Source organism: Vicugna pacos, chromosome 22 (assembly GCF_048564905.1).
Source record: "Vicugna pacos chromosome 22, VicPac4, whole genome shotgun sequence".
Classification (NCBI taxonomy): Eukaryota; Metazoa; Chordata; class Mammalia; order Artiodactyla; family Camelidae; genus Vicugna; species Vicugna pacos.
Genome location: NC_133008.1, coordinates 30,896,479 through 31,172,909, shown reverse-complemented (window position 1 = coordinate 31,172,909; position 276,431 = coordinate 30,896,479). Strand labels below are relative to the sequence as shown.

At 55.7% G+C, this 276,431-nt stretch overlaps 10 protein-coding genes and 1 long non-coding RNA gene across 22 annotated transcripts in view; 5 read left to right on the top strand and 6 right to left on the bottom strand.

Annotated features, from left to right (window-relative positions):
• Positions 1 to 9,174: 9,174 nt before the first annotated feature.
• On the top strand, positions 9,175 to 11,240 carry GADD45B (growth arrest and DNA damage inducible beta). Its single transcript, XM_006206417.4, has 4 exons — positions 9,175 to 9,455; positions 9,548 to 9,649; positions 10,034 to 10,256; positions 10,517 to 11,240. The coding sequence occupies exons 1-4, from the start codon at positions 9,412 to 9,414 to the stop codon at positions 10,628 to 10,630; spliced, it is 483 nt and encodes a 160-aa protein (XP_006206479.1). The 5' UTR covers positions 9,175 to 9,411; the 3' UTR covers positions 10,631 to 11,240.
• A 22,048-nt stretch (positions 11,241 to 33,288) lies between these two features.
• On the bottom strand, positions 33,289 to 160,417 carry GNG7 (G protein subunit gamma 7). Its single transcript, XM_031689738.2, has 5 exons — positions 160,297 to 160,417; positions 120,857 to 120,913; positions 63,757 to 63,793; positions 40,030 to 40,148; positions 33,289 to 36,788 (listed from the first exon to the last, which is right to left on the bottom strand). Exons 4-5 carry the CDS (start codon positions 40,108 to 40,110, stop codon positions 36,663 to 36,665), a joined length of 207 nt encoding a protein of 68 aa, XP_031545598.1. The 5' UTR covers positions 40,111 to 40,148; positions 63,757 to 63,793; positions 120,857 to 120,913; positions 160,297 to 160,417; the 3' UTR covers positions 33,289 to 36,662.
• A 2,092-nt stretch (positions 160,418 to 162,509) lies between these two features.
• On the bottom strand, positions 162,510 to 168,190 carry DIRAS1 (DIRAS family GTPase 1). The gene is made up of 2 exons (XM_072947036.1): positions 168,085 to 168,190; positions 162,510 to 165,416 (listed from the first exon to the last, which is right to left on the bottom strand). Exon 2 carries the CDS (start codon positions 165,347 to 165,349, stop codon positions 164,753 to 164,755), a length of 597 nt encoding a protein of 198 aa, XP_072803137.1. The 5' UTR covers positions 165,350 to 165,416; positions 168,085 to 168,190; the 3' UTR covers positions 162,510 to 164,752.
• A 7,277-nt stretch (positions 168,191 to 175,467) lies between these two features.
• On the bottom strand, positions 175,468 to 180,967 carry SLC39A3 (solute carrier family 39 member 3). Of its 4 annotated transcripts, XM_072948030.1 has the most exons (5): positions 180,844 to 180,920; positions 180,486 to 180,556; positions 180,077 to 180,197; positions 179,339 to 179,676; positions 175,468 to 176,390 (listed from the first exon to the last, which is right to left on the bottom strand). In XM_072948030.1, exons 4-5 carry the CDS (start codon positions 179,543 to 179,545, stop codon positions 175,656 to 175,658), a joined length of 942 nt encoding a protein of 313 aa, XP_072804131.1. In that variant the 5' UTR covers positions 179,546 to 179,676; positions 180,077 to 180,197; positions 180,486 to 180,556; positions 180,844 to 180,920; the 3' UTR covers positions 175,468 to 175,655. The 4 variants fall into 4 exon arrangements, with proteins under 4 accessions (XP_072804131.1, XP_031545595.2, XP_072804132.1 ...); XM_031689735.2 differs by lacking the exon at positions 180,486 to 180,556 and having other exon boundaries at positions 180,844 to 180,967; XM_072948031.1 differs by lacking the exons at positions 180,486 to 180,556; positions 180,844 to 180,920 and adding an exon at positions 180,634 to 180,837.
• An 11,538-nt stretch (positions 180,968 to 192,505) lies between these two features.
• SGTA (small glutamine rich tetratricopeptide repeat co-chaperone alpha) lies at positions 192,506 to 207,080 on the bottom strand. 2 transcript variants are annotated; one of them, XM_072948029.1, is made up of 13 exons: positions 206,949 to 207,035; positions 201,373 to 201,546; positions 201,034 to 201,171; positions 199,706 to 199,812; positions 199,418 to 199,502; positions 198,585 to 198,684; positions 197,714 to 197,818; positions 196,928 to 197,066; positions 196,268 to 196,330; positions 195,431 to 195,468; positions 194,837 to 194,926; positions 194,550 to 194,672; positions 192,506 to 193,604 (listed from the first exon to the last, which is right to left on the bottom strand). In XM_072948029.1, exons 3-12 carry the CDS (start codon positions 201,131 to 201,133, stop codon positions 194,558 to 194,560), a joined length of 942 nt encoding a protein of 313 aa, XP_072804130.1. In that variant the 5' UTR covers positions 201,134 to 201,171; positions 201,373 to 201,546; positions 206,949 to 207,035; the 3' UTR covers positions 192,506 to 193,604; positions 194,550 to 194,557. The 2 variants fall into 2 exon arrangements, with proteins under 2 accessions (XP_072804130.1, XP_072804129.1); XM_072948028.1 differs by lacking the exon at positions 201,373 to 201,546 and having other exon boundaries at positions 206,949 to 207,080.
• Positions 207,081 to 208,629: 1,549 nt separating this feature from the next.
• On the top strand, positions 208,630 to 225,590 carry THOP1 (thimet oligopeptidase 1). The gene is made up of 13 exons (XM_006206412.4): positions 208,630 to 208,799; positions 211,542 to 211,754; positions 213,993 to 214,141; positions 214,892 to 214,999; positions 216,546 to 216,648; positions 219,125 to 219,285; positions 220,563 to 220,698; positions 220,841 to 221,207; positions 221,329 to 221,530; positions 223,443 to 223,629; positions 223,905 to 224,033; positions 224,694 to 224,830; positions 225,122 to 225,590. Exons 1-13 carry the CDS (start codon positions 208,784 to 208,786, stop codon positions 225,275 to 225,277), a joined length of 2,064 nt encoding a protein of 687 aa, XP_006206474.1. The 5' UTR covers positions 208,630 to 208,783; the 3' UTR covers positions 225,278 to 225,590.
• Positions 225,591 to 228,846: 3,256 nt separating this feature from the next.
• On the top strand, positions 228,847 to 238,940 carry ZNF554 (zinc finger protein 554). 3 transcript variants are annotated; one of them, XM_072948023.1, is made up of 5 exons: positions 228,847 to 228,853; positions 232,614 to 232,687; positions 234,923 to 235,148; positions 236,412 to 236,600; positions 237,108 to 238,940. In XM_072948023.1, exons 2-5 carry the CDS (start codon positions 232,655 to 232,657, stop codon positions 238,295 to 238,297), a joined length of 1,638 nt encoding a protein of 545 aa, XP_072804124.1. In that variant the 5' UTR covers positions 228,847 to 228,853; positions 232,614 to 232,654; the 3' UTR covers positions 238,298 to 238,940. The 3 variants fall into 3 exon arrangements, with proteins under 3 accessions (XP_072804124.1, XP_015096660.3, XP_072804123.1); XM_015241174.3 differs by lacking the exon at positions 228,847 to 228,853 and having other exon boundaries at positions 232,520 to 232,687; positions 234,923 to 235,049; XM_072948022.1 differs by lacking the exon at positions 228,847 to 228,853 and having other exon boundaries at positions 232,520 to 232,687.
• A 3,478-nt stretch (positions 238,941 to 242,418) lies between these two features.
• On the top strand, positions 242,419 to 256,452 carry LOC107033731 (uncharacterized). 5 transcript variants are annotated; one of them, XM_072948021.1, is made up of 5 exons: positions 242,819 to 243,051; positions 249,243 to 249,564; positions 251,112 to 251,238; positions 251,661 to 251,844; positions 252,219 to 256,452. In XM_072948021.1, exons 3-5 carry the CDS (start codon positions 251,205 to 251,207, stop codon positions 253,753 to 253,755), a joined length of 1,755 nt encoding a protein of 584 aa, XP_072804122.1. In that variant the 5' UTR covers positions 242,819 to 243,051; positions 249,243 to 249,564; positions 251,112 to 251,204; the 3' UTR covers positions 253,756 to 256,452. The 5 variants fall into 5 exon arrangements, with proteins under 5 accessions (XP_072804121.1, XP_072804122.1, XP_072804120.1 ...); XM_072948019.1 differs by having other exon boundaries at positions 249,213 to 249,564; XM_072948020.1 differs by lacking the exons at positions 242,819 to 243,051; positions 249,243 to 249,564 and adding an exon at positions 242,419 to 242,607.
• LOC140688498 (uncharacterized) lies at positions 250,066 to 256,956 on the bottom strand. Its single transcript, XR_012063233.1, has 2 exons — positions 256,623 to 256,956; positions 250,066 to 250,462 (listed from the first exon to the last, which is right to left on the bottom strand). It is a non-coding gene; the product is annotated as an uncharacterized lncRNA (long non-coding RNA).
• A 4,685-nt stretch (positions 256,957 to 261,641) lies between these two features.
• Positions 261,642 to 268,654, bottom strand: LOC107033732 (uncharacterized). The gene is given in 4 exon segments (XM_072948027.1): positions 261,642 to 263,195; positions 263,197 to 263,491; positions 263,765 to 263,950; positions 268,299 to 268,654. Coding segments are annotated over 2 exon segments (1,092 nt in total). The 5' UTR covers positions 263,485 to 263,491; positions 263,765 to 263,950; positions 268,299 to 268,654; the 3' UTR covers positions 261,642 to 262,391.
• Positions 268,655 to 269,354: 700 nt separating this feature from the next.
• LOC140688497 (uncharacterized) overlaps positions 269,355 to 276,431 on the top strand; it is a 32,207-nt gene continuing 25,130 nt past the window's right edge. For both annotated transcript variants that reach the window (XM_072948026.1, XM_072948024.1), the window contains exons 1-3: positions 269,355 to 269,495; positions 275,017 to 275,143; positions 276,136 to 276,313. In XM_072948026.1, coding sequence (XP_072804127.1) covers positions 269,493 to 269,495; positions 275,017 to 275,143; positions 276,136 to 276,313 — 308 coding nt within the window. In that variant the 5' untranslated portion in view covers positions 269,355 to 269,492. The remainder of the gene's footprint in view (positions 269,496 to 275,016; positions 275,144 to 276,135; positions 276,314 to 276,431) is intronic.

Below are 276,431 nucleotides of genomic sequence, written 5' to 3'. Positions count from 1 at the left end.
CCGGCACCCCCCCGCCCCCGCCCCCGGTGAGGCCTGGGCACCCGGCGGAGCTGGCCTGTCCACTCTGCGGGCTCTCCCGGCGCCACACGCGGCAGGGGCTGTGGCCCATTTCCAGAATGGGAAACTGAGGCACGGGACGACCAGGAGACCTGTCCCCGGACCCCCAGAAAGGGCGGGGCGGAGGCGGGATTCGAACGCGCTCGCGACGCTCTGACCCAAGGGCGCTAGAAAGTTAATGGCCAATTGCTGCCCGCTTTGCGGGGTAGAGGGCGCAGGCGGTGGGCGAGAAACCCCCGGGCCAGGGAAGGTCGGACTGGCCCTGCCCCCATCCATCCCTCCCCGTTCCCCATCTCCCCCTACAACATTTTGTGCTGCCGCCCCGGCTCCGCGCGGGAATTTGGCGCCAGATTTTTAAAAATCTCAGCCGAACGGCTGCCGCTGGCTCCTAGCCCGGATCGCGAGCCTTGATTGTGAATTTCTGGAGCCTGGATTAAGGGGATGGCGGATTCCGGAGTCTGGATCTGCGGAGCCACGGATTCGTGAACCTAGGCTGGGGGAGGGGGACTCATTCCAGATCCTGGGTCTAGGGGGCTATGGATTCCGGATCTGGGTGGGGGGCACACATTCCAGAGCCTGAATCTAGGGGACCCTGATTCGGGAGCCTTGAGAGGCTGGGATTTTGGAAACTGGATCTCCAGGGCTCTGATTCTAGAGCTGGGAGGGGAGTGGAGTCTGGAAAGCAGATTCCAGAGCCTGGAGGCTAACCCTGGAATCTAGAATCAGAACTCGGGAACCTGGGGCTGGACCCGTGAAATCCCAAATGAAATCTGGGGTCAGGTAGAGCCTGGGGCTGGAGGGGCAGTGGTTTGTTACGTGGGTGCAGGGACTAATGGAATCAATAAATATCGACTGAACATGTTCGTGTGCCAAGCATGGGGGCTGCATCAGTGACGAAAACAAAGATCCCTGCTCTTAGGAAGCTGACAAGGATGAAGTTGGGAGACAGGGAACAGGCAGCTAACAAAGGGCATGTTAGTGGATGCTAAGTGCGGGAAACAAAGTGGGACAAGGGGCTTGGGAGCATGGGAGGTAGGGGGTTGCATTTTTAAACAGAGTGGCCCTCTTGGAGCAGGTGGCATTTGAGAAGGAGGGGGTCAACCAGGTGAGCATGTGGGGAGAAGCCTTCCAGGGAGAGGGACCAGCCAGTGCAAAGTGCACATTTTAGGATGGTGGACATGGCAATGAATGAGAACTTCCAGTGGTGGAGACAGGTGTTAGGGAAGGAAACACAAGTAACCTAACATCTGTGTATTAGTTATCTAGTACTGCATAACAAAACATAGAGGTTTAAAGCTGCTGGGGCAGGATTCACTTCCAAGTGCATTTGTACTGATATTGGAAGGACTCACATCCTTGCTGGCTGTTGTCTAGGGGCTGTCTCATTTCCTTGTCACATAGGAGAGGATTTGATTTGAGCTTTGAAATCCTCACTCTTTGTTGTAATAGGAAAACAAAAACTGAAAACAGCCCAAATATCCATTGATAAGAACAGACCAATAGCTTTGTGTAGACTGATGCAGTGGAATATTATACAGCACTGAAAACGAACACACTTGAGGGCACCACCTACAGAATGACCTCCCAACCATAAGATCAGGCAAAGAAAGTGAAGTCCAGGAGAATATTTACAATATGCTTTTTTAAAAATAGAATTCAAACCCCAGGTGAACTAGTTGATATGTTACTTTGGGGTGCTACAAATGTGAGACAATTGAAAAGAAAAATGGAGATGTGGTTAACCCAGAAGTCAATGTAAGTGGCTGTGTTTTGGAAGCCAGGTGGTTGTGAATGTCTCTATTCTTCAAGATGGACATGTAAGTTATTGATGCTTTTTGTTTGATATATTTCATGTTTCAAAAACGAAAAAGATAGCCTCCCGCAGGCTGCTGTGTAGAACCACATGGTCCCAACAGAAACAAAATATCCCACCACAAAAAAGAAATGATACTTATGTGACCTGATAGAGGTGTAAACCATTCACTATGGTCGAGATCCTACTGCAACATATAATTGTATCAAATCAACACCTTAGATTTACACAATGGTATATGACAATTATATCTCAATTTTAAAAAGGAATATCCTCAAAAGAAAAAAACAGAATGCAAGCCATATATGTTATTATTTTTTATTTCGTCGGGGGGAGGTAATTAGTTTTTTTTTTTTTAATGGAGGTACTAGGGATTGAACCCAGGTTGTTTTAAGCCATCCAGTTGGTGCTGTTTTGAAAAGTCTAATACAATGTAATCATAAATTGAGCACTTTGCTAGTTCTGAGTCATTTTGGTGAATTCTGGAGCCCAAGAGTGGCCATGGGGACCCCGAATCTGAACCCAGCTGGTCTAAGTGGAGGTGGCCCCGGGACACCATCTCACCACGGGTGTCTGAAGTGAGAGCTGCCCTATTGGAACCGCGTCCTCTGCACACACTGGGCTAATCTCCGTGCATCCACAGAAATGTAAATTGTCCGATGGAAGAGTGATGATTGGCCTGTGTCATTTTGCTGTCGGTCCAGCTCAGCGGTAGAGCACGTGTTTGGCATGCACGAGGTCCTGGGTTCAATCCCCAGGACCTCCATTAAATACGTAAATAAATAAACCTAATTACCTTCCCCTCCCCAAAATAAAAAAGAACATTTTGCACCTCCTAAGCACGTTCATTTCCACCTCCCGATTGTCTAGAAGACGTCTCACCGGTCCTTCCGTTAGTTAACGAGTTACATGCAATCCTTGACACATGTTCATTAGATATTCACATGAGAATCATACTTCTTCCTTTAAAAAAAGTCATTTACCATAATGCTGAGCCCCTCAGAGCATTGTCAGGGGCACATTTAGTCTTTCAACCAGAACGTGTTTATTCGGCACCTCCTGCATCCTGGGGACACCACTTGGAGCAAAACAGATGGAAACTCCAGCCTGCTGGAGCTGACTTTCGACTGAGGGGCACAGATGATGATTCCGATGATAAGAAAATACATAGTACATTGGAGGGTGTTGAGTGACAAGGAAATGGGGAGGTCGAGATGCGTGTGAAACGTCTCGCAGGTGGCCAGGGGACCCCCAGTGAGAGGGGGACAGGCGAGGCGGCTGGGGCTGGGGATGGCACTCCAGGAGAGGAACCCGGCCAGGGGGCCAGGGCGCAGGACCCCACCAGGCACACTTGGAGAACGGCGGGAAGGGGTTTCCGCTGGGGTTTGTGTTTAGAGGGACGTGGTGAGACGTGGTTTTGGAGGGGGCCCTCTGGGCTCTGCAGGGAGAGCCAGGGACACGGGTGCGGAGGGAGAGGGTGGGTTCAAGTGGCTTTCAAGGTAACACCAGACTGGAAGATGTCCGGAGCAGTTTTGATGTCCAGCCCAGTCTAGGTGGCGTTTTTTTGCAATCTTTCCGACAATCTGATTTTCCCAGGGAAAGAGGGAATTTCAGAGATGCTAAATCACCAACCCAAGGACACACAGCTTTTGAAGGATGGAGGTGGGGCCAAGCCCAGCGAGCCTGACCACGGAGCAGAGGCCCCCCTCCACCCCCCCAAGCGCCTCCCGGGTACGTCACAGGCGCAGATGTCCTGGCCCGCTCCTGCCTCACTGTCCTCCTCAGTGTCCCCAGACGTGCCCTGGTGTCCCTGCCTCCTCACCTTTGCCCTTGACACCTCTACCACCTGGTGTGTCGCCCCCACCTCCACCCACCCATCCTGTCTTCCCAACAGTCTCAAAGTTCAGCTGATGACTCACCTCCACCTGGAAGCTTCTCCTTGGGGACAGGAATCATGTCTTGTTCATCTTTAAAACAAAAACAAAAACAAAAACACGATGTCAGAGACCAGGCGCCCCCACCCGACCCTGCCTCGATCTTTCCAATGACTTTCTGGTGCAACTCTAGTCAAATCTAAGCTCCTCCCACAGCCTCCAAGGCGCACCTTTCTGATTTCCTCCCCACTACCCAACCTAACTCTGCTCCAGCCACCTGGAACTCCACAGGGCTCCTTGTGTGTCCCAAGTGCGGCCCCACCTCAGGGCCTTTGCACCTGCTGTGCCTGAAGCCCTCTCCCTTCCCAGCTTCCCAAGGCTGGCTTCTTCATGTCACTCAGGTCTCAGCTCAAATGTCACCTCCTCAGAGAAGCCCACCCTGACCGCTCCACCTGGAGTAGTTATGTTACCAGAGCCCCCTCCCGCCCCCCCAGCACCAAATCAGCACCCAGCAGGCCTTCAGTCACTGCCTGATCATGTGATAAGACCCCCCCCCTTAGAGGGGACTTACTATGCACAGAGCCCTCTCCTAAGTGTGGCCCAGAATGAATGCACTTCACGAGCAGAACAGTCCTGGGCAAGGCTCTCACTTCCATTCTGCAGAGGGGGAAGCCGAGACGTGGGGGTGGGGTGGCCATGCCTGAGTTCACGCAGCTGGTCAGGAGGGAAGCTAGAACCCAAACCCAGGCAGTCGGAAGGCTCCTTGGTCATCCCTACCCCAGCCCCTCACCCCTTCCTGTCGTAGTGAGCTCGGGCTGCCATAATGGAGCGTCACAGGCTGGAGGCTTAAACCACAGACCACACTCCTCACTGTGCTGGAGGCTGGAGGCCAGGAGGTGGAGGCCAGGCTGGACGCTGGAGGCCAGGTGCCCCTGTGGTCGGTCCCTGGTGGGGGCCCACCCCCCGGCCTTCAGACGGCCACCGCCTCCTGTGTCCTCACCCAGCGGGGAGAGGGCTCTGGTCCCTTCCTCTCCTTACAGGGACATTTACCTCCCGTGGGGGCCCCATTCTCATGACCTCACCTTATCCTCATCCCTCCCCAGGGCCCAACTCCCACTGTCCCCTGGGCTTGGGGGGGGGAGGGTTAGGGCTTCAGCAGATGGGTTTGGGGAACACAAACATTTGGACCATAAAACGTCCTATAATGAAAGGAGAACTCTGGCTCCACACTCACCTCTCAAGTGTCCCCTCCAGCCCTGGGACTCCTGATCCTGCACTATTCCAGCTGCCATGCTGGGAGGGAACCCTGGGCCACACCTCCCAGGCGGACCAAGGCCTCAGCCACCTGGGGGCTTGGTTTCCCCTCTGTCCACTGGGAACCTCACCCTTGCCTCCTAGGTTTGCTTGGGCAGGAGTTAAAGGCAGGGTCCTGAGAAGCAGCAGCAGGACTCGGACGAGGCAAAAACTCAGTCACAATGAAAAATATTTTTTTAAATGCAAAAAAAACACCCATGCTAGATATGTTTTCCAAATTTCAAATCAAAGGGATGGGTACAGCTCAGTGGTAGAGCGCAGGTGAGAGCATGCATGAGGTCCTGGGTTCAATCCCCAGCACCTCCACTGACAAAATAAAATAAAATAACAATCTAAAAAATGGAAATCAACAGAGGATCAGTCACACACTGAGAAGTCCTGTCAGCTGGGGCACCGATGTGGCTGGGACAGTGGGCCACTGACCTTGTCTTGATGGGAAGTGACAGTCTTCTGTTCACAGCTGATGTCTTGGTGAGCATTTTCATTGAAACGATCACATTACAAATATTTATCTCACTTGGGATTAGTGGCAACGGCTGCACAAACTTGTGACTCTAGAGAAACCCTCTGAACTGAGCACTCGAAAAGTGTGGATTTTCTGATATGTGAATTCTATCTTGATTTTTAAAAAAACAAGAAGAAAAGATAATCTTGATGACTAGGTTTCTGTTGCCCCTTTAAGTGCTATGCCCCCCAATTTCCCTTTACTCTGCACCCCGGTTCCGGCACTGCGAGCCAGTGTAGAGCAGTCTTCCCTCTGCATCAGTCTTAGCAGCCCCTCCCCGAGGGGCCTGGCCTCTGTCCAGGCTGCGTCCTCCCTGCCGCGGATGCCACTTCCTGTCTCCACCAAGAAATGCCGACTCAGCCTTCAAAACTCTCTTTGCTCTCCAGTCTGACCTCCCAGACCTGCACACCCCCAGCCCCCTCCCCCAGACTCCAAACATCCCGTCCTAACCCCTGGACCTTGGAATAGTTTGCAATAGCCTTGACAACTCTGAGTCTGTGCCCTTGGACTAATGGCACCGTCTCCCTGAGTCTCTGTTCCATCCTCTGCGAACGTGCAACAGTCACATGAGGGCAACTTCACCGGCACCTACGGAGAAACAGCTTACAGAAGGCTCAGCATGGAATACGTGCTCACTGAAAGTTTGCTCTTACTAGTATTTTCAATTCGATGCAAAGTTAATTGAAAAAGGCTTGCATTGATCAATTCTAGAGACAAAAGATCTCATTTCCAAGGGGGTTGTGAATTTTCCTGGCTGGGGAAGTTCCCAACTCATTCACACCTCCATGGGGGGGTGGGATGTGGGCAGTATATCCCCCCCCAACAGGGTCACCTCTCCTTGGAGCAGACAGGGACAGTCTCAGGGCTGCACTCGCCTTAGGAGCAAAATATAAGGGGGTGCCCCAAACTCAACCGTTGAGATAAGTATTTTAATGCAATATTAAAAAAATCAAAATCAAGGCAAAAAAATACATGATGAAAAAAAGATCAAAACTGCAGATCAAGACAGGGTCTGACCCTGCACCTGCAAGACTCACCTCCCTGTCCCCTGCCTCTCACCCTGTCAGATCCTGTCTGTATTTAAAAATCTTGATTTTTGTTCATCATGGGTCGGGATTTTTTGCATAAAATTTGTTTTTTTAATATTATTTTATAATACTGTTTATCTTGATGACTGAGTTTTGCGGCATTTCCTTAAATTTGTGCCTGAAGTGAGTGCCCCACTCTCCTCACCTTATACCCTGCTCTTGGTTCCAACAAGATTTTGTTGACAAAAATCAGTGTCTGCAACAGTGAACCAGTGAACAGTGAACAAAGCATGTGTCCATCAACGGATGAAGGGGTAAACTAAATGTGGTCCATCCATACAACGAAATGTTACTCAGCCTTAAAAGGAAGGAATTTATGACACACACGCCTGGATGAAAAACATGGGTGAAATTTGAGGACATTATGTTCAGTAAAATAAGCCAGACACTAAAGGGTGAATCAGTATGATTCCTTTTGTAGGAGTTTCTTAGAGGGTCAAATTCATAGAGACGGAAAGCAGAATGGTGGGTGCCAGGGGCTGGGGGCAGTTCATGTTTAATTCCCAAGAGTTTACGTTGGGAATGATAGAAAAGTTTGGGATCTAGATATTGGTGATTGGTATACAGCATTGCGAACGTATTTAATGCCACCAAACGGTACACTTACAAATGGTCAAACTGATAAATGTGCGTATTTTGCCATAATGAAAAAACAGGTCTCCCTGTGCAGTAGCTTGATATTTTAAAATACTGCGTCTATAAAATTATTGAATGCATGTTGCATATAGAAGATACTGTGTATGTAAAATATTGTAACTGTCACCCCAGTCCGGGTCCTCCTTCCCCTCCTCCCCCCTCCCCCGCGCCGCCTCTGGTCTGTCCCTTCCGGCTCCGCGGGCGCAGGGACCTCTCGCAGCCACCAGGTGGCGCCACTGCACCTCGCAGCTCCCGGGACATTTCGCGCGCCCAAGGTGGGCGGCGCGGAGGCGGCGCGATGCGTCAGCCGGGCCGCCGTCCGGGGAGTTGGGGGAACCAAGCCAAAGGGCCGAGGCCAGACCCCAGGCTGGCGGGGGAGGGGGCGCAGCTGTGAGTCACCCGGGAGCCCCCGATCGACCGTGGGAGACAGTCCCACGCAGGCCTGCCCGCCTGGCTCGTGAGCTGCTTTCCCGGGGAGATGGTGAGGCTGGCAGCAGTCCCGGCCATGCCTGGCGCACACGTGTGGCTCCAACACGAACTAACCCGGGGCTTGGCGAGGGTGGGCATTGGAGGTCTCACCAAGCCTGTTTCCCCTTTTGCTTCTGCTTCCCGGGTCCTTGAGGATTAAATGAACCTTGACACAGTGCGCGCTCGACACATTCAGCACCCACTCCAGAGGGAGGAAATAAAAGAGGCGACCATCGTTGCAAGCGCGTCTAGGTGGCAGCGCTCAGCGCACGCCGGAACAGTTTCCCTCTTGCTCTCTCCCGGGCCTCGACTTCCCCCCACCACCAGGTGCGGTGCGGAGTTGCGGTCAGACCGTGGGACGCGAGGCGCCGGCAGGGGGCGCGGAGCCTGCGCGGCCCAGCCACCTGCACCTCCCACGCGCGCCCCACCCTGAAACTCGCGGAGGGTGGGGAGGGGGCTCCGGATGGTGGCCCTAAGCTTTGCAGGCCCTGCTTCTGGGGACCTTGAGGCGGCCTCCTGCGACTACCAAGTTATCAAGTGCTTACTGTATACCCTTCATTTTAGTGCTTCCTGCAACCCAGTGAGGCTGGTGTGCATTGTCATAGGACAGGTGAGGACTCAGAGGCCGTCTTCGCAGCCCCCAGTTTGGGGGACCTGGAGGTGGCTTCCTGCGACCACCACTGCTTGTTAAGCGCTGTGTACCCTCTCTTATTTTTCGGTGGAATTAGGTTTATTGGTTTCGTTCTCTAATAGAGGTGCTGGGGATTGAACCCAGGACCTCATGCATGCTAAGCACGCGCTGTACCACTGAGCTGTATACCCTACCCTCTGTGTACCCCTCCTTTTATTCAGTACACCCTCCAACTCAACGAGGCCAGCGTTGCATTCCCATTAGACAGACACAAAGAGGCTCAGGAAGCTAAGTCACCTGAGGTCTGGGGTCCTCGCAGCCTGAGAAGACCCGCGCCACTACCACCTAGGAAAGATCAGACTACAAACCGGGCTCTCTCCTCGTGCAAAACCCCAGCAGAACCTGGAAAAGCACAGGCCAGGGACTCTCCGGGGACCGGGAGGGGATTCCAGGCCCACCCGAAAGTCCGGACCGCCTCGCGCCTGGAAATCCCGCGCGCGCCCCGAAACGCGGCGCGGCTGCCGGGAAATCAGGAGAAAACTTCTGCTTTTTTTTTTTTTTCTTTTCTGGCACTCTAGCTCCCCCTGCTCCACCCCCCGCGCCCTCCTCGGGGCTTTCGCCCCCACGTGGGGCGCCCCCTCGCGGCGCCCCGCCTCCTCCCCGCCGCCGACCAACCGCAGAGCTCGTTTCTCTCGTCTTTGTTTCCTACCCAATAGAAGAGGAGGACGGGCCACCGGGGCCACGCCCCTGTTTGTACAAGTCTATAAAAGGCGGCACCGGCAGCCGCGGGCTCAGATCGCTGAAGCCGAAGCCGTCAGCTTTTCTCTTCTGCTGCGTGGATTATTTTTGCTGAAGCATTTGCAATTTCTTTCCGCCTTTTTTGGGGGAGGAGTTCGCTGCCTTCCGAAGATCTTGACCAACGCTCGGGCTCTGTGGGAAGGCTTTGGGCTCTCCGGCCTTGGATTTTGCATTTCTTCCTTGGAACTGTCGTGGGGCTGTTTTCCACTGTGGATTATAACTGCAACATGACGCTGGAAGAGCTCGTGGCGTGCGACAACGCGGCGCAGAAGTAAGTAGCCTGAGGTCGGCCGGGCCGGGCGGGGGCCCAGCGCCTGGTGGCCGGCCCGGCGCTGACCCTCCTCCCCTCTCCCTTGGCTCCAGGATGCAGACGGTGAGCGCCGCGGTGGAGGAGCTGCTGGTGGCCGCGCAGCGCCAGGACCGCCTCACCGTGGGGGTGTACGAGTCGGCCAAGCTGATGAATGTGTGAGTCAGACCCCGTTCCCGGGCTGGGCGCGGGTGGGGACCCCCTCCACTCTGCACGCTCTGTGTTGCATCCCTCCTTTGCACGGGGCTGGGACATTTCCAAATGTCCCCACTGTGGGTTGATGGCCTTTTGCTTTCTCTTTTTGAGCAGAGGCTGCAGTATTCTGTTGCTGCATCGTTTGCACGCAGTCTCCTCCGTTTATGCCCCTGCCTTACCCGCCCCCCCATACTTTGAACCCAGCATTTTCTCCCCCAGCCCCCACCATCTGCATGCAGACGCGATCCCCTGCACACCTGCGGTTTCTCTTTGCTTTGCAAACTGCCTGGTGCACGATGGCCCTTCCCCAGTCCCAGCTGACCCTCTGCCTCCCTCTGGCCCCTCAGGGACCCTGACAGCGTGGTCCTGTGCCTCCTGGCCATTGATGAGGAGGAAGAAGATGACATCGCCCTGCAGATCCACTTCACGCTCATCCAGTCTTTCTGCTGTGACAACGACATCGACATCGTGCGGGTGTCGGGCATGCAGCGGCTGGCGCAGCTGCTGGGCGAGCCAGCTGAGACCCAGGGCACCACCGAGGCCCGGGACCTGCACTGCCTCCTGGTCACGGTGAGCTGGGCCTCAGCTCCGCCCCGCCCCACCTGGCACCTGGGCCCATGTTTGTCAACAAAGTTGAGCTGGCGGGTCTGCACCAGCTCAGTGCTCAGCCACGCTTGGCATGTCCCGTGGGCAGCCCGCTGGGCCTCGGGGCCTCGTCACCCAGTGTACTATTTTGAGCTGGCGTGTTTTCCCCAAAAGGGCCCTGGGAGAGGGAGGCTCCCTGCTCACTCCTGGCGCTCCTGCTGAACCCAATGTTCCTCCTTCCACAGAACCCTCACACAGATGCCTGGAAAAGCCACGGCCTGGTGGAGGTGGCCAGTTACTGTGAAGAGAGCCGGGAGAACAACCAGTGGGTCCCCTACATCTCTCTCCAGGAGCGCTGAGACCCTTCCCAGCCTCAGAACCTGTTGCTGCCAAAAAATAAAAATAAAATAAATATTTGACCCCCTCCACCCCAGAACAACCCTCCAAAACAACCCAACCCAGGAGACCATCGGGGGCAGGATCGTTGGAGACTGAAGACAGGAGAGGGGAGTGCGCGGCCACCCTGGGGGCGGTGAGCCCGGAGCAGCGCCAGCGGCGGCCACCGTGCGAGGAGAAGAGGGGCCCCAGGCCAGCAGAAGAGGGGACCCTGGAGCTCGGGCCTGGTGACCGAGCAGAAGCTGGAGTGGGGGAGCTGCTGCCTCCCCGCAGTGGAGGGCCTGGACTCTGCATTTGGGGGTGGGGTGAGACTGACTGCATCCCCCCTCTTCTTGAGACCGCAGCTGACATCTGCCAACGCGCCTTGGTTGGCCGAGGGTCTGCACCCTGGCCAGGATTATACTTTGGGACTTGGGAGCAGGGGCTGATGTTGCTCTGTACCCAGGAACTCCCAGTTTGCAAACTAAACAATCTATTTTGTTACTTGCACTTGTTACTTGAACCACTGAAAGAGTAATGAGATACATATATTTTTACTTCTATGATGGCCTTGTAATAAATTTCTAAAGCTTCTGGGTTCTTTTGTATGTGCCACCTCGCCTCTGTGAGGGACCAGGACCCCGCCCCCCCACTCCAGCCGCGCTGGCCCTGCCCCTCCTCCTGCAGGCTCACCAGGAAGTGTTACTTAAGTCCGACTTAGCTGCTCCAGGCTCCTTGCAAAAACAGTGCCTCTTCTCTCTGCAGCCGGCGCCACCCAAGTCCAACAAATCTTTGCCTCTTTTTTTTTTCTCCCTCCTCCTGCCCCGTAGCAATTAAAAGACCGGTTTATTACGAAACCTGGCCGCCGTGCCGCTGTTACTGGCTGTGCTGGAGCCAACCCCAAGCTCTGGGCACATACAGACGCACCCCTGGGGGGTTGGCTACAGCCCCTGCCTGCCCAGCCGCCACCGCAGCCCCAGGTCCAGAGAGGTCAAGGGGACACCTGTGACCACACAGCGAGGGGGGCTTGGAGCTCAGAGCTGCCACAGCACTTGGGCCTTGCAAGAAGAGCTTGGGGGATCCCCCAGGGAGCACCCCCTCACCCAGGCCTTCTCCCTTCCAGAGTGGGCCTCTTCACAGCACTAAGACAAAAAAGTTTTTTTCTTCTTTCCCAAAACTAAAATCAACCAGCAGAAAAATACCCCAGGAAGTCGCGCTCCCGGCCCAGCTGGGCTTGGCACGCTGCTGCGTTCTGCCTCTAAACCGAAACTGGGAGGCCAGGGGGCCACCTCCTTGTTCTCCCGAAGTCGCAGGAGCGGCGACTTCCCCTCCCTGGGGCTGGGAGCTGGGAGCGCGGCCCAGCTCTCCCTCTGGCCTCAGTCTTCCCGCCCGGAGTCTGTGGGCTGGGCTTGCGGCGCCCGGGCAACACCCCTTCCTCTCGGCCCTGCACCCCCGGCCTGGGAACCGGGTGGGGAGGAGACCCGGGGACGAGCCGCAGGCCGCGACCTTTCCACGGAGCCCCACGTGGGCGCGGGAGGAAAACCCCGGCGGTCCCCCAGGAGTCACGGGGCTGGGGGGAGCCCCGCCGGGGGAGGAGCGGGGAGGGAAAGAGAGAGGGGGAAGTCCCTGAGGGAGGGGCGGGGCGGGGGAGGGGCGGGGCGGGGATCCCGCCTAGGGTGGGGAGGAAGGGCGGCCGAAGCGCCAAGGAGGTAACCCCGAGTGAGTACGGAGCCCCCCTCCCAGGGACAGATGGAATCCCAGGAGGGGGTGGGGGAGGGGAGATGCTAAGTAGCCACCGGCCCCGCGGGGTGGAGGGGGAAGCAAAACGGGTCATGCGGTGGAAGGGAGGGGGTAACCCAGCGGGTCTAAGGGGGGCGTTGGAAGGAATCTCTGAAGGAGAAAGGGCGAGGGGAGATCCGAGCCCGTAGAAGTGGAGGCGGGGCACTGAAGGGGAGGGGGTTACGGGTGGGGGGGGCTAGGGGGAACCCAGAGGGCCTAAGTGGGGGAGGGGGAGAAGGACCAAAGGAATCCCAGGAGTGCAGGAGGGGAGCCCCAAGTGGTAGAGAGGGGAGTCCAAGGAAGGCGGGGAGGGGAAGGGGGGGAGTCCCTGCTGGGATTGGGATGTGGGGAGCCTGCAGCCCAGGGGGACGGAGGGGAATGACGAGGGGATGGGGGCAGATGGGGAGATGGATCCCTGAGATGGAGCTGAGAGAGAGGAGGGGACTGGGGAAGGGGGAGCAGAGGCTGAGGGACCTCATTGGGTGGGGGGCTCAATGGGGAAGCACTAAGGTGGACACGGGCGGGTCCACTGTTCCAGTGGTGACCTGGGGTTCCCGGTGTCAGGTCACCTCGTGCTGCAGGTGAAGTTCCCTGCAGCTCCGCCCATGGGTGTGGGCCGCTCTGCCCCCATCCTGACCTTCACAATCCAGAGAGGCCGCGTGACCTCTAACCCTCTCCTAAGTCCCCTGTGCAGTGGGGACAAGACCCTCAGACCCTGGGCTCCAAGGAGATACAGGACATGGGCATGGGTGGAACCACAGCTGGGTGACCCTGAGCTAGTACCTTGACCTCTCTGTGCCTCCAGTTTCCCCCTATGAAAAAGAGGATAATAATGCTAACTAGCCCACAGATGACTGGGCTAAATGAAATACACATTCCTTAGATTAGCGCCTCCAACAGGGAACAAATAAAAAGGATCAGCCGTTCTTATGACTCTGACGATTATCGCCATTTATTATGTCCCCTGCATTTACAGCATCATCTGTGATCCTCTCACAGCCACCTTGTCAAATAGCAGAGCTGAGACTAGAGTGGGGGGAGGGGGACATGCCTTCTGTGCAAAATGTAAGACAGCAGGAACCCCAAACTCACTCGGCGAGGTAAAGAACATTTTCAAACAAATGTATTTTCAATTCAAATGCAAACAAAAAAAAGAAAACCTCTTGGTGACCAAAGTTATAAATCAAGATAAGATTTGTCCCTGTGCGCCCCCCACCTCCCACCCTGCGTGTGCCTGGGCCCGGAAACTGCACCCTCCTGCACTCTCACCTCTGACTTGGGTACCATTCATCCCTCTGCCCAGAACCCTCTTTTTCTCCCTTTCCCCAGGCTGACCCCACTCATCTTCTTGTTCTCATCTCAGATGCCCCCACCGCAGGGAAGCCCTCCAGGGAGGGCCCCTGGGAGCCTGTCTCCTAGCTCCGCCCACTTCCCCTCATGGCACCTGCCCCATACCTTTGGGATGACACAATCATCCTGGTGTCCTTGGCTCCTTATCCACCTCCTGCGTTAGGCTGGGGTACAAGAGGGCTGGGAGAGAGGCATTTTTCTCACCCCCAGAATCCCTGTGTTTAAGCTCAGGGCCTGGGACCCAGTTGGCACTTAATGCTTGTGGCCTAAAAATTCACACCTGGATCCCAGGTCGTATATAACTAGAGACTGACCCATCAGTGACCTCCTTCTCTAGGACAGACTGTTTTGTCCCTAAGGGCTGAGACCTGGCCAAACACAGTGACACCACCTAGCCCAGGGAAGCTGGATCTGGGCAGTGAGGGCGGCTGGCCTGGTGCCCTTGAGCAAATCGTGTGTTCTCTTTGGCCTCAGTTTCCTTATCTGTACCGCAGGCAGACTAATAGGCCTGCCCTTCTCTTGGGGCTGTCTGCCGTGAGCCTGGAGTGAGGGAAATACATAAGGCATTTAGCAGTGCGGGGAGCCGTCCAAAGGACGGAGCTGTCGCTGTGGCAGTGTCGGTACATGGCTGTTTATCTGATGCCTTCTACCTGTGCAGGGCGCCTGCCTCTACCTGTGTCCCTGTGAGCAGGAGTCGGTCTCTGAAACTCTGCAAGGCTGCGATTTTGGGTGCTTGGATCTGGGTGGGTACATGGGGCTCCGACAGCTAACGTGCACGTGTGGCTGGGCCTCCAGGCCCTGGCGGCCCCCGAGTGAACCTGGGGCCCAGAACTGCTGACCAACTGGGACGCCAAGGTCACACCCAGAGACCTGCAGCCTCACCCAACCCAGAGGCACTGGTTTTGCTTCTCCCATGGAGGGGAGGTGCCGGGGGCACGGCCTGCGGGCTTAGTGGGGCAGGGGCAGGTGTGGCCGGTGGCCGGGGGACTGTCAGTCCTACGCTGTGGGCGTGGGCGGCCACGTGTGCTGGCTTGTGTGGACGGCACATTGCCACTCAGATTTGCACACTCGCGTGGACACACCCACATGGACACATGAGCGCGCACACCACACACGCCATTGCTCTTGCCCTGACACTGCACCTACCCATCCTATGAGTCCTGCGGTGGTCGAGACCCAGCCTAAGTACCCTGACGGGGGGGGGGCTTCCACGACGGGCATTCACTGGCTCCCAGTCCAACGCACAGGTGTCAGCAGGGCTGGGAGAGGTCTTCCCAGGCCTGTTTCTGGTGGCCTCAGGTCTTCCTTGCCTGCTAGGTGCTCTCATGTCTTCACACTGTCTTCCTTCTACGTGTGTCTGTATCCAGTGTCCCCTTCTTATAAGGAAACCAGTCTTATAAGGATCAGGGCGGCCCTAATGACCTCATCTTAATCTGATCAGCCACCATGACCCTATTTCCAAATTACTTCCCATCCCAGGTACTGGGGGTTAGGACATCTGCATCTTTTGAGGGGACACAATTCAACCCATAACCCTCCACCCGCAAGTTATCCAAACCCAAATTCCCAGCCACACTTGAGGATCCATGAGACCACCAAGCTCACGTGCAATCCGGCGCACACAGGCCAGGGAGGGAGGGGGCATTCATCTATTTATCCACCAACTTCACCTTCATGTTTCAGGGTCGTTCCTGAGGGTGTCAACTTCCCTGGTGCTTCTTGCCTGCCCAGAAGGGGTCCAGGAAAGGCCCCAGGAAGGCTGTGTGGTGTTGGGGATTGTCCCAGGTCACCTCTGGGGTGGCTGAGAGGACATGAGTAGCTAGCATCTGGGAAGAGTGGTTCTCAGACCTCAGGGTGGACAGCGGGCCACGGGCTCAGCCTCACACCTCTGGTTCCTTCCATGTGAGGGGTAAGATGCATCCCTGGGGTACCCATGTCTGCCTGAGACAGGGATCCCCTTTCTAGGAAGCAGCAGAAGGAATCCAGGCACTTCCTGGGATAAGTATTGGGCTAGCTTCTAAATAATGCTTTCTCCATGTCCCAGGGGTCAGGGTGGGACCTCTGGCCCTGTCCCTCTTGTCCTCACCCTTCCCGTTCCCTCTGCAAACTCCCACCAAGCACTTCCCAGCTCAGCACCTTGGCCTGTGGTCCCCTTGGCCTGGGGTGCCCTCCCTGGGCCACCAGCCCTCTTTTCTCTCCTCAGCCCAGTTCACGGGCAGAGGGTGTGCGTGAGCCTCCCTGCTCAGATTTTCAGGGCCCCAGTGGTGCCCTGGGCACAGTGGGATAGGAAGCGCTGGAGGAGTGTGGCTTTGTCTGCTGGAAGTGGAAAGTTTGGGAATGACGCCCCCTGGAGTTGTGCACCAAGGAGGCTGGGGGATCTGCATACTGACGCCCCCAGCCCCACCCCAGTGTGGAGAGAGAGGCACGCACGTGGACATGTTCACCAGTGACCAACAGCCTTGCAGATACCCAGGGACCCAGAGTGACACGCAGCCCGAGTGACACTACCACCCCGCAGGAGCGGCAAACACACTCACGCAGAGACACACACACTCAGACACACACGGCAGAGGCATCTGAAGGAGGGCGGGGGTCCCTGTTCTTTTCTGCACGTTGTTCTTTCTTGTTGCCACCCACCCTTTGTTCCTGCGCGCCAGGTTCCCAGGCTCTGGGGCTGCGCTGGGCTGTCATGGGGAGAAGGGCGTCGCGGGGCAGCCAAAGACCCCCCATGCACACGTGTGCGCGCCCATCCCAGGCATGAGCACGCGCGGGGCGGAGCGCGACTGCAGGCTCGGGGTGGCGTTTGTGCCCCCCCCCCCCGCATACACAGCAGGCGCTCCATAAATGCCTCTGGGACAGCTGACCGGGTGGGGGCAGGGCAAAGTTCAGGCCCAACCGGGAGGGGCAGCCGCAGAGCTTTGGATGCGAATCTGAATCTGATCTCGGTGGTTTACCAGCTATCGGCGCTCGCTCGCGTGACTCAGTTTCCCCCTCCATAACAGAGAAAGTCTAACTGCCCTCCCACGTGCCGACGTGAAACCAGATAATTCACCGAAGCGCTTAGCAAAACGCTGGGCTTGGAGAACCCTCATTACCCCTTCGCTCCACCCCACCCTCCCTCCAGACGCTCGGGGAGGGGGGTGCGCTGACCCAGGCCGCAGACGCCCCTCCCTCCCCAGCAGGCAGGAATCCCGGCTTCCTCCTTCCTTAAATTGGATAATTGGAGACAGAGGTGGGCGTGTGAGAGACAGAAATCCCCGAGTGGGCGAAGTGCAGGGGCCTGTCCCCCGCTTTCCCCACGTCCCAGGTCGGACTCTCACCGGCGCCCCCGCGGGTGCGCCCCGGGCGCGCAGCCCTTGCGCACCGAGGCCCCAGCGCCGGCCGCCGGCCCCCTCCCGTGCCCCGCGGTGCCAACCTCCCCGGGGTGCCCGCCAGGCGCGGTGTCTGCGGCCGCCCCGGCGTGGGGCGGCCCCGGCCCGTGGCGGCCCCGGCGGCGTCTCCCCGCTCCCGTCCCTGGCGGCGGGCGGCCGGGCCGAGGGCGGGGCGTCTGCACAGACCCTCCTTTTGTGAGCGGCGCCTTCCCCGGGCGGCCTGGCGCGCAGGGCCCGGGCACCGCGCCAGCGCCCGGAATAGCCTCCCCGCCCCGCCGGCCGCCCCACGCCCCGCCGGAGCCGCCCGACCTGCCCGGCCGGGCGCGGGGGTGGGGCGTGGGGCCGCGCGCGCGAGGCCGGCGGCGGGGAGCCCCTCTCCCGCCGCCGGTGCCCACCGCGTCTGCCCCCGGGCGGGCCCTCCCCTTCCTGCAAAGGCTACTGCGGGCGGCCCCCGTCTGCGCGCAGGGCCCGCTGTGTGCGCGGGCCCCCACCCGCCTGCAGACACCTACCGCGCGCAACCACGGGCATGAAGCAGCCACTGTGCGTGGCGCCTGAGCGTGGGCCCGCGCTCACCGGCTCGCGAACGCCCGTTAGCGGAGACACCGGACCCTCAAATACCGGCGTGTGTGCGGGCACCACGTGCAGGTAAAAACCCTAATGCTAGGGGGAGGGGATAGCTCAGTGGTAGGGGGCGTGCCTAGCATGCAAGAGATCCTAGGTTCAATCCCCAGTACCTCCATTAAATAATAAACAAACTTAGTTACCTCCTTCCTCCAAAAAAACTTAAAAAACAAAACCAAAAAAACCCTAATGCGAGCACACCTGCTTTCTGACACCCGCGGTGTGCGGTCACCAGGACAGTGCAAATGTTTCCCCAGTTCAAAAGTTCGCTGCGCAGACCCCCGACCCCAGGAGATTTGGGGTAGAAGCACCCACTGAGAGCCACGACCCTCTTCAAGAGGCCTCTGTGTAGGCCTCAGTTTCCCCTCTGGGAGAGGGGCTCTGCGCTGCTTGAGCCTCTGCTGGTTCTGAACATGAGGGGCTCTGCGGGTGTGAGAGGAAGTGGTTTGCACTCTCCTCCACTGTGTGCGTCTGGCCGGTGGACTGAGGCGTGCAGGGCTGGGGGCAGGGCCTCCCCAGGTCTTCCTGGAAGCCCGGGAGCAGGTGCAAGGGCAGGCAGCCTCTGCCGGCAGCCGGCCAGCGGGTGGCTTCCCTGAAACTGGGCACAGCAGCTGGGAGAGGTTTCCGGGCCCGCCTGGCCCCACCTGGCCCCGGGCACTCTCGGCAGAGGGGCGAGGCGGGCAGGCAGTGCCAAGGGGAAGCCGGGCCGGCCTGCACAGGCCTGTGCGCATACGCAGGAGCCACCAGGGATGTGTCCGCACACCTGTGAGCCTGCCTGTGCCAACTCTGCAGCCCGCGTGCACGCACGCTCACACACACACACAGCCCTGCACGTGTGGGCTGCACGTTAACCACAGGACACAGGCCATGGCCCTGGGGGCCCTGTGCCCTGAGTGTTTGTCTGCTCTGCTGACCGTGTTTGGGCAGTTGGTTGGCTCTGGGTAAGTATTTTGGAGAGAACAGGTGACCAAGTGCAGGCATCATTTTCCAACTATGTATCTAGTGTTCACCATGTGGTGGGTACTTGTCCATCCCTGAGCAGCAAAAAGATCCTTGGGGTGACATCCTAGACACATGGGGAAGGGTGTGAAAGAGCCCACACCTGCATACACCTGTGGGTACCATGCACTCGGATCAGGACACACCTGAGGCCAGCTTCATGGATCAACCTGCGGAAACCAGAGCCAGGTGTCCACACACAGGCCTTGTGGATACACATACATTTCTGTGCACACGACTTCCCATCTCCTCTGCCCGCCACCTGCCTGTGCTAGCCAACTGCCACCCCACCGCTGGCCTCCCCTCCTGAGGCCACTGGATGTCCACACCTAAGTTTGGAGGGCTCCATGGGGCACGATGACCTCTGCCCCCGCCTCCCCGAACATCTGCTCCCAGGTGCCCCACGGCCTAGAATCTCCCTCATTTAAGCTTCTCCCTGGGCTTGGGCTGTTTCTGCAGAAAGCTTCAGAAGACATGCAGCCAGAATTGATGGGCTCAGATCTATGCCAGATGGGGGGCGGGGAGGGTGGGCTCCTGGATCCCCTAAAAAGCCTGGGAAACTGAGGCCAGGAGGGGCATGGGGCAGTGAACAGCAGCCAGCCAGTCGGCGCCCACTTCCTTTTCATACTTTTGCAGCCAAAACAGTAGGTTCCCAGGGCCTGCAGCCAGGGTCAGGACAGGAAGGTGGGGACCAGGCCAGAGGAGGCGGCCTGTAGGGGGGAAGGGGCCTGTCTGCGTCCTGGAGACAGTGAGGCCGGCAGCCCAGAAACGCCCGCCTCAGCAGACAGACACACAGCTGACACAGACCCAGTCTGGGACACACAGACACTCATAGGCCTGTTCCCATCCTGTCTCAGATGATCCTTCCCCAGCATCCAAATGGGGCTCCCAGGATGCCTCCCCTGCCGGAGACTGTGTGTGTGTGTTTGGCATGTATGCACGTATGTGTAGGTGACACGCATTTGTTTCTGTGTGCATGAGTGCACATAGGTTTGTTTTTCGTGTGTAGAACTGTGTGTCCATGGGATTCATGTAGGTGTGTGCATATTTTCGTGGGAGCCCATGTGTACTCACATGCATTTGTGCAGATGTGTTTTGGGTGTTTCTATGCATGTATATTTTTGTATGTCTGCCCACACGTGTGCTTATGTGTTGGTGTGTTGTGTGTCCTCACACACGTGTGTGTGTTGGAGAGGGAGGCTCTGGTGCTCCAGGCGTCCCTGGCAACCAAGCTTCATATTCGGGGATCTAGTGTCATGGGGTTGGGGCCACTTGCACACACAGAACAATAGCAACAGCAGTAATAATAACTGCCAGTGTCTGCTGCTGCTTTACTAAGTCTGGGGCATTTTTCTACACACCTTCCTTTTTTTTTTTGTAGCTGGGTTTGCAGAGGTACAATTCACAAGACAGTGAATTCAGACTTTTTAGGAGTACAATTTGATGAGACAAATGGATACAGTCATCCCCATCCCAGAGGCCCCTTCCTGCCCCCTGTGCCATCAGTCCCCCCACCCGCCCCTACAACTACCACCTGCTCTGTCCCCAGAGCTCGGCCTTCTCCAGGAAGTCACCCTCCACGCCCCACCCAGCCCTTGACAACCGGGACTCCACTTCCCGTCTCTGTGGACTGGCCTGTTCTGGACATTTCATATAAATAGAATCACTCGTTGTGTGTCCTTCTGCATCTGGCTTCTCTCACTGAGTGTCAATATTTCGAAGTTAGTTCCTCTTTATTGCTGACTACAGTATTCCATCGTAAGGCCCGACGTGCTTACCTGTTCACCTGTAAGTGGACAGTTGGGTTGTTTGCAATTTATGGCCTTCAGGAATGAAGTTGCTGCAAACATTCACAGGGGGGTCTTGGTGTGGACCGGGTTTCACTTCTCTTGGATAATACCTAGGACTGGGGTTACTGGGTCCCATGCTGAGTAAGCATCTCATTCATTAATGCATTTATCCCTCATAATCTAGGAGGTGAGTACTATTATTAGATGCATTTTATATATAATCAGAGTAGCCGTTCCCACAGATCTCTCTCACAGACACAACGCACGAGTACGTTGGGACCTTGCCCCCATCACCCACCCGAGGCCCACCAGGACCCACGCACATGCCCATGGCTTCCCACGGCGCACACAGCAAGCCAGCGTGGTTGTCACGCCCTACAGCCCCATAACAGACGCCGGTGGGGCCTGCAAACCCAGACGTGCTGCAGACACACTGCGATTTGTTCATCTTTCCAGCCAACCCGTCTCGTCCTGACAGTAATTAGCTCCCAGACTGGCGGGGAGACGGTGAACAGGCTCCGAGTCATCGCCGCGGGCCCACGCCCACAGGCCACCGGCACCTGGCAACGTGTGTGTCCAGGGTGGCGCCCCCTCCTCTCCTCCACCCCAGAGATCACCGACAGGCCCGGGGGTGGGGGCCAGGGCTCAGGCCAGGGTTTCCCGCCCCCTTCCTAGAGCCAGCAGGGGTCCTGCACGCAGGCCTACGGTGCCTTCCAAGCGGGACCGTGCCTGTGAACTTGTGCACGCCCGCAGCCCCCTGGCGCGCAAGCGCGTGGGTGCACGGAGACGCTGCGGGCGTCCCTGCGGGAGCCCCGGCACTCCGCGCTCGGGTGAGCGCGAACGCGCGCGGGCGCGCCCGGGGCCAGGCCCCGCCCCGCTGCCCGGGCGCCGGCCGGAAGACCCGTGGCGGCGGGCGCTGGCGTCACGGGTTTCCACTGAGGCCCCCGCGCGGGGGCCGGGATTCCCTGGCGCAGGACCGCCTGTGACGGCGGCGCCAGCCTGCGTCGGCCGCGCGGGGAGGCCGGGCCCGCTGGGGTGACGTCAGCCCCAGCGTTTCTGGAGCCAGCCCGGGCGCGCACGGCCAGGGTGGGCGGGAGGGGGGGCCGGAGAAATGAAAGCGAACTCCGGCTGCCGACACGTGCTCTGAGCTTCGTGTCTGCCCCGCCGCCCGCCGAGCGCTGCTCCGCCAGGCGCTGATCTGGGTGCTGCTTATGTCCCCATTTCACAGATGCAGAAAACGAGGCCCGCGGGCCCTCGTTTGTGAGACTTGCAAGCCTGGCGCCTCATCTCGGGGTTCTCAGAGAGTCACCCAGTCCAGAGTGAGGAATCGGGGCTGGAAGCCCCAGTTGTCCAGCGCTTTCTGGGGTCCAGACCCCCTAGCCCCTAGTCTCCCTCTCTTTTCCGCATTAGACAGGCTCAGCAAGGGCCTGGATTGCCCTGGCGCCACCCAGCAAGTCCGGTGCTCAAGCCAGATCTGTCCACCTAGTTGGTCTCTCCCCAGCTCTAGACCCTGCGGTGGCCAGAGGTGGTGCCCGCATCCGAGCTCGGGCGCCCAGGCTGCCCAGCGGGGTGTGCCCACCGGCTGGCTGCCTTTGTGCTGAGGCCAGGGCCAATAGACACTAAAAATAGCCTGGGAGGAGGCGAGGGCTATTTTTAGCCTGCGTGGCTAGGCCCCTCCCAGTTCCCGGGTCAGCAGCCCTCAGGCCGGGACAGCAGGGCGTCGGGGTGGGAGGAGGTGCTCTACTTCCCAGGTCCCCACTCCTCCTGGGCGTCCCGACCCGCCAGGTCCGGGCGTCACCCCCCTGCCCTTCTGCGCACTGCCAGCCCTGGGGAGGACGGGCTGTAGGGGAGAAAGGCCCTGGCCGGGGGAGAGGGGAGGGTTGCCCGAGGCCACCTTTCCTGAAACCCCACCCCCTTCTCTAGCTGCCCTGGCCTTTTGTTGGGCGGGGAGCCTGCTTTCTATTTTGGGAAGGTGTTGGAATAATTTCTCCGGCTAAAAATAGCCGGTCTGGGGATTCCTCCACCCAAACCGGCCGCGCCGCCTGTCCTCCTCCTCCTCCTCCCCCGGTTGACCCAAAGCTTGCCTGGATTATAAAGGGCAGACATGCAGAACCCAGGAGCTGGGGGAGTCTCCCTTGGGGCAGACCTGGAGTGACAAGCCCCGCATGTTTACTGGCTGTGGGGGGAGGGGGCTCTCAAGGGCGTTCCAACGTTCCAGGTGAACCAGACCTTCCGGCTTCCTGGAATCCATGACATCTGAATTCCATCTCCAGGGCAGGCAGGGCAGGTCTCCCCAGACTCTGACCTTTCACCTTTCCGGGTGTTGACTGGTCTGCTCTGCTGAGAAGAGACCTTGACCTTCACACTCTTTGACCCGGGGTTCCCTTTGTCCCCAAGATGAAAATCTGTTCTGTGAGGGTTACATCGAGACATAGAGGACCCAAGGCTGGAGTGGGACCCATATAAGGCTCATTCCTGGATGGTTTCATCTCCATCCACACTTCACAGCTGGGCAACCTTGGCGCAGTGAGTTCACGTCTCTGTGCCTCAGCTGCCTCCTTCTGGAAAAGGGAGTTAATAATCACCATGGAGTGATTGTAAAAGTGTGAGTTAATAGATTAGAGATCTTAGAACAGCATCCTGGCAGATGGTGGAGCCTATGGCCCCAGTAAGACTGCTGTGATGTGTACCCCTGGAGCTAAGAAGAATTTCTTGGGTTCCAGTGGGCTCCACATTTTGAGATGACTCTCCAGCCACCTCCTTACTCCTCACAGTCCTTGAGGCTCACAGGAGTGACCCCCGTGCTACAGATCAGGAAACTGAGGTCCTGGGATAATTTCATGAGACAAGGGTCTCATGACTGATGACACATTTGGAGGCCAGAATGGTGTCCTGGCTCCCCTGGCTCTGACCCACACCGTGTTCCACAGCTGCCTTTTGTATGCGTTCATCTGTCCCTTCACTCATTCAGCAAATATTTGCTGGACACTGTATGAGTTGCCGCTTGCTGCTGTAATAAGTCAGCACAAACTTAGTGCCTTAAAACAAAGCAGATATATTCAGTTACAGTTCTGGAGGTCAGGAGTTGGAAGTCTGTTTTACTGGGCTAAAATCAAGGTTTCCACAAGACCATGTCCCTTCTGGAGGTTCTGGGGAAGAATCCATTTCCTGGCCTTCTCTAGCTTCTAGAGGCACCCGCATCCCTTGGTTCACGGCCCCACATCACTTGGCCTTCTCTCTCTGGCTCTAACCCTCCTGCCTCCCTCTTGTAAGGATCTTGCGATGACATGGGTTCCCCCTGGGGAATCCAGGTTCACCCCGTCTCAAGATCTTTAATCCCATCAGCAAAGTCTGGAAAATAATCACAGGTTTTAGAACCTTTAGAGCATTAGGATACGGACATCTTTGGGGGAGGGGAAGGGGGCATTATTCAGCCTACCACAGGCACCTTGTTTCGCCTGACCCTGCTGGGTACCAGACAATGAGGCATAAAAAAGACAGGTGCTTGCCCTCGTGAAGCACTGGGTGGTCCATGGCCACACCGAGCAGGTAGTCACAGTGATGGACACATGATTATAAAGGGTTGTCAGATAAAATACAAGACACCTGGTTAAATTTGGAATTTTGGAAACACAATTTTTTTTGTATAAATATATAATATATATTATGTTTAAGAATATATAATAGTTATACTATTGTATTTAATATATTTGGGATATATAGTTTAAAATCATTTTAAAAAGCATAAGTATGACTTAATATTTGAATCATTCTTACACTCAAAAAAGAAAAAAAAATAGATGTATAGTACTCTCATGCATGATTAGAGCCTAAGTTATAACTTACCAGGGAAGGATTCTAAACAAAGGCAACACATAAGCTAGCACGTGTGTTAGGATGGCACTGGCTGTGGAGCGAAGAATGAGGCCCACGTACCGACACATGTTCCAGGGTCAGAAACTGCTAAAGGTACTTTGCAGCCTCGGAGTGGGCGGGCCCTATGCTGAAGGCTCCGCCCCTCGGGCGTGCACATGCGCATTCTGCCTGGGATGGGTGAGCCGCCCGAGGCCGGGGCTCAGCGTCAGGGTCTGAGGCTGCGCGTGCCCACCTGGCTCTGAAGCCTTCTGCGCAGCCTCGTGGGGGCGGAACCTCGTGGTGGGCGGGTGGCTTCCCGCGCAAACGGTCCTGGCGGAGGCCGAGCCCAGGAGCTTGCAGGGTCGCGGGAGCTGCCGAGCTCCCGGGAGGAACCGGCGGGCGCCCGGAGACCCCGGTTGTGGCTGTTGCGGCGCCGAGTGCCGTGCCCGCTGTGGGCACGAGCCTGGGGGCGGCATCCGCCCGCCGTGGCCCCTCGCAGCGACGTGGGCCGGAGGCTCGGGCCCCGCAGGCGTGTCCCCGGTCCCCGAGGCCTACCCCCGAGAAGCAGGGCGGCAGGAGACGGCGCCCCTTCCGAGAAGGGGGCGGATCCTCCTCCGGGGGCCTCCCGTCTTCGGAGAACTGGGCAGGAAACGGAGAGGAAGTGGCGGTCGGCCAAGGGGGAAGTCAGCCCCGCGGGGAGGGAAGCCTGGGTCCCGGGATGGAAGGAGGCGCCCGCCCAGACTCGCCCCTCCCGGTGCGTCGCCCTGGATGGCAGCAGCCGACAGCGGGCGGTGTCGTCCTTTAAGTGTAGGTTTTGCTTTTCCCTAAGTGCCCGGTGATTTCTGCGGGCCTAGTGCGTCTCTGCAAGGAGATAAAGCCCAGGAACAGACAGTAAATGTGGGCTCAGCATTTGTCTGGAAGTCCAGGCGGGAGTCAGAAGAGACAGTTGTCACTTATTTGTGATACCGACCCCGTCCTTGGACCCTTTAAATCAGTAGAAATTACTAATTGTAGCAGCACTATTTACAATAGCCAAGACATAGAAGCAACCTAAATGTCCAGCGACAGATGACTGGATAAAGATGTGGTGTATATACACAATGGAACATTACTCAGCCATAAAAAAGAATGAAATAACGCCATTTGGAGCAACTTGGATGTGCCTAGAGATTATCATACTGAGTGAAGTAAGTCAGACAAAAAGACAAATGCCATATGATATCACTTATATGTGAAATCCAAAAAATATGATACAAATAAACTTATTTACAAAACAGACAGACACAGAAAACAAACTTATGGTCACCAAAGGGGAAAGAGGGGAGGGATAATAGCTTGGGATTAACTACCATGTTCAGCATAGATAAACAAGGACCTACTGTATAGCACAGGGAATTACATTTCAATATCTTGTAATAACCTATAATGAAAAAGAATATGGAAAAGAACATACGTGTAACTGAATCATTGCTGTGCACCAGAAACTAACATTGTAAATCAACCAAACTTCAATAATTAAAAAAGAAAGAAAGAAAGAAATTTTCAAGCGGCTAGAGGGGAAATTCAGCCAAGGCTTCACTGGCACTGGTGCTGCAGCAGGAGGGAGCGAAGACAATGACAGGCGCCTTGACTTGCCCTCCAAGGAGGTGGGCTGGCTCCTTAAACGGGGCGAGGGTGGGCAGAAGGGGAGCTCAGGCGGTCTGCTCACCCCCTTGGTGGTGCCGTGTGCAGGGGTCTTGCACAGTCCCCTGCTTTTGCTCCCAACAGCTCTGAAGTAGCAGTTGGGTCTTGGCCTTTTTGCTGCTGCTTGTTCATAATTGGCCCTCACTGCGCGTGCACACAGTTATTTTTAATTCCTTATAGTGTCTTTGTATTTTGTTGCTTGAGGTGCTATTTGTCCACGTGCAGGCACTGCAGCCCAGGGTCCCAGGTCCCAGCCTGTCTCATTGGTCCCATACGCCAATGGGATGTCGAGGGCGTTAACAACATCTTAAGACCATCAGCCAGTTTTACTTGTTGGAGGCTTTATTAACTTCGTGACAACCTTGGTGCTACTGGTTTTCCTCGTTTTGCAAGCGAGGAAACTTGAGACGCAGAGCCACGAGCTGCTGGAGGTCCCCCCGCTAAGTCGGTGGTGGAACCTGCCTCGCTTGTGCCTTTCCCATTTCATGGCGCTGCCTCTCACTGGGATGCTCTCAGAGGCCACGTGGACCCACTGCCCAGCCAAACCCGTGTTTCTGCCCTCCGGGACGGTCCCGGAAAGATAGTGGGTTCCCCAGTCCTGGGTCCTCCGGATCTGAGGGGCCTTGTGAAGACAGCTCCCAGAGGGAATGTTTCGGAGTGTGCTGGCCAGGAAGGAGACCAGACATGAAGGGCATTTCCTCTTTGCTCCAAAGATGGCCAGGATGGGGTGGGCGGATGGTCAAGGCAGCAGGAGTGCCGGAGGAGGGCGGCTCCCACTGCTTCCTCCCAGTGCGGGGGTGGCACTGGGAAAGCAGTTCTGAGGCCCGGGGGTCGGGCTTGGCTTTTACCTCAGAGCCAGACTGTCTCACGCCTTCCACGAGACGGTGACTAGTTCTGACCCCAAAGTTGTGCCCAGATTGTCCCATGAAGCTTTGAGACCCTGGTCTGAGAATTCCTCCTCCCCAGAGGCAGGTCCCTGTGGCTTCGAGGAGGGGACCATGAGTGTTTGCCAAACTCAGAACCCTTCTAGATCCTTCTAATATGTGGGGAGTGGGGGGGGGGGCAGACACATTACCTGGCAGTGCAAGCAAAACCTTTCCAGAATGTTCTGTAGAAGAGGAACACACCTCTCCTGGTTAAAGCCGATCTCTGACCTACCCAGGATCAGAAACTTCAGAAGGGGGCGAGCCGCCCCTCCTTGCCCTAGAATCCCAACGTGGCTTCATCTGTGATTATTCATTTTCTAGATGATAGGAGAGGAGTTAGCCGACGTCCTTGAGGTCATCTGTGGAAACTGAAGGGATGAGAAGGGAGCAGGGGCTGGATCAGAGCACAGGGCGAGTGAAGGGCAGAGCTGGGACCGAGGCCCTGGCCACCTGTCTCCTGTCCTGACCCTCCGCCCCTCCGCCCCAGCGCTCTGCTGCCGTGTAGGACGCAGATGGTGTTCTGACCAGAGAGAAGATGGCCTTCTCCCCGTCGGGCTCAGAGTTCTTCCCGGAGTGATAGGTTTGGTTTGGTTTTGTATTTTTGGAGTGATAGGTTTTGGCGAGAAACAGTCCTGGGCTCCTGGGGAGCTACTCCCGGCAGGGCCTTGCATCACCGTCTCCGCCCTCAGCTCTGCACTGGCTTCTCCAGATCAGGCACAGGTGGGCTGCAGACAGCAAGGAGCCCGACACGGCCACCCGGGGGGACCCCCTCGACCTGCAGGCTCTGCTGCTGCCTCTAAAGCCCCCCTGGGGACTTTCCCCCTCATCTCTTTGCATCTCTGGGGGAAGCTGAACCCTGAGCCCGCCTCCGCGGCTGCCTGGGCTCCAGAGGCCAGACTCCGCTGGTGAAGGACTTTCTCCGAAGCACCCAGGCCACCGGGCTGGGGTGGGAACTGGAGGGCAGACGGCTTCCAGAGGTCTGCTGATCCCGGGGCAGGGGGTGGAAGCTGGCGTGGGTCACAGGCCGATGTCTGATAAACAGGATTCAAGTCATCGCTTAGATGAGCACTTTTGCTTCTGCACCGCAGCCTCAGAAAAGCCCCCTCTTTGGTACAAAAGCAAACTTTCTAATGATTATCCGCAAAGTGCGTCCGGCGGGAAGGCTGGTGCTGGGCCTTGCGAGCCTTCTCTGGAGGATGTCAGCCAGTTTCCAAAGGTGTCTTCAGCACGGCCTATTGGTGCCCAGTGTTTCTGCACAGAAGAGACTTTGACATGACAGCTAAAGATAGACGGGGCTGGTGGGCGTGGAGACGCGCTGCCCACAGGCCTTCCAGGAAGGAGGGGTGGGTTGCCAGCTTCTGGGAGTGTTGTCGGTGGACACCCTGCAGCAGTCAGCCCCATTAGGAAATGCTTCAGCTGCAGAGAGGTGTCGGGCCCCGGATCAGCCCATCTGATGGCTGTTGATGGTGAAGGCACAGAGGCTGCATCTGGGCCCACAAGGGGCAACTGGGAAAAGCTGCTCGGCTCTAGAGCCCCCCTAGGGTAGCCGAGGCCCCTCGCCCTCCCTTCCACAGGCGGTGATCCCAGAAGTCCTGTCTCATAAGCATCCTGAACCCAACTCAGTCTGCTTCCCCAAGAGCCCAGCCTGCCCTGTAACACTGGACGACTGTGTCTGTGTGCGCATGTGTGCGCATGTGTGCATCTTTGTGCACGCGTGTGTGCTGCATCTCCTGCAGGGCGAGGAACTTGCAGAAACGGTGAAAGGCTGGCAGGAAGTTCTCTAGAACTATCGCAGGATTCTTCCAGTTCCCATAATTATTATTATTTTTAAAATATTTCAGTTTTTTTCTCTCTGTGTTTTTTATTTGTATCATTCCATTTATTTTTATTTTTTGGTGGGGTAATTTTGTTTACTTATTTATTTGATGGAGGTACTGGGGATTGAACCCAGGACCTCATGCGTGCTGAGCGCGAGCTGCACCACTGAGCGCCCCTCCCTGCCCCCACAGTTCTTCCTTTCCATATTTTGACCACAGCGTTATCGGTGTGAGTTTCATCTTGGCTCTGGATTGTGCCTTTTATCATCTGAAGGTCTCATCTGATGCTTTTGGCCTTGCTTTCAACCCTGACACGAAGCACCAGTGGTTAGAATGACTTGCCCAAGGTCCCAGGGAGGCCAGGCAGTTGCCACTTGTTGAGGTTTTAAAACGGATTCAGAGAAGAGGAAGAGGTGCGAAAACAGGATAGGACATCGTGGAAGGAGAAAAAAATACAGATTGTTGTAGAGAACATACATGATGCGCAAAGTGATGCCAGGATGGGTGGCGCGGGGACGCGCTGCCGTGGACTTAACGCTGTGGGACGGGTCTGGTCCGCCCACCTGCGTCCACGCCTCTCGCTTACAGTGTCTCCCAGAGACAGTGTCCCAGGCCAAAGAGGCTCTTGGGCCCGTGGGGCTGTTCTCGCCCCCTTGCAGGCCCCGCTTCGCTGCTCAGCATTCTGTGTTGGTAAATTAAAAGCACAGGGAAGGGTGACGTGCTTGGAAAGCGCCTGTGCTACGGACCAGGCCGCAGAGGCTGCTGGGGTGTGGCGGTTCTGTCTCCGAGCATCTGAACTGAAGACAGCCTCTTCATTTCATCAGTAAGAGGCAGCAGTCATTTTGACTTGAAAGAGACAGAGGTTTTTGTTTTTTTAAATTGGCACCTTCTCCTGAACAGAGAGGTCTTGTGAAGTAGGCCTCGAGGCCAGTGAACCCTTTTGCATAGCATTCTGGAAGGTCACTCGCAAATTCGAGGAGGGTTATAGGCTCCTTTCTGAACAAGCCACCTGGCAAGTTCCAGCGCTGAGAGGCAGGCCAGCTCTGTGGGCAGGTGGCCCACACTGTCACCTGGGGCCCCCAGGCTCACAGAGTTCAACCCCCTGCAGTTACCATCCTGACATCTGTAATTTTTGAAGAAGGGGCCCTCAGAGGAGGGCGCCGCTCCCGTGGAGAAGCTCTGGGACTCACAGTTGGCCCTCTCCCCCCTTCAAGGAGCTCACGGCAGGACGGGGCCGACTCTGAAAGCGAAACCAGTGTCCTGGGTGTGCGGATGGCCGCGCTGATCATCATTTTGAATTTCTTGTTTACTCTCTGCCATCGGTACTAGGCAGCTCGCTCCAACTCAGTGCTTTGGTCCTGGGGCAGCACCCCTTCTGGCTGGCAGTCGTCCTGTTTCTTGGGTTCCTGGAGCTGACCAGAAACATTCCAGAGTGCAGAGCATGACCCCTAAGGCCCTCCGTTTTCTGTCCTCTGCTTCTCCGGCTTCAGGTGCTGCCAGCCCCCTCCCCCGGCCCCTCGAGGCCACGCTCACAGCTGCTGGGGTTAGGACTTGCACACAGATTTTGGGGGTGCGCAGTTCAACCTCGTGCACTAGCCCAGCTCAGGCTCCCTGCGTCTCCAGGTGAAGCCGCGTCCCCGGCATTGCACAGTGATGACTGTGTGTGTTTTCCTCAGTCTCACTCTATGTCCTGGGTGTGTTTTCCTCAGCTTCACTCTACATCCTGGGACCGTGAGCTCTCAGGCAGGCCCTTAGGGAATGAAGAGAGGAAGTCCGCTTGTTGCGAACACAGTGAGATAGCTTTTTAGCCAAATGAATGAATTTGGAAATGTATGTGGCAGTGGGTTGACAAGCGTCTCCCCCAAGTTCGGGCCCACCTAGAACCTCACAATGGGACCTTATTTGGAAATGGGGTCTCAGTGGGTGTAACTGGATCAGATGAGGTCATGCTAGAATGGAGGAGGGTTACTTCTCCCCGGAGCCTTACCTTACCCTCCCGCCTCCACTGCGCTCCAGTGAGACTGGCGGGGAAAATACTTGCACATCAGAGGGTGGGAAAGAAGTCCCACAGGAATGGGGGGCCTTCCACATCAGGGAGACATCTCCGGCCTGGGCGTGGGCCTGCCGAGGTGGCCCCCGCAGGTGCAGGGTGAGCTGCTTCCCCTGCCCTCCTGCCCCCTTTTTGGAGGCACGACACCTAAAAGGCCCCTTTGGATTCTGGAGGCCACGTGCTTCCTGTAGGCCTGTTCCACCACCCATCAGAGCCAGCCCCCCTCCTGTGGTGGGGCGGGGGTCTGCACCCCTCACGCCCACTGCAGGCATTCAAGGTCACTCTTGGTGTCATACGTTCTGTGGGTTTTGCTAAAGGTATAACGTCGTGCGTCCACCATGACCATGTCCCACACATCCGGGTCCCTGCCCTAAAAGCCTCCCCCGCTCCACCCGTTCCTCCCGCCTCCTGCCCGCCCTCAGCCCCAGCCAGGGGGCTCCGCGGTCCTGCCTCTCCCAGCTTCCGGCTCCCTCCATCCTCACCGCCAGCAGCGTGGCATCTCCCGTCTCTCTGACTCTGACCCCCCCCCGCCTCCCTCTGATGAGGACCCTGTGAGGCCACGGGGCCTCCGGCGAGTCTCCTCGCCTGTTGGGGGTGTCACATCTAGGCTGGGGCGTGGAGTCTTCAGGGTCCTCCCCTGGCCCCGCAGCCTGTGCGGCCTCGCCCTGTTCAGAGCCTCCTGTAAGTGGGAGCGTGTGGGCCTCCTGTGTGAGTCCACTTTGCGGGAGTACATTTGCGAACCGCCCGGCTGTCGTCCTTGGTGGTGCTTTGTCCCTTCGTGCGGCTGAGGGTTCTGGGGTAGGGGTGGCTCAGTCCCTGCTGCTGAATACTTGAGGTGTTTCCAGCCTGGACTGTGAGAAGACATTCCTTCCTTCCAAGACATTTTGTGGACAGATTTTTGGTTTCTCTTAGGTAAACACGAGCAGAATCGCCGGGTCAGGGAGTAGGTGTGTGTTTAGTTTTGTAAGAAACGGCAGGACCTTTTCCCAAAGTGGCTGGAGCACCTCACCCCTCACCGGCGAGCGGTGGAGTTCAGGTTGCGGTTGCTCCGGTCCTCAGCATCGCCCGTCTGTCAAGTTTTAGCCATGCAGCTGGACACTGGCTAAGGTGTTTTTCTTTTTGTGGTAAAACACACATGACATGAAATTCACCATCTGAACCATTTGTAAGAGCACAGCTCGGTGGCATGAAGCACATTCACACTGTTGTGCAGCCATCCCCACCGCCGTCTCCAGGACTTTCTCATCTTCCCAAACTGCAGCTCTGTCCCCATGAAACACCGACTCCCCCTCCCCTCACCCAGCCCCTGGTCCACCGTCTACTTCCTGTCTCTGTGGATGTGACTCTTCCAAGGACCTCCTGTGAGTGGAACCAGACAGTATTTGCCCTTCTGTGTCTGGTTCTCTCATTGAGCATCACATCCTCAAGGTCCATCGATGTTGGACAAGTGTCAGAATCTCCTTCTTTTTTGTGGCTGAATCATGTATTCCACCGTGTGGTTGGACCACATTTGTTTATCCGTCATCTGTTGGACACTTGGGGTGTCCCCACCTTTGGGCTGCTGTGGATCGTGCTAGGAACACGGGTGTGCACATATCTGTTCAAGTCCCTGCTTTCAGTTCTTTTGTGTACACACCCAGAAGTAGAGCTGCTGACTCATGTGGTAATTTCACGTTTAGGTTTTTGAAGTGCCTTCTAATCTTATACTTTTTTTTCCAATAGAGAAATTTTATTTTCAATGATAAATATTTTGTGATTATTTTCCGTTATAGGTTATCACGAGGTACTGAACATAGTCTCCGGTGCTATGCAGTGAATCCGTGTTGCTCTCCTATTTCATGTGTAGCACTTTGTGTCTGTCAATCCCCTACTCCTAATTTATCCCACTCCCCCACATCTTCCCTAATCTTATCTTTCGTGATACATGGGGCACAATTTTTATGCAGCTGACTCTGTAAACGTTTTACACAAAGAAAGTTCTCTGCTCAGAGGTGGGAGGCAGCCGTGTACAGATGTATCACCAAAGATTTAACTCTTCATGATGTGCGGTGAGGCTGGGTCACAACTCATTTGACCTCTCCCCAGGAGTCTGGAGGTCGAGGGTGGTTTCTGGGTGACGGAGAGCAGGAAGGGGCGAGATCAAGACCTTCCCAGGCTCCGAGCTCTCAGAGGACCCGAGACTCACAACACGGGCAGATCCTCAGATGGCCTCCCCCTCAATTTTCTAACTACACGTCAGAAAGATGTAGGAGCCAGAGGTCACTTCTCTGTGCTGCTGCCCAAAGCCCGGTTCCATCTGTGTAGCTCTTCCCGCGGCTGGTGAGGGGTGGGGGTGTCACCCCCACCCCAATCCATCCCCACACGCAGCAGCCAGGGAGCTGAGGAAGGGCCGGAGCCGGCAGGAAGGAACAGTGAGCCTTTTTATTGTGGATTCATTCACTTGGTATCAACAATCCCACACAATATTACAACACAGCAGGAAAGTGGGTGTGGCACACCTGGAATTTTTTAAAAATCAGAATAAAAACCACTGGACATCCAAACGCAGATGGGGTGGAAGCCGTTAGAACCACAGGCTGCTTCTGAGAAGCAGGAACCAGTCCTTCCCATGTCTGGCCATAGTCTCCAGGGACAGAGGAGGAAGAGGGTGGAGGGTGACACATGGCTTCTGTTCAGGGGACCCTGCGTCAGGCTGGCTTTTTATAAATGCTCCTGAAGGACAAGCGACCTTTGGTGGCCTCGCCTTGGCCTGGAAACAGCCCCAGGTCACTCACGCTCGGGGGAGGGTCCAATGGCCTTTTCCTGCCACCCCGAGGCCAAGAAGGCCCAGCGCCTCCGGACACAGTGACCGGGACGTCAAAGGAGGAAAGAGCACCTTCCAGCAGGCCCAGTGGTTCACATCCCCACCGCATGACGTCACAGCCCAGTCACTTAATTCTTGGCCTGGGGGGTCACCTTTGGGGATGATGAGGGAGGGGCTACATTCTAGCTCCTAGCTCCTTCCTGGAGTGGAGGAGGGGAGGGGAGGGAAGGCCACAGGATCGGGGCTGGGCCGGGCCAGGCCCTCAGGGAGCACTGCAGGCTGCAGAAAAAGGGAGACTGCGCTTCTGCTGCCCAGCTCTGCCCTTCTTAGGTGACTGTGTCCTCAGTAGCCCCCACCTTCTCCCCCAAGTCACATGGCTGAGAGACACTGGTCTCCCCCACATCTGCGCTGCCCCTGCCAGCTCCCTGCCACTTACTGTCCCCCGAACGCCCTGAAAACCCTGTCTTCATGCTGATAACCTGAGCCACTAAAGCGCAAGCAGGAAACACTGCCGTGTATGCACTGCGGCTCCAGGCCTTCGCCCAGGGCACTGGCATTTACTCTAAGAAGGGGAAAAAGGAAAGGAAAAGAGGGCTTCCTCCTCAGCTGGAAAGAAACTCATAGTGGGGTTTCTGCTGACGCCACCTCCTGGGGTCGGAGGTTGCTGGCCCCTGAAGTGCAGCTTGGTGGTTGCGGCCATGGGGCTGGGGGATGGCTGTCCTCACTCTCTCTGGGCCTCACTTTACCCAGGCAGCTGGGTCCCTGGGGTCTCCGGGGTGGGGGTGGGTAGAAACGGACGATTTTGCTTCAGGGCTGGGGGGAGCGGAGGCTGGCTGAGCCGGAAGTCGGAGTCGGGATGGGGCTGCCAGGCTGACTCACCCCCAGCCCCGCTCAGCCAGGGGTCCTGGGCTTTGCTTCCTAGAGCCTTCCCCCGAGTCATTCGGGTGGGGACACGCGGTCGGGGCTGGGCTGGGCACGGCTGGCATGGGGTCTCGGTCCCCGGACGCTCCTGACGCCGAGATCAGGCTGTCTTGCCCTCTTTGGGGCCGGGTGGCTGGAGGGCAGGGACAGTGGGGGGCGCAGGAGGAAGGCCCGCGGTGCGCGGACCGAGCTCGGGCTCAAGGGATTAAGGCTTCTGTCACAGAGCAAAGGGTTACCAGTCAGCAGATGGCTGGGGGGGTGTCCTCGCCGGCAGACGCGCTCTGCCAGCTGCCCCTCTAACCCTCGGGATTAAGCCCCGCTGTGCTCTGGCTTCCCCCTGCCCAGCGGGCGCCCCCGAGGTTTCTGGAACAGGCTTTGTTCCGCCCTGCTGCTCTGCTGGGGACGGGGTGAGGCACCTCGGCCGCTGGCTCCCCACGCAGTGGAAGGGGGCAGCAGCCTGAGTGGGCGGGGGGTTGCGGCTTGCCCGTCCAACTGCAGTGCGGGAGGCCGGGCCCCCGGAGGCCCCAGGTGCTCCCGGACCGGCCGGAGAGAGCTGGGCGCCTGGGAGAAACGCGGCCCTGGGTCTGCACGCAGCGGGGGCCGGCCGCGGGGAAGGGGGGCATCCCGCGAGGCTTCCCAGCGATGCAAGGTCCGCGCCCGGCAGGACCCCAGGGGCGCGAAGCGGCGAGGCGCGGGCGAGGTGCACGAGCTCTGGCCCGGCCGCGCCCCGCCTGCCTTCTGCGGCTGCGCAGGGCCCTCCCGCTCGGGCCCCGGGGCTGGACTGCAGCCTCCGGCCCCGCCGCCGGGAGTGGGCCGGAGCTCGGGGCGCGGGGTCCCCGCGGCTGTAGGCGGCGCTGGCAGGTGAAGGCAGGTGGGCGTCTTAAGAGAGGAAACAGCAATTGTAAAAAGGGCCCCTGCCCTGTCCCCAGCCGTCAGCTCCATGACGCCCCACGTTTCCCAGGCTGCGCGGAGGGATGGACACCCCTCGCTCCCTCCGGCCAGATGCTCGGGGTCGTTGAGCGCGAGCGAGGAGGGCGGGGCGGCGGGTGCCCCTCCGTTTCCGGGCACAGGGTCTCATCTCAGGGGCCTCCGCGGCTACTTCCAGGTCATTTCACACCTTGCTAAACCTCGACGCACTGGGCAGCCCTGCTCACTGGGCAGGCCTCCCGGGCTGCATGGCAATGCACGGAAGTGGAACAAAACACAGCCAGACGGAAGGGCTGAGCATGACCGAAGCCGCTCGCTGCCCACACCGACGTCTCGTGCTTACGACAAAACAAAACTCAGCCGGCCATAGCACTGACTAGGGCCACTTGCGAAGATGCGTTTGTGGGATGCGCGGGGTCCCCAGGAAAGGGCAAGGGCCGTGGCGTGGCTGTCGGGTGACACATGCCGTACGAAAGCCACGTGGCAGGGTGACCACAGCCGAAGCCCCCTTCCAGGCCTCTAAAATCCGCTTGTGCCTTACCACTCAATCCAGTTTAGCTGCTGCTTCAGCCAATAAAACCTGACTTTTAGCAGTTTGGATTAACACATTTTAAATGGAAAGGAGAGAAATTTCCAAAAAAACCTCATAATGCCTCTCCCCAACCCCAAACCAGTTTTACTCTGCTTACTGCCCCACATCCCCCCAAAAAAAGCATCCCACCATCAACCCGGCAGAAATCTTCACAAATGGCCACTGCAAAACTTACACCCGGCCAGGTCGCCCAGGCCCGCAGCTAAATCACCCACCTCCTTCCCGTCCCTTGGCCCAGCTCTGCCCTGGGCCGCAACTCCAATGGCAACTCAGTTTAAAAAAATTGTTACCCTCTTGCTGGGGCATCTCAGCTGCTCCCCGTCGAAGTGGTTGCACAGCAGGGCCCCTGTGAGGGCTGCAGAGCTGGGTCTGAAGCCCCAGCTGAGCCCAGAGGATACACGTTACCCCATCTGGGCAGTGGCAACGTTGTGCACTTCTTTTGGAGTTAAAATTTTGTGGGACTAAGTACTGAAGGGTGCCCTGACTGGGGGTGGGGGGTGGGGAGAGGGGCTGAGCACACAGGAAAACAAAGCTATAGAATAATACAAGGCTTCTTGTCCTTAAAGGGGTTCTCGGAGGCAGGGACTCCCACCAGCAGGGGGTCGTTCCGGGCGTGCTGCTCACAGTAACTCATGAGTTCGGATGAGGCTTTGGAGACCTGTGTGTGGGCACAAGGACGAGAGAGGAAAGATAAGAAAGGGCCAAGACACCTGCGTCCACAGCAGCATGGCTCAGCGGCCAGAAGGTGGACACAACCCCAATGCCCATCAACTGAAGACCAGATACACACCACCTGCCACTCTACACGTGGGAGCATCACTCAGCTGTGACCAGGAGAGCAGCCCTGACACCTGCCACCACGGGGACGGACCCTGAGAGCACGATGTTCAGTGAGAAGCAGACACAGAAGAACACACAATGTGTGACTCCAAGGATGTGAGGCGTCCAGAACAGGCCAGTCCACAGACACAGGGAGGGGCTCCTGGCTGTCAAGGGCTGGGGGGGGATGAGGGTGATGACAGCTAATGGGGATGGGGGTGCTTTTTGGGGTGATGGAATGTTCTGGAATTAGGTAGTGGTGATGGGTGCACAACACGGTGGACACACTAGTATCACTAATGGTAAGTTTTGTTATGTTTATTTTACTGGAATTTAAAGAAGATTAAAGAAGAAGGACTGAGCCTCCCCCAGCAGGAGCTGGGCAGAGTCTGAAGGGAAGGGTCAGGGAGGGCTCAGCCTAAGACTTTGTCTCCGCCCGAGAATGGACCCGACAGGAAGGTCCCTGCCTGGACGCCCCCACAAGCCCTCTGGGCCTCAGTGACCCTGGTGAGTGGGCTGACACCTAGGACTCCCTGCACCAGGGTCCCAAAAGAGGAGGGCGGAGATGAGGGCAGGTGCCTGGTTCCCGAGGTCCCACCACCCTGCTAGCGTCTCTGCAGCCTTGGCCCCTCCGGCAGCCTCCTTCCCACCTGTGCAGCGAGAGGCAGGGGGAGGGCTCTGGGAGGTGTGGCCGCCAGGAGGGACCTCGGTGCCCCCAGACTGCAGCCCCGGGCGCCAGGGCCCCGGGCTCCGATCCTAGAGCTCAGTTTGGAAGACAGACCTCCCGCCGACAAGCGTCTCAGGACCAGGAAATGGGATGCTCTGCGCCCTCCGTCCCCGCCTCGCGGGCGACCTCTCACTGGGCCTGACCCTGCTGTCCTGGTCGCTGTCCTGGGGCTCCAAAACCCCAGGCGGGACTGGGAGGGAGGCCTGTCACGTCCTGCCTCTGCTCCTCCCCACATTCAGAGGGGCACCGGGGGAGCCCTCCCGACATCAGACAGGCGGGTGAGCGGGTGAGTCAGCGTCCTCCGCCAGGGCCTGGGCTGGCTGGGTGCGCGGAGGAAAACCACTTCAACCGGGGCCTGCTCTGTCTTCAGCCCCCAGGAATGCTTTGAATGCTCAGAGTTCTGGAACATTCAGACGCCTCGTGGGAGGCCCCCTAACCCCACCGGGAGGTGCACCTGGCCGGGCTGGAGGCCCAAGGCCATCACAGGGATTCCCACCCCTTCCTTCCACCAAGAGCCATCCCTTCCTCAGGAATCCCCAGACCAGCCGTGCCTGGGGGATGGGGGTGCTGATGGAAGAGAGCCCTAGCAAACACTAAGGGCGATGGCTGATTTTAAGTGTACAATTGCGGTGGCCAGGGTACCTGGCTGTCTGGTCAAAAGCCAGCCTAGACGTCTCTCTGAAGGTATTTTTAGATGAGATTCACATTTACGTCAATGGACTTTAAGGAAATCAGATGATCCTCCGTAGTGTGGGTGGGCCGCTTCTAATCAGTTGTAGGCCATCAGGGAAAAGACTGAGGTCTCTCAAAGTGGAAAGATTTCTGCCTGCAGACGGCCTTCAGACTCGAGCTGCATCAGCTCTTCCCTGGGTCTCCAGCCTGTGGTCCGCCGTGCACACTTCAGACCTGCCAGCCCCACGACTGTGTGAGCCAGTGCCTTAACATACATGTCACACCCTTCTCTCTCTGTAATATAGTCATATGCCCCTGACTAATCCAGTGGGGCTGGAGCAAGGCTAATGTGGAGCCATGAAACACCCGTGTCTTCTAGATGGAGACTTCCTGGCCCTCACCTGGCCACCTGCAGGCTGGGGTCTGGGGCAGGAAACAGCTTCTCGGAGGAGGCTCACCATCCTTTGCAAAGCGGTCATGGGTTTGGTAAGAGTGATTTGGAAAAGTGTCAGACACTCATCTTGTGTAAGAGGCAGAGACCAGCTGCTTGGCCTACACGCTCTGAAAGCCCTGGATGTCGTCATGATGTCCACTTGTGGACTTAAAATTCATTTATGTAAACACACATGGTCCCTCCACACATGGGAGCATCACTCAGCCGTGACCAGGAGCAGCCCTGACACCCGCTCCCACATGGACGGACCCTGAAAGCACGGTGCTCAGGGAGAGAAGCAGACACAGAAGGACACACGCTGTGTGAGTCCACGGATGTGAGACGTTCAGAACAGGCCAGTCCCCAGACACAGAGAGTGGGCTCCTGGCTGTCAGGGGCTGCAGGGGGAGGATGGGGAATGACTGCTCATGGGATGGGGTTTCTATTTAGGGCGATGGAGTGTTCTGGAATCAGTGATGATGGCTGCACGACATTTTGAGTTCACCAAATGCCACCGAATCGTGTACTTTAAAAATGGTTAACTTCAATTTATGCAAATTAAAAAAAAAAGCCTGCAGAGCTGACTGCCTGATGAGGATGCACTGTCTTGTTTTGCTTTGCATGTTCCTGATCCCTGATGGGTTAAGTGTCTTCGAGCAGGAACTGCTTGTCTTTCTTCTTTTCTTTTCTTTTCTTTTTAGCATAAAAATCAAACACGCTGATTTCAAAAAACGCAATCGATGCAGGAGTGAAGAAAGCGAACAGTGAAAGGCCCGTGTCCTCCTTTCCCTTTGAGGGGCTGGGGCGCTAACTTCTGTGTGCATCTGTCACAGCGAGGGAGCCAGCTCTGAGGATGAGGGGACAGAGGCCACAGTGCCTGCCTCACGCTGATGCTTTCGGTGGGGCCTGAGGTGGCCTTATCTGGGGCTGTCCAGGGAAGGACCCCAATGGCTGGGGTGGGCTTAGAGCAGAACTCGAGGCCTGCCTCGGGTCCCACTGTGTTTATAAAGCATGCTGGCACGCCGACCATCACCACAACCCATGACAGAAGGTTTACATCTGTGTCTTTTTGCTGAGAAAACTGGCTCAGAGAGGTTAAGTGAGTGGCCCAAAGTCACACAGCATGAGGCACAGCAGAGCGCATTTCCCCGCCGTCCAGCTGAGCGGTCTGTGCCACCTGTTTGCTGAAGGTGTGCCTGGGGGTCTCTCCCCGCCTCTGCCCGCCACTCACCCACCCACCCAGCTCACCTTGATGCGCTCGATCCCAGCTTCGATGCGGAGCTGCTCCACCAGCTTCCGAGCCTGGGCTATGTTGTTAGTGGTTGACATCGTCTGCCATCAGCTCTGGGCCCCCGTCGTCCAGAGAGCTGCGGGAGGAAGCAGACAGACGTGAGCTGGCCTGTCACACCCAGGGACTGCAGGTGGAGGGCCGACAGGAGGGACACCCCGCTTCCGGAAGCCTCCTGGGCCTGCCCCGCCCCACTCCCCTGCAGCCCTGCAGTCCCTAGGTTGCTGGTGGGAGGCCCAGCCAAGCACATCTTCCCCACAGTCCCCTCCTGTGTGGTCGGGGGCATGTGCTCGCTGCATGTGACCACCAAATGTCCCAGGAAAGTTCACAAAGCCATGGTATTGGCTGCTGGCTGGCGCAGGACAAGGGGAGTTTTCTCTGATTCCTGCTCCTGTGCCAGGCCCTCCCCAAAACTGCTGGCATTGGGGCTGGATCATCCTCTGTGGGGGGCCGTCCTGGGCACCGTGGGATGTTGGGCAGCCTCCCTGGCCCCCACCCACTCGATACCAGAGGCCCCCCAGTGTGACGATTACAGATGTCCCCAGACATGGCCCAGTGTCCCTTGGAGGCAGATTCACTGGGGGAGAGGCCCCTGGCTGTGGACCCAGATGGAACACGTAGGAAGTCAGCACCCTTGGGTCTGGGCGCCCTGCCCCTTCTCGGGAGGCCCGGGGCCTGTCTCCTCCATCTGTGTGTTACTGGGCCCGCAAAGTAAAGTTTAATCACATTGAACGTGTCGCGTTGCCTGTGGATGGACAAGCATTTGTAGAAAACGGCAGACAGAGCCCCAGTGCCTGCTGCCCGGCTTCTCTCATCGGCAGCATCTTGAAAACCTGTATGCAGTGACATCACAGCCAGGACGCCGAGGCACTGACGCAAGGAGGATCGGAGTCCCTCGCCCCCAGGGTCCTCCTGCCCCGCCCACCCTGGTGGCCAGGCCTGCAGGTGCGAGCTCCGTCCACACTTTGGTCCTCCCGGGAATGCTGTTTAAATGGAACCACACAGTATGGGAACTCTGGGCATTGGCCTTTATCTATCTATCTACCTATCTATCTATCACTCAGCATAAACATCCGGAGATCGCCCAGGCAGCTGTGCTCATCAACAGCTTCTTCCTTTGCACGGCCGAGTAGACATCCCTGGCGTGGAGGTGCTGCCGTTTAACCGAACACCCGTCCGAGGACACGCGGGCTGGTTCCTGGCTCCGGCTGTCAGCGACACAGCCGCCACAGACGTCCGTGTGCAGGCTTCTGTGCGCACAGAAGTCTTTATTTCTCTGGAATAAGTGCTGAGGAGTGTGCCTGCATGTTTCATTTTTTTAAAAATATTTTTACTTTTGGGTTAGATTTTTTAAAAAATTTATTGTCGGTACTGGGGATTGAATCCAGGACCTTGTGCATGCTAAGCATGTGCTCTACCACTGAGCTGTGTGCCCCCTGCATGTTTCGTTTTTTTAAGAGAACGCTGGAGTGTCTTCCAGAGAGGCTGCACCATTTTACGTTCCCGCCAGCCGTGGACGAGGCATGGTCATTTATTTTTATGATTCAGTTATGCAACGCTGTTTCTGTTCCTCAAGGGGGTAATAATTCTTTTTTTCCATCCAATCTACATTTCGTGGGCCCTGGGCCCTGGGACAGTGGTTCTCAGCTGGGGCAGCCTTGCCCCCAGGGACACTGGGCCATGTCTGGGGACACCTGTGGTCGTCAGAATTGCAGATGCTCCTCGAAGGGCCAGAGAAGCTGATCACCCTCCACCGTGCCAGGGATGACCCCCCCCATGGAGAATGACCCTGCCCCGAATGTTGACGTGCCACGGCCGAGAAACTGGGTCTGATCCCTGCTCACACCAGACACCAGAATAAAGCCTGGTGGGTCAGACAGTGTAAACCAGGGTGACCCCCAGTGTCTGTGAGTCACTCCTTCCTCCCACTCAGATGTGTGTTTAAATGTGTGCAGCATCCCGGGACCTCAAGGTCAAGTGGTCATGGAGTGCAGTCTCCTGGGGTCAGTGCAGTCTTCTAACCCAGGGGGTCTCATATGGGGAGACACTGCCCCCAGGGGACACTGAGCAATGTCTGGGGACATCTATGGTTGTCATGACTTGGGGTGGGGCGCTCCTGGCCTTGAGATGGGATCAGAGCATGACCTGGCCTCAGTGTGGGCAGCGTCCAGGTTGAGGAAGCTCCAGGTGCGTGTTAGTTCAGCTAGGGGGTGGGGCGGCAGTGCGAAGCCCAGGATCAGGAGTCCTGGGGAGCTGGTCCCGGCTGGGCTGACGTTCCCCCAGGTAAATCAGTAGCCCACTGTGCTCTGTCCCAATACACTGTACCTCTGTCTGTTTTGCAGTCGGTAGAATGGGCTAGCTGCAGAAAAGTAAAGGCAGATTTCAGGTTTTCAAAGAATGTCCTATTTGGCAATAAAAAGTCCAAGTCTTGGCTGGCCCTCCAGGGAATTGCACTGAGTGGCAAAGGCCAGTCCCCAGAGCTCCATGTACAGAACATCTCTGAGATGCCGAAGTCGGGGAGATGGAAGAGAGATCCGTGGTTGTAGGGGGTGGTGGCCTGGGGGGGGTTCTGGGTAGAAAGGCAGACACCAGGGTCCTTGCGTGGCGGGAAGTGCTGTGTCTCTCGCCCTTGGTGGATTCCCGTGTCTGCACAGGGCATGAACTTGCCAAGAACAAATAAAACTGAACAAATCTGCATCAGGTGGGGGGGTCGTCTCGGTGCCGACACCACGGCTGTGACGCTGTCCACGCTCTGACCCAGCGGCCACCGCGGGGATACAGGGTGCAGGGCGCTCGGACTTGCTCTCTGCGATTTGGTGCAGCAGCGTGTGAACCGCCAGTGATCTTCGTCCAAGTTTCGATTAAAAAAGATCCCTTCCACGCTGCTGGCTCCCTCCTTCCCGCCAGTCACCCGGGCCCCTCTCTGGGTCAGAAAAGGCCCAAGTGTGTCTGCTCTGAGCGCACAGAGCCCACGTGTGGGCTTCCAGAGGGCTCTGATTCAGCAGAGAGCTTCAAAGCAGCCGCAAAACATCCAGCTCAGGGAAAACCGCCCTTGGTTTGGCTTAAAAATACCTAAATTACTCAGCACTAAATATAGACGCTCACAGAGAACAAACGGGGTGGCCCCATGGCGTGTTTTCCTTGGAAGGCCAGGCAGTACCGTTCAGCACCCACACATGGGGCGTCCACCAGGTCCCCAGGAGCCCCGGCCACCTCGGGGACCCCAACTGCGGCCTCCCTCTTAAGCTCTAAGCCCCTGAGCGCTGCTCGCTGTCTGTCTGTCTGGGCACAGCGCCCTGTGAGGTTCCCTCTGGGCTGGGTTATACCCCGGGCCCCAGGGACGGCCAGAGAGGCTGCATCGGGGGCTGCAGGTGCACGCGCGTCTGTGAGTGTCAGTGCACGTGTGAGCCTGTCTCGATGTGTACTTGTGTGTATATGAGTGCGCACAGCACACGCGTGCAGATGCGTGTGTTTACGAGTGCGTATGCACAGGTGCAGGTGTGCGCCTGTGCATGAGTGTGCCATGTGCCTGTGTGTGAGTGGTGGAGCTGCCGGGACCCAGACACGCTTGCATCACCGCAGCCCAGGCAGCAGACGGGAGCCCTCGTCCCAGCCGATGTCCCAGCCAGTCACTGCCGCGTGGGCCGCGTGCCCCCCGGGGTTAGGTCAGCTCCCGCGGGACGGGCAGCGCACTGAGTCAGCCAGGAACATTCCTCACCAGCTGCCTCTCCGCAACGGGCACGTGACGGCGGGCACCCGACCTGGCTGGGCCTGCCGGGGCCCAGAGGAGCCGGGGGAGAGGGTGGGATCGCTGACTCCAGGAGGGAGGGGTGAGGCGGCTGGAGCTGTAAGCGGTGGTCAGGTCCCGACTCTAGGGTCGGCCTCTGCGGAGAGGCGGGTTCAGGCCTGGCAAGGCTGGGGACACGACTTGGGGTGAGGTTTGTCTAAAAATAGGACCTTCACAGACGCCACCAGGCCCTGGCTGGCCTCCCAGGAAAGGGCCGGGAAGTCACCGGGGTCAGGCAGCTCCCGCAGAAGACTCACGGGCATGTGTCTGGCTGGCAAGGACCGTGAAGGCCCCGTGCTTTGGGACCTAGTGTGAGGCTGTGCTGATGCCACAGGCGGGGTCGTCACCAGAATGTTACAGACCTGAGCCCAGGCGCCAGGCTCTGGTACACAGGGGGACTGAGTACTCCCGGGCGGGGGCGGCGCCTCTCCAAGGTGGGCTGCAGGGATGGCAGGATGGGGGCACCTAGTCAGAACAGGGGCACTGCAGACAGGGGGCTGGGTCATCCTCTATGGGGGCCGTCCCGGGCACTGTGGGGTATGGAGCAGCCTCCCTGGCCTCACCCACTCCATGCCTGCCGCAGCCCAGTCGTGACAACCACAGATGTCCCCGGACATGGCCCTGTGTCCTCTGGGGGCAGACCCACCCTCGGGGGTAAACCTCTGGGTTAGATCAAGCCTCATTTTCACAACCAAAGAGATTCCATCTAAAAAGCCATAGAATGAAAAAGTTAAGTTACACAAATTAGTGAAAATGCACAGAATACTGATTCTGTCACAGAGAAGTGACATTTTAGCAACTGAAGAAACAGAGTGAATGGAGAAGCTCAACGTTATGACCATAGACAAGTACTGAGAACTTCTTCATGGCAAACTGGCGAAACTAAAACCCGAGACCACGGACCTAGGAAAACCTACGGCAACGGTTAGTGGGCAAGCGAGCTCTTTGTCATGTTGCTAATACCTTGGTCGTTGGGTCCCCTTGAACTATCAGGAAAGGACTTCTCGAGCAATTCAGGTAGGAAGTAATTTGACTGGTAAAAATCAAAGTGAATGGAGCATGGCCTCATTAGCAATCGAGGAAAGTAGGCTGGAGGAATTGTGGTGGCCACTTCATCTACCCAGAACACCAGGAGGGCTGCTGACGGAGCGCCACCTGACGCAGGCAGCGATGCGATCGCCCACCACCCTCTGGTCCTGTTGTCCAATCTCAGCCTCATAAACTGGACGTCAAGAGCTACAAGGCTGTCCTCTTAAATCCCCTGTCTGGGCATTTATCCCGGGTGGGGGGGAAATCAAAAGAAATAAAAAGCCACATGTAGAAAGGTGTTTACGACGGTGTTATTTATAATAGTGAAAAACTAGAACGAAACCACATGTTCCTTGGTAGGGGAATGGCTACTTCATTGGGACGTTTTCCTGGTGAAGCATTAGGCTGCCATTATAAATGGTACCTAAAGATGTGGAGCCCAGGGGAGGTGTTACATGAAAAACAAAACAAAACAAATCTAGGTTGAGCAAAAAAGATAAAATTTTGGATTGAGGGGAAAAAAAACCCAGGGAGATGGACAAAGTGTGGATGCACACAGCAAAGTCCTGTCACATGACAGTATTTGTGGATAAAGGCAGAAGGGGTGCCTCCAAGTGACAGTCTGGTCAGTGATTGCCTTTATAATTTCCTTTAATTAAATGCTTTCTGTTAAGGTATAATTTTTGTCCAGTAAAATTCGTGCTTTTGGGTGTGCAGTTGATGAGAACTTACAAACGTACACAGTCCCGCGGCCAGCACTGCCATCAAGATACGGAGAAACTCCATCAGCCTAAGACATCCCCACTGTGTTGCCACTCTGTGTTGCTGGCCCCTGCAGACCTCGATCTCTTCTCTGTTCCTGGAAGTCCTACAAATAGGGTCCAATGGTGTAGAGTCTGGTTCCTTTCATTCAGGGCACTGTCTGCACGAGTGACCGCGTGGCTGGGTCCATCGGCATCGGGCCATCACAGGACCGTGCCCCTGGGTGTGGATCCATTCACCTGCTGCACTGCGTCTGGGTTGCTTCCGGCTTTTGGCGATTGTGAGCAAAGCGGTGGTGAACATTCAACTATGGGTTTTTGTGGGAAGCGAAATTTCCATTTCTCCTGGGTAAACCCCTGTGCGTGGGGTTTCTGGCTCCTGGGACAGGTGTATGTTTACCGTTAGGAGTTAAACATTTTCCGTTTCCAAAGTCACTGTGCTATTTTGTATTTTGAAATAATCACAGACTGACAGGCAGCTGCAAAAATAGTACAGAGAGTCCCACGCATCCTTTTCCCCGCCTCCCGAATGGTGACATCTCATGTGACTGTGGGACACGGATGCTGGGCCGTGCTCAGCCTTTACCGGCCCTCCCACGACTCATTCATGTGTAGAAGGGACTTTTGTCACCACTCACCCCTCCCAGGGAAATCTGGTCTAAACATTTCCTGTCCTGGCCGCTGTCCCTGACTAAGAGCCCGGTTCCTCCCTCCTGCACCCCTCATGGAGCTGGGCCACCTGCTATAGACCTGCCCCATGCCACCACGGCTACCTGTGACCCCAGCAGACAAGCTTTGGTGTAAATGTTTGTGAAGTGGACAGATGGGCAGAGACAAGAGAAAAAGTGTGACAAATTGGTGACAGTATCAGGGGGAAAAAGCCTAGGGCTCCAGCTGGCAAAGCTCCAAGGTGGCTGAACTCTTGTGTTTATCAAATCCTAGAGGTCTTGGTCAGCAGTGGGGACATACAACCCACCATAGTCCGGGCTGCCCCCACCCCAGCCCCACCAGCACTGCTGACCTCGGGGCCGGGCCCTTCTCCATGGGGGCCATCCTGGGCACTGGAGGGGTTAGAGCAGCATCCTGGACCGCACCCACTCCATGCCAGGAGGCCCCTAGTTGTGACAATCACAGGTGTCACCAGACATCACACGGTATCCCCTGGGTGCGGAATCTTGTCTTTTATGGAACTCTCTTATTAGAAGAAATTTTGCAGCTAAGAGATGTTCATCTAGGCAAAGTGCAAACAGTTTTTATGGAACTAAAATGGTTCGGTTTGAACTGAAGTGGTGCTGGATGAAAACAGAAGTTCGTTTCACAAGGGGGTTTAATTTTCTTAGCACCTAACAGCCCTCTGGGACTGGGAGGGGTCACATGGGGCCAGACCTCCCCCTGAAGCTCAGCCGACAGCACGTGTGAAGGGGGACAGAGTGGGAGGCAGGGCCCCTGGGGGAAGTGGCGGACCTGAATTCTGCCCCAGATCCCAAAGCTGTGTGGCTTTGGGAAAGTTACCTCCCCTCTCTGAGCTCTGGTGAGCTCTGGTCAATGCTCAGAGTTCTACTCCCTCTCAGTGCAGGCCCAGCGAACCTCCAGGTCGTCCAGATCCTGTGCCAGGGATCAGAGGTCCCAGGGGCTGGCAGCCACCAGGGGCCCTCTTTCAGTAACCCTGGCAACTGCCAAATATAAACATAGCTGCTGGGGAGACCGAATGAGACCAGGTGACCTGGACCTCCTGCGCCAGCGCATGAGGGAGGGCCAGTGTTTTGCTAGCACTGGGGTGGCCACTCCCCTCACCTGCCCAGGGGCCGGGGCGGGGCAGGGTGTCACAGAGCCCGCTGGCCCCGGGGCCGAGTTTGAAGTCGATCATATTAAAACTAGGAATGGAGGAAAGTGGTGAGAGAGCCGGTTCCGAGAGACCGGAAGTGGCCCCTTTTCCAGCTTGCAGGCCCCGCCCCTTCTGAGCCGTGCTGCAGAGGTGAGACTGGGTTCCTTTCAGCTGGTCTCTGGGCTTCAAGAGTCCATGATGCTGGGCACGCTCAGTCGCTTCCGTGCTGCCTTTGGACATGGTTAGGGGCCTTCCAGCGCCTGGTGACCCTTTGTGGCATAACTCCCCCGCGAGCTCCCAGAGCAATCAGGTCTTGGGGACCAGTGACAGACTGTCCTGCTGAGGGGCCCCAGCAGCGCTGCACGGGACAGAGAAACAGAGGCACTGGAGGGCTAGTGAGGTAAGAAGGATTTCCATCCAGGATCCGGCTTTCCGGCTACCCGGCTACCCTGGGGAGGAGGGTGTGCGGAGAGACTGAGTGATAGCTCTATCACTCAGGCCCCCCAAGGCTAGGGGTGCAGAGGGTGAGATTGGGGCGTCCCAGGGGGAGGGCGCTTGCTGAGCTCCCGCCTGGTGTGAGCGGGGATGGAGCGCTGCCTTCTAAGAAAAGGAAGCAGGCAGGCCCTCAAGCGGCTGCAGCTGAGTTCTGAATAGCGGCAGCCCCTGATGCTGGACTGAGGGGACCCTCAATCGCTAGTAGCCCTAGATGCTGAGCAGAAGTGAACGCGAATCCTTTCTGGTGGAAAATGGCATAATCTTAGGCTTCCAATTGTTTCTACAAACAAGGCAGTAGTCACAGTGCCTAGCACACAGTTGGAAGTGACCAGGCATACGAGAAGCCAGGGCCACGTGAACAAAAATCAGCAGGAAAAACAGTCAATACAAAGAGACTCCCAGGAGTCCCACACCCTGGAACTGACATACTCTGAAATAATTATGTTGATTCTATTCCATAGGTGAGACTGGAATTTTAGCAGCAAATTGGAAAATAGAGAGAAAGAATGCATGGACATGTGGAAAATGCTAATATCCAAAATGAACACAATGGAAGACGTAGGACTGTTAAAGACAACGGAAGAGAAAGTCGGTGAAATGAAAGATAGAAAATCTCCAGAATGAAGCACGGAGACACAGATGGAGAGAGGCCACAGGGGACAAGGCGAAAGGCACAGAGGACGCAGCAAGGTCTAACACACACACAACTGGAGCTCTGGAAGATGGAGGGAGAGAATGGGGCAGAAGCACTCTTTGACGAGACAGTGACTGATAATTCCCCAAAACTGATCAAAAGAGGACTCTAAGCCACAGATTCAGGAAGCCCCAGAACCTCAGGCAGGAAACATAGTTTAGAAACAGACAGAGAAATGGCCAAGAAGCACATGGAGAGGTGCTCAGAGGTGCTCAGTGATTAGTCTTTGGAGGAAGTATAAATGATAACCATAGTAAGAGACTGTTCCATGACTGTCTGGGTGGAAAACATTGAAAAGACCAACAACACTAAGTCCTGGGGAGGCTGTAGACACACCGAGGTTTCGCACGTTCCTGATGGGAGTTAGCACAATAGTACAACCACTCCAGAAAACGGGTGAGCAGATTCGTATGAGGCGAAACACATACCAAAGCTGTGACCCAGCAACTCCACTCCCAGGGACTTACCCAAGGTAAATAAAAAACTATTTCCACAAAAGGACTTGTACAAGACGTTCATATGTCTGCAACAGCAAAGGCTGGAAGTAATCCAAACGCCCGTCCACAGGAGAATGGGCCAACCTGCAGTAATTCGTGCCACAGAATGGGACTGCACAAGGAGAGAGAGGAACCTACTGGCAGATGAAGTCACGTGCATGGCCCTCAAAATGCTTTGTCAAGTGACAGAAGGCAGACATTAGAAGCGTTCTCTATCTCGACTGAGGTGCTGGTGTACACAGGTGTACAGATTTGTCAAAGTTCATCAAACTGTGTATGTAAGATCTGTTCATCTTAGGGAGGAGGAATTATAGCTTAATAAAACCAGCTAATTATAAAACAGACAGACAGACATAAGCTGGAGGAAAAAGGACCAACAACGTGACGGATCCAGTGAAAATTCTAGACCTGGTGAAAATAAACTTCAAGAATTAGGGTAAAATAAAGAGTCACAGGAGCCATCAGTTCAGTACGCGCCTCCACCCGGTCCACCAACAGAAGATGCCCTGTGCGTCTGCCTTGAGAATCCTGTGACACTGTTCTCAGCTGTTTTGGTTATTGGGGCCCAACGATCGGAGCTGTAGGTACTACTTCAGGAGGTCACTCATTTGAATTGTGTGATTTTATACACAGGAAAAAAGGAAGTCAGCATCTGAAAAAATATGTGGACCCCCCCATCTGCCACAACTGGTCCAGGCCAGAGTGATGCGGCCCCAGAGACCTTGGTGCAGCCAGCCCCTCCCTGCATGGGCTCCGCAGGGCTCTCAGCAGGCCAGGCAGACTCCGGTGCCCCCCAGGGGGCACCTGCTCCGTTCCCCATCCCTCCATCCCTCCTCCCAAACACTGGAGCAACTTCTGAGAACACATTCGGGTCTGTCCCTGCTCTGCCCAGACACCACCTGGGACCTCTGCACTCTGACAAAATCAAGTGCAAAGTCAAAGCGTGTCACTTGCTTCCCACTGCCAGGAACTCCTCCTCTGCCCCGTATCCTGCCTGCTGTGGACGGAATGTCTGTGACCCCCACAAAATGTGTGTTGAAGCCTAACCCCCTGTGATGGTATTGGGAGGAAGGGCCTTTGGAGGGTGACTAGGTCAGGAGGGTGGGGCCCTCGTGAATGGGATCAGTGCCTCATGAGGGGCTGAAGGGACCAGAGGTCTCTTTCTCCACCATCTGACCCCATTCTCTGGGTGTGGGTGCTCCCTGGGGGACACACTGTCATCCTGGGCCTCCTCGTGTGGGTTCACCCCTTGTGTGGGTCCTTGTATCATGCCCAGGTGGCTGGCACACCTGTCCACCTGCCTCTGCCATGGGCTGGCAGTTCCTTGGGAGAATGTCTTTCTCAGAAATCTCTTCCACCCTGGCACCTTGAATCATCTTTACCACAGTGTGACCTCTCCACTTAAAACCGTCCCAAGGGGAACTTTTATAGAGAAGTGAGACATCTCACATCCATGGAGTCACACGCTGTGTGTCCCTCTGCATCTGCTCCTCCCCCTAAGCACCGTGCTCTCAGGGTCCGTCCATGTGGGAGTGGGTGTCAGTGCTTCTCTCCTTTTCACAGCTAAGTAATATTCCGTCATGTGCATGGAATAACATTTTTAAGCAAACGTTAAAAAAAAAAAGCAAAGGAAGAAAACCAAAAGCCCTCATCCTGCTGTTGCTAATATGGAAGCCACATACTTCCCTGGTCAGAGATGGGGTGGAAGATGGAAAAACCAGTGGTTTCTTGGAGTCTGACCAAGAAATATAAGATGCACATTTTGGCTTGTGGACAAGAACACTGGAGCGACGAGCTTCGTGAGGGCCACGCACATGACGACGGAGTGCATCCCCGCTCCCTGTGACGGGCGGGGACCCCAGTGTTGGCGCCCCTGAGGGGTGACTGTGCCCGAGTTTTACAGGTGCAGAGACTGAGGCTGGGGGTCTTCAGGGCGTTAACAACCTTCTCAAGACCGCGCAGCTGATGGAGGCTGGGCCAGGGTTTGAATCTAATTCCCAAGGCAGAGCTTACTGAGAGAGCAGACCTGGGGGCAGCCGGGCAGGTCCCAGCACACGGCCCATCCCCCATGCATCCAGAGGCAAGCTTTGGAGGCTGGGGGCACAGTCTCCGCATGCTCCAGTGCATTTGGCAAAGCATTTAGACAGAGGCTGGTCCCAGTTCTGAGGGTCTCCACACGTGGGGGATGGTGCCAGGACCCTCACATGGCTTCTTTCTTTGGGGAAGGGCCGGGGCAGAACACTGGGGACATGGACGACGCTGGCGCTGGGCCTGGGACAGGCCTCCGCAGCCACTGGGGTCAGAGAAAACCCCGAGTGAGATGTAACAGCAGAGTCTCAGCCTCGTGCCTCCCGTCTGCTGGTTGGGAAGTGACCCTGGGGCTCTTGGAGTCGTGGACATTTTTCCCCAAGGAACTGAGGGGACCATCCCGCCAGCTTCTGGTGGGGCTGTGCGTGTGTACCCGAGACACCCGTGCATCAACGCCTCTGCACCCTGTGGAGGACCTCTGCATTTCTGGGCTGGCGCTTCCTGGGGACCGAGCCTCCTTCCTTCCTCCTCGGCGAGTCCGAGGGACAAATGGTGCTCGCTGAGGCGGCAGGACAGGCCTGGACGCAGCAAGCGCTCAGATGTCTTTGGGATCCTGCGCTTTCCCGAGGTGCTCAGCATGACGGCGCGTCCAGGCTGCTCACTGAGGGGTGCCTGAGACCTCACTGGGGGTGGGTGGGCTGAGCCTCAGTGTCCAAGTGGGCAAAGCCATGAAGGAGCCCAAACAGCAGGCCTGGGGTAGCCTGGCCCCTGCAGGGACCCCGGGGCTCCGAGGCCTGAGCAGCAAGGCTGATGGGAAAGTGGATCACCTCCAGCCTCCCTGGCCCACAGCCGGGCACCCAGGGAAGCCCTGACCTGCCAGGCGTGTCCCGCGGGCAGACTCGGAGGCTGGCATTCCCCCGGGCCCGGGACCAGAGAGAGCAGACGTGCTCCCCTGCCCAGCCTGTGATACCATCTCCACCCTCAGAGGTGTTTTCCGCCTGCACAGGAAGCAATGACAGCGAGACACAAAAATGCCTGCATTCCCCCTGAATTCCGCGCATAGCTCTCATAGCTGGGATGGGTGCCACTCCTAGCCTGCCCGACAAACCGACACCCCAGCCGCCAGCGCTGTCTCCTTACCAGCAGAGAAAGAACGGGATGCCAGGGGAGGCTTCTGAACGTTGGCTGGCTGGGCTGTGCAAAAGGAAAAGAATCTGAAAAATGTGGCTGGCTTGGCAGAGGCCAGGAAAGCAGGGCCTTCGAGGAGCGAGGAGCGGCTCCTGGTTCTGGGGGCCCCAGAGGAGGCGCAGCCTGGAGCCACTGCGGACCCCTCCCCCGGCCCTGTTGAGAAGGAGGGCAACCGGAGGTCTGGGCTGGGGAGGAAGTGGTGTGTCTGCACCCAGTGCGGTCCGGGAGGACACCCAGGCCCTGGCCGGGCTGTCAGTCCCACACACCCAGTGTGGGCCCGCAGCGCCGGGGACTCAGTGTGAGGCACGCTGGTCCCCAGGAGGCCGCGGCCAAGTCTCTCCCCCGAGGCAGACGCCCTAGGCTGACTCTCCTGCTCACAGCAACCAGGGCTGACGATGCTGGGGGACGACAACAGTGGTTCGGGGGCAGCGCCCCGCTGACCCGCTGCTCCTCCGCCTCTGAGAGACGCACCTTCCACAAGCTGCCGGGCCCGGGACGAGGCGGCCTAGGACCGCCCGCTGTCCTGAGGAGGACAGACCGGTCCAGGTCTGCCCCCCAGCACTGCTAAAATTCTCTGCGGGGGGGTCCCGGGTGCCGCGGGGTGTGGGGCAGCCTCGCTGGTCCCCATCCTCTCGATGCCAGGACCTCCGCGTTGTGACAACCACAGGCATCCCCAGACATCGCCCCGCGTGCTGGAGGTGGGGGACAGCATCGCTCCTCAGTTGAGAGCCACTGGGTCAGAACCCCTCAACAGGGCCCTCATTTCAACACTTCTTTCCTGAATTTTGCTGTTTAACCGAGAATCACAGGAAACAGGAACGAGGGTTTTCCTTCAGCGGGTGATGGGGATTTCAGGGCCCTTCCTGAGTCTGGGCTAACGCACCCAGTCTCACCTGTGGCCCGGAGCGACCGCCCTGGGCCGTGCACAGGAGGCCCCGCCTCTCCCAGTGTGGTGGGTGGGGGGTGACCAGCAGTTACAAGGTACTTGTCACACCGACCTTCACCAGCAACCGAGAAAGGGCATCACCTCTGTGATGACTCCCAGCGACCCAGCACAGTCCCCTCTCTCAGACTGAGAACACGAAGGGATATGGACCTGGGCTGGGCCGTGGCATGTGGCACACGTGACTGAGGGGGCCTGACTGGGTGACTGCCCTAATCAGGGAGCAAGTGCGCAAGGGATTCCACACAAGGGAGATCCTCTGCTGCTGGCTTTGAAGACAGAGGTGGCAAGAAATGGGGGTGGCTAAGAGGGGAGGGGGGCCTCGGCGCTACAGCTGCGAGGAACTGAATTCTGGAACAGTCTGAACGAGCTCCCAATGACACATTTCGACTTCAGCCTGTGATGCCCTCAGCACAGCAGGTAGCTACACCGCAGCCTGCCGGTTGACCTCCAGAACTGAGCTGCAAACTGCTTGGTCTGTGACTGCTTGTTACGTGGCACAGATAGCTGATACACTGGGCTGGGGAGGCCAACTGGGGTCTCCTGGTTATTGGACTGGCTTCTTTCTAGGACTCTCTGTGCTCGACGCTGGTCATGGGGCCCCGGATAGCTCCAGGTGGCGTTCACTCCTCCCGCTGAGTGTGGACAGGACACTGAGCAAGTGGCCATTCTCTTTTGTAACAGCCCTGAGGGGTAAAGCACTAAGACCAGAGGAGTTTCCAGCAGCTTCTCCATTAGCGGCCAACTGGCTCCCCATGGTTCCCAGAATCTGGGACACGTGTGCCACACGCATCTCATCTCTGATGCACAGGAAGTCGGCCTCAGTGAACCCCAGCTCAGAGAGCCTGGCTGCTTCCAGGCAGTTCTGAAACGTCCCTCTCCCAGCCTCTTCATCCAGGCGGGTGGACGGGGCTCGTGCAGCCGGCGAGCTGAGTCAGAGCCCCAGGAAGGTGGCCTTTCAGAGGGAGGGGGCGCTGGCAGCGGGGGCCTGCGTCCCCGTCTCCCTGTCTTCAGAGAGAACAGAAACAGCCTTCATTTTGCTTGAAAACTTCCGGAAAGGGTAGCTTTACAGCTCACCAAGCTTCTGAATTCTTTCCTCCCCGGGGCCTGGTGGTCCGACCCCTCATCCCCGCCTGCCACTAAAGAGGAGAGAGAAAAAAATCAACCTCCCCCCGCCCCAAACACAAACCTCCAGCCAGAGCCAGCAGGAGGACAAACAACGCTGGGTGAGAAAGCGGGCTCTCCCCCCGCCGGGGACAGCTCCTCCGGTACACGTTGTTCCGAAGAGGAGGAGGCGGGGCTGAGAGAGGAAAAAAAAATCCCAAACCGAAACAGAATGAGATGCTGTTTGGGAGAACAGGCTCTGGGCTTCTGTTAGGAACCAGCCGCCTCCTTGCAGGGCTGGGGGAAGCTAGCTGGCTGATGGCTGCGTCTGCGAGCATCTTGATCCCCGTGCAGTTTTTGCACACCTGCTGTGCACACCAGGCCTCGGTCTTGCACACCTCTGGGGGGACCCATGCACCACAGATCCTGGCATAGAAGCCCCGAGAACGGGGGATCTCCATCAGGGTGATGTCTGGGGACATCTGTGGCTGTCCCAGCTGAGGTTGCTCCTGGCATCGAGGGGGTGAGGCAGGGTTCCCATCCCGCCGTGCCCAGGACAGACCCCCGCAGAGAACGCCCCGGTCCCCCGTGTCCACAGCGCCGAGGGAGAGCAGCCCTGCTCCGGCCTCCAGAAACGTGCACACAGCCTGGACGGCACGTGCTGGGCATCAGGGCGAGAAATTCAGCGGGAGGGTGGGTACCTTGCGGTGTCCCAGCACTGGCCTTGCCCCCGGCACCAAGCAAGGTCACACCACAAGGGGGCCTGCAGAGAGCCGTGGGCGCCACACCAGCACTCAGCCTTTACTGCGAGGGAGGAAAAACTCTCTGACCGCCCGGCAACCAGGAGCTGAGTGAGCAACTCTGGCCCCCACCCCACCCCTCCCCACCCCTGCCCCCAGCCAGGGCGGGCTCCGGGCTCCGGGCTCCGGGCTCCAGGCCTGCCGCTGGGCCTGAGGTTCTCCAGGGTCATGGTCACCCTTGCCTGGCTGGGTGGGGAGGGCTGGCCACATGAGGGCCTTCTGGGACCTTGGGCACCATGACCTTTGGTGGGAGGTGCGGCCGTAAAAGCCCAGCTGGGTCTTCGCCAGTGAAGCGCTTCCCCCCACGAGGCCCGCGCCCCCAGAGACCATCATCTTGTGACTCCCTGTCAACTGGTCCTTTTGTGCACAGGCTAAATTGTGCCCTCTGGCAGCTATATTTAGAAAAGGCTAGAAAAAAGGGAATGAGTGAGGTGCCCACAAGCAAGGGGAAAACAGAGCCGCAGGGCAAGGGGCTGGGAGCCCTTGGCCAGAGCCCGGAGGCCAAGAACGAGCCACCGTGGGCGCAGGCGGACAATGAGCCGTGGTGACGCACGGTGACAGTGCGGCTGATGCGCGAGCAGAAGAAAAGGCCCTCTCTGTCCACCCGGAGGCTGACTGCAGTCATATGAGAGTGTGCAAGCCAGGAGCCGGGCCAGGCCAGCTCGCCCAGTGCCTGTGTCTCATGTCACCTCTGTTCTCGGCTTCCCAGCACAGAGGAAGTACGTCACCCCAGCCCCCAGAGTGAGCAGCTCTGAGCCAAAGGGTGGGAGCCTGGGAGAGACGGGAGGGCAGGTCCAGGCCTTCCTACCTGAGCCCAGACAAACTCCTACACATCCTGCAAAACCCTGTGAAGAGTCATCTGCCCTGAGAAGCCCCTGGTCCACTGTCCATGCACAAGGCTGAGCCAAAACCCTCTCTCGCGGTGTCCACAGCTCCCTGTACATTCCTTGGGCACTGCATTTCCCGTGGCTGCTGTCACAGACTACCACAAATTTGGTGGCTTAAAACCATACACATGGATTCTCTCATGGTCCTGGAGTCAGGAATCTGACTCGGGCCTCAAGGGGCTAAAACCCAGGCGTGGGCAGGGTGGGTTCCTCTGGAGGCTCCAGGGAGAAGCGGCTCCTGCCTCTTCCAGCTTCTAGAAGCGCCGCATCCCTGGCTCACGGCACCCCCTCCATCCTCACCGCCAGCAGCGCAGCATCCCCCTTCTGTCTCTGACTCTGACCTCCCACCTCCCTCTGATAAGGACCCTATGATGACACGAGGCCCCTAGGGAATCCAGGGTCACCCCCATTCCAGGGGCCTTAATTTAATCCCACCTGCAAAGTCCCCTCTGTCCCGTGAGGTGACACGTCCGCAGGCCCTGGGACCAGGACATGGGCATCTTTGGGGGCAGTGCCTGGGAAACCTGGCACCAAAGGGCCATGTGGATGCGTGGGACTGCTGGCTGCAGGGCAGGGGTTTACCAAAGAGGTTCCTTCCAGGAACTCACTCTGTCCCCAGGGCCAATCTCTCTCCCAGGACAGGGCCCCCAGGACCAGGCTGCAGGGGCAGAGCACCTGGCCACACCTGATGTCCACAGTGGGTGCCACTCGTGGGCATGTGCCCAGGATGGCATGCTCTGCAGAATGGGGGACCTGCCTGGGGCACATGTGCTATTGAGCACAAACCTCGGACCTGGGTCACTGGCTCCAGACCTTTGCTCTGGGCTCTGGATGGTTGCCCAACACGCAGCGGACTGAAGGTTCAGCACCAGAATGACCAGGGGCTACTTGGCATCTGGTACGCCGCCTCTGATGCCGTTAGACGGTCCTGGAGCAAAACAAAGTCAGAGAGGCTCTTCCTACGGGTTAGCTGTAGGTAAGGACGTTTTTCATGCTAAAAAAGAAAAAAAAGGGGGGCCATCAGTGTGTTTACCTGAGCAGTTTTAGAGACAGGCCTGCATGGGAAGGCAGCGTCTGGAGGGGGGTCTTACCTGAGCAATCAAGCCCCGGGGACACTGGCGATGTCTGGGGACATCTGCGGTTGTCACGACTGGGGGCTCCTGGCATTGAGGGGGTGGGGGCCAAGGAGGCTGCTCCACACCCCACAGTGGCCAGGACGGCCCCCCACAGAGAATGGTCAGGCGATGTCAGCAGCGCAAGGGTGGGGAGACCCCTCCAGGACTGGCCTGGGAGTGTTCCAGCCACTTTCCTGGAAAATGTACACAGTTTTGGTCTCGTCGGGTTCAAGTGAGAAGCCCAGGCGGGCTGAGGCCCCTGCCATGGCTCCCGTGCAGCTGCTCCGTGCCACGCTGCACATCTTCAGTGTCATAACTCCCAAGGGCCCCCCACCGGGTACCCCCCAGGTGAGGATGTAGATGTCTGGGACTGAAGGTCAGTGCCCTGCACTACAGTGAAGTGTCAGGATGTCTGGAGGGGACCCCTACTCGGGTGCTGCCCTAGTGTTTCTGGCTGGAAGCTTGACCTTGAAACACAGCACCGGCAGTGGGGGTGGAGGCGGAGAAACAGCTGTCTTGGTCTAGGCTGCAAGTTTTGGCCTCAACCGAGCTGCTGCCAGGCTGCGTCCTCATCGAGGGACACGGACCCAGAGTGTGTAGGGGATTTTGGTGTCTCCTGTGGAAACTTCTGGACAGGGACGACCTCGGCTACCCCTGCTGACAATCAGGCTGCACTGAGCGTCCGTGACCAGGACCGAGGGCGCTCGGGGCCCAGATGCCTGAGGGGGGCAGCAGGGGTGCTGGGGGCCAGCGCTGGATTTGCAGAAAACCCCCAGTGAGAGTGGGTTAGTCTCGGCTTCCCAGTGGCCTCGGCCCCAAGAGGAGGTTTCTGTGACATGCACGGAATTTCTAACAATGAGATCGAGTGTCTGCTTCTGCTCACGCTGACAGCCCCTTCCTCATCCATTCAAATTCCATGACGCCTTTTCTTGTTCATATAGAGACGCAGCCAAGGGCTGGGCTGCCTGGGAAGTGGCCCTCATGGGAAAGGGGAACCGTGGCCGCCATGGGGTTGGGGGCCCGGCTCTCAGAGCCAGCACTGCACACGGGAGGTGGAGAGGATGCCCAGAACGCTAGGACGTGACCTCCTGGGATTCTCACGGGACTCGTGAGGGCAGCTGACGGGGTGGGTGCATTTCCGGAGAGGGCCAGGCAGAGCTGCTCAGACCTCTGACTCCGCCCCGGAGACCCTCCTTGTTGGCCTGATGAAGCAGGGAGCTGTGCTGAACAAGCTCACATGGCAAGGAGCCGTGGGTAACCTCTAGTAGCCGCCCGAGGCCTCCAGCTGACAGGCGGAAGGCACCCAGGACCCAGTCCTCCAGCCACAGGGTAACGAATTCTGCCAACACCCCCTGGGACCCTGGAGCAGACTCCCTGCCACAGTTGAGCCTCTGGGTAAAAGTGCAGCCCAGCTGACACCCGGATGGTGGCCTGGCGGGACGCTGAGCAGAGGACCCAGCTAGGCTGTGCCTGGACCCCTGATTCACAGAAACTGTGAGATGATGAGTGGGCGGAGCCTGGGGTAATCTGTTATGCAGCATCACTAACTAACACAGTGGAGGAGCAGGACCAGGAGAGAGGAGCTGGGCCCGGGGAGACAGAAGGAGACGTAGCCTGAGGTGACCGCCAGCACTCCCTCATTTTCCCCTACTATGGCAAGTCAGTCGGCCTTCCCCTCCTGAATGAATTAGCATGACTGTGAAAGTGGTGTCAATAGGAAACACAGGCTCCTGAAAAAGGAATCACACCGCCTCCTCCTGACTCCAGAGTCTCTGACCAAGGTGAGCGCCCTGAGGAGACGCGGCTGCGGGTCCTGCTCTGAGAAGCCAGCCCCAGCCCGCGGAGCTGGGGGGCAGCAGAGCTGGGAGGGGCGCTGGGCTGCGAGGTGGTGACAGGGGAGGAGCCACGCTAGTGAATACAGGGCTTTGCCGACTCATCATCCAAGTCCAAGAGCCATTTTGCAAGGAAACCACTTATTGCTGGGCCACACTCCTTGCTGTCTTTTATGGCAAATACCTGGAACCCGAACCCGGAAGTCCGGGACGTTCCTGCCTCATCCCAGGCCGTCCATCCCTCCCATCACTTGCTGGACATGTGCTTGGCGGGTCTCCCTTGCACCCAGATGCGTCCCACGCCAGGCAGGGGGTCTCTGTCACCTGCAGAGGCCGAGCCTGGCAGGACCGAGACTCCGTTCTCTAGTTTCACCGTTCGCTCCTGCACCACAGGACATTTGCAAATGTCTGCCCCTGTCACCTTGGTGCAGCCACGAGACTTTGGGAACACAGGACACAAATCACCGCGATTCAACCTCTCTGACACCCTCCGTCACTCTGCCCTGCGTCCTCTGTATTTCCTTTTTGAAAACTTTGCTGAGATATAAATTCAGAAATCAAGCAACTCACCACTTAGTGTTCACCCATTCAATGGTTTTCTGGTACGTTACCTTATTAATTTTTTAAAAATCGTGGTAAAAATATATATGTGACATAACACTTGCCATTTTAACTATTTTTAAGTGTACAATTCAGTGGCATTAAGTGCTTTCATGTTATGGTGCAACCATCAGCACAATCTAATTCCAGAACATTCCATCACCCCCAAAAGAAGCCCCATCCTCATCAGCAGCCACTTCCCCTCCTCTGCCCCCCAGCCCCTGACAACCAGGAACCCCCTCTCTGTGTCTGTGGACTGGCCTGTTCTGGACGTTTCACATCCATGGACTCACACACTGTGTGTCCTTCTGTGTCTGCTTCTCTCCCTGAGCGTCGTGCTCTCAGGGTCCGTCCACGTGGGAGCGAGTGTCAGGGCTGCTCTCCTGGTCACGGCTGAGTGATGCTCCATGTGTGGAGGGACACATGTGTACCCGCTCAGCCACTGCTGGGCACCACAGCTGTGTCCCCCTTCTGGGTGCTGTGAACGGCGCTGCTGTGACGTCTCTGCAGAAATGCCTGCCGGGGCGCTGGGGCTTGAAGACTCTGCTTTCCCAAATCAGCTTCTCAGCGAAGTCCCACGGCGGTCCCCATCCTGACTCTCTCCGGGGAAAGTGGCGATGGCCCACAAGGCTCTGTGGGGTCCTATCCAGTTGGGCGTGGCTGTGCAGCCTGGGAGACCACGTGATGGTTAATTGCATGTGTCAGTCTGACTGGGCCACGGGCTGCCCAGGTACGTATGTGGGCCAATGGTCTTCTGGATGCTCCTGGAAGGTGTTTCTTGATGAGACTGCTGTTAGGCTGGGGGCTTTGAGTAAAATGGGATGCCTTCCAGGATGCTGGGGGAGGCTCACCCAGTCCCTTGAAGGTGGGAATAGAACAAAAACCTGGCCTCTCCTGAGCAAGAGGAAATTCTTTGCTGGAACTGTACTCCATAGCCTCCATAACCAATTCCCTAGAACAACATTCTCTGTCTCTATATACGTCCAGCTGGCTCTGTTTCTCTGGAGAACCCTGACGAATACATACTGCCCAGTGCTTTGCAGGCAGAGAGAAATGAGCTCGGACTCTGACCCCTCTGTCCACCAGCCCTGCGCCTTGCCGAATCTCTGCTGCTGAGCCTCAGTTTGCCCACCTATAAAGTGGCGTTAAGGACCTGCTCCCCGGGGCTCCCACGAGAAATGAGCCGAAGCAGCCAGGCCTGGCACACAGTAGCACCTGATAAGCATCTGCCGGGGCGCCGAGCGAGGTCAGCAGTGGGCCGGCCGGGTGCCTGGGAGTGGGGCCGGGGCCAGGCTGGAGGAGGCTGACGTCACTGTCACTGCCTGGAGCTCTGTTTCTCCCTGCCGGCAGGTGATGTGACGCCGGGACCTAATCCCGCAGCACGCGGCCATGTGGCTGCCGCCCGAGCCGCTCCCCTGACACCTGCGCCTGGCTGGGGGTGGCTCTGTCGTGATCCTCCCCACGTGTGTGTCCCGCAGGACCAGGCACAGGTGGGCCCTGGTCTCCCCATCAGGGAAACGCTCTGTGTACCCTGGCTTCCCTGCCGGGACGCCTGAGAGGCCCAAGAGCTGGCGACCACTGGGAACCGCCCCTGTTTCGATCATCATTTTGGTCACTGTCATTCCTGGCTGGGCTGGGGTGAGGACCGCGAGGCACCCACCTCGGGCCCAGTATCGGATGGGTGCTGGAAACTCAGTCACGGCGATCACATATTTTCATGTGATAAGAATATATTTTTAGATGTCAAAATGAATACAGACTATCCATGATGAATCAAATACCAAGCTTTTCATGAGAGACAGGATCTGATAGGGCTGGGATCAGGGCGAGACAATACCTTTTTTATTTGAATTTTTAATCTCCATCGTGGATTTTCTTGGCATTAATTTTGATTTTTAGGAAATACTGCTATGTTAAGATACGGCATGGCTAAATATAAAAGAGATCAACAACAGGTTTCCACTGTGCAGCACAGGGAGCTACATCCAATATCCTGTAGTGACTTATGATGAAACAGAACATGAAAAGGAATGTATGTAGGTACATGGATGGCTGAAACAGTACCCTGTACACGAGAAATCGACCCATTGTTAACTGACACATTGTAACTGCCTATACTACGATAATAATTAAAAAAATTAAAAATAAAGATACTACATGGAGATGACTGAGTTTTCCAGTGCCCCTTAAATTTTGCACGGTGGGGAGTGCCCAGCCCTCCTTGCCCTGGGCCGGGTCTGCCCCAGGACACTTGCAGGCTGCACAGATCAGAGGTGTGGCATCCTCAGGGGCCAGTGAGGCCCAAGGAGAGTGCAAGCTGGGGCGGGATGACCACTATAGCTAGTGACCATCCCTGGGTGGGCCTGGCCTGTGTCAGTGCCTGCAGTCCCTGATTAACTCTTATCCCCATCTCACAAGTATGGGATGTGGAATGACCCCTCCAGATCACACCCTGGATGGTGGCAGGGGCCCGGGGCCCGGGGACTCAGTCGTGCCGCCACCCACCCCCAGCAGCAGCCGCTGCCACTCAAAGGCCTTCGGGACTCAGGGAGTGAGCGCCCTGTGCCTGGAGGCATGCAGGTCAGAGCTGAGGGTGCTGGAGGGGAGCTGGAGACTCTGACCCTGCTCGGGCGCGGCTGACTCTGGGGCTCTGAGCCATGTGGTTCGCAGAACAGGGTGGGAGCTGTGGGCGAAAGCCCGCCTCGCCCCGCCGGGGCCATGAGCAGGGGCTGGAGGGGGTGCTGGTCATCCCAGGGGTCGTGACGGGAAGCCCCACAGGAAGATTCTAGGGCGAGGGGAGCAGGCCCCTGAGGTGTCTCGGAAGCACATGGTCCTTGAGCGGTGGGGAGGGAGCCCCAGGGACCTCCGGCTCCTCTCTGATCCAGGGTGCTGCACTCCCAGGGCCAGGGGCACTGGGTCCGTCTCCAGGATCCCCTGGCTGCTTGGGGCACACGGAGCCCAGAGTGCTGTGGGTTCAACCGTGTCTGCCAAAAGATGCATTCAGGTCTTAACCCCTGACACCTGGGAAGTGGGCCTGGTTTGGAAATAAGGTCACTGAAGATGGACTTAGTTAAGATGAGGTCGCAGTGGGGTCGGGGGTGTTCTTAAATCCCATGATGGTGTCTGCACGGGAAGAATAGATGGGCACACAGGGAGAGGCCGTGTGAGGACAGAGGCAGAGAGCGGACCGGTGTATCTGCAAGCCAAGGAATGCCAAGGGCTGCTGGGAACGACCGGATGCTGGAAGAGGCAGGAAGGACCCTCCCCGGGGCCTCCAGGGCCTGCCTCACCTTGTCTGCGGGCTTCTGGCCTCCACAGCCATGCGAGGCTGCGTGTCTGTGATTTTAAGCCCCAGTCTGTGGTACTCAGTGACGGTGGCGCCAGAAAGCTACTATGGGGTGGGGTGGGGTCCTCTCTCGGCCGCGCTCACCACCTCCACAAACCTCCTGTGCCCTCGGGCCTCACGCCTGCTGTCCCTCCAGTCGCCTGCTGTCCCTCCAGTCGTGTGAAGCAGGCGGTCCCCGTTCCACCTGGCATTAAGAGCCCCGCAGAGAGGAGGCAGTGAAGCCGCGGGTCCAGAGCTCAGCCCCGCAGCCCCAGCCCTCCCCTCCCCTCATCAGCGCGCCCACAAAGCGTTTGAGTCGCAGCCCTGCAACGTCCTCCGCAGAGGAAGGCGCCCGATGCCCTCTCCGCCCCGGTGGGTCGCGGGGTCAGTGGCAGCTCAACCACGCGCTCTTCGACGGCCAAGGGGGCCAAGGAGGAAGCCCGCTGGGAACACCTGGCCTGAAGACGAGAATGCGACGTGCAGAACGCCGCCGCCGGATGCGAGACGGTGCGCGGGGGGAGGGGGGGGGGCGGGAGACGCCTGGAGCCGGAGCCGCCCCGGTGCGCTCCCCGCCGCGGGGAGATGAAAGCAGTCCGCCCCGACGTGTCCGGCGGACCGGGGGTTTGAACCCGGGCTTCCTGGCTCGGAGCCCGGAGTTCTCTTCACGGTGACAAACCCCCGCGTGTCACGTGTGCATGCAGTACTCTGGCTTGTTTGTTCCTCTTTGGGGAAAAAAAGAGATTCCAAGCTCATGAAGTAAGATAACAAGCTACATACCTTTTTCAGTTTTTCCAAGAAGCAGCACCGCTTTAACCTGTTTAGAAAGAGAGACAAAAATAAATCATGGTTCAATTTTTTTTAAACTTAATTATCTTCAGCATTTTTTCGGAGAGATACTTGGCTGTCACCAAAAATGTGGCGATGGATTTGGAAACGACCGTGTCCTCCAGAGAAGCTGGGGGTCTTCCAGAGAATCCCCTTTATTTTTTTACAAGCGATCCATTCCGGAAAGACAACTGTATTGCTTTGGGTGGGGTAAGGGTGGGGAGTCAAGCTTTCTTCTGGAATTTGTATTATTCCACTTCGGGACCCGGGGACCCCAGGCCTTAAAATGGAACTGAGCCTTGACATGTAACGCTTGGGGTTTTTCCACGTCTGGTTTTCTGCTTTGATGGAAGCCACGTGCTGGAGCAAAAAAGGGAGAGGCGGAAAATGTAATCTCAGGGCAAAGCCATTAACCTCGAGTGGAAGAGGTGACAGGCCTACGGGGGCAGGAGGGCAAGGGATCTGAGGCTGGCCGCCCTGGGCCAGGGGGTCGCCAGGAGAGGGAGGAGGTCCCCGCGATGGGCCCCGGGGATGGGGGGCGGCGGTCGCTCTGGCACTTCGGACCTGCCATTTTCCAGGGGATGGGGCGCCCTGCTCCAAGTGGAGTCCTGGACTAAGCCAAACCTCTGATGATCACCACACACAGCACGAGGGCTAACCTGGGGTGTCAGGGGCACCCCGAAACTGAACGCCAGCCTCCACCCTGCTCTCCACGCTGCGCCAGCTGCCCTGGGGATGCACTGCCCACCCAGGGAGGCACCCACCAAGGCCAGGAGCGAGAGGCGAGCGGTAACCCCGACCCGTCCACACGGCCGGCACCCGCCTCCCGTTTGTGGAGGAGCAGGCTCCAGGCTCCAGAGGCCTGTCTTTTGTGGTGGGCTACACATTCGGCTTGGCTAGGCGGTGCCTCCGCCTGTGGTCCCAGGTGGGGCCCCCGCAGCTGCCGGGCCACGGACCGCACTCCAAATCCAGCAGTTAGACGACCCTCGAGTTGGAGGGAGGCCTGTCCTCCGGCCCATCCTGCTGGGGGCTTGCCCCGGGGAGGGCCGCAGAAGCCGTTGCTCCTGGCCTCACGCCCAGTGCAGGCCAGACTTCCTGAGCTGCGGGTCTGCCGGGGGCGAGGCTGATTCCCTCTGGCTCCGGAGGTCCTCATGGTCTCCCAAGAGCCAGCCCCTCTTCCTTTGCAAACATGAGCTCTTTCCACAAACCAACGGGGGTTTTTTCCCACCTGCACAAAGGGACGTGATTTGCTGCCACTCCTGAGATCAGTCCAGAGACCAGGACTTCTCCCTGCTGGCAGTGCTGACAGTGGCCCCCTGCGGGGGCCGTCCCGGGCACTGGGGGGTGTGGAGCAGAATCCCTGGTCCCTACTCACGCGATGCCAGGAGCAGCCCTAGTCGTGACGACCACATATGTCCCCAGACACTGCCCAGTGTCCTCTGGGGGCAGAACCACCCCCAGGTGAGACCCCTGTCCGAAGGAAGTGCTGGAAGAGACACAGGCCCAGGAGTAAGGCACCCAGTGAGGAGAGAGCCCCTGCCCCAGCCCTCTTCGGCCGGTGGACCCCAACTCCTATTGAAGACGCCCTGGGCCCCTGTGGCCTGGCGGGGAGACAGACCTCCCTGGGTGGGGTGCCGGGGTGGGGGGGTGTCTCACCATCAGCCCCTCCTCCCTGCGGGGGCGGGCCCCTGAGAGTGTGCTGAGCCCGCCTGCGGGCGACAGCAGGCCTGGGTGGGAACCGCGGCGGGGGTGTTATTTAGGGTCGGGCCTCCGGAGCTGCGGAGTCTGTATTCGGGAATTCACCTACTGGCTAGAATTTATTTGTCACCCCAAATTGATACTCGGGGGGGTGCAGGCATCTGGGGACACATGCAGAGCAGTGACACATCTGAGTCACCGACAAGCAGGTTCCCAGCTGCGGTGGAACAGGCGGCTCTCTGCCTTCTAAACCAGGGTCCTTTCCACTATTTAAGACCACTTTTGTTGTGGCTGCTGCATGTTTTGCTTTTTGATGGGTGACTCTGTATCTGAGATGCCCCCCAAGTGCTGGCTGGTGTCCCAAGCCCAAGAAGGCCTTTTGAGGAGAAAGTACACGCGCTGCATGAGCTTCGTTCAGGCGGGAGTCATAGCCCCGTGGGCTGTGAGCTCAGCGTCAGTGAATCCACAACATATGTCAACTAAGGTGTCTTTAAACAGAAACTCACATCCTGCGACGTGTTGATCAGTTGACAGAAATGCGCCCAGAGGCTCACGGGAGCGTGACTCCACGTGTCCCCAGGAGCAGCGTGTACCATAATTTATATTGTTATTATTAGTATTATGTGGTATATAGTTGTCCTCTATGGGGTGTTTCAGTTGTTCCAGATTCCTTCCCACCTTTAAAATAATTGTACCACAAAAGTCCACGCACATAAAGCAGACATCCATGCACAGGAAACCGTGTATGCCTCTTTCTTTTTTTCCCTGAAGACGACCTCCGTAGTGTAAACCCTGAATTTAAAGGTATAGAGGACTGGATCCAACTTCCAGCTCAACCTTCAAAAAGACTGCAAAGAGAGGAGGGTGGAGCTCAGCGGCAGAGCACGTGCTTAGCATGCACGGGGTCCTGGGTTCCACCCCTGTCCCTCCATTAAGTAAGTAAATAAATAAGCTTGATTACCTGACCCCGCCAAAAAAAGGCTAAAGCAGAAAGACTGCAGCCCAGTCCCACTGGCGCCACTGAGGCACCCCCACCAGCCCTGGGAACCAAGCTTTGTGGTTCTTGGGTCCAACACCTGCTATGCAGAGATCATGCCTTTTAAAAGCGTGTACTTCCGTGTCACCACCACCTGCGTCAAGACACAACATTTCCATGACTCCGGAAGGCAGCGCTGGGCCCCCTCCTGGAGGGAGTCACTGTTCCGATGGAACTGTTTATTGCGATGGTCAGCATCATTTTCATTGTCCTCATCAGCCTGACTTTCACTCCTGAAGACGGGAAAGAGGGGACAGAGTCTGACAACAGGACGAGATGTTTAGGTGAGAAGGAAGAACTGCCTAGAAAATTCTAGAAGTTTCTGGGGGAAGACAGCCAGCCTGCATCTGCTCAGAGGGGTGGAGAAGTCAGTCTTCCTGGCCCCAGGTGCAGGGAGGGGACTTTGTGTGAGCTCCAGGCCCTGGCTCGGGGCACTTGACTGGACGTCTGCCCACTGGCTCTCTGAACCTGGATGCCCCGTCTGTAACACGAGGACCCACGGCATCGCTCTGGGGGTCGTGGCGAGGCCCAGAGGAGGCCAACATGGTGGCTTAGCGGTGCCGCGGAAGTCACCCATCGATCTACAGCGACGGTGATAAAGATAACACGACGGATGTAACCTACAACACATAGGCACGCCTCGTTTCGCCGCGCTTTGCAGGTACCGAGGTGTTTTTGGGTTTTTTTTACAGATTGCAGGTTTGTCGCGACACGTTTTGCAAGGAATAAAGGGTGTGCTGCTGTGCACTGAACGCAGAACATGGATCTGGGGACGGGGTCTCCTCCTGGTGGGGATGCGGTGGAGACTACCGAGAGGAGCACAGGGGCTGAGAGCGCGGCCCGGCCCGGAGGACAGAGCCGGCTGTGAAGGGAGCGCCCCGCGGGCACAGTGCCTCCACCAGCCGCCCCGCTGCGGGGGGGGGGGGGGGGACGCTGCGAGGGCAGGAGCCGTCCTCGGTAGGTCGGCAGGCTTCACTGCCGCCTGCGAGAACGCGCGGGGTCACCCCATCGGCACCTTGCAGGCGGGGCTCCCCCTCCTCCCCAGCCAAAGCTGACTGGCTGGAGGCTCTGATGATGGCTAGTGTTTCTTAGTAGTGAAGTGGGTTTAAGTAAGGCACGTACTTTTTTAAGAAGATAATGCTACTATTGCGCCTTCAACAGAGTACAGTCTAGTGTGAGCAGAAGTTTTACACTCCCTGGGAAACCGAGTGTCCATGTGACCCGCTTTACTGTGACACTCGCTTTAGTGCAGTGGCCTGGACCCAAGCCCGCAGCGTCCATGAGGTCAGCCCGCACAGCCACACGGAAGGGGCCCGGCAGGCAGAAGCGGGCGCTGCCTGGACTGGGGTCGCCTGGGGGGGGGGCATCCATCATGTTTGTGACAGGTCAGAAGTTGAAGTTCCCTTCTTTCTCCTGAGAAAGGGGTTACGACTGCTTTGCATACCCGGCTGGCAGGGGCCCTGCTGCTCTGAAGACACGTGCTCATCCAGCGCTCACCTGTGAGACAGAGGGAGGAGAGTTCCAGAAGCCCTGGCTCCCTGACTCTGCCTGTTCGTGAGCAAGGTCCTGGGTAGGGGTCGTGTGTGTGTGTGTGTGTGTGTGTGTGTGTGATTGGGTGAGCGGGTCACTAGAGCAGGGGGCCTCTCCTGGGGCCACACCTGGGGACATCTGTGGCTGTCACACTGGGGTGGTCCTGGCATTGAGTGGGTGGGGCCAAGGACGCTGTTCAACACCCCACAGTGTCCGGGACAGCCCCCAGAGGATGACAGTGTCAGCAGCGCGGGTGGGGGAGACCCGGCCCTGGTCCCTGCACGACCGTCAGTGTGATGAGCAGGGGCCACCCTCTGTGCCCAGGACTCCTGGCTCCCGGCCTCCGGCTCCACCTCTGGGTGCCCTGGCCAGCGCTCTCCTCCTGCCGTTCTCAGCTCAGCTGCTCAACCACCCAGGGCCTCTTCTAGAAGGATTCAAAAATAGATCATCTGCCCCCCCCCAAGTCTCAGAAATGCCTGAGGCAGCCGCCTGGGCAGGGAGAGAAACCGGAAGTGCTTCTTTCTGAATTTCGGCAGCTCTTCTGGGCAGGCGGGAGGGGTAATCCCCTTCCTCGGGCAGTTCTCTTAGAAATCTCTCCGCGTCCTGCTTCTCAGAACGAAACTGGGCTCCCGGGCGAGCATTCATGCCCTCCGCCCACTCGGGGCTTTGCAGCAAAAATCCAACGGATTTGGAAGGTTCACATCAGAGCTGGGACCCTGAGGTTCCGTGACACCCCAGAGCGGCTGCCACCGCCCTTCCTCGTGCCCTCAGCCAGTCCTTGGCCCAACAGGGGGGCTCAACTTGGCACAGCTGCAGAGAGACACATCTATAGCTGACTTAAAAATGACAAATAAATATTATAAATATGTATTTTCAGTAAAAAACTAGCCTCACTTTCAGTATTTACAACATTGGGGCCTGGGTCACTCGGGGGAGGGGGCGTCCTGGGCACTGGGCGGTGTTGGGGCAGCACCCCTGACCCCCACCCACTCGATGCCAGGAGCTCCCCTGTCCTGACAACCACAGACGTCCCCAGGCACGGCCCAGTGTCCCCTGGGGGGTGCAGAGTCACCCGCACCCTCGCTCCACTGAGAACCCCTGCCCTAGAAGTACTGAGTTGCATCTTGGATCCCTTCAGTGCATTTGAAGCAGGAATTTTTAATATAACTGTGTACTCTCAGCTTACTTTTAAAAAATGTATTTGTATTGAGAAACAATGGACACACAACCCTGTGTGAGCTTCCGGGGTTGATGTGTCGGTGCGATACCTTTACTTACTGCAACGTGATCACCACCTGCATGACGGAACACTTCCACTGACCCTCCCACCCTCCCCGGCCCGAAGAGGATTTGACTGCTGCCTTTGTAAGAAACCACTTTTGACTGGTGTCTTTATAAGAAAGCGTTGGGGGAGATTTGATACTGAGACCCTCAGGGAGAGGCCACGTGAAGACCAGGCGGAGACTGGGGTGACAGGGCCACGTGCCCAGGGTGCCGCTGCCCCCAGAAGCCGGAAGAGGCAGGAAGGGTCCCCCTCTGGAGCCTCTAGAGGGGGTGCCGGCTTGTGACACCTTGAATTTGGACTTCCAGCCTGCAGAATGTGACAGAGTAAACTTCTGTTTTAAGGCATGCAGTTTGTGTTCCTTCGTAACAGCAGCCCCAGGAAAGTAAAAAGTAGAATAAAGTAAAATAAGATTGTCCCCAGGCGCACGTCCCTGCAGCTGTGACAGCTGACCTCACCTGAGTGAGAAGGGCCCCCTCCCGCTTCGGAGGGGTGGGCCCTGGGCACTGGCGGGGATGCGGGAAAGGCACGCTCAGCCCCTGCATGGCGCCTGCACCTTGCAGGGCTGAGAAACCCGTGCCGTTTGCGTCGGGGAGAGGGTCTGTTGGTTCTCTGCATCTAGGACTAAATCCATGAGAACCGCAGACTTTTGAGATTAGGAACCAGTTAGCTCGCGGTTCCCAAACCTTGGAACCCCCTGGGGGAGAACTGAGGCCGCTGGCGTAGGTGTGACCTGCTGGAGAGGTCCTGGGCGATTCCACTGGGCAACCAAGGGTGGGACCCCAAGCGAGGCCAGCCCGCAGCTACAGGAAAGGGAGGCCCAGAGGTTCCACATGCTCAGTGCTCCTGGATGGTGGGGGAGGAACGTGTCCCAGTGTTTAGTGATGGCAGGAAACAGAAATAAAAGGTCAAGTTCCTGCCCTTGGGGACCTTTCTATGCAGTGGGAGGAGCGGGGAAAGGAGGGTGCTTAAGATGGATAGACATCACAGTACATCACAGAAGTACCGCATAATAAATACATTTTTTTTTCTATAAAAGGCTAGATAGTAAATATTTCAGTTTGGTGGGTCGTATAGTCTCTCGGGCAAAGCCTCAACTCAGCAGCCACAGACAACACATAACGGATGAGTGGCGTGCCAATAAAACTTTATTTGCAACAACAGGCCGAGGGCCAGATTCAACCCCCTCTGCCTGGCTGTAGTTTGCAGAACCCGGAGCCAGGGAGATGAACCGCCTCTGACCTTAAGGAACCGCAGTTCCTCAAAAGGTTAAAATAGAATTACCACCTGCCCCTGTGATTGCACTCCTAGGTCTGCACCCAGGAGACATGCAAATACATGTCCACACAGAAAGGTATGCACTAATGTTTACAGCAGCACCGTCCACAATAGGCAAAACGTGGACATGAGCCAACTGTCCTTCCAACAAAGTGTGGTATAAATGTGTATATATGTGTGTGTGTGTGTGTGTGTGTGTGTGTGTGTGTGTGTGTGTGTGTGTGTGTGTGTGTGTAATGGAATATTACGCAGCCATGAAAAGGAGAGCAGTGCTGACACCCACCACCACGTGGACAGACACTGAGAGCATGATGCTCAGTGAGAGGAGCAGACACAGAAGGACCCACAGTGTGTGACTCCATGGATGTGAAACATCCAGAACAGACCAGTCCACAGACACAGAGAGGGGATTCCTGGTTGTCAGGGGCTGGGGAGGTAGAATAGGGTACAGGGTTATTTTGGGGGCTGTGAAAGCATTCTGGAAATTGATAGTGACGATAATGATACAACCTTGTGAATGTACCAAAAGCACTGAATTGTATACTTTAAATGGGTGAATTTTATGGTATGTGAATTATAGCTCAATTTTTTTTAAAGGAGTTGCGGGGTAAGGTATAGCTCAAGTGGTAGAGTGTGTGCTTAGCAAGCACGAAGTCCTGGGTTCGATCCCCAGTATCTCTTCTAAAAATAAATAAACCTAATTACCTATCCCCCTAAAATAAAATAATTAAATAATACAATAATAAATAAATAAATAAAAATTTTTTAAAAAGGAGTTAACTATGAGAGGCTTCCTACAGTAGACAGCGTCGGTGCCCAGAGCTGGAAGGTGGGTAAACCCTGGGTGGAGGCCCCGCGGGAGGTCCTGACTGCCTGGTACCCAGAGTCCAGGCCAGGATGTGGGTGGTCAGAATGGAGTGGACAGGGGACCAGAGCCAGGCGTGGTAAAAAATGGACGTGCCTGCCATGTGGAGAGTCTGGGCCTCTTCCTGGGGCTGAAGGAAGTTTCCAGGCCAGCAGGAATGTGTTCAGAGTGGAAAGGACAAAAGCAGGGCCTCACTATGATTTTTGACGTCCCTCTCTGTAAAAAAAATATGAAACATACGCTATGACCACATAAGTGTAAAGACGGACGCTCTCCAGTCTGGACCATTGTACTCAGGGTTTTCTTCTGATGTTAAAAGAAATGAAAGCTCTCCCGCGGGCTTCATGGGTACCCGGCCCTGGGACCAGGTGGAGACCAGGAGGGGTTCAGTAGCCCGGATGAGAACCCTGAGAGGGGTGAGGATGTAGGCTGCAATGGGAATGGAAAGGAATTTAAGTGGTTGAGACGTGGGGAGGGATCAAGGATGACCTGAGGTTCAGGGGGCCCCCCCTGCATCCAAACCGAAGAGCAGGTGTAGGGGAGGGGAAGAGGTGGGGCCGAGACTGGAGAGCTGGTGAGGCCAACACCAGACACATCCTTTTTTCTGAGAAGTCACTGTAACCAGAGGAGCAAGCCCGGGCTGCAACCAGACCTTGCCTTCTCCGTGACCCGGCACCCAGCCCAGCCACCTCCGATGCTCGGAGTCCCGCTTCTGAGAGGGTGGCGGGGCCCCAGAGACACAGGCCCCCGGCCTCTGTGGAACGTGCTTGGTTTGGGAGCGATGCTTCCTGGTGACCCTCTGTGGTCTTTCCTGGCCCTCCTCCAGCCCAGGCCCCGTTGCCCTCGACCAGCAGGGCATCTGCTCCTCCACGCTTACTGGGCTTGAGGACTTCTCTCCAAACTCTGAGCAGACACGGGGAGGAACCAAAGCTTATCTGGAAATAGGATTGTTGCAGGAGTAATTAGTCAAGGTGAGGTTATACTGGAGCTCGAGGTAGGGGCCCTAGTCCAACATGACTGGTGCTCTTGTAAAACGGGGACATTTGGACACAAACATGCACACAACGAGAAGGCCACGTGAAGACAGAGGCAGAGGTCGGGGAGGTGTGACAGGCCAAGGACTGCTGGCCACACCAGGAGTGGGGAGAGGGCCCGGGACAGATCCTCCCTCGCAGCCTCAGAAGGACTGGCTCTCACAACACCTGGATCTTGGGTTTCTGGTCTCCAGAGCTGGGAGGGGACACATTTCTGTTGTGCGGTGCTTTGTTACAGCCACCCTGGGGACTTGCACATACCCCGGGGTGTTGGCTTGTTCTGGCTCTGGGGGCGGGGGAAGGGTTGGCGACAAGGGAGCAGAATTTGGGCCTCGGCGACCCCTTGCCCCAGTGGCTCCCTCCCCTGAGTCCCTCCACCCCCAGCCCCTCACTAAAGGCCTGGAGAGAGGTTATAAAGCAGGGCCGGCAAACGTCTCCTGCAAGGCTGTGGGCAGCCAGTCACGTCACTGCTGCGGCAGGAAAGCAGGAGATGCTATGCAAATGGGGAGCTCTGCCGGGTGCCAATAAAACGTCATCTACAAGACACGCTGTCACCACGGGTCATGGTTTGCAGCCTGTGGTCTGGAAGCTCCAGGACTGCAAGTTACGTGTGGCTGGTGATTCTGCCAGTGATAATTTTCCCCCAAACACAAGTCGCCTTTTCCACCTGCAGGTTCCTTTCTCCTTTGGCGTCTTCTGCTTTGTCTTGTTCACACGTCATGGAGGGCGGCTTCTGCGCAAGGACAGGGCCGGCTGGCCGCTCAGCTGGGGATCCCACTGCCCGTCTTCCCCGGGGAGCCCACCCAGCATGTCGGGGGGAGAGCCTGCGAGCCCAGTGTCTATGCCCTGGACGGGGGTCCCAGTGTCCTCGGGGGACGTTGCTCAGATGCGCAGAGTGAACGGAAGGACCAGGGAGGCCAGCGTCCCCACAGCCTGCCTGGAAGGATGCAGTGCAGGTATGGACAACACGCCTACACACGCGGATGCACACTCTCCCATCACACACACACACACGTACACCCCGCTCATACACACACACACACACCCACACCATTCAAATACATAAACACACAGAAACACACATACAAATACACACAAACACATTCACACACATATAAATGCACACATAGACACAAGCAAATACATATATAAACACACGTAACAATACGGAGATACACATACACACATCACACACCACACAAATTCGTACAAATACTCACATACTCACGTACACTAACACTCCCACATACATATAAATACACACACACACACACACACGCGCGCCACACAGTACACACAGTACAGATAAACACACATGCACAAATACACACAGTCGCGCACACAGAGGCAGCTCCGCACAGGCGGAAGCCACGCGTCAACAGCCTGGCGGGGTCCGGGGGCGGGAGTCAGTCTGACCGGCTAGCGCACTGGGCCGACGAGGCCGCGGGGCAGGCGGCAGCCGCGCGCGGCCCGAGGCTCCGCCCGGGCGGTTCAAACCGGGACGGCGCCCGCCCGTCAGCCGGCGCGGCCGCAGCGGGTCGGGACGCGAAGTCTGCCTCCGGGCCGCGCAGCCCCGCCCCTGCCGGGCGGCGGAGCACGACGCAGCTTGACGGAGGAGGCGGGTCTCCACGCCCGGCTACAGGGTCCCCCAGGGCCTCAGCCTGGGTCAGAGGGAGTGGGCTCCCTCGACTGCATGGGGCCGGTGCGGGTCGCGCCTCCGGGCCCCACTCCACCAGCAGGTTACGGACTGATGGGGAAGCCGGGCAGGTCGGAGGGACGCGTCCCCGCCCCCTCGCATCTGTGTGTCCCCGGCCACCCTGCTTCTCCGCTCTGCAGAGAACCATCTAAGTACGGAATTGACGCTCACCTACCAAAGAAGCTGGAAGATGCTGGAAAATACTGCATGAACGCGGCAGTTCTCAGGGGCTGGGGGAGGCCAGCTGTTGAAAGAGGCGGAGGCCCCAAGTCCTGCAGCCTCGAGGAGCCGGGACACCCCGAGATGGGAGGGGCCTCGCCCTACCGCCAAGCCCAGGTCTCCCGGGAGCCCGGCACACCTGTGCTGGGTGGAGTCCAGGTGACCCCCCCACCAGCTTCTGGGGCCCCCGCTGTGCTCCTCCGACCACCTCTCTGGGGGTCTCACTGCACCTGCGTGCGTTCTGGCACTGGCCCGAAGCTCAACCATGTGGCCACCATGGACAGTTGTCGGTGTGTGCCCAGCTGGAGCCCGAGGCGAGCTTTCTCCCCAGGAAAGCCCACTGTTTATTCAAATTTAATTTAAAAAATGTAATCCTGCAAAGGGATGTCCCAGAAAGGCAGGTGCACTGTGACACCTTTTATTTATAAATGGCGGTATAATACACTTAACATAAAATTCACCATCTTAACCATTTCTAAGTGCACAGCTCAGTGGAATTAAGCATTCACATTGCTGTGCAACCATCCCCCATCATCTCCAGAACTTTCTCATCTTCCCAAACTGAAGCTCTGTCCCCATGAAACACTCACTCCCCAGCCCCTCCTCCAGCCCCGGCCCCATGGTCTACTTCCTGTCTCTGTGGATCTGACTCCTCCAGGGACCTGTGAGTGGAATCAGACCAAATCTGCCCTTCTGTGTCTGGCTTATTTCACTGAACATCACGTCCTCAGGTCTCCATCCTTTTGAAGGCAGAATCATATTCCACTGTGTACATATATCACCTTTAGTTTATCCATTATCTGCTGACAGACGCTTGGGGTGCTTCCACCTTTCGGCTATTGTGAGCCATGCTGCTGTGAACACGGGTGTGCACGTACCTCTTCTGGTCCCTGATTTCAATACTTTTCCAGATCAGTCCCTGACCCACAAATGGAACTGCTGGATTGAGTGGTAATCCCAGGTTTCATTATTTGAGAAACTGCCAGACTTCTCCACAGCAGCCGCCCCACTCATATTCCCATCCACAGTGCATGAGGGTTTCACTTTCTCCACACCAACACCTGTTCCGAGCCCCATTCTTCTCTGAGCCTCAGTTGCCTCATCTATTAAATGGGCTCCCGGCTCCTCCCACAGGTCTGCTGGGAGGCCCCATGAAAGGCCATGTTTGTGTATCAGGCTTTGTTCTGCTCATGGGGGACAACGGCCGTCTCTGGGCTGTCAGGAAACCAGGGAAGAAATGCTGGTTGGGTTTGTGTGTGTGTGTGTGTGTGTGTTTGTCTTGCCGTCCCTGGGGATTCATGTAGAAAACGTCTGGGAGAGGAGCAGCCTGGGAGAAGGCATCCTGCCCGCACACACGCACGCCTGCACGCACGCAGACACACAGACACAGGCCGCATGCACGTGTGCTCCCAGAGCAGGGGTCGTGGGGCTGATGGCCTCTGAAACTGAGTTTCTCACCCCACGGTGGGGCCGCCTCAGACGACATGCAGACGTGCAGCCCGGGCGGGCCGGGGAGGCCGGCCATAAAAACAAACACGCTGGGGTCAGCTCCAGCAGAGCGCTCCGTCCGGGCCTGCACGTGGGGTGCTAGGAATCAGCACGGGGTGGGGTCTGCCCCTTCCCGCCGGGCCACCGTGGCTCCGGGACATGTGCAAAGCCTGAGAAGGACAGGGTCACCCTGTCCCGCTTGGGACAGGGGAGGGGCTAAAAGCAGCTGCTGGCAAGCCTCAGACATCTGGAAAATGGGGAGCCTGGGTGCTCCATCTCTTCTGGGCCCCCTGACTCTGCACAGTCCCCTGGGCCCTCCCTTGGTGCCCAAAGCTCTGGGAGTCCCTGTGTCTCCTCTGCAGGCTTGCAGGCTAGGGCACCGGCTCAGGGGATTTGATTTCTGTGCTGAGTAATGAATCGCCACCACCTAGTATCTCAGGGTCTAGGGGATCAGGAGTCAGAGCACAGCTAAGCCAGGACTCAGCTCCAGGGCCCCGTGAGGCTGTAATCTGGGTCGGGGCTGGGGCTGCAGTCACATCAGAACCTCGACTGGGGAAGGGTGCACCTCCGAGCTCCCTCAGGCTGCTGCTACAACTGGCCACCCCGTGGCTGCAGGACGGGGGTCCCCGCTTCTGGCTCTCAGCTCCCACAGGCTCCCCTCAGGTCCTGGCCACATCGGTCCCTCCGTGTACCCTCCCATAACGTGGCGACTGATTTCTTCAAGGCCAGCAAGGGAGGGTGTCCTGCAGAGCCTGCTGAACTGGAGTCTTGCAGGATATAACCCACTCATGGTGTGGCCTCTGTGACCTCTGCCACATTGTCCCGGTCACAAGCAAATCACGGGTCTCACCCACGTTCAGGGAGGGGGGATTATGCAAGATATGATGCCGGAAGGGGAGGGTGGGAATCACTGAAAAAAGTCTGCAATATGCCTGAGACCATATCCCTGGGCCCCGGAGCTGAGCAGACAGAGAGAAGGTTCACAGGTGCCTGGGGCGGGTGCCCACGCGCACACACATGTGCACAGACACGTCTGTATGTGAAGTACTGTCTGTGTGTTGCATGTGTGTATGCATATATTGCATGTTTATGCATACACGCTGTTACCACAGACACGTTTTTACGACTGAATCTAAAGAGAAGCGTAGAGCTGACCCAGGTAAACGGTATGGTGTTCACAAGCAGCATCACGACACCACGGAGAGGTGAGGCGCTGAGACCTGCTGAGGTTCTGCGGGACCCTCCCCAGCCCCAGCCCCTCGGAAAAGCCCGGCCGGGAACCGGGGCACAGAGGGCGGCCCCATGTGAACTCAGCCCTACTTGACTTTATAAAGCTGTTCACATTGTTCTAGTTGATTGCATCTCTTCCAGAATGGTAACCTCAACTCTTTGTGGAACAAGGCAGAATGTAAATAAATCAGCACAACCCTCGGGCCGGGCCCTCCTCTGTGGCGGGCTGGCCTGGATGAGGGGCCGGGGGTGCGGTGGAGTAGGATCCCTGCCCACACCGCCCCGCTTCATTAGCCAGCCCCTGTGTCCACAGTATCAGGTGTTACAGGAATTCCAAGTCACACGGCTGGCAAATCGTGCAGCGGGGCCTGGAACCCGAGGCTCCGGCCTCCTGGGTCAGGAGTGCGGATCCCAGACTGACCCCCCGGTGGAAAACCACCAGCCCTGGCGGGGCGCCAGCACTGCTTGTCTGCGAGGGGCCAGGAAACGGCTGGGAGGGACGATTAAACGGAAAAACATCCCGAGGATGCAAATCGCTCCTCTCTCTGCCGATGACACTTACTCCCGGGGTCCTGCCCCTGCCCGGGCAGGTCCAGACACAGAGGCCCGGGGGTGGCCGCCGGACGCACCTGACACGTGTTGTGCTGACACGTGTTGTGTTGACACATGTTGTGTTAAGGAGAGCAGAGGAGGCCACTCCCAGCAGTGTGGCCACTGTCCTGGGCCACAGGTCACCCATCCGGCAGAGGGGCGGCGGCGGGCACCCAGAGCTCTGGCCGGTGACTCACCTGGAGCCCGCAGGGACCTGAGCCCCCACCCTGGCTGTGGGGCTGGTTCTGGGAGTTGGGCTCCCAGGGAGAAGGGAGAGCGGGAGAGTCACAGGGCGGCAGCGGGGAAGGCAGGCAGGGATGCAGCATACTGCCTGGCAGGAGCCGGCCAGCAGGGCTCGGGGGAACGCTGGGGCACTCTTCGGCAAGTCTGGAAGCGTTTGTGGTGACAAGAGGGGAGATGGGCAGCTCCGCCTACCAGTCACCTCTCTGGGGACACTCAAGGGCGGGCCACCCATCTGAAGGACTCACAGAACCAATAGGGGAGGGTAAAGGATGCTTTTCCTAGTCACCAAACGAGCAAAGGACAGGCATAAGTCTCAGTTCCTCAGGAACCGTGTGCACGAGTTTCCTGGGGCGGCCGTGACAAATACCACCCATTAGTGGCTTAAAACCACACATGCAGATCCTCTGATGACTCTGGGGGTGAGAAGTCCTAAAATCCAGATGTGGGCAGGGCGGGTCCCTCCGGAGGCTCCAGGGAGAAGCGGATCCTGCCTCTTCCAGCTTCTAGAGGCGCCACATCCCTGGCTCGCGGCCCCTCCCTCCACCCTCACCGCCAGCAGCGCAGCATCCCCCGTCTCTCTCTGACTCTGACCTCCCTCCTCCCTCTGATGAGGACTCTGTGAGGACACGGGGCCCCCGGGGAATCCAGGGTCACCCCCATCCCAGGGGCCTTAACTTAAGGCCCTCTGCCCGGTGAGGTGACATGTCCTGGGGTTCTGGTGATTAGGACATGTATGTCTTTGGGGACCATTATTAGAATTAAAAAAAAAAAGATTGCCTATGTTTAAAATCAAGCCCTTATAATCACTGATGTGATCTGCAGGGAGGCTGGGTGGTGGTGACAGTCCTCTGGCCTCCGGGCAGCCTGCTGTCCCAGGCTGTGCAAACACCGGCCAGCCCTCGGCCCAGTGAGCCCTGGAGTCCGTCACGACCTGCTCACTGAGCTGTGACGCTCCCGGCTCCTTAGCGCGTTCCTGGGTGGGGCCCTCATGAACGGGATCAGTGCCCTTATAAAGGGACCCCAGAGCGTGCACTGACCCACCCGATACACGAGAACACAGTGAGAAGACGGCCGAGCGTAAACCAAGCACCAGCTCTCACCAGACACGGGCTCTGCTGGGGCCTCGATCTTGGAGCCCCAGCCTCCAGGACCGCGAGGAACCAATGCTGCTGCGTATAAGCCTGCAGGCTCTGGTGCTGTGTCATGGCAGCCTGAAGGGACCAGGACACTTGGAAACAGGGTCACCGCAGGTGTGATTAGTTAAGATGAAGTCACACTGGGGGCCGGTGGGCCTAGTCCAACATGAATGGTGTCCCAGTAAAGAGCACGTTTGGGCACACACTTGCACACAGGCGGAGGCCGGCTGACGACGGAGGCAGGGGTGGGGTGATGCCACGGACGGCCAGCACCCCCAGAAGCTGGGAGAGCCTGGAACAGACCCTCCCCCAGGAGCCAGCCCTGACCTCGGACGCCCAGCCCCTTGTAAGTCAGGGGACAAGTCACTGCTGTTAAAGCCGCCTGGTTTCCAGCGCTGTCTTCGGTGGCCCCAGGCAGCTCGGCGAGCACCACCTTCAGAGCTGGCGAGGACCACGCGGCAGGAGAGAGAACACGACTCCCACATCATGAATGAGGACTCTAAAGCAGAGAGGTTTCCAGCTCACTCATTTCCACAGCGCTCCAGCTGGGGGTGGGAGAGCCCACCTTCTGTCAGATCCCCCACTCCACCCCAAGCCCATCCACCAGCCTGCGGATGGCCTTCGGTCTGCCTTTCTTCTATAGACGCAGCTGGGCCACCTCCACTTCCAGGAAGCCTTCCTGGCCTTGCTGTGCCCTGGGCGTGCTGCCTTGGCGCCTTTTCCTCCCTGGCCACTCTGCTAGGCTGTATCAGGACTTTGAGCAATCTTTGCATCCCCAGCGCCGGGCCCGGAGTCGACTCGGTAAATGTTTGATGAACTAGGAAGGGAGTGGTGAGGCGAGGGGACGTGCAAGGGCAGTTGACTGTACCCCCGTCCTGCTGCCAGTCCTCCACCCGGGACATCTGCCTGTCTGTGTAGGAGAGCCCTTGCCGGCCCAGACACCCCCCACCTGCCCAGTTCTCAGGGCCCATCTTTCTTCTCCCCTCTTCATCCCGACAACAGGCGCAAGGCCGACTCCACTGGAACCTTGTAGGACCATCTCCGTGGTTCCCCATGTCAGAAGCACCTTCTGGAGCGATCCCAGCGGACAAGTCATTCATTGGTGGTTTGGCCTCTCCCCGCCCCCGAAAGAGCTTTTCTTAAGGACATAAAGTCCACAATAACAAGACTACAGGAAAAAACAACACCAAAAAAGGACCGTCTAGGTGAAGAATGATGGGGAGGGGGCAACCTGGACGCCAGGCGGCAATTCCCTCACTTGCAAATCGCCCAGGAGGGCTCCCAGGAGGGGTCCTTGGAGTTCCCAAGCCACAGGGGGGTGAGAATGGGCCTCTGCTCAGCCCTGGCTACCCGCAAGGCCGCACCTGCAGCGGAGTCCCCGGGCAGTCTGGCAGCACGTGGCTTTGTGCCGGCCCTGCAGGGGCAGGGTTTCCTGCTCCGTGTTCCTGGGACTCCGGTCCTTCTCATTCAGGGTGGAGACCATGAGACAAGCCCCCCACCCCCAAGTGCCCAGCGGGGTCCCACTCACTCCTCCTCCCTCAACAGATGTTGGATCAGAGGAACACAGCCCTGCTCACGGCCAGTGCAGCTTTGTGGAGTAAGACATTGAGGTTTTCACACTACACTGTGTAGCTGTCGGCTCAGCGTGTGCTGGGGGAGGGGAGTGTTTAGGAGAGCTGGGAAAGCATGTGTGGGAACAGTTGGCGGAGGCCCGGCAAGGGGCCTGTGCCCTGCCGGGTGCCTGATGCCTGTTCCCACGACACGCAGCGCACACCACCAGCTCGACCTGTGAGAGCTGGGCTGGAGCTCCGGCTGGAGTTGGGACTTGGGCCTACAGGACTGCTCGTTCACCACAACAAAATAAAACGGCAAAAGGGGAAATACTCTGTCATAGGTACAAGGAACAAAGCGTTACAGTCCTTAATGTATAAAGACCTCCAAGAAACCAGTGAGAGAGGAACAGACCGGATCCTGGGCAGGATGGACAACGGACAAAGCTGAGCAGCTGGCAAAACTGGTGAGATTCGATCAGTTCTGCACTCTGGGCAGTAGTGCCGCGGGGATGTTCACTGCCTTCTCAGCTCTGATCGGTGTCCTGTGGTTACGGAAGATGTCGACCAGGGTGAAACCGGGACCTCTCTGTACTGCGTCGGCACTTCTTCTGTAAGTCTCAAATTATCTCAAACCCTTCAAAACGTACTGTTAACAACGGACGCAAACAATCTGCAAAAAGCATTACCATTATAACGACCATCGCGAAACCTTTAAAATTCTCGCAATCAAAACACTGTGGGTAATACAATGAGATGTAACTTTTGGCCTTGGATCCAAGGAGACCCACAAGCCGTGGCACCTGGATGCTGAGGGGTCTGGGACGGGGGACGGCTGTCAAATACCACATGCGGCAGGTGACAGAATTTGGATTCAGACTGGCTTAGATAAGACTGTGTTCACGCGAAGTTTCCAGATTTGGGTAACAGTCCTGCAGCTGCACAGGAGAGTGTCCTTATTCTTAGCAAACACCCGTGGAGGTATTTAAGGGTTGAGGGGCACGACGCGGCCAACTTAATTCCAAGTGGCTCAGAAAGACCCATCTGTGCAGGGACAGCACACAACCGTGCGTGCCGCGGTATGTATCCCGTAGCTACGAGTCCGGGCGTGGGCCTACGTGCACACGCACCCCCTCCTACATACGGTGTGTGCGTACACACGTCTACACAGAGAGAGAATAATAAAGCAAGTGGAGCAGGCGTGCACAGTCGATGAACCCGGGCACCAGGGGTTTAAGAAGTCCCTCGTCCTAGTCTTGCAGCTTTTGGTGAGCTTCAAACTGTACTGGAAACAACCGAAATTTAAATTTGGTTCAGGGTGTGTTCACATGCATAAAATTCACCCTCTTCAAGTGCACAAGTCAGTGGTTTTCAGTATCTCTTCTTCTTTAAACCTCTGTGTGTTTTTTGCAGAAAAAAAACCCCTGTAAACAATGAGCATGTATCATTTTCATAAACGGGGGGAGAAAAACTGCTTGGAAATACCCGCCCTTTCGCCCCTTTACAACGCGGACCCGGAGCCGGGCCAGGCGTGCCGGGATGCCCTGCGCCGGCTGTGTCGGGGCAGCCGCGTCCCGCTGTCCAGGGCAGCTGGTGCGTCCCGGCGGGCCCCCCACCTGCTCAGCAGACCCAGGAATTCAGGGCGAGGGCGGCATGGGGAGGCGCCTGGGGCGGCGTGTCTGGCCGGGAAACTGGGAATCGGGCGCAGGGTCCTCGAGCTGAATGGAGCTCGGGGCAGGCAGGAAGGACACACTCGGGCCCTGGAGAAATGGCTGGCCTGGGGCTTGGACGTCGCCTGCCAAGCGCCCTTGGTCTTCGCCAAGATTCGATTCCCTCAGATGAAGAGAGGACAGGTTCCCCACCCTCTCCAATGGGAACTCAGAATAAATGTTACAAGTGGATCTAAATGAACACGACCTCAAGTCATCACCATGTGGCTGGGGGGGAGGCGGACCCCACCTTGCCAGGGACAGCGGTCATCCACAGCGGTGAGTCACACAGCCGGCGGCGAGAAGGCCCTTCACCTCCGAGGTCTCTCTGCCCAAACCCATCGCCCCAGCCGAGCTGTAAGAAAGACACCAGACAGACCCCCAAGAGAGGGACTTTCTACAAAGTTCCTGGTTAGTCCTTCCCAAAACTGTCCAGATCATCAAACACAAGGGAAGTCCGAGAAACTCCCCACCCTGAGGAGCCTGAGGACACGTGACTACTAAATGTCATCATGTGAGTCCTGGGACAGACAGGGGGCACCGAGGGAAGGATCGACGGCCTTGGAACAAAGAGTGGGGTCCCACTAAGTCCGGAGCACTGATGGCCCAGTGGCATCTGGAGCCAGTGCGAGGGGGATGGGGCGGGGCAGACGGGAACTCTCGGTACATCTAAAACTACCCAAAAAGAGACAGTTCACTTAAAAGATAATTGCGGCCGGCCAAGTGCTCCCTCGGGTCCACAACCCCAGCGGCATTTCCCATGACAAGGTCTGGCGGCCAGGGCACATTCAGTGACACCGTCTTGGGAGGCTGGGTCGCCACGTGTGCTACTGGAGAGGGGTGAAGTGGGGACCGCTGGGTCTTTGCCGAGGGTCCTTCCTCTCTGCAGGTCACCTTTGGGTAAATGTTCTGTGTCCCGACAACATTCTCCCCAAAGTGCCAGCACCTGTGTGGGGTTGAATCCTGTCCCCCAAAAGACACCTTCAAGTCCTGATCCCCCCAAACCTGTGAACTCAACTTAATTTGGAAACAGTGTCGTCGCAGATGTGATCACATTAACAAGAGGTCATGGCACTGGTGTCCTGATGAGAGAGGGAAACTGGGACGCGGAGAAACACAGGGAGAGGCCACAACGGAGGCTGAGACTGGAGGGAAGTGGCCACAAGCCCAGGGACCTGAGGATTGCGGGGAGCCCAGAAGCTGGGAGAGGCAGGAGGGACCCTCCCCCGGAGCCTCCAGAGGGAGTGTGGCCCGGCCACATCTTGCTTTCTACTTCTGGCTTCCAGAACGGAGAGAGAAGAAATCTCTGGGTAAGCTGCCTGCGTGCGGAACCGCTATGTGGTCCAGGAGCTCACACGGCAGGTGCTGGAATCCAAGACTTCCTTCCTTCTGCGTTTGACACAGAAGAGCATCTTCCGCCCTCTCCTTTTATGAGGGGAGTAAAGAATCCGGAAGGTGGGACGTTGTGAAAGACTCTGGGGCTCTAGAAAAGGGGTTGCTTTCATGAGAAAGAGACACCAAAGATAGAGACTATTCCTTGACGGACGGAAGCCAAGGCGGCCTCTGGGCACAGCGTGGGACCCGGACGGGGCTCTGGAGCCCGGAGAACAGCAACCCAGCTCTGAAAACACACTCAAGGGGCGGCATGGGAAATTCTGAATTTGGACCGCATATTCGGGTGCTGGTTTTGTGAGGATGTGTGGGGGCATCACAGCAGGTGTACACGGAGAGGCGTGGGGTCATTGCACGTGATGCCTGCAGATCACTTCCAAATGTTCACTGAAAAAAGAGTGTGCAGATGGATAAGCAGACGGGTGCCAGGTGGAGAACACACTGACGGAGGACAGATCGGGAGACAGATTTTGGATGTGTCCCAAAGCGAAGAGAGAGAGGGGTGACGGGCCAGGCAGTAGACAGATGAGACACAGACAGGTGACAACAGACGACAGGTGGGTATGGATAAGCAGACGGCAGATAAAGTAAATAGGAGAGACTGCTGATAGATAAAACGGGCACAGGCCCCGCCCCTCTGCACGTAACACGAACACGCCACACAAACGCACAGACTCCTCCAGGCACTTCCTAGAGCCTCCCCGAATCTAAGGTGGCCGAGACATTCCACAGCCCCCTCCCTGCCCCCCCGCCCCCGCCTCTCTGTCCACAGCAGGCCGGGCGCTGCCCCGCAGCATCTGCAGGTTGTCCGGAGCCGCCCTCACCTCTGGTCTGGCTGCTCTGTGTCCTCAGTGCGCACGGACGTCCTGCTGGGCCCTGAGCCTGACCCCATAAATTTCTGGTGTATTTCTGACTCCCTCCCCCTTGGCACTGCGGGCACTCGGGGTGGGTCATCCTCCATGGGAGGCCGTCCCAGGACTGTGGGGTGTGGAGCAGCCTCCGTGGCCCCCACCTCCTCCATGCCAGGAGCCCCCTGAGTCGTGACAACCAGAGCTGTCTCAGACACTGCCCAGTGAGACCAGCACTGGGTTGGGGGTCTTACTGCCGCTGACCTGCAGACCCAGGAAAAGACGGGGAGGTGCTGCCATCAGACCCTCCCTGGGCTTCTGGATCTGGAAACACTGCTCAGACCAAACCGTTTCCTGATGGGATCCAGGTCTCTCTTGCCCCCTAGACCTCACCTGAGCCCCTGTGCTCCTCCCTCTCCCTGGGGAGGTCTCTGACAGCTGACGGGCTGCCCAGGTCCCCGGCAGATGGATGGATGGACGCTCCCCGGGCAGCCGTCTCTGTGATGAGAATCCCAGCCGCACAGAGCGAGGGCTGGGGCCGGGGGAGCTGTCAGATCTAGCACCTGGGCCTGGGAACACCAGGGGCTCAGGGTCGTTATGGCAACAGGGAGCCCGGCCAAGCGGCAATGGGACTCGCAGGCCCCACGCCACGCCACCGCTGACCAGCCAGCGGCTGAGGGGAGAGCCTGCCCTGGAGGGAGGGGGGCGCAGCTGGGCTGCTGACGCACTGTGGGGCTTTTCACAAAAGGTTGTTAACCTGAGGCAGCATCTTGTCAATCACTGTAGCACGAAAGGAACAAGATGCTGTCAGCCTCTGGGAGCTCACAGGAGCGTCTGATCATCCATCACTCGTGAAACGGGATTCAGAGATACCAGGAAAGCCTGGGAGTGGTCTCTGGGGCGGTGGGGGTGGGGTGGGGGTGTTCATCTTAGCCAGGGTCTCCCCTTGGCCCTGCCTGTGCATCACTCTCTGCGGGGGGCCGTCCTGGGCACTGCAGGGTGTGGAGCATCCCGGGCCCCAGCCACTGGATGCCAGAAGCCCCCTAGTTGTGATGACCACGGATGTCCCCAGATGTGGCCCAGTGTCCCCTGGGGGGCGCAGAGTCATGCCGGGTGACACCGCACGACCACCACACGCACCCTGAATTGGGTCGTTGTGGGTCAGAGGGACGGGGAGACAGGCTTGAGCTGGACTCTGTGCTCAGTAGAAAACAAGGTCACGGAGACACGATGAGTCAGAGAAAGCGCCCGGGGGCTTGGGGGGGGAGGGCTGGCGATCTGCCGACGGGCTCCGGCTGCCTGCCTCCTCTCTGGGGAGCTGCTCGCTGCGTGTTCCTTCCCAGAAAGCTCAGAGGTGCAGATCCGCCCCCAGATAAGCGCAGTCCCTCCTGCAGGATTACAAGGAATGGAAGCTGGGCAGGGGCTGCGTCTCCTTCCTGGTGCCCCCGCACTGCTCACGGGGTTAAGCCTTGCGGCCGCTCCCCACTCAGCAGACACTCACCCAGGGCCCCCTCCCTCCTGCAACTTAACCCTGTTTCCTGAGCGTGCATTTAGGAAGGAAGAACTGCCCAGGCCACGCCCCCATCTGGGGTCCCCCACCTGGCAGAGGAGGGGGCGGGGAGCCGTGCTGGTGCCCAGAACCTTGGGGCCAGCAGAGGGGGCGGGGCGGGGGGGCGAGGGGGCGAGAGCCCGGCGAGGTCCAGAGGGCTGTGCTCTTGAGCAAGAGACAAACGTGCTGGGGGTACTCGGAAGCTGCTTCTTGTGGCCGGAGCAGAAGTCTGCAAACGTGGGAAGAGCGGGCCACAGGGACCCCAGAGCTGCTGGCTCGGAACTGGGACCTTAACGTGAACACAGGGCTTCTCCAGCAGGCTGGGGCGTGGGGGAGAGGTGACGGAAATGTCTGTGCACGCACGGATTCTTAGGCAGATGGCAGATGGATGGATGGATAGATAGACAGGTAGGCAGGCAGACAGATTTAGCTGAAAACAGTCAGACGCATACGCACAAACCTCTCCGTCGGTGCGCACGCGTGCGCATGTAGCTTCTGGCTCTGCCCCGGGAGAAGGCCTAGAAGCTGGGACGCCCCAATGGCAACCAGCACACAAGAAAGCTGGGCCCATCCCCAGACGGACTGCCAGGCCCTGGAGATGTCCTCCATCTCGCACCTCTGGGCCCTCAAGAAATGTCTGCTGCTGCGGAAGGCAGACCTGGCAGACCCCTGACACCCAGGTGACCGCCCTGAACACGCGCCGAGACCTTGAACTTCCGGACCCAGGTCTCGCTGCTTATTCACCAACTTCCTGCAAAAGCGGAGACTCCGGTGATTCTCATCAAAACACTCCTTCCCAGACTCAGCCAGGGGTCAGCAAAGCACCGCCTGAAGCCTCAGCCCAGCGCGCTGTTGCTTTTGTAAACAAAGCTTTATTGGCACACGGCCCCACCACGTTCATTTATAGGTAGCTTCTGGAGACTACAGGACAAAGCTGAACAGCTGCAAGAGACCTCCTCGTCTCCAAAGCCAACAATGTTTGCTCCCGATCCTTTCTCGGAGAAAGTCTGCCGACCTCTGGATGAAGCTGAGCTGAGGGTGGCTGGCAGCCCTCGACACTGAGAACGTCGTCATTCCTCATCTGCTGAAAGGCTGCTGACCTGCTTCCTGTTCTCTTTCCGCAAAGGGGCTGCCAAGCTCCTTGCTGCCCCTGGGCCCTTGCACGTGCCACTTCCTGAAGCCTTCCCTGTATCTCCCTCCTCTCACAGTGCTGGCCCCTGCCACCCTTCTGATCTCAACCTCAGAGCCACTTTACTGGAGAGGTCTCCTCAACCCACCCCACTCCATCCCATTTTTTTTAAAAACAAGAGAAGACCAGGGGCAGAACGAGGATGCCCACTTCTGCCACATCTACTCAACATTGTACTAGAAGAACCAGCCCAGGCAGCTGGGCGAAGAAAGGAAATAAAAGGCATCCGACGGGAGAGGAAGGAGGAAAACCATGTTTCTCCATGCGGATGGCACGACATGGGTACAGGCTGCCCGCCGCAGACCTGGTCCTGGAGCCACGAGTCCCTCCTGAGCATGCGGGGCAGGCGGGGGCTGGTGGCAGTGACGGGGTGTCCCATTGAACTGCATGCATCTGGCCTTTATGACCTCATCCACTCCCTTGGGAGAACCAGAAGGGCATCAGATAAGAAGTTTCCACTGAGATGAGGCCATGATGGGCTCCCTGCAGGGGGACAGGTAGTAAACAGGCCTCCTAAAACACGTCATGGGGTTTTTTGTTTTTGTTTTTAAAGCCCAGCAGAGTGGGTCAAAGGGCCTCTTCCTTGGCCGGGAGCAGCGCGGGGACAGAGGGCAGCTGGAGTTAGACGCTAGTCCTGTGGGAACATCAGGGGCCGTATTTCTCCTCCACCCTCCCCTGACCTCTGCTTCCAGCTGTCGGCTGACGTAGCCACCCTCAGCGGCTCCGTGGGAACCCCAGACTCAGGGTGACCACCTCGCCTGGTTGAGCATCCTAAGTCCTGCACCCCAGGCACCCGTCAGCCCCGGCGAGCCAGGACGGCCCAGACGCTGGTCAGCCCATGAACTGGCCAGCTGGCCCCCTTTCCCTCCAGGCTCTCCCGGGGGGGCTGCCCGGCACCACCGTCCTCCCAGTTGCTTAGGTAGGGACCCCATGCTGTCGCCGGGCCTGTCGCCTGGCCAGGTCTGCTCAAATCTCCCGCCTGCCTCCCCACCTGCCTGCCTCATTCCCGCCCCGATGGCCTGAAGGCGGTCCCCTCCTCCCAGGCGCGTCCAGGCTATGGGAACTGGGAGGATAATAGAACAGAGGTCTGGCGCCCCTGGGCCCCAGGCACGGAGGCTTGTACAATGTTTACGATCATCTAAAACTTCACCGTGGGGCGGGACTAGCTCAGTGGTAGAGCGTGTGCTTAGCATGCCCGAGGTCCTGGGTTCGATCCCTGGTGCCCCCACTAAATAAATAAATAAATAAACAAACCTAATTACCTTCCTCCCCAAAAAAAGGAATTTAAAAAAATCTTTAAAAAAAGGTAAAACACCGTACACACACCTCAGCATGGATGAACCCCAAAGCACGCTGAGTTTGAGAAGCCAGATACGGAAGACCACACGGCGTGTGAGGCCATTTACGTGGCGCGTCCAGAAGGCAAACCCACAGGCACAGGGGTGGGCTGCTGGGCGCCAGGGCCCGGAGGGTGGCGCGGGGGTGGCTGACGAGGGCGCGGGCCCCTCTTTGGAGGTGCTGAGGTGTGCTGGAAGTAGGTGGTGGTGATGGCTGTAAAGTCCGTAGATACGCTGAACCCTGTTGCACTGTGTGCTCAAAATGGTGACGTTTACAGTGTATAAAGGAGTCCTGTGGGGAAGAGAGCAGGTGAAGGAGGACAGGAGGGCGGTTTTCAGCTTTACTCCTTCAGCACATGACCATTTTCAAATAGTTAACAGACGAGGAAACCAAGGCTTAGGAATGCTAGAATTATGGGAACTATATGTCTAACACTGTCATTCGCTGTCTCTCCATCCACCCACCCACCCATCCACCCATCCATAAACACACACTCAAAATGGTAGAATTGCAACTGGAATTCAGGACTTGCAAACCATGGTCCAATACCATTCTTAGCCTTTAAGAATGTCAATAGCTATTTTATTTTTGAAAGTTGAACATGATTCTTATCAGTACATTGTTCCCTGGACTCTTGATGCTCTTGGTAACCGAGCAACGCTGCCATCTCTCAGAGGCAGAACACTGTCCCACAGCACGTTCCACTCACAAACAAGCGCTCCACGCTCGGAGGGCTGTGTGAACCGATGATGCTGAGGGTGAAAATAATCACCCCTCCTCGACACCTCTTACGAGATTCGTAAGAAACACTTCTGCGCGCCCGCGCCGCCTGCCACCATACTACCCCATCTCCACTCTGCCCTGCCTTCTCTCCTGTAAGATACCAGTGACACACACACGCTCCACAGACCCCACGGGCCACCCGGGAGCGAGGGCCTGCTGTCTACCACCGTGTCTCCAAGGACCGACCTGGCCCGCTCAGCTTCAGGGTAAACCTTCCTCTCCTGAAGCCCAGGTTGAACAGCAGTGGTAGCATTTAAGAGGAAAAACATGATCTGGGCTGCTTCTTTATGCCCTTCTAGATTTCTCAGTATGTTGTTGCCTTTGTCATTTGAAAAAAAATTGTTAATTGTTTTCTTTAAACGGAGAGATTATGGGGGACCAAGCATGCGGCCTGGAGTTCCTCTCTCTCCCAACTCCCTGCCAAGGCTATTCAACTAAAGAACCGATGTAGAGGAAAAATTTTTCCCAGAGCTGATGACTAAAGGAAACTCTCTTCCACACATTGGGAGCTTCAGTATGGGTGAGAGCTGTAAATCCAATAAAAAGACAGATAACAACTGGAAAAATTACTTACAGCATATGTAGTAGACAAAGTGTTCGTACCTGGCATATGTAAAGAGTACCGACAAATCAACAAGAAGAAAACCTCAGGAAAAACACAGGTACTTAATGAAAAGATAAAACAGAAGAAAGGACAGAAGGGAGGATGGGAAAAGGTGATCAGTCTCTTTAATGACCAAATAAATGAAGGTTAAAACATCAAAGAGAAGTCATTTTTCACACAACTGACTGGCAAAACTTTTGCATTTAGTTATCAAGCACTGTGATGAGGCTGTGGGGGGACTGGTGCCATTGAAGGGAGTTTAGCTTGGTAGAAGTTTCATGGAAGGTCATTCGTCAATGACTAGCTCAATTTTAAACACAAATATCCTTGGACATTACACTTCTGCTTCTGAGAATTTATCTCCAGAAACATTCAGACAAGTGCACGGTTATGTGTACAAGGATGGTTCTGCTGCAGCGCTGCTTGTGTGCAGGGAAAACTGGAAACATCAATAGCACGTTTTTTTAAATTGAAATATAGTTGATGTATCATGCGGTGTGAGTCTCAGGTGAACAGCAAAGCGATTGAGCCATATATGTGGATATTGAGGGTTTTATGTATACATATCTTATATATCCATATATCTTTTTTCTATATCCATATATGTATTCTTTCTTTTTCAGATACTTTTCCATCATAGGTTATTACGAGATATTGAATGTAGTTCCCTGTGCTGTACAGCAGGTCCTTGTCGTTCAACAGAGCATTCTTCCAATCATTCTGGTGTATCTCCACATAGGAAGGTCATAATTAAAAAGAATAGAGGGCAGGGGTGTTGAACAGGTGGAGCCAGAGGACTTAGAGCAGTGACACTACTCCGCGTGCTACTGTCACGTGGATACATGCTACTGTACGTTTGTCCAGGCCCCCAGAATGTGCACCACCAAGAGTGAACCCTATGGGGGAGGGTGTAGCCTAGTGCTAGACCACATGCCTAGTGTGCACGAGGTCCTGGGTTCAATCCCCAGTACCGTCATCAAAAAAAAGTAAGTAAACCTAATTACCTCTCCTCTGTAAAAACAAAAACAAAAACAAAATTAAACAAAAAAAAGAGCCCTAATGTCACCTGTGGGCTGTGGGTGACAGAGACGTGTCAGTGCAGGGTCACCGACTGTAGCAGATGTGGCGCTCCGGTGAGGGACGGTGAATGCGAGGGGGGCTGTGCGGAGAGGGCACATGGGAGATCTCTGTACCCTCCCCTCAATTTTGCTATGAGTCGGCGAGTGTCCTAAATCCACTGAAAACAAAATAGAGCGTACTTATCGTCCTGACAAAGGGTGGCAGTCAAAGCACGCCGGTAAGCTTTCATTAAAGGCGGAAAAGTACAGGTGTCCCGCTTCTGCTCTGTTCTGAAGCCGACCTCTCTCTGTCTCGGGACCTGTGTCCAGCAGCGGGCGGACTGCATTGCTCCCGCTCCCACCGTGAAGCCCACGCACCACTGGACTACAGGCAACAAACACCCTGGGCTCCGGAAAAGGGAAGGGGCCCAGCAGAGACTCCGGTGCGAGGGGCTGCAGACCTGGGCGGTGGGGGCGCGGGTGCTGGGCTCGGCCCCCACGGCCTGGGCGCTGCTATTGTGTTTTCAGTCGCTCTCTCTTTTTAATTTCTACTTCAAAATTGTGAAGACAGCACAGGATTTCCACACGCGCCACGCCCAGTTTCCTCTCTGATGTGATTCCTGCCATTATTAGCACGGTAGGTCTGTCTTAATGCATGAACCAATATTGATACATTAGTATTAACCGAAATCCAAGTGTATTCAGATTTCCTTAGTATTTCCCCCATGTCCCTTCTCCGTCACAGGGTCCCACCCAGGACCCCACGCTACGTTTAAGTGTCGTGATGGTTAAGTTTATGGGTCAACTTGAGCCCGGATATTTGATGGAAGGTCACTTGTGGGTGTGTCTGGGAGGCTGATTCTGGATGAGGCAGAATGAAGGCAAGTGGTCCTCCCCGAGGTGGGGTCCTCACCCAATATGCTGAGACCCTCAGTAGAACGAGGGGCTGAGTAACAGAGTCCTTTCTCACCACCTCACCGTCCGGCCGGGACACCAGTCTCCTCCCGCCTTTGGATTCTGACTCAGACTGGAACTCGGGCCATCAGCTCCCCTGGTCGCCAGCCCACCGACTGCACATCTGGGGACTTCTCGGCCTCCATGATCCCATCTGCCAGTTCCTTCTCATAAACATGTCTCATTGGCTCTGTTTCTCTGGGGACCCCAGACAATAGAGTTGTCACATCTCCTGAGGCTCCTTGGAGCTATGACAGTTTCTCAGACTTTCCTCGTTTTTCATGACCTGGACGGTTTTGAGGACGACTGGCCGGGAATTCTGTAGGAAGTCCTGCTATGAGGGTGTGACTGATGTCTTCCGCATAGTTAGATGGGAGTGATGGACTCTGGGGAGCAGGGCTGCGGAGATCAAGTGCCCTGTCCCTCCCGGTAGATGAAGAGGACACATGTCTTATACGTGACACCAAAAGCACAGGCAACAAAAGGAAAAATAAATTGGACTTCATCAAAATTGAAAACTTTTGTGGAACAACAAGTTTCTCCTGTACAGCACAGGGAACTATATTCACTGTCTGCATGGTAACCGTGCACAGCTGGTGGGGATGTAAAATGGTGCAGGCACGGTGGAAAACTTCCTTGAAAAATCAAACATGGAATCAGCATATGACCTAGCAACCCCGCTTCTGGGAATATACCTGAAGGTACTGAAAGCAGGAACTGGAACATATATGTGCACAGGCATGTTCATGGCAGCACGATTCACAGCAGCCCGAAGGTGGAAGCCACCCGAGTGTCCAGTGACAGAGGATGCATGAACAACCTGGGCCATCCACACAGTGGAATATTACTCAGCCTTTAAAAGAGAGGAGATTCTGACACCTGCTACCAGATGGATGGACCTTGAGGACGTGATGCTCGGTGAGAGAAGCCAGACACAAAGGAACAAATACTGTCCTGTTCTCACCCCAAGTGGCTTAGAACCTGGAGCTAAGAAACCAGCCTAAAGGGTGGTCCCACACATCGGAGGAACCTACCAGAACCGAACCACTGTGAAAGGACATGCTCTCAGCCCGGACCACCTGGGATCCTCCTGGCTAAAGCTCAGGACGGCAACTGTGTGAGGCACACAGTGCCATCACCCCCACCCACACCTCCAAGGGTACACGCATGCAGGAAAGGCCCAGAAAGAAAGGTCAGAGGTGAACGGGGTGGGGGTGGCACTGAGTTGGCACACTAGCCTCATCGGGCCTTCCACTCAGCTTTTCCCACAAGTTATTCAATTCCATGCTCATGACAGCTCTGTGCAGGAGATGGTAATTCTTCCTCCAAACAAACACGATGCCTGTTTCTCCTTTGTACAAAAGGGGAAGCTGAAACGTACCAAGATGAGGAAACCTGCCCAAGGCGTGTCATTAAAATTGTGGCCGAATCCAGACTGGACACCTGGACACCTGGACCCGGGCCCCTGTCCGCCGTGTCAGTGATCATCCAACCCGTCCACCCGACACGCTCAGTGAGGGTGGACTGGAGATTTCCACTTTCTCATGCCTGTGTCGTTAGCTGTATTTCTAAGAACATGCTCCACAGGTGGGGGGCAGTGCTGTGGAACTCGACTCCTGGGGAGGCCAGAAAAGTCTTACTCTTTTTATGCATACGGCACAGCTGTATGGATCGCATGTGAACAGATACACAGGAAGAGAAACACCAAATGATATCGCTGACATGCGGAATCTTACAAAGTGACACAGAGGAACTTACTTGCAAAACAGAAACAGAGTCACAGATGGAGAAAACAAACTTACGGTTACCAAAGGGGAAAGGGCGCGGAGGGGTAAGCTAGGAGTCTGGGACTTGCAGACACACACTGCTATGTATAGAACAGATAAACGGCAAGGCCCTCCTGCACAGCACAGGGAACTATATTCAACACCTTGTAATAACTATAATGAAACAGTATGAAAAGGAATGTACATATATATGTATGCGTAACTGACTCACTACGCTGTGCACCAAAAATGAATACAACATTGTAAACAGATTAGATTTCAATAAAAATAAATAAAAAGGTTCTTTGCGGGGGGGGGGTGAACGGGGGTGGGGAGGTTAGCAGGGGGAGGGTGATCATGAAAAAAGAAACAGCAGGGTTGAGAAAACACCGCTTTCTGCTGAGCCAGTGTGGCTTCTGTATTTACTTTGAAGTGAAGGGGAAAAGAAGAGTGAAACTGATCTAAAAGGTCCCCTCCCTACCAGGTGGAAAGAAAGCAAATTTCTACAGGCATCTCCGAAAGCGGGAAGTTGAGTTTCCAGGGAACATTTCCACGGCGCGCGGGCGAGGAAGAGGGGCCGCACGGAGGGGCGGGCCGGGCAGGAAGCGCGGCTCCCCCCGCCCGCAGCCCCGCGGCGCGGCTGCAAAAGCCAAACGCCGCGGGGCCCTGCCGCCGGCCTCCCCGCCCGCCCCTCCGCGGGCTCCCAGCGCGAGCAGCACGCGGTGCGCGGGTGCGCGGCCGCCGCCGCCGGGCCGCCGTCCTGGGCTGACCCCGGGCAGCGCCCCCCCCCCCTGACTCGGGGAATGTCTGTCTTCCTGAACATCTACGCTGCGATCGAGGTTTCGATTTCATCAAAGTGAACACCGCACTGACCCAGCCAGTCTCCGTTCCTCCAAATAAGCCAGTCTGGCTTCTGAGAGCATTTCAAGGGGTGCAGGTGGCGAGGGCGCGGCCCCGCCGGCCTCCAGAACGCGGGACGCAGGAGCTGCTGGGCCGCAGGCGGCGGCCCTGCTCGCTCCAATCCCGGAGCCAAAATTGCAGGAGGTCTCGGCACTTCTCTAAGGTTGTGAAGTAGGCTGTCCACCTGTCTCTGGGTTCAGAACATCAGAGTTCAGAGGAAACGCCGGGGCGCGTTATGAAGGGGTCTGGTAGGTGGCCTTCCTTCCACCCACTCCCGAGATTCTGGCCTCTTGCGTCTTTAAGGCCGGCTCCTTTGTCGACAGACCCAGTGGGGTTGGAACAGGGCTCCCCCCTCCGCCCCGCCCCAGGTGCTGCGGGGTGTGAAGCAGCATCCCCGGACCCCCCTCCCCATCACGGCAACCACCGACGCCCCAGATGTCACCCTGGGGCAGGACAGCCCAGATAAGAACCCCTGTCCCACAGTAGCTAGCAAGCTGCAGACAGCCCCACAGGCGTGTAATTATCCTCACCTCACCGCACAGCTGGGGAAACAGGCTGGGGAGGAGATAAAGCCAGCCTTCGGCCACCAAGTGAGGAGGGAGCCTCTGTAAAGGGGGCAGTCAAGACTCCTGAATATCCCTTCTAATCAGGAGGGGCCTCTGCACTGCAAAGGAGTCACTGCGCAATTTTGCCACGAACTTAGAAGTGCTCCAAAAGTCTATTAAAAAAATTATTGAAGACCCCAGACAGCTTGTGTTAAAAAAAAAACTATTCTAAAACTATTCTAAAAAAGCTGTTTCTAAAATTTTAGCAGGCCTACATATCTAAATGAAAAGCAGCAGTTTTTCAAAAAAACATTTTTTGGAAGAGAATAGAGATGTTTCTTACGTTCTGCAAACCTCTGCTGTGTCTGGCTAACAGAAGACAGCTGGGCTCTCGGGCCAGCCTCTGCGTTCAGTCGGCTGTGTGTGACATCAGGCTCACGTAACTGCTGGAAAACTGCACACACGCGCGAGGAAATTCGAGGGACAGAGGCCAGGAGCACTTAGCGTCCAGACGCTACCCAGAGAACCCACTGCAGAATCGCCTCTTGGTTTCAGGGCTGGGAAAACAAGCTCAGGGTTGGCACCAGCCCTGCCCATGTCCACCAAGTGCAGCTCAAGCAGCCAGGTGTCCGAGATACGCCTTGGGACCCTGTGTCTCCAAAGACCTTGGCCTGGATCTGTGGCCCCAGATAAACCACACCCCGGTTCAGTTCTATCAGTGGCTGATCGCCCAGCGTTTCCAAGGTGACTCAGTGGAGAAGCCCCACTGAGACCTCTGCCTGTGGCAGGTTCACGAGCCTATGTTGGGTATGCATGGCTGTTGCCCCTGCCCTGCTGCCAGGGTCCCCACTTCTGGGTGGCCGGAAAAGAGAGGGACTTGCAGCCAGGCGGCGGATGTCGCCTCCCCCTACAGGATGCCACAGAGGAAAAGAAAAGGAGGTGGGAATCCCCGGGGGTCCTTCACACTCCTTCCAGAAGCTGTGAGGAACACTTTGGAGGCGTCCCTGGGAAGGAAGCCTGCTGGGCCCCAGGCGGGGACTCTGCCTGAACCACCCGTGAGCCCTGGCTTTGCTCTACCCGCCTCCTGCACGCTTCCAAGTGAAGGCTCAGCCTGCCCCTGGGCGGAGGGGAGAAGCTGCCAGCAGAAAGGAACATTCTGTGCGAGGACCTCGGGTTACACCAGCCCTGGAGTCTGCGGGTTGCAGGCGGAGGGGCAGCAGGGACACCTTGGGCAGGGGCCCTGGATTGTGAGCCACCACGCTCACAGCCTGCACCACCCCAGACGAGCTTCGGGATCTGAATTGATCCCAGACACGGGACCCGTGAAGCAGAAGCCGGGCTCTGCCCGGGCAGCAGGCCACCCCTCTCCACTTCCCTGCTTTCTCGCAGATCAGAATTGCCTTTTATAGCCACGTTGCTATTGAACAACCGGAAGAGGTCAGAGGCTGAGAGGGGTAATGACTGGAGGGCAGGGCGCGCGAGTCAAGGCTGGAGCCCAGACCCCAGGCTCTGGGGCAGGCGCTGGGCACGGAAGGGCCGAGGGCTCGTAGGTCGGGGCTGGCAAGGGGCACCCTGTGACTTCTCCTCACTGGGGCGCATTCAGGGCTCCTGCTGCTCTGTGAGGGAGGCTGTGTCACCCACCTTCTCCTATTTTTAAAATATATATTTTTTTTGTTGGGGGGAGGTACTCAGGTTTATTTATTTACTCATTTATTTTAACGGAGGTAATGGGGATTGAACTTGTGCATGCTAAGCACACACTCTACCACTGAGCTACACCCTCCCCCTCCCTTCTCTTATTTTTACTTATTTATTCGCCCTGTGTCCTGCACCCACAGGCAAAGCTGAGGTTCACGAGCAGATGTGCTGTGTCCTTTCCACCCCGCCGGCCGGGCTGGAGCGGGGATGGCAGTGGCTCTCTGGAGAGGCCCGAGGGACCCAAGCGTCCCCGCTGGGTCCTGCAGACTCAGGGCCATGTTCTCGGAGCCTGGGCCCAAGACCGACCAAAAGTCTGCAGGGCTCATGCTGGCGAGGCACTGGCTCAATTTAGGAAACCCAACTATCTAGAGAGTGCAGCCTCTGTGTTTGGGAGGATAACGTAAGTTTGCTTTTATTCATTGTTCACAGATTTTTTTTTCTTTCAGTTTTTCATAGGGTGTTAGAACTGGGAGGCATGTCAGAGTCTGTCTCCCACCGAGTCATTTCACAGATGGGGACCTGAACTCGTGAGGGAGGAACGTTTCTTTCTGAGGAACTGAAAGTTTTCAGCTCCATGTCTGTGAACCACAGCGAGAAGACCCTTCCACATGCTCGAGGGTCTGTGTCTCCCCCAGCCCACGTGCAGGGATGGAGTGTGGTCTGTGGGAGCACTTTCCCCAGAGAATGACGGAGGCCGAGGGTGGGAAGAGCAAAATGCACCTGGTGCTTCCCCCACCTTAGAAGAGTCAGCCAGGCAGGTCTGAGGAAGCAACTGCGCTCTAGGGGGTAGATGAGGTAGTTACTGGAATCCAAACCTTTGTGCCATCTGTGTTAGTTTTCTGGGGTTTCTGCAACAAACCACACTGATTTGGGGGCTGAAGGCAGCAGAAATGTATTCTCTGCAGTTCTGGAGGTCCGAAGTCCAAAATCAGCATCACTGTAATCCAGGGCTGGCAGGGCCGTGCTTCCCTCGGAGGCTCCAGGGGAGGGGCCTTCCTGCCTCTTCTGGCTTCTGGGGGCTGCGGCGTCCTGGGCTTGTGGCCCCATCGCTCTGATCTCTGCCTCAGTCTTCACGTGGCCTCTCCTCTGAGTCTGGGTCCAATCTCCTTGTGCCTCCTCCTTATGTTGACAGCTGCATTTAGGGCCCACCAGGACACTCTCTCCAGCTCAAAAGCCTGAACTGAATCACACTTGGAAAGCCTTCACCCGATGGGCGACACGGCCCTAGGTCCCGGGGATGTAGCGCTGCTGTCTTTGCAGGCTGTTCTTCAGCTGATCACAGCCTTTCAAACTGTGCACTCACAGGCACGCCCCCGTCCCTGCGAATCAGGCCCTCTCACCGCCCTGTCCCCGCCCGCCAGTAGTCTGCCCCAGGAGCAGGGAGGAGGGAAGGCAGCTGGAGCAACCAGCGAGGTCTTCCTGGAGGACGCCCGACATGAAAATTGGCTGATGACAGAGCTCCAGAACCAGACAGGATGACAGTCACACAGCCCTGTGGATGTGCTGAATGCCAATGAGCTTTAAAAAGATGAAAACTGCAGAACTTTTTTAAAAAAAAAATGAAGTTGGGAAATAAAATCCGCCCGGGGTCAGCTTCCCATCTAGAGGATCTCCCCCTGTGGGCTCCTCCACCCATTCCCACTGAAGATGCAGGGCTGTCACGGACCGCAGTGGGAACCGGCATCGTGAAGTGTCAGGGTTAACCTGTGGTAACCACTAAAATCAATGACAGGCTTTCCAGGGAGCAGCACTGAGACAGCCTGACCTGCAGCTGCGGCAGACTGCGGCCGAGCTGGCTCCTCCCAGCCGGCAGCCAGGCAGCCTGCACGCGGGACACGCGCAGGGGGCGCTCGCGAAGCTCGTGCAGAGCATCCCACGCAGCCCCTCGAGGGGCTCCTGACATCAAGATGGCATTTGAGAAAAAGGTGAGGCAGGGCCCGCTGCCTGCCAGGCCACCGCACAGGTCAAACCACGTCAGTCTCGACACCTCAAAGTCAGAACAGTTTGCAGGTGGCGAGTAGGTGGAGGGGAGGAGGGGCTGGAGGAGGGCGGGCCGAGTGAGGAGGAGAGAAACCGAAACGCGAGAGTAATGTCTGACTCAGCAGAGGTGCTGCCCACACAGGATCTGCCCCGTGAAAAATGAGAAATCCAACGCCACGCAAGGGCAGACGCGCGAGCCAGGGTGACAAAGCGGCGCCGGGGCGCTTTCTGGGCTCGCGCATGCGCGCATGCACACACACGGGGTGGGGTGGGGGATGGGCGTGGGGTGGGGTAGGGGGTCGGGGTGGCGGTGCGGGCGTGGGTATTCCAGCGGGGGCGGCCCGCCCGGCCCCTCCGTGGGAGCCGAGGGTAGGGCACATAAGCTCCCAGGGAGCCGCGGGTCGGCGACGACGCGGACACACGCGGTTGCTCACGTGGCCCCGGCCGCAGGCGCACCTGTGCTGTCTTGGACTCACTCCAGAGCCAGGAGGCGGGACCCTGGCAGAGCTTCCCTTGCTTCCGCCGGACATCCCACATCCCGGGCCAGGGCGCTCTGTGGCGGGAGCGGTTGGCGACGGGGTCTCCAGCTGCTGCTTCTCCTGCGAAGAGCTTGCAGGGGGAGTCCCAGAGCCCCTCCCCGGGTGGACAGAAGCACAGGGCACGGTGGCCCGGGGCCTCTCAGGTCTGGGGTTTACTGGCATCCTCTCGCGGGGCCGGGCCTCCATCAGGTGCCTGCAGGCCTGGGAACCCGGCCCAGACCTGAGTGCCTGCAACCCAGCCACACTTCCTTCTGCAAACTTTTAAAAAATTGAGGTGAGATTTGCATAAAGTCAAAGTAACCATTTTAAAGTAAACATTTCAGTAGCGTTGAGCACGTTCACAATGCTGTGCAACCACTACCTCTACCTAGTTCCAAAACTTTCTCAAAAGAAACCCAGTCCGTGGCATCAGCAGTCACTCTCCCACCCCCTTCCCAGCCCCTGACAGCCAGGAACCCCCTCTCTGTCTCTGGATTGGCCTGTTCTGGACGCCTCACATCCATGGAGTCACAAACTGTGTGTCCTCCTGTGTCTGCTTCTCTCCCTGAGCGTCGTGCTCTCAGGGTCCGTCCACATGGCAGTGGGTGCTTTCCTGTTCACAGCTGAGTGATGCTCCGGTGTGTGGAGGGACCACATGTGCTTATCCATCCATCTGCTGAAGCACATTTAGGTTGCTTCCACCCTTCTGGCTGTTGTGAATCATGCTGCGTGGACATGACTGAATGTGTGTTTGTTTCAATGTCTCTTCAGTCCTCTTGGGTACGTACCTAGGAGTGACCTTGCTGGGCCACCTGACTCCCTTTCCACCTTTGCCGTTCCTAAAATGCCCCGACCGTGCCTCCCCATTCTGCACCCCTGCAGCCGCCCTGCCAACAAAATAAAGCCCCAGTATCAGCAGGCTCGTTGGGGGGGTGGGAGTGCCGGCACGTGGTCGTTTCTCAGGTCACACCAGGCCCCTCTCTGTCTCTATCCCCCAGGGCCCTTAGGACGAACTTCCCAAAGGAGCAGTGGGCTCAGGGCAGGTGGCAAGTGCAGGTTTGCAGATGCCCCGCGGCGAGGCCCTGCTGGAAAGAATCCTGGGGGGATGTGTCAGGGGAGGGGAGGAGGTGAGAAGGCCACTGGGCTCTCCCCAGGTCAGCAGAGCTTCTCTCTGGGGAACTTTCTGCCTCGCTGCCGCCCCAGGAGGAGGCCGGTCAGCGCTTTCTTAGAAAATTCTTTGCCCTGTAGGTGGCGCCAGCGGGCACCTCCCGCAGCCTCAGTCAGCGAGGCCAGGGTCCCAGAAAGCCAGGCAGGAAGGAGGTGCCCCCCTACGGCACTCACTCCCAGCCCCAGACCCACAGGCCTGAGTCTGGTGCCTGGCGTCTGGGGCAAGGCCTCTGGAAATGGGAGAGGATGCATTTCTGTTGTTCCAGCTGCTCGGCTTGGGTACCTTGTTACGGCCGCCCTTGCAAGCCAACACACTGGTTCAAACGCTCAGTGGCCTTCAGAGCCCAGGGCCAGGGGCTGTCAACCCCAGAACATTCCGGTGGGGCCCTGGCCATGCCGGGTCTCCAGCCCCAAACCCTCAGGGGTTCATGTTGTTGGATGGAGAGGATGACGCTTCGGGGAGGACCTGACAAGGGTCTCAGCCATGGGCTCGGGCAGCCGAGGATGAGCAAAAAAAGACCAGCTGGAGCTTCTGCAAGATGTCGTCCCACCAGAATGGGCCTGGCCGAGGCGGCGGGCACGCTTCTCCCTGCTGTTTTGGATTCCGTGCAGCCAAGGGTGCGCACGCCCGTGCTCTGAGCACTTAGTTTGAGACTCTGAGTTCCCAAAAGGCAGCAAAGGGAGGAAACTCAAAGCCGAGCCCTCGGGCCAGGCGGAGGGCCAGCTGGGAGAAAGGCCACAGCGGTCCTCAGACACTGTCGCCCCCCAGCTCAAGCTGGTGGCGCTGGCGCTGGCGCTGGTGCTGGCGACGTCCTGCTCTGAAACTACTGTGGAGCCGGCTCCGTTCCCCGCCCACCCGCCGGCTTTCCGAGAAGCGGGGGCCTCCGGGTGCCGGCCTGGGCTGCCCCTCCCCAGACCGTCAGCAAGCCAGTCGGCCGAGTGATCCGGCCCCTGGCGAGACAGCCTGGAAACGCACGGTGGGAGACGATGACCCAGCGGCAGGATCGCGAAGGTCTCCGCGGGCTGACTTCAGGGGAGAGGAATTCCGCCGGCGGGTGTCTAGACTGCGGTGCTGCCGGGACGCTGGACCCGGGAGACAGCCACGAGCGCGCGGGCGGGCTGTGCTGCCACCTGGCGGCCGCAGCTGGACGGGCCGCACGGCGACGGCGCAGCGGCCTGTCAGGTGGACCCCAGGTGTCGGGACGACAGCAGGGGACAAGGCTGAGAGCGTCCTGCTGGTGAAGGGGCAGGCCGTGCAAAACCTTCATCAGTTTAGGGCAGGTGAGGCCCCCGAGTTAGGGGTCCCACGGACACACAGGAGGCTGTGCGCTCCATGACCGTCTGACCTCCGAGGTCCTGAGACGCTGCATATTTAAACACACACCTGAGTGGGTGGGAAGGGAGGGGACCGCAGACGTTGGGGGACACCCTGGCTTACACCGTCAGACCCACTGGGGTTTATTCTAGAGTCTAGCCTGAGTTACAGGTCAGATTCAGTATTTGCCAAATTATTAATGTAGGCTTTCTCCCTCGAGGTCCTGTGAACGTGGGGGCTGGGCCACTCTCTGTGGGGCTATCCCAGGCACTGAGGGGTGTGCCCGCGGGGGGCACCAGGGCGGGGCCTCTGCCACCTGAGGGCCCTGTGCCTCCAAGCAGTAAGCTGGAAAGTTGTGAGTTACAATTGCACAGCTGTGCAGGTGAAGATGCACCAGGCTGGGTTATTATATGCTCATTAAGATATTCACTTTCAGTCAGCTGATTTTAAAAGCAGTGAAGTGGCCCTGGGCACAGGCCTCTGGGACGGGCGGCTACGTCCGTGCTACTGGGACCACCTCGGTTGAAAGGGTGCTTCTCCCAGAGGCCTCTCCCCTCATCACCCCCACTCTCCACAGCCTGTGAAGGCACAATGTCCCTGGGGCCACGTTTGGGAGCCAAATCAGCAGGAGAGACAGACGGAGGGAGGGCGAGAGGACAGATCCCACAGGGCGGCTAAGTAAGCTCACACGGTGAGCATTCCGAGTTCCCTGAACAGGCACACGCTCCCTCCCCCCCAGGTCTGTGCTGGGGCCCCTGCCCAACAGGGCCTGTGTGTGTGCGTGTGTGTGAGGAACTGCGTGTAACATAGAAGCTGCCATTTTCACCATTTTACACTGTTCAACTCAGTGCCATTTGTGCAACCATCTTAACTGCAGAACATTCTCATCTCACCAAAATGAAACCCCATCTCTGTTATCAGTTACCCCCAGCCCCTGACAGCCAGGAGCCCCCTCTCTGTGTCTGGGGACTGGCCTGTTCTGGACGTCTCACATCCATGGACTCGCACACTGTGTGTCCTTCTGTGTCGTCTTCTCTCCCTGAGCGTCGTGCTCTCAGGGTCCGTCCACGTGGGAGCGGGTGTCAGGGCTGCTCTCCTGGTCACGGCTGAATGATGCTCCCGTGTGTGGAGGGACACATGTGTTCATCCATCATTGGTTGATGGACACTTGGGCTGTTCCCTCGTTCTGGCTGTGGCGGGTCATGCTGTGAGCCCGTGGGTACCAGTGTCTGTGTGCACGCCTGTCTCCTGCTCCTCTGGGTGGGGACCTGGCAGTGGGGTGGCTGGGTCACATGGTAGCTCCACATTTAACTGACGGAGGAACCACCGACTGTCTTCCATCCGAGGGTGCACATTAGTCCTCTATGGCCAAGGTGCCCCCCTTCCATTTTAAATGAGCTCCTGCTGGCAGCACGGCCGAGGACTGCCCCGGGTCTGACGGGTGCCGTCAGCAGAGCTGAAATTTGCAGCCATGATTCTCGCTGTGTTGTGCGGATTTGCTGAGATCGCATTTGGTGCGCCCGGAGGGGTGGCCCTCAAGAAATGGGCACTGGCTGGCCCTCACATCCTTACAGTCACCCAAGAATGTGCCAGGCTGGGCAGCGGCAAATCCCACCTGCCTTCTGGGTGGCCATGGCAAGGCCACCATGTTGCGTTCCCTGTCACCAGCAGGGGCGAAGGCAAGGCAGAGAACTCCTGAGGGGGGGCCTGCTAATGTCACTGCTGCAGGGCCGACGGCACTGGCTCCTGGGCGACCCAAGGTGACTCGACGTAGCAGGAGTGTTCACGGGCCACTGGTGACATCCCAGCTGTGTCATCCTCACTGGATCATCTCCCTGAGACACGTTATGCGGCGGTTCGGAAGGACTGGGGTGTCAGTGGAGGGAGGGCGGCGGCATTTAAGGATGATCTGGAGTGAGGAGACTTCGCTGGAAGGGGACCCCCGAGCACAGACCCTAAAGAGACGAGGGGCAGCGATGAGGACATTTGGAGGAGACGTGGTGGCAATGGGGCAGCTCGTGCAAATGTCCTGGGCCGAGAAGATGCTGCCGGCGGGAGCGGGCGGCCAGGCCAGAGGCTGACAGGCCCTTGGCCACTGTGAGCTGGCTTTAACCCTTGGGACACTGGGGAGGGGCTACAGGGTAGGGGCACATTATGTGATTTGATGTGGCTTCGAGGGCTGAGCTGAGCTGGCGTTTCTTTTCTCCACGGGACACAGCCCTGACTCAGTCTGGAGGTGGGGCCCTGACTCCCTGTCCACCTCCCCCACCCGGAGCGTGCTGGGAACAGGCGGCACCCCAAGAGCTCCCCCCCGGGACCGGGCGGGAGCTTCCTGGAAGCTGCGGGCCAGTGGCCATGGAGCGGCCTGCTGACATCACCATGCAAGGCCGCGGCCATCAAGACCCTGGGCTGCCGTGGAAAGGCTCTGAGGAAACGGGGACAGGCCGTCAGGATGATGTGACCCCTCTCCTAGCCCCATGTCCCGTGCGGGACAGGGTCCTGTTCGTGCAGTGGGTGCAGAAGCTCCGGACAGGATGCATTTCCTGCAGACAGGCAGTGACCTGGGCTCCCGACTCACACCCAGCGCCAACTGAAGACAGGGTCACACCAGCTTCCTGGCATTATCCAGGGACACCCGAGACCCAGATCGTGAACTCTCGGGTCTGCAAGGGGTCCGGAGCCAGCAATGGGTGGGGCATTCTTGGGGGTGGTCCTGGGTACTGGGGGCTGTGAACAGCACCCTTGGTCCCCTCCCGCTGGATGCTGGGAGCAGCCCTAGTACTGTGACCACAGGTGTCCCCAGACGTTGCCTGGTGTCCCCTGGGGGCAGGACCCCACCCGATGTGACCCCTGTCTTGGTCCAATAATAGAAGTGCCTTTGGAAGCAGCGGTCAGACCCTGCGTCCGGGCCCCGCGCCTGCAGCGGACGTGTTGGAGGAGCAGAGTGGGGAGCGTCGGGCGTTGGCTCCCGGGCTGCGGCGCGTCCAGGCTGTCGGCACGGATACTGAGAGTTCTGCCTGCCCAGTCCCTGGAAAGCACAGCTCTCAGCCCTTCCGCTGCATGGCCAAGGAATCCAGCAGAGTCCTGGGCTGAGTTCCTGGCACCACGGTCACAGCGGCTCCGCGTGACCCCAGGCCTGTTCCCGGCAGGTGCTGGGAAAGCGACCGGCTGGCCCGGCGGCTCTCGACTCCACCCTTAGGGGGCCGGGACTGCAGGCGGCTCTCACCGAGGGGGCAGTCCAGGGACACTTGTGGCTGTCATGACTGGGGGGCCCCTGGCCTCTAAGCATGGGGACCAGGGAGGCTGCTCCACACCCTGCAGAGCCCGGACGCCCCCTGCAGAGTGGCCTGGCCCTGGTGTCCACAGCGCCGAGGGTTGGGGGGACCCTGGGTTACTGTCTAAGGAAAAGACCGGATCTGCTCCCTGCTCACGCTAGACACCAGAACAAACTCCCGACGGTCAGACGGTGCGAGCCAATGTGTCCCCAGCGTCGGTGGTGGCCTCCTCTGCCCCCACCCCGCTCAGGTGTGTGTTCTGTCTGCAGGGCAGGAACAGGCTGGCAGGGGCGGGGTTTGGAGGCTATCGACCCTGGTTCCCACTCAGGTAGTGGGTGAGCCTGGGCCCCAGAGGCCCCGTGCTGGCCACCAGGCTGCGACCATGCCCCTGGAGGCCGCCCTGCCGGCAGGCCGCGATTTCCCCGCCTTCCTCTGGTCAGCCCTGCCCAGCACAGGGAAGTAAACGTGGACGGGCACCAGGGACAGCGGCTTGGCCTCGACACAGGGGGACCCCACAGGGGACGTGGCCCTGCCCGGGGAGGGAGGGAGGGGCCTGGTGCCCCTCGACCTCGGAGCTGAGCCAGGTCCATGCTCTGCTCTGTCTAGAATCTCGTAGTCATTTTTAAACCAGGGGCTCGGGTTTTCATTTGGGACCAGACCCTGAAGATGCTGTCATCGGTCCCAGAGCTGACAGATGAGGGAGTTTCCGAGGTCGTGTGGCCACCAGCACCCAGGGGGAGGGCAGGGTTGGGGTACGGGCAGGTGGGGAAGCCCAGTGTCGTGGGCACTTGAATTTCCAAGCGGGGAGTGACTGAGAGTCCTGCCTGAGAGCAAGCCGGCTCCAGACCCAAGCATCCCGCTTGAGCAGGGACTGGACTCGATGTTTTCTCCAAATAATTAACACAAGGTCTCTCCCCTGGGCACTGCTGACATCAGGACCAGGCCATCCTCTGTGGGGGGCATCCTGGGCACTGGGGGTGTGGAAATGCGCTCTGGCCCCACCTGCTCGATGCCAGGAGCCCCCCCATCACCAGAACCACAGATGTCCCCAGACACACCCAGTGTCCCCCAGGGACACAGTCACCCCAGCTGAGACCCGCTGGCTAGGACGAGGGAGCTGGCTAGGACCCGGGGAGGCGAGCTCGCCCGTGTCGGGGGGCAAGGCCGACTTGCCACGGCAGCTCTGACCCTGCTGCAAGTCTTGGGCCCTTCCGCAGGCCACCTGGCAGCCACACCTCACGACAGTCCACTCCCTGCCTGTCGCCTCCTGCCACCTGCCCTGCAAGCCCCCGCCTCCAGGGAGTCCTCAGTGCCCTGCCTCCTGCCCCCAGTGCTCTTCCCGCTCCCTCGGGGCCAGCGTGGACGGCCTCTCCTCCGGCACCCCCTGGACCCCCGGTTCTTGGTCTGTCCCTCCACTTGGCCCCACCCGCCAGCACTCTCCTAATTCCTTCTCCTCGTCCTTGTTTGCTGGGTATCTGCTAGTGCTGTGCTTGGAGGGTGGGGCTTTATTCCCCGAGTCACCACCGTGCCTGGCACCTATGACCGTCCTTGGCCCGTGCTGGGCACCGGATCAGTATTCTGACCAATGGCCGGACCCACTGCAGCTTCTCCAGCCACTGTCCCCGACGCGATCACTGGAGCAGAGGACAGAGGTCCATCCTCACCCTCCTCTGACTAGAGTGCTCGACAACACAAAACTTTGGTTCTGTCCTATTTTTTTAAACACACATTGACTTTGAAATAATTTGGGGCTCACAGAAAAGTTGCAAAGACAGCGGAGACAGGGCTGTCTGCCCCTCACTGCCCACCCTCCCCTAGGGCTCATGTGTCACAGCGGGGAAACTGACATGGGGACACTTTATTCAGATGTCACTAGTTCTCCCCCCACACTTTGTTGAGTCGTCACCTCTCCTTGGTCAACTCTGGGCTGTGACAGCCTCTTGATTTTTCCCTGCCATCTTCTCACTAATTATTTGTTTTGAAAAAAAAATTACTTCTCATTAAAAAAGTCATTAAAGGTTTATTATTGTTATTTTTAAATGAATTAATAAACATTTAAAATTTTTCTCAGTTTTAGTTCTGAATCCAGTAATTTTTGATAACTATAACCCGCATAAGACAAAAGCTCTTTGGAAACTTCAGGGCCAAAAAGTCGGAGAACCTCCATCCTACTCTGGCCTGAGGGCCACATCCAGCCCTTGGCACATTTTTGGAAAGGAAGCTTTCTGGGCATGTGGCCACGCCCAGTCGAGCAGGCATCCTCTCCCACCGCTTTTAAGATACAAGGGCAGAGCTGAGCAGTTACAGCAAAGACTGGCCCGCAAACATGAAAATACCCAAGGCCTGGCCCTGTCTAGAAGTGTAGCAAGTTTGTCACTCATGCTCGTTTAAGATCAGGCCAAAACCTAATTAGGGTGTAGGGCTCCCACAGACGTCAGAATTCCATGGAAACATCCATCAGGTAACATCTTGCAAAAGCCAACACCACTGTGGACAATCATTCAGTCACGAAAAGGAGAGAAGCTCTGAGACCCGCTCCCACATGGATGGACCCTGAGAACATGATGCTCAGGGAGAGAAGCAGACACAGAAGGACACGCAGCGTGTGAGTCCATGGATGTGAGACGTCCAGAACAGGCCAGTCCTCAGACACAGGGAGGGAGCTCCTGGTTGTCAGGGGCTGGGGGAGGGGGTGGGAGTGACTACTGACAGGGTGGTGGAATGTTCTAGAATCAGTGGTTGCATAACTAAGTACTAAAATGTCCTGAATTGCACACTTTATAGGATGAATTGTATGGTGTGTGAATTACATCTCAATAAAGCTGCTATTTTTAAAAATGTTTTTAACTTGCAGAATTAAGGAAAAAGAGCCAAAGGCCTGTGCTCTGGCTGCAGGACACCCACCCGCTGCTCCATTTCTCTCCACGCGGGGCCTCTGGATCACTGGCCCACCTTGCAGCGCCCCCTCAGATGTGGTGACAGCTCTCTCCCCATCCCTCCACTGCACCCCAGAGCAGGGCCCATGTCACCCTGAGTGGTCGCTCACGCCGCAAGATCATGCTATAAAGAAGGGGAAAAGTCAAAGCTGCTTCCCCTCGAAGCAAAGTGGAAAGATCTCGGGCAAGAAGCCAAGGCTTTCAAGCAGTTATAAGCAAAAGGGAAGGTTTCCAGGAAATGTGCCCGCTCCTAGTGGGCCGCGAGGGCCGCGGTGCCAGTCACCCTCAGGCAGGGGGCTGCGGTGTCTCCCTCTGCTGCCCCGGCCGGCCGCTGGCGTGGCGCGCAGAGCAGGCCTGCAGGGTGGACGCACTGGCTCCACTGGGGGCTGCCCTGCTCCCGGCCCTGGGGACCCCTGCGGCCTCTGCTGAGGCCTCTCTGCTGCGATCCACAAAGGCGAGGAGGCCCCCTCACAGCAGCGCGCGTGGGGCTTGTGCAAACAGGGGCCCCTCCACGGAGCTTCAGTTGGTTGCAGCCCCCAACCCCGACCGGGGGCCCTGCCCCCTTTCCCTCCCACAACCCTCAGGCCCTCACTGAAGACTGAGTTTAACCCACGTTCCCCAAAATTCATTTCCATCTGGAACCTCAGGAGGTGACTGGCATGAACTGAACTGTGTTCCTCCAAATCCCCACGTGGAAGCCCTGTGCCCCGAGGCCACAGCCTCTGACTGTAGTTGGAGATGGCAGTCTTTAAAGAGTGGATGAAGGTAAAACGGGGCCTGAGCCGGCGGGACTGGGCTCCCTACTAGAAGAGGAGATCGGGACACAGACACGCAGGCGGGGAGAACGCGCGGGGATGCGGGAGAGGAAGTCCGGCCCACAGCACCGGGGGAGCGCGCCTGGGGTTGACGGCTCCGTCTGTGGAGGCTGGGCTGTGGGCAGCTTGAGCAGACTAGCGCCGTGACCTTACTTGGAAATAGGGTCTTCACAGGGGTCAACAGTCAAAGTAAGATAAGGTCGCGCTGGAACAGAATGGGCCCTGGCCCAGCGCAGGTGTCCCTGTAAGAAGAGGAGAGGTGCACAGAGAGGTGGGGAGGAGGGCCCCGCGGGGACAGAGGCGGAGCCTGGCGCCCCCGAAGCCAGAAGCGGCAGGATGGCTCCCCACCCACCTCTGAGCCTCTGGAGACACCCTGATCTCAGGCGGCTGGCCTCCGGACTGGGAGCACCGATGCCTGCGGTTCAGAGCTGCCCCGTCTGCTGCGGCCGCCCAGGATGCCGACCCCCTCCCCACACCCTGACTGTCTGCTGAAGAGCCAGGCCGTCCCAGCCTGCCTGCGAGACACCCCTCCGGCAGGCAGAGCGGCTCCTTTGTCCACCCTTGTCCTCAAAAGCACTTCCAGTGCCCCGAGGGAACTGCCACGTGGACAGCTTCTGTCTAACGTTTACTTTTGATAGGATCCATCAGTCCATCCGCGCTGCTGTCACAGAAGCCCCAGACTGGGGGCTCCTCGCCATCTGGGAGGCTGGAAGCCAGCGATCAGGCGCTGGCGCTGTGGGTTCCTGGTGGGAGTCTGCCTCCTGGCCTGGGACGGCTGCCTTCCTGCTGTGACCTCGTGCAGCGGAGAGGGCGCTCTGGTCCCTTCCTCTCCTTATAGGGACACTAATCCCATCCAGGGGGCCCCACCCTCATGACCTCACCTAACCCAGATCAACTCCCAAGGGCCCCACCTCCAAACCCTGTCCCACTGGGAGTTAGGGCTTCAGCAGGTGAATTTGGGAGACACAAACACTTGGTCCACAATATAGGGGTAGGTTATTATTAAACACCAGTGTGTACAGGCCAGGGGCCAGGCGCAGGATGGGTGGGTCACCTGTGGCTCCATACTGCCTGGCAGGCCCGGTCGCCTGGAGCTAATGGGCTGCGAGACACACTTTGCACCTTTTGAATTCTTGTACCACAGCACATTTATGCAAAAAGCCTATTATTCTTCCTAGGGGTGTGTGGGCGCGAGTGAGGGTGGGTGAAGGGAGAGCCATGTGTTGGCCCAGCTCCCTGACTCTGCAGCTCAGACTGGGCTCCCCACTGTCTGGGAGGCAGACAGGTGACCTGCAGGCTGGGGGCCAAGGGGTCAAACCAGAACCAAAAGATGTTTCACACCCCAAAGAATTGACAGCAGGATCTCAGACAGGTAATCACACACCTGTATGCACATCGTGATTCGTAGCAGCCAAGAGGTGGAAGCCACCCCGGTGAGCATTGAGGGGTGATGGATAAACACACGTGGCCCATCATACAGCAGGATGTGGCTCAGCGTTAAAGAGGAAAGAGATTCTGACACCTGCTACAACACAGATGAACCCTGAGGACACGCTGCTCGGTGCCATAAGTCAGACGTGAAAGGACAAATGATCCCACTCACAGGAGGACCCAGAGGAGGCACATCCACAGAGACAGGAAGCAGACGGTGGGGCTGGGGCTGGGGGAGGGGAGTGAGAGTGATGGTTTCGTGGGGACAGAGCTGCAGTTTGGGAAGATGAGGAAGCTCTGGAGACGGTGGGGGGGTGGTGGCACAACAACGTGAATGCGCGTAATGCCACTGAGCTGTGCACCTACAAATGGTTAAGATGGTGAATTTCATGTTACGTGTATTTCAACACACACACACACACACACACACACGAGAAGTTGCTGCAAATGCTCACGAGAGCTCGTGTCTGCCCTGGGTGTGTGTGCAGCCCGTGTGCAAACATGGCAACCCTGGTAGCTTCACAACATGGTGACTGTCCCCAGATGGCATCTCCAACCCTCCACTGCCAGGAGGGGCTGAGCACTTCAGAGTCCTACGGGAAGGACGCGTGGACCAGGTCGGCCAACCTTTCCTGACAATTCCCAAGGACAGAGAGGAGGGCAGGCGGGCGGGCAGGGAGACCAGCACCGCTGCTCCCACCCCTGGCTCCCCGGGTGTTTACTGAGCTTGGACAAGTCCACTCCGAGGGCCCAGCAGTTCCTGCCCCAAGAGCAGGAAAGCAAGGTCAGCTCAGGACACGGAAGCACTGCCCTGGCTGCTGTCCCTCCTGGTGGATGCGGGGCTGGGACCCGCAGAGGGGGACTCCTGCTGGTCACCTCCCAGGGGTGCGGGCTCTGGGTCAGGGGCATGTTCTGTTCCCACGGTTCGGTGGCTTCTTTCTCGCCCTCCATCGAGGCAAAGGGCCCCGGGATGGGGGGCAGGGGTCCAGGGACCACTACCACCACTGAAGGGCCTGGGGCCCCGCAGTCAGGCCCAGGTTTCCATGGAGACCAGAGACCCCGGATAACCTTCGCTGTCTTCAGGAAGGAGGAAGGCAGGGCCCAGGGAGGGGAAGAGTGCGGGGCTTGGGGTGGGAGACACCTCCAATGACAGCGGGGTGATGGGATGCGCTTCCCGTGAGCGCCCCCTGTGCCGGCCGCAGGGACACGGACCCAAGAGCTGGTGACCCCCTCTCCCCCTGGGGCAGCCCTAGGTGGCGGGGCAGGCATTACCCCAATTTTAGTGAAGGAAACAGGGTGGGAGAAGTTGCCTGCCTGACCGGGGGTCTTGGAGCTGGGAGGCACTGGGGCGAATGCTGCTTCCCAGCCTGGCTCCAGCACTGAGGAGACAGCCCTCTGCGCACCACTGCTGGGGGTGACTAGAGCACCCTCACCTTCCCTGTGCTCAGTTTCCTAATCTGGAAAACCAGGGAGGTCCACTGATTTTTACCATGGGTGGGGCTGGAACCCTCTATGGCTCCCTACTGCCCTCTGGGTAAAGCAGTCTCTGCCTGCGGGCTCCTTGCTCCCTCCCCTCACCTTGCACCCCTGCCCTATGTCCGGGAACCACCTGGAGGGTCCCTTCCATCTCCAGTCAGCTCCAGGACATTGTCAACTTCGACTCAGATCCACTTCCTCCAGGAAGGCCTCCCTGAGGTCCCGGAGGAAGCACCTGCGGTTGCTCTTAGGCAGTGCTGCCACCACCAGCTCACTCAACCGGGTCTCAGCTGGGGTGGTTCCATCCCCCAGGGGACGTCTGTGGTAGTCACGACTTGGGGGGGCTCCTAGCCTCGATGGGGTGGGGGCCAGGGATGCTGCCTGTGGTGGCCCCTGCAGAGAATGACCCAGTCCCACGCCTGCAGTGCCAAGGGGCCCAGCCGGCTCTGCCTCGTGTCACTGGGATGCAGAGAATGGCTGATGGTTTGCTGGGGGTGTGTGCGGGTGTGGCCCCACCCGGAGTCCCGGAGGCGGCCTCTCTGCACGCCTACTCGGACTGTGCCTGTCCTCGGCCCTGCACCCTGGCTCCAGCCAAGGATGCCGACAGCCTGCCTTCCTAGCTTTGCGAGTCCCGTGGGCAGAGGGTCCTGGCTCCGAGCTCACCTGCCGCTCGTCCAGGCAGAGGTCTGAATCAGCCAGGAGGTTAGTCAGGGAGCCAGGGGTGGCGTGTCTCATTCCAGAGGCTCGTGAGCTCGGATCTCGCTCTGGCCGCTGACTCAGCCGGGGAGCCCGCGGGTGATCATCACTCCTCTCCGGGAAGGGTGAGCACGTTCTCTACGGGCCCTGACGTGTCACCCATCCTGGTCACAGGCTCACCTCTCCGCTCAGGAGGTCAGGTGAGGATTCATCCCGGAGCCTCATTCTTTCCTTCCTTCACTCACTCGCTAAACATCCGGCCGGTGGTGCTCCCTGACCTGAAAGAGCTTACGTTCGGCTTGGCTGACAGACGCAGCTAATTTGAATGTCACAGAACAGTTACCGTGTGGCTCTGGGCAGTAACTTGGCCTCTCTCTACTCTCATTTTCTCCTCTGTGAGACAAGGCTGCCATTTTAGAAAGACTGTGTGTGAAGACAACCTGGTAGGTGTATCAGTCAGCTCCTGCTGCATGACAAGTCACCACAAACTTCAGGTCTAAATGCCCTTTGTCATCTCCTGGTTTCTGTGTTGGGAAATGGGCTGTAGCTTAACTGGGTCCTTAGCTCGGGGTCTCATAAGCCTGAAATCAAGGGATTGGCTGGGATGAGTTTTCATCTGGGAACTTGGGGTCCCCTTCCAGGCTTATCTGAGCAGTTGGCAGAGTCCACTTTCCCACGGCGGTGAGCCAGAGGCCCCATTTTCCTACTGGCTGTCGGATGGGGGCTGCTCTCGGCTTCGGGGCTGCCTGGCCTCCTGCACGGGCAGTTCACGATGCGGCTGTCTGCTTTCTTCACGGCCAGCAGGACAGTGCCTGCTGCTGCTGCTGCTCTCTCTTTATCGTGGTAAAAAGCATCCAGCTATCTTAACCACGTTTAAGTGCACAGCTCAGCGGCATGAAGCACATTCACATTGTTGTGTAACCATCCCCACCATCCATCTCTAGAACTTTCCCATCTTCCCAAACTGAAACTCTGTCCCTATTAAACATGGACTCTCCATCCCTGCCCCCAACCCCTGGTCCCCACTGTCACTTCTGTCTCTATGGATTTGATACCTCTAGATACGCTTCTGGTCTCCTTTAAGGGCTCATCTGATTAGGTCAGGCCCACCTAGATAACCTCCCTTTCGATGAACTCAAGAGTCAACGGATCAGGGGTCTTTGTCACAACAGGAAATTCCCTTTGGCCATTTCACATCAGCCTAACCACAGAGTGGCATTACCTCTGTTCTGGGTTCTGCCCACACTCAGGAGCAGGAATCAGACAGGGTGTGGACACCAGGAGGTGGGGGTCTAGGGTAACATCTTGGGATATGCCACCTCCCGCAGGAGGGGCACAGATGTAAAGGGCACTGCTATGTAAGGGCTACTGTCAGGGAGAAGCACAGGACAGCCCCCTGGGACACCCTCTCTGGGAGGCACAGAGAAGACAGCAGAGATCCTGGTTTCTCCCTGCCCCCCTCACTCCCCTCCACATACACACACACACACACACACAAGCAGGAAGGGCTCTTTCCACTTTGCAGACGTGTGATGGTCTTGCACACCCAGGAGCCACATCTGCACATGTGATAAATGGCACGGAACTCTGTACATACACGGGCCCCATGCCAACTTCCTAGTTTTGTCCTATATTCACGTGAGATGCCCCACTGGGAGGAGCTGGGAGAAGGGCACGTGAGATTGCTCTGTGTGGTTTTCGCAACTTCCTATGAATCTGTGATGATTTCAAATGAAAAGTTTTTGAAAGATCAGGTGAAGCCACGGGTATGTTTAGGTGTGACTTGGACAAAACGAACCACGTCTCATTGAAACACCACCTCTCCACCCCAACCCTGACACGCCCACAGCCCCTTCTCCCACTCTGTGGTCAGCAGGGTTCTAAATCCCCCAGAGACCTGCCCCCTGTAGACCAGCCCCCAAGTGTGTGCAGGACTGTGAACATGATAAGATAACATACCCTGATTAGGTGATTTTATACAGAAAGGATTTGGAGGATATAATTAAAGTCTCAAGTTACCTGACTTTGAATTAATCAAAGGATTCTTTGTCTGGGTGGGCCTGACCTAATCAGGTGAGTCTTTCAAAGGGCAAGGCCCTTCCTGCAGCGGGAGTCTGGTGGGAAGAGTGGGTCTATGAAGGAGACTATGTGGTCAGGCCAGGACCTGGGTGGCCTTCAAGAGCTCAGGGTCATCCTCAACTGGCAGCTAATAAGAATGGTAGCCTCTGTCAGATGGCAGAAAGGAACTGAATCCTGCTGACAGCCTGGGTGAATTTGGAAGTGGGTCCTTCTCCAGTTGAGGCTCAGGTGAGATGTCAGCCCTGGCCAACCCCAGGGAGACCCTGAGCAGAGCCCAGCCACGCTGCTTCCACACTTCTGCCCTGATAGGTGGGGTGAGTTGGGGGAAGCTGCTGAGTGTGTGGTGACTTGTTACGCAGCAAGAGCTAGCAAGTGCACTCCTCCTGCGATGGCAGAGCAGAGCACCCAGGGTTTTATAACCACTATCGCGTTTAGTCACACACAGGGGTTACTCCTATGGCTCAGGAAATTCCAAAGGTTTTGGGAGCTGGGAGCCAGGAACTGTAGCTGAAGACCAAAATATGTATTGATTTAAAATCCCAGGATCACACCTCCCAAAGGCTCCATCTCCAATTACCACCAAGCTGGGGGGTGGGTTTTAACACCTGAATGGGGGGGACACCAATGGCAATTAGAGACAAGCTCCCAACACCCCAGTTCCCCATGCCCTTGCATTTGGGGCACCTGCTCAGGCCCCCTCCCCACCCTCAGCCCCTTCAGCACTTCCCCCTGCCCCCAACCCCTGAGTGCACCCCACCTGGGCCTTCTCAGGCTATGCCTTAACCCTCTGTTACATGTACTCGCCGTGGGCATGGTCCCGGGAGCTTCTGTGCACAGACATGTGTGTTTTAGTCTGATGGGGCTGGGCCCATGGGCATCTGCTCACCCAAAGAATGAAGCAGGAGGGGAGGGAACAAGGAGGCAAGAGCCACATTTCCAGTGCCCTCTGGCTCAGGTGGAGTCAGGCCAGCACTCTGCAGGACTGAGAATGGGCCCTGGGATGTGGGGGACCCCTTCTGCCCACCCCAAATGGGCCCCTCTTTGGCTTCCACGTGGCTCCCCATCTCCCCCTGCCCCCCACCTTCCTGTCACGTGTGACTATTACCTTCTGTGTGTTCTGAGTCAAAAGAGGCCTTGAATCTGTGACTCCACTGGTGACCACATGGGCGCATCACCCCTGCCCCGAGGGGGCTGACTACTCATGCGATTGCCTAGTGACACATGTGTGCCTGGGGACACTGCGGTCTCAGTGCCTTGGTCGCTGTGTCAGTTCTTACTGGCCCACAGGTGGGAGCCCTGCCTCGAGATACCGGACGTGAGCCACTCTGGTCCTCGGTATTCAAACTGGTAAAATCAGGGGCGGCACTAACCAGCCCACGAGCGGATTCCCTGAGAGAATCTGCGGTGTGCCTTAGCCCACAGGGTCCGGAAGAGCGGGGCTTGAGCAGGAACCATGGTGATAACACATAATGAAGAAGGTGATCTTGACTCACCCTGGGACCAACAATCTTGGGGCGCAGGGACCCTCCCCCTCGGCACTGCTGACACAGGGCCTGGACACTCTCTGTGGGGCGTCCTGGGTTCTGGGGGTTGTGGACCAGACTCCCTGGCCCCACCCACTCAAAGTCCCAGTCATGATGACCACAAGTGTCCCCAGATGTCACCCAGGGTCCCCTGGGGCAGGGTCACCATGGTGAGACCCTGCTGCGTGGGGTCAGGCTCGTGTCCTGGGAAGCACCCCGTGGGCTGCTCTGCACAAGGGGAGCCTCTGGCTGCAGGGAGAGGGTTCTGGGCTTGCGGGCTGCAGCGGCTCCCCCCCGTGGCCGGGTTCAGCTGGGCACCCCGTAATTACGTAGGTACTGTGTACGTTTTCTGTTGGGAGGGTGGCGGCAGCAGCCGTGACCTTCTGGGAGCAGGCAGTTTTAAGGTTCTGACCGCCTGTCTTGGCAGGTCTCTCGGGAGAACAGCTTGTCCGCGGAGAGGACCGATAACAGCGCGCATTCAACACGCCTGCCCAGGACAGAGCCGGGCAGGGACCGACGGATGGGGACGGGGCGGGGCGGGGAGAAACATGCTCAGACTCGCACCCTGGGGTTGGAGTTTGCTGCCCCACAAGGGCCGCTCTCTCAAGATAAAAGTCCCGGGAGTGCTTTTGGCAGAACTGTTCACAAACTCCCGGGAGAACGAGGGTTATCAGAAAAACACTCTGCACTTGGAGGGCATGAAGTTCTGTTCGTTCCCGTGCAGGGAGCAGGAAGGCTGGAGGCAGGCTTGAGAAACCCTTTGCCACCTAGAAGCACTGATTCACCCCAGTACATCCCCGGTGTGCTCGTCTCCCGGCTGCCCGCCCTCCCATGCCTGTGGGCCTGGGGCTTGTGGCTTCCACACTAGAGGGCCGGGCTCCAGACCCGGGGTTCACCTCAAAGGATAATGGCACCTTCTGGAGGGAGGCCGGCCCCCAACCCCGGGATGTCTGAGAGCCACTCCACGAGGCAGGAGTCAACTGGCTGTGGTCCCAGCCCCTCGGAGCTTCAAAGCCAGTAAGAAGCGCCACCCGGGGTGCGGGGACCTAACCCATCTAAAGACAGGACATGGGAGGCGCCAGGAGGGCAGGGTTTCAGCGGGGGGACCCTGCCCCCACGGGACACCGGGTGGTGCCTGGGGGACATCTGTGGCTGCCGCGACTGGGGGCCCCCGGCCTCGAGTTGGGGGAGGGGGCAGGGAAGCTGCTCCATACCCCCCAGAGCCCAGGATGGCCCCCAACAGAGGACGACCTGGACCTGGGTCAGCCGTGCCCGGGGGCACAGACCCTGGATGGTTCCCGATTCTCACCAGAACGTCAGCCCTGTGAGAGCCGGTATTCCACCCACCCTGTGCCCTGTTGTCCCCCAGGGCCTGGCCCAGCCAGACGCTCTGGAGTCCTGGCTGAGGGAACGAAGGAGTCTTCGGGAGGGCCCCCAAGGCCTGGCCAGTCCAGGCAGGAACTATCCCTGTGCTGCACTGGAAGGTGACAGAGCAAGACCCAGTCCTCTGGCAGCAGAGCAGCAGCTAGGCCGCCCACCCTCATCCTGTGGCCTTTGCTCCCGGGTCCAGGCTCTGCTTCAGCCCCTGGGGTGCACCCGGGCCGGGGTGGATCTGTGGGTGCAGGTGCGCAGGGCCTCCAAGGTCACAGAGCTGTGTTCTCTGCCTCCCTCTTACACCCAACGGACCCACAGAAGCTCTGGGTCTGTGAGGTAAGGGCCCCCAGAACAGGGTGACCGTGGGTCTCTGGGTGCTGGACCAGAATGTCCCAGAGAACGTGAACAGGAAGTCACAGGACTCTGAGAGGGGCGAGGGGTTGACTGAAGACACCTGGATGCCCAGTGGCACCCCATGTACCAACCTGCACCTCCATCCCCGCCTGGCTCAAAACCCAGCCCCGCCAGAGACAGCAAGGACTTTCTCCGCCCCCTAGTGGCCACCAGCAGGAACCGCAGCACTCTTGGGACCGTCCCCGGCCCGAAACCCCAGGCAGGAGCAAAGGCCCCAAACTCCGGGTCCTCATTGAGCCCTGGTGTCTGCGGAAATTCAGTGCAGCTGGACCCAGGGGTGCTGGGGCCAGGATGGGCGGTGGTGGCCTTTGCTCGGTGACATCCTGGCTCCCCTGGAGGGGTAGCCACCCTGCAATGGGAGATCCAGGCTGCCCAGCCCTGCCGGGGTGCTGGGGAACCGGCCATGAGGGCGCCTGCGGACATCCAGCACGGCGCCTGGCAAACAGGACAGGCTGAAGAGTGACTATGAAACTAAAAAGGTCTCAGGGAAAGTCCAGACTCCCCGCTTCGAGGAGTGCGTCAAGGGGAACAGAGGACCCCCGCAAGGCTGGCCGTGGGCACTAGCTCAGCAGAAAATTCTGTCTCCTTCCAACACACCTGTCCACTGGGCACTGCTGACATCGGGGCCGCTCGTCCTCTGTGCGGGGGTCCTCAGCGCTGCGGGGTCTGCAGCAGCAACCCTGGCCCCACCCTCTCAATGCCAGGAGCCACCCCGCCAAGTTGTGACAACCACAGATGTCCCCAGACGTGTCCCAGTGGCTCCTGGGACCCCAGATGAGACCTACGAGCACAGCTGAATTCCAAAGGGCGCGAGGATTTAAGTTGAAAACATGCGATCCAAACAAAACTTTGAAACCCCGACATTCGGAAGCTGGCCTCGCAGAGCAGAGCGAGCACGGCCGTGCGCGGAGTGCTGCAGGTCCCCCGCAGCGACCCCGCGGGAGCCGAGGGCAACGACCACCGGGAGAAGCGTCCGCAGCGAAGGCGGCGGACAGCAGGCGGCGTCCGGAGACGCCGGGAGCGGTCAGACAAGTCACCCAGAGAGACACTCCAACAGAAAGGTCAGGACGCGGCCGGGCCCTTGGCGGAAGCAAAGCCTGAGAGGAAGGGACCAGGGAGACGCGGACAGGGCAGTGACTTCACACTGGGCTTGGGGGGGCCGGGGGGCAGGCCCCGGGGTGGGCGACATTGCCTTTCTGGAGGTCTTTGCGGCTGAAGGTCAGAACGTAAGTGAGATGGCCCAGGCCTGAATTCTCAGCCCAGGGAAGCCTACTTATGGGAATTTATCCCCAACGAGGACCAGCCCAGGACATACAGAGTCCCCACAAGGACATTCATCCCAGAGAGCCACCAAATTTAAAAAGAGAGCAAGAGACAAAGAAAAGAAAAGAAAAACAGAAAAAAAGCGAACACCCCCCAAAAAAGCCCACCAACAGACCACCTAAGTCAATTATAAAATTATTTTAAAACAAATAAATTATAATCCGCCCATAACTCAGAGTGCTAAGCCAGTGCTAAGTGCGTGCTGTGAATCTGTTTCAGACCCTGGGGGAGCACAAACAGGCCAGCTGGAGGCCAGGGCACTGAGCATGGGCCCTGCGCACAGCACCATGCGCCCAAGCCCCGTCCTCTCCAGCCCGACCCCGTAGCAAGAGCATGAGACAACCCTTTAAACCATTGTACAGTTAGGCAGTTGCAGACACCCCTGCAAATGTCAGAGGGTCCTGCTCGGTTACGCGACCCCCCCCCCCCACAGTTCTAGACTCTTCCCTTCTCCCCGTAAGACACCTGGTCTCGCAGCACAGCGCGTCTTAATTCCCACCCCAGTCCCTGGCAGCCCGGCGGCCTTTCTGTGCCTACAGACTTGCTTCTCCTGGACATTTCATCTAAGTGGAATCATACGAAGTGTCGTCCCGGGGCTCTTCACTCTTGTCTAACAATTTTCCTTTACACACACAGCACACACACCGGGTGAGAATGCACCTTATAAAGACATCAGGTCTCCCTCAAGTTTGTTGATACACTGAACACAGCCCGAATCAAAGATCCATCCAAATTGTTATTAGAAACTGCACGTTTACTCTCAAGACCCCGTGAAAGAGGAGACTCCCGGGGAGCAGCAGAGACATTTGTGACAAAACAGAGGCGCACGGGAGGCACGGGCCCAGGGCCGTGGGCAGCCTCGATTTTTCCCATTTCCTCTTCATACATCACAAAAGCCACCTCGAGCCCTCTGAGGAATAGGACCCAAGACAGACAGGTAGGAGTGAGAGACCAGGACCTGAGCTTCAGTTTTCCTCAAATGTAATCCTCCTGAGGCCTCGCAATGGTGCCAACCTGCCATCGCGCCAGGGTGGGCAACAAGGTCCAGGTATTTGTCACGCACGGGGACCCACTCTGCTCTGGATGACAGCCATTGACAGTTGTCATCTCCATGCAGATGACAGCTGGGGTGAATCACCAGAGCACCCCATCAAGCCCCTCGAGGAGGAGGCTGAGAGTGGGAAGCAGGTGGCACCATCAGGCTCGCCACCCCGCACCCGTCCTGGGGGCTCAGGACCAGCCCCCCAGCCCCACGCCCCCCTGCTTCACGGCGATCAACCAGTCAGGAGCTGAGGGCACAAGGTGCTCCCTGTGGCTCCCGTGCGCCTTTGGTGGATAAGGCCAAGCCTCAGAAACAAGCGAGCAAGGCCGGGCGTGGGGGACACAGGCGTGCACGGCAAGGATACCCGCCTGGGCGGCAAGCCAACCTCTTCATTCTCATCTTGGCTCCCAACAGCCAACCAAACACCCGCGTGAACTCCAAATCGAATATGGAAAAAAGAAAAAGCCCAGGACACTGACCTGTGCTCGAGGCCTGCTGTCCGCAGCGCTGCCGTCCAGGAACCCAACGTCCACTCCCTGGAAGAAACACGCATCATGTTAGTTGAGCACGATTTGGCCTGAAAATGCCAGTGGGTGTTCAGTGGTGTCAGCACAGAAGAGGTGGGGGCTCACAATTAGATGTAAAAACTCTGGGAGTCCTGCCTTTGGGTTTCTCTGCCCCACTGTGGGGACAGCACAGATAGGATGCTTTGAGATGCAGGGGAGTCAGACTGATCCCGGCAGTTTGCCAGAAAGCCTTCTCAGCACGCTGTTACCCCCGGGGAGTTTTCCACGTGTTCCAACACTACGGTGGAGAAAAGGATGCCATGTTCACATGACCTCTTTCTTTCTTTCTTTTCTTCCTTCCTCCCTCCCTCCTTCTCTCTCTCTCTTTCTTTCTTTCAACTGGAGGGACTGGGGAATGAACCCAGGACCTCATGCATGCTAAGCATGTGCTCTACCACAGAGCTACACCTCCCCTGCCTCACGTGAACTTTTATAGTTTATGCAAGACATTCACCAGCATCATTTGAACCTCACAGTTTCCTGGAAGGAAGAGGAGGGGGCTGAGTCAACCCCTTGTACTGTGAGCCCCAGGGTGCCCAGCCCACCCGGGTTTGCCTAAGGCATGCGGCCGACTAAACACAGGTGGGATTTTGGATGGGATCCTGGGGCAGAAAAGGACACTAGGGAAAACTAGCAAAATCTGAATAAAGAGGGGACTGAGGTCACAGACCTGCACCCACGTCCACCTCTCGGTTGTCATAAATGCACTGTGCGTATGAGAGACAAGACCATTGGGAGAAATTGGGGGATGGGTAGGCAGAGATGGGAACTCTCTTCGAAATGCTTCTAAACATCTAAAATCATTCCAAAATTAAACATTTACTTTAAAAAATAACTCAGTTAAATTTGTTAAATGCTGGTTCCCTTTCTCTGGGAAAATTAGTTTAGGCTAATGATGGAGAACTGACATCCCCATAATCACCTGCAGGTGGCGCTGCTGCCCCAGGAACACCCTCTGAGCTCCGGGAGCTGCTAGACTCTGACCCACCGGTTTCTGTAAGCCCGCGGGCCACCTAGGATTGGAGCTGCTCAAGCCGCTGAGGCTAGAGGGGCGCCCTGGACGGTGCGGGGAGCCAGACAGCAGTGGACAAGCAGGGAAGAGAGACGAAAGGGCCGGAGCAACGTGCCCACAGACCTGGAGGCCAAGACTTGCCTCAGTCTTGCAAGGACCATCTACACGTACAGTCCTTCAGCTGTTTATTTTTGAAGAAGTTGCAAAACTAGTGCCGAGGGGTCCAGGCACCCTTCACCTGGTTCCCCAATGGCAGCTCCTTACACGACTGGGGGACATTATCAAAACTTGGAAATGGTGACCGATAATCTAAACATAAAATTTTCAGACAGTATTACTGAGACATAATTCTCATGCCACACAATTAGCCTATTCGAAGTGCACAGTTCAGTGGAGTTTTTTGTGCGTGCTTTCCCAAAGTTGTGTGACCATCACCACAAGCAATTTTTGAATATTTCATCACTGCAAATATTTCATCCCCAGCAGCAGTGCCCCCCACCCTGGCCCCTGACAACCCTCTCCCTGGGTCTGCGGACTGGCCTGTTCTGGATGTTTCACGTCCATGGACTCACACACTGTGTGTCCTTCTGTGTCTGCTTCTCTCCCTGAGTATCGTGCTCTCAGGGTCCAGCCCCGTGGGGACGGGTGTCAGGGCTGCTCTCCTGGTCACGGCTGAGTGGTGTTCCCTTGTGTGGAGGGACACATGCGTTTCTCTGTTTATTACTGATGGGCATTTGGGCTGTTCCCATTTCTGGCTACTGTGAATCATGCTGCTGTGAACGTGGGTAGCTCAGGAATCACTTTCAAGATGTTTCTCTCTTTCTGTCCTCACATCTACCATCCGTACATCTCCTGGTTCTTGGCCCTTTAACATCAGCTGCTAGCTGTCCTCTAGTCCTTGGAGTTGGATTTGGACCATGAGGTGACCACCACAGAGCCCCCACCGGGCTGTGCTCGGCCCAGACCGGCTTGGGCCGGAGCAGACAGGAGTGAAGACAAAAATCGTTCCTGCAGCCCCGTCCCCGGGGCTCACAAGACAGCAGGCTGCCAGGTGCACCAGCTGGCGCCAGACTGTCCCCGGGACCTTCGCCCAACAAAGATGCTGGGCTTCCACTTCCCCATCAGGGCGCTCCCCAGGCCCTCAAGAAGGGCCCGCAGGGGACAAGCCGCAGGGGACAAGGAGACGGGACGCAGCAGTGGGACCTGCCGCAGAATTTGCAGAGCTTGAAGCAAAATGAAACTGTGGGACCCCTTGTTCAAAAATTATTACAGATTTTAAAATAGTGACAACAGAGCCGTGGTAGGCAGGGGTCTGCAGACCCCACACACACCCTGACTTTATGAACTGCCCACGAGGCAGGGTCAGTAAATGTCAGACACAGACAATGAAAACTCCAGGCACAAAGTGCCCAGTGCTGTGAGGGAGGAAAAATCATGGGGTTGGAGTGGGGGAACAGGCAGAACGCACAACGGTGGCTACTAGGGACCCGCGTGGACAGGACGATCACCTGTTCCTGTCACGGGCAGCACATTCTTACAACCTGTGAGCCCCACCTGGTCCCTAGGCTTTCCTTTTCATGTTTTAAAAATTAAGGTGGAATTCACATACTATAGAATTCACCCTCTAAAATGTCCAGTTCAATGGCTTTTAGGATGTTCACAAGACTGTGCGACCATCGCTCTAATCCTAGGACACGGCCATCTCCCTGAAGAGACCCCATAGCCATCAGCATGCTATGGTTCAAAGTCCAGTCTCCCCCCGGAGAGGTAAGACCCCAATTCAGGAACCACGGGCGCTTTGCTCATCACAGTGGTTCAAACTGGTTTCACCGCCAGCCCACAGGGGGCGCTCACCAGGGCGCACTAGTTCTGGGGATTTTGCACAGACCGGTCAGTGCCAAGAGCACAGCCTGCGGAAGTGGGTGGATCTGGGGGTGAGGGGTGGTGGGCGAGTCCCGCTTCTGCCACCATGTTATGTAAGACTGTGCCCTCCGTGTTGCTGCAGACGGTGGCCTCAGCTTGCACACATCGATGACGCGATCAGCATGTTGGAGAGGTCCACGTGGCAGGGGACTGAGGGTGGCCTCCGGTCAACAGCCAGAGAAGAACCAGGGCCCCACAGGAGCTGAATCCTGCTGAGGACCATGTGAACTTGGCAGCAGCAACTTCCCCAGTCAGGCCTCCCGAGGAGACTCCAGCCCCAGCTGACACCTTGATGGCAACCAGTAAGAGGCCCTGAGCAGAGGACCCGGCTAACCTACACCCAAACTTCCAACCCACAGAAACCATGAGATAATAAATGTGTGGGTTTTTTTAAGCCACTAAGTTCATGGCGACTTGTTACATGGCGTTAGCTAACTAATATGATAGGAGACTATTTAAATAAATCATACAGTAGAACAAAAATATCTAATGGCTCCTGAATGCATATACGCCAGTCTCTGTGCTGAGTTTTATTTTGTGTGTATGTGTGTATGTGTATCCCCTTACTTAATTATCCTAACAAAAACTGTAATTCACTTTTTATGAAGCGAGAAACGAGTCACGGAGAAAGAAAATCGATTGCTCAAGGTCACCTGTGAGCAGAGCCAGGACGTAAAGGAGGTCGGATGGACGCCAGGCACGAATCCCTAATCGCTTTCCCAATACCAAGCTGGCAAATGAGAACTATTGGATACAGGTGAAACGATGGGCTGGCGTGCGGGCTGGCAAGCTCTGGCCCGTGGGCCAAATCCGGCCCACTACTTGCTTTTGTAAATTAAGTGTTATTGGCACCCAGCCACGTGCCTTCATTTCCGTATCGTCTGTGGCTGCTCTTGCGCCACAACGGCGGAATCGAGTAGCAGCTACAGCGAGCATGAGGTCTGCAGAGCCAAATACGTGCGCTCTGGACTTCGCGAGTTTGACAATCCCTGAGCTAGAGTTAGATTCCAGGGGCTTCGCAGACCAGGAGCAGGGAAATCCTGAAGTCTGGGAGCAGAGAGACGCGCTACACAAAGGATGCTGGTGCGTTTCACATGCTGGAGTGCCCCAGGGGAGGTCCCAAACACAAAGCGGTGCCACGCGAACTGACTGGCGACTGTCTTCAAAGTTCCAAGATAAGAACACTGGCAATAAGAAGGGAGACGTAGGCACGCAGGGCTGGAAGTCAGAGTGCTAGCTGGTTTTCAGTCGCGACTTTGGGGTTTCACGTCTTACTTTAGAAGGACATCCCTAGTTCTCCAAATTTTCCTTCTAAAAATCTTTCACTTTGGAATAACTGTAGATTTACAGTAAATTGCGAAGCTAGTACAGAGAGTTCCCAAACAACCCCGCTCGGCTTAATCTCACATTTACATCTTAGAGGAGAGGTCAGCCAGCTCTTCTGTAAAAGGTCAAATGACTACCATTCAGGGCCTGTGGGCTGTAGCTCCCTGCTGCACTTTCCTCTGTGTTTGTTTCTCTCAACACTTTAGAAACATAAAAGGCATTTTTAGCTCCTGAGCTGTATAAAAACAGGCTAACAATAAAGTGTACTCCATCTGCACAATGGAATATTATTCAGCCTTTAAAAGGAAAGAAATTCTAACACACTCCAACATGGATGAGCCTCGAGGACATGATGCTTAGTGGCAAAAAACCAGACACAAAAGGGCAAATACTCTCTGATTCCACTCACAGGAGGGCCTAGAGGAGTCAAATTCACAGGGACAGAAAGTAGCCAGCGGGGCCAGGGGCTGGGGGAGGGGGAGTCAGTGTTTAATGAGGACAGAGTTTCAGTTTGGGAAGATGAGAAAGTTCTGGAGATGGAGGGTGGGGGTGGTTGCACAATAATGTGGATGTGCTTAATGCCGCTGAGCTGTGCACTTACAAATGGTTAAGGTGGGAGGGAGGGTATAGCTCAGTGGCACAGAGCGAGCTTAGCGTGCACAAGGTCCTGGGTTCAATCCCCAGCACCTCCTCCAAATATAAATCACTGAGTTACAAAAAAAATTGTTAAGATGGGAACTTTTTTTAAGATAGTAACTTTTATATTATGTGTATTTTACACTATTTAAAGTAATTAATTATAATATAAATAGCTAATTACTACATTTTTAAGAACAGGCCAGTGTGGGCTGGATCTGGCCCCCAGGCTGGCTGGCCAGCCTAGCAGGCTCATCACCACCGTATGTTTGTTGCAACTCAGAAACCAGCGCTGATGCGTTACTATCAGCGCCACACTTCACCCGGCTGTCACTGGTTTGCCACGGACGTCCTTCTTCTGTTCCAGGATCCCATCCAGATCCCACAGTGCTTTTATGTGCCTCCCTCTTCTGTAACTTAGTTCCCTCTGGATCCTCATTCCAGGAAAATCTAGAGCCTCCGGGCCACGAGGCAAGAAAGGTCAAATGAAGGGTGGTGAGGATGAACGCGGGTGGTCACTGCTTGGGGGTCTGCGCTCGGCACATCGCAGGGGGATCACTGGACAGGGGCCAGGCGGGCCCACCGTCCACACCGACCAGGTGCTGTGTGCAAAGACTTCACAGCCAGGAAGCGGCTGGGCCTGGTGCAAACCCCGGGCCGCTGCAGCATGCTTCTCCCGCCAGTCTCTGTGCAGAGGGACGCAGGCTCTTGGTTCTCCCGGGCACAGTCCGGCTGTGGAATTCTGGGCTCGTGTGGCTAGTTGCTTGCTGAACCCTCTGAGGAGCTGCTGGACTGTTTTCCAGAGCAGCTGCTCCATTTTCCATTCCTGCCCCTTCTGGCCATGTGCTCAGTCATATCATTGCTTCTATTGAATTATTTGTTTGTTTCAGATCTTTATTATTTTATTTTTATGACTTATTTTTAATTCTTATTTCATTATTTTATTTTATTTAAAAAGTATTTTTATCTTTTTATTTTTATTATTTAAAAAGTATTTTTATCTTCTTTCATTATTTATTATTTTTATCATTTAAAAATGTTCACAGCAGCAATCTTTACACTAGCCAAGACATGGCAGCAACCTAAATATCCATCAATAGATGACTGGATAAAGAAGTTGTGATATATACATATACACACACAATGGAATACTACTCAGTCATAAAAAAGAACTAAACAATACCATTTGCAGCAACATGGATGGACCTAGAGATTATTATTCTAAGTGTAGTAAGTCAGACAAAGACGTATCACTTATACATGGAATCTAAAAACATGACACAAATAAACTGACTTACAAAACAGGAACAGACTCATAGACATAGAAAACAAAGTTACGGTTACTAAAGGGGAAAGAGGGGGTAGATTAGTAGTTTGGGATTAGTAGGTACAACTACTATGTATAAAGCAGATAAACAACAAGGACCTCCTGTACAGCATGGAACTATATTCAACAGCTTGTAATGACCTATAATGAAAAAGAATCTGAAGCCGTATGCCTGAAACCAACACAATCTTGTAAATCAACTATAGTTTAATAAATAAAATTTAAAAAAAAGAACAACAGTGGTATTTGGTCCGTGTGAAGAACATATTTACAGAAGTATGATTTCTGTTCGCTCCCCAGATTCCGTGGCACAGTCTGGCCATTTTTTGTCTTTACAGACTGTTCACTGATCTGGCAAAGAAAACTGTCTCAGTGAACAAGGATTAGTTCCTCAGCTGTGCTTAATGCGCAGAACTAAAACTGATGCACCTTATTTTTATCTTCCTTTTTATTACTCTTTATTTTTATTTTCTTCCTTTATTCTTTTCACTTTATCAGGATAAATCATTATCTCATTGTTCCATTATTACTATTACTTCATTATCATTGCCTCATGTTATTATTACTACTGTGTGTGTGGGTCTTGTCTTGTCTTGGGAGGTGGGGTGATGACCCCTCCCCACCACCTGGCCCTCCGGCCGGAGAGGACAGGAGAACTAGGTGCCCTCTCTGCTTCTGTAGCAGAAGGCGCGCCGCCTGGTTTACAGAGGTCTGCACCCTGCGGCTGGGGGTCCTGCTCGAACGCCCAGAACCAACAGGGACCCCGCCTGTCCTAGGTCCTGTGGGTGGGGCGGCCCCACCTCTTTGTGGGCTGTTCCAGTAAAGTGCTTCCTTCCTCTTTCTTAATTGTCCTTTTCCACCCGCAGCTATCGCAGTGCGAGCTGGAGACCAATCACCCACACTTCCTAATTCCTGACTCACTGCGCCCGCAGGGCACCCTGCACCTCAGCAGGCCCCGGGTCGAAAAGCACAGGACCTTTACACAAGCCATGGGAGGCCGGCTGCTGTGACCCCCGCGGAGGCCGGACTTCATCCACGGGGACTGACCCTCAAGCAGACACAGGCTGGGAGGGCTTCTTGTCGGGGGCAGGGGGCTGGAACAACCCGTCACCGCGGGCAGGAGCAGGATGATCAGGGCAGCCGTCAGCTCCAGGATGCAGCCCCCTTGGCACAACCCAGCCGTCATCTCACAGCCCTGTAGCCAGGACTCCAACAGGCTCTTGGGGCTCAGTCCAGACATGGGCAGGGTGGGTCCGTCCAGGGCTCCAGGGAGAAGCGGCTCCTGCCTCTTCCAGCTTCTAGAGGCGCCGCACCCCTGGCTCGAGGCCCCTCCCTCCACCCTCACCGCCAGCAGCGCAGCATCCCCCGTCTCTCTCTGACTCTGACCTCCCGCCTCCCTCTGATGAGGACCCTGTGATGACATGGGGTCCCTTGGGGAATCCAGGGTCACCCCCATCCCAGCGGCCTTAACTCCACCTGCAGCGTCCCCTCTGCCATGTGAGGGACACGTCTGCAGGTCCCGGGGTGGGGACAATGACATCTCTGGGGGCGTTATCCTGCCAACCGCACGCTGGAATGCCCCACGACGGGCGTGCATCTTGCCCTGTAAAACTGCTTTCAACAGCAGGTCGCCGAAGCATACAGGCAGCATGACGCCTTGCCTATAAGGTTAAAAACAACGTGACTTCCTCGGCCGGATGGATTTTCTACTGTGTCCCCCCCCACCCCACCGAAGCCCCCGCCAGCATCATAGCAGGATCATAGCATCAGGGTCAAGACCTCCAGCCTGGATTAACCCACCCCAGAGCCATCTCAGGCCCAGGGCTCACGGCGGACCAGACAAGAGCCCTAATAGAATCAGGCGCTGGGATTACTCCGCAGTCTCACTTGGCGGGTGGAGAGCGCATCCTGGCCAAGGCTGAGCGTGTTTCTGCAAGGCGGCCCCGGGCAGGAGGAGACCTCTTCCTTCCCCCGTGAAGGCTCATCGACCAGGCTCCGTGCCTTCAGCCCGACCCTCGCCCCGTTCCTGTCACCATTCTCACAGGGAGATTCCAGCAAGGAGGCCGCTCTTCCCCCCCTGGCTCTAACACCACGTGGAACCAGAAATGGGACACCCATTTGTCCTCTGCCTGCCCTGTTTCTGTCGTCAAAGCTCTGGGGGGAGAAGATGCCCAAAGGCACCCCAGGGAGGGCCCAGAAGCTGCGGTCCCACCCCGGACGCCCTGGAATGGGGCTGCGCGCCAGATCCCCGCTGAAATCACCAAGTCAGTCACCTCAGAGAGCACTTCACTGAGGCAGCAGCTGGTGTGCCCTTTTACTTATTTTTTTTAAGGGACATTGGACAAGTAATTTAATGTCCCCATCACAATTTCTGGAGCTACGTTCCCCTGCCGTGGCAGCATCTCCAGCGACCCCTGCCTCCCTCTGCTGTGTCAGGGTGGGTCTGCATGACCAGTCACACAGCAGCACATCACTTCTGGAATAAGTCAGAAAAGGCGTGTGGCATCTGCCTGCTCTTGGGAGCCGGCCACCCTGCTGTGAGCAGGCCCAGGCAGCTGCAGGTGGCCCATGTGGGGAGGAGCCATGGGAGAGGCTGTCCCAGAAGTGGCTCCCCTGGCCCCAGTCGAGCCTTCAGATGAGGCAGCCCCGGTTGACATGTGCTCTATCACCCTCTGAGAGGCTCTGAGCCAGAACCGCCAAGTTAAGCTACCTCCAAATCCCTGATCTATAGAAACTGCGAGAACATAAACGCTGGCTGTTTAAACCATGCTTTTGTGGTACTTTGTTACACAGCAATAGATAACTGATACACCCACCGTCTGGGCAGATTCACCTGACCGCCCCCATAGATGTTTTGCCAGTCGCTACAATTTTCTAATGGGGAGCAACAAACAGCCCTGGAGTTTTTCACTTTCCTGTTTTCCCACCATCTGGAGGCCTGACCATCTGAGGAGACACAGAGACTGACAGGAATTCAATGAGGGGAGGGCAGTAGAACAACTGGGACAAGAGAGCAAAGGCCTCGGGACTCCCAGATTATCAGGAAGCACCGGCACCTGGTTTCTTAGACTGAAGCAGCCCGCTGCCTTTATCTGTTTCCCTCTAAAGCAGTCTCCCCCTCAGCCCTGCTGACGGGGGCCAGGTCCTTCTGAGGGGGGCCATTCTGGGCACAGCCTCTTGGCCGCCACCCACTCGATGCCAGGAGGTCACCAGTGTGACAACCACACAGGTCCTCAGAGGTGACCCAGTGTCCCCTGGGAGCAGGGTCGCCCCCAGTGGAGACCCCCTGCTCCAAGCATGCCCCTCACAGGTAGGGATGGCAGGACTCAGCGTTAGGTGACAGGCAGAACCCCCCGCCCCTCCCCGGGCTGCAGTTCCCCCTTCCGGGAACTGAGTGTGTGGGACTGGGATGTCTGAACCCCTTGCCCTGCCCACACTGACACCCCACCCGCGCGGGGCAGGAGCGCTTCTCACCGGAGGCTCAGTGCAGATGCAGAGCTATCTGTGTGCAGGCGCTGCAGTCACCACCCCAGCCTTCACTCATCACCACAGCAACCGTCTAAATGTGTCACCCTGAGGAGCTCTGATTGCAAATGAAGGCTGGGGGTTGGGGGGTGGCACCGAGCCTGGAGCCTGGAGCCTCCCTAGCTGAGCTCCTGAGCTAGGGACAGGGCGACACGCTGCTCCAGGGACTGACCCAGACCAGGCACCCCCCAGGTCCCAGTTAGATGGGACAGAAAGGCTGGGGGTACCCGACCCAGAGGCTCAGGGGCTCTAGGAGCCCAGCAGAAGTGGCGCGCTGCTGCCCTCAGCTATGTCTTGGTGCCTTGGAGACTCCCAACCCTCCTCCATGAAACACGGGATGGGGTCCCCCTGTTTTATACCATCTGACCACGGGGGTTACTCTGCCGTGCCATGTGAGCAGGAATCAGACTGAATATTTTTCTGAATGATTAATACAGGTCTGCCCCCTTTAGCACTGCGGACACTGGGGCCAGGTTATCCTCTGTGCAGGGCTTCTGGGCACCAGTCTCCCTGCCCCCACCCACTTGATGCTCGGTGCACCCCAGTGTGAGGACCCCAGATGACCCCAGCCATTGCCCAGTGCTCCCCTGGGGACAGGCCCACCCACTGTGCTCGGCAGCAGCCCTCAGAGCCCCACCACCTGGAACTGTCCTATAGGGAGGGATGGGTAACTGATTTGGGAACAGGACCAATTTCCGACAAAAAAGAAAAAAAATGTGTACACACAGATTTCTTTTTCCTCTCAAAATCAAAATAGATCCACTCTGTTCCCCAGAAGGGGGTGGGTGGGGACAGATATTCCTGCCTCTGAGAGGCACATGGCGGCGTGTGTCCCGACTCCACGCCTGACTCACTCCCCCGTGCCTCAGTTTCCAAATCTGTAACATGGAGATGACAGCAGCACCTCCTGGCCAGGTTTGTTTTCTGGATGAAGGAAGTGAGTAGCTATAACATGCATAAATCAGTGCCTGGAACGTTGTTAATAGTATGTAACTTCTTTATTATTAGAACTTCTTTATCACTTCAGAACTTCTATTGACCTGCTTTGTTGACAAGGCCAGGGTTCAGCAAAGCATTTCTGTGAAGGACCAGATGGGAAGTGTTTTTGGCTCTGTGAGTCAGAAGGTCTCTGTCGCTACCGCTGAACTTGGCCAGTGTAGACAAGGGGGCGAGGCTCTGTGCGGATAAAAATGTACCAGCCCAGATTTTCTGGTTGTGGAATGGTAGGACCACGAGCTCGCCTCTCCTCGTGACTACAACAAAACCGCAACTGACTGCTAAACAGCCATTAAAAAAAAAAGACTGGGACCTAGCAGAAAAGATCTTCTGCAACTGAAAACATAAAGAGGGAACCACAGCGGGACGGTAGGAGGGCGGGCTCGCGATATAATGGGGCCCCATCTCCCCCGGGTGGGCGACCCCCAGGCTGAAGGATCATGAAGTCGCAGAGGCCCTCCCACAGGAGGGACAGTTCTGAGCCCCACGTCAGGCTCCCCAGCCTGGGGTTCGGGCGCTGGGAGGAGGAGGAGCCCCCAGGACACGTGGTTTTGAAGGCCAGCGGGGCTTGGCCCCGGGAGCCCCACGGGACTGGGGGAAACAGAGACAAGATTCTGTGTGCGCTTCCCTCACTCTTGGGAAGCGCACACAGAATCTTGTGAGCGCCAGGTCCAAGGGCAGACGCAGTGACTTCACAGGAACCTGGGCCAGGCCTGCCTGCTGGTTTTGGAAATTCTCCTGGGGACACAGGGGACGGCTGCGGCTCACCCAGGGGACGTAAAAGCTGGTGGCGGACATTCCAGGAGTGTTCATCTACATGAGCTTTCCCGGAGGCTGACATCTTGACTGGATCATTGGCGCCAAGACCCAGCCCCACCCAACAGCCTGTGGGGAAGCCTCAGGCCAGACACCACACAGGGTGGGAGCACAGCCCCACCTGTCGGCAGACCTCCCGAGCCACAAAGGCCCCTAGACAGGACCCTGCCCACCAGAGGTCCGGGACCAAGCCCCACCCAGCAGAGGGCAGGCGGCGGCTCCTCCTGCCGGGAACCTGCACAAGCCCCATCCACCAGGGGCGGGCACCAGAAACAAGAAAACAGCAATCCCAGAGCCTGTGGAAGGAGTCCACACACACAGGCCAGACTCCACCCTGGGACCGGCTGGACCCTGGCTCTTGGGTGACAAGAGAGGACTGCACTGCTGGGACGCACAGGACGTCTCCCACAGAGGGCCACCTCTCCAAGGTCGAGAAATGCAACTCACCTGCCTACAACTACAAATAGAAAGACAGACAATATGAGGTGGCAGAGGAATATCTCCCAGGCCAAAGCACAAGATGAAATCCCAGAAGAAGAAATGTGATGAGGAGATAGGCAATTTATCAGAGAAAGAGTTTAGAGTAATGATGGCAAAGACGTTCAGAGAATTCAAGAGGAGTACAGATGCACAGAGCGAAGTTTTCAGCAAAGAGTTGGAAAATATAAAAAACACACAGAGATGAAGAATAAAATCACTGAAATAAATAACACACTAGAAGGAACCAAAAATAGACTAAATGAGGCAGAAGAACAGATCAGTGAGTTAGAACACAGATTAGTGGAAATCACTACTGCAGAACAGAAGAATGAATGAGAAGAAATGAGGACAGCTTAAGAGAACTCTGGGACAACATGAAGCTCACCCATATTCACATTATAGGGGTCCCAGAAAGAGGAAAGGGAGAGAAAGGACCTGAGAAAACTTTCGAAGAGGTAATAACCAAAAACTTCCCCGACTTGGGAAAGGAAACAGTCACCCACGTCCAGGAAGTGCAGAGAGCTCCACACAGGACCAACCCAGAGAGGAACCCGCCCAGGTACATGGTCATCAAACTTATAAAAATTGAGGAGGAGAAAATATTAAAATCAGCAAGAGGAAAGCAACAAATAACACACAAGGGAGCGCCCGTAAGGTTATCAGCTGATGTTTCAGGAGAACTCCCCAGGCCAGAAGGAAGCGGCACGATACATTTAAGTGATGAAAGGGGAAACTTACAGCAAGGCTCTTGTTCAGACTTGATGGAGAAATCAAAAGCTTCACAAACCAAAGCTAAAAGAATTCAGCACCACCAAACCAGCTTTACAACAAATGTTAAAGGAACTTCTCTAGTCATTAAACCACAAGAAGAGAGAACAAAAAGAAGAGAGAGAGGAAAAAAAAAAAAACCTACAAAAGATTGCTCTGGCAGTTTGGGGTGTTTCATGGTTCCATACAAATTCTGGAATTGTTTGTTCTAGTTCTGTGAGGAACGTCGTGAGTACTTTGACGGGGCCGCGCTGGCTCTGCGGATTGCTTTGGGTGGTGTGGCCACTTTGATAATGTTGATTTTTCCACTCCAAGAGCACAAGATATCTTCCCATTTCTTTGTATCATCTTCAGTTTCCTTCATCAGTGTCTGACAGTTTTCAGAGTACAGGTAACCTTCTTGCTTAAGTTTATTTCTGGGTATTTTGTTGTTTTTGATGCAATGGAGATGTTTATGCCAGTTACAAAATTCTGGCTTGTGAAGTAAAAAAAAAAGTGAATGAAGAGCCACAAATGGCAAAATATCCTTCTTTTTTATGGGTGAGTTGTGTTCCACTGCGTATATGTGCTACATCTTCTTTATCCATGTATCTGTTGATGTGCACTTAGGATGCTTCCGTATCTTGCCAATTATAAATGATATTGCTGTTAACAGCGGGGTGTATGTATCTTTTTGAATTACTGTTTTTGTTTTTCTTGGATAAATGCCCAGGAGTGGAATTGCTGGGCCATATGGTGGTTCTATTTTCAGGTTTCTGAGAAACCTCCATGTTGTTTTCCATGGTGGCTGCACCAATTTACATTCCCACCAACAGTGTACAGGGGTTCCCTTTTCCCCACACCCTCACCAACATTTGTTACTTGTGTTCTTTGTGATGATGGCCGTTCTGACAGGTGTGAGATGGTGTCTCACTGTGATTTTGATCTGCATTTCCCTGACATCAGTGATGTTGAGCAACTTTCCATGTTCCTGTTGGCCATCTGCATTTCTTCTTTTGGAAAAGTGTCAGTTAAGTTCTTCTGCCCGTATTTTAAACGGGCTGTTTGTTTGCTTTTTAATTGAAGTACAGTTGATTTAAAATGTTGTATCAGTTTTTGGTGTGCAGCACGGATGGTCTCGGAGGGCACTGGGCTGAGTGAAGTAAGTCAGACCAAGAAGGACAAATACTGTAAGAGACCACTTACATGCGGAATCTAAGAAAATACAACAAACCAGTGAATATAACAGAAAAGAAGCAGACTCACAGATGCAGAGAAGGGACGAGCGGTTACCAGTGGGGGGAGGGGCGGGGCGGGGCAAGACGGAGGGGGAGGAGCAAGAGGTGGGGACTATCGGGGTGAACAAGCTGCGAGGAAGCGCTGTACGGCGTGGGGGGCGGCGCCAGTGCTTTGTAAGGACTGTAAATGTGCAACCTGTAAAAACTGTGAAGCACTATATCACACACCTGTTAACATGTAACACTGTACGTCAGCTATTCTTCAACTTAAAAAATACGATGCTACAAAATACATACATAAATAAATAAAAAATGGTTTTAAAAAAATGTACCAGTCCAGGCAGCGTGGACCAGCCTACGGGCTGCAGTTTGTGACACCTGGACTGGAAGACGGTCTATGAAGAGATGGCACCGTGTTGGTCACCAGAGGCGGCAGAACTGTCACCTTTCATCCTGAAACCAGGTCTGAGGTCCACGAAGGTCCCCGCTGCCCTCGACATCACCCAGCAAAACTGACACCTGCAGCACGGAGCCTCGCTGCCACCCAGGTGCCGCGCCTCTGAGAGTCACAAAACGGCTGCTGCTCTCCCACCGCCTCGGGGAACCCCTGGGGCGACTTCTGCTGGTTAAATACCTCCTCTTCATCGACCTTGGCTGCAGAAGGCCTTCCTCGACTTGGGGAGCAAGACTTTCTCACCATTCTAGATAGGGCGGTTAATCACCTGCAAAACTGCCACCTGTAACCTCCCCGAGTAACCCAGCCCCAGGGTGAGGAGTGGCTTCTGCACACGCAGGGTCTGAGAAACCCCCCAGGAGACATGGCAATGCAGTGTCCGGTGGCTCCTCAGGGGGCCCAAGAAAGAAGAGGGGCATCAGAGGAAAGCGAAAGAAATCCAACTGAAGTATGGACTTCAGTTAATGAGAACATATCGGTATTGGTTTCTTAATTGTGACAAATGCACCAGACGGATGCAAGACGCTGACTAGAAGGGGGCTGGGTGGGGACGTGGGAACTCTCTGTACTGTCTTCTCGGTCTTCCTGGGAATCTAAAATGAGTCTAAAAGGAAAGTTTACTTCAAGAGAAAAAGGAAAGACAGAGTGACGACAATTAGCTACTTATGCTAGAGGATGCTCTGAAATGTGACTGAGGGAACATTAAGTTCCTGTGACAGCATCCAATAATGACAGGGTTATATAAAGCTCAGAAAAGAAAGCTGCTAAAAACAGGATATGCTAATCAGCAGGGGACGTGTGCTCTGAGGGAAGGAGTGAGGAGGGGGAGAAGAGACAGGTGGCTGAGTGGCTCCTGCCACAGCCACGGTGGACCCTGATGCAGGGACTGCTGCCAGAGGAAACTTCTGGAACATCCCAGTTGGATCTGGGCGACGTGGTGCATACACTTGGGAGGCAGTGGTGCCCAGGTGGCACTCAAGCAATGCCCGTTGAGCATGCGGCTAGTGGCTGGGCTTGGGGGAAGACAGTGGTTTTATGGAGGGAGAGTTCTGGAAAATAATGGTGAAGCCGTGGTCCAAAGAAACACAAACAACTAATATGATGTGGCATCCTGGTCTGTGCCAGTTAACTTACTGGACACTCATCTATGCCAGGGTTTGCCCACCTTGGCCTGACATTCAAGGCCAGGGCGTTCTCCGTGGGGCCGTCCCAGGCACTTTGTGGTATGACGCAGCACCCTTGGACCCCACCCAGGGGTGATGACCACAGACGTTCCCAGACATCGCCCATTATCCCCTGGGGCAGGACATCCCGATGAGAACCACTGTCCTGCAATAGCTATCAATCTACAGACAGCCCCACAGGCGTGTAATTATCCTCACGTACAGCTGGGGAAACTGAGGCTCAGAGAGGAGACCAAGCCAGCCTTCAGCCACCAAGCTAGAAGGAAGCCTTCTAATCAGGAGGGACCTCTGCCCTGGGAAGGAGTTGGCCGTGCTCATCCATCAGCACCAAATCTGGCCCGCCCCTTTGTGTTTGTAAATAAAGTTTTATTGAAACACAGCCACACCTGTTCACTTAACAGGCTCACCTACAAAGGACTGGCTGGCCCTTCAGTTTACTGGCTCCTCACAGAGAGCCTCCGTCGCCACCTGGAAGCCCTGCCAGGCTTTCTTTCATGACCCTCAGTCCAAGTGCTCACTGACTGTTTTGGGGAAGCGTGAAGACAACAGAGGCAGCCTCCCTGGGAATGAGAGGAGTTGGGGCTGGTTCTGCCCAGTCCTGGCCGAGGAGGCCCAGCCCAGGTCCCGCTCCTCCGCCAGAAGGGGGTCTGCCCCCCGCCCCCTCTGGCCCCACCGCAGCCCCCGTAAGTGTGCGGGGCAGCACGCCAGCCCACCTGCCTGTGAGCCCAGTGCGGGGGCTGTGCTGTCATCTCGCGCCCGCTCCCTGCTTCTGCTCGGAGCCCTGGGGTTCGGGGAACCGCGCTCTCCTGACCTCCAAGGTCAGCCCTGCAGCCTCCGGAGGGTACAAGGTGCTGAGTGAGGACGGGCTCTGCCACCCTTTCATCTGCCTCGGCGGGCACTGCGTCTGGTGCCGAGACCCACAGAACGCGCTTCCACCTGGAGGTCACCTCATTCAGGCTTTCTCATCCACACTGCGGACATCTGGGCCCGGGGCCACTCTCCGGGGTGGAGCAGCATCCCCGGCCCCCACCCCCTCGATGCCAGGAGCCCCCTCATTCATGACAATGAAAAACGTCCCCCGACGTGGCCTGGCGGCACAGATGGAAACTACTTGCTCCGTAAGGGTAATTTCTTGGCAGTGAGGGCGGGACTCTGCATCATTCGGAGACCAAACCCGGGATGTAGGGATGCAATGAAACTGAAAGTCAGACCGGGCAAGCCGGATACCTCTGGATATCTTGTCCTCGACAAGTTCCAAGTTCTGGTTTGCCGGGGGTTCTGTTCTTGCTTTCCAAACCCTGCTTACTTCATGACTGATCCTCACCAACTGCATTCATTTCCTGGGGCGACCGTCACAAATGACTGCAGACAGGGCGGCTTAAAACCACAGAAATTTGTCCTCTCCCAGTTCTGGAGGCCAGAGACCTGAGATCAAGGGTCTGCAGGGCTGGTTCCCTCCAAGGCTGGGAGGGAGGATCTGTTTCATGCTCTCCCAGCTTCTGGGGGTCGCTGGTAATCCCTGGAGTTCTTGGCCTGTAGACACATCTCTCCAGTCTCTGTCTCTGTCATCACATGACCTTCTTCTGTGTGTCTGTCTCCACACAGCCTTCTCGTAAGGACACCACCACTGGATTTAGGGCCACCAGCATCTAGCACGACCCATTCCAGCTAATTATGTCTAAAGACCCAAATGCCAAATGAGGCCCCCACCCAGGGACCGGGGTCAGTGCGTGACCTTCTGCGGGGACACGATTCAACCCACAGCACCCTTGCCTTCCCTCCAGTGAATTACCAAACCGCTGGGTTGGTTAAGCTCCCAGGCATTTGGACAGGATTTAGTCTATGGGGGAGGGATGGTTAGAAGGTGGGGAGCCCCCTGGGGGACATGGAGCCCAGCCCTTCACGGGACAGAGGGGCACAGAGGTCCCTGGCCCCCAGCAGCCTCTAAGCCAAGAAGGGCCTTAAAAAACACATCTGTGGACACCATGCCCGAGCAGGATCAGTGCTCGCAGCTGCCCAGCCCCGAGCTGGGGCCCGAGCGGACCTTGAGGGAAATACAGCTGTAAGGTCAGGAACCTCTCCTTGTCTGCTTCAGGTAAGGAAAGAAGCTTTTTTTTTTTAAAGCTAGACAAAAAATATTGCCCAAAGCCAGTAAGAGGAAAAGGAAGACTTCAGACTGGCATTTGACTCCAAAGCTCACAAAACATAAGACTGACCCGGTGTAACACAGTGATTCCCACCTGGGGACACTCAGGGATGTCTGGAGACACGAGGGGAGCCCTTGAGGTCAGGGGTGCGGCTCAGCACCCCACAGTGCCCAGGACAGTCCCCCACAAAGAATGACCTGCCCCAAGTGTCCACAGTGACCAGGGGAAGAGACCCTGACCAGCCAGGCAGGAGCAATGCCTGCTCACGCACCCAGATCGGTACAGACTAACACTGAAGTGGACCGAGGTACTGCTAAGGGCCAAGAACTACAGACCAGTGTGTTGCCTGAGCCAAGCCATCTGAGGTAAAGCCTTTTTCTTAAAAGGACATATTTGTATATGTGCTTGTAGATACAAAAAAAATTCTAGAAGAACCCACCAAAACTGTTAACAGTTACAATGGTGAGTAGGACTGAGGGGCGGGGTGGGAGGTTATGCTATGTTTTACACCCTTACGTATAATTTGAAATTTTATTTACCATGAGCATAGTACTTTGGCAATTCAAGAACTGGTTCCACTAACTGGAGATCTAATGATATTAAGGAATTATCTAGCCCAAAATGTCAATAGTGCCTAGGCTGAGAAACCCGGGCGTACGGAAAACACAAATTAAAGACATGACCACTGAAGAAGGGACGTGTCAGAGAGCATGTCCCCACAGAAGGGAGGCACAGACTGGGAAACGAGAGGAAGCCTCATGATGAAGAGGGGAAAACCAAGGCGACCATCAGCGCAGATCAATACGGGAAACAGCTGGGGGCCGGGGAAGGCATTCAAGCTGCGACGTCACACAAAGTGGCAGCTGCGGCCTCCCCTACGGGAGACACGAGGGCAGATTTCAGGTCAGGCACACAGCCCAAACTGTGTTTTAAAGGCGGCTCTGTGGAGGTGGAGTCCGTGTGAAATTCAGCTTCGGAAGGCAGCGGCGCAGGCACGTGCAGCTGGCGACCAGGCAGCCCCGCCTGCCGTCACCCGTTTCAGGAGCCCACGCGCCCCGAGCACAGGCCCAGCGGGCTGCGCGCTGGCCGCAGCTTTCTAGAAGAGCGAGCTTGGCGATGTTAGCTGAGCTTTTGGCCTGGGTAATTCGCTTCTAATTAATTGTTATAAGGAAAGCGACCAGGCACTTTTTTCCCTGCTGTTTTTATTCAACGCTCTGTCACTGCATTCTCTCACATCGCTAAGTGTTCTTTGAAAATATAGTTTTTCATTGGCTGCCCATATATTTACACTGAGTTAATATATTATAATTGATGGGCCAGTTTCTTCACTATTGGCCATTCAGACTGTTCCCAATTTTTGCTTTATAAATAATGCTGTTGTGAACATCTTTATGCCCACCTCTAATTACTGAGGTATTTCTTTGCTTTTTATATTTTATTTATTTATTTATTTATTTATTTGTTGGTTGGTTTGTTTTGTGGGGAGGTAATTAGGTTCATTTATTTACTTATTTATTTTAATGGAGGTACCGGAGATGGAACCCAGGACCTCGTGCATGCTAAGCAGGCGCTCTACCGCTGAGCTGTACCCCCTTCCCCGATGTAATTTTTAATATACATTTTTAGAGATGGCATTATGGGATCAGAGACCATTAAATATCTTTAAGGCTCTTGAAAACCCACTACTAAATTATTGTTGAGAAAGATTCTGCCATGTCATAGTATTCTCTGTCCACACCCTCATCAACACTAGTATTACTTTTATTAATATTCACCCATTTTAAAGGTGAAAAATAGGATCTTCTTTTTTTTTTAATAAACTTTTTACTTTGGAATGACTTTAGATTTGCAGAAGATTTGCAAAGACAATACAGACATCTCCTGTGTATCCTTCACCCGCTTCCCTAATGTTAACCACTCACATAACCAGGGTGCATTTGTCACAACTAAGACATCAAAGTTGCTATGCTACTATCAGCCGAGTTCTGCAGTTTATTCAGATTTCACTAGTTTTTCCACTGCTGGCCCTCTTCAGTTCCAGGATCCCATCCAGGACACCGCACTGCATTTACTCCACTTTCTATGTGTCATTCCTGATTCTTAAAACAACCTTACATCTCCATTTTGCTGATGAGAAGACGGAGGTTCAGAGAGGGTAGATGGCTTAGACAAAGTCACAGAGCCTGTGAGTGGCACAGCCTGGATGCAGCACACATCTGAAAGACTCCACACCCAGGACTGCTCCAAGCATGCCTCCTCCTTCTCATCCCGCCCTGCGTCCCCTCCAGACGTGCAAAGGCCGATCTCCAGTTCTCCATCAGCACATGAGGTGACCCAAAGCAAGGAGGTGGGCGACTAACCACTGTGACAGAATCAAGCAGGCATCCCTTCCTTCCAACGGCTACCTGGAGAGACCACTTTAGAAACAAAGCAGTATGCACCTCAGGACGTTTCTGGATGCGTCCTCAGAAATCACATTCAGAGGCAGAGCAAAAGTTTTACACCTAAGAAATACAGTCCTGGGACTTGGCGATAACAGTATCTCCCCTTCCACCACAATCAGCCCTGTTCCTTTGAGGCCCTCTGCCTTATTCACCCCTAAATGACTCTTGGCTGGGTGGAGGGCACTCTAAGATGGTCTCCCAGTAATCCCCAACTCCTGGGACTCAGGCCTTGTACCCCTGGCCTCCCCCTGAGTGTGAGCGGGACCTGTGACCTGCTTCTGACCACTAGAGCACAGCAGAGGGATGGGATGTCATGTCCATGACTATCTTATGTGCAAACAAATTAAACTTCCATCTTGCTAGCAGACTCCCTCTCCTGCTGCTGTGACGAAGTGGGCTTCCATGCTGGGGAGGCCCACTGGACAACAGCCAAAAAACAAAAACTAAGAATGGCCTCCAGCCAACAGCCAGCAAGAAACTAAGCCATGCCAGCAGGCACATGAGTGAGCTTGGAAGCCATCCTTCCCCAGTGAGATAAGACCGCAGCCCACACTGATAATCTGATTACAGCCTAAGAGACCCTGAGCAGAAGACCCAGTTAAGCTGCACCTGGATTCTTGACCCAGGGAGACGGAAACTGTGAGACCATAAGCATGTGCTGTTTCAAGCCACTAGGTTTGTTGTGATTTGTTACGCAGCATTAGCATACTGATAGAGACTGTTTCCAAATCAAATCTACCCTGTAAAGATGAAAAATCTGAAGTCTTTGAAACATACACATTTGCATATCTGAAATATATAAAAGCAGTGTAGCCTGCTCTTGAAGGCAATCACACTGCAGCGCTGTTCCAGGGACAAGGTCCCCCAAGGTGACTGTTTGAAAATGGAGAGGACACCTGCTTCGATGTGAAATCTGGGTGTGGGGAACAAAACAGAGAAATCCTCAGTTGACAGTCATAACCGGATTTTCCCACTCAGCAGCATCTACATCAGGCAGTTTTCCTGCATTATCAGGTTTGAAAGCCAGGCTGTCACGTGTCACCAAAAAGAAAAGCTGATTCAGAAAACAATGCTATACTTTTTTTTATATCTATACATATATATCGTACTACTTTTCTTAAAACAGAACTGCTCTAACGCCTCCCCCTCCAGCTGAGACGAGAATAGATAAAAGTCCAGATTTTTACACACTTGGGACTGACAATGTTTTAACATATGGAACATTCTATGGGGTTGCAAACTGCTTTATATTCTGCAAACATATTCCAACAGTGCCAGCCCCCTGGACGGTTGGTCATTTCAGTAAATGAACTGAAACAGATCACAGTCTTGGGAGAGGTGCACAGTGGAACTAAAGGGTCTCCTCGCCACAGAGGGGGCCTAATTAAACCCCCGAACCATCGCAGAGAGCAGGAGTCCAGCTTTTACGAACTCTTGGAAGGGAGAGTACCATGGCCAAGGTCAGTGTTATCTACTGAAACCCGTGACTGCAAAGACCAGGAGATGCCGGTCAGCAGGGAGAAAGAGGTCGCTCAGAGGTGAAGAGGCAAGGAGCAACATTACCAGAGCAGGCTGCGGGACTACAAGTATCAGCTGAGTGGCCCTTCTCCCGAGGACAGCTCTGGAGGACTGCCTCAGCTTAAAAACTGGTTCATGCTTGGGCCTCGACCCACAGAGAATTGCAGGGAAACATTCCCCTGGGGTGCTATAGAAAACGGAGAAAAACTTATATCCACATATATCGCACAGCGGTTCTCAACAGAGGAAGGGAAACAGTTTTGCCCCCAGGGGACACTGGGCGATGTCTGGGGCATCTATCAGGACTAGTAGGGGGTGGTTCCCGGCATCGAGTGGGTGGGGCCAGGGAGGCTGCTCCGCACCCCACAGTGCCAGGGACGGCCCCCCATAGGACGACCCAGCCCACCCCCACCGCAGCCCCAATGTCAGCAGTGCCCAGGCTGAGAAACCACACCCAGCCTGGCCCTCGGGGCTAGAGGGAACGCACTCGTCTTTATTTACAGACCCAAATCTGTGTCACCACCGCAGAGGGAAAAATGGCCACTTAATTACACTTCCATACATGCTACCAAGAATTTTTCTAGGCAAGACGGTTTGGGGACATAGGCTGGAGACAGAGCATTCCAGGCGGTGCTGAAGTCAGTGTGCAGCTTCGAGCTTCACTCTGACTTGTCGACGGACATCACGGAGCAGCCAAGAACTGCAAACATGGTATCTTCAGCTTTGATCCCATCACAGAAGACCAAGGGCAATTAGCCCTCTGCCCCCGACACTGGGCGATGTCTGTGGTTGTTGGGACGGGGGGCTCCTGGCACTGAGAGGGTGGTGGGGCCAGGGGTGCTGCTCCACATCCCCCAGGGCCTGGCACAGCCCCTCAGCAGATAACCCGGTCCAGGGACCCTGCCTTACAGACAACGAGTCTGGAGGAGAAGGTCCAGGTGGAGGGTGAGGAACGCAGACGGTGGGGACGGCACCTGCTGATGACAAGGCTGAAAGGCCAGGAGAGCAGATAAGAGCGCTTGCAGCTACCTCCTCTGTCACCACTGTAACTCTGAGCTAAGTTTTATCCTTTCCCCATCTTGAAGGTGAGGAAACAGAGGAGGGAGGCCAGTGGGAAGCTGGCAAGTGCTCTTGCTGGCGACACCTGGGGTCACCAGACAGGTCGCTGTATGACCTGGGGCTGGTTTCACAAGCGCTCAGCTTTTCACTGCTCTCAACCAATGACAGCGACGTGCACTTCCAGCGTTTAAGGCAGGGTCTCCTCATCGGCACTGCAGACGGAAGGCCGGGTCATTCTTCATGGGGTCATCCAGGGTTAAGGGCTAATCCAACTTGGGCGGCTCAGGGGCTGGCACATGGTGGGAACTCAGTGACGGTGAACCCTCTTCCATTTTCCTGGGGGGTCAGGTGGAGAGAAGGCCTCTCAGTCAGGCCCCAAGGGCCGCAGCCCTGATGCGGGCTCGGCGCTCAGCCCTGCACAGCCTCTGGGTTTAGGTCACAGGATTATCCCAATAGCCCGGAGAAGGGGCAGCTTGGCCCACAGATACCTGCCAGCAGCTCCCCGGCAGAGTAGGGTCACCGGACGCCATCCTAGCTGTGACATGGCGTGGCCTGTGCGCTGCCATCCTTCCTCAGATGGGAATGCAGATGTCCCTTTGACTCAAAGGACAAATCCATCACTGTGACACCATAAGCCTCTCTTGCCCGCTCCAAGTCTCTCATTCTCCAGCCACCTGCTTCTGACCACCAGGGCTTCTGGTGGGAGGACGGCAGCTGCAGTACCACCACCACGGTCACAGCGACACTCGTGGGACGTGGACATGCGGCAATCCCCAGGCACAGGCTTTCCGTAGCCGGGCTTGGGCATAGAGTCCAGGAAGGGATAATGGAGGAACGATGGCATTGTGACCATCCCGGGTCTGTTGTCCCAGGTCCTCCTCAGCTTGGCCACCCTCGGCTCGTGGGACAGTCACCGGTTATGGGGGCAGTGCTGTGGGAGCTGAGACCAAATCCTCACTCTTGCCCCACTCAGAGCCTGGGGTTCCCCATTGGCAACACAGATGAGCAGTCAGATGGGGGTTCTAGCCGGGAGGGGAGACTGGAGCGGCAGGCAGCTCCCCCCTGACTTCACCTCCAAGCCATCCGGCCTCATCCTGAGGGGCCTCCACTCCCGGGGCTCACAGAGGCCTTCAGTGTCAGGCCACACTCACTGCGACCAACAGTCTCTCCCAACACGTAGCCCCCACATCACCAAGCATGGGCCTCATCTCCCCCGCACTTGGGTCCGGGCTGTGGTGGCAGCCGGCGGGGGCAAAAATATCTACACACCGTAACAAGACCAGTAGCTACAGCATCAGGACAGTTCTAACGTTAACAGTGACGACAGCCGTTGCAGGAATAACCCGTCCACCCCTGCCCGGGTCACCACCCTGGGCACCATCTCGGCCCAGGACAGTCCCGGGCAGGGAGTCCTGTCCCACTTTGCCCACAAGGAAACAAACAGAGAGGTGCAACGCTTTCCCCAAAATCACAAAGAGAAAGCCGTCCACTGGCTAAGCGGTAAGTCCAAGCCCAAAGTCTCACGATGCCACCAGGCCCCCTACACTCCACAAGATTCCAGAAAGTTCCCTAATTCTTGACCGTTCACTTCTTCCACTTCTTACCCCCGCCCCTACCCAAGTCCCCCTTCCACAAAGGAGGACAGAACTTTGGATAATCCCACAGCCTCACCTCACTCACTGCGTTCTCCCAGGGACCCCAGAGCACCTTCCTTCCGTCCTTCCAGCACTGAGTTACATGTGTGGCCGGTCAGGGCCCAGGGCCCAGGGCCGCCAGGACCTACACCCCAGGTGTGACTGCTTACAGCCCCAGACGTGCAAGAATTCACGTCCTTGTGGCCGACTTTCAAGGACGGGACTCAAACTGAGGACGTGTCTGAGACCACAGCTCCACCGGGCGTGAGCCGGGCCAGAGCCAACGGTCTCATGCCCTGGAAGGTGACCATGCAGACCAATAGGTGGGGTTTGGTTTTGTTTTTGTTACAATACACTTAATACAAAATTTACATGGTTAACCATTTTGAAGTGCACAATGCAAATGGCGTTTAACGTAGTCACAGACTTGTGCAGTTATCACCGCTACGTAGCTCCGGAACACTCCATCACCCCAAAAGGAAGCCCCGTCCCCGTCAGCAGTCACCCCCACAGCCCCAGCCCCTGACAGCCAGGAGTCCCCTCTCTGTGTCTGGGGACTGGCCTGTTCTGGACGTCTCACATCCACGGAGTCACACACTGTGTCCTTCTGTGTCTGCTTCTCTCCCTGAGCGTCATGCTCTCAGGGCCCGGCCCCGTGGAGCGGGTGTCAGGGCTGCTCTCCTGGTCACGGCTGAGTGATGCTCCCGTGTGTGGAGGGGCCACATTTATTTATTTGTTCGGTTGTTCGTGGATATTTGGGTGGGTTCCAGTTTTTTGTGTGGGTGCACATTCTCATTTCTCTTGGGCAGACAGCTAGGAGTGGAATTGCTGGCTCGTGTGCAAACTCTGTTTGACTTTTTGAGGAGCTGCCAGACTGTCTTCCAATCAGCCACCCCATTTTCTACAACCACCAGCAGGGCACGAGACTTGCACCCTCCCCGATTCCTTGCCAACACTTATTACTGTCTGTGTTTTGATTCCAGCTGTCTTAAGGGCTGTGAAGGGTCATCTCACTGTGGTACTTTTTTTTAACTGAAGTATAGTTGATGTACAAGGTTGTGTTTCCAGTGTACAGCATAGTGATTTAGTCACAGTCACACACACACACACACATCCACACATTCTTTCCCACTATAGGTTATTACAGGGGACCGAATTTAGCTCCCTGAGCTGTACTGAGGACCTTGTTGTTTCACTGTGGTTCTAATTTGTGCTTCCCTTAGGGCCAATGGTGTGGAGCATCTTTTCACATGAGACCACAGTTTTTAGTGCTAGAAGGCAGGTGCACCAAAGCCGGCCTTGCATACCCGATTCCACCCAATTCCACGGCCAGAAGGAAGTGTGGCTGGTTCCCCCACCAGGACAAAAAAGCTTGTGCAAAACGCAGGTGGGGGGATCAGCTTTGTCTTGCGGAAGAACTGCGGAGCGGTAGAGCCGGGACTGGGGTCCCTCCTGGCTCGACTCTCGAGTCTCAATTTCCTTATCCGAGCGGGAGGGTAGAGCTCAGTTGCAGAGCGCGTGCCCAGGAGGCACGAGGTCCTGGGTTCAATCCTCAGTACGCCACCAAAAAGAAAGAAATCCTTCCCCCCGCAAAAAAAAAAATTTCCTTATCTGGAGACAGACCCTCAGATGGGCACCCCAGGGTCTTGGGCCCAATACCGCCCTGGGTGGAAATCACCCCGCCCAGAGTTAAATGCAAGACAACAGCCTGTCCTTGGAACCGGAACCATGACCTGGGGCAGGAGAAGTGGGAGGGGGAGGGAGACCAGCTGCAGCCCTGGGGCGGGAAGGCATCGCCTTAGCCTCAGGACACGCGCTCTGGAGCCTTCTGGAAGAATCAACCCCGGGCTGCGGGAATGAGAACCCCTCTAAAGAAGTGCATCTGATGGAACCTTGACGGGAAGCTGGTCTCCAGGAGGCATCAGGAGAGACTCCTGCGTCGTGGGCTCAGCTACCTACATGACGGAAAGCGTGTGGCTGGACACTCTGTCTACACTTGAGGGCCCCCAACGGGCAGCGGACACTGTGATCCGTGCCGTGGACGAGAAATGAGGTAAGAAGCTGCGAGGAGACAGGGCGTCATCTGTGCTATTGTTCCCGGGGCCCTCAGGCCCCCACAGCTGCCAGAAGGGACGGCCACAGACCTAGGGCTTCAAACCGCACACACGGCTTCTCCCACAGGAGGTCAGGAGTCCAGCTCGGGCCCCACGGGGCTCAACCCAGGCGTGGGCAGGGCTGGTCCCTCCAGAGGCTCCAGGGGAGAATCGGCTCCTGCCTCTCCCAGCTTCTAGAGGCGCCGCATCCCTGGCTCGCGGCCCCCCCTCCATCCTCACTGCCAGCAGCGCAGCATCCCCCATCTCTCTCTGACTCTGACCTCCGCCTCCCTCTGATGAGGACCCTGTGATGGCACGGGGCCCCCGGGAATCCAGGGTCACCCCCATCCCAGGGGCCGTAACTTAATCCTGCCTGCAGAGTCCCCTCTGCCCCGTGAGGTGACATGTCCTCAGGTCCCAGGACCAGGACGTGGATGTCTCCGGGGCCATCACTGTGTCTATCGGGGCTTGATTCTGCTTTTTTCACTCCTCCATGTTGTCATCTGAACACATTTTAAAAGTCCATTTTGTCCTGCACACTCAGTCCCTGCTGGCTACCACACATACGTTCTGTGCAGTCTTCTCAACCGCCCTTGAGGCAGGAGCCTCTTTTATAGATAAAAGCAAGCAATCGCACCAAAAACGGAAGCTCAGGAATGAGGGTGGGGGCGGGGAGCTGGTGAATGGAGTCAGCCAGAAGGACTCAAATCCTTCCAAGCCCCCAGGGCTGAGCTGCGAGAGAAGCAGCAAATGGACAAAAACCCCACGAGGCAGAGAAACACAAACAATCTAGAGGCTTAAGAACAGATGCCGGCCCGCGATGCCACTCCTAGGCACCCGCCACAGAGACCCGCACAGAGCGCGAGTCCCAGCAGCCAGAGGCGAAGGAGCCCAAGCGCCCATCAACAGATGGATGTGCAGAGACAATGGGTGCGTGCATACCGTGGGCTACTGTTCTGCTGTAAAATATGACCGTGGACGGACCCTGAGAGCACGATGCTCAGTGAGAGAGGCAGACACAGAAGGATACACAGCGTGTGACTCCTTGGATGTGAAACGTCCAGAACAGGCCAATCCAGAGACAGAGATGGGGTTCCTGGCTGTCAGGGGCTGGGGCTGGGGAGCGGGAGGTAGTGTTTAACAGGGACGGTGGTGTCAAATTTACAAGATGAAAAGGGGCAGGAGATGGATGGGGTGGCCGGTTGCACAACGGTGTGAATGTGCTTAATGCTACTAAGCTGTGCACTTAAGAACAGGTAAATTGGTGAATCTGCTATGTCGTGTAATTCGCCACAATGACAAAGCAAAACAAATCAGGGTGGGCAGAAGTGGACGCAGGGAGGTGAGTTAGGACACGGCACTGAGCAGAGAGACATGGGCGGGAGGAGGGTGGTGGGAAATAACTGGGACGATGACTGGTATGTGATAAACTGATTTATTGATCCACAGACACTACGGTGACTGGCAGGCTCCCTCCCCTGGGCTGCGGGAGATGTGGCGGGGATGGTCCCGTCCACCCCACACCGGGCACCATCCTGCCCTTGTTTGCCGAGTAAAGAGGCCACTGAGAAAAAGACTCAGAGACCCAGGCTGGGCTCGGGGGAGCTCCCGCCCTGCCTCCGCCGGGACGTGTCACAGGGCTGCCCACTTTCACTTGTAAAGGGCACGCCAAATGCTCCCCAGCGGTCCTGTCTTTGCCAGGTGCTCTCCGGACCTGCGAGCCGGCTCCCAGGGTGTGGCTCTGGGAAGCAGGGACCCCGGCGGGGGATCAGGGACACCAGCACCGCCGGGAAGCTTCCGAGCCTTGGGTCACCTAGGCCGAAACTCTATCCTGGGCTCTGAGGCTCCCCCTCCTTTATCAGAAAGTGGCCGTGGTCACTACGCAGAGTTGGGCCCAAACACTCCGGCAGCGCTGGCTTCTGCTCTGATTTCAGGCACCATCTGCGGGACTGTCCAGCACCCATCACCAAACCACGTGCGGATTTGAGACCAGTGGGACCCACGTGCCCAACACCCTGCAGTGTCTGCGGCCACGACCCCCAAGACAATGAGTTTCCAGCTCCCCAGAAGCATCTCCAGGAGCACAGGCTTTGTTGGGTGTGGCTGAACCAGGAGAAAGTTGACAACAGAGACCGAAGTCAAAGTTCGCAGCCCAGAGGACAGAGAATCCGGCGTCGGTTGGGGAACATAGGGAGGTGTTCTAGGGGGCCCCGGGGCTCCCTTGGCCAATTACAGGCAGAAGGAGACTAATCCAGGCCTCTGAGAACCTGGCGGGCGGGGGCGAACGCTACCAGGGACAGGTGATCAAGGTTAACATCTGGGTGATGCCGCGTGGGTGTCAGGGACCCCCGATGGGAGGTGACAAGAAGGCCCTGCACCTGTGATCTAATGACAAGAAAAATGTCAGACAAACCCAGACCAAGGGGCATCTTGCAAAACTCCTGACTGTCCTCCTCACAGCTGTCGAGGCACAAAAGTCAAAGAAACTGTCGCCATTCAGAGGGGCTAAGACGTGACAGCTCTATGTCATGTGAGATCCTGGAGGGGTACCGGGGCAGAAAAGGACATTAGGGGAAAGCGAGTGAGATCCAAGCACAGTGTAGGCTCGAGTCAACGGTAACGCATCAGTGGTAACTTCCTGGTGTGGTGAAGCCGCCCCGGGATACAGGATGCTGGCGGGGGAGAAGCTGGGTGAGGGGCACACAGGACTCTCTGTTCTACCCGAGACTTTTCTGGACACCTGAAATTAGTCCAAAGTAAAAAGATACAAAAAAAAAAAAAAACCAGGTCTTTGACCTCAGTCAGCTGTCTTTCTCAGAGACAACACGTGGGGTGCTGAGCTGTGGTACCCGGAGTGACAGGCACGGGTATTGGCTTAACCTACGCCCCACTGCACAGCGAGGGAAGTGGGGGGCCCAGAGGTGAGGGGACTTCATCAACTTGGAAATAAGAGATGGAGCGAGATGGGAACCCAGGGTTCCAGAACCCTGGTCCTGGGGCCTCTGTCGCCTGAAACCTGCACACACCTCCGAGGTTTCTGAACATCACCAGATGTGCTTTTGTTTTCTTTACACAGCCCCTGAGAGACTCCTGGGACCCTCTGATGAGAGAGACAGAGACAGAGAGGAGCCAGCCTATTTTTTCAGACAATAAAAAAAATGCCCAGCGCATCCACAGAGCCCACCCAGCTCCTCTTCCTCCCATCACCTCCCGCTGCCAACTATCGAAAATTCAAGTCAGAAAAAACTCTGTATTTCATTAAGTAGCAATTTGGAAAAGAAAATCCATTTCTCTCTGCTGTCTCGAATATCAGCCTTGAAGAACTACTTTGACAGTTTCTCCTCCTAAAGACAAAGGCGCTTGTAAGTTCAGGGGGAGTTGAAGGAAGAGACCTGGCCTGGGCGCCCAGCCAAGGAAAGGGGGCGTTAGCAACCCACCTCTTGCCACCTTGCTCTGGGACGCTCCACCTGGCAAACTGCGACCCTGGAACATCACTCTTAAAAAGCCCCATTGCCTGGCATTAAAAGGGTCTGTCTGAATGTGCATTCAGATGACCATTACTTCACCGGGCTACTATTTCATTTTTACCTGCTTTTTCTGGTTTATTTTTTAAAAGCTATGAGCACAGACATTCATACATAGTTTCCCCTTTGAATGTCTTTAAGTAACATTGTAATAAACATAACTAATATTTTCAAATGTGACTTATTTTGAGCTATCAGATACCACAGTCCGTCAATTCTAAGAGCCTGTTCTAAGATGCGTGTCCCTTACATCTCGTGACACTAAGGAAAGGAAATGACCTGTCTCAGCACGGCACAACGCTGTGGGAAATAAAATCATTCCACACATTTGTTCCGAGATTGTTAACCCCTGCTCAGCCAGAAGGCTGCGGAGTCCCCAACCAGGCCGCGTCGAGCAGCCCCTCGGCAGGCAAGTGCTGTTTGTTCTTCCAAAACTGGTGCTTAAGCCATAAAAGCTATGAAACCCCAAGTTCAAGTCCTAGCTTTGCCATGACACCGTGAAACCTCTGGGCCTCAGTCTCCGCATCTGTAAATCACAAAAGCTGGACGGGGGTGTTGACCGACTTTTTCTTCTAGGGGCCAGAGAATCAGTACTTCCTGCTTTGCGAGCCGCACAGTTTCGAATGCAGTGGGGGAGCCACCACAGGCAACATGCGAATGGATGCACGTGGGTCTGTGCCAGAAGACTTTGTTTCTGGACACTGAAAGGTGAACCCTCCAGGATTTTCAGGTGACACGACATATTATGCTTCACTTGATTTTTTTTCAACCATTTAAAAAACGTAAAAACCCTTTTTAGCTCAGGGGCCATATAAAAAAGATTACGAGCCTGGATTTGGCCCATAAATCACAGCACCACTGAACTGGACCATCTCAGGGTCCTCCTGGAACGGACTTTCCGAGAAGCTCTGATTCCCAATCTGCGTTTTCAACCAGCAGAGACTTCAGTAGCTCTAAAGGTGACCCTCAAGGTGTCCAAATGCGAAGCTGCACTCACAGGCCTTCAGAAGTTTTATCTTCTCCTAAAATTCCTCTCGTTCACGTCCTAGACCTGCCATGTCCAGTGTGGCGGCCGCTGGCCACGGGTGGCACTGAGCGCGTGAAATGGGGTTCATTCTAAGATGTGAAAGTCTGTGAGGGCACAATACACATCAGATTCTGGAGACCGAACAAAAGAAGCAATGGAAACTAGCTCATTCATCCCTTCTTCAGGGTGATTATGTGATGAAAGGGTAATGTTTGGGATGTATCAGGTTGCATAAAATAGACCAATGAAATTAGTTTCACCTGTTTTACTGTTTGGACTGCAGCTACTCATTTAGAATTCCTCCTGAGGCATCCAGATGCCCCCAAAGCACGTGAAAAGATGCTCAACATCACTAATTATCAGAGAAAAGCAAATCACAACTACAATGAAGTACCACCTCACACCAATCAGAATGGCCATCACTAAAAATTTCACAAATGACAAATGCTGGAGAGGCTGTGGAGAAAAGGGAGCCCTCCTGCACTGCTGGTGAGAATGTAAATTGGTGCAGCCATTACAGAAAACAGTAAGGAGGTTCCTTAAAAAACTAAAAATAGACTTATCCTATGATCCAGCAGTTCCACTCCTGGGCATACGTCCGGAGAAAACTCTGATTTGAAAAGACACATACACCCCAATGTTCACAGCAGCACTATTTACAACCGCCAAGACATGGAGACAGCCTAATGTCCATTGACAGATGACTGGGTAAAGAAAATGTGGTATATTTATACAATGAAATACTACTCAGCCATAAAAAAGAATGAAATAATGCCATCTGCAGCAACATGAATGGACCTTGAGATTATCATACTAAGTGAAGTAAGTCAGAGAAAGACAAATATATGATATCACTTATATGTGGAATCTACCCAAAAAATGATACAGATTCTATTTATAAACCAAAAACAGACTCATGGACATAGAAAACAAACTGGCTACCAAAGGGGAAAGGGAAGGGAAGGATAAATTAGGGGTTGGGGATTAACAGACGCATACGTTACTGTATATAAAATAAACAAACAGCAAAGACCTACTACTGTATAGCACAGGGAACTATATTCAATTTCTTGTAATAACCTATAATGGAAAAGAATCTGAAAAGAAAAAATATATATGTATGTATATATGTAACTGAATCACTTTGCCGTACACCTGAAACTAACATTGTATATCAACTACACTTCACCAAAATTTTTTTGAAAATAAAAAATAAAAAAATAAGACTACACCTGAGGCTCCAATCCTGTTTCTATTGGGTGGGATCCAGGGAGGCTGCACCACACTCCACAGCGCCCAGGACGCCTCCCCCCACCGCAAGAGAATGACCTGCCCCAAGAGTCCACAGCGCAGTGAGCAGAGGCCCTGCCTTGGTCAAACCCATCGCGTTACTAACAAGAACACTTCATGTTTATGGAGCTCTAGAATTCCCACGGCCTCCTTCTGGAGGTGGCTTGTTCGATCCTCACAACCTGGAAGGTGGCCGAGGCGGTGTTCCTGCCCAGTCTCAAATAATCAAGAGCTTCTCCGGGGCTGCGGGGTCACCTGGGACCTCCTCCACGTCCCTGTCCCCGTGGACTTGAAAACTCCCACTTCCTCCCAGGGGCCGAGTCAGGCCGAGTTCCCTATTTCCTATGAGATGGTGCAAATTTTTCCTTTTCTGGTGTGGAGAAAGAGGGCACAGGGGAAAGGGGAAGGGCCATCTGGCAACTAGGATCATGAAGCCCCAGAAAAGTTGACTGTCACCCGACGAGGGTGACCCTTTTTGAGGTAGTGTGTCTCCCTCCCCTAAGAGACCTCCTTGGGACCTGGGGATGGGACCTGACTCGGAAATGGCGCCTTTGCATGTGTCACTGAGTTAAAGCGAGGTCACGCTGGAGTCGGGTGGTCCTGGTCCAACGACGGGTGTCCTGTACACACATGAGACATGACAGATTCTCTCCGTGGCCAGATGAGACTCAGGTTACCTTGAACTTTCCAGGGGGGCCTTGACTTTTGGGTTTCCGTGCTCACCTCTGCACTGTCCCATTTTAGCAAGCCTGCTAAGTTGGTTGATCGAGACCCCCCTATCCTGTGTGTCTGACCACTCCCGATCCTGCCCCCAGGGATGTCTGATGGCCAGCCTGCGCGCACCAGGAGTCCACTGAGGTCTGTTTAGCCAGAATCCCCCTTAAATTTCCTCTCAGCAACTTTCCCTCCACTGACCCCCACTTATCCACGCTGGAACCAGGGTTGAGCCCCATTCTACGTGGAAGTTTCTTTTCCCTGTTGCATTAGTTCCTGAGTAAAGTCTGGTTTTACCATTCTAACTACCGTCCAGCCCCGGCTTTGCTTTGATGGGCACACAGGGTAACGGCCACGTGACAACAGAGGCAGAGACTGAAGTGATGTGTCTATATAAGCCAAGGGGCACCAAGGATTGCTGGAAACCTCCACCTTCCAGAAGTGGAGAGAGGCAGGAAGGACCCTGCCCTGGAGCCCGGAGAGGGGAGTGAAGCTCGGCCCACACCTCGGTTTCAGACTTCTGGCCTCCAGGGCCGGGAGAAGACAGATTCCTGTGGCTAAAAGCCGCCCAGTCTGCAGTGCTGTGTTATGGGGGCCCCAGGAAGTCAGGCAGGCAGTTAGGCAAGAACAAGGCTAGTGGGGCTGCGGCTGGACTCACCGACAGTCCCGGCACAGGCTCTGCATGGACTTGGCTGGATCCTTTCCTTCTTTGATTGCCCTGAGCTTTTTTGTCCACCACATTAAGGAGGTTCTTGAGGAGGCAGAGCAGGGGTCAGGGCCGGGACAACAAAGGGCAAAAGATGGGACAACAAAGGGCAAAAGATGTGACAAGCAGTAACTGTCATGATGCAGAGCTGGCGGGCGGGTTTCAAATTCATCTGCACCCCAGATCCACCTGGCCCCTCGCCCAGGCGGAGAGCTCACGTGGACATACACGCACATCCACAGTTACGGTCAGGAAAAGCAAACTGTCGACTGACACACACTGGAGAGGGGTTATCTTTTGTACTTTATCATCTCCAAGTGGTTAACTTTCAGAAATTCCCAAGAAAGCAGCAATTTCTTCACATCAGTTTCTCTCCTTCGGTGCCGCAAGCTGGCAACAAGAGTGGGGGGGGGCGGGGAGGCTGCTCTCCACCCGGTGCCCGGGGCGGCCTGCACAGAGAATGACCTGCCCTAGTGTCCATGGTGATGCGGGGAGCGGGGGACCTGCCCTAGATGTCAAGGAACAACCCACCCCACCTCTGCGCACCCCCTTGACCTGTCCCCTGGCAAATTCCTCGGGGCAATCCTGCTCTCTGGCCTCTTCCCCTGAGGACTTATCCCCACCCCTCTGAGACCTCCTGGAAGATGTCTTACTGTTGTGGCACCTGTGGGGCTCTCGGAACACAGGCCTGGGCCCCCATCTCCGCCACCCCCGAGAACCCCGACTCAGAGGTCTGAGCCAGGGACAGGATGGCCCCGGGGCCCCCCAATCTCCCCATTGCCCCTTGCTCGCATACAAGCGTCTCATTCACATGGCGTTCCCGGCGCCTGGCACCCGGTCTGAGGCTTAAAATAGGCACACAACCAGCCTTTGTTGGGGAGAGGAAGGAAGGAAGGAAGGTTTCAGACAAAGGAGACAGCAACTGCACCATCCAGGAAAGCTGGGGGTCTGTGCTGGGCGGGCAGCAGGGAGGAGCGGGAGGGGCCCTTACTGGAGTGAAAGTGAAGGACACGCCAAGGTTGGGGGCGGCAAGTCCCGGTGCCACCAGGGCCGAGGGAGCAATTTTTATTTTGTCAAGAGAGTGGCAAGATGGCGAAGGTGGCACGGAAATGACAAACTGATCTTAGCTGTAGAGAGGATTCCAGTCGACCTACTGGAGCCAGAGAGAGTGAAGGCTGATCAGCCAGCAGGGATGCTCTGAGCACAAGAAGGTGAAGCATTTAACTCAAGGGGGGAAGACGCGTGGCAGGAGAGAGAGGTAGAGCCGGAGGGCTGACACCCGACCTTCCTGATCTTCAGTTCAGTGGGCTGTCAAATGCCCAGGAAAAAAGCCATTCCACAGCAGCCTGATTCTTCACCGCCAAAACCCAGATGCCCAGTGACGGGTGAGTGGATAAACACACGTGGTCCCTCCACCCTCGGGAGCATCACTCAGCCACGAACAGGAGAGATGCCCTGACACCCGCTCCCACGTGGACGGACCCTGAAAACACGGTGCTCAGTGAGAGAAGCAGACACAGAAGGACACACAGCGTGTGAGTCCATGGATGTGAAATGTCCAGAAGAGGCCAGTCCATAGACATAGAGAGAGGGCTCCTGGTTGTCAGGGGCTGAGGAGAGGGTGGGAGAGTGACTGTGAATGGGGATCAAGGATCTTACTGGGGTGATGGAAGGTTCTGAGACGGGTTTATGGAGATGGTTACACAACTTGATAAACTTACAAAAAACTGAACTGTGTGCTCAAAATAGAGGAGTTTTATGATATGGCAATTGTACCTCAATTTAAAAAATAAAGAACAGTCAGACTTTTCCCCTTTGCAAGGTTCTCAATGCGACCCAGATCTATTTCTGGAAGAGTCTCAGAGCTGCCTACAAGCCCCCCTGCCCAAGAACGGGCAGGACAAGATACAAGGCACAGGGTGGATGAGGAGGAGAGTGGACCCGAGTGCTCAGGCCAAGTCGTCCCACTGTTTCAGTGGCCCGGTCTGGTCTCTGAGGTCTTCCGGGTGATGTGTAGCAAACACTTCTCTCCAGACCCTTAAGAGAAAGCGAGAGGCCATACCAAAGGGCAGCCCGAGAGAAGCGGGGAAACATGCAGTCCAGAGCTGTCAAAATGAACACTGAATGTCGCAAACCCTGACGTGGTCAAGGACATGAGACTTCACGGAGACAAGCCTTCCCAGAACAAAGACGCAGCCTGGGCAATCAATCTCGGTCTGCTCTGCTCAGTGAAGATGCAGCTCAGAGAAGTCTGTGTCAACACCCAGCAATCACACAACTGTCCTAGGAAACTGTCCTCTCTAGAAAGCTCTGGAAAGTTCCATAGTCATGGAGGCCAGGCCCAACCACACTTTCCCGTAAGAAATGACAGATGAGCTTCAGGAACACAAATGTCCTAGGAAATACGATCTTAAAGACAATTGTTTGTTTCCAGATGCAAATGAGAAACCCCGCAGTAACACCTTGGATAGAAGAAGGTACTTGTTACACTGCTACCGGGTTTTCCAAAAAATGCCCCTATTCAGGAAGCACCAAGCTGAACCCTCTGTGCTGGGGTAATTCACATTCAGCTGCGTCCCTCTTCACACCATAGGGCCCCGGGCTTCAGGAAACGCAGACAAGAACAGGGGTCCACGGCTTCTGTCACATCTGTCACAGGTGTTTTCTAGGAGGCCAAGAATCACCCGAAGACCTCAAGCTTCTACAGAAGCCTCGTGCACTAGGTTACAACCAGGGAAACAATCTCAGATGCAGGCATCCTTCTGTGCCTGCCACCGATCAGTCACTCCCGTATTCAAACTCAGTATAAGGGTTCAAAAGCCACACAAAAGACCCAGCTAGAAAGAAGTCAGCATTTCTAAAATTCTAAAAGCAGTGTGAATTCTTTTTTTCCCCTCTCGAAGTGAGAACACGAGATGACTTATAACCAACTCAAATCTGAATAGCTGTACTTCCTAAGGATCATAGGCGAGATGTGATTTTTTTTAATTTTTATTTCTTATTGAAGTGTAGTTAATTTACAATGTTAGTTTCAGGTGTACAGCAAAGCGACTCAGTTATACATACACATACATATATTTTTTTTCTGATTCTTTTCCATTATAGCTCACTAAAAGAAATTGAATATAGTTCTCTGTGCTGTACAGTAGGTCCTCATTGTTTATTTACTTTATATCAGTAGCGTGTGTCTGTTAAGAGATGTGACCCTTCAAGCAGAAAATAACTTAGCTTTGTCTGGAAGAGGAGATCTCCACCAGCGGGTGATTCTGGCCCCTGGGGAAAGGCGGCACTGTCTGGGGACATCTGTAGTCTTCACAAATGGGGGTGCTCCCAGCATCCAGTGGATAGGGGCCAGGGATGCAGCTCCACACTCTACGGTGCCCAGGACAGCCTCCCATAGGGTGACCCGGACCCCCAGGCCAGCAGTACAAGGTCTGTCAGCAGTGCCCAGGAGGAAGACCTGGTCCACCAAGTGAACTCAAGTTGTAAAGCTCATATGTTTTAAGAGTGTATCATTGTGGCTCAATGGTCCCCTTCAGGGCACACATCCAAATGGCTCCTTTGGGGTACACCTAAATCAGAACGACCCAGGAAGATTTCTCTTAAATACACGTACTTGTTCCTTGACAAAGAGAATCTGGGCAGATCCTGGGAGATTCCTCTATTTTTTGTTGTTGTCTTTCCCTCATTTTTTATAATATGAAGGGAAAAATTGCAGATTCTTTTTAAAAATCCCACAGGGGATTCTCATGTGCACCCCAAGACTGAGGGGCTGATGTCGAGCTCTAAGTGACTCCTCCCCTCCCCTCCCTGACAACCAGCAATTGTACCCACCCACCTTCCTCCCCCCTAAAAAACTTAATTTAGAACATTATTATCAACGTGCACGTACCCTCGGCATGTGCCAGGAGCTGGCTAGGTGCACACATCCCCTCATTTGACCCTGGCAGCAATCCTGGGAGTGACCTGCTCCTGTTTTATTATTCCCATTTTACAGAGGAGTAGACTAACCCCCAGAGGCAGCACAGCCAAGCAGGCAGTAAGAGCTGAGGTTGGAATGCAGGCCCACCTTCCGAGGCCCACCACACTCTCAGTCTGTGCAAGACTTCAGCCCATAACTGAACAAGTTTGCGAACTTGGCCTTGGCCTCCCTGACTCCTAGCAACAGTGGAGGCTCTCAGCTGCAGCTCATCACATCTGTCTTCTCTCGCCCACCTTTCAGCCCCAGCAACCTCCGCTCCCCGGGAAAAATAAAGTGCCTCCCACGTCCCTCAACATCCTTGTCCCCAAAACTCCCACTCTGATTCTTCGCTCCTGAGCCCAAAAATTCCTGAAAAATTCAGTCACCCACACGAGCCTTTCTCAGCTTCCCAAGACTTTCCCCTTTGCACCTGACGTCCCAGAAACAGACCTCGTGAAGTATGTCCAACACCCGTCTCCTCCAGCTCTCTGCGTTGCCCACGGGTTTCTCCCTCAGGACCCCTTCTATACTCAATTATCAGCAGAAGTGGGGGCTGATTCCCCGCCACAATCCTCATAACTGACTTCTAACCGAGCCCCCATTTCCTCCTGAAGTCACCTTCCCGCAAAACACCTGTGTGAGTGGGGGGGTCTACCAGCCTCCATCCCACCTTCCTCCGCCCCCCACTCCTATCTCATCACCCTCCTACTCCTAACTCCATTTCTCCCAATAGCCCCTGAGAGCCTTCTGAAAGGGGCCTGACCCCCACCTGCCTCCCCCAGCTCTCCCCAAACTCTGCTTTCAGGCCCTGTGCCAGCGCACTCTGACCCCGAGTTCCTCAATCACCCTCCCCAGCCGGCAGGACCTCCAACTCCATCGCAGTCGCCTCCCCAGCTAACCTCCAGCCCCAGGTCAGGCCCCCATCCCCAACTCCAGTGCCAGCCCCCACCTCCAGCCGGGATCCCCTGCCCAACCCCCACAACAGACCCTGACTCCCACCTCCAGTCTGGATCCCCACTCCTCCTTCAGTGGACCCCGGCCCCCAACTCCAGTCCGGATTCCCAGCCTCAGCCCCCTCCTCCTCAGCGGACTCTGACCCCCAACTCCGTCCGCAGTTGGCTCCCCAACTAACCTCGACCCCCAATCCCCAGCTCCGGCCTCCAACTCCAACCCAACCCCCCGGCCCAGCCCCTCCCTTCACAGACCCCGACCCCCCACTCCAGTCCGGATTCCCAGCTTCAGTTCCTCCTCACAGACCCCCACCCCCAACTCTAACCTGGATCCCCGGCCCCAGCCGCTCCTCACAGACCTTGACCCTCAACTCCAGTCCGGATCTCCGGCCCCTCCTCAGCGGATCCCGACCCCCAAGCCCATTCCGGACCCCTGGCCGCCGCCCTCTCCTCACAGACCCCGACCCCCAACTCCGCCTGCAGCCAAACCCGAGCCGTTCCAGGACCCTCCAGCCCCGAGCCACGCAGGCCTACCCTCCTCCCCGGCCTGCACCCTGGACCCCCGGTGCCCGAGTCGGGGGCAGCGGATCTCGGCCTGAATCGCGGCCGCACGCGCCCTTACCTGCGCTCGGGCCACCACGGCCGCCTCAGCCCCGCCGCGCAGCCGAACCCACCGTGGGGCGCGCGAGCTCTCGCTCCCCTCCTCGGGGGCGAGGCCAGCGGCGCGGGGGGCGGGCCCCGTCGGCCGGCCTAGCCAATCGTGAGCCCCTGCGGCTGGAGCTTGGGCTGGGGGCGGGGCTCAGAGTAGGCAGCGGGGTAGGCTGCGCCTAGGAGAGGGGGCGGGGCGCGGGGCCCGGGAGGGGCCGGGAGGAGGAGCGCTGAGTGGCACCGCTGCTGGCCACCCGTAAGGGGAGAGCGCGCGGGGGGCGGGGCTATGCTAACATGTATAGTACGTACAATCGGTGCTGTGTGGTGGACCCCGCGGCGGGGCGACAAGCCGATATTCAGAGGTGACTTGGTGACGTCAAGGAGGCGCGAGGCACTTGACGAGTTCGAATCCTGGGCGGGCCGGGGGTTCAAATCCAATTCCTAGCTCACTTGCGGGGGAAGAATATGCCCTCCTAATCAGTCGCTTGACCTATGGAACAATAATAATTGCTCCTTCTCTTTGAACGCCTTGCATAAGGCTAGGAGGAGAAATGATATTATCCCCATTTTACAGAGTTAGAAACTGAGTCTCAGAGAGGTTAAACCCAAAGTCATCCGACCAAGCCTGTCTCATAATTTTCAGGGTTTCTTACTATCTAAACCCCTGGGCTTTGATTGTGAAATGCAGATTCCTGGGCCCCCATCCAGAACGAATGAACCAGGATCCTGAAGAAAACCTGACCCCTGGAATGTTCATTTTGAACATGCTTTCCTGGTGATGTTGGGAAACCATTGGTATGTCTTCAAAATCATCCAGTTGTCATGGAGAGGACAGTTTCTTACACAGGAAGATGGAGACACCATATTCTGAAACTTCAAGAACTTTGTGCAACACTGTTACTCTGTGATCTGAGCTGCTGGCCTCCTAGTTGGGCTCCCCTGCCAGGGCCGCTGTCATCCCCACAGCAAACTCCCTGCTCACCTCCTGCAATGCACAAAGAACCAGGTGCCTGGGAACAGCACATCTCACTCCTCAGCTCAGTCCCAGAGGAGGAATTACTGTTTGAATAAGGGTTGCATACTGGTGGCCCCTGGACAAGCTGTGGCCCAATATCCCGTAAAAATTCTAACTGCGTTGCTGACATTTAAAAATCAGGATGTTGGGGGAGGGTATAGCTCAGTGGTAGAGTGCCTGCTTAGCATGCACGAGGTCCTGGGTTCAATCCCCAGAAACTCCATTAAGCAAGCAAACAAGAAAGAAACCTCATTACCTCCCCCCACCAAAAAAATTTTTTTTAATAAAAATAAAAATCAGGATGCTTCACAAAAAGAAATCCAGATTTCCAGGTGTTCTTAAAAAGTCAGAAGAACTGGCGATTCCTGCAGCAGTTGCGTGAAGTGGCTGAGGGTACTTCACTCAAGGTTTCCTTAGTGACCCCAAAGACAGATTAGGGCAAGGCTGGGGCAAGGCAAGTGGGGTGCCCCAAAACAAATAAAAGCACTCACTATCAAGATAAACACTATGATAATGCCATAGGTTAAAATTTCAAAATAAATACAGAAATAATCCATGATGAACAAAATATCAGAATTGTAAAGAAAAACAAGATCTGGTTCTGCACTTATGCAAACAAATTCCCTTGCTTTTCCCTACTCCTGGCCCTGTCAGATCCTGTCTTTATTTCAAATATTTTGTTTTGTTCATCATGGCTTCCTTTGCATTAAATATTGCATTAAAATAATGTAACTGAACATCTAAGGTTTTGGCACCAGTGGCAGGAGAGTACCTTGCTCTCCTCACCCTAGTTCCAGCCTTGCTTATAAATTTGCAAATCCCGTCCTGAGCCATTTAGCAGATGGAAAAACTGAGGCCCTGCAGTTTTCCCCTCAAGTAATATGCGGCTCATAGTGCCTGCATGACGCCTTCCACTGGCTCTAGTAAGTACAGGGTCTGGCAGGGCCTGTGAGATTTCTTGCGGGGGCTCCATGGGAGGGGCCCTGAAATGTTCCCACGATGCCCAAGAGTCCAACTCTTCTCACAGCCCCATCCCTCACTTCCCATCCTTTGCAGGTGGCCAGCTGACCTCCCCACCCCAAAGAAGGCACACTGGTGCGGGAGGCAGGATCCACGTCTTTATTGCAGGAAGACTATTTCTAGAGCGAATGCTACACAGACCGCACAATGGGGAGTTGGGGCACCCACATGCGAGGGGGAGGGGCAGGGCAGGGGCACACAAGCATGGCCTGGTACAGCCACCAGACCCAGGGATGCCGAGGCAGGACGGGCCAACAGCTGGGGCGGGCCCTGGTCCTCTCCTGCTGCGGAACCCCTCTCTCCCCCAGGGTCGGGGCAGGGCCTAGGGCAGCAGAGGCCTGGAGGTGGGCAGGGCCCCAGGGAGATTGTGCTATCAGGGTGTGTCCCTGAGAATGGTCCCTGCCCAGCCCCACTTTCTCCGGCACCTTCAGTGGGGAGGGGCCAACTCCAGTTGCTGGTGGGTCCTGGACCCATCAGGATAAAGGTACTCAGCTGTGCTTAGATAAGATGCTACCAGTTCTTCTGAGGGCCTGTCCACACGCCAGGTGGGGACACATGCATGCACGTGCACATATACACACAGTGTGTCCAGTAAATATTTGAGGAATGAAAAGCCCCACAAACACAGAGGGGAGAAAATACACTGCTACCAAGATGGACACAAACAGTCTCTCTTTCCTACATAAAGCACGTGGTCACCTGGCTACAGCCCCGTGGCCTCTCTACCACACACGCATCTAGCTTCCTCATACCTAGGGACACCAGTGCTGCCCATAGCCCCAGGGAGAGGCCCAGAAGGCAGGCAGCTGAGCCCCCGTCCTAAGACCACAGGCAACTGAATGCTGCCCACAAGCACGTGAGCTGCGATGCAGATCCTTCCCCAGGCAGGCCTTCGGATGAGACCACAGCTCGGCGGTACTGATCACTGCCTTGTGCTGAGAGCATACATGTGTGCTGTTTCGAGCTGCTGAGTTTGTGGTTGCGTGTCGCCTAGCAACGGCTGGTGCATACAGGCTGTGAGCTGAGAGCCACCTCGCTCCAGAGTGAAGCCAGCGCGGTGTGCCTCAGACAGGCAGGACCAACAAGCCTACAGAGGATCCCCGCTAAATCACATCACCCTCCCCCCAAAATGCAGCTGCTCACGGTCGTATTCTCACGGGTGCAAAGGCTCACACATCACAAGTGTCCAGTCTTGTTGGCAACCACGTGACCTGCCCATATGTTCACCCTACACTACACATTGACTGTCACACAAACACACACACACAGGAGCCCCCACACAAGCTTAGACACAAGCCATCCGCCCAGCACACCGAGGTGCCCAGTACGTCATCCCAGACCCCCTCCACCACTGTCACATTGCCACCCAGGCCTATAGGGCACCTTCATACTTGTCCCAGGTCCCACTGGTGTGGCATCATCTAGACACTCTCACAGAAGCACTTAGAATCTCACTGTGGTGGACACATCCTGACTCCAGGACACCCGCATTCCTGGGCAGTCCCCCCTGGGGCCCAAGAGGAGGGAGGAAGCAGGCCGGGCAACGGTCTGCCTCCAGCGACCCCCAGCACCTCGGATCCCTGCCCCGGCTCAGTGATGACAAGCTGTACCCATCTCTGTCTGCACGCTGTGGTTGGGAAGCTCCTCCATATTTGCTCCGGACAGTCCCCTGGAGTTGTGCTGTGGCCATCGGCCAGTCCCGGGCCTCCCCTGCCTGCCCCCAGGCCCAGGCCGGGTGAGGAGTGGGACTCCGGGCCGGTGGAGCACTGCTGTGGGCCCTGCGATTATTGCCTGGCAGCCGGAGACCCAGCCCACAAGGATCCCACCAAGCTGTGGAGACTGAGGGTGAAGGGGGTGGTCTGGAACCTGGGAGGGGGAGGCACAGGCCGGAGGCCACAAGGGATGGAAGGGGGTGGATGTTAAACACCAAATAGGAGAAAACAAAGTCTGAAGTCCATGTGCATTTCCACTCCCTTCTCCCCATCAAGGTCACAGTGATCTAATGAGGGGCAGGGTGCAGGTCCGGCTCAGGGTGCTCAAGGGAAGGGGTCAGAGGGGAGGGTCCTCGGAGACACCATGATCAGCATCTTCAGTTCTGACGGGGACAGGGAGCTTCCCCATTTTCCCATGTGCAGATCAAGGGGGCCACCTCCAGCACTTGGCTTTGGGGGTACAGACAGGATGGGGAGCAAAGATGGTGGGGAGGAAGGCGGAGCCGTGGGACAGAGCCGGGTTGGAGTCCCAGGTCTGCCATGGGCTCACTGGGGCCTCAGGTTCCCCGCCAGAGATGCTGGAGGAAGGAAGAGAAGTGGGAGAGATGAGAGGGAGCGGGGAGGAGGAGAACCACCGGGAGGCCTGGGCCAGGGCAGCGGGGCGCCTACGCGGGGCGCTGGGCTCACATGAGGATGCATTTGCCCTTGATGCGGTCTGTCCTCTTCTGTTTGCTGGAGCGCTTGCCGTCGATGTTGAGGCTCATGTTCCGGCGTGTCTCCAGCGTGAGCAGCTCCTGGAAGAGCTCCTTGACGTTGTAGTTCATCTTGGCCGACGTCTCCATGAAGGCGCACTTCCACTCTTGGGCCACGGCCTGTGCCTCGCGGGTGTCCACCTCCCGCTGCGTCTCGTCACACTTGTTGCCCACCAGCATGACCGGGATGTCCTCCACGCTGCCCTTGATCTGCACAATGAGCTTGTAGATGGGGCCCAGCTCCTCCAGCGACTGCTTGCTGGTGACGGAGAAGACCAAGATGAAGGCGTGGCCCTTGGAGATGGACAGCCGCTGCATGGCTGGGAACTGGTGGCTGCCTGTGGTGTCGGTGATCTGCAGCGTGCACACGCTCTTGTCACAGCTGATGACCTGCCGGTAGGTGTCCTCAATGGTGGGGATGTAGGTGTCCCGGAACGTGCCCTTGACAAAGCGCAGCACCAGCGAGCTCTTGCCCACGCCGCCTGCCCCGAACACCACCACTCGGTAGTCGTTGCTCTGCTCAGGCATCTTCTGTGCGGGGGAGGGGGTCGGGGCCGGGAGGGCTCGCGTGGGCTGCTAGAACCCCGGACCGACCCTGCACAGAGAGGAGTGTCAGACGCAAAGGCCACCTGTAGGGAGGGAGGGGATGGGAGGGGCGGCTTCTCGGAGGAGGCGGCATTTCTCTTGTGGCCCCAGGGAAGACTTCCTGGTGGATTTGCCAGACTTTGTAGTTCTGTCCTGCATGCAGGCTCGGAGCCAGCCCCCTCTGCCTGCTTCCCTTGAAACGAAATCTGGGAGGAGATGGGGGGATTCTGGGCTGGAAGAGGTGTGGAGATGCCAGCATGGAGTGCCCTCCAACTCCTTTCTCCACCTACACGCTCCCCTACGCCCTCCCATAGGCAGCACCAGCTTTTTTTTTTTTCCTTCCTTCCCAGTAGGCCCGGCTCTGTGACCTGGGCACATTCATTTGCCACCCTGACCCTCAGTTTTCTCCTCTGCAGAATAAGTAAAATGGGGCCTCTCTCCAACAATCACAGGCTCCCTGCTCAACCCCCCAGCCCAGAGGCTCCTAAACCTCAGGGGAGCTGTGTGGTGGGGTGTCTTTAAGATGCAGATTGCAGGGCCTCACCCCTGGAATTGGTGAACCCTTTGGTCCAGGGCCACAGCCCTATGAACCAGCATTTTAAAGCTGCTCCCCTCCCCTCTCTGCTCTCATCCTGGAAGTGTGATCCTGGGGCCGGAGGTCAGAGAATTTGCAAATCTCAAAGCAGGTTTCCCATAGCAGCCCAGGCTGTAGATGAGGAAACTAAAAGTTAGCCTCAAGAGAAAAAGCCCCACTCCCTGAACGCCAAACCCAGGCTGTGGTCTGGCCCGCCCTGGCCTCCTGTTCGGGTCTGATGTGTCTGTAGGAACAGAATTCCCTGGGAGAGGGATTCAACAGAATTCCTCTTTCCTCCCCTGTGCTCAGAGAAGTCCAGTAACCTCAGGAGGTCACACAGCAGAGCAGATCCTGAAATGATGGAGGTGGGGGAAAACCGGGGGCTGGGGGTGGGAAGGCAGGAGGTCTGTCTCCAGCATCTGTGTCCTTATTTACAGAAACATGAGAGACCCCTTCTATGCCTCCTCCTCAGCCAACTCTGAGGGTCCTTCAGCATGGGCGGAGGGGGGGATGTCTATGGCGGGAGGGAGAAGAGAGGGCAAGATTGCGTCCTGGCCATGCCACTTCCCTCAGGTGTGTGTGCGGGAGTGTGAGCAAGATGCGACGGTGTGAACCTGGCAGTGAAAACCCAGGCAAGTCAACGGTGTCCCCGAGCCTAGGTGTCCTCAGTGAAGACAGACGGACATGATAAGGGCCCAGTGTATAAGGCACTCGGCTGGTGGTGGGATGGGAAGTCACATTCTGACCGATCAAAAGTATCAGGTTTGTTAGAAAAAGACGTACGATGAAGGTAATGGCCGACACGTACCCAGCAAGTAACGTGCCCAGCAAACTTGCGGGAGGGAGCTTTAGCGGTTCTAACTCACGGCGGACCAGTAGGCACATCGGTGACATGCACAGCCTGGGAGGAGGTTGGGGGGGTGGCAGGGCTGCCAGTCTGCTCTGCAGTCACTGCCCTTTCCTGGGCAGGCACCCCGAGAAGCGGGTACACCAGTGTGCAGCCAGGCACTGCTGTGACCGGCTGGGGAACCTGGGCTGGCTGGTCACCATCCAATATGCCGCCCCAGACCCAGTGCTCATCTTGCTCTGGGCACAGACCCCCAGGCACGGCTCCAGGACTTCAGCAGGGTGTCTTCCAGGAGGGGATCCCCGACTAGTAGCCCTCATTCAATAACCCCCAAGCCCATACTGGGAACCCACTGGGTGCCGTTTGAATCCCACCCTCTCCTCCCATGGGCTGGGGGAGGGGGAGGGGTCGTGAGCACTGAGGCTCAAAAGGGGGTGGCATGGGCTCAAGGTCACAGCAGGGAGGTGGCAGAGCAGAGCAGGATTTGAACCCAGCCCTGGTTGGTTACAAAACTGGGAGTCCTTCCGCTGTGCAAAGCCGACCATCCTGAGACTGCCGGGCCAGGCAAACCTCCCCATCCTGGGTCCCCGGAGCCCAGTGCTGCCAGGAGGTTGGAGCGATCTCAGGTGCAAGAAAGCAGGCCCTGACCCAGGGGAGGGCCTGGGGGCACAGGAGGCCTGCCCCAGACTCTGACCTAGGGACCCCCTGACCAGTGAGGGATTGATGAGCCAGGGCCTGCTCTAGGAGGCCTGTGGGAGGGAAGGGACACCCTGGGGGCCAGCCCATGGGCTCCCCTCGGCCCAAGCAGGATCCAATTGGTGGGGGAGGGGGAGCCCACCAGGGGAGGGGCTCCTGGGTGAGCGGCTTGGCTTGGCTGAGGGAGCGGGAGGACGAAGGGGATGTGTGGTGGGGGCAGACGGGCCCAAGGCCCACCTGACTCCTCGTGAAGGGGCCCTGAGAGCGGACGGAGAGTGAGGCCGCGGTGGGCCGGAGGAGGGGCTGGCTCGGCCGAAGAGCTCCCGGTTAGTACGGTGGGGGGAGGGGGGGCGGCAGGGAGGGAGCTGTCCAAGGTGGGCGCGCGGAGGACGGCCGGGCCAGGGACCCGCCGGGCTGGGGAGGGGGTTCCGGCGGAGGGCTCGGCGTGGGGGAGGAGGGTGGGGCTCGGACAAAGGGGGGGCGCTCAGGGAAAGGACCCGCGGGCCTCCAGGGGGCATGCAGTGTGCCCCGGCGTCCCGGCCCCCCGCCCCAGCCACCTACCTGGGCGCTCGTCCCTGCGGCGCCGCCGCGGCTGCTGCTGGCCGGTTCCGTGTCCGCTCCGGCGCCGCCGCCCCCCGCACGCCCGCCGCCGCCCGCCCGAGCTGCCGCCGCCGCCGCCGCCGCCGCCGCCGCCGCCGCCGCGCCCGCGCCCGTCCCCGCCCGTCCCCGCCCGCCGCCGGGCGCCGCGCTCCGCCCCTCCCCCGGGACCCGCGCCCCCGGCCAAGGTCAACGCGACCCCGCGCCCCGCCGCGTGCGTGCAGCTCCTCTTGGACCCCCACCCCGGGCCCCTGCCCAGCACCCCCGCCAGGACACCGCTGGGACACCTCCGGCACCCCACCTGGTGTACACACGGTCCTGCCGGGGGCACAGTGGGATTGGGGTCTGCTTATCCACGAGTAAGCTGGCGCATCCCAGGGTCACCCAGCAGCCAGCGGCTGGGGTAGAGGGGTGCAGAGCTCAGGTCAGCAAGGAGCAAAGAGAAGGGGCCAGTTAGCAGAACTGCAAATAAGGGGACTGGAGGGCAGAATGAGATACCCTTGGGTTGGTGGGGGTCGTGTTCCAGCACAGGGCCCCCCATGGGGGAGGGCGCACTGGCAGAATAAACAATCAATCAATCTGTAAACAGATGTATGAGAAGGCAGAGGTGGTCCAAAGGGGCGTGTGGCAAGGGGGTGTACCTGGAGACTGGTCCCCATCCCAGGGCCTTCGTCCCTGCAGGGGTGGGACCCGGTGTGGGCTTGTGCCCCTAAGGGGAGTCCACTGAGGCAGAGTCTGGAGGGGCATTTGAAGGTTGAGCGGTAAACAAAGGGGACCAAGGGGTCTGGGTTTGCAATCTTCTGGTAGGAAAACATTATCTTCCTCAAAAAGGAGTTGTCTCTAAGAATAAATGTTTGCCTTTGGGAAGCATCTGTGCATTTGATGTCTGTGTGTCCACATTTAAGCTAACAGGATACCATCACCCCTCCCTCCTGAAGACTCAGAGGTCAGAGACGCATCTCAGAGAAGATGGGGCTTTGGGGAGCAGCAACAGGACCAGGGGTGAGTGTGAGACTGCCCCAGGGCCCAAGCCTGTTAGAGGAAGGTGCCCTTGATGGGGAGGCTGACACTTAGGCCCCACAAGGAGGGTCAGAGCAGCTGGAGGGTGAAAGAGGCCCTTTGTCAGGTGGTGATCTCCCTGTCACGAGGTGCGTGAGCAGATGGTGGGCTGGAGTCCAAGGGCCCCTCTGGCTCTTGGCTCCTTGAACCTTGCTGATCCACCATCCCCGTGGCTCTGGCTGGGATAGATCCTTCCTGCTTCCTTGGCGATATGGGCACTGCCCCCAAGACCACCTGGTTCCTGCAGAGGCTGGTCCCCTGAGGTTCATCTGCTTCTGGGGCTTGAAGGGCCCCATTTCCCTCTGATTCAGCCCCTCCACTGCACCCCCGGCCACTTGCACCTGGACCATCCCACCTGCCTCCTTCCTGGCCTCCCAGGATTGCCCCTCCAGCCCTCCTTCCACCCTGGAGGTCACTGCTTAGCCTCCTTTACTCCAAAGCCGCCCGTGGCCTCCTGACTTCCAGGTCAGGGAACAGCTTCTCAGCCTGGAGTTCGAGCTCCTCCGGACCCCACCCGAGCTTGCCCTGGTTCCCTGTCCAACCCCGGCTGCCTGGAGCTGTCCTGCAGGCACTGCTCCCTCCAGCCTTATCCTAGGCCCCATGGGGCACCACAGAGGGTTGCCTGGCTCCGGCCCCGCATCCCAAAGCGCTCTCAGCCAGAGATGGAGACAGCTTCGTGGGCAGACAGGTCCTACATTCTGGTCTGGATCGCAACGTCCCAGCTGAGGGCTCCTCTGAGCCTCAGTTTCCCCATCTGTGAATGTAGATCACGTTGTCTAGCCTCTCAGGGTCACATGGCATCCATCTTGTGGGGCTTTCCAGCACCCAGGCTCTTAGAGATGACAGACCCCTCCCTCCCACTCGGATCGCCCGCCTGCCTCTGTGATGGGCGGCTCTGGGCCCAGCCTCGGGCCTCTGTCCAGCCCCCTGGCTCCTCCGGGCGCCAGCCCAGGCCGGAGCCGGCTGACTCATGCGTAGGAGCGTGGGCGCAGGCAACAGTTCCACTCTGCGTCTGCTATTTATAGCTCCAGGGCAAGCTCTCAGCCCTGTGAGCCTGGGGAGGGCGGCCCCAAAGTCTCCTCCTCACTCTCCCCAGGGCACGGGGCCCAATCCCCACCCGAGCACCCCAAACCAGGGTGGCAGCCCTGGCCTTCGTGACCCTGTGGGTTATGCTGGGTATCGCCAGTGCAGAGATGGAAATTGGCTCGCTGGAGGCAGAAGCTGGGCTGGGGCTGGAGCCTGGGTCCATCAGGCTCTGAAGCCACAACCCAGCCTTCCTGCTGTCCCTGGCAGACCCACACCTGGCTGTCCCCATCCCTGATCTGCAGGCGTCCTCTTCAATGCAGAGGGGCAGTCACTTACCTGCAAAGTCCCAGCTCCTCACCTGGCCTTGAAGCCCGTGGGCCTCCTCCCCACACCACTCTGGGCCGGAGCCGGAGAGTGCTCTCCAGGCCCTCCGTGCAGGGAGGAAGGCAGCTCTGCTCTTTCTGTGCCCCCTGGATTAATACAATTATGTGAGCAAAGTTGAGGCTGAGCGCCATGGCCTCTCACAGATGCAGTTTGGCCCACAAAGGTTTTCTGTTTGTTTTTAAGTTTGGCATCAACATTTAAAAATAAGAAGATCGTTTGTCAAAACATAGTTTGCCTTGGAAAAAGGAACGGGCTGGCATCCTGAGCCCAAATTCTGCCCACCAGCACCTGCGGGAGCTGGACCCCAGCCTACAATGGGAGATGCTGGTGCTGGTCCCTCCCTGAAGCCACCTGTCTGGCACCTATGGGTGACCTGAGGTGCCCCTCCACCTGGGGCTGTATTGTCATCACCACCTCTGAGGGGCGGGGTCACTGAAGGCTTCACCGTTGGCAAGATGAGCCCCTGCCAAAAACGCTTGGAGCTTTTAACAGAGAGCCAGGGTAGCTTTGATCAGCCACAGAAAATGACTGTGATGTGCAGGGAGACCTCAGGGCCTTTGCACAGGACACTCCCTCTGCTGGAAAAGCTTCTCCCCTACCTTCTGACTCCAGTGAGGCCCTCAGATATATCCTCCCTGACCATAATGCTGAAATAGTCCCCGCCTCCCTTTGTGACTTTCCCTTCATCTGGCTTTTTTCTCTCCAGGGCACTTATTGCATGTGTGTTGATCTATCATGTCACACTGGACACAAGCTGTCTTAGGTTCTGGGGCTGGGGGGGTCTCACTTGGGTGTGACCTTGCTCCCAGGGGACACTGGGAGATGTCTGGGACATCTATGGTTGTCATGCCTTGGGGGGGTTTGCTCCTGGCACCCAGTGGGTGGGGCCGGGGTGCCTCTCCTTACCCCCCAGCACCCAGGACACCAATCCTCCCAGGATGACCTGTTCCCATGCCAGCAGGGCTGGGGGGGACCTGAAGGAGGGCAGTGGGTCTCAAAAGGGTCCCCAGACCAGGGCGGCAGCATCATCTGGGAGTTTGGTAGAAATGCGAACTCTCCAGCCCCACCCCCAGCCAGGAACGCTGCTCACATTCTGCCAGGCACAGCACTGGGCAACAGGGTCCCTGTTTTAGGGGCCAGCTTGTCCGCCTCAGCGGCTGGACCCGAACTAGCTCAGGGGGAGGCCCACCCAGTCCCTGGAGGGAGAGGGCCTGTGAACCTTCCATGTTCTTTGCTCTAAATGTGGCACCTCAGCTGGGCCTCCCAGGCACTGAGGAATCGGGAGCTCCGGAGGGCCCACCTGCCCATCCCATTTTCTCCTGCCAGGCTGAGCACACAGCAGTCACTTCGGCCCGTGTCCAGAACTTCACAGCCTGCCAGGTCAGCTGCTTCTGCCCTGGGAGCTGCAGAGGCCTGGGGGGGTCAGGTTGGGGATAGGAGAGGGGTGTCTCTCTTCTCCAGCCCAGTCTGGCCTCAGCACCCTAAATGGCCCGAGAATTCTAGGGTTTTCCCACCACCACCCTCACGCCCTGCAGCAGCCCCCCTCTGCTGGAGTCCCGGCCTAGTCCCGGCCTGCAGGCGGCTCTCGGAAGGTCAGATGAGTTGGTCGCTGGCTCTGCCCCCAAGCTGACAGACAGCTCAGGCTGGGACAGGTGGGAGACACACCTTCTCTTCCCGCAGGGCCGAGGGTCCAGAGCTGGCAGTCAGGGCAGGTCGGGAGGCGCTGTGCTTGCAGGGACACACCATCCCATTCGCCTGCTTTTCGGGGCCCCAAGGACTCAGCCAGGCTGGGAAGAGGCGCTCCCCAGCCCAGCCCCACACTAATAACTTCTCCACCAGAAACGCAAACAGCAGACAACAGAAGCCGAGACACGCTGTTATTACGGTTGATTCAATCTGAGAGGCCTGGGTGCCGCCTCCTAATTTTCTCCTCTTTTGTTTCCAGATCAGGGAGGGGAACCCAGGCGACTCCATCCAGCTGTCGCCTGTGCTGTGCGCCCTGTCTCCATGCCACTCGGGCACCGCGGAGGGCGGCGGGGCCGGGCCGGGGGCTCCCTGGTGAAGGGCGACGCTCCAACAGGCTTGGCGGAGGACAGGACCCAAGTTCCACACCAGCCGTCCCACTACAGGGCTCCGAATGGCGCCCCCGCCCTGTGCTCCCACAGTCATGCTGCTGGGAGTCTGCCTGGCTGAGGCCTAGGGAAGTCCAGGGCCAAGCAAGTGGCCACGGGTGGCCCTGACCCAGCAGGGCACATCCGGATAAAGGCAGTGCTTGCAGTTTTGTTTTTTCCACAGAAAGGCATTTGTGCTACTTGGGAACACCCTCATCCAAGTGAAGGTAGCTGTGCCTGGTCTTTGCCAAGAGTGTCAAACAGTCCATCAGCAGGTGTCCGCCTCCCTCTCCTCAGTCTCTGCCTTGGACAAGCACACAGAATCTCAAAGCAGCAAAACATCCCTAATGGTGCAGTTGCACAGACATACATGAAGGCTTTCCTGGCTGACGACAGGGATGGTCCTTGGCCTCAGGCTGTGACCAACCCGCAGTCTTATTCAGCCAGAGCTCCTGTCATCACGTGTCAGCGGAGAGGGCATGGAGCCTCTGAGCTGGCCTCAGATGACCCTGGTCTAGGCCAGATATGACCACTCCAGGCCAGGGAACCTCAGCAGTGAGGCTGGCTTCTCCAGGGCCTCTTTCAGATGGGACAACCACGCATCTTCTTACCCCCACACGGAGACACTTTGATCCTTGCCCAAAGTGGGGAGAGATGATGGAAACCAGCCAAGAGACACCATGACCCCTATGGCCCCTGGAAGCAGATCCCAGAGATGACACTTTTCCTCTGACCACAGCAGACAAGAGGGGTGGCCTTGGGGGGCCAGGAGACAGCCTGTGTGCAACCCCCCAAGCTTCTTGGGGTCGCAGCACCCCCAGGGGGCCTGGAAGCAGTTTTGCTGGGGCTGGTGGGACCCTAGAGCCAAAGCCTGGCAAAGAGGTCAGGCAGCTGCAGGCACACAGGGAAACGGGCAACAGGCGGGGGCACTGGGGTTTCCCCTCCTTGCTGGTGTGGGAGCACTCCTCCTGGTCCAGAAGCTGGCTTACAGTGAGGGGGGATAACATGGCCTTGAAGGCTCCAGCAGGGGGAAGGGGGGGTGTGGGGACTGAGGGGAGGACAGGCTTGTGGTATCCCCAAGGCATTCCAAGAAGCTGACGGCTGGGGGGTCAGGACCCTGCTGTGTGTGTGCTTTAGGATCTGGGAACCTTTGGGGCAGACTGCTCTCCCCCCACGGCGGGGTTCCTGCTGGATGCGGCAGGACAGGGGCCCCTGAGCCTTCCTGCGTGGGATGCTCTGTCTCCACCTCGCTCCCGCCCAGCCCTGTTCCAGAGACCACGTCCCCCCAGCTAAAGGCAGGCTCTGGATCTGGTGGCTCCAGTGTCCTGAGTGTCCTGCCCACCAAGGCAAAGGTGGAGTGATGTGGGTGCAGGCGGACGCCAACAATGCCGGGTTTAGGACAAGGTGGATGTGAAGTTCCCACACCTACAGAGGTCACTTTCCCGGCATAGGGACAGGGTCAGGCCATGTGGGGTTCACAGTGAGTCCTGGTAAATCATACAGAAGTTCCTGGAAGCAGGCCCAATTACTTCCAACAGCATCGGGGCGGGGGCCCAACAGAGCAGATGGGGGCCTTGGACACATGGCCCTGCTTCCTGAGACTTGCAGCAACATGGAAGGAGGCGGGGGCCAGGGCCAGGGTTGTGTGCTCTTGTGTCCGGTGCTGCGGCTGGCTAGCACCTGGGGTGCCCCTGGGACAAGACCCTAGAACCCCCACCAGGCCGGAGCCACAGGCTGGAGGCCTTTACAAACCCAGGGCTTAAGGTGGAGGGTGGGGCTTTCCTTGCTGAGAGCTTAAATGGCCTGTGTGTGGGCAACGTGGGTCTGGGCAGGGGCCGAGGGTGAGGCAGGAAGGAAATCGGGGATTCTAGGAGGGTGCGCACCTGGTCCAGCCCGAAGCCGTGTGGAGGAGTGTGGATGTAGAAAGGGTTGAGTGACGAGCAGGCCCTCACTGCCCAGAACAGAGCTGGGGAGGTCGCCCCTCCAAGCTGGGAGGCAGACACTGGGAAGCCCCCTGGAAGGGCCCTCAGCTGCGGCTCATTCCCTGGGGCAGCACCCGTTGCCAGGACTATGTTAACAGAGGTTGTTGCCACGGTGCAAAGCCGCACAGGGCTGCTGGTCTCCCAGCTCCTGCACCCCCAGAGGGAGTCTGGTCTCATTCATGTCTGGTGGGGAGAGCTGCATCACGTGGTCCCTGTCCCCGGCCTGTAGGAGGCCGTCTTGCTCTGGAGACCCTGGGTGTGTGGGCCACCCTGGACTGCCCACACATCTTTCCTGCCCTGGGACCCTGTTGCCCCCGGGGACTGGGATGCTTAGTGGCCCCAGCACCATGGAGAGCAACCTCCCCATGCAGGGGCCCTTATAGAAAGCAGTGAAGAAGAGAGCAGTCCTGAGGCCCCCTGGACCTCGCCCTCCCAGAAGCGCAGCATCGGGTGGCAGGAATTGCAGCCTCCCGGCTCATTGTGGACCAGAGGCTCCTGGCTGGGGAACTCCTTTTGAAAACCGCTCACTGAAACCTCTGCTAACCCTGGGGGCGCACCAGCCACGTGCTGTGGGGCTGTAGCAAAGGCTGAGGGTGCCTAAGGTGTCGGCACCGGAGCCAGGAGTGCACAGGACGGTAGGCCTCGGGGCCTCCAACAGCAGCTCAGCCGGCCTCTCCCGCCCTCGTCCACACCGTGGTGTGCAGGGAGAGGAAGGTCTGGGTCTGGCCCTGCCTCCCATACGAGTCAAACGATTCCCTGGCTAGACGATGACATGGCCACACAGCTTTGGTAAATACTTTTAAGAGGAGTAATTGTAAAAGTTGTAGCGGGGCCCCCAGGCTCGGGGTGTAGGACCCAGGGCGCGGCCCAGTCCCGGGCAGCACCTCTGTGCGCGGACAGCGGCTCTGGGCGGAGCTTGCTCCCTCGGGGAGGCGGGGCCGGGGCGGGGCTCCGGCCGGTGGAGGCGGGGCCTTCACCACTTGAGGAAGACCAGGCCGGCCAGGACAGCGTAGCCCAGCACCAGGAAGAGGACCTTGAGAAGCCGGTCGCTCTTCTCCTCCAGCTCCTTGGCCAGGATCTCAAAGAAGGTGACGAAGAGGAAGGTGCCGCCTGCCAGGCCCTGCAGCAGCACGGAGGCCACGCTGCCAGGCACGCCCTGGGCACTCTGGATGCCCAGGCCGAGGCTGATGCCCAGCGGGATCATGGCGCTCACAGTGACCGCCAGCTTGGCCGCGTCCTTCAGGGTCATGGAGCTGCGGGCCATGCTGATGCCCAGGGCCACGGCCACCAGCGTCTCGTGGATGGCCACGCCCACGAACAGGCTCACCACCTTCTCCCCCTCCTCCTGCAGGCCCAGGGCCAGGCCCTCGAAGATGGAGTGGGCTGACAGAGCGAAGACCAGGCTGAGGAGCCGCAGCGGGCTGGAGCGCGTCAGCTCCTGGACACTCAGCCCGTGGCTGTGCGCGTGGGGCGCCCCGTAGAGCGCGTGGCCCCGCGGGCCGCCCATGAAGGGGCTCTCGTACTCCGAGTCGCTGCCCGCGTCTGAGCTGGCGTTGAACGTCTCCAGGTCGATGAAGGCCGGCCTCTCCTTGCGGAACGTCAGGACCAGCTGCTCCAGGAACACGGTCATGAAGAAGCCCAGCAGCACGATGGTCTCGGCCAGTGGGTAGTCGGTGCTGATGTGCCCGAGGCTCAGGACCTTCTGCAGCTGGAGCAGAGGGCGCGGGAGGGGGAGGGGAGGCAGAGAGAGGTTCAGAGGCGGCGGCCGGCCCTCTTCAGCCCACCCAGCAGGGTTTGTCGCACAGCACCGTTCATGAGCAGAGCACAGAAAGAACCCACTCATACACGGCTGAGAAGAGGAGAGGGGGATGGGCTCATCCTTGACGGATTTAAAAAAAAAAGAAACAACTCTATGAGAAAGAGAACTGGCCTCATGTCATGTCCACTAGGTCAACCAGTTTCAAAATACCAGAGGGAACTGCACTGCGACCCCTAAAGGATGCATCCGCCAGGAAGCTCAGAATGTGACCTCATTGGAAAGAAAGGTTTTCACAGATAAAATGGAGATGCTGTGAGCTGATCTGTGTCCCCCCAAAAAAGTTTTCTATATTAAGTTCTCCCAACCCCTAGTGCTGCAAAACTAACCATATTTGGAGACAGGGCCTTTAAAGAGGCAATTCAGTTAAAAGGAGGCTGTTAGGGTGGCCCTGATCCACTAGGTCTAGTGTCCTTATAAGATGTAAAGAGACATCCGGGACCACCACATGCAGAGGCAGTCAGAGGAGGGCCAACTGCAGGACCTGGAGAGAGGCCTCAGGAGGTCCAGCCCAGCCAGCACCTTGATCTTGGACCTGTGGCCTCCAGGACTGACATCAAGCAGGCCTCTGGCCCTGATGCCAGTGGAACTTCCCCGACAATCTGTGCTGTGTGACATGGAAGCCACTAGCCACGCACGGCCCATGAGGACTTGAACTGTAGCCGGTGCAGCTGAGGGCCCGCATGTTGAGCTGCATCTCATCCCAAGGCACAGAAAGCTGACTGGCCAGGACGGCAGTGGCAGCCACGCTGGACAGCGAGCTCTGGATGCTGGCCAGTGAGGTGGGCATGGGCTGCCCAGAGCCTGGGTGTTTGTCCCCAGACTCGTAAGAATGTTTGCACACACTGAGACCTTCCCAGCCCCGAGGCTCAGAACACGCCATTGGCTCTGTCCAGGATGTTCCTCCTCCATTTCACTCGTGGCCAGTGGACACTCATGCCCTGGGTCTCGACTGACAGATAATTTCCAAGTGCTCTACCCAGACCAGGTGCCCCGACGCTCCGCGCACAGCACCCTCTCCTGCCTGTCATGGCCTTTGTTACAACCTGTGCTCACACAGAGCACTTCTCAATCCAGGGGACACTGCAGCGTCTGGTGATGTTGTGGCTGTTGTAACTTGTGAGAGGAGGTGTTGACACGAGGCTAGGCCATCCTCTGCGGGCCATCCGGCGCCCTGTGCAGTGCTGAGAGCGGCATTTCTGCCCCTACCCATTCAATGCCAGGGCCCCTAAGTCCTAACAACCACAGATGTCCCAGACATGGCTCGCTGTCCCCTAGGGGCAGAGTTGTCCCCGGATGGGAAGTCTTGTTGCAGCAGAAGCTTGTGTTTCTGTAGAGAAACCGTCTGTTCATCTGCGCAACATCCTACTTCTGCTGTGCCCGTGAGAAGCGTGGCCGACCCCAGAGGGACGAGCGTGAAGGGGGAAAGACAAGGCACACGCATCCGGCCAGGGCTTCGGTGCCATCCTCCGAGGGGTGACCAGGGTTGGGGCAGGCACTCCGGCTGAGGCGTAGGAAGCCCGGGGCAGGGGCATGGCACCCAAGTGGTCTGGGGAGGATTGACCATGAGAAGGCCACATGTGCTGAAGGGGGACAAGAAGGGGGAAGGTCACTGCAGCAGTCCATGCCTGAGGCAGGACAGTGACATCACGGAAATGCAGGAAATGGGGGGACCTGGGGGCACAGAAGGCATCAGAGAAGACTCAGATCTCAGCCTTGTCAATGCCAACTGTACAGATTTCCTGTGCTGTGTAGCCCAGAAACATATGCTTCGCAGCGTAAAACAGCACCAACACATCACCTCACAGTCCTCAATGTCAGACGTCCAGGCACTGGATGGGGCCTGTAGATACAGCCAACCACATGGTGGGGAGGCCCACCTGGCCGGTGACTGAGGGTGGCTCCCAGCCAACATTCAGGGAGAAACTGGGCTCTTGGTGTGACAACCACAAAGGAACTGAACCCTCCTTACAACGATGAGTTCACAGGCCAATCCATCTGCAGGTGAACCTTGAGGTGAGACCATAGCTCAGCAGATACCCTGACTGCTGCATCTTAAGAGCCAGGAACAGAAGACCCAGCCAAGTGGCGATCAGACTCGCGACCCACAGAAACTGTGCGGTAATGAATGTGTTGTTTCAAGATGCTAAGTTTGTTATAATTTGTTACGCAGCAGCAGCTAATCACTACAGGAGCTGAAGAGAGTCCACAACTGCCAGCTTCAGGACAAAATGCGTGCTGCCCGGGGTGGGCGGTCTGGTCAAGTAATGACTGATAAGCCTACTAGCTAGGAACCCCAGGTTAGGTGCAACCCTTTGTTTACCAGATAAGACCCAGAGACAAGAAGCAACCAACTCATGGTCACGTAGCAAGTACATTTTCTACTTCCCATCACCCTTAGAGTGTCAAGGCACCCAAGCTCAGAGTCAGAGCTGAAAAGCACCAGAGAGGGTGGAGGGGCAAGATAGGGGTAGGGGATTAAGAGGTACAAACTATTATGTGTAAAATAAATGGGGGGGAGGGTATAGCTCAGTGGTAGAGTGAGTGCTTAGCATGCATAAGGTCTTGAGTTCAATCCCCAGTACTTCCATTAAAATAAATAAATAAATAACCTAATTACCTCCCCACTGCAAATAAGTAAAAATTTTTTTAAAAAGTTTGCTACAAGGATCTACTACATAGCACAGGGAACACAGTCCGTAGCTTATAATAACTATAAGTGGGGTATAATCTTTAAAACTGTGAATTACTGTTGTACCCCTATAATTTATACAATATCATACACCAACTATATCTCAATTAAAAAAAAAAAAGAGAAGCCACCACCCAGGGAGCCTTACCTTCTCCCTCACGGCCGGAAGTAAAGCATTGAAGCACGTGGCCAGGAAGACCCCGCCTCCGAAGGTGTTGCAGAGTGAGAGGACCTTCTTTGAACGATGGGCCTTCTCAAAATCTGCCTCGATAATCTTCACAGGGAGCAGGGAGCCGAGCAGCATGAAGAAGAACACGCCCACCATGCACAGGATTTTGGCCACCAACAACTTCATCGTGGCAGCAGCCCGGGCTGCTCCGGTCACCGGTCACTGCAGGGCCACACCATGTGTGGGCGCACACTCTGTCCAGCGACGCGCTAAGGGGCCCAGCCACACAGCCGGGGGCTCATGCCTCAGCCCAGCCACTGTGAACACCAGAGGCACCCGCATCAGCTTGGATGGGTTATGTGACCAGCTCTGACGACCATGCCCATCACCCCCAGCCCTTCACCCTATTTCCGGCCTGGTATGTATCTCCCTCCCACAGAAAATTCTCCATGACTGTGCTGTCCAATACAGCAGTCACTAGCCACGTGGGTCTGTGTGAGTTCATTAAAATTAAATAAAACATGGCCTTGGTGGTCTTTAGAGTGCCAAGCCTGTTCCTGCCTCAGGGCCTTTGTGCAGGTTGTTCTCTTGACCTGGACCACTTCTCTCCCCCAACCTTCCAAGGATGCTGGTCGTTGAGGTCATTGCCTCCAGAACCCCTTAGGAGCACCCCCTGGGCTGACCCGGCCCTAAACAGCATCCCTTAAGGGTACCTACCGAAAGGCCTGGCACAGAACAGATGCTCAGTGAGCGCTGGCTGAACAGATGGGTAAGCTGAAGCATGTGGACCTCTTCACAGGACTCAGTGAGCCAAAGCGAAGCAGATCTCACCCTAGACCTGAAAATGTCACCATAGTGCGAGGGGCCTTGGCTGCTCCCCATCCCTGGGCTTTCTCCCCAGCCTTTCAGTTCTCACTGCCCGCACCCCCCGTCAGCTCAGATGTCACTGGGGCAGGCGTCTCCCACCTCTTCCCCTGGCATGATTTTCTGGCATTATTGGTGCTACGGAGAACTACATAAAGTCCCTGAACGTCCTTACTCACCCTAGACTGCAGCCTCCACGGGGGTTAGGGAGTCTATCTTACCCAGGCCAAAGCTAGGTACATAGTCGGCGCCCAATAAATACCTGCCTTGTGTCCGGATGTCCCCTTTTGTGGCGTGGGGCTGAGGGTGGCCTGGACGCTCAAAAACCGGGGGCTAATGGGGTTGGGCAGAGGAGACGGGCTCATTCACTCAGCCTTTCGTTCATCACTTATTGAACGCCTTCTGTATACCTGGCCCTGCACCGGGGGCCCGCCCAAGGGGAGACAGCTAGCGTTCCGCTGGGGGAGCCGGATGCAAATCACACAGATCGCATGTAAAGGCAAAGCCAGGGTGGGCGCAGCGGCCGGGCCTCGGCTAACGGGCAACAGAGCCCGCCAGGCCTCGAGCCGCCCGGCCCGGTCCCTCCCCAGGCCTCTAGCCCCGCCCCGGGCAGCGCGTACCTCTGCTGGGCCCTCGCCCGCCCGCCGAAGCCGCCCGGCACTCAACTGCCGCGCAATGTGGACCCCGCTGCCGCGCTCCCAGCGGAGCCCCAGCTCAGCGCGCCGCTGCCCACGCTCCGCCCACGTCCCTGCCCATTGGCCACCCCAAGCGCCGCGGACCAAATTCTCCAGGCCATTGGTTGCTACGGCTGCCACTCACCCTGCGACTCCACCTCTCCTACCGGCTCGGGAAAGTGGTTTCCTCCCACGGAGCGGCGGGTACGGCCACCGGGCAGCTCCGGTGGGAAACCTCTACCTTAGGGGAAGGGTTCCGGCAGCACTTGGCTTCCAGAGCTGTCCAGGGGCCCCGGTGCTGAATCCCATTCGGATTGAGGCTTGGCCATTGACAGGAAACGATTTGCTACGGGAGACTGTCCCTCTCGGAGTGTCCTCGCTGCTACTGCCCTTCTCGTCGGCTTAAGAAACAGTTTTATCCGTTCAACATCTCTGCCCTCTATATGCCAAGGCCTTTTCTTGGAGGACATCTAACAACAAAAGGCAGATCTCTCCCCTTTTGGAGCTTAAGTTCCAGGAGAAGACACAGAAAATAATTAATAAACATAATAAGTAATAAAGTTATGTCAGAAGGTGACAAGTGCCCTGAAACAATAGAGCCCAGTAAGGGTTATCAAGAATGCTGGGTGGTGGGTTGCTATTTTAAATAAAATGCTCAAGTAGACTTCATGGAGAAAGAGATATTTGAGCAAAGACTTCAACGTGGAGAAGTCATCAAGTGGATACATGGAGGTAAAGTGCTCCATGCAGAAGGACCTAAGGGTATGAAGGCCCAGAGGCAGGAGTGTACACTAATGCCAGTGTGGCCAAAACACAGTGAAGTGGAGAGCTGTATTTGGAGGTAAAGGGAGGTAGATCATGGAAAGCCTTAGAGGGCATCAAAAGGACTTTGAGGTAAATGGGAGCCATTGCAGAGTTTTAATCACAGATGTGACAGATCCAACATATTTTAACAGAATCATTTGGTTATTACGTTGATGCTGCCAATAGATGAAGTAAGATGAAGATTGAAAATTGATTATTGATTTTTTTAGATGGGGAGAAGGGGCCATTTTATTTATTTACTTTTTAAAATATTTTATTATTGTATTATTTTAATTTTTTATTTTGGGGAGAGGAGGTAATTAGGTTTATTTATTTCTAGGGGAGATACTGGGGATTGAATCCAGGACCTCGTGAATGCTAAGCATGCACTCTACCACTTTAGCTATACCCTCCCCACAAGAAGAGGACATCTAAAAAATAGCTTGTTCCACTGTCCCATGAAAGCAACCAGATTTATGAAAGAGAGGACTGTATTAACTCATGTTAACTAAACTCTTTTTGTCAGCCTACCATGAGCCGGGCATAGGGAAAGGTGTCAAGAATAAAGTGGGAGCAATGCTACAATGTGGATGGAACTTGAAGACATTAGGCTGAGCAAAGTAAGACAGTCACAAGAGGACAAGTACAGTCTGATTCCACTCACAAGAAGTCCTTAGACGAGTCAAATCCACAGAGACAGAAAGTAGATGGTGGGGGCCAGGGGCTGTGGGAGGGGCTGTGGAGTGAGTGTTTCACAGGGACAGAGTTTCAGTTTGGGAAGACGAGAAAGTTCAGATGATGGCGGGATGGTTGCACAGCAATGCGAATGTGGTTAATGCCACTGACTGGTGCATTTTAAAATGGTCAAAAGGGTAAATTTAATGTCATGTATATATCATAATGTTTTAAAATGTTAATAAAATGGAGTGAAAAAAGCATACGCTCTCACAATTCACAATCTAGTGGGAGAGACAAGTATTAGTGAAATGATAATGTATTGTGGTAGGCAGACTTCTAAGATGGTTCCAGATGATCTAAAATCCTAGGATTCATGCCCTTGTGTAATTCCCTCTCCTTGACCTTGGGCGGCACCTGGTGACTTGATTCCAACAAATACGATATTGTAAAGTGATGGGATGTCATTTCCACAATTCAATTTCAAAAGACTGACTTCTGTCTTCCTAGCACAACTCTCTCTATTGCTTTTTCAGCAGGCATGCCTTGATGAAACAAGCTGAGATGCTGAAGAGGCCCCACATTGCTAGAAACTGAGGGTGACCTCTGGCCAACTGCCAGCTGGAGACTGAGACCTTTGGTACTAGAGCCAATAAGGAACTGAATCCTGCCAACAACCATGAGTGATCTTGGAAGGGGATCCTGCTCCCACTGGGCCCTGAGAAGACTGGTGCCCAGCAGACACTTTCTTTACAGCCTTTGAGAGACCCTGAAGCTGAGGACTCAGCTAAGTGAACCTGGATTCCAGACCCACAGACACAGGGAGATAATAAATGTTGTTGCTGCAGGCCACTCAGTTTCGGGGTAATTTATTATACAGTAAAAGATAACCAATACACTCAGCCATTATGGAAAACAGTGTGGAGATTCTTCAAAAAATTAAAAATAGACTTACCATGTGATCCAGCAATCCCACTCCTGGTCATATATTAGCAGGAACTCTAATTTGAAAAGACACATGCATCCCAACGTTCACAGAAGCAGTATATGCAACAGCCAAGACATGGAAGCAAACTAGATGTCCATCAATAGGTGCCTGGGTAAAGAAGATGTGATGTATTTATATACAATGGGATAATACTCAGATATAAGAAAGAATAAAATAATGTCATTTGCAGCAACATGGATGGACCTGGAGATCGTCATTCTAAATGAAGTAAGCCAGAAATAGAAAGAAAAATACCATAGGATATCACTCATAGGTTCAATCTAAAGAAAGAAGGAGAAAGGAGGAGAAGGAGGTGGGGGAGAAGGGGAAGGGGAGGGGGAGGAGGAGGAGGGAAGAAGACACCAATGAACTCATTTACAAAACAGAAACAGACTCACAGACATAGAAAACAAACTTATGGTTACCTGGGGGGAAAGAGGGTGGGAAGGGATAATTGGGAGTTTGAGATTTGCAGATACTAACTACTACATAAAATGGACAAACAACAAGTTTCTACTGTACAGCACAGGGAACTATATTCGATATCTTGTAGCAACTTATAATGAAAAAGAACATGGAAACGAATACATGTGTGTATATGTATGACTGAAACAGTATGCTGTGCACCAGAAATTCACATTGTAACTGACCATACTTCAATAAACAATTTTTGAAAAGATAACCAATACATATAAGTAAAGAAAAAATGATAGGTTGCTCTAAGTGCCATGAAGAAAAAAAAAAGAGAAAGAGAGTTCTGTGTTAACCAATTAAGAGCGGCAAGAAGTAGGGGAGAAGAGAGGATATTTGACGCAAAGGTAGAAAAGAGCTTGCCATGTCAGAGGAACGGGAAAGGCAGGCTGGCTCAGCGTTGGTGAGTGTTGGGGAGGTGAGAGGTCAGGGCAGTCTCAGAGACCATGCTAAGGCATCTGGATTTCACCATCCAAGCAACACGATTCAGTGATGAAAACTCACTGACGAGTTGTAAGTCGTTGAAGGTTGTGATCCAACTGATATTTTAAGGGTCATTCTGAGTCCTGTGTAAATAAAGGTAGGGTTGTAGGGGAGCAAGAACGAAAGCAAGAAGCCCCATTAAGAGTCATTTGAGCAAGAACTGATGCTCGCTGAGTTGAGGGATTGGCAGGGGAGGATGAGTTTGAGAAACATCTTAGAGTGTGACTTGGCAGGACCTGGCACTGGTTTGTCTGTGGGCTGCAGGAGTAGGCGGTTGGGGATGGCTTCAGGTTTTCTAGTTTGAGCAATTAGAGGGACGCTGGAGTTTTTCACTAAAATAGGAAAGCCTGGAGGAGGCATAGACGTGGAAGGTGCTGAAGGACTAAGTTTGGCTTTGCAGAGGATAGTGTGAGAAGTCTATGAGTTCTTCGTGTTCAATGCCGCCTTCTGCCTGCATGGACCTTGCTTCATCATAACCATGCAATATGTGGTCGCTATCTTTATTATTAGATACAAAGTGACTTGATGATTTTTCCCGTTTTCTGTAATTCACAACAATAACGAAAAAGATCATTCATAATAATAGCACAGAGAAATGCAAGTCAAAACTACGAGGAGCCTCCTCACACCAGTCAAGAGTGGCCATCATCAGAGAGTCTATAAGCAATCAATGCTGGAGAGCGTGTGGAGAAAAGGGAGCCCTCCTACGCTGAGGGTGGGAGTGTAGTTTGGTGCACCATTGTGAAAAATAGTATGGAGATTCCTTTAAAAACTAAAAATAGACTTACCATATGATTTAGAAATCGCACTCCTGGGCATATATCCAGGGGGAACTCTAATTCAAAAAGATATGTGCACCCCAGTGTTCACAGCAGCACTATTTACGATAACCAAGACATGGAAACAATCTAAATGTCCATCGACAACAGATGACTGGATGAAGTAGTTATGATATATATACACAATGGAACACTACTCGGCTAATAAAAAAGAATAAAATAATGCCATATGCAGCAACATCGAAGGACCTAAAGATCATCATTCTAAGTGAAGTAAGCCAGAAAGAGAAAGAAAAAGGCCATATGCTAACACTTACATGTAGAATCTAAAAAAGATACAAATGAATTTCTTTGTAAAACAGAAACAGACTCACAGACACAGAAAACAAACTTACATTTACCAAGGAGGAAAGGGGGTGGGAAAGGATAAATGAGATTTGAAGATACAAACTACTATATACAAAATAGATAAACAAGTTTCCACTGTTTAGCACAGGGGACTATACTCAATATCTTGTCGTAACACATAATGAAAAAGAATATGAAAACGAATATATATATGTGTATGTATGACTGAAACATTATACTGTGCACCAGAAATTGATGCAATACTGTAAAATGACTATACTTCAATAAAAAGGTTTTGAATAGCACATCACTAAATGCTCACCGGATGACCCCCTCCCATAGGTGAACTCATAATGTGCATTATTTATTCATAACTATCTAGAAGACAAGGCCGCTCAGAGCAGAGGCTGCACAGCGTCCAGCTTCTGTTCATTGCTGACAGATTTCTGAAAGCTTCCTGGACCCCAGGACGTATGTAAGCGCAGATGCCTTCAGAGTCCAACAGAAAAAAAACACTGACAAATTTGACTGTGGTGAATATTTCAAAAATCTCCTCTAGTAAATGACTCTATGAATGGGCTAGAAAGACAAGTTACAGGCCAGGAAGAAATGTTGGTGACGGATGACACGGGGCAGCTGACAGAGAGCAAACATCGTAAAATGAAAATGGGGAGGGAGATGGACAGACAGGTCTCAGGAGAACAGACGCAAGAGCTGACTGCCTACAGGAAAAGCTGCCTGAGCTATGCAGACAGTCCTGGAAACAGGAGATCAAACCATTGTCACAGCTTAATTGAGGTGTGATGGAAGGACAGTAAACGCTACGCAGTCAAAGTACACAAGCAGGCAAATGTCGACGTAGGCTCACACCTGTGAAACCACGCTCACAATCAAGGTACGCACATAAACTTCACCCCCTACCCTGCAAAAATAGCTCCTCCTGTTTCTTTCCATCCCCAGGCAGCCGGGACTCAGCCATGGTGTTCAACTGTAGTTTCCGGGGTTGGCTTTGCTAATGACGCTGCTTCCAGCGTTCCTCTGCTTGCTTTGGGTGGCCATCCGCACACCTTGCTATTGGGTGTACATCCGTGGTGGGGACTGTACACCCAGGGGTTCTAGGGTATGCAAATGAGCAGCTTTAGGACTTAACATACGGCTGGCTTTTCCCCTTTGGGGTGGAAAAGAATGATCACAGCAGACTTGAGAGTTTTCCCTTTTGAAAAGGCCCTCAGCAGCATCTGGAACTAGTCTTGGGGGCTCCCTGTCCCTAAACTGTCTCTTCAAACACGTGGTTTATGCCTAGTACCTGCTCTCCAGAAGGGAGTCTAAAGTGTTGGCCGTGCCAGGCAGAGGCGCCTGTGTGACCGGCCCCGTGAGAAACCCCTGCGCTGGGTCTCCGTGGGCCTCCTTGGGGACCATTCCTCACTCATGGTGCTGCATCTTGTTTTAGGGGAATGAAGTGCATCCCGTGGGACTCCCCTGGGAGAGGACTCTGGGAGCTTGAGCCTAGTCCCCCAAACCCCACCCCACACCTTTTCCCTCTGCTGATTTTGCTTCACATCCATAAACCACGGCCATGAGGACAATCACTGCTGCGTCCTGGGGTTCCTCCGAGCAGAATGGTTTTGGAGATTCACCCCACACACTTGTGTAATGAACAACACTTGCTTTTGTCTCTTCCTTTTTCGACATTCTGGTGTGTTTATCTCACATCATGGTTTTAATTCGCATTACCCTGTGGCTAATGAAACTGAATACCTTTTCATGTGCTTATGGGTCAATAATATATCCCATTTTTTAAAAGGTCTTTTTCTATGCCTTTTTTGCCCATTTAAAAAACTGGGTGATTTCTCTTTTTCTCAATCTGTAGGGGTACTTTATATTTTTATCAAGTATATATTGCAACTGCCATCACCCATGCAATGGATCACCTGTCCTGTCTCTTTTAACACAGTCTAATTTATTGATTTAAAAAGTATGGTTAGGACTTGTATTAGTCAGTGTTCTCCAAAGAAACAGAACCAGTAGGATGTCTGTCTGTCTGTCTACCTACCTACCTATCATCTATACGGCTACAGAGAGGGAGAAGGGGAGAGAGGGGAATTTACTTCATGAAATTGGTTCCATCGTGGGGCTGACAGGTCTGGAATCTGGAGGGCAGGCTGGTGGGCTGGAGGCCCAGAGAAGAGTTGACATCACAGCTCGAGTCCCAAGGCTGTCTGGAGGCAGCATTTCTTCTTCTTTGTGGGGGGACCTCAGTCTTTTCTCTTAAGACCTTCAACTGATTGGATGTGGCCCACCCACACCATGGCAGGTCATCTGGGTTACTGAAAATTGACTGATTTAAATATTAATCTCATCTCAAAATACTTCCCCAGCAACATCTAGAGGGGTGTTTGACCAAACATCTGGGTGCCATGGCCTAGCCAGCTGGACACATAACATGAACTACCAGAGTGCTTTTTGTGTTCTTTTTGTTGTTGTTGGTTTTGGGTTTTTTATTTTTATTTTATTTTTTCTTCTTGTGTTCTCTTTAAGAAAATTTTTCCTACCCTAAACCATATTTTACCTTTTCTTCTGCCATCTTTCTTTCACCTTTCATAGATTCCATTTGTAAATATTAAAAAACAAAAACAAAAACCAACAGGCAAAACTAACCCATGGTGCTGGGGCAGTGTTCTCTTTTGTGTGTAATGAGTGGAGGAAGCTGGCTGGGGTCTGTTCTTGGTCTGCATGCCAGTGACACGGAGTGGGGGGTGGGGTACGCCCTTTGTGAAAATTCATTGAGCTGTTTGCTTATAATCTGTGAGCTTTTGTGCACATCTGCTGCACTGAGATAAAAAGTTTAAGCGGCACAGTAATGAGAGAGAATAAAGAATGGACTCCTGAAGTCTGCAACAGCCTTTGAGGAGCTGGGAACAGCTGTGAGCTGGGCAGGATTTGTGACTTGCACCCTCCAACTTCTGTGCTGAAGGGATTCACATCTTCTAATCCCGTGTGGCGTCATGCAACCCAGGGTGGTGGCCCCATCACAGCACAGCACCTAGCAGGACGTCCCTGGTTAGGAGGACTTACAATTCTGAAAGAGGAATCAGCCCCAAACACACAACGCCAGTCTCTAAGACCAGGGCTGTTTCTAGGCTCGAGCCTTGTTCTTTCTGGTCCTGATGTTGCGGGCGGCCCCCAGCGATGGAGGTGGCACCACAGGGGAGGCCATCGCGCTGGCGCGCCCCCTGGTGGCCCCAGCTTCTCATCTAGGTGGGCCACATCCAGTCTGTGTTCTGACCTTGAAATAACTGATTTTGCTGGGGTGGGGGTCGACTTGGGGAGAGGTCGGGTGAGTGGGGAAGCCAACGCAGTTTGGGGTTTTCAGGTTACCTGGGATGGGATGAAATCTTTGCTACGAAGATGCAGGGGCACTCTAGAGCCAGTGAACAAATTATTTTTGCTGGTGGCAAAATGGTTTGAGATATTTCTTTGACACATTTACCTGGGGCTTACTGTGTGCTGGTAACGCTTCCGGGCAGGCCGTCTCAGCCTGAGCACCGCCGACTTCTGAGGCCAGGAAGGCCTGCAGGGCCGCGCTGGGCGCTGGGCGCTGGGCTGTGGGGCCGGCCACCTGGCCTCTCAAGGCTCAACCCGCCCTGGAAGCTCTGTCCGAGTCATGATTTCTGCTGCGTCTGCGTTTACTCGGCGTTCTTAAAACCTCAGTGCGCCTCTGACAGGAATATTCAGAAATATCCTATTTCTAACTCGTGTGGGATGGAGCAGTAATTATCCACGACACACTTCTCATCAAGACACATACAGCAGCCGCTGGCTCCTGGGGTGAGATGTTGACAGTTCCTCCTTTATTTTTTCCCTTTTCTTTTCCTCTTCCCCACGCTGCTACTGGTTCCCAAACGGAAAGTTTCTGGATCTTTCCTGAACACCTAGACTGGGCGTGGGGTAAATCTGGAAGAGGCTCTGCAGGACTTCCCAGTGCTGGACACACAGGATGCAGAAGGAACAGAGGCTGCCTGAGGAGACCTAAGGGACACGCAGGTGCTCCTGGAAGATGCAGCTCAAATTACTGTGCTTCTCCAAGTGGGCTTCTCCAAACAGGGGTGTCACAGTCACCTGGGCTGCTTGTTCAAAGCGTACAGCCAGCAAGCTGGCTACGTAAATTCAGCAGGACGCACAGAGTGGACCAAGGTCTCAAAGCCTGTGGGGCAGGGGGAGCAGCATTCCTGGTCCCCATCCACTCGGTGCCAGGAGCACCGGTCAAGTCCTGTCATCCAAAAATATCCCCAGCTGTGGCCCAGAGTCCCTTGCAAGGCAGGATTACCCTGTTGACAATCAGCTCCCTGGGTCGGAATGGGAGGGATGCGGGTACCGGTGATAAGGACCGGTGGCTCTACCGGCAGCCTGCGCGGGGAGCGTTTGGCTTTCCCCTCCGCGCTGGGGGCCACCAGTCCCCCTTTGCTAACCGCAGATAAGGAGGAAACGGGCGTGAGCAGCACCGGAGCACACAGATTTTGCCAGAGGCCTGTTGCAGGAGGCTGCTGGGGTTTCACCCTCTCCCTTCCAAAGAAGTCTTGCTGGAACTGACTGATGTAGACAGGGACCCACGCGGAGGAGGCAGGCGGGGCTGCGGAGGGGGACTCACTCAGAACCCGAGAAGGCGCGCCTCCCACCAGACCTGGGCCCTGGTGACTCACAGCTGCTCTTCCGTTTTGGACCTTTGGATGTGAGTGTCTTTCACGGAGGCTGCGAGGCTGGGTGATCGGGCCCCTCTGATTGGCCTGGAGACTTAGCTGAGCTCAAGCCGGTGGCAGGAAGGCTCTAAGGCACCCCAATAACCCCCACCTCCTGACGGGTCACGTCCTACACAAGCCCCTCCCAGAGGGTGTGGACGAGACCACTTCTAAGTAACAGAAGAGGCGCTGACCGCCATTTGCAAGACAGCACCACGTTTCCTAAGATATTCCACCCTGCTGGCCCACTCCCTCGAGATGCTCTCCCCCCGCCAGCTTGGATGAATTCAGTGGCCGCGTGTAAGGCTGACTGTTGAGCCCGGGGATGTCCGTGCCCTAATCTCCAGAACCTGTGAACAGGGTACTTTATATGCCAGCAGGGACTTTGCAGGTGGGACTAAATTAAGGTCCTTGAGATGGGGGTGACCTCGGATTACCCAGGGCCGGTTGGGCACGGGGTCCAGAGCCACCACAAGGGCTGTTATAAGGAGGCAGAGGGAAACTGGACACACAGAGGGGCCACGGCAGAGGCAGAGACTGCAGCGACAGACCACAAGCCCAGGCCGCTGCAGCCCCAGGCTGGGAGGGGCAGGAAGGCCTCTTCCCTGGAGCCTCCCTCCCCAGCACACAGTCAGCGCAGCACTGGGCCTCAGCCTGCAACGTAGGGACTGAACTTTGCCCACAGCCTGCAGGCAGATGAGGTGGCCCCAGCTGAACCACTGACCCAGAGAAACCGAGAAGTGACTGAGGTATTGTTTTAAGCCACTGAGTCGGGGATGCTCTGTTTTCCAGTAACAGACAACGGGTTCCAAAACTTCAGTAGGGTTTGACCCGACGCAGGCGGGTGCATCAGACAGCGAATGGGCCTCCTGGAGTCAGAGAGGTAATGCGCTCCCCACCCGGGCCTGTGGACTCCAAATACAATCTCTCCTCTGAAGACGGCCGGCGCACAGCAGGTGCTTGATAAATGTGACTCCTGTGACAGAGACGTGGCTCGTTAATGTCCCCACCAGTAGCAATGTTACCTTTAAAACACTTTTTATGAGTAGTTGAGTAGTTTCTTAAAGCCCCATGAATGAGTAAAATGTTTAATCAAGGTTAAGGACCAGTTCCTAAGTTATATGGCCATAAAACAGGAATGAAGTTTGGATAAAGTGACACACATGGACAGACCGAGAGCACGACACTCAGTGAGAGAAGCACACACAGAAGGACACACAGTGTGTGAGTCCGTGGATGTGAAACGTCCAGAACAGGCCAGTCCCCAGACACAGGGAGGGGGCTCCTGGCTGTCAAGGGCGGGGGAGGGGGTGGAGGTCACTAAAAATGGGGACGGCTTCTCTTTGGGTAGATAGAATGTTCTAAGATTAAAGAGCGGTGATGGTAGTACAACATAGTGAATGTGCTAAAACCCACAGAAGTAGATATTTTTAAATGGCAAATTTTATGTTACTGAATTATATCTTGATTTTTTTAAATGAACCATTTTGCTAAGCAGGTAGCTGGAGCTATGTAAATGCTAGGTCACAGCATTAACTCAGTGGCTCTCAAGAATTCTGTGCATAGAAGTCATCAAGATTCTGGGGAAACACCTGGGGAGTCCAAGGCCAGTGGGGCTGCCTCCCGGACGCCCTCCAGCAGGGCCTGCCTCCCACACACCCGCCGGCAGGGTCGCCTCCCACTCGCCCTCCGGCGGGGCCCACACCAGGCAGCTGGGGTGGCGAGGGGGCTGAGGACCAAGGCAGCTCTCACCCCCCACCCCCCAGCAGCACCAGGGATGGACCCTTCCTCCTCCCTGAACTTCCCTCTGTCCCTACTGGCCCCCATCCAAGAAGCAAAGAACAAGTCAAAGTAACCTCTGTAGGGCGGCAGCTCAAGGTCACCGGAGGCTGGAAGGACCACCATCAGTCCCCTGGAAGCCCCAGCCGGAGCAGGGGGCATTTCTAGCTTTCTGCTCAAAGGACCTAAAGTGCTTCCACAGCCCAATGGCCAGCTGGGAGCCGGGTGCAGCCCCGGCACCCCTCTGCCTACCCCATGCGTTCCAGAAGCTGGACAAGGCAGGGAGCATCTCCTCCGGAGCCTCTGGAGGGACTCCGCCCCGGGAGACCTGAGTCTGATTTCTGGCCTCCAGAACAGACATGACGCATGTGGTTAAAAGCCACTGAATTTGTGGGGACGTTTCAGTGGCAACAGGAATTCACACAGGACCCGGCTCAGCGGTTCCAGGGTGACCCACTCAGGGTCCAGGCCGGGGGTCCTGGACGCTCAGGGAAGGCAGGGAGGGTGGGGACGGTTGGAGAGGTCAGCACAGAGATGAGCAGAGGTCACGATGTCTATTTATTCCCCACACATTATGCTCGTCACCACGGCTAGCACTCAGGAGTTGGGACACATCACTAGACAAGCGCCTGACTGCGGGTGGCCCACCTCCCTACCGGTTCCTACAACACACACGGCACTGTGACTACCTCGCCAACCGCTGACACCCCCAGAAGCCGCCAAGGACCCAGGCGGCTCCTCCCCACCCGGCCAGGGCCACTGGGACACCCACGCAGCCGCCGGCCCTGGGTCGCCCTCCTGAGAAGCAACTCTGGTGGCCGCCTCGCAACCTCAGGCCAAGACAGGCGGCACAGAGGCCCCACGACCCCACCCTGACCAGGCGGAGAGCCCGCTGGGCAGGCGGACACCTGTGGGCAGAGGGCAGTGGCTGGGACATGGACAGGTGGGGGCAGGCTCGGGCGCTGGGCCAAGGTCATGAGAACACCACATGGTCCAGCGGTCCTGGGCCCTGGGAAGGAGGATGGAGATCAGACAAGCGGCCGTCAAAATGCTTGATTGGAAGAAAAGTCCCAGAAATGGGTCCTGCGCACCCAAGACGTGGGCTCCCACCGGGCGCGGGGCGATGGAACCACCTTCTAGGAACCCACGACTGGAGTCCCTCCTGCGAGAGCCAGGCCCAGGGCCGGGCGAGGCTGGCAGTGAGCTTGTCCGAGCAGAGGCAGCGGGGGCAGCCAAGGTCCACTCAGAAAGCAGCTTCCTGTGGGCTGGGAGGCCCCTGAGATTGGACCGAGGGGGCGGGGGCTGCAGAAGGGGCTTCAAGGACACGGCATCCCCCGCGCACCGCTGCTCGGAGGGCCCGCCCCCCCACCCGGGAACAGTCTAGAAAACAGTGACTGGGTTTTGGGGGGGGCGCTGGGAGGGAGATGGGTGCTGGTCTCTGCACTCACAGCTTGCTGGCTCTGTTTCGAGAAGGGTCTGGGGGCCGTGAGAGAGTACAAAAAGGGAGGGAAGGGTGGTGGCAAACAAAAAAAAATCCGTCTTAACATGCAGGTCGAATTTCTTTCTCTCTTGGGCAGTCCAACGGGAGAAGACGGCTTCCAGGCGGCGGCAGACACGGTGGAAGGACCCGATGTGCAGGGATGGCTGGAGGGGGAACACGGGGATGGCGGTCAGGAGGTGGAGGAGGCCGTGTGGACGGGGACACAGCCACCGTCACAGGTACTTCTGGAGGCCAGGTGCGGGAGTGTTGAGGAGGGTTCTCTGGGGACGTGGTTACGGCTGATGCACACAAAACTGACCTCAGGTGCCTGCTGGTTTGTTTTTTCAAAAGAGCATTGAGGGAGGAGGGTATAACTCAGCGGCAGAGCTCGCGCTTAGCACGCACGAGGTCCTGGGTCCCATCCCCAGTGCGCCCGTTAATAAACTAACAGACGAACCTGATGACTTCCACTCAAAAAAAGTCAAAAATAAATGAATAAATAAAAAAGCATTAAGAAGACGAAGGAAAAGTACACAAAACATTAACATGTGTTGCTGTGAGTACAAAGATTAAAGTTGGTTTTGGCTGCTCTTTAATGTTTTTGCCCTTTAAAAATTTTTTAATAAAAACCATGGTTAGACGTGTGAGGACAGATGACAACAGATTAAGAGGCTCCGTCAAAGCAGCGACAGCACTGCGTGGACAGGAGCGCCGCCTGCACCCGCGACGGAGGTCACGGCCCCGGCCACTAACCAAGCCAGCCAAAGCCACTGGGGACTCTTCTGGGACACCCGGGTGTATTTTTAAGCAACCGTGTAACATCTGCTCATAGCAAAAACACCCCCAACCAACCAAGCAACCAAGCAAACAGACGATCACAAAGCCCAGGCAGGACACCCAGCATCAGCGGGAGGCGGGCGCCTCCTGCTCGAGCCAGGGGAGCAACCTGCCTCTCTGCGCGAGCCTCCCTGCGCCCGCCCGATGGGGGCTGTGGGGTCCCACCCTCCTCTGTGTGACCCGCCTGAGTGGGAAGAGGGAGGGGGAATCAGGCAGGGACTCTTGGGAAGGAGACGCTGGCCGCGGACGCCCCCTCCAGCCCCGGGACTCACGTGGGCGGTCACTCCTGCTGGTCATCATTGCTGGCACTGGGGGTCCGACTCCGGATCTGACTTCGGAGCTGCTCTATCAACTCTGGATTCTGCTGCTGCATCTGCTGAGCAAACTGCTGGCCCCTGTGGGGGTAGGGGGGGGCTCAGCCCAGGCCAGGGCACCCCCACCCCAGCCGCCTCCTCCACGTGTGCTTGAGGATGTCCGGGGACCACGCGGAGCCGGTCCCTCTTCCCTTGGGGGCTGAGCTCCACCCCACCCATGAGCCCCACTTGGCAAGTGGACTCACGCCTGGATGAGACTGGCCAGGTCATTCTGCGAGGGGCTGGTGCCGGGAGTCCCCAGAGGGTTGTGGCCGCCCGAAATCATGCCGGACATGCTGTAGAGAGAGACTTGGACCCTCGAATGGCACAACCCCCTCCCCCTGGCCCCCCAGCCCCGCCCTGGGCCCAGCCAGCTCTCTACTGCGGCCTGTCAGTTTCACCAGCTTTCCCAGGAACGTCCTTTTTGGATTAAGGACAGGGATTCTCAACGGCACAACTTTGTCCCCCAGAGACAATGGCCGATGCCGTGACACAAACGGCCACACATATGGATCCACTTATCTAAAACGTCTAGCACAGATAAACCAGCAGAGACAGAGGGGGTCTGTGGTTGTCAGAAGCTGGGGGGCCTGGGGGGTGACTGTTGATGGGAATGGGGCTTCTTTCTGGGGTGATAGATGTTCTGGAACTAGACGGTGACAACAGCTACGTGACACTGTAAACATACTTGACATCACGTAACTATAAACGTTAAAATGGCTAAAATGATGAATTGTAGGGATCTTTCACCATAAAAGCAGCTTAACCACAAACACCGGAGGAGAACGGCTGGCACTTACAGCTGCTGAACTTGGGGGCTGTTCATGAGGTTTGATGCCTGAAGAAAGAACAGATCTGTCACAAAGAGCAAAAGCTCCCAGAGCATTGTGTCGGCACCGCCCTCCTCCGTGCACTGGGACCCCCCGCTTTCCCACCCCGATCTGCTGTAAGAGACTCCAGGCACCGCGTCAGCCTTCCCAGACCCGGGACACTCCTGGAGAGTCAGCGTCCAGGTTCGCTCTGTGGATAAACACCACCACCATGGACGCCTTCCTGCACCAACTCCCATTGGGATCATCTCCTTGGGGCCCAGGTCAACGTGTGGCTAGGAAGGAAGCCAGGGGGGCGCCCCCAGGCCACAGCTCTGTCCATAATGGGCCAGAGAGCGCCCCTGGCCAGCCTCAGCCCCATCCACCTGCCCTGAGAGCGCCTGGGCATGGCTGGTGCTGGGGGTTGGGTCCTCTCTCCTGGACCGTCTGAGACCCAGTGCTCTGAGAGCCCACAGTGCAGCCTGAGGTCCCACAAGACCACCCAGGGATGGACGGCCTGTGCGGCGCAAGCTGGGTGTCTGCTCTCCGAGGACATCTTTAAGTCTCTGGCCCCAGGAGGCAGTCCTTCCTCTGCGGGGCACCGTGCCCTGCGCTGTCCCGTCTAAACCCCTGGAAGCAGGCGCATCTATACCACAAGGGGGCCAAGCTGGGGATGGAGTGGGGACGGAGATTTCCCAGGTTACTTTATCTGGCTGGGAGAGGTAGGTTCAGCTTGTCCTCTGAGCTGGGCACTGAGGGTCCAACTGGGGGCCACCTGACAGCACATGTCTGTGGTTATCTGACTGCAAATGGGGCGGGGGGGGTTACCATGCTCATGAAGCTCGGGTTGTTGAGCAGGCCTGCGATGTCAAAGCCGCCGACACCTCCTGTCTGTGGGTGAGAGAAGCCCCGGTGAGTGGGCTCTGGCTCCCAGGAACGGAGCGCTGAGGTCCCCTGTGGGGCAGACTGGGAACCCGGGCAGTCTGGACGGTGCTCCAGAGAAAACATGCGGCGCGGGCCACCCAGGGGAGCCCGACTTCCCCATTCCGACGCGCACCTGGGGTGGGGACGGCCCCTCCCGGGGCCAGGGTGGTGGTGGGGCAACCTCTGGGGACTGTCAGAGCCCGCTCAGGGTGACCTCTCACGTGCAGACTGCCCTGCAGAGCCCCTCCCCCTTGCCCAGGGGCCCCCACACCCGGCCCGGCCCTGCCCCGGTCAGCTGGCAGCCCCTGTGCCCCCACCTGGCCACCCCTCCCCTGGGAAGCACAGCACAGGCCCCTCCCTCTGCCTCCTGGCTGAGCCCGGGGCTTCCCTGTGTGACGTGTGCCCCCACCCGTTTCTTCATCTTTCACGACAGGACAGGGTTAAATGGATGCCAGGCCCCCAAGGCCGGAGACGTTCTTCACACAGTTAAGCCTGGCCTTCCACTCACGGCCGCAGGAAGCCAGCCTGGCCGCCCGCCCACAGCCCGGCCCCTGGGGGACTCACAGGACTGGGCGCCTCTCTCAGCCTCAGCTCCGCGACCTTGAGGTTGGACTTGTAGGTCTCGTTGTCGGGGTCCAGCTCCAGGGCCTTGCGGTAGTAGGCCACGGCCTCCGTGTGCTTGTTCAGACTGGACAGCGCCAGGCTGTGGGGAGACGGTGGACGTGGAGGGGGCCCCAGCAGGCCGCCTGCCCTCCCTCCCCCCAGACTGCTGGGGGTCACTATCCTCATCCAGTCTGGGCCAGGAGGTGGCGGGCGGGTGGTCACAACTCCTCCCCAGCTCCTGGCAGAGCTGAACCGCAGGCCTGCCCTCTGACCACACCTGAGTTTATCCTCTGAGAAGCCTCAGAAAGGGCTGCTCGGATCAAGGGGTGGGAACTCACCCCAGATCCCCCAGGAGGGAGGGGGCACTGGAGACGTCATAAACCTCCCAACAGTGAGACTGGAGACCGTCCCCACCGGCGACGGTGTCTGTGTGCCAGGTGGGGGTGCACCCCCAACCCCACAGGGCAGGCCCTCCCCAACCTTGCCCTCTGCCTCATCTGCTCTCTGCGTCCTTCACAATGAGCCGCTAAACGTTCCATGAGCCTACCAGTGGATCGCTGAGCCCAAGGAAGGGGTCATGGGACCCTGATTTATAGCTGGTCCCTCAGCTCAGGGAACAGCCCGGACTTGTCACTGCTGTGTGAGGCGGGGCAGAGTCCTTACCCTGTGGGGTCTGCACGACTCCAGGCAGAGAGTGTCAGAACTGGACTGCCCTGGGGACGTGAGGGGCAGGGCGGCGGCACTCACCCCATCCGGCCGTAGGCTTTGCTGTAGGACGGGTCTATGCAGATGGCCCGCTCGCAGTCCTGCACCGCCCCGGCGTAGTTGCCCAGTTTGCTGTAGGCCGCGGCTCTGCAGGAGGCAGGGCAGGGCAGTCGGGGAGCTGGGCCCTCACGGGGGGCAGCCCTGGTCTCCCTTGCTGTCAGACAGACCCGGGCTCTGCTGTGTCTGCAGGGCGCCATGCCAGCCGCGGGGGGGAGGTTCACAGGGGACACAGGGCTGCAAGGGGCAGTGGCCACAGCGCTTGGGGCCCCAGGGGCTTGGAGCCACGCCCAGCTTATGTAGCCAGGCACCTCAGTGTTATCTTTCTCATCCAAGTTTCCACCTTGTGTCTCTTCCAGTCATGGAAGGACAGAAAGGAGTCAGGCAGGAGACACAGGGAGGAGCAGCTGGGCTGGGCGGTCGGAGGGTACAGGGATCCCTCTGTCCAATCTGTACCACTTCCCTGTGACTCTAGATTTGTCTCCCAGGAAGCATTTAAAAACAGAGCCCAAAGCACAGAGTGGCTCCCCTTGGGTGGGGGGACAGGCTCGACCGGCCCCCACCTCTCTGATGCCTGGCCACTCCCACGGCTACTCCATCCTCGGCCCTCTTCCCACTCTGAGCCCCCCGCCCTGGCACATCCTTTATGGGCAGGCCCGGCATGACTCTCACGGTCAGTGGTGACGCCACCACAGGCACCGTACCCGAATCCTGGGGCACCACCCCGTCCATGCAGACACTTGCTGCTTACCTTCGGCATCCCTGATGCTCGGCCATACCTCGCTGGCTGGGCTGTCACACACCTTGGAACCAACACCCCTCCCATCTGCCTGGGGATGTGCAGCCCGGCCCGCACCTGTTACAGAAGTAGACGGCGTTGGCAGGGTTCAGCTCGATGGCTTTCCCGTAGAAGTGCACGGCGGCCTCAAAGTTCTCCGCCTTCATCTGCTCGTTCCCTGAAGAGAAAGGGGAGACGTTCCATCAGACCCCGAGGCCTGGGCTGTCACTCCTAGCTCTCCCGGCTTCTACATGAAGGTGTGAGACGTTGAGCGGCAGGATGCGGGCTGGTGGTGCTGGCATGAGGAGGAGGGTGAGGTTTGCATCCAGCGCGGGCCCGGCCTGACCCTCACTGTGTCACTGCTCTGGCCATGGTATTTGGGAGCCTAAGTCGCAAACACTGTCACTTCTGCTCCTTCCTTCAGAAACAGTCCTGTTTTAACTAATGTAAGTCAAGTACCATGAAACTCACACTACGAAAGTGCACAACTCGGTGGTTTTTAGTACACTCAGAGTTGTCCAACCCTCACCACTATCTAATTCCAGAACATTCCATCAGCCAAAATAAAGCCCCGTCCCCATCAGCATCCCCCCAGCCCCTGACAGCCAGGAGCCCCCTCCCTGTGTCTGTGGACTGGCCTATTCTGGACGCCTCACATCCATGGATTCACACGCTGTGTGTCCTCCTGTGCCTGCTTCTCTCCCTGAGCATCGCGCTCTCAGGGCCCGCCCACGTGGGAGCGGGTGTCAGGGCTGCTCTCCTTCTCATGGCTGAGTGATGTCCCGCGTGTGGAGGGCCGTGATGTGGGCATCGCTCATCAGCTAAGGGGCTCCAGAGCCCAGGACCAGCTGGCCTCCACCCTCCCACGCCATCTACAGGCCAGGTGGGCAAGGTGCCCGGAGGCCTCTTACCTTCTGTTTTGAGGCGCTCCGCCTCGGCCGAGTCCTCCTCCGAAGGGGGGCTTTGCCGTGGGCTCCTCAGGTCCTGCGGCAGCTCCTGGCCCGAGTGAAGGCCAGCTGTTTGAGGGGCAGCAGGAAACCACCGCCTCCTCCTTCCAGCCCAGCACTTCTGGCCTCCCCCCCCAAGGACAGCCGAGCCCCGAGGGAGAGCGTCTCAGGCCCTCGGCGCCCAGCATCCCGGGAGAGGACGCGGCCTGGCCCGGGCACTCAGGTCTCAGCGCCAGAAGCCCCAAGACTCACCCTGCCCGCCACGGCTGCTTCGAAGATTTCTGGCAGAGTCTGAGGGAGCGCGAGGTCGCTGTCCTCCACGGTCACCCCGAAGGCAGTCTCCAGGCACTGGATTGCAACTGCAAGGGGACAAAGGTGTGCTCTTCTGAAACCGACCCCCAGTTTACGGCTTTGGAGGACAGCGCTGCCACTCTCTCTCTGGAGCGCGTTCGCTGAGGCCTCGGGACGCATCAGGTCCCACCTATCCCCACAGGAACCTACAGGTCCTGGTTTTGATTCCAGGAGGAACTCAGGACGGACATGCCCCTGGAGCTCTGAGAGCAGAAAGGAGGGAAGATGCTGTCCCCTCCCAGCGGGGCTCAAATGGTGACATCAGGGTTCTCTGTGGGGCCACAAAGCTGCGGCCGCCTGGCTGGGGGCCTCGGGGGCTCAGCGCGACCTGGAGCGCCTCACGACAGGTGAGGTGCTTGGGTCGCTCTGTCTGGCTCTCGGGGAATCTGGCCAGAGCCTGAGGCTGGCCCGCCCTGTCTGCATGACCGGCGGCTGCATGATGGCGCACAGGACGGCAGGGCCAGACCCTGCAGCCGCCCACCCACCCCAGAGGCTTAGGTCCCCATAGGGCCCACCACTGGCCCTCTGCTCCACCCCAGGACACCAGGGCCGCCTCCTCTGGGGGTGGGACCCTCTCAGCCCCGGGCCCTGACTCCACAGTCACTCCACCCCCAGAAGAAGCCCCAGCGATGGGTCCTCAGCCCGACCCTGGGCTCCTGTTCACAAAGACCTGTGGGGAGGGGGAGGAGGAGGAGGTGGTGAGCGGCACGCTGAGGACTGTCAGCTCAGCTGAGCAAGGCAGAGGCCCTCCCCGCCGGGCGGGGACGAGGTTCCTGGGACAAGGGTGCAGAGGACTGGGTGCCTGAGGATCCTAACCCTGGTTAGCCACCCCTGCCGTGCAGCCAGGTGCCCAGCGGGCTGGCAGCAGGTCTGGCCCAGGCTCATGAGCCTTTCCCCTTTGACTACTACAGACACACACGATGGGGGTGGGGTGGAGAACCTTCTGGAATTGCACTTCCACTTAAGTGGAGATAAAGAAGATACCTGTAGGAGGCCCAGGGAGGTGCAGCCCTGTGCGGGGGAGAATCCTGGGTGGGAGCAGGACAGGCTGCTCCCTGCGCCTGCCTGGGGCTCAGTGGCCTCACCTGGGACAAGGATGCAGCTGGCACCTCGGGCTGGTCAGATGTGCCAGCCCATCACTCCCACCCGTGACAGGCTGAGGTGCTCATGAGGGGTGGGAGGGAGATTGGGAGCTGTGGGGGGCTCGCATCCTGGTGGCCTGCACGTACCTTCCAAGCTCTCCTGGGCATCGGATGAGAGCCCCCCGTGCCGGAGCTGGTCATGCAGGAACCGGATGATGGCGTAGGCCAGGCGCTTCTTATTATCCATTTTGAAATGGAAAGAGATGAGGCCTGGGGTTTCAGGACCTGAGGACGTGGACAAGGGGGTGAGGACAGGACAGCCGCACAGGGGGCCTCTCTGCCCCCGCCCCAGCCTGCTCCAGGCCCTCCAGGACCCTCAGGAGCCACTGTAAACTCACTGGCTAATTCACCTGCCTAACAGTGAGGCAGAAACGTTAAGTATCCCCACTTCACAGATGAGAAGCCCAGAGCCCCTCACACTCCCACCTGATTCTAACCCAGGGGTGATGCAGCCCTGGGCCTGGTGGGTGTCCCTCTTCACCAACTGGGCAGGGCTGGAGGGTGGTCCCCAGGCACACGGAGGGCCGGCCACAGCCACACCTGTTGCTTCTCTGTGCCTGGGACACCAAAACGGTCCAACAGTTTCTGAGCCCCGAACACCTGGGGGACAGACACCACCCATGTGGGTCAGACAAGGACCACTGGTGGGCCTGGGCAGACCCCAGGGCCAGAGGGCCCGGCTCCCCCGCCACGAGCTGTAGTGCTAGGCTGGGCAGGACGCTGGTGATGTCTGGGGACAGGTGTGGTCGTGACTGGGGGGCTCCTGGCGTTGCGTGCTTGGGCCGGGATGCCGCTGGGTCGAGGCGTAAACTACAGGAGCGTGGGCGCAGGAGCGGGGGGTCCGTCCCCGGAGGGCTGGCCCGGTGCCGTCCCCAGGACCACCTCCCCCTCCGGGAGGGTGCCGCACGCTTGTCCGAGGCTGAGCAGGACCGGGGAGGCTGGGACCTGTGGTGTGAAGCCTCTCGGCCCCCCTAAAATGGGGATGAGCAGTGGGATGAGCAGCCTGTGTGGCCAGGAGACCGAGGGGTGGCCTCCTGGGCGAGTTATCACCGACCGGTCGCCCACTGGCAGCAGTGAAATCAAACCGGGAGGAACAAGGCCTAACCCCCGGGCTCCGCACGCTGGCCGACAGCAGACGGGGCGATGCCAGCCCTCAGCGCTTCCGAGCCCGGGCGGGTGCAGTCAAGACGCGACGCCAGCCATGCTCAGGGCGCCTTGTTTCTGCTTCGTGGAAAACCACATCCGTAGACAGCTGCTGCTTGCAAAAGGGCAAGAAGCAGACACAAAGGGCCACGTGGCATGCGATCCCATTTATGCGAAATGTCCAAGAGCCAAGCCCACAGGCGGCGGGTTTGCGGTTGCCAGGGGCTGGGGGAGGGGACGGGGTCTTTCTGGGGGTCATGGGATGTTCCGGACTTAGTGGTGATGGTTGCACAGCATTGCGAATATACTGAAACCTATTGAATTTGATTGTACGTGAATCACATCTCAAATTTTAGAACGGAAGCCTGTCAGGCAGCTGTATTTTGGACAGCTGGACAGGGAGTTCTGCCACCCCCGGGAAGCTCTCTGGGGACAGTCATGAGCTTCCTCCCCCATTTCTGGATACAATGAGCCTTTACCAAGCAAGGGCCTTTGGCCCAAGAGCGTCCCTGGAACTGGGAGGTCTGGGATCAGGACGTGACAGAGCCCAGAGGACAAACAGCCAGTCCCAGATCCCGAGGACCTCAGGGGCGACACAGAAGGGCCCATGGAGATAGAGCGCCACAACCTGCTAGTTTTGAAGACAGTGAAGCCCCAAAAGGCCAGGAGTCTCTCCAGCTGAACCAGCTGGCAGGCGCCCAAAATGTCAACGTTCTTGTGTTTAACGGACATTTAAAATATAAACAGATGACTGTTGCCACAGATAGCATCACTCACAGCAGCCGAAAGGTGGACACAACCCAACGTCCACGGATGGATGATGGACAAACACATGTGGTCCTCCACACGGTGGACCATCACTCAGCCTTAAAAAGGAAGGAGATTCTGACACCTGCTACAAGACAGATGGACCTGGGGGCATGAGTGATGCTCAGTGAGAGAAGCAGACACAGAAGGGCAGATACGGTCTGATTCCACTCACAGGAGGTCCCTGGAGGAGTCACATCCACAGAGACAGAGAGTAGATGGTGGGGCTGGGGCTGGGAAGTGGGTGTTTCATGGGGACAGAGCTTCAGTTTGGGAAGATGAGAAAGTCCTGGAGATGGTGGTGGGGATGGTGGCACAACAGTGTGAATGTGCTTAACGCCGCTGAGCTGTGCTCTCACAAGTGGTTAGGATGGTGAACTATACCACACCTATTTTACTGTAATTAATGGTTCCTTCTGTGGGGGACTGTGCACTGTAGGGTGTTTAACAGCATCTCTGGCTTCTGATGTCCTCTGGGAGCGGGGGATGGGGTGAGGGTGGGGGGCAGAACCACCCGGGGCGACACCCCCCAGGGTTAGGAGTTTCCACTGACAGCAGGAGACTTCCACACTCATCTAACCTACTGTGGTCCCAGAGTGCCACACATACTTAAGTACACACCTGAGTGGGAGAGGGAGGAGGTGACTCAGACACTGGGGGTCACCCTGGTTTAAACATCTGATCTTGGGGTAGTTTATCCTGGTGTGTAGTGTGAGCAGGGATCAAACTCGATTTTTTCCCAAATGATGAATGCAGGGCCCGCCCCCTCAGCACCACTGACACCGAGGCGGGGTCACTCTCTGTGCTGGGGGGTAGCCTGGGCACCGTGGGGTATGGAGCAGCATCTCCGGCCCCCTCTTCCATTGGTGACAACCACAAAGGTCTCCAGACATCCCCAAGTCACCCCTAGTTGAAAGTCACCGATCAACGCTGCATGGGAAAAACAAAGGTCACCACAGGTAGGGTTTTCTGTCCACATGACTTTGCTGCAAACTTTCAGCAAATCTTGTGGGTTTCAGAACTGCAGGTCAGGGACCGTGGGTCCACGATGAGGACCCAGCACCTGCACAAAACCGCTGGAGGCCCTTCATCCCCGGCCTGCCTACTCCTCACTTTGCCGGCCCAGCCCAACACGAGGACCTGCTTTTTCCCGATGGCCACTGGGCTCTGGGGTCTTGGGAACAGTCCTGACTTGTCAGGCTTTGGCTGCTGGACAGAACCCTCGGAGGGCCCAGGCTTCCCGCGAACAGCGAGGGCCCTGTGAGGCTCAGACCCGAGGTGCGGGTCTGCAGGCGCAAGCCCGGCCGGGGACAAACGCCAGCCGCGGGTCCCCGTGCCAGTGCCTCTCTGTGCCTGTGGGACCCCTGCCGGCTCTCAGCCCACCTTTCATCATCTCATTAAAACCTCCCAACCGCGATCCCTTTTACTTCCCTGCGCACAACCGACCATTCAAAGGAAAAACAGCAGGTCTCACCAACATGAGTGACCCGGCCTCCAGGTAGGAGCACCCTTGCTCTGAAGGGCTCCCACCCCTGCAGGATGCCCCACCCCGCCGCCACCCCAATTCCAGCTCTCCTCACAAGCACGCAGGTGTGCAAGCTAGTCCTCTCTCCCCTTCCAGGATACCACAGGTCCCGGACAAACACTGCCCCAAGAGCAAGAACTCGGCTTCAGCCCGCTCCCCATAGCACAGCCGTGCTTCCTTCTCAGATGCTGGCAGGCCGTCACCCCCACAGACCCTGGGCACACGAGGCCCCTCCCAAACCCGCTGGTTCCGCTCAACACAACTGCTCCCACCGTCTGGGAAACACCTCCTCCTCCTCAGCACCAAGCTAGAAGGTCATCTCCCCAGACGGTGGGAGGCCTCTTTTTGGGGGGGCAATTAGGCTATTTATTTATTTGTTGTTTTTAATGGCAATACTGGGGTTTGAACTCACAACCTCATGCATGCTAAGCACGCATTCCACTACTGAGCTATATCCTCCTCCCAAGGACGGCCTCTTCTTCCAGCAAAGCCCACGTCCCAGTCTTGCTTTTGGTTCAGCCTCTCTTACGAGGCTTCCCAACTCTCTCCTGGCCTGCTCACCCCTGCCCCCCCGGACCATGAGATGTTGGACAAATCTCCTCCTGCTGGGACCCCAGCACTCAGCGGTCCCTATGCATTCAGGAAAACCTTGGGTCCTGGTCGAGTTCAAAGCCACATGACCGAGTTCCTGGGGGGGGGTGCATTTCGCTTGGGTCTCAGTTTTCTCTTTAGCAGAGGAGATAACAAACCTTGTGACTTGCCTACCTCCCCTCTGTTCCCTGTATGCTATCCCCCTCACTAAGCAGGGGCCGCTGGGTCCAGCGTGGGGTCTCAACCATAAAAAAAAAAAATGCAGAAACAAGTAAGACTACATCTTTCAATCCCAGGCAGAGCTTAACCTCACTTAGAGCCACTTGCCCTTCCAGGAAGACTGAACTATAAACCTCAGGAAATCCTCAGAGTGCCCAGGACTCTCCAGGCCCTGAGCTGAGTGTTAGACACACAACAGCTTATTTCACAGGTCAGCAAACATTTTCTGGAAAGGATCTGAGGGAGGACATCCAGCTTCCCAGGCCACAGGTGACATGTATGGGATTGGGTGGTCTGTGTTCCCACGCAACCTCATTCACAGAAACAGGCTGCAGTGGGATTTGGCCCCCGGGCTTACGGTCCCATTCTACAGAACAAGAAACTGAGACTCAAAGAGATGGGGGGCACCACTCCAGGCCAGCTGGCGAAGATGCAAATCAGTAGCCTTGAACCTGCAGCTGATTCCAGAGCCTCAACTCCAAAGTGCCCTCTCACCCCACAGAAGTAGGCACCCACACAAAACTTGGCACTTGATTTCCTGGCAGTTCACACGCCCTGCCGCCTGTGGAGCCCATGGCTGAAGAATCACTAGTCCAGGGTAGTATTGAACTTGGGCACTATGAACGTTTGGGGCTGGACCGTTCTCTGTGGGGGCATCTTGGGCATTGTGGGGTGTGGAGCAGTCTCCTTGCCCTATCCACTGGATGCCAGGAGCCCCTCAGCTGTGACAGCCACAGATGTCCCCAGACATGGCCCAGCGTCCCCTGAGAGGACAATTCACAGGTCTAGGGAGAGGAAAAGCAGACAAAACAAATAATCAGAGAGAAACAAAAGAACATGGGGACACCACTCAGCAGGGATGTAGTATGGGCACATGTTTCTTGGCCCCTAATATTAAAAAAACTAGCTGTTCTTCAGGAAGCTCTAGAAAAGTAGCAGGAACTGATTAAAGAATGTTCCCCATGTATTTAACCTCACAAGGACCCTAAGAGGCATACACTGCTACAGTCCCGATTGTAGGACGAAAGGGGAGCAGGAAAGAGGGAGCGAGCGACTTGTCCAAGCTTACAGAGTAAGCCTGTCAGAGGTGGAGGAGCGGCCCTCAACCCGACTTCTCCCACCTCGAGCACAACACGCAGAAGACCCTCCGTGTGAATTCAGACTAACCACTGCTGACCCCTTTGAGCCCCGACTTGGCGCTGGGGGCCCTGTGGCTTTAATCCTCCCGGGAAGCCCCCCAGCCCAGGAAGGGACTGTGACGACGCCCGTTTTACAGAACGGGGGCAACTGAAGCTCCGAGAAGCCAAGAGGCGGGCCAAGGTCACCCAAGTGGGGAGTGGCGGCGATGGGACAAGAGCCCCGACTTGAACCTCACGAATTGGGGCCCCCAATTCAAAAGGACCGTGTTTCCAGGAAGCAGCCCTCATCCAGCGAGCGCTCACGACGTGCGGGGCACTTTACCTCCCGCGGTCCACATACAGGCCTGCGAACACGCATTCCTGGGGCCTGGGGTCCGCGCGAGGGAGACCTGGGGCCGGCAAGGGCCTGCCAGACGCCGCCCGGCCTCAGTTTCCCCCCGCGCAGCCCACTCACTGCACCCTGCGGATCGCAGCCACTCTGGCCCCAGACCGACGTCCTCTTACAGGCCCTGGAGCCCCCGGACTCCCGAAGCGCGGGCCTCAGGCCTGTGCGGCTCAGCGCCGAGCCCCTCACTCACCTCTCAAGCAGCCAAACCCCGACCCACCGACGGCCGCGCCTGCGCACCGCGGCGCCGCCCGGCCCCGCCCCCCCGCCGGGACGCCTGCGCGGAAGGAGCAAGCGTCCGCCGGCGCTCATTCTGCGCAAGCGTGCCAGTTATCGAGGCAGGAGTGAAAGGAAGTGACGCAATTTAGAAGCCGGGCCGAATTGGTCGTTAAGGCAACTGATCTCTGCGACCGAACGAAGGCCGGAAATCAGGACTGACTCGTCCTCTACAGCCGGGATGGAGTGGTGCATGGTGGGACGGTGGTGGACTCTGGCTGGTTGGCAGAGCCCGTCACGTGGTGCCGAGTTGGCCACGTGGTGCAGCTGCGTTTGGGTCTCTGGCGCCCAGAGCATCACAGGCGCTCTTTAAATGGGAGCGACTGTTACTCAATCACCGTCTTTGTTCATTTATTCATCCACCCATCCACCCACAAGTGCATTCTTTCATTCATTCAATCCATAAGAGTAGAGCAATACAGAGATATTTGTTCACAACAGATGCCTAACAATCAACAAATATTGCACACCAACTATAAAGACCAGAGAAATGCTTGCTATCATTATCTTTTATTGGGGTGGACAAACTATAAACTAGTAAGCTAGTACACAAATGAACAAATTTTACTTAATGGCAAGCGCTATGAAGGAAAAAATGGGGTATTGTGATTGGGGAGGTAAGTTGGCTGGGATAGTTAGGGAAGGCCTCTTTGTCATGTGTGGATTTGGAGAAGGGGTTGGGCTGCGGGGCGGGGGTGGGGGGGCAGGAAGCGCTCCAGGTACAGGAAACAGCGAAAATGAAAACTAACGTAGAATAAAGGTTGAAGTCCTAAAGAGATAAAAAATCAAGGGCGGGTAATGAGAAATTCCCTATTTAATGACCGCCATTAACATTTAAGTTGCCAGAAGTGTTCTCCCAATTCATTTTTATCCTACTTAAAACGCAAGCACGTGTAACATGCTTGGTTATTTTCATTTGTTTTGCAGAAATAAAGGAGGTGGGTTTGGGAGCCAGTTTAATTCTCGTTTTTTTTTTCTAGGTGCCTTAGACGGTTCAAGATTTTGTTCTAACCGACAACACTAAATATAGGTCAGGCAGTTGCGCTGTTCCAAAACACCTGTTGTTTGAGGTCCTGGCTCCGTTTACTGACGCTTTCTCGATATACTTACTTGCTTACATTTGTGATTTTAAAGAAGTATGTGTTTAATTTAATTGATTAACTGAATTTAGCTGACAAATGTGGCTCACTTTCTCTGTTCATCAGATGCTAAGAACCTGGGCAGGATGCTGGGAATGGGATGAGCGCCTGAGATGTGGTAAGCGATCACTAACGGAGGACCTTGGATGAGGGAGAAAACTTGCAAAACTAGCCAAATACACAATTGAGGTAGAAAGGAGGCAAGTACAAATCAATACAAGAGCTAGAAGCCTAAGGCGAACTACTGTTTGAAAGAACCACATGGAGGCTCCGAGGCGCCAGCTGCGTGTAGGTTTCCATGGAAACGCACCTCCCAGGCCTCCTCAAGGGCTCCGCCCCCTTATCACCGGGAGCCAATGACGAGCAGGGGTGGTTCCAGCGCGTGCGCAGAGTGAGTCAGTGCCTTGGAGCACCGCCCCGGGGATGTGGGCGGAGCTGGGGCACGTGTGTGCCCCGTAGTCCTGCGCACGCGCTCTCCCAGCATTCAGTGGGCGCGCGGGCGGCGGGCATCTCAGTCCCGAAGGCTGCGGCCGCTGAGTGGACGGTGTTGGCCGACCGCTGAGCCGACGCGGACCAGGTGGAGGGAGGGACCGCAGGTGCACACCCGCTCGTCATGAAACCCCCCGCAGGTACCGGCCGCCCCTTGGTGCGTTCCTGCTCGCCGGTCCCATGCGCCCCAAGCGCCCTGGCGCCCCCCCTGGGTCGCCCCCAGGGCCTAAAAGCCGAGCCCAGTGACCCCCGAGTGACCGGGGCCGGGGCGGGGGTGGGGGTCGGTGAGCCCAGAACCCGCCCCCTCGGTTGCCGAATGAATGAACCAGCTTTTCCGGCTCTTCACTCATTCGGCAATCTCCGTGTCGCTTCTGCTGAGGACGGGTCGTGCCGTGGTCTGGTGGACTCTCAGGGAGTTCTAGATGCAGTTCCAGAGCCGGAGACGGACGTTCGACAAGCAAAAAGCAGGCGAGGGCTTTAGAGTGGTTGGTGCTTCTTTAGGGAGAGCGGTCCTGGAGGGCTTCTCGGAGGAGGAGGTGGCATTTAGAAGCAACTGTCCTGCCAAGACCTGCGGGAGGAGCGTCCCAGGTGGTGGGAACCGCGAAGGCAAAGGCAGGGAGGCCAGCACACGGGTAGCGCGTTTGGAGAGCAAGTCGTTGTGGCTAGAACGTAGCTGGGGGTCCCGTTTATGTTAACGGCAAAGGGGCGTAATGGAACGGTTTTCACTTAGAGGGAGAATGTGAGCCGCATAGTCTATTTTAGAAAACCGCTCAGGTTGCTGAGTGGTGGCTCCCGGAACTTTCTCTTGCCCTCCTAACCCCCCCCCCAGTTCTTTCTGCAGCCCTTTGAGATGATGATGATAATTGTATTAATGATAAAATCATACTTAGGGTTAGTCAAGCCTCAGGAAGGAATGTCATTTGTCTTGTTTGCTGCAGAATTGTTAGCTCAGAGCCCTGGCACATAGGTGGTAATCAGCAAATATTTGTGAAGTGAATGGATCTGCTCAAAGTTTACAAATCCTAGCTCTTCCAGGAGGTTTTCCTGACAATTCCAGCTTGTGCGGATCTCCCACTTTTCCTGAGCTCCTGGAGCCCTTCTTTACCACCAAATTTAATGCAGACCCACAGTCCCTCTTCTGCAATTCTGAAATCCAAAATACTGTGCAAACAAAGATTTTCCCTAAGTTCACAGCAGTCATTTGGCTGGAAAAAGCTAACCTCTACTGACTTAAGAGCCTTTTTTTCTTTCCGGCTAATGTGTGTCCTTGGTCCTCAGCTGGGGTGATTGTGTCCCCCCCCCCCAGAGGACACTTGGCCATGTCCAGGGACATCTGTGGTCATCATGACTGGGAGGCTCCTGGCATTGAGTGGGTTGGGGCAGGGAGGCTGCTCCACACCCTGCAGTGCCCGGGATGGTTCCCCACAGAGAATGACCTAGCCACAAATGTTAACGCTGTTAAAAAAAAACAAACAGAAACTAAACCTACCCAAGAGACACCAAACGCAGGCTGGAGCCAGCAGCACGCTGCAAAGACCCCCAGTAGGCGGGGGTCTCAAAAGGGGGCGTCCGGCATCACCGTGGCCCCCGCTCCATTCCTGCCTGCCAGAAGAGGGAAATGGGGCACAGGTGGGTGTTTCCTGGAACAGCGCCTTCTACTCACTGTGCACCACACACCCCGCTGGGGAGAGTGCACAGTCCCCCCATTCACTCAAGTAATTTGGGACAGGTGTGGCCATCACAGACCTGCAGGTGCTCCTAGGGTGCCATTGCGTGGCCTCTCAGAAAGTGATGTGAAAAGAAAGACTGGCACGGGAAACTTGTTGAAGAAAGCCAGTGTGGCGGGGCACAGAGAAGTTGGCAAAACCAGCTGGCCAAACCTGCCATGCTGGACCCAGTAGAGTCTGGGCATTGGAGAGCAGGGGTCAGTCTGTATAGGACCACATGGGTTAGACTTGACTGCACACTTCAGTCAAAGCAGAAGCAGTTTTATCTCTGGGGCTGGACAAAAACAGGCAAGCCGTTGTTTGCCAACTCCTGGTGTAGGCTCCGATAAAGCGGATGGACTTCAACCCTGAGTGCATGGTGAAGCCCTGGGAAGGGAACAGGACCTGACCCCTGGGTGTGCAGATTCACAAAGGTGGGGCGAACACAGTCCACTGGTGCACAGTGTGGGGGCTAAAGTAGGCCGCCTGGCTTTGAACCACACCTCTGCCGCTTGCTGGCTGTGGATCATGGCGAGAGCCCCAAACTCTACAGACCTCAGAATTCCCATCTGTGAGGCGGGGCAACATAGGATTCATATATAGAACTGTCAGAGGAGTCAGTGAGGTCACAACATCCCTGAATACTGCAGGAGGGTTTTCAAGTGATGGCTGTCGTTTGAGACCATGATTTATTATCCAAACACTGGGGGCTAGGGATGTTTCACTAGTCAGGACGTCCTCCTCTTTCAGAAACGTGATATAGTACGAATGCCACGTCCAGGGAGGTGGTGGGTAACACCCTGTAATCAAAGGACTCTTTCAGTGAAATGCAGGAATACAGTGGATGTCCACCTCTGCACTGCTGACGTTTGGGGCTGGGTCTCTCCTGGGGGGCTCTCCCGACACTGGGGTGTTGAGAGGCATGCCTGACCCCACTGATGGAGCAGTGTCCTTCCCTAGTCATGGCAACCACAGACATCCCCGCGTGTCCCTGGGGACAGGATCACCTTGTGCTCTAGAGGACCAGGTGCCCTGTGTGTCCCCGCAAAGCCCCTGGGCCTTGCTCATCTGCTTGGGGAAATGGTGGTCCCCTCCTCCCCTGCTTCCCATTACTCTGATTCTGATTCTGGGCCTGAAGCAGACACACTGGGTGTGGGGTTCTGTCTTCGTGTCCAGCCTGCGCAGGAGATGCCCTGGACGTGGCGGCACCGTGCTCGGCGGTAAACTATCTCCGGTGGGACCTGAGTGCCCAGCAAATCAGGGAGCTCACCGCCGAACTCATCGAGCAGACCAAGCGCGTGTATGACCGCGTGGGCTCCCAGGAGCTCCAGGATGTGTCCTACGAGAACACTCTCAAGGCGCTGGCCGATGTGGAGGTGTCCTACACAGGTAAGCCAGGGCGGGGTCCAGGCAGGGAGGCGGCAGCTCAGGCCTGGACCCTGTCCAGGGTGACGCCGCCTCCTCTCTGGGGGGCCGATGGAGAAATGCGCTGACTGGGCAAAGGCACCTAGTGGGTACTGGTCAGCGGGAGGCAGCCTGGAGGGTGGCCAGTGCCCCTATGCCCTCTTCCATGCCCCCCAGACACGGCCTGCACACTGTCCCCGGGTCCAGGTCATCTGAGGGCCCAGAGCGGGCAGCATCGGACAGTGTTTGAAGCCCTCCTGTCCCTGAGCCAGCACAGGTGCCAGCCTTGAAACTGGAGCCCTTCTCACCCTTCCCACTGCCCTGTGCTCCGGTAACCTGATGCTGCCACCCCGTGGCTCCTTCCTCCTCTCCTCTGTGGGGTCAGGTGGACAGAGCCTGGCTCGCGGAGCCCCTTTGGAGGCTGACAAGGCAGAAAACTCCAAGCTGTGGAAACCCCCGCCCCCAAAGCTCTAGGAAAGTTGTTTTTCTGGGAACCATCTAGAACCCCTCAGTTCCAGCTGTAGGATCCTCACGTGTCCCTGATTCCTCACCCTGCCAGGTCTGCCAGCCCCTGGCCTGTGGCTCAGACTCCCGTGGGCCCGCTCTTGCAGGGGGCCGGTGTGCTGTGGGCCCGGAGCTGCGGGCTGCGGCCCAGGCGGCGGGTGGGCCTCGGTCTCTCCTCGTCCCTGGCAGGAGGCCCTGAAGGGTTGATGATGCAATTCCACTTACCCAGCGTGACCCTGCCAGACGTGATTTCATTTCCCCACCCCCACTCCCGAGGCTTCTGATTCCTGTCTCCCCTTAGTAGCCTGGGTAATTTTAAAGAAAACTAGAATTGAACCGTGGCACTCCCCTCGGCCTGCCCTTAGTGCCTTCCCACTGCCCTCGAGGTAAACGTGGGGCCCTCAACGTGGCCTTTGGTGCCCGCCTCGTGCCACCTTGCACCTCCTCCTGGGGCTCCGTGCCGGCCTGGATGTCCTCGGCCCCCTGCTTTGCCAGGTGTCAGGTTCTCTGAGCCCAGATGGACCTCTGCCCCTGGCGCCCCTCCCGCGCCCCCTCGCCCCAGCCCGCCGCCGGGACTAATCCCCCGCTCTGCTCTTCTGTTGTCACACTCGGTGCAGCCACAGCCTGCAAATCCCCGAAGGACAGAGGCTGTTTCTGTCCTTTTCACGGCTCTCTCCAGAGGCCCCCTGTGTTTGGTCTAGTCAGCTGAGCGGGTCACTGCCCCATGGAGGTCTCCTTGGGGCCGCTCACCCACCAGACCTGCGGACAATCTCATTGGCCTGAAGCCGTGGAAGCCAGCAAACTATGATTTTAATTCAGGTCTCCCCACTGCAAGGGACATGCTTTTTTAGACTGCTCTGTTGAGACAGAATTTGTATACTGTGTACATTTCTTTAGATTTTTGTTTAGTACATTTAGAACACACAGTACCACTGTCTAATTTTAGAACATTTTTGTCACCCCAGAAAGAAGCTCTACCCCCATTATCACCATCCCCCAGCACCAGACAACCAGGAGCCCCCTCTCTGTGTCTGTGGATGGGTCTGTTCTGGACATCTCACATCCATGGAATCACACTGTGTGTCCTCCTGTGTCTGCTTCTCTCCCTGAGCAGCGTGCACCCAGGGTCCGTCCCCGTGGGAGCGGGTGTCAGGGCTGCTCTCCTTTTTGTGGCTGAGTGACGCGCCCGTGTGTGGAGGGACAGGTGTGTTCATTCATCTGCTGATGGACGTCTGGGTTGTGTCCACTGTTTGCTTATTACGGATCATGCTGCTGGGACCGCGTGTGTCCCAGCTTTCTGGTGGACAGTGTTCCGTCTCTCTTGGGTGTCCCCCTGGGAGTGGCATTGCTGGGTTATGTGGGGGCCCTACTAACCCTGTTCACAGAGTGCGCACCGTGGTGTAAACTCACCGGGATGTGGGGCAGACCCGTCGGCAGCCGGGGCTCTCTTTCTAGCGCCGAGTCCCGCCAGCCTCTGCCGTGCTGCTCTGTTACCTTCCTTGGCTTGGGGTGTCGTGAGTGAGTCCATTGAGTCCATTCCCACTCGGACTGTGAGGTCCCTGAGGACGTGGGCGGCTGTGCTCCGGCCCAGGGCTGCCGTGGAGTGCTAGCTGAGGACTCGGTGACGCGGATGAGCCCTCTGCCGGGGCTGAGGCCAGCGCTCGCCAGTTACTGTGCGGGGCCCGGCCTCACAGCTGCCCCTTCGTCCCCCCATTTCAGTTCAGAGGAATATCCTGGACTTTCCCCAGCATGTGTCCCCATCCAAGGACATCCGGGCGGCCAGCACGGAGGCGGACAAGAAGCTTTCGGAGTTCGACGTGGAGATGAGCATGAGGCAGGATGTGTACCAGAGGATCGTGTGGCTGCAGGTGAGTGAGTTTCTGTTCCTCTAAGAGAAAGCGTTAAAAACATGACAAAGCCAAGCGAAGAGAAAAGAAAAGAGTCTGAGACACCTCGGACTCCAGGAGCCCTTCCACGCCCGCCGTCCTGGCCCTCTCCCGACCTCACTGGCGCCACCCGGAGGGCGCGTCCCACCTGCCCCGTGAGGCGGGGGGATGAGGGGCACGCGTGTGCAGGGCCCGCCCTGTTGGTGCCCTCACATCTGGCTGAGCGCCACCGCTCCCGTGGCGGGCACTGCGGATGCTTCTCGTGTAGCTGGCGGGGCGCTCCCTCGGGAGCAGGGGGAGCTGCGGGGAGCTTTGTGCAAACTCGGCACAGGCGGCTCTGGAAGCGCAGTGGGGTTTCTTTTAACTGAAGTGTTTATTGAGACGGTTGTGAGTTCACCCCCTCCGCCCGGTGTGCCCCGGGGTCCGGTTCTGGGAGTCAAGTCAGCCTCACGCAGGACCCTGACGGCTCCGCCCGCCCCTCGCCCCGCCCTGTGGGAGGCCCTGGGCCACTATCGCTTCTGGGCTGTTCCCAGTAAGGGCACATCTGTGGCAGGTTCTGTGAGGACGGAGTCTCCGGTTCTCCGGGGTGACCGCCCTGCCAGGCCCCGGGAGAGGGGCTGCTTTGCGTTGTTGGAAGCCGCCCGGCTTCTGTCCCCGGCGGCCCCCCCACGGCCTGGCGCGCAGCACTGCCTGGTCCTCATCAGAAGCACGCTTGTGGGTTTCTTGTTCTAGGAGAAGGTCCAGAAGGACTTGCTGAAGCCCGAGGCGTTGCGGTACCTGGACCGGCTCGTCAAGCTGGGCAGGAGGAACGGCCTCCACCTGCCAGTGGACACGCAGGAGGCAAGTGCCCACCCGCCTGAAGGCCCAGCCCCCGGCCGGAAGGTCTGCCCTTGGGTCTCTGGGGTCACAAGGGGCTCCCCAGCCAAGGAGAGTGTGAGGGGACGCAGGCCGTGTCAGCCCCTCTCCGAGTCCCTCCCAGCCTGCACCCCCATCCGGTCCCCACGGGCTCCTGGGCGAAGGTCTTGAGGAAGAACCCCCTCCTCTGGAGTCTCCTCCACCTGCAGCACCTGCTCCCGCCCATCCTGACACTGGGCCTGGGGGCTCTCCCACAGCCACTCTGACAGCCGGTGTCCTGCAGCTCAGCTCTGTCCCCACCCACCCAGGGACAGCGTCGGAGCCCTGGGTTCAGGGCTCAGGTCGTCCTCTGTTCTTCTGGCTGACGGGCTGTCAGAGGCTCCCATGTCCCCTCCCTGGGTTCCGTGGATTTGCTAGAGCGTCCCCCAGAGCTGGGGAAAGCAGTCCACACACTGGGTCCCCAGGTTGTTACAGAGGAACAGCCAGAAGCGGGGTGTGTGGGGGAGGGGCGGGAAAGGGCGCTGGGCACCACCCTCCTCACCTGGCATCGCCCTCCTCCCGCCTCCCGTGTTCACCACCCGGAAGATCTCTGAACCCCGTCCTTTTGGGTTTTTACTGTTGGCAGCTGATTGAACCTCCAGCCCCGAGCCCTGTGCCCTCCCGGGAAGTGGGGAGGGTGGGGCTAAAAGCCCCTGAGGTTTCAGGTCTTAAGAGCTGTGTGCCAGGAATGGGTGCCTCGACCAAACATAACTTTGTTCTTACAAGTCGGTCTCACATGCGGGGTCTCTGGCTCCCAGCTGGGCACCAAGGCTGGGAGGGTGCCGAGAGGCTGACAAGTGTGGTGTCTGCCTTCACCACTCTCTTTCTGCTGAGCCAGGCAGCCCCTGCGACTGCCCGGGGTTCCCGACTGGCTCACACCCCCCAGCCCGGGCCTGTCTCCCCCGGTCCTCCCAGCCTCCTGCGAGGCCTTGCTCTGCTTCCTGAAGCAGCAGTGTGTCCCCCCTTTGGCCGGTGCTGCCATTCCCGTCTGTGTGGCCCCACACCCTCCAGGGCCGAGCTGTGGCCAGTGGGGCTGCAAGGCTGCAGTGAGACCGGGCCTGCACCCAGCAGAGGCTGCCCACCACGCCAGTGGTTTGGAGCCGGTGCTGCCCGAGGAGCCTGGCAGAGCCATGGGGCCGCTGCCTCCACCCGCCTCATCCTGATGGGCAGGTCGGCTCTGGCCACTGTGGGGCTGCGGTCCTGCCGAGGGGCTGGGCAGGGTCCCCAGGGAGTTGCCCCCTCGCCCACCTCAGTTGGCTTTTGCTTTGAGAAACCAGACTGAGCCCGAGAGAACAAAAGTTCAGCTCCCTTAAAATGGCTGGAGCCCAGGCTCCCGACCCTGGAGGTAGCTCCCGAGAGGAGAGGGTCGGGCCCAGCAGATGGGACCCCAGCCCCGGGGTCCCCGCAGCCCTCTCGTTCCTGCCTCTTCTCCCTGGGGGCCCCTCCTGTCCCCGTGCATGTCCCAGCTCTCACGGTGGCCTCCTTCCTTCAGAAAATCAAGAGCATCAAGAAGAAGCTGAGCCTCCTGTGCATCGACTTCAACAAGAACCTGAACGAGGACACGACCGTCCTGCCGTTCTCGCGCGAGGAGCTGGGTGCGCCAGGCGGCGCGGTGGCGCGAGGGCCGGCCGCGGAGGGCCTTCTTCCCACCCCCGGGCCCTCACAGCGTCTGGAGCCCAGGGTTCTGGATCCTTCCCTGGGGAGGGGGAGGGCTGTGATCTGTCTGCCGAGATTCTGCGTCCCCCAGACCCCGCCTGCTCTCCGTGACGCCTGTCCTTTCATCTCTGGGCCCTCCCGCAGCTGGCTGTGCACGGGGCCCAGAGGGGCTGGGCCTGGATGGCTTTCTTAGCTTCTGCTCTCTTCCCCGAATGCTCTGGAACACGTCACACCTGTGGGAAAGTGGCAGCAATAGTACGAGGAAGACCCCGTGGGCCCCAGACGCTGTGTGTGTGCTGTTCCTGAGCCCAGCCCTCCTTACGCGTCCCCGCAGGAAGTAGGGCACCAAGCGGGTCCCCTAGCCATCCTGAGGACCGTCGTGACGTTTCTGTCCCACTGGCTCCTCTCAGGCCTCGAGCACCACGTTCAATTCTGTCTCTCCAGGCTCCTCTCCGGTCGAACAGTTCCTCAGCCTTGACAACCTTCCTTCCATCTTTCCCACGTTGACAGTTTGGGGAGACCCAGGCCCGGTGGGCAGTGGCCTCTGAACTCTGCCCAGGGGCTCAGCCCTACAAGGGGCTGAGTATCCAAGCCAGTTCTGTGCGTCGGGGTTTGCCCGCAACAGCATTTGCCTGGGGCGATCGCCGGCCTCTGGGATGCCGCAGCTGAATCTGCTCGCACTCACCGTCCCATGGGGCTGCTTTTCCGCCCACCCGTCCAGCCCAGGAGCCCCGCGGTCTTGGCCCAGCCTCCTGTGCCGGAGCATGAACCCTCAGCCCCATGGAGCACACGCTGCAAACCCCGGCCTCACAGGGCAGGGCAGCGGCCAGATGCATGTGGTCAGCCCAGCAGGGTGGGGCCCGTCTGCAGTTTCAGTTCCAGCTGAGCTGGAGCCCCGCTGGCTTCCTCCGGCTGGGAAAGGAGATGGGGTGTCATCTTACACAAGCATGGATGGTCTGTTTCTGTCTTGTTTCCCTCCCAGTCACATACACATGTGTTCACAGGTGTATAAAACTTCATTTCCTTTTCCTAAGTCTTCATCCCTTGGTTAAGGTGATTTCCACCAGGCGTCCCTACAGCATCACTGGTTCCCCTTCGTAAGCAGTGATCTTCCCAGAGATGCTTAGACACCGCAGCTCCGCGCATCTTACCCGCTAGTTCTTCATCAGTGGACGATTCTCTGACTCCACGCTCTTTGTCAGTTTGTGTCCTCTTGTGAGTCAGAAGGGCTCCCGCCCCTCTTGTGTTTACTGCCCGATCTCTGTCCACCCGTGGACTGAGAGGTCTCGCTTACTCAGGGGGTGGTCCCTCAGTGTCCTCGTTTGCTTTGGTGCGTGACTGTCCAGTTTGGCCTAGAGGGACCCCTTCAAGGGGACGTCCGTGCCCCTGCGGTTCTTTGAGCACCTTCTGTTTGACAGCGGGTACACCAGGCTTGCTTTGCCCTGGCCTCACCCTGGCAGGGTAGTTAGGGCCAAGGTCTAGTGCGGAGGGCGATCGCTCTTAGGCCCCCTCAGCAGACGAGGGCCGGGAAATCCTTATCCGTGTGCACACGTCCGTGGTGCATGCCGCAGCCTTCAGCTTCCCCAGCCCCGCGGGGTGGTGCCCCTTCTTGTTTTTTCTGCCTTCCCCAACGCTGAGAACTGGCTCCCGGATGAGAGAGAGTGAGAGAGTGTCCCAGGGTCTTACGCCCGAGGAGGGGTGGTGCCGGTTCTGGCGTGAGGGCGGCTCTTCCTGGGCCGTTTCTCCGCGCCGACTGGGCTGGGTCCACGGCTGAGCTTTGCTGATCGAGTCACAGGCACCCCTTTGTAGGGGCCTGCCGAGGCGGCCCACCTGAGGGGGACCCTCCAGGATGCCTCCACCCCTCCCTCAGCTCCCGTGCCCAGGGGACTCCTGGTGGCCTGGCCTCTGGTCTGAGCAGGAGGTACGGTGGCCTTGCGTATGTCTCCTCAGCTGTGAGGCCTGGGCCCCTGGAGGTTTTAGTCTGAGGGCAATGCACCTGGGTCTCTGCCTTTGGAGGATGGGCCGGTGGCCAGAGACCGGGTGGGAGGCCATCGCGGCAGTGCTGGCTGCAGGAGGGGGCGCGGGCTCCGCTCAGTAGGAGCTGGTGCTGCTCGCCTACAAAGGACAAGAGGGGAGCTGGCAGCGCCTGGCAGACCACGCTTGTCCCAGGGTAGAGACTGTCCCCACAGTGGAGCTGGATGTAGCTTTGCCTCCCCGAGGGCGTCCTGATGGGAACAGCAGCAGATCTCCGCAGTGGGAGAGCCCTCGACATCCCTTTGGGGTGTGGAGGAGGAAGTGAGCGGCCAGAGTCCCAGAGTGTGTGGGAGGCTGTACCCCGTGAGCTCCCACGCCTCCCCTCCCACCTCGGCTGGACGGCCTGCTGGTCCTCTCAAAGCCCCGATTTCACTCCTGTAGGAGGGCTCCCTGAAGACTTTCTGAACTCACTGGAGAAGACAGAGGATGAGAAGTTGAAGGTAACCCTCAAGTACCCGCACTATTTCCCCCTCCTGAAGAAGTGCCACGTGCCCGAGACAAGGAGGAAGGTGGAGGAGGCCTTCAACTGTCGGTGCAAGGAGGTGAGGGGCGCCTCGGGTCCCGTCTGCCTGAGTGCCCTGTGGCTCTGCCCGTGAGCGCTGGCGGCTCAGTGACCGGTGGGGCCCTGCCAGCTCGCTCTGCCCTCCCAGGTTTCTGTGCCTGTTTGCCCAGCCCCAGGGACCCTCTTCCCAGCTTGTCCTCCATCCCACCCCTCTGTGCCTTAGTTTCTCCGGTGGCAAGCTGGGATTTGCCGGCGTGCCCCTCTCTTCTTGTGCCTCCGGTGTGAGGGCCAGCCTTCTAGCTGTGGCCCTGGGGAGAGCCTCGACGCCCAGCATGTGGCCACTGTCTGCTTCTCCTTTTGAGCCTCAAACAGACGGGGCAGTGACTGAGCCCCATCATCCTCCCCGAGGACACTAGTGGTGCTCCCACGACCTTGCAGGTGACCTTGCAGGGGAGCACATGGGAAAGTCCTGTGTCCCTGCCTTCTTGGGGTGTAGACAGGTATGCCTGGCCTGCAGTGACCAGGGGCTCCCAGGAGAGACCTCCATTGCAGAAATGGAGACCTGGCCCCAGAGGAGACGGCCACTTTTGGGGCTGGGCCGCCTGTAGAAGCGTCCAGGGAACAGGAGTTCGGGCTCCCTGGGAACGTGCTACTCTCTGTGGGGCAGCAGAGTTCGTGCTGTTGAGCCTGAGCCCGCAGATCCGCGGGCTGGTCTGCGCGTGGTGGGGGCTGGCATCTCCTCATCCTCCTGGCCCCGGGCTTGCCCAGGGCAGAGCTCGGGGGTGGAGTTCTGGGGTTGGGGATTTAGTGCCTCTTGCCTGGCTGGACGCTCTCAGCTTCCCGGCTGTAGCTTGGTTTCCCACGGATGAACTGGGAGGGCAGGCGTTCTGTTCCACTTTGAATAGGCCTGTTTCTCCGTGTAAACTAATCAGCCGGGTGTCGTCTGGTGTCTGTCCCACAAGCTTGGTTGGCTGGGCGAGCCCGGAGCCCCGTGGCTCTGCGTGGTGCTGCTGCAGAACCTGGCGCACTGCCCTCTGCGCTCGGCCTTGGAGCCCGGCACGGTTCACACCCTTTCTGCTTGCGAAAGGACCTGGGGCTTACAAAGACCACATGTTACACCAGCACCAAGTGCATGGAAATCCAGCCAAGGCGAGGGAGGCGGGGAACCGGGCACAGCAGACAGCATCCCAGGTTCTGGACCATGTCCCCCAGCGGCCTGAGCCCCACCCTGGCCTGCCCACCGGGACTGGGTGGGAGAGGAGCCGTACGCGGGGAGGGCGTGGCCCGTGGCCCACCGCGCAGCATCTGTGGTTCCAGGAGAACTGTGCGATCCTCAGGGAGCTGGTGGCACTGCGTGCCCAGAAGTCCAGCCTGCTGGGGTTCAGCACGCACGCCGACTACGTGCTGGAGATGAACATGGCTAAAAGCAGCCAGGCGGTGGCCGCTTTCCTAGGTAACCCGCCTCCCTGGGTGCCTGAGAGCCTCACTCTGCCCTCCCGGGGTCCCAGTGTCTGTCCTGATCCTTTATTCGGCTTCGAAGACGCAGGGTGGGGGCCGCCGCAGGAGGTACCCTGACCTCTCCCCCCCGCCCCCAGACGAGCTGGCCCAGAAGCTGAAGCCCCTCGGGGAGCAGGAGCGGGCCGTGATCCTGGAGCTGAAGAAGGCCGAGTGCTCCAAGCGGGGCCTGGACTTCGATGGGCGGATCAACGCCTGGGACATGCGCTACTACATGAACCGGGTGGAGGAGACGCGCTACAGCGTGGACCAGAACCTGCTCAAGGAGTACTTCCCCGTGCAGGTGGTCACCCGCGGGCTGCTGGGCATCTACCAGGAGCTGCTGGGGCTGACCTTCCAGCTGGAGGAGGGCGCCGCCGTCTGGCACGAGGACGTGACACTCTACACAGTCAGGGACTTGGCCTCGGGCCAGGTCATCGGGAAGTTCTACCTGGACCTCTACCCTCGGTGCGTGTGGGCCGGGCTGGGGCGGGTGGGCAGCTCTCTGTGGGGCGGTGGGGTGTGTAGGAGCTGGGCAGGGCAGGCCAAAGCAGTTGATCGAGGGGCTGACCCGCCTCCCCCCGACCAGGGAAGGGAAGTATGGGCACGCGGCCTGCTTTGGCCTGCAGCCGGGCTGCCTGCGGCAGGATGGGACCCGGCAGATCGCCATCGCGGCCATGGTGGCCAACTTCACCAAGCCCACCCCCGACGCACCCTCCCTGCTGCAGCATGACGAGGTGGAGACCTACTTCCATGAGTTTGGGCATGTGATGCACCAGCTCTGCTCCCAGGTGGGTGTGTGGTGGAGGCCGGGGGTCGGTCTGCAGCGGGCCCCTCACTGTCGCATTCTTCATCCAGCGGCACCACGGACACGGTGATGCCCTCAGACCCCGCAGACTGTGCCGCATGAAGAGCAGAAACGTGAGCTCAGGGCCCTAGTGGCGGGAAGTCCGGGACCAGGCTGTCAGCACGGCTAGTTAAGCAAGTGTACGCTTTAAAAGTTTTCTTTTAAAAAAAAAAAGGAAAAGGGCGAAAGGAATGTTGCCCCTGGGGCCCGATGACTGCCGGTGATGAGAACTGGAGGGAAGCGCTGGGTCCGGTGAGCGCGGAGCCCAGTGAGGAGGCTGCGGGGCTGCCACCCCCCTCAGTGGAGGTACTGGCCCCGCAAGTCCAGGTGATTCCCCCCATAGGCCCTCAGGGCAAAGGCAGGCTCACCCTGGGATGCCTCGGCCCCCAGCCTGGCCTCCGGGGCATACCGGCTGCCCATCTGCTGTGCTCTGCCTTCTCGCCGTCAGGCAGTCCTTTCTCCTGAGAGCGGGGCTCTGATGGCTGCACAGGATCGCGTCAGGCACCTGACCAGGCTGTACGGCCATCACCACTGCCCGTCCTGGAACATCTCCATCGCCCCAGAAAGATCCTGCATGCCCCTTTGCAGTCACTCCCTCCTCCGCCTCCCCAGCCCCTGACAACCAGGCCCCTCCCTGTGTCTGCGGACTGGCCTGTTCTGGACGTCTCACATCCATGGACTCACACACTGTCCTTCTGTGTCTGCTTCTCTCACTGAGCATCGTGCTCTCAGGGTCTGTCCCTGTGCTAAGATTTTCTCCTGTTTTTTCCCCCTAGTTTTGTAGGTTTAGCTCTCCTGTTTGGTGTCCTCCATTATGATTGAGGGTAGGGGGTCACCCACTCACAGACCAGCAGCAGCTCAGGGCAAGTCAGCATGTGTCCATCTGCTGGCTGGAGCCCTCGTGCCCCTCAGCCCCATTCTCGCCCCCTCACCTCTTCTCGCTTCTGCACCGTCAGCTCACGCATCCCTTCCCATTCCCGCAACACTCCTCTGCCAGCAACCCTCATGGCCCCTCGGTTCCCTCAGGTGTTTTTTTTTTTTTTTTTTGTAATAAGGCAGCCTTTTATTTTTTATTATTATTTTTGATGGAGGTACCGGAGCTTGAACCCAGGACCTCGTGCATGCTAAACACATGCTCTACCACTGAGCTGTAACCTCCCCCCACCACAGGGCAGTCTTGATACAGTTGACTCTCATTGTCTGGGGCAGTTCTGTTTTCTAAAATCACTGAGGACACTGAGCAAGGGAGGACATGGGGACCGGGCTCCTGTGAGCCACTGTCACCACACTGTCACAGCCGTTCCATCAGTGTCATGTGATTGTTCACTTCTGTTTAAAGACACCTTTTCTGCTGTGAGTTGTGGATTTCCTCACACTGAGCTCCTGGCTGGCAGGGCTGCAACTCTAGCCCAAACCAAGCTCATCTGACACTTGGATTTTCTCAGAGGACAGCATCGCCCTCCTGCACAGGGGACACTGGCCAGTGGAAGAGGGGTGCATTTTAGATACAGAATCACCCACCAGAACAGAATCGGAAAGGTCAGGGTGCTCAGTAGACTGTGAAAAGGACGCTTGTTTGCAGTGAGCTGGAACCAGAGGTGGGCGTCGAATGACCCTGGCGCCACCCGACGGGGCGAGTTCACACTCAGGCCTGGGGAGGACGCGCCGCGGGCGGCTCCTTGGCTGCAAGGCGGGGCTTCAGCTGCACCCCAGCGGTTATCCGGGGAAGAAGTGCCCAGGCACCGTCGTCCAGACTCCCGTCTCTGGGCCTTTTCCCTTGGGCGTACAGGGCTTTCTGAGGGCATTGGCTGCGTGGGTGGGGTCACCGCCGCCGCAGCTCCGCCCCGCCCCCACAGGCAGAGTTCGCCATGTTCAGCGGGACGCATGTGGAGCGGGACTTCGTGGAGGCGCCTTCGCAGATGCTGGAGAACTGGGTGTGGGAGGCGGAGCCGCTGCTCCGGATGTCCCAGCACTACCGCACGGGCACTGCGCTCCCCCAGGAGCTGTTGGACAAGCTCATCAAGTCCCGGCAGGCCAACACCGGTGCGCAGCGCCCGCCCCCCGTCACCCTGTGCCGCACCGCCCCTCCTCACCCCGCACCCCAACGCGCTTGCCTTCCATCGTGCCGCGCCCGCACTGCACCCGCCCCGTGGCACCTGCCCCGCGCGGTACTGCCTCTCACCTGCACCTGCACCCGCACCGCGCCCGCGAGAGCTCTGAGTAGGGGACCAGGGTGGAGGAGACCCCGCAGCCCCTGGGCCTTCTGGGTCCCCGTTGCCCCCGCTCACCGCTGGCTCGTGCCCCTTCCTCCTGCTCAGGCCTCTTCAACCTGCGCCAGATCGTCCTGGCCAAAGTGGACCAGGCCCTGCACACGCAGACGGCTGCAGACCCCGCCGAGGAGTACGCCCGCCTCTGCCAGGACATCCTTGGGGTCCCAGCCACGCCAGGTAGCTGCGCTCAAGCCGGGCCCACCTTAGAGCACAGGGTCAGGAGGGTCTGCTGGTGATGCGTTAAGGGGTCCAGTCTGCAGACTTCAGCCAAGGCCATGAGGAGGCACCCGACTTCTGGCCTCTTTCTGCTTTGGTTCCTGGGAGGGTTCCTCCAGCCCTGTGGTCTGGGGGCCATGGTCGGGTCCCGGGGCAGGGGCGCCCTCCACAGGCGGCTTTGTGAAAAGCCCGGACGCGGCAGAAGAGATGAGAGGTTTCGCACCTGACCTAAAGGGGAGAGGAGGTTTGAACTAGCACACGTCAGCACAGATACACGGGCTGATAAAGTAGGAAGCCTTGCAGTGGTTCACCCCTTCATGAGCTTCTAGAAAGTTCCTTCAGGAGCGCTGTAGCCAGCGCAGGCTCCTTGTTAAGGGCCAGCCCCACCTGCTCAGTGTGAGCAGCTGACCTGATGGGTGAGACACTTTGGGGTGAAGCTCCCTGGGCTTCAGCAGGAAGTGGGCAGAGCTTCACTTTCTGCGGCCACGTTCCCTCAAGGCCCCTGGTCTCTAGATATGTCGGGCCAGCTCCCTCTTCTGGTGGGGGGTTCTGATGGGGCTGCTTTGAGGCCTCCTCCCTTGGGAAGGGGCCGCAGCGAGAGCCTGTCCACGTCTGTCCCAGGGACCAACATGCCTGCGACCTTCGGCCACCTGGCGGGTGGCTACGACGCTCAGTACTATGGCTACCTGTGGAGCGAGGTGTACTCTGCTGACATGTTCCACACACGCTTCAAACAGGAGGGCATCCTGAGTGGCAAGGTGGGAGGCCGGCCTGGACCCACGTGCCTGTGCAGCTGCGTGGGGTGGGGCACCCCTGGACCCTCCGGGGTGGGGGGCCACGCTGGCCAGGGCTCCAACCCCTGTGCAGGTGAAGGTCCCCTGAGGATTTGTGAAGGATGGGGTTCCTACCTCACATGCTCGTGCGTCCCCCACCCCGCACATCCCCATCCTGGTGTCTGGGTGTGCTCCCCTCTCCGGATGCTGCCCTGCCCCTTGGAGCGGGGGAGGGGACTCTGGGACCCTCCTCCAGCCCCGCCCCCGCCTCAGCAGGTCGGCATGGACTACAGAAGCTGCATTCTGAGACCCGGTGGCTCCGAGGATGCCAGCGTCATGTTGAAGCTCTTCCTAGGTCGCGACCCCAAGCAGGACGCCTTCCTACTGAGCAAAGGGCTGCAGGTTGAGGGCTGTGAGCCACCGGCCTGCTGACGGCGCAGGTTCTGCCCATCCCTGCGGGCTGGACCTGGCTCCCTGGCCCTGGTGCCTTAGCGCCCAGCCGGAAGCAGGGCGGAAAGTGGGGGCCTCCAGCCTGGTGACAGGTCGAGGGAGGGCTACATGTCCCGCTACTCTCCACGGTACCCCCAGCGGCTGCCCTGGGCGGAAAGGTCTCCGCCTGAGGCGTCTGGGGAGCCTCGTGTCCATTCAGGGCTCCTGTTTGTTGCACTAACGCGGCCCCTTCCCGGGGAGTTTTCCTAGTTAAGAAACCGTTCTTGAAATGCAGCCATTAAAAAATGACTCCTGGTCTGGTCTCTGACTCCCTTCTACCACAGGGGAGTGGCATGTTGGCTGTCACCCTGGAACGAGTTCTGGTGTTTCCATTAAACCTTGACCTTGGTCGGGGATCGGGTGCCTGGCAGGTGAAGGCTTCTCCTTTGGGCTGGAGTGGTCTGGATGGTGACACGTTTGGGTCACTGGGAGATGGCTGAACTGTGGAGGGAGTTCTTCCAGGTGGTGGAGACAGTGGTGCCAGCCTGCTAGGATTGCTCCCCAAGGGGCCTGTCTCCTGCCAGCTTCTCACCTGTCACTGTTCTGGAACCACCCCACCTCGTCCTTGTGGTGCTGGCTGGTGTGAATGCCCTCAGGCCGCACTCCTCTCCTGAGCCTGGCACCCATCTTTGGGATTGTGACAGACGGGGTGTGGCCTTGATGAGTGGGTGCAGCTGAGGGAAGCCGGGCTGTGGCTTTCCTGCCCCTGGACCTGCTCGCACGGCTGCGCCTGCCCTCCGCTCGCAGCTGGCTGGCTCCCTCTGGCTGTTGGCAGCCTGGTGAAGCCTGGACCACGGCAAGGGGCTGCCTTCTGGGTCCTGGTGATTCTGGAGGACGGCCTTGGTGACGTTGCCTGGCCCTGGTGGGAGTTAGGAAAGGGCTCTTCGCTCAGGCAAGGGGGTGGGTGCCCGCTTCGCCTGGTCTGGGCCATCTGTCCTGCGCTTCCTTCCCTGGACTTCCAGCCTCTCCAGTCTTTCCCCCTGAGGCCTGGGCGGGCAGGCCGTGGGGCCCCGGCTTCCCCTCTGCTGCCCCCTCACCCACCCCGTGCTGGCGGCCGTGGCCTGGGCTGTGGGGTCGGTCCCTCGCAGACCCGGCTCAGCTTCCTGCCCCAGTGTCTGCACCTTCTAAACAGGTGTTCCCAGTGGTGCTGTGGCCCAGGGCTGGGGGTTGCGTGCCCCATTGCCAGAAGGGCGTGCTGAAAGGCTGTGTTGATGCTGGAGTCACCCAGGGCTTGAACCACAACCAGCCTTCTGTCTGGCCACTTCCTGAGGTGGATGGGTGCTGGGGGTCTGGGAGCCCTTGTCTTCTCCTGTACCAAGCCCCCAGATGGGTGCCATCTGGTCCCCATGCAGAATCCAGATGTGGTATTGGCACCCCTAGCTGTGCTCCAGGCAGTCAGGGGGCTGCAGGCCATAGGCTTGTGGGTCACAGGGTTCCTGCGTGGGCAGGTCAGGTCTGCGAGGGTGAGTCCTGGCGCCAGTCTTCAGCCTTCTTTCCCCAGACTCCGGGCCCAGGGTCCAGTCAATGCCGGCTGGAGGTTTTTGCTTGCTCTCCACAGCTCCTGCCCTGGCATGAGCCCCAGATTCACGCTGAGCTCAGCTGTCTGGGGCCCAGACTTCCTGGCAGCTGGTTCCTGTGTGTCTTTGGTCATTGATGGACTTGAAGTAGGGGCCCAGCCTCTGGGGTGGGGACCCTGTGCCTCATGGAGACTATTGCTCTCAGAACACCAAGGAGGTGGCGGGGACAGCGGGCGCTGGGGTCCTGCTGGTGTGTGTGGTTGCCAGGGTAGCCAGAGCAGCCTCGTGCAGTAGGCTTGCAGTCTCACCAGAAACATGAAATATGTCCTAGGAGACCCCAGGGGTCAGGAAGTCCCTGGCTTTTCTCTGTTGACTGTGAGCGACAGGCGGGCTTGGTTAGGCGTAGATGGACTCTACGAAGGTTCTTTACGTGGCCAAAGCGTCGGCCACAAGCATTTCCTTTTTATTAAAAAAAAATTACTTCCCAAGGTGGCTGAAATTTTCTCGGAATAATACTTACAAAATATAATGGGAAAGATAGAAAACTATGAGTAGAAAATAATTAGTTGCAGAAAAAAAAAGCCCAACAGATTTGTCAAAGAACTAATTCGCAAATGTTAGGTCCAGGTAAGTTTATGTTTTAGTTCTGAGGAAACACCAACCCCGACTGCAGGTGAGCTGTTCCCGGTGGCAGTGGGAGAGGTCCAGATGACAAATCCTTTTCCAGTAATAATAACAGTTGTATTGTTATGTCATAGTAAATGCCACACACTAAGTTTAGCACTATCATTGGACCAGGCTGGTTTAATTCTCCCAGTAACCATGAGATGTATGCAGCCTTATTTTATTATCCCTATTTGATAAATTTGATGAATGAGGCTTAGTGATGCTCAGTACTTTGACCAGGGCAGTGCAACCGTGAGTGGAGAACCTAAGGTGTAAAATCAGTTCGAGACACCAGAGACCAGGCTCTCAGCACAGACCCACACTCTCCCCATCAGAACCAAATTCATCCAACCATCAGAGCCTTCTACCTGATGTTTATTCTACCCAAAAGCCCCTTGAAGACTAGATTCCCAGCCAGGGCTTTGAAGCAAGCAAGACAGAACTCTGGAGAAAGGACCCTAGTCCATTTTGCCCAAGCACCCTTTGTCAGATGACAAAGTCACAATCAGAACATCACAGGAAACACCATCAAGTGCCAACAGGTCGTCAGCTGTAACGGGGGAAGCAGTGTCAACTTCTCTCCATTCTCTGGACACTTCATTTCTTCTCGAAGAGAAAACGTGTAGAAGGCTTGGGCTACTGCATACACGGTGCTATATAGAGAGAAAGAGAAAGAATCAGGGAAGAGAGAAAACGCATCACAGCTTGGATCCAGTAGTAACAACAGTAATATATATAATAAATGCTCATGTAACTTATTAATAAACATTAAATGATTACATTTACCATATATACTAATTATGTTACCATCTTGTATTAAAAATATATTACTAACCTATAATACATACATTTTTAATCTTTTCCTTTTTTTAGTCTTTTTTCAATCTTTTTTTTCTATAATATATACTGTGGCAGTTTTATTATTTAATAGGATATTATTAACAAGTATATTATTACTGATAACTAAGCACCATTAAAACAACCTCACTAAGTATACAATGACTTACACATTTATTAGTTTGTTGGTAGTAATTGTTTTAATGGCAAATCATTATGTCCCTGTCATCGTGCTAAACATGCTGTGTTTTCTCGCTCAGTGAGAGGCCGCGCGTGCGCTCGGAGCCCGGAGGGCGTGCTCCGCCGCAGGAGGCAGCTCAGGCCTGTGGAGACACCTCCCGCCGGGAGAGGGTGCTGTGACTTAACTCGCGGGCCCCGGGGGGATAGGGACCCCAGCGCTGCGCCCGGGGCCTGCTGGGACTTGTAGTTCGCGGGCTCGCGGCGCGCAGGCGTACTGCCGAGCCCGTCCTGGCGCGCGTCCGGCGGCGGCGGCTGCGGCGTGAGTTAACGGGGGCCGCGGGCGGGCGGAATGGCTGGGCGCCCGCAGCACGCGCTGCACCGAGCGCCGCCGCCGTGGCGGGCCCCGGGGGGACCCGGCGGCACCTGAGCGCTGCGCTGCGCGTCCCCTGCGCTCGACCTCTGCCCTCCCTGGGATTGATTTCCCTTTTCCCCGCCAGGAAGTCCTCATCAGGCCTTTCTTGGGGAGGAAAGATGAGTTTTAGTGTTTTGATACTGAAAGAGAAGACCCTGAACCAGGTGCCACAGGCCAGGGTGAATGAGGGTCTAACGGGATCGGTGGCATCAACCACGAGGGAGGGATCCAGTGAGCCACCTAAGGGTGGGAGAGGATTGGTCCGGAAGAGCTAGGAAGGGTCTGGGGGTCCTGGACTCATTGCCGTGAGCTGCAATTTAAAGTCCCAAGAGCAGAGAGACCAAGGTGTCACAGGGTCCCGCTGCCTCTGAAAGGGGAGGGTGCTTCCTGCCTCTTCCAGCCTCTGCTGGTGGCCGCCAGCCCTTGGTGGCCCCTGGCTTGCAGGTGCATCACTGCAGTGTCTGCCTCTGGGTCCCGTGGCCCTCTCCCCGTGTGTCTGTCTCTTTGAAGGACCCCAGTCATAGTGGATGTAGGGCCCGCTCTGCTCTGGTATGACCTCTTCTTAACTAATTACCGCTGCAGACATCCTGTTTGCAAATCAGGTCACATTCACAGCTACTGGGGGTCAGGACTTGAACGTTTCTTTTCGGGAACATGATTCAGCCCCCAACAGTCTTATCACCAGCAGATGTTTCCCCAGGGTAAAATTATTGCGTGTCCTAGAGATGTAGCTGATGCAACCGTGAGGCTTAGCCAGGCACAGCGTTGTCACCCACTGCTCGAACCACCCAAGTTGAGTGAGTCAGAGATGCTCTCGGGAAAAGCATTTGCATCACATCTTTTCTGGTCCCTCATCTGGGAGCTCAGTGGAAGTGGCTGTCATTTTTTTATTTTTATACTTTTGTTCTATTTTATCTTGATTTATGCTGTTTACAAGAGAAGCTGACTGTGCATCACGTCTCCCCTGATACGTCTCATGAGCCCAAGTCCTTTTTGGTGCCTTGGCATCTTTTGGATGTCTGTCCTTGCTGGCTTTTTGCTATGTACTTACACATACATGTATCTATGTATCATGTAGATCTGTAGGTAAGTATCATGTTGGTTTCAGGTTTTGTTAGTTTTATTACTTTTTGTAACAGGTTTATTGGGCTGTAACTCACATACCATACAGTTCATTCATTTAAAGTATGAAATTTAATGCTTTGTAGTATACTCACAGAGTTTTGCAACCATTATGTCTAGCTAACATTTCATCACCTCAAAGGGAAACCCCACGCCCAATAGCAATCACCCCCCCAGCCCCTGACAGCCAGGAGCCCCCTCCCTGTGTCTGTGGACTGGCCTGTTCTGGACGCCTCACATCCATGGACTCACACACTGTGTGTCCTTCTGTGTCTGCTTCTCTCCCTGAGCACCGTGCTCTCAGGGCCCGTCCACGTGGTGGCGGGTGTCAGGGCTGCTCTCCTGGTCACGGCCGGATAATTTTCCATTGTGTGGCTATGCCACGTGGTCTCTATGCATTCCTCACTTGATGGGCATTTGGGTTGTTTCCACCTTTTGGCTGTTGTGGGTTTTACTGCTGTGAACATGGGCATACGGGCTGTGTGTAGATGTGTTTTTTTCATTTCTTTGGGGGAGAGATGTAGGAGTGGAGTTGGCTCCTGTGAAAACTGTAATAATTTAAGGAACTGCCAGACTTTTTTACGGTGGCTGCACCGTTTTCCACTGCCACACACCGTGTGTGAGGGTTTCGTTTCCTTCCCATTCTTGAAAAACACTCATGATTATCTGTCTTTTTGATTCTAGCCATCCTGGTGGAGGTGAGATGCTACCTCACTGTGGCTTTGGTTTGCATTTCCCTAGTCACTGGTGACATGAGCATCGTTCCATGTGCTTATTTGCCATTTGTGTATCATCTTTGGAGACATGTCTGTTCTTTAAATGAGCTTTTTATTTTGAAATAATTGTACATTTACAGAAGAGTTGCCAGAATGGAATGGGAAGTTGCCATGTACTTTCACACAGCTTCTCCTCAGCCAGTGTTCTCAGTTTTTGTTCTCTTTTTACTATTTTTTTTAAACCTTTAATTTTTTTAGATTGAGGTATAGTCAGTTTACAATGTTGTGTCAGTTTCTGGTGTGTACAGCATGTTTCACTCATACGTACACATACATGTATTCCTTTCCATTATAGGTGACCACAAGATACTGACTATAGATCCCTGTGCTGTACAGAAGAAACTTGTTGTTTATCTGTTTTATGAACAGTAGTCAGTATCTGCAAACCTCGAACTCCCAATTCATCCCTTCCTACCCGTTTACCCCCTGGTAACCATAAGTTTGCTCTGTCTGGGAGTCTGTTTCTGTTTTGTAAATGAGTTCATTTGTGTCCTTTTTTTAGATTACACCTACAAATGATATCATCTGGTATTTTTCTTTCTGTTTCTGGCTTACTTCACTTAGAATGATGATCTCTAGGTCCATCCATGTAAAACTTTACATTTTTAATGAATTATAGACTCAGGAGAAGTTGCAAAGACAGGGCAAAGTCCCGCGTGCCCGCCTCCCACCCCCCACGGTGGCAGCTCCTATAACAATGGAAACTGGCGAGGGCTCTCCCTGAAGTGACTTAGCAGTGTTTTTCCAAAACACAATGCAAAGATGAACTTGAGAGCCCAAAAGTCAAGGCATATTTGGGACGAGAGCTCAAAGGGGCTTGGCTAACGCTTGCTCAAGGACAAAGTCCTGTCACCGTGCAGGGTTCCAGAATCAACACAGCCCAGATCCCCCTGGAACTCTCTCCCTGGAAGGAAGGGGAGCCCCTAGGTATGGGGGGGCTCAGGTTTCCCCACGGGCCTTCAGGGCCACGTGCTGCTGCTGCTCCTAAGGTGGGAGAGGCCCATCTGGATCCTCCCCACTACAGCACCCAGCAGTTGGGCAGAAGAGTCCGGGGGAGAAGGAGCCGGCCGTGGGGAGAGAGGAAGCTCACTGATGCAGGGGTGGGGGCGCTTCCAGGGGTCTGAACAGAGCCTTCCCGGATGTGGGTCTGGGACGTTGTACTGGGGTTGAATTGTGTCCCCCCCAAAATTCATGTTGCTACCTGGAAACTCAGAATGTGACCCTATTCAGAAAGAGTCTTTGTAGATCTGAGTGGTTAAGATGAGGTCATACTGGAGCCGGGGTCAGGGGGGTCCCTAATCCAGTGACTGATGTCCTGATTAGAAGAGGAAAGAGACACACAGAAAAGATGGCCACTTGAAGGGGAGGCAGAGTGATGGGGCCACAAGCTGAGGGTGCCTGGAGCCCCCACAAGCTGGAAGAAGCAGGACTCCAGGGGGACTTGGCCCTGTCACCCCTTGATCTCGGACTTCCAGCCTCTAGAACTGGGAGAAAATTAATTTCTGTTGTTCTAAGCCCCTAGTATGTGGTCATTTGTTACAGCCGCCCCAGGACGCTGATACAGAGTGCTTCACCATAGAACTTGTGTGCTTCCAAGACCCTCAGTATCTTCATCTACAAATGGAACCATTAAGACCCCGGCCTCTTCTGGCTTCCGAGGACCATCCTCTGGGCGGGGGAGGTCACGTCAAGTGGGGAGGGGATTCTGGGATTTGGGGACAGGCTGGATCTGGTCCTCACTCTGCCTTTGTGTCCCCACCCCTCCGCAGCCCCACCTGCCAGGAGCCTGCTTCGTTCCCAGGAGGAGAGGATGGCTGCAGGGCACCTGCTCCCCTGGCCCCAGGTAAGTGCGAGCTTCCTCCTCCCCTGGAAGACATCCTTTGGGTCAGGAGGGAGCTCGCCTGCCCGAGCCCGAGCCCCTTTTGCTGTGTGGGAAGGGTGGGAGGAGTCCCCAAGAGTATCTGGGCTCAAGCCCTTGGGCTTTTCCAAAGATGTGCGCCGTATCCCTGCCTGAGGGCTGTGCTTCCTTCTGAGGGCGCTGCCTGAATGCCTCAGAACTTCCCCCATGATGGGGCTGCCCCAAGGCACTGTCCCCTTTAACGTATGTGTATATTTAAAATTGTAATGAAATACACATAACATAAAATGCACCATCTTAACCATTTTAAAGTGCACGGCACAGTAGCATTAAGCACATTCACATTGTTGTGCAGCCATCTCCACCATCATCTCCAGGACTTTCTCGTCTTCCCAAACCGAAGCTCTGTCCCCACGAAACCCTCACTCCCCAGCCCCTCCCCCAGCCCTGGCCCCACCGTCCTACTTCCTGTCTCTGTGGATGTGACTCCTCCGGGGACCTCCTGTGAGTGGGATCACACAGCATGTATCCTTCTGTGCCGGGTTCTCTCCCTGAGCATCACGTCGTCGAGGTCCATGCACGTTGCAGTGTCAGTGTCTCCTTCCTTTTGAAGGCTGGGGACACCTGCACTTCAGCTGGGGCAGCAGATCTGTCAGGAGAGGGTGGACAGAGCCCCAGTCGCCCAACTGTCAGCTTGGGGTGGTGACCATGCGCAGTGACTCTCCACATCAGAAAAACAGGGCTGAGCCCCGGCTCAGCGTCAGGTCCCCTTGGAGAACAAGCCCTCTCTCGTGGACATCTGCTTGCCACCCAGATGGCCCAGGCAGCGCCTGTGACAGTCTCACGGTCTGAGCCCTTGAACAGGCGTCCTGGGTCTGCTCTGTCCCTGAGTCCAAGTCCTGGTCGTGGCGCCTGTACCTGGTCTCAGCTCAGCCCAGCTGTGGCTCCGGACACGGGCAGGTTCCAGCCGGGAGCTTCGCGATAAGCAAAGCAGTGGCCTGCCACTAATACTTTTGCCCCCCACTTTCCCCGACTTGAACAACCTCTCTGTTATGAAACTAATAATGTGTTTATACCGTTTATTATAAATAATAATCATAATTTATTATAATACTGCAACGATGCTATTATAATTATTATATAATAGTACAAATATATTATTTAATAAATATAAACCAATATTTCATACTCATTTTTTATTATCCATTCTTTGTAATAAAACACCAAGCCATTACCATGTTTTTCCTTCTTATTTCCTTGCAAATTTGCTCAAACCCTTGCAGTGAGTTGGCAACGACAGGGTTAACATTAAAGCTGGAGTCGGGGAGCCAGCTGGAGCCAAGGGGCCAGTGCGGGAGTTTGTAGCAGCTGCAGTGGCGGGGACTAAAGGCAGGTTTTCTCCTGCTCTGCTTAAAGTTTTGCGGCAGCCCTGGGTGCTAATTAAACATTTGTCCTCCTGCTGGGAGGAACAGGCAGCAGGGACGTGGAGTACGTTTGGGCCACGTCCATGCTGCCCCTTGGGGATGCCTGAGCCCTTCCTCCTCCTGGAGGAGAGAAGAGACCACGTACACCACCAGCACTAGCTTTTTATTTTATTATTATTTTCTCAATCCCCCTCACTTTAACCAGAGTGACCCAAACCTTCCAGGGGGCCCAGCACCCCGCCTTCCTGGGGTTGGAGCTCTTACTGTCAAATTCCACGGGTGAATTTTCCTTCTGGGGACAGCCAGCAGCCCATCTGGCCAGACACCAAACACCCCCACCCCTTCATCCTACCTTTCCCAAACTCTGCCCTCCCCCATTTCTGGGCTGGGGCGGGGCGGGGGCTGGGGGGCTTCAAATCCCATGGCTTCCTCCTCTGTGCCTTGTCACGTGGAACGCCAATTCAGGGCCCCAGAGAACCGGTCTCCAGGACCTCAGGTTCTGGAGGGCCTCCCTGGTCAGACATGGAGACACAGAGCCACAAATAAGCTGGGGCAGAGTCTCAAGCGGGTGGGTCATTCTCACGGCCCCAGAGGTTAGAATCAGCAGTTCGATAAGAAACAGGAAGGGTGGGCGCTGGTTGTCTCTGCTGCGCCTACCGCAGCCCCCCCGGGTTGGAAGCCACAGAGTGGTACCTACGAGTACCACGAGTAGGATCCGACTTCTCCATCCGAACTTCCTCCTCTGGATGCGGGTTGGAGAGCATCCTTCTTGAGCAGAACTGACATGGTGTTGTAGGAGGTCGTGACCTTGGAGGACGTGGCCGTGCACTTCTCCTGGGAGGAGTGGGAGCTGCTAGACCCAGCTCAGAGGAGGCTCTACAGGGACGTAATGCGGGAGACCTGCAGGAACCTGGCCTCCGTGGGTGAGACCCGCCCGTTCCTTCGCGCGCCCATCAGGTCACGTGTACTTAGCATCTGCTCCGTGTCCAGGTCTCTGCTGGGAAGTGGGGCTTCACTGTTGGGTAAGGGGGCCATGGTTGCTGCTCCGGTGGGGCCCACGGTCTGTTGGTTTCTCCAGCACAGTGAATGGCCTGATTGCTTCAGGCTGTGGAAGCCAGAGCCACCGTGGACATGCATCTTAGCGCAGGCGGAGGTAACGCCCCGAGTCCTCCTGGCTACAGAATCAGGGCATTTGTACTCTCTCCGCCAAATTGAAGAGCCATGAATTTAAAAAAAAATTTTTAACTGTGGTAAAATATATATAGCATAAAATTAGCCTTTTTAATAATTTCTGAGCATTCAATTCAGTGGTATTAATTACACTCACAGTGTTGTGCAGCTATCACCAGTGCTTCCAAAACTGTTTGATCACCGTAAACTGAGACCGTGTATTAAACACTGACACCCTCCCCGTCCCCCCCTCCCAGCCCTGGCCCCACCGTCTACTTCCTGTCTCTATAGATGTGACTCCTCTGGGTCCTCCTGTGAGTGGGATCAGACAGTGTTTGTTCTTCTGTGTCTGGCTTGTTTCACTGAGCATCATGTCCCCAAGGTCCATCCATGTTGTAGCAGGTGTCAGAATCTCCTTCCCTTCTAAGGCTGATTTACACTCCAGTGTGTGGATGGACCACATTGTGTTCATCCATCACCCACCAGTGGGCACTTGGGTTGTTTCCACCTTTTAGCTGTTGTAAATTGTGCTGCTGTGAACACTGACGTACAAAGATCTCTTCCAGTCTGTGATTTCACCTCTTTTGTGTCTGTTCCCAGAAGTGGGATTGCTAGATCTTACAGTGATTCTATGCTGAGCTTTTTTCTTTTTTGTAACTTTATTATTTTTTTCTTTCAATTGGAGCTAGTGGGAATTGAACCTGGGACCCTGTGTTTACGAAGCATGTGCTCTACTGCTGAGCGACACCCCTCCTCCCTTACCTTGAGCTTTTTGAGGATCCATCAAACTGGTTTCCATGGCATCTGCCACATTTTACATTCCCACCAGCTGGGCATGAGAGTTCCCATTTCTCCACATCCTTGCCAATACTTATTTTGTTTCTTCCTTTTTGAAAAACAATCACAGCCATTTTAATAGGTGGTGAAGTGTCACCTCACTGCCGTCTTGATTTGCATTTCCCCGATGACTGATGAGGTCGACTGTCTCTTTATGTGCTGGTTCAACATTTGTCTCCCTTTGGGGAAGTGTCAGATCCACATTTTTTAAGTTAGGAGAATAAAATCTTCGGAGTGGTCTGCGGGCCGCCCCTTCCAGGCACCCTTGTCTCCCCCAGAGGCCTCGACGCGGGGCCCTGGCGCTGGCGCAGCGGGCGGTGCGGCGCCCCTGGCACGCGTCCCTCCGGTCAGCAGTCCCTGTCCGCCGACGGCATGCTCCCGCGTTCCTCCAGCGCTGCCTTTCCCCCGGGCTCGAGGAGAAGCCATGTGCGTGGCGGGGAAAGGAGCTCCCCAGGCTTCTTGTTCGGGTAAGAACCGGGCAGATCTGAGCCACTGGGGCGGGGGCAGCTGCCCGGGGACTGTTGGCCAGAGACCCCCCACAGAGGCCCTCGTTGGAGAAGGCTGAGCTCCTTGGCTGTACTTGCCCCCGTACCTTCAGCTCATCCTCCAGCCCCTTTCTCCTTCCATAAACCAGCGTCTACTACCCCACTTTGGGTACAGAAAAAAATAACATCCCATGTCCTTCTGGAAGCCATTCTGCCTGTGTTTCTGTTACATCTCTCCACTCTCTGCTTCCCTGATAATTCTTCTTCTCTCCCATTTTAATTCCCCCTTCTTTCTAGAGAAGTTCCTTCTATGTCTCCACCCCCTACCCAGCAGACTGACCCATCTTCCCTTCGCCTAGCCTTCCCCCGTGTTCAAAGCTGACGTTTGAACATGAATCCACATGTGCCTTGTACATCTTAGAAATCCTTTCATGCCACCGTTCTTAAGTTAGAAGTTTCTTTCTTCCCCCGCCCTTCAATTTATTTCAGGTTGGGAGACTAAACTGGAAAGCCAACAGTCAGTTTATAAGAAGCTGGTTTTGGCAGAAGAACCACCTGGTGATACGAATATTATAAAGCTCCCCAGAGAAGACCAGGGATGTGGTCAACTTGAAGAGATACATGAAGACCCCCAGAGGCTTTTGAGGCAAATGGGGTACATCCAGGTAGAGGCATTTGCTCAAGAGAAGGCTACTGCCTGGTATGAATTTGGGGAACACTGCAATCCGAGCTCAGAGCTAGTTATATCACAGGGAGGTTCTATAGAAAGACATTTCCATGATGGTGACTTAGCTGTTGAGAGTTTGGTGTCTGATCCATTGTTAAACCATCATCAGTTGGGATACACAGACCAGAGACGTGGTGAAAGTGTGAATGCGTTTGGAAAAGATCTCAGGCAAAACAGTCACCTTATTCCACATGGAAGAACTCAAACAGAGGGGAAAGCTTCCGCACGTGCAGACGGTGGGAAATCACTTCTCCATGGCAGGGCCCTTACCACACACAGCAACGTTAACACAGCCGAGAAGCCCTACGAGTGTCGGCAGTGTGGGAAGCTGTTTAACCGGAGACATTCCCTGAGTGAACATCAGAGGATTCACACGGGAGAGAGACCATACGCGTGTCAGGAATGCGGGAGAGCCTTTACGCACAGCTCCACCCTCACTCGCCACCTGAGAACTCACACTGGAGAGAAACCCTACGCCTGCAGGGAGTGTGGGAAAGCCTTCAACAGAATTTCGTCCCTCACCCAGCATCAGCGGATTCACACGGGGGAAAAGCCCTATGGATGCAAAGACTGTGGGAAGTCCTTCTGCCAGAGCTCTTACCTGATCCTACACAAGAGAACGCACACAGGCGAGAAGCCCTATGAGTGTAATGGATGTGGGAAGGCCTTCAGCGACCGTTCATCTCTCAACCAACATGAGAGGACGCACACGGGTGAAAACCCCTATGAGTGCGACCGGTGTGGCAGGGCCTTCAGCCAGAGGTCTTCCCTGGTTCGGCACGAGAGAACCCACACTGGAGAGAAGCCGTATCGCTGTTGTGAATGTGGGAGAGCCTTCAGCCAGAGGTCTTCCCTTCTCACACACCAGAAAGCTCACACCAGCCAGAAAACGCATAAGATAATTGATTACGGGGAAGCTTTGTCTCAGAGCAGCCACCTCGTTGGGTTTTAGAGCTTGCCTGCTGCCTTGTGAAGTACTTAGCACTCTCCCATGTAAGTACGTTCAGACTTTGCCCAGTGACGTACTGCTTGAGAAGAAGCAGGCTTATGCCACACTCTTGAAGGAAAGCCCTGAGGTCCAGAGCTGTAAAGGGACCTTTTAATGGGGAGAAATTGCCATTGAGCTAAACCCAACGAGCTCCGCCCTCTTGGGAGAGATTGGTAAATGGGTAAACGCTAACAAGGATTGAGATTTTGCTGAGATTTTCCACATTAATTTCGTGATACAAACAAAGGTATTCTGTTTCAACTTTTTGTTTCAAGAATCTGTTGAATATCTGTTCAGTATGTTCAATAATATTTTGCTCAGTCATTCTGCCCCTGTTGGTCACTTGGGTAAGTCCTGACTCGTCTCACGCACCACCATGGCAATGCAGAGCATGTGCTGAGATAAAAACTGCTTTGGATGCAGAGAGAAAAGTAGAGAGTGCAAAATATGTGTAATTATATCCAGTGAAGTCAAAATACATACATACATGGGAAAAAGCTGGATGGGGATGTGAGAAATGACCGTGCTTACCTTGTCAGGGTCTTCTGGTGATGTGTGATTTTTTCTGCCCTTTGTCATTTTGTTTGGTATTGCATTTCGACCACAAGTAAAAAACAAATGGCCCCCAAGGGCTATCGAGTGTCATTGATACAGTTGGGAAGAATTGTGGATACCAGGGTGTGGCAAGGAGACAGGGCGGTAGATCTCAGCACGTGGAGAGGTGAAGTGACCTTCGGCGGCCTGGGGAGAGTCCCAGTGCTGAGGGGACTTGCCAGAGTAGAGACCAAAGTGTGGATGTACATCGTACTCATGAACATGTATTGGGTGTTGACTGTGTTCCCGGCACCACTCTAGCACCTGTGTGTGTTTCCTCATTTCACCTTCTCAGCAGCCCTGTGAAATAGTAGCCACTCAGGTCCCCACATTGCAGAAGCGGAAAGAAAAGTAAGGTATCTTGCCCGCATTCACCCAACTAGAAAGTCGTGGGATCTTGACTGGAACTTGAGCAACCCATGCCAGGCCAAGGCCGTGTTTGCAAGGAGGGATACGAGGGAGCTGGGTTTTCCAGATCGCCCCTTAAAAGTCACCAACTCTCGTGGGAGCCTTCCCCCCTTCCTGGAGCTAGTGAGAGAGGTTGCCTGTCAGAGCTCCTCTCACCAGAGTCGGACCTGATAATGTGAATACCTTTGCCTTTCTGTAGAGGTCCCCCAGCTGGGGTCTGTGCGGACTGACTCGGTTGATGGGTACGTTTAAGGGCTGTGTAAACAACCGTGAGCTGGATGCAAAATGTGTTTGGGGGCATACATATATTTTCTGGGGAAGCATCTTTAGGCTTCATCATATTCTTAGGAACCCTTGGATTAGAGATGTCTTAAGTGCACTACTTTCCAGTTTTCAGTCTTAATCACCTCCTCCCTCCCTCCAACAATTATTTATAGAAACCCTGAATTCTTTGTTTTGCCAGGTGGCTGTGGATAAGACAGAGAAGGTGTCTGCCTTCGCTAAAGATAATGTCCCGTGGTCAGGAAATGGGATAGCTCCGTGAAGGGCATTGGATTTGTGTAGACACCCAAGGCTCTAGCCTTGGAAATGTCCTGTGATTGGTTTAATACTCTGCAGCACCTGTCTTCACATTCTCAATCATTTTGAACAACACCCCCCCATTTTAATTTTGCAGTGAGCCCTGCATGTTACGTAGCCAGTCCTGTGAGGGCTTGAGGGCCAGGGACAGATGTTACTCAGGGAGGGCCTTTCTGAGAACCTGATATTTCATTTGAGGGGCGAGTCATTGGAGGATCCAAGGTGAGGAATTTAGCCAGAGGACAGCCTCTGTTAGCTTTGTGTTCACATTTGGTTTTATGATCATTTAAAAAAATGTTTACAGTTTGTGTTTCGATTTCTCTGACTCAAAAGTGTTCTTTACACTTCTGGGGGTTTAAATATCCTTTCCTCACTCTTTAAAAACAAACTCTTTTTCTTGTCCTATTGCACTGGCTCTGTCCCACAGCAGTGTTGAGTAGGAATGCTGAGAGCGGACCTCCTTACTCTGACCCGGACCTTAAGGTTAAAGCATTCAGTCTCACACCATGGAGTACGATGTTCACTGCAGGGTTTCATAGATGCCTTTCATCAGGGTTCATTTATGAAGCTTCTGCTTTTATTATGCTGTGGTCTGAGAGCGTGTCTAGTCTTCTGAGTCTCTGAAATTTACTGAGACTCGCTGTGTGGTTTACCACGTGATTGAGTTTTATAAGTATTTTGCAGATCTTAAGAAGAAGCTGAATTCTCTGCTTCTATGATTTGGAACCTGACCTGTCTATTCCATCAACCTTATTAACCAGTGGTTCTCAAATTTCTTGTCCGGGGGTTCAGACTTAGTAAGTGGGACCTGGAGCCCATTAATATGCATTTTTAAGTAGCTCACCAGGTGCTGCACTGCTGCCCCATCTCTTTCAGTCACACTTTGAGAAACTGCCAACCCTTCACTGTCCTCAGTTTGTTGACTAAGACAATGGGCTCAAGAGAACTGTTACCATTTCCTGTTGTGCTTAATCTCCCTCAGGGCTTACTGTCCACTGTTTCTGCTTCACCTTTTTTGTTGTTCCTACTTCGTTGTGTTTTCTTTTATTTGGGGTAAATAATTCATGGCAGGTCTTCGTTGTGAATTATACCCTTTGTCATTTTGAAGTGATCTCTTTGTCTGCTTTAATTAATAGCACAGGCCGCTCTCTCTGACTCTGACCCTCCTGCCTCCCTCTGATAAGGACCCTCTGATGACACTTCCATCCCTTAACTTCACCCTACCTGCAAAATCCCTCTGCCACCTGCAGGGCCTGGTGATTAGTATGTGGATATCTTTGGGGGCCTTTATTCTGCTGATCACAGTTACCCTTTGATATTTGCTTTGTGAGGTGGGTCGAAATGCTGCAAACCACTTTTCTACTTTGCCAGCAGCTTCGGCTAGTGGGAGAGAGGACGGAAGGCGGGAAGAGGGAGAAGAATTTGCTCCTCACTGTCCCTCTCAGGCCTTGTGGATTTGAGAACGTCTTTGTTACCTCTATGCGGGAATAACCTCCCAGCGAGGCCTAAATACCAGACAGGAGTGCTCCAGGTCTAGGCCAGGACCCAGTCTTAGGGCAGGCTTCTAAACTCCATGCTGATTTATTATTAATCCATATTTTAAAAGCATATATTTTTATTTTTAATAGGTTATAAATCCGAAGAGTCATTTATTTTTGCCTTGAACTTTTTAATATATTACATTTCTAAACACTGTTTATGAAAACATCTAAAATCTTTCTGGAAACCACAAAAAAGGAATTTTTAAAATAAAATGAAATGTGATAGAATTTGGGCATCCACTCAGTGTCAAATGATAGCATGCTTTCTAAAAGAAGCAGGCATATTAAATGCATTAGGGGCTTAGCCCACTTCCATTAAGTGTATTCAGAGTCTTCAGGTCCATCCCAAATTCATATAAGCTTTTGTCGTCGTTTTTTATCAGCTAACGTGGGAATTCAATTGCTTCAGGGATATCATAGCCTTTGAAAAAATAAAACCCTTTAAAAAATATTGTGCAGGCCCCATGTGCTCAGTATTTCTTGATTGAGTGAAAAAAAAATATTGTGACAGAATATACATAACACGAATTTTACCTTCTTAACCATTTAAAAAAGTACAGTTCCGTGATATTAAGTACATTCACACTGTTACGCAGTATGAGAACTTTTTCATTTTCAGAATTCTCTGGGGATGGACTAAAAACCTAATCAGACATGAATTTCCGCGCTTGTAAAATGCACACCTGGGAACTGTGGCATCGCACACCTGTAGCTGTGCTGAGACCAGGCCTGCACGGAGGCTGGGGCCTCGAGGTCCGACTTCCCACGGGGTCAAAGGTCCCGGGGCTCGCTGACCTCAAACCCCAGAGGCAGGGGCGGAGCCTCCCGGTGTCAAAGGTCACACGTCAAACTCGAGCCAGACCCTGACTTGAGTGTGACGTCACTGTGCGTCTTTGTTGTTAAACAAAGGGCACGTTTTCACGGTGACCTCGCCCCCAGGCAGACCCCTGACCCCGGAAGTCGCTAGACACCCCTGGCCCCGTCCCGTTGCTTCCAGTCCCGGCACCGGACAGGGGACGCTCCTCCGGGAAACTGAGTCAGGTCCACGAGGAGGACGAGGAAGGGCCGCCGAGCTGAGGGCGGGGGCCGGGTCATTCCCGCCAGGTGCGGGTTCTGCTCGGAGCCCACGTCCGGAGCGGGCGGGTCAGCTACGTGAGTCCCAGAGGCCTGTCACTCAGTAATAGGGGGCGAGCATGTGAGGACTGTCCAATCAGGGGACAGGGGCGGGGTCCGGGGAACAATCAGGCACGCAAGGGCGGGGTCCGGAGAACTGTCCAATCAGGGGCGCCAGGGTCGGGTCTCTGGAAACCGCCCATTCAGGGGCTCGGGCAGTAGGAATGCCTTCAGCGCTGTCCAGTCAGGGCGGCGGGGCGAGGAGCATTCTCCAATCAGGATCTCGTTGGAAGGGAGTGCCCGGAGCACGGCCCAATCAGGGCCGGGGGTTGGCGCGCTCCAGCCCCAGTGCGCGTCGTTCCCTGCAGGCCGTGGCGCTCGTGAGCACCTGCCCCGCGGGGCCCCGGGTGTCTGGTCTCTGTCGCTTTCACCTGCCCGGGCCGCGGGTAGGACGGTGCGAGAGCCCGGAGCGGCGCGGAGATGGTGAGTGCGCGGGGCCGGGGCCTGAGACCGAGAGGGGCTGGCTCGAACCGGCCGGAACCGGCTGAAAGCGGTCGCGGGGTGGGGTCCCGGCTCGTGGGTCCGGCGTCTCAGGACTGCCTGCGTGACCCAGGTGGGCACAGCTGCCCTCCGCCGGGGGCGTCGGGGATGTTAGTCCCTGGGCGACTCCTCCTGGCGGCAGTCTGGGGGAGGGGGTCCCGGAGACCTGCTCAGGGGCCCTGTGCTGGGAGGGGCTCCCGGTAGGGCCTCTGTCCTTGGTGAGCCCAACCCCAGTTCTCATCCCCTGGAGGACTCTCGTCAGCTGACCGACGCCGGTATTGAAAGGAAAAGACAGAAATGATTCCTGTCCCCTGAGTTCTCCCGGAGAAGGGGGAAAAACTAACCCAGAGGTCAAGGAAAGGCCACCCATGAGGTGGGGGCCGTACCCAAGGTCCCCCAAGCAGAATTCATCGGCGACACAGCGGGGACACAGCCGGCGTCCTTTGTTCTGGGAGCCTTTCAGTGAGCAGTGGCGGTGGGCGCCCCGCGTGGCAGCGTGGCTGCTCTTGGCCCTTGAGTCCTCTGTGTCTGTTCCGATTCAGCGCTGCCCCTCCCTGGGCTTGTAGCCTTGGAAAGATGTATTCAGTTACTGGAACCTCAGATTTTCAGCAAATGTAAAATACATTTAATTAATACAGCAGGAAGCATAAGATAACATATTTTCAAAGGGGTGAATTTCAGGAAGAAATAAAAGAAAAAAAGAAAATGTCTTACATCCCATTTGTTAAACATTCTTTTTCATCTCCAGTTTGTAGTAAGTGTCTCAGGTCTGTTCTTTAGAGTGGTAACAAGTGGAATTCCAGGGCTTAGCCTCCAAAGTCCTCCTGAGGAAAAGAATGTCCGGGAAATAGAAGACCCCCCCCTTCCTGTGCGGCTGCGAAGCGAATACCATAGCACAGTGGTGAAATTGGCGCATTTTAAAGATCCCCCAAAATACCAGTTATTTAACTTGAGACAGCAATAATACTGTTGTTTCTTACAGTCGACAAGGCACTTTGTTTAATCTGCAATAAGTTGACTACTGCCCATGGATGAGGTGGGAATGCAAGCTGCTTCCTCAGATACCAGTTTGTTCTGTGCCGTGTATTGAGGTGTCTTGTTGTTTCTGCCGGGCTTGGAGTGGCCGCCCTGTCCTGAATCGGGTCTCCCCGTGGACACAGGCCTGTGTCGGGCTCCGTTCCTTTCCAGACCCAGCTGTCCCTGCTCTGCCAAGCCCATCGTGTTGGGAGTGCTACTGCTTTAAAGTCCTTGCTCTCGCCTGGCTCTTCAGAATATTTTGGCTGTTTTTGGACATTTGTTCTTACTAGGTTTGCAAAGTATTTTATTAAGACTCGAGGCCTGTCTTGGGAGGGTGGGGAATTGATGTCTTGGTAACACTGAGTTATTTTAAAGAATATGTGCCATCTTTTCATTTATTTCATTTTGCTTTGTTATTATCCTGAATGTTTAAAAAATTTTCTAGTAGGTTCTTTGTATAGCCTTAATTAAACTTATTTTTGTAAGAGTTAAATTAGGTTTTTACCATGGTATCTGTTATCTTTTTAAAGTGAATTTTCTTTTTTTTTTTTTTTAACATTTTGATAGGTTTTTTTTGGCAGGGGGGAGGTGATTAGGTTTATTTATTTATTAATTTTAATGGGGGTACCAGGGATTGAACCTAGGACCTTGTGCATGCTAGGCACGTACTCTACCAGTGAGCTATACCCTCCCCACCTAAAGTGAATTTTCCAACTTTCTAACTGCTGCCATTGATTAGAAAGATAATGGCATTTATTTTATTTATGTTTTTTATTGAAGTACAGTCAGTTGACAATGTTGTGTCAGTTTCTGGTGTACAGCGTAATGTTTCAGTCGTACATGTACATATGTATATTCCTTTTCAGATTGTTTTTCATTATAGGTTACTGCAGGATGTTGAATGTACTTCTGTGTGCCATACAGTAGAAACTTGTTGTTTATCTATTTTATATATACTAGTTAGTATTTGCAAGTCTGGAAATCCCAGTTTATCCCTTCCCACCCTCTTTCACCCCTGGTAACCATAAGTTTGTTTTCTATGTCTTGAGTCTGTTTCTGTTTTGTAAATGAGTTCATTTGTGTCTCTTTTTTTCTTTTTAGATTCCACATATTAATGATATCATATATTTGTCCTTCTCTGTCTGACTTACTTCACTTAGTGTGATAATCTCTAGGCCCGTCCATGTTGCTGCAAGTGGCATTATTTCATTCTTTTTTATGGCTGAGTAGTATTCCATGGTGTATATATCACATCTTCTTTACCCAGTCATCTGTCGATGGACATTTAGGTTGTTTCCATGTCTTGGCTGTTGTAAATCGTGCTGTTGTGACATTTATTTTTATATTGAGGTTTTAGTCTGAGATCTTGTTCAGAATCTTACTCTACGATTATCTTTCTGTTCTGTTGGTTTTCTCTGGGTACAGTCGTTCAAGTTGGGTATTAGCACAAGTGGTTTTTTTCTAGTATAATGTTGCCTGAGAGTGAGGTCAACAGGCGTACTTCACTTCTGCCTAATTGTCTTGGAGAAAACAGAACTTCATACCATTTATATGTTCTTTGTTCTTTTTTGAATATGATCTTACTGACTTTCCTTCATCGGGTCACGCACATTACCATCTACCACTGGGGAGTGGTAAGCGTGTTTATGAATGATCGTTGAGTACTGCAAAATGGTTTCCGGCCGCCCTTAAGGTGACTGCAGGTAGATCACGTGAGTTGATTTTAGAGTTTTCTGTTGCGTAAGATAACGTCAGTGCAGGAATGTGCACGAGACGTATGTACTGACAACAGAAATACTTAAAAAAGTCCTCTGTGCGTTGAAACTCAGCCCTAAATGTGGAACAGGCTTTCCCGCCAGACTTGAAGTGCGCAGCCAGTGACCGGCCCCGCCCCCCTCTGCACCTGTGACCAATGTGCTGCGTTATGTGAAGCTGTGCATAGTTATGTGTAATCATGCATGTGTGTATTTTTACGTATCAGTTTGTAGCCTTATCTCGAATGGTTATTTTACTTTTTTTCTGCTCTGCAGCCGCTGCTTCACATATACGTGTATCGATGTCAGTGTCTACACGCACGCACGCGTGGGAGGGTCTCTCCTTCCCTCTCTCTGTGTCTGTATATCTCCCTCCACACCCCCTTGCTCTGCCACATTTTCCTCAAGTACTTATATTTGATTTGCTTATTTACTGATTATTTTCCTCCAAAAGAATTTAAGAGCCACATTGTTCAGAATTTTGGCTTTTTTTTTTAGTGCTGTAGCCCTGGTGCCCGCATGTCCGAGGACCTCTGTAACTATAACCTAAATACACTTTACTGAATGACAGAGCCAGACGTAAGGTCTTCAAACAAAACAGTCTTGCATGAGAGCCAGGGATTTACCAGAAGGAGCGGAAATGTGAGGGCGCAGCGGGGTGTTTCTGAGGGCGCAGCTGGGTGTTTCTGTGCCCAGCACACGTCTGGCTCTTGTCCACATCCCACTGGGAAGTGATAGTCCTGATGGTGGAGCAGCTGTAAGGGGTGCCTGAGAGAAGGGCCAGGTTCCCAGTTGAGCAGTATTACTAATTCACTGTTCTGAGTTTCCTCTGCCAGGAGCTAGTGTTAATGATGTCTGCTTTATGGAGTTAGAATGTATGGGCTAGTGCATAGAAGGCTCTGTGTATGTCTTTCTCGGGTAGTGGGTGCTTGAATCCCATTAACCATCAAGGTCTTAGAAAGCACCAAGTTCTGTATTCTCTGCATGTGGCGTCCCCCCATATGCCGTCTTACCTGGCCTCAGGAGGCAGCTCCCGCACGGCCCAGCCTGGCCAGTGGGTTGAAGCTGGCCTGAAGTCTCTTCCTGGGATATGACAGTGACCTGGTGGGATGCCCACCGAGCAGGACAACCCCAGAGGGCACACGGGGTCCCCTGGAAGGGCAGAGCCACTGGTCGGCAGGGCAGCTCGGGCAGGATTGCACCAGATGGGCAGCCTTCCCAGGACCCTGGGGCGCAGCCCGAATCAGCCAGGCCGGCTTCATTTCTGTTACCCACGACACGTGTTCACACCTGTCAGTGGTGTGGACATCCTTGGAGGCTGTCTGCGAGGAAAGAACAGCTCTGCGGTTCACCCATGGCCTGATCCCCAGTGGTCCCCTTGCAGACCTGGCCCTTCCTCCATGGTGATTGTGATGACCTGGCGGGTGGGCGGCCTCAGGTTTTCCTGGTCAGGGCTGCAAGGAGCAGTGCTCCAGATGGGCAGTGTCTCCCAAGGCAGGTCCTGTCCCTGGTGGGGGCGGGTGCTGTCGGGTCCGAGCTTGCAGCCACGTCCAGGAGGCTGGGACCTGTGAATAGGGTCCCGCACCGTGCAGCCCAGGCCCTGCGGGCTCGACAGCTATGCTCCCAGCGCAGGGAGCCTGGAGGCTCCCTAAGCCCTTCCTTTCTGGTGCGTCTGCCGCAGAGCCCACTGACCCCTGCCAGGCAGGCCGCGGCCTCCCCAGGGCAGCGGAAGTGGGTTTTCATAAGAGCTCTTTAGCAAAGTGCAACTGCCACCTAAATTCCGTAAGTGTGTCTCTCCTTAGAGATCACCTGGTTTTCCAGTTTCTTTTTTTTTTTTGAACCTCCAATAGGTAAAAATCATAGTTTAAAAAAAATCACGTATGGAGACTCCAGCCTGTGTTTAGCGCTGCGTTTCAGTCCCAGCCAGGGCGCCCGCTGCAGGCAGCTGGGTCGTAGGGCTCGCTTTGCCTCTGCGCGGGCTGGGGCGCCCCTCCGGCATTTATAACATTGCTGTTTGTGTCCATTTTCATCATACAAGCGGGTGCGGTAGCCACACACACAAAACCATTTTAAATGAAAAAAGCCAGCTAGCAAACAAAAAACCAAACCCTTCTTTTGTCCTGGAATCAGACCCTGTGTGGGTTTCCAAGGGGTGCTGTAAATTACCACCGTGAGGGAGGCCTCGAAGTGCGTCCTGTCACCATCCTGGAGGCTGGACGTGTGAAACCAAGGAGTTGGCGGGATGCGGCACCCTCGGCACCCTCCAGGGCTCTAGGCTCGTTTCCTGTCTCTTACCGCCTCTGGCGGCCCCAGCGAGCCTGACAGACGTCCGTCTGTATGTTGCCGCCCTCCGGTGTCTCTGCCGTCACGGCGTTTCCCTCTCCTTTTAAGAACACTAGCCACTGGATGAGGGCCCACCCTGATGACCTCATCTTAACTTGGTTATTTCTGCAAAGACCCTATTTCTAAATAAGCTCACATTTACAGGTGCCGGGGTTAGGCGTTCAGCATGTTTTGGGGGAGAGGGGACAGTTCAGCCCATAACAGTCCCCACATAGTAACAGGGATGGCGTGACCGCCGCCCAGGAAGGTCCTGGCTGGCACGTGCGGTGGGCCCAGCAGCCCAGCAGCCGGGGGCGGGGGGAGAGGAAGGCCAGGGTGTCCCCTGCCCCTTCCCTTCGGTTTGTCCTACTTTTTGCTTCAGCTCTCGGATCCGATGAAACTTCTTTTTCTCCCAGTGCAGTTCCATCTTGTCATGCTTCTTGCCCATTCGGGGAGGCTGGGGCTGTTCTCCTGCTCTAGAGGAGAGAGCAAAACACAGACACCAGTGTCACCAGTGCTGGGCTTTGACTCCCATCTCACGTGGCCGGCGTGGCCAGCGGTGGCGGGTGCGCCGTGAGCTGGCCCTCCCGGAGTGGGGCTCTGCCTTCCCCTCCATCAGCTTTCCCAGCTGCCGGCAGCTCGGGGACCCCAGCGCCCTCCCACCTCACCCTCGCACTCTGACACAGGGCTTTTGCCGTATCTTAGGAAGTCAGGGTTGTTCCAGCAAATGCCCGAGACTCCCCAGGCCTGCTAGTAGGACTCACGTGGCTCAGCCTATAGTTGTGCTCACACCTGACTGGTCACAGCGGGAGGACACACAGCAAAGCCAGCTGGGGGAAGGACACAGGAGGAGAGCGCCAGCGGCAACCAGGTGCCCGCTTCTAAGAGTCCTTTCCCAGTGGGGCCGCACAGGCCGCCCCGACGTCCGCGCGGTGAGCTGTGAGTGTGTGAAGCGCCGCCCACGGGGAGGCTCCCCGGCGACTTGGGGCCCAGATGTTTACTTTTTGACAGCTGGTCACGTGGACGTCCTCTGCCTGCCAGGTACCTGAAGCCCAGACTCCCAGCACAACAGCAGGTGTTCGGCGTTACCGCTGCTGTCTGCACGACCAGTCTAGAGACGGCGAGTCATCATCAGGGCGGTGTGGAACCTTCCAGATTCAGGCTCCCCGACCCCAGGCAAAGCCAACCTCGCCAGCAGTGGTTGCTGAGGATGAAGTTAATGCTTGCAGTGTTAGCGCCTTTCCTGCACCCGCGGTCGGGGAACTTTGTCAGAGGAAAGACTACAGAAAACTGCTCAGCGCAGCTCAGCCTGACCCGGGGAGCTGCCAGCAGGGGTGCTCCTGGCGGGCTCCTGCTCTGTTGAGTGGGTACCGCGTTCTGGCCTCGGAGTGGCATGAGGGTGTTTCCTTCCCTGTGCTCATGCCTGCGTGTCGTGGACGGACGGCTTAAGGGAGGCGTGCAGCTCGCTGGTCCCTGTGCTTAGGGCCGGGCCTGACGTGCTCACACGCCCGGGGGCGGGGCTTGGGTGTGGGAGAGTGGGGACTGCTGCTGTCACGGTGCTCTGGGTGCGTCGCTGGCTCCGGGAATTTGAGGCGACGGAGTGCTCCCTTTGCAGGAAGTGCGGAATTCTTCTATGTATGTCAGAAGCAAGGATGAATTCACTGTCAGGATTTTTTTTTTCAAAATTTTAAATTAAAAAAAATGTTTTGGCAGGGGAGATAGGTTTATTTAATTTGTTAATGGAGGTGCTGGGGATCGAACCCAGGACCTGGTACATGCTAGGCATGTGCTCTGCCACTGAGCTACACCCTCCCCCCATCAGATGTTTTTGATGTTAAAGTCCTTTGTAAAATAACAGTAACAATAATAATAATACCACTTTTATTCTCAAAAATGTCCTGGCTTGAACCATATGACACGGTCACCCCAGCTCTGACTTGATAATGTGATTATTCCTTCCCCCCAAGTTGTTCAGATTAATATATTCTAAAAGACAAATGGATTTATTCAGATACCGGGAAAAAAGTCCTTTGCAGAGTAGGACTCTTATCCCCGAGGCCAGCGGGAGTACTTTCATGGCCGCGGTAGAAGGGCTGTTCTGGCAGCAGGTGGCGCATGTGTGAATGCGTGTGTGAACGCAGGGCTGGTGGCAGCAGCACTGGACTCAGGAGGGTGGGGAACATATGGAGGTCCAAGTCCTCGTGGCCTTTTCCTCTTTCCTGAGCTCTCACTTCTTAATAGAGTCCCATCTTCATGAAAATCTGTGGAGAAAAAAGAGTAGAAAGTGAGCTGGTGGTAACTATTATACAAAAAAGTTAAAATTCATCCTTCTAAAGAAACTTGTTTGCTCTGCTGGTGGGACTGTCCTTGTAGCCTGGGGATCTTTAAGACAACATGGCTTGCTGGCCCTTGCAGCACCCTGGGTCCCCCAGGCCCATTGGCCTCTTGTGTTTGGTGAGGAGGGTAGAAAGGCAAGTCCCCTGTCTCCCAGTGTGTTTTTATGTTTTTACTCCTTAAAGCCTCATCCAGGTTGACCTTGGGCTCCACATGCCTGCGGACAGTGTGCCAGAGGAAGGCGCTGAGGTCGCTTGTGTCATGAGGGCTGATGGGTCTTAAAATGCAAATCCTGTTTCATCTGTATAGCTTCTTCCCTTTCCCCAGCGTGGTCTGAACCCTTTGGTGAGGGAAGAGTGAGACTAAGTGGTCATGGTGACAGTGTCGAGCCGAGCTCAGTGTGTTAGTGCTGTTACACCTGTGAGGACATGTGGCACAGTAAGAGGTGTGATGACCGGGTCGCAGAGTGGATGTCAGGTGACCACAGAATCTCGTTTGAACTTCCTGTGACTGAAGTCCAGAAGTCCCACGCTGTGCGTCTCACCCGTGCTCCTGCACCTGTACTGGATGTTTCAGGACTCGGTGGTCTTTGAGGATGTGGCCGTGGACTTCACTGTGGAGGAGTGGGCTCTGCTGGATTCTGCTCAGAAGGAGCTGTACAGAGATGTGATGCTGGAAAACTTCAGAAACCTGGCCTCAGTGGGTAAGAATGACATCGTTACTTCACTGAGTCACTTAGAGACAAGCATTTCTGGCACATCACTTGTTCCAGGACTAGGAACGTGGAAAGGGAAGACATTAACTGGTAAGGCGGACACGGTCACAGCCAGCACAGAGCTGGACTCTGATAGTTTCTCCCCATGAGGATGAGAATCTATGTATCAACTGAGTTTTTCTTGCTGTAAAGAAAGCTCCTGTTGGATCTCTAGTGGGTCTAGGTTTCATGGGGCCCTAGGTACCCAGTGAGGTCTGTTTTTGAACCTTGTGAGAATTTGACCGTGTTGATTAAAGTGCTTCCCATTTTGACCCTTTGTGCTTGTTAGTGATGAAGTCTTGACGCAGCTGAACTCCTCAGTGTGCGTTGGCTAACAGGTGCCTTCTGTCTTATTCCCTTTTTGCTTTCAGATGATGACACTCAATTTAAGGCCAATGGGTCTGTTTCTCAGCAGGGTATTTGTGGGAATAAGATACCCAAGGAACAGAAAATATCGAAGTTCACTGGAAGTGATTCCTGGGCCTCCGTCGTAGGAAGAATTTGGGAAGCACTTAGCCTTGGAGATCAGCATACAGACCAGGGGAGACATCCGAGGTGAGTTGCACTCAGGAGAGAAGGCAGTCTTCCAGGAGAGAATCTCAGTGTGTCGTGAACTGTAAAGAGCAGACGGACAAAACGCACAGAAGGCGAGAGCAGGTTTGTTTATTCATAGAGATTCTCCTAAAGATTTTTTTCCTTAACTGTGACATTGATGTTGAATGTCAGGAACAGTTGAAACCGATCAGGAGGAAAGCCCATGTTTAAGAAACGCCGTGTTTGTAATAGTTGTGGTTGAGCCCCCGCCTGGGCATTCAGTTCATTCTGCTTTAAAAGAAGTCAGGTTGAGAAGTCCATTGAAATTCGTGAAGATGGAGTCCTGGTATTTACTAATAAATCATTATCAATAACATGCTTCTCATTTTTAACAGAAATCCTGTGGTGGAGGGACTCTGTGAAAGTGCTGACCAGCGTGGGGAAGGCCTCAGTCAGCAAACTGCGGTCAGACGGTATGAATGCAGGGCAGGCGGGAACGTCTTCGCGTGCCGCTCATCCCTCAAGAGTCATGGCGCTGTTCACGCTGGACACAAGCCGTATCAGTGTCAGGACTGCGGGCAGGCCTACCGCTGTCGTTCACACCTAAGAACACACTTGAGAACCCACAATGGAGAGAGACCCTATGCCTGCAAACTGTGTGGAAAAACCTTTCCACGAACCTCTTCCCTCAACCGGCACACGAGGACTCACACTGCAGAGAAGACCTGTGAGTGTCAGCAGTGCGGGAAGGCCTTCATCGACTTTTCCAGTCTCACGAGTCACGTGAGAACTCACACTGGAGAGAAGCCCTATAAATGTAAGCACTGTGGGAAGGCCTTCAGCTATTCCTCGACCTTCCGACGACACATGATCACACACACGGGGGAGAAGCCCTACAAGTGCGCAGAGTGTGGGGACGCCTTCAGCTATTCCTCGACTTTCCGACGACACATGATCTCACACACGGGGGAGACACCACACAAGTGCACGGAGTGTGGGGAGGCCTTCAGCTACTTCTCAGCTTTCCGAAGGCACATGATCACACACACTGGAGAGAAGCCCTATGAGTGCAAACAGTGTGGGAAAACCTTCATTTATCTCCAGTCCTTCCGAAGGCATGAGAGGATTCACACTGGAGAGAAGCCCTACGAATGCAGGCAGTGCGGGAAAAGCTTCATTTACCCCCAGTCGTTCCGGAGACACGAAAGGACGCACGGTGGGGAAAAGCCCTATGAGTGTGCCCAGTGTGGGAAGGCGTTCAGCCACCCCTCCTCCTTCCGGGGCCACACGAGAGTGCACACTGGAGAGAAGCCTTATGCGTGCAGCCAGTGTGGGAAGACTTTCAACTGGCCCATATCCTTACGAAAACATATGAGGACACACACCAGAGAGAAGCCCTACGAATGTAAGCAGTGTGGGAAAGCCTTCAGTTTGCCTGCTTGCTTTCGCGAGCACGTGCGGATGCGTCCCGGAGACGAGCCGTACGAATGCAAGCTGTGTGGGAAGGCCTTCTCCTGCCACGTCTCCTTACAGAAGCACATGCGGAGGCACACCGCGGAGAAGCTTTACCAGTGCAGACAGTGTGCGAAAGCTTTCAGTTGGCCCGAACTTCTGCAGCAGCACGTGAGGACACACACGGCTGAGAAACCTTACGAATGTAAGGAATGTGGAAAAGTCTTCAAGTGGCCATCATCTCTGCCGATACATATGAGGATGCACACCGGGGAGAAGCCATATGCGTGTAAGCAGTGCGGGAAGGCCTTCAGTTGTTCCTCATCCTTAAGAAGACACGCGAGAATACACACTGCAGAGGCACGCTACCTCCGTCACGTGGGAAGTCCTCCTGGGAGTGAACTGACGCACGGTGCTTCAGAGAATTCCCGTCAGGAGAGAAACCCAAGTAAAGCTGTAAATCTGGTGTTGCCTTTGTGAGTACCTCATCCTTAAAGTGGACCCACAGGGAGTGTGTATCCAGTTCTTTTGCAAACGAACATTCAGATGAAAATTAATTGTCAAAGTCCTCAGCTCTAGTACAGTTTGCAGGTAGTGTTTTTTCTCATGGTTTAGGAAATCTAGTTTGTTGGAATCATGGGTGATTGGAAGTGTATTTTCAATATGTGAGTAGTTTAAAACCTTAGTTGTTTAAATTGCTCTCTGAGGGGTTATTGGAACAGTGACACTGTGGTACTTGGGAATTTCTTACTGGCGTGGTATGGCGGCTGCTGGATAATCGCCCGTGGTGTTGAGAGTCTTTCTTTAGGCCCAAGGAGGCTCGTTCCAGTTTTCTTATAGTCGGCAGGAATGTGTAATTACGCAGAGTATCGTGTGAATTGTTACTTTGATCGCTTCCCCTCTGCGCTGCCCTTGCTTGTGGTTGGGAATTGAAAAACAGGTTTTCACTTGAGACCCTTGTGATGTGACCACGAGACAGAGTTTGGGACTGTGTCATGTTGGCATGGGTAATGCTGGGATCTGCACTTCCCAGAACCCCTTCCCACGATCCTGCATCCAACTTTACTGGCAGCCTGTTGGCATGAGACTTGGAAGGGCGGGTGCGAAGCCATTCCCAAGCTTCTGGAGTCACAGTAAAGTATCGTGGAGAGAAGCACAGGGGCTTCCTGGGTGCCAGCTTTCAGCCCATCTGATCATTGGCTCTCCCTCTTACTATTAAGAGTATCATGAAAAGAAGTGCCAACGACTTGATTTCTGTTTTTCTCAGAGCTGCAGGCTCCCGTAAGTATCTCCGGGAGCTCCATGTGAAGGGTGCGCTCATGTGGTCAGGCACTCACAACGTGGGTTTTCCTACAAACCTGCACGAGTCCTGCAGCCTCGTTAGTGATCTCCGGTGCTACGAGCCCACTCCTCTAGACGCTAACGTGCTTTGTAAGTCTAACTTGTACAGCAAACTCCTTTTTCTCCGAACTTTCAGTGGCTCTCTGATCCTGATTCTGCCACGAGAGCTACACTATTGCAGCAAAACAAAGCGACACACGGGACTTTGTTAGCCCATCGTGCTTTGTGAAGTGCTGACTCAGTCCTACGCGAGAAACTCCTTCCTCATAGATCGGGGAGACGTCTGTTAACTCAGAACTGAATGCAGCTCCTTGATAGGTGTTTGATTGTCATGTTTGATTCTGACTCATTGCTGTGTGTTTTCTTTGCAAGCAGGATCTTTGTTTCTTAGAAACACCTTGCATACTGTGTTTTCAAGTCACTTGTACACTGTTAGCTCTTTGGGGCTGCTGGAATGAAGCACCACAACTGGGTAGCTTCAGACAACAGGAATTTTTGTCTCGCAGTTCAGGAAGCAGAAGTCCCAGGTCAGGCTGCTGGCAGGACCGCGCTTGCTCTGCAGGTCCTGGGGAGGAGGCATTCCCGCGCCCTCCCAGCGTCTGCTAGTTCACTGGCTTGAAGGAAGCGATACTGGTCTTCACACAGCCTTCCACCTGCGTGTGTCTGGCTCCTCGTGTGGGGTTCTTCTTACAAGGACGTCATACAGAGTGGCTTAGGGCCCATCCTATGCCAGTATGACCTCCTTTTAGCCCATTACACCTGCAACACCCTATTAGCAAGTAAGTTGTATTCTGCAATACTGGGCCTTCAACATGTGGCTTTAGGGGAACACAATTTGACCCATAACACTCATAAATGTTACTCTCTTTTTCATTTACTGAGAATATTTTTAAATATTCCATTGCAGTTATGGATTTCAAGTCAACCAATTCTGTTAAATTTAAGCATTGGGCATTCTGAGTCAATATTACCTGATCTGTACACGTTAAGGTATTTTTTTTATCATGTAAACGTTATTTTTTATTGTTACATACTTCAACATTTGTCATTAATGGATTGCTTATTGTTAACAGTAAAAACTGAAGTAATGGTTTTGTCAATGCTCTTCAGCCAAAACCCACTGGGCCCACACTGGTTTGATCAAAGAAAATTGGGTGTATTGAATTAAAGCAATCAGTCAGAGGTTGTTTAAAAGAATACATTTTTGGATCTGGGTTTATGTTTGGTGAGTTTAGAAGGCATAAATGAGCTACGTTAAAACTGACTGGTAAGCAAAAGCAGTCAGTCATACTGCCAAGAAGAGGGGAACGTTTAATCATTTTTGTGGTTGGGAGGTGAGCTCCAGAACATGAAGTGTCAACTTAAGTAAGGTATAGTAGGAAAGAAGCCGTATTTGACATTCTCAAACAGGAAAAAATCTAGTATTTTATAGGAAGGAAGGAAGGGTGGAAGCTTTTTGTTGTAATGATCCACAAAGCTCCAAGAGCCCACTTTACTTTTCACAGGTATCATTTCCACCCCTGTGGACTTCCAGCACTAGCCAGGGAAGGAAAAAAATGTAGCAGTGTAACACCTTAGTGTTTTAATAAAGACAGACAATATCTGAGATACCTAATTCTACAATTTTTTTCACGCTAACTTAGTCCTTCGTAGCAGTGTCAGGTTTGGAAAAATTTTATATTTGCTTAATTTTTACTGGAAACTGTTGGAAATTTTGAACACTGGAGGGCAAGTGTAATTTCTGAGAACTCATGGCACTTACACTTAGTGAATTGTACTGCATGCGTATTATAAATAATAGAAAAAAACAATAAAACCTTCGTTTGCTAAGGGAAATTTTAAACTCCTGAGTCTTGAGTCCACCCCCCCACCCTAACTTAGGATTCTTAAGAAGTGTTCAGGGACTTGGTGGGGAATGGGGGAGAAGAACTTGGGGCCAAAAATTCCATTTTGGCGAATTCAGTCTGAAGTTAGGAAACACCCACAAGGGCCACATCTTCCCTCACCTCGCATAGTAGGAGAGAAGTGAAAGGGCTCCTGGAATCTTTGAGTTTATGCCGGGTCCCTCCGGTCAGATCTCTGGGAATGCTGTGGTCTGAAACAGAAAGGCGCGCCTACATTTCTCCAAGAGCCCCTGCCTGGGGGCATCAGCGTCATGTCTTTCCGGGCCTGTCTGGAGGCCATCCCCCTTTAAAGTTGCATCAGTCAGGGTCCTGTGACTTTCTGCTGGGAGACGTCATGAGGATTCCACACTCCTGCTCGTGGAACATCGTGGCAGCCCCCCCGGGGGGCTGAGAGGTGACAGAAACAGCAGGGGCAGAACCTGCGGCAAGGGGACACAGGCCGTTGTCACAGCACCCCCACCTCCTCGTGCACATCAAGGCGCACATCAGTCTCAAGCCCTCCAGCGACGCCACAAAGGGACGTCCTGCCACGGCCCGCCCGTCGGCGCGCACGCACAAACACCGACTTCATTGTCACCACCTGAGGATGTCGGATGCAGGTGCTCCAGTCTGGCTGGAGCTCCTCACCTGGGTTTCCGCATCCTCCCCACGGCTCCTCCGGGTCTCTGGGGCGGCCACGCTGCGGCGCATGCGCACTCCCACCACGCCTGCGCGCCACGGTCTCACCCCTACGGCTTGTGGGAACTGGAGATCCTCAGAGAGGCGCGGTGGACGCCAGGAGCCCCGCCCGCAGACTCCTCCCAGCATGCAACGCGATCGCCTGTTTAAAAAGGCTGCCGGCGACTCCTCGGAGCGCATTCTTCGCAGAAGTGCGCAGGCGCGCCTGGGCGGGGCGACTCGGAGGTGGCCCACGGGAAGAGGGAAGACCTCCTCAGCGCGTCAACTTGCAAGAGACTTCTCTGTGGCCTTTAGAGGTGTGGCCCGAGCTCCTGAAGCGCCGAACCTCGGAGCCTCGGGGAGGGCCCTGGGGCCGCCCAGGACGGGTGGAGTGGGGTCTGCAGGCACGTGAGACCAACAGAGAGGGCTGCGAAGGGGACCTCAATGCAGGGCACGTGGCTGCCCTCGGACGAGACAGACCGCATTGCCGCCTGCACTGAGTTTCCAGTTGGAACGCAAAGTGAGAAAAGGTAAAAGCAGTGATGAGTGTGTTGCTGGAAGAATCCTAAGCAGCATGGGGGTGGGGGCTGGAACATCACGTCCCCAGCCATGTCGGGCCCCAGACATTGCTCCCACAGGTTACGGTCTTGTGGTTCTTAGGGAGAGAGACTCTCTGGGCTGTGCGGGTTCAGGAAGTGTGAAGTCCCTGTTCCAGGAGAAGAGGCAATGAGTCAGACCGACAGCGGATCTGATGTTGGTTAGTCCTGACGGGCGCTGGGCGTCGGGGGCTGGGGGAGTCGCAGAGGGCCTAGGCTGTGTCTCTGGGAGTGCATTCGTTTCTCTGGAGACCTCACCTTTGCCAGTGTGCGTTTGTGTGTGTGTATCTGAGTGTGTCCACATGCACGTCCCAGTGACAGTTTGTGTGATTTGGTCTGTCCGTCACGCCACCACGTGTGCATGTCTGGGAGAGTTCAGGTATTTGAATGGTGGTTCCTGTGTCCAGATGTCCATCTATCTGTCTAATCTCTCTGAAGAGAGAGCGTCACAGTTATCTGCAGAGGTTTTCCTGAGCTCCAGTGTTTCAGACTGTTCACTCCTTGTAACAGCGCGGCGCACACTGGCAGCAGTTCGGACGTCTCTAGAATTTCAAAGATGCAGAGCTTTACGCCAGTTTTGTATACCAGCAGTGGTTGCACCAGATGCTCTTGAATGGTGATTGTCAGATAAGTAAATATTTTAGGTTGTATTAATTGTTAAAGTAAAAGAACAGATGACACCAAAACAGCTCTCCAAACTGTATATAATGTGGTGTGGTTGCCACAGTGCCATCTTGTTGGTTTTTCTGTAGGACACCAAAAAGAAGCTATGCGACAAGACTGTAAACACAATTTACATTTCAGGTTGAATTTATTCAGTCTTTGGAAAAGTCTTTTAATTTTGTATCATTTCAGTAACATTTTGTTTCCAAATATTTCAAATTCATATCATCATATTTGCATAAAATAAGGAAACACAAGCACCCACTAGCCATTCCTGCATGGACTTTCTTGATCCTTTGTCAGTCTCAAGAATCCTCTTCTTTCTCTGCCCTACCAGAGCATATTGTTTCTACTTAATACATGGCATGTTTTGTCTGACATTAACTTGTGAATTGTGCAAAATTTGTAATTTATTATAACTGTAAATAACTTAACCAGATTTTTGCTTATGACATGTCACAAGAAACATCTGTTTTCATGCCCACAGGTCTGATAGTTGGCTTGGGTAGGTTATTAAAAGTGGTAGGTCTTCAAGTCTATTCTAGTTGGTGAACTGGCTCTGATCCAAGTATGTCCTTTCTGGGGCTGAAGCTGGATTGGATAGCAGCTACCTTGGGGAAGATTCCTCATGACCGATCCCTTGAGGAATAGAGGAATGCCAAATGCACAAACACATTTCAGGGTTTCTCCCATAACATTTGCTCACATAGCATTGACTTAAGCAAGTCATATGACTCGAAATCAAGGGGAGAAATAGTTACATTCTTGCTACCATGAGGACATAGCTAGATTGTTTCACAGGGGGTTGAAAAATTTGAATCAATAATGCAATTTGTCACACCATCTGAATACCCTTTCAGGAAAGAGACTGCATTATGCAGCACAATCATAGAGAATGTCCCAAAAATTCGTTTCATAATAGTTCTCCCTTGTGTATTTTTAATACTTTGAGAAACTTCAAACTTTGTAAATGTAGAATGATTTAAGAAAATCACATATGCCAATTATCTGCCTTCAACAATTTTCCGTCACTTCTTCTCTACAACACGCAGCTCCCTCTGGATAATTTTGAAGCAGTTCTCAGCATATTTCATCCTTGAAGATTTTGGGATATATATATCTATATTTAACCATAATGCCATTATCACACCTAACAATGATCAGTTATCCCTTAATGCATTCAAATATATAGGTAGTAGTGGGCAATTTCCCTGGTGGTCTACATAATTTAAAAAATTTTGCAGTTGGATTGTTGGCATTGGATCCAATAAGATCCATAATTCTAATTTATTATCTCCTTTATGTTTAAGCTATAGTCCCACATTTTCTTTGCAGTGTAATTGTTCAATGTAATAAGTCACATAGAAATTTAATACCGTGGGTTTTCTAACTGCATCTCCCTGCTGTTATTTAGCAGATAATTGGAACTCAGAGCTAGAGGTGTGACTAGGTCCAGGTCTGATACTTTGATGAGAACAATTCAGAGATTGTGTGTTTCCAGCTGGAAGTATATACATAAGTTGCATACATGAGACAAAGATGGTGTCTGTATACTGTTTAGTTACTTGTTACAGCCTAAAGGCTCAAAAGCCCCCTGGTGCCAAACTCAGGTTTTTGCACGTCTATTTGTTTTAAACAGAGTCCCAATTTTAACTGTTAAGAGCCTGCTTGCTTACCATGCCCTGTGAAGCGGCACCCAAGGGCTGCTGGCCATAAATAAGGTGATCCCTGCAGCTGTAACAGACGCAGGCGGCTGCTGCCCTTGGAGCGCTCTGACCCAAAGGCTTCCCAGAGCACCACCACTTTTCTGGTCCCCTGTGAAGCCCCTTGCGTGGGTGTTCCCTTGCATTCCTCTTCCCGGTGGTGGCTCCCTTTCCTTTGCCTCTGGACTGTCTCATGCTAGGAGGGACTTCCCCCACATGCACAGCTGTCAAAACACTGCCGGAACAGAGCTCCGGTGTGCGCCTGCCGCCTGTGCTCACGTCTTTTTCCTGGGTCAGCTGCAGAATCCCCCAAAGGTGATTTATCCTTTTGTGATATAAGCTGGTCTTGGTGACCATTACCTGGAACATTTAAAACTCTTGTGAAAAAGAGTGCATCTGTTTCCAGAAGGTGGGGCAGACCACTGACCTGAGTGGCTTCAATTAATTCTCATAGTTTCGGAGGCTAGATGCACGAAATCCATGTGTCAGCTCCCACTGACACTGGCTAGAATCCTTACTTGGTCTGAGGTTTGTGGGTTACCGTTAAAATGCAAGGACTTTTGAATGGGTTTCTAGAATGGGTTCTGGGCTGGGAATGGCCGGTACGTTAAAGAGGTTCAGAAAGTCCCAGCAGGTGAAGAGCATGGTCTCCAGGCTAGAAGGGCGTCTTCTCAGTCCTGATCCTGTCTCTACCACTTGCTAGCTTTGTGACCTGTAAGCCCTAGTTAACTCACAAAGGAGAAAAACGTGCCTACAATGTAGTTTGGAGGATTACCTCGATCTATGTTAACTGAACTAATACGTGGGAAACAAAACAGTGCCGGATAGAAACATACTGAAGCATTTGCATAGTCAGAAAGCAGAATCAGCCCTTCACAACTGGGATCTACTGGAGTGGCATTCACTCCTCAGCCGTGACCTGCTGAACAGAAACCATTTCACACAACACTGTCATCAAACAAGGACACTGGGTGATGTGTTATGGAGTAAGGCACCAGCGAGAGTTCTCCGACAAAAAAAAAAGTATCTTATGTTGCAAACGGAAGTTGTAATGGTTGGCCACATATTAAGTTAATGGTTCAGAGACTGCATTCAGCTATGAATAACAAAAAAGAGTTTGTTCCATCTGTCTGCAAGTTACCACTTTTCCATACAGAGCTGTGGAAACAGAACAGGGCAAATGCAGCCGCTCAACGCTGCAGCCGGGGAAACTGCAGCTGCAGGTCTCAGGGAGGCGTCGGGACACAGGGCCACCAGGCACTGCAGGCAGACGGTCACTGTGCAGGTCAGACCTAACACAGATATGGTAAGAGCTGGAGAGAAGAGTGTCAGAGAAGGTCACCACCAGCCACGAGGGCAGAAGCCAATGGTGCGGAGGGACATGTGGGAGCTTGCCAGAGAAATCCACACTGTAGCTTAATTAGAAATCAAACTATCTAACATCCCAACAATTACCTGTTTTTAAATAAACTTCAAAAGATCTATGGGTCCAAAAGACTTCATAATGTACATAACTTTTATATATGCAATTTGATGAAAAAACTATACACCAAAGTTCTGCAATTTGGCGGACAGGGTATGTAGCGAGTAGAACGGTGCCCACCCTCCCCCACCAAAGACACTTCCGCTCAGAACCTGTGATGTGACCTTATTTGGAAAAAGGGTCTTTGGCAACGTAGTAAGGATCTTGAGACGAGATCATCCTGGACTAGAGCGCGCCTGAACCCAAAGACAAGTCTCCTAAGAGAAAAGGATGAAACATTTGGAGGAGGAGGTGATGTTAAGATGAAGACAGAAACTGGAATCATTCGCCTACAAGCCGAGAACACCAGGGATTACTGGCAGCCGCTAGAAGTTTGTAGGGCGCATAGATCAGATTCTCCCTCAGAACCTTCCCAAGGAGCTGACCGTAAAGACACCTTGACTTCCAACTTCTAGCACCCAGAACTGGGAGAGAATCCTTCTGTTTCTTTAAGCTGCCACCTCTGCAGCCACCTGTTAGGCGGCCCTGGAAAAGTAATACTTTAAGGAATATCTCCCCATAGATGTTATTCTCCGAAAGAACTGGAGACAACGTGACAGGGACCTACTTCCAGAATAAGGCACTGATAAAGCCAACAGAATATCCAGGCCCTCTGTAAAAAAGCCTCCAGGGGTATGCAGTTTGCTGTGCACAGTAACGCGAGCCACACGGAGGCCTTCCAGCACCGCTTGCTGCCCCGGAGCCCCGTCCTGTGTGCGCCGGCATGTGCTTACGGGTACGGGGCTACGGAGGGCTTCCCCACGCCGCTGCCGTTCTGTTTCTCCCCAGCGTGAATTCCCTCGTGTCTCTGCAAGGGCGAAAGCCTACTGAAGGCTTTACCACATTCCTCGCACGCACAAGGTTTCTCTCTGCTGTGAGTCCTCAAATGTCCTCGAAAAGACGATGACCAGCTGAACGCTTTCCCACACTGCTGACACACGTAGGGCTGCTCTCCGGTGTGAACTCGCACATGTGTTCTGAAGTACGAAGGGCTGCTGAAGGCTTTCCCACATGCGTTACGTGCGTACAGCTTCTCGCCAGTGTGAGTTCGCAGATGCCCCTTAAAGGACGAAGGAGAACTGAAAGCTTTTCCACACTGTCTACGTTCGTAAGGCTTTTCTCCCGAGTGTGTCCTCAGGTGGATCCTGAGGTCTGAGGGCCAGCTGTAGGCTTTCCCACACTCCATGTATCTGTAGGCTTTCTCTCCAGTGTGCATCCTTGCGTGGATGAGCAGGTAAAAAGAACGGAGGAAGGCTTTTCCACACTCCTTACATTCATAGACTCTCTCTGCACCGTGAACCTTCACGTGTTTTCTAAGAGAAGAGAAGGCTTTCTTACATTCTTTACAAGCATAGGGTTTCTCGACCAAATGAGTTTCTCTGTGCGTCCAGAGGTTTGAGGGCGATCTGAAGGGTTTCCCGCACTTCTCACACTCATAAGGCTTCTCTCCAGTGTGAGTTCTTACATGGACTCTGAGTTTGGAGAAATATATAAAGGCTTTTCCACATGCTTTACACGCATAGGGTTTTTCCTTCAGTGTGAGCTCTTATGTGTGCCCTGAAGGATGAGTAACAACTAAAAGTTCTCCCACATTCCTTACATCGATAGGGCTTTCGTCCACGCTGAGGCAATGCTGTGGGAGCCTGGAAGCAAGGAAGAATCCACAGTGGCTTTTTCAGATGAAGAAGCCATGAGTTTGCAAGCTTGCTGTACCCACAGGACTGCACCCCCGCAGGAGGCCTCTCCTGCACAGGAAGCCTGGCAATCCGGTTGGCTTCTCCACGCGCGCCACCATCACGATTTTCTGGGGGCCTCTCCACCATATGCCATCTGTTAAAAACGGTTAACAGGAATAGATTCGTGAATGATTCAGCGTGGCTTTTCATGATTAATATGATTACATTTTTACCATTTTCAGTGAATGTGTATGTTTCTTGCCCTGAAAGAAGTGTTTCAAAGTGATAAAAGCTGAATGCTCTGACAGAGGGCTCGACGCCGGGTACCACTTTGTGTTTTCCTATATGGGATTTTGTTTCCTGATAATTGTTTACAGCTGACCTAAGCCTCAAACAGTCCACAAACATCTGTGTCACTTTTACAAACCTGTCCTGTGAAGCTCTGTGACTGGAAGGCCTGACACGTGTCTGCACACACAGACACACGTGCACACTGATGTCTCAGCTCTCTCTCCTGAGACCTGCTTCCTCCAGTGTGTGTGTGTCACTCACCACAGACGTGGTCCCTGGTTCCTGCGCTGACCTTCAGTGCTATGGCATCCCCAGTTTTCTCCTAAAATGAAGAATCAGCAGTCATTTCTTCTGAAACTATATTCTGTTCACTTCATAGTTCTTCCCTCAACATCCACTGTAGAGGATCTGACCGATTTTAATTTGAGTGCCATAATATCAAACAGCAACAAATTTACTCTCTTTGGAAAGAACCGGTGGGATGAGGGCAAGAAAAAAGTAGGAAACATGTACATTTCAAGAGTGATCCAAAAGATAAACAAGTTATACAGGGAAAATGCACTTTTGAGCAAAACAGGAGTTGCAGGAGTTTTGGCGACTTGGACAATAATACGGGTAAGAGGCCACAATGGTGGGCAGTTTCCTGGAAACACTAGCACGAGGATTGAGACTTCTGGTGACGTAAGGGCCCTACTGTCAGGAGGCAACCCAGGAAGGAACTGGGCCAGAGGCACCTGCCCAGATACTAACTTTAGAAGCAGGAATACGGAAGGGCTTCAGCGTGGACAAGGACATTTGTGAGGATGGATGAGAAGTTAAAAAAAGGAAGCTGAGGAATCTGTGAAGGTCAAGCAAGAAGAGTAAGAGGCACTCTGACTCAGTAAGAAGTCAGTGCTCTTTCTAAGGAATGTTTCCAGACATAAGGCTCCCCCACCAGGGCTGCTCCTCCTAAGAAACAGTTACAGCCCTCACAGAGGCTTGAAACATCGCATGAGAGAGTAGCAGGTCTCATACATACACAAGAAAGCTGTCCCACTGTGGGCTCCACGGTAACGTGACCCTGTCTACCTTCCTCAGCAGTAGGTTCCCACCGTTCAGCCCAAGTCCTGAAACCCGCTCAGCAGCTTGGGGATACTTGCGCTCTGCAGAGGACGTGAAGGATCGGTGCCCCTCACCTACGGAGGCCAGGTTCCTGAAGGTCTCCAGCATGACATCTCTGTAGAGGCTCCTCTGAGCCACATCCAGCAAAGCCCACTCCTCTGGGCTGAAGGCCACAGCCACATCCTCCAAGACCTCTGAGCCCTGAAACACCCAGCAAGTTCTGGCTTAACACAGTACCATTCTCCACGCGCGCGCAGGAGGGAGGCGGGCTGACGGCACCGGGGAACTGGGACTCAGTTCAGAGCAAGTTCCCGCATGGGCCTGTGGTCTCCCACCAACCCCAGGGCTCTGTCACCACGTCTCTCCCCTCGGTCAGCGCCAGTTTCCTCAGGGCCGCCAGCCTGCACCTTAGATTTGTCAGCATCTCGGTGAACTCTTCTAAGTGTGACTCTGGCCACTTCCATTCATCTCCTCCATCTGAAGGGTCCAGAACAGTCCACACATTGGAGAAAATTAAAGAAATATTATACAAATAAAGCAATTATTTTGGTTTTGAAAACATCAGTTCCTTTTCATGAAAACAATTTTTGTCTCCTCCTTCACGGCCCACTACAGGCCTCAGCACGGTATGAAGAAGCCAAGGTCAGACGTGGATGAGCTTGTAATGGATGAAAACACAGTGAGGGTCTGGGAGTACTTCCTGCTTTTCCCTCAACAACAATTTGATTCTCAAGAGGCCTGGTTATGTCCCACCTTCAACCCAGGCCCTGAGATGGATAAGTTTCCTTGAAAAACTCCAATCCATCATGAACTGGAAAGTCCACCTGGTGGGACAAGAATATTCTTTACGAGAAGCATTAATACTCCCTTGCATGTCTCCTGTCCTCGTATAAAACAGCAGCCTTCCCTTTCTGGACACGCTCTGCAGGGGACAGGCAGTGCACGGACAAGTGGGAGCCCAGGCGAGACAGAGGGTGCCTGAGACCTCAGCCCTCAGCACGGCGCCTGTACGCGGGGCCACCGTGTGGAGTTACCAGTGATCTCACTTACGGGGGACGTCACACAGGGGACAGCTCTTCCTCTACACACAGACTGACATCACAAGATGCCAGGACAGCCTTGCCTCCCCCAGGAAAGAGTGCCCTGGTCCTTCCTGCCTGTGAAGAGGCAGTTAGGGGCCCCGGTGTGGAAGTGAATTAACTGAAGCCCAGAAGGGTATGGCTGTGAATCTGCCCAGATCATAAAACGGATAAAGGGACCGGGCAGCACCTTCCTCCAAAGGACATCCGCTCGCACTGAAATCCCAGAGGCGCCGACCTCTACACCAGCCCCCCGGGGGCTCCACACAACAGTCAGCCCCGCGCCCCTGGGCAGGCGGGCAGGCATGACTGCCCAACCCCTGAGCGTGGAATCCGGTGGCTCCCAGCGTCCCCCACAAGCCTGGCTTTTGAGAAAGTGAATCGAATCATTCCATCGGCTTCTACACACAGAGGCGCGAACACAGGCTGCCCCACTGCAATGCGGGTGCTGCGCTTTGCCCGCAGATCAAACAGCTGCAGAACTAGAATGCTCCAGGCTGGGGACACTCTCGTGAGGCTGTAAGTCAAGTCAGCTGCTCCGGCACCCCTAATTACTCCTGTACACTGGTATCTAGCCCTGTCTCAGAACAAACTGTTGCCCACAGACAGTGTTCAGCTAACTCTTCCACTGCTGTGTGTCAGGTGCCATTTCAAAGCCCTCACGGCACCTGACAGCCTCACAACTATGTCAATAACAAAACGCACTATTTGAGCATCTGTGACGTTGAAGTATTCTGCATACAGAGTTCCACACAAGTTCTTTAGTTTCTCATGATAAATCTCCGAAGTAGGTATCACTACAGTCAGTGTTAGCAGAGGAAACTCCAGGGGACAGTCAGTTAACTTGCTCAGTGTGGCCCAATTAGAATGTCATACGTAGGTCTGCCTGCTTTCAAAGCCTAAACGCCTACTAGCTGCATTTTTGTACACGTGTTACACAACGATCATGTGTGTTACTCCTCAACAGGAGTAACGTGACCTAGAGCAGAGATGAGCAAGCTTTGTCTATAGAGGTAGTCATACTGAAATTGTAATAATATTTTTCATTTTGCCCAGTAAATAAAAATATCATTTCAGTATGTAACCAACATAATTGGGTTGAGATATTCTGTATTACCTGTGTCATACTAAGTGCTACGCGTCTGGTATGGATTTCACACATGCAACCAACTCAATTTTTGTTATTTTTGCGGGGATGTATCTTCCAGCTCAATTTTGATAGCTGTATTTCAAGCTCAACAGCTACATGAGGCCAGGGGTACTGTAGGGGGCAGTGCAGACCTACACCTGCCTGTCTGCTGGAATATTGTAGGAATGCAAGACTGTTTAAAAATTAGTGCATTTTATCATACTAATCGAAAACGTATAAAAATCATAATTCATGTCCTTAGATCCAAAACAGTGACATATTACTATCGGTAATGGATATCAAAAATTGGGGCAGGGCAGTAATTAGGTTTGTTTATTTATTAACAGAGGTGCTGGGGATTGAACCCAGGATCTTGTGCATGCTAAGCAGGCGCTCTACTATTGAGCTATAGCGTCCCCCACTAGATATCAAAATTTAATATGCTGGGAGGAACTCAGCTAACTGGGGAAGACGGTGCATAAAAACACTTACTACAACATTGAAAGAAAAATCTGAAATAGTGAAACAGCTCTCTTGTCAAGAAGACAAGACAGAGTACATTCTTCTGCATTTGACTGGAGGTCCTAGTGAATCATTAAAAAAGAAAAAGAAAGGTAAAATGACATGACAAGAAAAAAGCTGAAATATTTGCAGGTAAGATACTGCAGGTAACCTTTAAAAAAATGTACAGATGAATAATTAAAATCTATACTTGCACCTAAGAAGGATAGTAAGAACGATGCTCCAAAATGAGTTTACTTCTATGTACCAAGAACAGTATTTTTTTTAAGATACCATTTAAATCAGCATCAATATTAGCTGCAGAGTGACAAGGTTTCAGTAAAACATTTATAACAAAAACAATGAAACATTGTTAGACAAACCAAGACCGTGGATGCGAGCGCCCGACACTGTAAAGGCTGCGGATCCACCCTCGAATGCATCTAAAGGTCAGTGTAATCCCAACGCATTCTTTATACCTGAAGTGCTTGCTGATTCTAACCCTAGTGTTTTACACGTAAGAAGCGCAACCCCACGGGCATCACAATGCATCCAACTCGTAACAGATACCCAGTGTGTAATATGTGCTGGACCCTCTCCCCTGTGCTTGCGATAAAGCAATGAGAAACTACAACATTCCCTAGTTTTAAAGCCTTAACAGTCTACCCGCTTGGTTAGTCAGACTGAAAGGAAAAACCCGGGGGGGTGGACGCAAGGACCCTACGCCGCGACCGAGGGCGGAGACTCGGGCCAGGACCCCGGGGCAGGGGCGGGGAGACCCGGGCCCACGTCAGCTTCCAGCCGGTTCCGGCCGGTTCGAGCCAGCCCCCCTGGTCTCCGGCCCCAGCCCGCGCACTCACCATCTCCGCCCCGCGCCAGAGCTTCCCGGACGTCCCCCCGGCGGCCCGGACAGGTGAGAGCGACGGAGCCGGTACACCTGGTGCCGCTCGGGGAAGCTGCGCACGAGCGCCACCGCCGGTCGAGAGTGACGTTCACACGGGCTGGGAGCGGGCCCGCCCCTGGCCCTGATTGGACTGTGCTCCGGATCCCCGCGCCCTGATTGGGCAGTTCTCCAGGCACTCCTTTCACAGGAATTGAGATTGGATCGTTTCCAGAGGCCCGCACTCCGATTGGACAGTGCTTCGGGCACCGCCTTTGGAGCCTCAGGATAGAGCTATCGGCCCCGGCCCCCCTGATTGGGCGACTTGCGCCTCTGCAGCGCCTCTCCTTGAGAGATGGGCGCGGGCGGAGATGACTTCACTTAACAGGGTGGAAACGTGGGTTCTCGGCTTCTGCCCTCTCCTTGCCCCGCGGGGAAACTGAGTCAGGGCTTCCGGCCCAGGAGGAGGACAAGGAGAGGAGGCCGAGCTGCGGGCGGGCCGCCCACCCGGGAACAAATTCTGCTCGGAGTCCACGTCCCGTGCAGGAGGGTCCGGGTCCCGAGGAGGAGGCCGGGCAAGGAAGGGCTGAAGCCGAGAATGCTCACTTCCGCCTGGCATAGGCCCCTGACCAATATCCCTGCCTGTCAGTCAGTCCACGGGGCTATAACAGAGTCCAATCAGGGGAGACAGGTATAATAAGAAAGGCTGGGGAGGGGCCTGGAGAACTGCCCAATCAAGGGACAGGGGTGGTGAACAACTGTTCAATCAGGCCCGAAGTTTGCCGAGTATTATCCATTTAGCGGTCTCAATATGGTGAGTGACTGGAGTACCGTCCAATCAGAGCGCCGACTCTCGAAAAACCATCCAATCAGGGCTTCCTGGGCAGGGTCTGGTGATCTTAATAAGGGGCGCTGGGGGCGGGTTTCGGAGTGCTACACGCCCCGAAGACGCTGGTGGAGGAGTGTCCAGTCGGAGGGCGGAGGCGCGGAGCTCCCTCCCGTCAGGGCCGGCGACGGACGCGCTCCCAGCCCGCGCCGGCGACCCTCTTTGCGGAGCGCCGCGCTCCTGCGCACCTGCTGGGCGCGGCCCTAGGTGTCCCGTCCCCGTCGCTCTCACTTGCTCAGGTCTCAGGACCGCGGGAAGGGAGCCTGGAGACCCCGGAGCGGGACGGAGATGGTTAGTGCAGGGGTCCGGGGCCCAGATCGGGAGGGGCTGTTAAAGACCAGCAGGGAGCTGAAGCAGGCCTGGGTCTCCTCGTGCCGGCTCCCCCGGGTTCCGACCCAAGTGTCCCCCTTGGCAGCGGGGTAGGGTCCCGGCGTCCTGTCCCTTCCCCTCGCCCCGGGTAGGGGTCCCGACCCGAGTATGGGGGGGTCCCAGGGAGGACTGGGTGACCCCGGCGGCGGTCAGGCTGGGGCAGGGGAACCCTCCCAGACCGGACAGATAAAGTCAAATCCTCACTCAGATAAGGACAGACACGAGTCCTGTTAAAAAAGAAAGAAACAAAGAAAGAAAGGAAAGAAAAATAGAATTCAGCACCGTAATTTGTGACGCTCTTACTGGCTTTATTCAGTCATTCACGAGTCAGGCAGCTTCTCACCCAGTAGAGAAAAGGAGGCGGCCGGGAGCCGCACTAAATGAAAGGCGGGTATAGGCAGAAGGGCGCGGGCGGAGGAGCCAGCGAAAGTGGATTGTGGGTGGCGGGGCTGCTTTACTTCAGGCAGGGCAGGGGTCTGTCGGGCAGATGATCTCACTTGTGCTGACCGGGTAATTCCTGATAGACTGGTTTCAGATTCCGTTTCTGGGAGGGGCTGAAACTGTAATTGTCTCCCTGTGGTGACTGGGGACTTAGCATAAGCCACTCCATTGGGGGCCAGTGGTCTTCTTTTTAACGTTCCAGAGACTTGGAATCTGGAGGAGTCTCTGACCTCACAGATGTGCGGGGGTCTCCAACGAAACAGAAATGGGCTTTTCTCTTCTAAGCAAGAAGGGTGAGAGCAAGGCTCTTTGACTGCATGAGGCCTCCCTGTGGTCAGTCCGTTCTCAGCCCAGGCCATGGTGGTGGGGAGCTTTGTTCTGCATCTCAGGGCTTGTTGGGGGTTTGGAGGGGTGAAGTTGGGGCTCGTGACCCCAAGTCAGGGGCCTGTGGGGAGACAGGAGCCTAAGTAAAGTTTGGGTAATAAATGGGCAACTTGGAACACTTGGTCAAGCCAGTGTCAAATGAAAAGTACAAACTTCCTAAAGGTAGACTTTCACACTAAAGAATTATTGCTCAGGGAGAAGGGACGGTTCCACCGGGGATGAGGGGGCTACGCAGGAGGGCAAACGCGACCCTGAGATCCGGGAGCATTGCAGGAGTTGGGCACAGAGTTTTCCTTTTATATGGAGAGTAAACAAAATCAGGAAGGACCAGGTGTGATGCTCAGATGGCCTGTCCTTAGAGATGTGTCTGCTGGCTGGGGTGAGGCCAAAGGTCAGGTGTCGGGGGTCAGGAGAGGAGCTGAACAAGGTTTGGCCAACAAGCATCTGCGAGCAGTTCAGCTCATCACTGATGGGGGGGAGTTGGGATGTGGGGGCCTGTCTGGCCTTGTCCTGGATAAACAAGGGGCCTCTGGTGGGTCTTCTCTAAGTCAGAGAGGGAAGCGGGTGGTTTCTTGCAGCCTGCCCCTTTTCCAGAACACAGAAGGGTGGTGACCTTCCATGGAAGTTTCCAGAAGCACAGGGCTCAGGGAGGATTTGTTACCGAGTCCAAACTCATTCTGCTCACCACACGACAGGCCAATAAATCGAGAGATGAGGTGTTGGGGTAAGGAATAGCGACTTCATTCAGAAAGGCAGCAGACAGAGGATGGCCCACTAATGTCTTGGAGAACCACCCAGGTCCAGTCAGAATACAGGCTCCTTTTATACAAAACAAAAAAACAAAAAACCCAGAACAGAACAGGGGAGGGGTTGTACTTCGTTGTTGCAAACTTCTTGGTGCAGGAATTCTTCATTCTGGCAGCCCTCCATGTGGATCAGGCCATGGTGTACCTGTAAATCTCCAATGAAACAAAGGTCATTCTCTATTTTGCAACTTGCCATCTCTACCTAAGTGTAGAAGTGCTAGCATCCTTAAAAATCAGCCCCGAGAATAGGCTGTCCTGTGTATTTTAGGCTAAAGGCAACATTGTTTCACAAAAGGTGCAGAGCTGGCGAGACTGAGCCTAGAAAACAGGGCACAGTGGTTAAAACTAAAGGAATGGATCTAGTCTGGAGTCAGATCTGTTCTCCTCTATTACAGATTCGGCCCTGCCACCTGACCCCTGTGAGCAGCCTTCTCTGGGTCCAGCTCAGCACTGATCGCTTCCCCTGCTCCAGCTTCAGGTTTCAGCTGGTGTAAAGTTCTGATTTCTTCTCTTCTGGTTTCTTCTCCTCAGTGAGGGTAGGAAGCATCTCAGGTCTCTGCTCTTTCCTGCAGATACGTGTTATTCCTGGCCTTTGGGCCTTAACCAGAGATGCCTCTGGGGACAAGTGTCCCAGTGCAGAAAGTCTTATAGTCTCCCATTAGAATTGAGGGATGTGCTGGCACTCCCCCACCTTCATGTAAAATGGATGGAGATACGGATTACAAAGATTCAGAGAAATGGTGCCCTCAGGGAGCAGATTGGTGACGCTGTCTAATCCTGGGCCACTTCCTGTCAGTAGCTGGTCAGCACAGATCCGTGGAGATGCTGTGACATGTGACTTGGGCTACTGAGACTTGCTGACTTCTGATTAGATGATTTTCAGCTCATTATCCTGGAGGATGTTGGGGAGCTGGTAGCTGTCTTCTGAAAGGCATGAGAAGTGTCCAGTTACTCAAACTGTTACCAACCCTTTAAACAATGGAAGGTCTTTGGGCTCTTTAAATAATAGAAATAGATCAGAAGCCAGACTAGAAATTCAGGCAAGGCTTTATTGGCACTCTTGCTGCAGCAGGAGGGCGTGAAGATAAGGAAATTTCCCTTGCTAGCTTCCGGAGGGGAAGGGGTGTGTCCTGGTCCTTTAAATGGTGTGAGGGTGGGGGTGGATCAGTGGGTGCGGCTGGAGGGTGGCTCAGGTGGACTCCCCAGTGAACACAGGAGGAAGCAGTGATCCCCGGGGCTCTCACTCACATGCTGGGAGGAGGGTCCATCTGCTGGAAGTGACCCCACGGTGCTTGAAGCAGGTGTGTCATCTGGGGTGGGGACAAGCTGAGCCCAGAGCTGACTCGGGGAGGTGACGGAAGGCGCCCTGGGGTCCTGCTGTCGCCCACCCCGTGCAGGTGGCCTCCAGACCAGAGAACCGCCACAGGAGGAGCTGTTGATGCCGCGAGCGTGGGGGCAGGGGGTCACCTGCAGAACTGCTGGGGGCGGCGTGTCCTCTGAGGTGGCGCTGTTCCCTGACTCGGGTTTTGGCCTCATCGGAGGAGCTGATGGGCTGAGCGTGACGTGTGCGTCCTGAGTGAGGCTGTGAAGGTCAGACTCGGGACGGTTCCGTGGGCTCAGTTGCCGTTGAGAGGGTTAGTGAATCTGAGGGTTTCTCTGGGTCAGAATTTAAACTTGAGTGGTTCCTCCTGGGGGAGAATTGAGGCCCAGGGGCGGGGGCACTTCCACCGTGAGGGGGGAGGGCAGGTGTGGAGCGCCCGCCCCCAGCTCAGGGCGGCTGTGACCTGCTGCCTGGGGGTGTCCTCGTGCGCTGTGGGCAGCGGGCGCCGGTCTGAGCGGCTCACGCTTGACTGCTCGTCCCTCTTGGGTCCTCGTGGATCCTGGTGCCGTGTGACTCAGTGCACATGCACAGGAGATGTTTGTTCCATTAGCTGAAGGTGTAGGTTTTTATTCACTTGGTTCCTGGTAGTACCTCCCAGTGGGCGGCCCCGGGGTGACGCCCGTCCTGGCCTTCTAGGGTGTGTTTGGGTGTGAAGGGGTAGCCGCTTGTACTTGTGACTCGCGTTTCCCTGGTGACAGATGACCAGCATCCTTGCATGAACTTACTGGCCATTTGTGTTCCTTCTTTGGAGAAATGTCTGTCCGAATGTTAAGTGTGAGCTTCTCCAAGAGGCCCTTTAGTGTTTAGTACATTCTGTTCCTAGTTTGCTGAGTATTTTTTAAATTAATTAATAAATTATTTTAAATGGAGGTGCTGGGGATTGACCCCAGGGCCTCATGCACGCTAAGCACCTGCTCTTCCCCTGAGCTACACCCTCCCCTCTACGGAGTTTTTTTTATCACTGCTGAGTATTTTTATCCTGAGGTGACGTGTTTTGACAGATGCTTTTTCTGAGTCTGTTGAGGTGATCGTGTGGTTTTTGTTCTTTATTAATAAGGTATATGATGCCAGTGCTTTGTTCCTTTGAACCAACCTTCTCACTCCTGAGATAGACCCCACTTGGCCATGGTGCTGAACCCTCCTTACACATCCCAGATTTGGATTGCTAGTATTTCATTGAGGGCTTTTTTTTTTTTTTCTGTATTTATAAGGAATGCTGTTCTGCAGATGTCTTGACATGTGATGTCTCTCTGGTTTCGGTGTTGGGGTAATGCTGGCCTCACGGAGCGGGCGAGGAGGTGTCGCCACAGTTCAGCTCTGCACGTGGGTCCCCGTTGCTAGGGGTGCTGGCGGTCCTCCCGTGTGCTCACTGGCTATCATGTATCTTCTCTGCATAATTGTCTGTTCAGACTCAGTGCCCCGTTACTCCACTGTGTCATTTGCCTTGTATGTTGTTTTCTTTAATTTTTTATTGCTGTCATGTCAGTTTTCAAGCACCTCTGATACAAGGCTGCCCTCAGCTGCGACGAGCAGGCTCCGGCTGCAGTCCCGTTGCCTTCCGTGCTGCTGTTGTGGGTTTTTTTTTTTCTTTAGATTTTGTGACCATAGTTTCTGTTGAAAGACATGTCTGATTTCTCATGTCATAATTGTTATGTCTTTGTTATCACCAGTGCATTGTGGTTCCATATTTCTCTAAAGATAATGATTAGGAGCTTTTTTCCTCTCCGCTAAAGTCGCTTTGGCTCTCTTACCCTCGGGTCCTTCAACAGCTCTTCCTTGTGGGGGATCTTCCTTGAATCCTGGGCCCTTGGTTATTGGTTTGAGAGGCCCTGCTGGCTTGACGGATCCCTCAGGAACCAGGCCTGCCCCCACCAACAGGTGAGCCGGGCCCCAGGCCCCACCTGCCTCTGTCCTCAATGTCCCCTCGCCCTGGGAGGGGGCGTGTCTCTGCCTCTGTCCCCTCTGAGGGCATAGGCCCAGGCTACTTGACACTGCTGCCTTTGAATGAAGAGTGGTTCAGACCAGCAGCACTGGAAACCGAAGTGTTCACAGCATCCTGATGTTTTGGTTCCCGTTCTTGGAGGCGACAACACAGTAGTAACTTCTGACCAAGCCAGGTGTCCATTTCCATGTGACCTGAGCAATGACTTCACTCCAGTCTTTCCTGTGTCTCAGGATCTGATCTCTCAGTAAATGCAGCTGTTTTTAATCTTGTGCCTCTAAGTCTACATGTATTCTTGTCGCTCACTGCTTCAGTGTCCGGCAGTCACCGTCGCTGGGGAAACTGCATTCCATGTGCTCGGGGACTGTCACTTCCCACAAGAGCGCAAGCCCAGGGGTCCTGGATTGTGCCTGGGTCGCCGGCTGTCGGGCCCGTCCCCCCACTCGTGGGTGCAGAGGGAGCCTCACTGAGACAGAGTGTCTCTTTCAGGACCCGGTGGACTTCAAAGACGTGGCTGTGAACTTCACCGCGGAGGAGTGGGCCCTGCTGGACCCGGCTCAGAGGAGGCTCTACAGAGACGTGATGCTGGAGACCTTCAGGAACCTGGCCTCCGTGGGTGAGGCTGGCGTCACCCCTCCACCCAGTCTTCAGGGAACAGATACTCTTACGGTTGTTCTTTCTTATTAGGGACACGGACGGGGACATGTTGAAAGGAAGGCAGGCGTGGTCCCCGCCTTGTAGAACCTACTTAGAGTCAGATAGCGTTTCCATGGAAACAAAGCTTCACGTACGACTGACTTTTTACTGTTGGTCAGCCTCCCTAGTTTTAGGGATTAATCAGAGGCTCCCTGATCCTGTGAATGCGAGCACAGCCTCCAGGGTCATGGGGCGGCGAGAGCAGCGCCTGTGGTCAGCACACGTGTGGCGTGGGCACCTGCTGCAGTCTCATCCACGCATGCCTGTCCCCAGTGACGGGGACAGGGCACCGGCCCGTCTTACGAAATGCTGTGTCCCCCGCCCTCCCTCAGCGCGAGCTGTTCTCGGGAGCAGGGCAGCAGCCCCACAGCGTCGCCCTCCTGGTGGCGGCTGGGGCAGGGGAGGCGGGCTTCCCCGGGGCCCTGCCTGCGCTCAGCAGGAGCGCCGCTCTCAGGAGGGGCAGGTCTGGGCGAGGGAGCGGTACCCGGACGTGCCCATTAGAAACAGGACTCAGTCTTGGAGAAGGTGACGTTTGTCCTTCACCTGGCCCCCTGTGGGGCTTCTCGCCCACCCTCACCCACTTTCTGTTGCTCGTGTTAGAAAGGGAGCGTCTGGGGACGTGCGCTGTGCCCAGCTCCTTTCCCCTTGGCTTCTCCGATGACGGTCCCCATTCTTCTTGAAGTGCCTCTTAGTGAGCAGGCTGCCACTGTGACTCATTCTCCCCGTGACGCCCAAAGGCCCAAATCATCGAGGTCCTCAGCGTTTCCTTTGTTCTTTTGTCCACTTTTCCTTAAAAAACATGTATGCATTTTCGGATCAATCTATGAAAAGAAGTCTGCATATGGTCTGTTTTCTTTCAATTATACCACCATTTTTTTCCAAAGAAATTAAGCAATGCTACCAATGTTGCAGGTTCTTGCTCTCAAGTTAACACCAGTGGATCAAGTTCTTGGTGGGCTATTTTAGAGGGTGAAATATCCAGTGAACAAAACCTAGTAGGATTCCCAGGAAATGATTCCTGGTCTGTTTTTGGAGAAAATTGGATGTTTCATAACAACAGGGATCGCCAAGCCCAGGAGAGGCGTTTGAGGTGAGTGGCTCCCACAGGGGAGTGGGGGCATCTCGGCACACTGTTAGGTGTAAACCTAGCTGAACAATTATGTACCTACGGAATCTTTATAGCACAATACTTTTATAAATATGATGTA

Coding starts and splice junctions, on each gene's coding strand:
- GADD45B (XM_006206417.4), top strand. CDS start 9,412: ATGACGCTGGAAGAGCTCGTGGCGTGCGACAACGCGGCGCAGAA. Junction 9,456..9,547: donor TGCGACAACGCGGCGCAGAA/GTAAGTAGCCTG, acceptor CCTTGGCTCCAG/GATGCAGACGGTGAGCGCCG. Junction 9,650..10,033: donor TCGGCCAAGCTGATGAATGT/GTGAGTCAGACC, acceptor CTGGCCCCTCAG/GGACCCTGACAGCGTGGTCC.
- GNG7 (XM_031689738.2), bottom strand. CDS start 40,110: ATGTCAACCACTAACAACATAGCCCAGGCTCGGAAGCTGGTGGAGCAG. Junction 36,789..40,029: donor CTGGGATCGAGCGCATCAAG/GTGAGCTGGGTG, acceptor GCCCACACACAG/GTCTCCAAAGCCTCATCCGA.
- DIRAS1 (XM_072947036.1), bottom strand. CDS start 165,349: ATGCCTGAGCAGAGCAACGACTACCGAGTGGTGGTGTTCGGGGCAGGC.
- SLC39A3 (XM_031689735.2), bottom strand. CDS start 179,545: ATGAAGTTGTTGGTGGCCAAAATCCTGTGCATGGTGGGCGTGTTCTTC. Junction 176,391..179,338: donor TTCCGGCCGTGAGGGAGAAG/GTAAGGCTCCCT, acceptor CCTCTGCTCCAG/CTGCAGAAGGTCCTGAGCCT.
- SGTA (XM_072948028.1), bottom strand. CDS start 201,133: ATGGATAATAAGAAGCGCCTGGCCTACGCCATCATCCGGTTCCTGCAT. Junction 198,685..199,417: donor GGAGCGCCTCAAAACAGAAG/GTAAGAGGCCTC, acceptor CTTTCTCTTCAG/GGAACGAGCAGATGAAGGCG. Junction 195,469..196,267: donor ACCCGAGCTTCATGAGCATG/GTAACCCCCCCC, acceptor TTCTTTCTTCAG/GCATCAAACCTCATGAACAG.
- THOP1 (XM_006206412.4), top strand. Junction 211,755..213,992: donor TGTGGAGGTGTCCTACACAG/GTAAGCCAGGGC, acceptor CCCCCATTTCAG/TTCAGAGGAATATCCTGGAC. Junction 224,831..225,121: donor AGGGCATCCTGAGTGGCAAG/GTGGGAGGCCGG, acceptor CCGCCTCAGCAG/GTCGGCATGGACTACAGAAG.
- ZNF554 (XM_072948023.1), top strand. CDS start 232,655: ATGGCTGCAGGGCACCTGCTCCCCTGGCCCCAG. Junction 232,688..234,922: donor ACCTGCTCCCCTGGCCCCAG/GTAAGTGCGAGC, acceptor ATGGTGTTGTAG/GAGGTCGTGACCTTGGAGGA. Junction 235,149..236,411: donor AAGTGGGGCTTCACTGTTGG/GTAAGGGGGCCA, acceptor TGTCTCCCCCAG/AGGCCTCGACGCGGGGCCCT.
- LOC107033731 (XM_072948018.1), top strand. CDS start 251,103: ATGTTTCAGGACTCGGTGGTCTTTGAGGATGTGGCCGTGGACTTCACT. Junction 251,239..251,660: donor CAGAAACCTGGCCTCAGTGG/GTAAGAATGACA, acceptor TTTTGCTTTCAG/ATGATGACACTCAATTTAAG. Junction 251,845..252,218: donor GACCAGGGGAGACATCCGAG/GTGAGTTGCACT, acceptor CATTTTTAACAG/AAATCCTGTGGTGGAGGGAC.